The sequence below is a fragment of the Cetorhinus maximus genome, chromosome 5 (genome assembly GCF_964194155.1).
Source record: "Cetorhinus maximus chromosome 5, sCetMax3.hap1.1, whole genome shotgun sequence".
NCBI classification, from domain to species: domain Eukaryota; kingdom Metazoa; phylum Chordata; class Chondrichthyes; order Lamniformes; family Cetorhinidae; genus Cetorhinus; species Cetorhinus maximus.
Genome location: NC_135883.1, coordinates 65,894,668 through 66,183,025, shown reverse-complemented (window position 1 = coordinate 66,183,025; position 288,358 = coordinate 65,894,668). Strand labels below are relative to the sequence as shown.

General features: G+C 44.7%; 3 protein-coding genes across 3 annotated transcripts in view; 1 reads left to right on the top strand and 2 right to left on the bottom strand.

Moving 5' to 3' along the window:
• Positions 1–90,670, bottom strand: part of gfral (GDNF family receptor alpha like) — a 118,314-nt gene extending 27,644 nt beyond the window's left edge. The window contains exons 1-5 of the mRNA XM_078542840.1: positions 90,580–90,670; positions 31,653–31,790; positions 22,852–23,004; positions 21,816–22,226; positions 21,627–21,698 (exon numbers count right to left, since the gene is read on the bottom strand). Coding sequence (XP_078398966.1) covers positions 21,627–21,698; positions 21,816–22,226; positions 22,852–23,004; positions 31,653–31,790; positions 90,580–90,670 — 865 coding nt within the window. The remainder of the gene's footprint in view (positions 1–21,626; positions 21,699–21,815; positions 22,227–22,851; positions 23,005–31,652; positions 31,791–90,579) is intronic.
• A 38,540-nt stretch (positions 90,671–129,210) lies between these two features.
• hcrtr2 (hypocretin (orexin) receptor 2) lies at positions 129,211–243,917 on the bottom strand. Its single transcript, XM_078542839.1, has 7 exons — positions 243,713–243,917; positions 195,202–195,380; positions 179,202–179,445; positions 175,057–175,172; positions 174,748–174,971; positions 170,223–170,344; positions 129,211–129,413 (listed from the first exon to the last, which is right to left on the bottom strand). The coding sequence occupies exons 1-7, from the start codon at positions 243,915–243,917 to the stop codon at positions 129,211–129,213; spliced, it is 1,293 nt and encodes a 430-aa protein (XP_078398965.1).
• On the top strand, positions 131,918–132,470 carry LOC144680302 (DNA polymerase epsilon subunit 3-like). The gene is made up of 2 exons (XM_078541286.1): positions 131,918–132,245; positions 132,295–132,470. The coding sequence occupies exons 1-2, from the start codon at positions 131,975–131,977 to the stop codon at positions 132,468–132,470; spliced, it is 447 nt and encodes a 148-aa protein (XP_078397412.1). The 5' UTR covers positions 131,918–131,974.
• Positions 243,918–288,358: the final 44,441 nt, after the last annotated feature.

Genomic DNA, 288,358 nt, shown 5'->3' with positions numbered 1-288,358 from the left:
CAGAATGTGAGCTTCGCTGGCTAGGATAGCATTTATTGCCCATCACACTCCTCACTTGTGCCTTGTAGATGGTGGACAGGTTTTGGGGAGTCAGGAAGTGAGTTACTCATCACACGATTCCTAGCCTCTGACCTGGTCTTGTAGCCTCAGTATTTATATGGCTGGTCCAGTTCAGTTTCTGGTCTTTGGTAACCTCTAGGATGTTGATAGTGGGGGGTTCAGTGATGGTAATGCCACTGAACGTAATGGGGTGATAGTTGGATTCTCTCTTGTTGGAGATGGTCATTGACTGGCACTTGTGTGACACAAATGTTACTTGCCACTTGTCAGCCCAAGCCTGGAAATTGTCCATGTCTTGCTGCATTTGGACATGGACTGCTTCAGTACCTGAGTCACGAATGTTGCTGAACATCGTGCAATCATCAACAAACATCCCCACTTCTGACCTTATGATGGAAGGAAGGTCATTGATGAAGCAGCTGAAGAAGGTTAGGCCTAGGACACTACCCTGAGGAACTCCTGCAGTGGCGTCCTGGAGCTGAGGTGATTGACCTCCAACAACCACAACCATCTCCCTTTGTGCTAGGTATGACTCCAACCAGCGGAGAGTTTTCCCCCTGATTCCCATTGACTCCAATTTTACTAAGGTGCCTTGATGCCATACTCGGTCAAATGCGGCCTTGATGTCAAGGGCAGTCACTCTCACCTCTTTGGAGGAAGAGGTAAGGCTGGAGGAAGGAGTCACAAGTGGGGAAGAACTAAGGTTGGCAGAAGAAGTAAGGGTGCCTGAGAGAGTCAGGAAGGGACTAAGCGGGGGTGGTGGGTGGGGCAAGGGGGAACATTCTAGGGGGTTGTGGGAGGGCTAGAGTGGAGGAAGGGGTTCTAAGGGGGAAGGGGTTCCAGGGGGAATGGGTTCTGGGGAGAGAATGGTGAGAATGACCGAGGGCAGAGTGAGGTTGTAGGGTGGGAGGGTGAGGGTTCGATAGTAGTTTTAGAAAGGATGGCCAGAGTGGTTGGTGAGGACATGGAGGCAGACACGGACCCTGGGGGTGGGAAAGAGGGGGCTGGGGAGGATAATGTGGATGGGGATGGGATTTTTGGGAAGGGAGGAAATGTGCCCATTCACCTGGACACCTCTGAAGGAAAAGGGTTGTGCCTAGTAGGTAACGGAGGGCAGGTGAAAGGTGATGCCGGAGCGGGGGTGGGGGGGCAACAGTGATGGGAGAAAGGAAATAGTTGACTGGGGGAGGGGAAAGGATGGGGGAGCAAAAGTAAAACCAAATTAGCACCATGCTGTCCAAATCGAAAGTGAAATAAGAGTTGTGGTGGGCGAGATCAGGGGCTGCATGGGAGCGTGATCATTGTTGTGGGCGGAGATGCAGGTCAGCTCAGATGGACAACTGAAAGCGAACCCCAGCAGGCAGCATTGAAAATGATCGGGACATTGAGGTGAGTGTGATATGTGAAGAATCCGAGTGGGTGGGAGAGTGCTTGCAGGAGACTCCAAAAGCCACATACATTTCTCCCTCCAGAATCACTCATGGGCCAGCTGCTCCTTCTGTGGTGACAGAGGAAAAGGTTGAGGGGCTCACAGACAAAAGGGACTCAGTTGGAGTGGACAGCCTCTGAGATTCCTGAGTGGGTGACTCAGGGGTGTCCAGTTGCCGTTCCTCCTTTCTTCAGGTGCCCGAGGTCCCTGAGCCGAACCATTGAGGGGAAGAAGCACCTGGGGGGATGTCGAGGTGCCCCGTTTCCCTCTCGTGTTGCTACTGCAAGAGCTCACCGATGGCTCCTGCAATGGAGTGCAGGTCTGCGCGCATCTCCACGTTCTGCTGGACCAAGGTTTCCATGGCATTCGCCAACCTCCTCATGAGACCTCCATATGCGCACATTTGGGCATCACTTCATCAGAGAGCAGGCGGACACACTCCTCTGACTCTGTTGATGGCTTCCAGCAGCCCTGTGTGATCTTCCCCGCCGGGGAACACGGCTGAACCTGCCTCCTCCTGCTGCGGACACGTGTCCATGCAGTGGCCACCAGATTGTGAACTCGAACCTACTCTAGATCTAGGTGTTGTGGCAGTGAATGGCTGTCTTCTTTTTCAGGGCATTGGCGCTGACCACTGCTGTCACCACCTCCCACGCTGGATTGTTGATGCTGCTGGTCCTCCTGCAGCCAGGGGACATCACGGCAGGCCTCCAAGGCATTCAAGAGGTGCTCGAGGGACCTGTCTAAATCTGGGAGCTACAATCTTCTTGCTTTTCAGGGCCATGCTCCCAATACAGCTGTCATGGGCTGGGAGCTCTGAGAGGAGTGTGCGCGATTGGACTTTAAATATGATTACCGGCATGACGAAGCAGCGAGGCGATGGTGTGGTGGGCGAATCAGAGCCCACCTGCCATGGAAACAGCGTGTTTCCTGGGAATGCCTAATTAACGTGGCAGGATTGGGACAATACGGCGTGAAAAGCCACCATTATGGCCGGCGGGTACAAATAATAGGGTGGGATAGGGGGAACCAGTGATACAGTGTATTTACATTTTCAAAACGCATTTGATAATGTGCCACACCAGAAGACAAGAACAAGAGATCACTAGAGAAAATTAAAATTCATGGGATTAGAGGTGATATATTAGCATTGATTAAGGATTGGTTAATGGCCAGAAAACAAAGAGTAGGAATATTAGGGTCGTTTCTGGGTTGGTAGGCGGTTAATAGTTAGGCACTGCAAGGATCAATGCTTGAGCCTCAGGAATTTACAATCTATATCAATGACTTAGGTCAGTGGACCAAGCGCAATGCATCCATGTTTGTTGCTGATACAAATCTAGGTGGGACAGTAAGCTGTGTGGAGTATGTAAAGTGGCTGCAAAAGGATTTAAGCAGGTTAAGTGAGTGGACAAGAACATGGCAAATAGAAATTAGTTTGAGAAAAATAGAAAAGCAGAATATTTTTTACATTGTGAGAGACTAGTAAATGTTGGCATTCAGAAACATCTGGGTGACCTTGTATATGAATAAAAGAAGGTTAACATACAGCAATAGCAAGCAGCTAGGAAAGCAAATGGTATGTTTGCCTTTACTAAAAGGGATTTGAATATAAGAGTAAGTCTTGCTGCAATTGTGTAGAGCCTTGGTGAGACCATACATGGAGTACTGTGTAGACTCTTTAACTTCTTATCTAAGAAGGATATACTTGCTTTAGAGGAATTGCAACCTAAGTTTACTAGACTGATTCCTGAGATGAGGGAATAGACCTGTGAGGAGAGATTGAATAGACAAGGCTTATATTCCCTCAAGTTTAGAAGAATGAAAGGTGCTCTTACTGAACTTTGGAACAGGCGGAGGCCATTTAGCCCCTCAAGGCAGTTCACCATTCAATGAGATCATGGCTGATCTGCAACCTAGCTCCATATACCTGCCTTTGTCCCATATTCCTCAATATCTTTGGTTCACAAAAATATATCAATCTCAGATTTAAAATTAGCAATTAAAAATTAAAATTAACTAAAGGACATTGAATCATATAAAATTCTTAAGGACCTTGACTGGGTAGATGCTGGGAGAATGTTTCCCCTAGCTGGGAAATCTAGCATTAATGGATCACATTCTCAGAATAAGGGTTGGCCATTTTGGACTGTGATGAAGAAAAGTTTCTTTACTCAGAGGTGTGTGAATCTTTTGAACTCTCTATCCCAGGATGCACAGTTGTTGAGTGTATTCAGGACAGAAGTTGATAGATTTTTGGATATAAGGGAATGAAGACAGAAGAGGATAGTGCAGGAGGTTATAACTGAGCTTGAAGATCAGTTATGATCTTACTGAATGATGGAGCAGGCACAAGGGCCTCGTCCTGCTCTGTCCCTTATGAATTTCTTATTTTCTGAAGTGACAAAATGGATGATGGTGTAAGGCAAAAGAGCATGGTAATGGGACAAGTGAAACAACAAAATATGGGTCTAGACAAGGTGTGAATGGCAACAGTAGAACCATTACCAGCACCTATTGCCTGAAGAATTTGGAGCGTAGGTTATGATCTGAAATTGTGAATTCCATGTTGAGTCCTGAAAGCTGTAAAATGCATAATCGAATGGTGAGGTGCTGTTCCTTGAGTTTCCATTGAGCTTCATCGAAACATTGTTGGAGGCCAACGACAGAGGGGTTAGAGTGGAGGGGGCTGAGAATTAAAATGACATGCGATTGGAACCTCAGGGTCACACTTGCGGACTGAACGGAGGTATGTGGTAAAGAGGTCACCCAATCTGTGTTTGGTCTCCCAATTTAGAGCAGACTTCATCCTGAGCTGGGAATGCAGTGTACTAAACAGATAGAAGCACAAGTAAATCCCTTAATCCTTACTCCCTGCCTCCCATCCAACTCGCAACCCATATCCCAAATTTACCTTCAATTTCATGTGCTCCCATTTTTGCTAATAAACACTTGTACAAAACTTCATCGAATGTCTTCTCGATGTCCACACTGACAGCATCCATAGGCACTCCCTTACCCAGCATAGTAGTAACCTTCTCAAAAGATTCAAGTAGATTCCTGAGACATGACTTACAGTGCACAAATCCATGGTGGCTCTATGATCAGCTGATATTTGTCCATGTGCTTGGTCACTCTGTACTTGATAGATCACAGGAATTTCCCCATAATTGATAGCATGACTTGACAGGTATGCATCAGCAAAACTGTTATAGTACTGAATTAACGATTGAGAGGCCTGTATTAATAATCCAGAAAACATATATTCAAATCCCACCATGCCTTATCGAGAATTTGGATCTCAGTTTGTTTAAAAACCTGGAAATTCAAAGTTAATCCCAGTAAAAGTGAACACAAAGCTGCATGGATTGCCCAACTGGCTCACTGATGCCTTTTAGGGAATGAAACTTGCTGCCTTTACCAAGTTTGGTTTATATGTAACTCCAGACCTGCACTAATGTGGTTGATTCTTAACTGCCCTCTGAGGTGCCCTAGCAAGCTATTCAGTTGTATTAAACAATGACAGCACAGTTCAGAAGAAGGCCCACCACCATCTTTTCAAGTCAACTAGGGATGGGTAATAAATGCTATACATGCAGCAATGCCCATGTCAAGGAAATTAATGTTAAAAAAAAATAGTGCATTAGATCTTTCTTTTCTCTCTCCCTTATATCCTAAATAATGGAATGATATTTTCAGTTTTCCAATCTAATTGCACAATTCCCCAACCTAAAGAACTTTGGAAAATGATAACTAATGAATTCTCAATTTCCTCACCTGTTTCTGTTAAGAACATAGGATAGAACTCACCAGATCCTGGAGATTTCTCTGTCTTAAATCCCATTAGCATTGTTTAACTTATACGACAATTATTAAGTATCTCTCTTTGACTGATTGTAAAGATTCCCTTGTACCACTGATGTTTTCCCACTGTGAAAACGGATACAAAATCGTTTTTGACAAATTTATTAGCATTTTTGAGAACATAAGGGTAGTAGGGTAGATAAGGGGAACCAGTATTTATAGTACATTTGGATTTCCAAAAAGCATTTGAAAAGGTGCAACACAAAAGGTTAATAAACAAGATAGGGGCTCATGGAGTCTCTAGCATGGATGGAAATTGGTTTACGGGCAGGCAGCAGACATTAGGGATAAGCTAACATTTTCCAGTTAGCAGTCTGTAACTAGTGGAGTGCCACAAAGACCACTGCTGGCACTTCAGCTATTTTACAATCTATATTAATGACTTAAACAAAGAGACCAAGAATAATGTAATCTAAGTTTGATGACGATACAAAGCTAAGTGGGAATGTGAGCTGTGAGGAAACAAAGAGCCAACAAAGAAATATAGATTGTTTAAGTGAGTGGACAGCAAGATGACAGATGGAGTGTAATGTGGGAAAGTGTGAGTTATTCATTTTGGTAATGAGGATAGAAAAGCAGAATTTTTTTTAAAAAGCATGAAACTTTTACATGGTGACGTTCAGAGAGACTTAGATGTCTCTTACATGGAACATAGAAAGTTAGCATGCAGGTACAGCAAGCAATTAGGAAGGAAATAGCCTTTAGTGCAAGGGGGCTGGAGTAGAAGAAACAGGAAGTCTTGCTACAAGTGTATTGGGCTTCGGTGAGACCATTCTTGGAGGGCTATGTGTAATTTTGGTCTCCATATTTAAGGAAGGATATACTTGTATTGGAAGCGGTACAGCAAAGATTAAGTAGATTAGTTTCTGGGATGAGAGGGTAGTCCTATGATGAGAGGCTGAATAAATTGGGCCTAAATTCTCTGTAGTTTAGAAGAATGAGAGATCTCATTGAAACATTTAAGATGCTCCTTAAAACCTACCTCTTTGACCAAGCTTTTTAGTTATTTGTCACTGTATCTCCTTATGTGGCCCGGTGTCAATGTTTGTATGATCATAATTCCTGTGAAGTGGCATGAGATGTTGTACTACGTTAAAGGAGCTTTATAAATGAAAGTTGTTGTTGTTGTTTTAGACTAATCTCCTATTAGGGACAGTAAAACAGGTGTGACATAAGCAACGCCACCTTAACGTCTGGATTTGGGTGGCCCACACAGGGCGAAGTCCAAAAGCCGGACTATGTGGAAGTGCTGGAGCAGTCATAGCGGTGAAGACAAATTAAAATGTGTAAATCTTCTGAGGAATCCTTGTGGGTCACGTGGAGCAGAAATGATCCCCCAACCTTGGGAATTAAGACTTAGGCTTCCCCAGCCATGCCAGAGCTGGTACTGTCTGCTAAAATCCCTGCCTGCTGCCAGCTTTTTGTCAGGGTCCCTTCCATTAGGCCCCCGGCATCCCCAGTGACTCAACTTGAATTTTCCTCTTGCCCACTGGCTTTGACAGCTCGGTGGGTGTCTGGCAGGAGACTGCCCTTCTTTATTCAAATGAAGCCTGTGAGTGAAAATGGCACATTCTGCATTCCACCCTACCTCGTCCTATACTGCATTCCATCCTACCCGGTCTAATACTGTGTTCCACCCTATCCCGTCTGATACTGCATTCTATCCTACCCAGTCGTATACTGCATTCCACCCTACCCCGTCCTATACTGCATTCCACCCTACTCTGTCTAATACTGCAAACCACCCTACCCCATCTAATACTGCTTTCCACCCAACCCCTTCCTATACTGCATTCCACCCTACCCCGTCTAATACTGCGTTCCACCCTACCCCGTCTGATACTGCATTCCACCCTACCCCGTCTGATACTGCTTTCCAGCCTACCCCGTCTGATACTGCATTCCACCCTATCCCGTCTTATACTTCATTCCACACTACCCCGTCTTATACTGCAATACACCCTACCCCGTCTGATACTGCATTCCACCCTACCCCGTCTTATACTGCGTTCCACCCTACCCCGTCTGATACTGCATTCCACCCTACCCCGTCTGATACTGCCTTCCACCCTACCCCGTCTTATACTTCATTCCACCCTACCCCGTCTGATACTGCATTCCACCCTACCCCATCTAATACTGCGATCCACCCTACCCCGTCTGATACTGCATTCCAACCTATCCCGTCTAATACTTCATTCCACCCTACCCCGTCTGATACTGCATTCCACCCTACCCCATCTAATACTGCGTTCCACCCTACCCTGTCTGATACTGCATTCCACCCTACCCCATCTAATACTGCGTTCCACCCTACCCCGTCTGATACTGCATTCCACACTATCCTGTCTAATACTGCGTTCCACCCTATCCCGTCTGATACTGCATTCCACCCCACCCCGTCAAATACTGCATTCCACCCTACCCCGTCTGATACTGCATTCCACCCTACCCCGTCTGATGCTGCATTCCACCCTACCCCATCTGATACTGCATTCCACCTTACCCCGTCTGATAATGCATTCCACCCTACCCCGTCTTATACTGCGTTCCACCCTACCCCATCCAATACTGCATTCCACCCTACCCCATCTAATACTGCGTTCCACCCTACCCCGTCTGATACTGCATTCCACCCTACCCCGTCTGATACTGCGTTCCACACTACCCCGTCTGATACTGCATTCCACCCTACCCCGTCTGATACTGCGTTCCACACTACCTCATCTAATACTGCGTTCCACCCTACCCCGTCTGATACTGCATTCCACCCTACCCTGTCTTATACTGCATTCCACCCTACCCTGTCTTATACTGCATTCCACCCTACCTCATCTATTACTGCGTTCCATCCTACCCCTTCTGATACTGTATTCCACCCTACCCCGTCTGATACTGCATTCCACCCTACCCCGTCTGATACTGCATTCCACACTACCCCGTCTAATACTGCGTTCCACCCTACCCCGTCTTATACTGAATTCCACCCTACCCCGTCTTATACTGCGTTCCACCCTATCCCGTCTGATACTGCATTCCACCCTACCCCGTCAAATACTGCGTTCCACCCTACCCCGACTGATACTGCATTCCACCCTACCCCATCTAATACTGCATTCCACCCTACCCCATCTAATACTGCATTCCACCCTACCCCGTCTGATACTGCATTCCACCGAACCTCAACTGATACTGCATTACACCCTACCCCATCTAATACTGCATTCCACCCTACCCCATCTAATACTGCATTCCACCCTACCCCGTCTGATACTGCATTCCACCGAACCTCGACTGATACTGCATTACACCCTACCCCGTCTGATACTGCATTCCACCCTACCCCATCTGATACTGCGTTCCACACTACCCCATCTAATACTGCGTTCCACCCTACCCCGTCTGATACTGCATTCCACCCTACCCCATCTAATACTGCGTTCCACCCTAACCCGTCTGATACTGCATTCCACACTACCCCGTCTAATACTGCGTTCCACCCTATCCCGTCTGATACTGCGTTCCACCCTACCCCGTCAGATACTGCATTCCACCCTACCCCGTCTTATACTGCGTTCCACCCTACCCCGTCTAATACTGCATTCCACCCTACCCCGTCTGATACTGCATTCCACCCTACCCCGTCTTATACTTCATTCCACCCTACACCGTCTGATACTGCATTCCACCCTACCCCATCTAATACTGCGATACACCCTACCCCGTCTGATACTGCATTCCACCCTATCCCGTCTGATACTGCATTACACCCTACCCCGTCTGATACTGCATTCCACCCTACCCCATCTAATACTGCGTTCCACCCTATCTCGTCTGATACTGCATTCCACCCTACCCCGTCTGAAACTGCATTCCACCCGAGCCCATCTAATACTGCATTCCACCCTACCCCGTCTGATACTGCATTCCACCCTACCCCGTCTGATACTGCATACCGCCCTACCCCCTCTGATACTGCATTCCACCCTATCCCCATCTAATACTGCATTCCACCCTATCCCGTCTGATACTGCATTCCACCCTACCCCGTCTAATACTGCGTTCCACCCTACCCCGTCTGATACTGCATTCCACCCTACCCCGTCTAATACTGCGTTCCACCCTACCCCGTCTGATACTGCATTCCACCCTACCCCATTCTGATACTGCATTCCACCCTACCCCGTCTGATACTGCATTCCACCATACCCCGTCTTATACTGCGTTCCACCCTATCCCGTCTGATACTGCGTTCCACCCTACCCCGTCTGATACTGCATTCCACCCTACCCCGTCTAATACTGCATTCCACCCTACCCCGACTGATACTGCATTCCACCCTACCCCATCCAATACTGTATTCCACCCTACCCCATCTAATACTGTGTTCCACCCTACCCCATCTGATACTGCGTTCCACCCTATCCCATCTAATTCTGTGTTCCACCCTACCCTGTCCGATACTGCGTTCCACCCTACCCTGTCTTATACTGCATTCCACCCTACCCTGTCTTATACTGCATTCCATCCTACCCTGTCTGATACTGCGTTCCACCCTACCCCGTCTGATACTGCGTTCCACCCTATCCCGTCTGATACTGCATTCCACCCTACCCCATCTGATACTGAGTTCCACACTACCCCATCTAATACTGCGTTCCACCCTACCCCGTCTGATACTGCATTCCACCCTACCCTGTCTTATACTGCATTCCACCCTACCCTGTCTTATACTGCATTCCACCCGACCCCATCTAATACTGCGTTCCACGCTACCCCGTCTGATACTGTATTCCACCCTTACCCCGTCTGATACTGCATTCCACCCTACCCCGTCTGATACTGCATTCCACCCTACCCCGTCTGATACTGAGTTCCACACTACCCCATCTAATACTGCATTCCACCCTACCCTGTCTTATACTGCATTCCATCCTACCCTGTCTGATACTGCGTTCCACCCTATCCCGTCTGATACTGCGTTCCACCCTATCCCGTCTGATACTGCATTCCACCCTACCCCGTCTGATACTGAGTTCCACACTACCCCATCTAATACTGCGTTCCACCCTACCCCGTCTGATACTGCATTCCACCCTACCCTGTCTTATACTGCATTCCACCCTACCCTGTCTTATACTGCATTCCACCCGACCCCATCTAATACTGCGTTCCACGCTACCCCGTCTGATACTGTATTCCACCCTTACCCCGTCTGATACTGCATTCCACCCTACCCCGTCTGATACTGTATTCCACACTACCCCGTCTAATACTGCGTTCCACCCTACCCCGTCTTATACTGCATTCCACCCTACCCCGTCTTATACTGCGTTCCACCCTATCCCGTCTGATATTGCATTCCACCCTACCCCGTCAAATACTGCGTTCCACTCTACCCCGTCTGATACTGCATTCCACCCTACCCCGTCTGATACTGCATTCCACCCTACCCCGTCTGATACTGCATTCCACCATACCCCGTCTTATACTGCGTTCCACCCTATCCCGTCTGATACTGCGTTCCACCCTACCCCGTCTGATACTGCATTCCACCCTACCTCGTCTAATACTGCATTCCACCCTACCCCGACTGATACTGCATTCCACCCTACCCCATCTAATACTGTATTCCACCCTACCCCAGCTAATACTGTGTTCCACCCTACCCCATCTGATACTGCGTTCCACCCTATCCCATCTAATACTGCGTTCCACCCTACCCCGTCCGATACTGCGTTCCACCCTACCCTGTCTTATACTGCATTCCACCCTACCCTGTCTTATACTGCATTCCATCCTACCCTGTCTGATACTGCGTTCCACCCTATCCCGTCTGATACTGCATTCCACTCTACCCCGTCTGATACTGCATTCCACCCTACCCCGTCTGATACTGCATTCCACCCTACCCCATCTAATACTGCGTTCCATCCTATCCCGTCTGATACTGCATTCCACCCTACCCCGTCTGATACTGCATTCCACCCTACCCCGTCTGATACTGCATTCCACCCTACCCCATCTAATACTGCGTTCCACCCTATCCCGTTTGATACTGCATTCCACCCTACCCCGTCTGATACTGCATTCCACCCTACCCCGTCTTATACTGCATTCCACCCTACCCCGTTTTATACTGCATTCCACCCTACCCCATCTAATACTGCATTCCACCCTACCCCGTCTTATACTGCATTCCACCCTACCCCGCCATCCCTCAACCCGCCCCACAACCCCCTCCCACTTACCATGCACCCGACCAACCTTGAATGCACCCCCACCCCCCACCGGTTAAAATTATCCCCAGCTTTTTCACTGCTTCTTGCCAGATTAGTCGCAGTACATTGCTAAACATTTTGACATTTTCTTTCGGTCTCATGTTTCTATTGAATAATTATGGTAAAGTATCCTGCCCGTGCTGATTATATACATGTGACATTGATAGTACTGTGAGTGCCAACACTGAAATATACTGGCAGCACCGAGCGATACTGCCTTGTTGCCTTAAATTATGCAAGAGCATTGTATGTCATTCTTAAAAATGTACGCTGAGTACTTCTCACTGGTCAGGCAAATGTCTCATGTTAGAAAAAGACAGTTCTTGCACTGCCCCAGTTAGCCACCCGTGCTCTATTTAAATTTTAATTTCAAAGCCAAGATGATGCAAGGCCAACTCCAGGTTGCTTCACACCAAAACAACATGCTGAACTGAGGTAACTTCCACTGTAACTCTGCCCTGATTCTTGCATTGCTGCACAGATAATTTTACTCAGGAATTTTATTTTGCTCCTAAATAAAAACATACGTGCAAGATAACTTCTGCATCAACATGAAGCAGCAAAGGATCCACAAAACATTCAACTTCATCATAGAGTCTAGCAGTTCAAAAGAAGGCCATTTGGCCCATCATGCATATGTCAGCTCTCCAAAGCTATCCACTTAGTCTCACTCTTCTGCTCTTTCCCCATAGCCATACAAATTTTCTCATTTAAAAAAAAAAATTCATTCAAGGGATGTGGGCTCTGCTGGCTGGGCCAGCAATTATTGCCCATCCCTGCTTGCCCTCGAGAAGGTAATGGTGAGCTGCCTTCTTGAACCGCTGCAGATGATTTTATTCAAGTGCCTATATGGTGCCAGTTTATAGCATCAGTGTAAAACAGTTTTGGCTTTGTACCGATGTACAACTGGCCATGTAAATGTGGGGTCAGGGTCAAATCTGACTCCAAGGAAGATCCCAGTGCAACTCCCTGGAGGGACGCTGTGTCACACCATTTTGATTTGAAACCACTTGGAGTATAAACTCAGTGCAGTGTAAAATCTGGTTTGCAAAATGCTAATGGGATCTGCTGGATTCCTCCCCACTTCATTAAGCATTTAAAAATGTAACTGCTTTGAGAGAGGACCCTGCACAGTCCTTTATCTTAGCAGCCTACAGCTTTTGCCCGGGCAAAATAGTTCAAGCCACAGCCAAGTAGCAGCCAGGCAACATAAACATGGTTCTGCCTGGCCAGAGATCTGCAGTTTAGACCAGTAACTGCAGCGTAAGTGTACTCGATGGATGCTTTGTAATGAGGATCAGATGTATCTTTCAAACTTCCGTACTAGAAATTTCACATAAAATGCCAAGATGTAAAATAAAAAATTATTAACTTTTTGAAAATTCAGAGGTAGCAACACTGAAACGTTTGCTCTATTTTTCAAACAGGGAGCACTTGTCTGATGGGCTATTTGTGCCTCTGCATTTCATACGTGTCGTGTTTATCTCCAATATTATGTGTGTGAGGAGTTTATTTGTACGCTATCTCTGGGGTTATGAGAGGATTTTTAATAATTACACCACATGGTGGAAAATAACCTCATTTCTAATATTAAATGCATGTTTCAGCAATTTACATGCATTTCCTATGGATTATTCATTATAGATCATTTTTTTGTATTAATGTTCTGAGTGTTGCTTATTACACAGTTTCCATCTTTTGATGACTTAAGTAGCTATTATTATTTAAAAAGGGTAATTTTTGGAACTTCTTATGCTGAATAAAAACGTCAAGGAACTACTAAATTGAGCTACTGTATCACTGCATCAATACACAGTATAATGAAACTCTGAAGGTTTGTTCTGAGATTTTCAGGTTGTTTAAATAAAATATAGAAATATGAGCAAAAGACCGCATCCATGGTGAGAGAATTGGTATTGTGTTAACAAAAGTCGTTAGTGTAATGAAACCATGGAATGAAGTGGATTGACTGAACCACCTTTTATCAGTCTGGTATTCAATTTTTTGATCTAAGCCATGATTAGTCTTTTCAAAATCAGAGTCATTGCACAGTGAAGAACTGGAATTTTCCATCCTGGGGACTAAAATCATCCCAGATTTGCACTAAATGCAGTGGCTGGCAGGAACAAGAACGTTTATGCCCACCGGCCACAATGGTGACTTTTCACTTTGTATTGTCCCACTCATGCCACATTAATCATGCATTCCGGAGAAACACGCTGTTTCCATGGCGGGCCGGCTCTCATGCACCCGCCACACCGTCAACTCGCCACTTCATCATGCCGGACGCCATATTTAAAGTGCAGCCGCGCGCACACATCTCAGAGCTTCCGGCCCATAACTGCTGCACAGAAGACATAGCCCCGAAAGGCAAAGGGCTGAATTTTCTGCCTGTCGGGCGGGCCCAACCCAATCTCCGGTGGGCGGGGAGCTGATCCCCGCCGGAGAAGCGGGCCCCGCTGCCATTTTAAGTGGGTGGGCCAATTAAGGCCCACCCTGCATGGCATCTGTTGGGAAGTGCTAGGTGCTCCCTGTGTGGGCTGGGGTGGGGGGGGGGAGGGGGATTCCCCAAAAGCGAGAGTGCGTTTTTTTGTGCATGCGCACGAAAGAGCACACATCTCCCTGAGGCTAACTGCTGCCTCAGGGAGATCGCTGAAAGGTTTTCAAAGTTTAAAAATAGAAAGAAAAAAATATCATTAACATGTTCCCCTCATGTGACACGAGATGGGACATGTTAATAAATTGCACAAAAACTTTAATAAACTTTTTTAAAACCAACATGAAACCTCATCCCGCCAGTGGATGAGGTTTCATGTGTTTTCAGAAGCCCGCTGGGGCTCCTGCCCTGCCCGCCAGCCTTAAGGTTGGACGGGCAGGTCCTTTAATTGTTTTAATTATCCTGTCAATGGCCTCAATTGGCCATTGACAGGTCGGCGGGCGGATAGCTGATCTCGCTGTGCCCCCGTCTTCCTGAAGATTTAAATGGGGCGGGATGATGTCGGGGGTTCCCCCCGATATTATCCCCCATCATTTTCACGTTGGTGAGTGGGCCCCGCCCCCTGCTCGCCAATGGAAAAATTCAGCCCAAGGAGACTGCAGCCCCCGGTTTAGCGATGCATCTCTTGAGTGCCTTATGGATGCCGTGGAGGCTCGCTGTGATGTCCTCTACCCCCGCTCTGGCTGTAGGATGGGTAGCAACCTCACTAATCCAGCATGGGAGGCGGTGGCAGCGGTGGTCAGCACCAATGCCCTGCAAAAAAAGACAGCCACCCGGTGCCGCTACAGGATGAATGGTCTCATCCATTCCACCAGGGTAACTCGCTCTTCTCATCACTCTTAACTCTCACACTCACAAACCCATCACACATCCACAGGGATCTCACACCTCAAGGGGCATCACCACTAACTCTCACACACACCTTCACAACTTCATCATGCTCATACCCTCTGGAGCTCACATCCTCACCGCGTCCATGGCTCTGGTCACCACACAAACATTCCACACAGTGCCATGTGTCCTGCCCACACTTTCTACATTTGTTTCCATGCAGGAGAACCTGTCTCACAACATCAGGGCGAGGTCCCAGTCCTGGGGTGGAGTGACCCACATTAGGCCCCTCACTCACTTTGAGGAGTGCAGTATCGCGCTGACTGGTGAGGATGTGGACCGTACCTGCGGTGACGGTGAGGTCAGCAGTGAAAACCCTCATGAGGATCCTGCACCACATCATCCCTCTCTCAACGCAACTGTGAGTGCTCTCCCTCCTGCTTTTGACTCTACTGCTATGCACTACTTATCTCTACCGTGGTTCACAAGGAGCTCTGCCAAGCGACCAACACCCTTAGCCAGCCAATCCCTCAGCTCCATCCATGTCCTCACCTCCAGCCAAGAGGACACCTCCTCCATTGAAGAGCTGGAAATAAGCAGCCTGGAAGACCCATCACAGTGTTTATCCACACCCTCCACCAGCGCAGTGACACACACCTCAGTGAGACCTAGATCTAGAGCAGACTCGGATTCACAATCTGGTGGTCACCACACGGACACGTGTCCACCGCAGGTGGCGGCAGGTTTAGCCGGGCTTCCCAGCACTCGGAGGACTGCTGGGGAAGAGGCATGTGTGAGGCCCGAGTCAGATGACAAGCTGTTGGATTCGGCCTTCCAACTCATTGTGCAGAGTCAGCAGAAGGCGGGGAACATCATGCAGAGATGTTGGAAGCCCTGAACAGAGTGGCACGTGAGTCAGAGGAGTGCATATGCCTGCTCTTTGATAAAGTGGTGCCCACATGTGCGCATATGGAGGTCTCATGGGAAGGATGGCAGATGCCATGGAGACCCTGTCCAGCAGAACATGGAGATATGCGTAGACCTGCACTCCATCGCGGGAGCCAAAGGTGAGTTCCTGCAGTGATGATGCGAGAGGGAAACAGGGCACCTCAATATCCCACCAGGTGCTTCTTCTCCTCAAGGATTCAGGCCGGGGCCCTCGGGCACCCACAGGGAGGAGGAGCCACAGCCGGACACCCTTGGGTCATCCACTCAGGAATCTCAGAGGCTGTCCTCTCCCTCTGAGTCCCCTTTGCCTGTGACCCCCTCAACCTCGTCCTCTGTCACCGCAGCAGGAGCAGCTGGTCCACAGGAGGACAGACAAAGCAAGCCAGGGCCCCCACGATCTCGTCTCCCCAGAGGACCAAGCTGAAGGCAACAGAGGCAACCGGGTCAACCATTGCACAGGCTGCCATGGCTGCCTCCACCCCAGCTGCAGATGCCAGGGCAGCACCTAGAAGTCTCAGGCACTCAAAAGTTAAGAAATTCTGATCACAATTGGTTGCATGGATGAACACATTTTGTCACTTAATAATCTAGAAATCTATTCACTTTCACGGAATAATGTGCAATGGTGTCTTTCAGCTTCATTTACAGGCTTCGCTAATCCGCCTACTGCATTCCACGCCACCACCCACCCCCAACACTGGCAGTTCAGCTGCATGCAGCCGGCCCACGAGTGATTCTGGAGGGAGAAGTGTGTGTTGTGCAGGGCCTTTCGGAGCCTTGCACAAGCACTCTCCCACGCATGAGGATCCTTCCCGCAACACACTCATCTCAATGTCCTGAGCATTTTGAATGCTGCCTGCTGGGGTTTGCTTTCAGTTGTCCATCTGAGCTGATGTGCATCTCCGCCCACCCACTGATCACACTCCCATGCAGCGCTTGATCTCACCCACCAGGACTCTCATTTCACTTTTGATTTGGCAAGCATGGTGCATGTAACAATTTTCTTATGCTCACCCATCCTTTCCCCTCCCCCAGTCCCCCATTTCCTTTCCCCCATCAGTGATCAACCCCCGGCATCACCTTCCACCTCCCCTCCGTAACCTACCAGCCGGAACCCTTTTCTTTCATGGACATCCAGGTGAACCTGCACGGTCCCCTTCTACCCGAAAATCCCACCCCCATCCACCATCACCTCCCTGAACTCCTTCCCACCCCCAGGGTCCGTGTCTGCCTCCGAGTCCCCACTAACTACCCTTGCCGTCCCTTCTAACGATACCACCTCACTTTGCCCTCAGTCATTCTCATCATTCACTTGTACCATGCCCATGCTCAGTTTGCTCCCCCAGAGGCAGTCATGGACTCATTAGGGCCCTCCCTTGCACGTTCACCTGGACATTCCACCATCTGGATTCCTTTCTCCCTTGGAACTCCTTCCCACCACCTAGGCTTTCCCCCACCCGCCCCCCACCATTAGCCCTTTCCCCTTCCTGACTCCTTCCTCCACCCTTACTTCTTCTGCCACCCTTAAACCTTCCCCCTTCCCGACTCCTTCCTCCACCTTTGCTTCTTCCTCCACCCTTACTCCCTCCCTTCTCCAGACACCTTCCTTCCTCCACCCTGGATTCCTTCCTCTCCCTGGAGTCCTTCTCCTCTCCCTGGACTCCTTCCCCTCTCCACACTCCCTGCTCCCCCCGGACTCATTCCTCCCCCTGGACTCCTTCCCCTCTTTGAACTTCTTCCCTTACACCTTCCACCCTCCTTACACCTACCTCTCCAATTGTCATCTTTTCCCCCATTAACCCCTCCTGGCCCCATAGTCACTCGCCCCACCCAACCTCATCCCAACACCTTCATTCTCCCCCTCCCAACCTCGCTCCCCCTAACACCTCTTCCTCTCTCATTTGATCCTAGACCTTCCTCTCGCACCCCACCCCCCCGGTACATCTTCCTCTCCCAAACACAGCTGGAAGTTCCTCTCCACCCTTTGACCGTCATCCGTTGTGAGCAGACCCCTGTGGTGACTTTCCAACTTCCGTGAGCTGCTTCATGGTGGAGTCATGTACATGAGAATCCAGCCAGCATGCCATGGACATACCTCCAGAATGCCACTGCTTTCGGGCTCCAGCATCTTCTGCTCCCCGGATGTCCACAATGTGAGCAAGGCCCTGGCGATAAGTCTCGGCTTCTACACGTCATCTTGTCAAGATGTATTCTCCACCGGCGTGTTTTCGCGCCAACATGGGTGGGTGATCCAGCAGGGGGGGGGATGATTCCGGTGGGCTGGCCTTACAATGATATGCAGATATATTATAATGAGGTTCCCGACGTCTGACGACTGGAAACACGGCCCACCATCGACGAGCGGAGCGGATGATTACAAACAGGTTTCAAAACAGTGCGAAACCGATTTTTGGCCTTCTCGCCATATTGTCCACTCACCACCGAACATGCCCAACGCCAGTGGTCATGGAAAATCCTGCCCTAAGTGCAGTGGTGTGCGGGAAATTCAGCATGATTCCCACTTTTCAGCTAATTAATTATGCATGCATGAGGAATACGGCAAATTTCTCGGTGGGGCAGACGCCCGCCCCACTGTTAACACACAAGATCGAAGGTACTGGCGCCATTTTAAATAATACCCGTACACACATTTACTCAGTACAGGCCAAGAGCTTCATATTACTCCTCCTGAGCCCTTGCGGCCACAGTCCGTACTGGAGAAGCTGGTAGATGTGAGAAACCACATCCCGAGATATAGGAGGGCGCCTCCGGCATTTTCTTTCGCTCATCTCTAGGTAAGAGCACTGTCGGCGATACACTCCTGGTCGCTCCAGTGCTCACTGTTTCAGTGGTCCATGGGCACCAGCCTGTTAACCTTAGAGGCCCCTCTGCCTCTTGCTGCTCCTTCTGGCCCTGTGCCAACCCGCAATGGGCCCTCCTTCTCCTCATTTGGATGAGAGCCATTACCAAGACAGGCTTGCCTGTGGCCTGCATCATTGATACCTCTGTGGATGTGTGAACAAATTGACATGTTAAATTTAGTGTGCATGTCCTTTACAGGTTTCCCTCCATCTCCAAGCCAGCAGACAAGTGCTGAGCCCTTCACCTGGCCTCCTTCTAAACATGGCATTCCCACCCCAACCCTTCCAGGTAAAGGATATCGTAGGGGAGCAGAGATAGATGTTCCTCCTGTTCATATATGAATGCAGATGGAGAGGATGCTCTTTGACCAGGGTGATGAGAGCCATGTGCAAGAAGCCTCACTTGGACACTTTTCTGCTTGTCTCCACCACCCTGGAAACTCTGTAGAGAGACCATTGTCTTGGCGGCATAGACAGACCAACCGCATGATCCCTTGTCAGCCATGACCATTCACCTGGGAGGATGGAGCTTTCAAGTCATAAGTTGGCTGCCCTCACCAGCTGTGCCCTTTGGAGGCATCCGCCTCTCTTCATCCCTGTCTCTGACTGAAGCCAATGGCAAATGGCACAGAATGGCAGTTTCACACCTTGCTGGGATCTCAATGTTATGAGACCCATGATTCGGAAACAAATCTGCTGCCATGTGGGCTTCACCATAGAGTGAGGATTACAACTGAGCATTGTTCTCATACAGTTTCCTCACGATTATTTAGTCAACCAATTGTGCTGACCTTAAACTCCACCCACCTGAAAGACCCTCTTCCCACTTTGAGGGATCACAGTTTTACATCGGACATGTTCCATTGCTGTAACTGGAATGATGGTGAGCCTTACTTTCCAGACTCGCTCCTCCCCCTTCTACCCTCCCCCTGTCACGCACCAACTTCCATCCATTACCACTGACCCACCCAAAGTCACCTTAACTCTCCCTTCTGTCACCCCTGAATCTCTCCCCATTACCCCAGACCCTATCACGATCCACCTCCACATGCCTTCCCCCCGCTCAGAGCCCACACCCATTACCATCCCCATGCCCACCCTGACCCTGCCCCCTCCCATTATCTGCGCCACCTTTCTTGCCTCCTTCCATGACCCACCCAAGGGTTCCCTTACCTGCCAGACACACACCCTGAACCTCCCACCCTACTGCATCCCACTACCCCCTCTGACTGTCACTGTTCCCTTCTACCACCAATACCCTGAATTTGCTCCCCAGGACCTCACCATCTAGCACACTCTTAACCTTCCCTGGACACCTCTCTCCCCCACCTTCCCCGGACAAAACCCCCCACATCCCCTGGACACCCCCGCCGCCCCATATTCCCCCATAAGCCTGCCTCCTCTGCCCAGCCTTGGAGCTGCCTGTGATAGACGCACCAGAAATGCGACCCTCTTAAAGGTAGGTGAAGGCAGTGACCACATACCTGGAGGTCGCTGATGAAGTGCACACCAGTCATGTACAGTCATGAAACAGATCATTCTAATTTTCTGCTGGTGGGGCACTAAATCTGGAGGGGGAATATGATTCGAGCGAGTTGGGCTTTTAATAAGCATTCATGAGATGCAAATGAACACAAATATGTTTCCCGATATGGATCAGCGGGAAAGTCGAGCCGCCTTTAACCCACCATAAAGTCGGGAGGAAAAGATTCCAAACTCATTTCTTGGCGGCGGAAAACTGACTTTACCCACTACTCCGAACATTGTGCCCCCGGCCGCCATGATTCCCACCACTAACAGGAGCGGAAAATTCCGCCTCATGATTTTTTTGCCAGAGTGATGGGTTTGTGAAGGGGATCGCCAGATATTACTGTTCACAATGTTCAGACTGTCACTTTTCAAAGGAATGTGGATGAATATCTGATTAAGTAGAATAGAGGTTTATAAGGACGATCAAAGGTGAAGGTGATTAAAGGCTTTGCAATGGTTCTTAAGCGCTGAGGTCCCCGAAAGAAAATTAAGCTCGGCCATATAATGTTAGGTGTAAGGCTAGAATGACAATCTACAACTTTGTTCAATTTACTTTGCAGAATCTATCAGGTTAGATATTAATGGGTGTTAAATGTAACCTTTGTTCTCAAGAGTAAATGGAATATACTGGTACTGGAAATCACTAGCAGCGAATACACAATACTGGCCCATTTGAATGTCATTTACTGGTTTTCAGCCATAGTTTTGGAAGCACTTCGACACAAAGGCTGAAGTATAACTTGGAAGGCAGGTTGACATTCTGACCGCATTAAAGTTAAAAGGTGAGCTCTTGACTCTCCAAGGGGTAGTCTCATACCAATTGGGTTTAATGCCAAATGCTCAATGACTGCAATCTAGTTTGAAGTCAAGTTTAAAAGGTTCCCAGGCAGTCCAATGGTCCATCTGGGAACATTTTAACCCTAATCTTCCATGCTTTTAATGTTAGCAGAGTGCACTCAGTCCATCAGCTCTCTCCTAACATTAGAATTTTCCACTGACAATTGGAAGCTGGTGAGCAAAACACTGCATGAAGGTCAAAGAGTGACAAGGGAGCCAATTATATAAGTCTGGGCTGCCAGCTGTGCACTGAGTATCTGTGGTCTAACTGGTCCCTTAAGTTAAGCTGCTTAACATCTGTCCGGAAAAAAATGGCTATGTTAGACAGCAACTAATGACAATTCTGGCTTGTCACACCCAAGTAAAGGAAAATTGGGAGCAACTAGTGGGATTTTCCTGTATGCATAATGAGGATGTGTAAAATTGCATGTTTTACTGCCAATTTCCCAACAAACGGTACCGACGAGCAAGGCTCTTTCATCTCTTACTTTCGTTGTCATATCTGGCAAGAACAGTGGATTCTGTTGTTGATTTTCTGCTCTCCATGAAGTCATCTGCACCTGTAATAGAAACAATAGTGTAAACATTATGCACATAAAGCTGGCTCAGAAATCGATAGCAGGTTCAAAATATAAAAGAATCTATGTTCAAAGTATTTGGGACTGATGTCAACGTACTGCTGCCCCCAGCAGGATTATGCTCCTTCCTTCCTTCGTCACTGCTCGTATTTAGAGTTGTAAATGCAATTTGTATGCAAGCATTCTCGAAAAGGCTGGTCCATATTCTCTGGCATTTTAGCCTTCCCTGTCTTGAGCAGGTACAGTTGGCGAGCTTGGTGTGTTGCACTGCTTGCCATGCAGTTAAACATTGTTGTCCTACAGATGGGATGTTGCAATTACCTTTCTTATTCTTGCACATCTTCTTAAACTTTGCATACACTGAACTGCAATTTGTGGATTTTAGACAGCGATCCCTAACTACTGAACAATCATTGTCCTTCTTTACATGGTTATATATACTCATCAGTCTTGAATGTTGACTCCAGTCAGGCTGTATTTCTGGATTAACAGGAACTGTTCTGGAGAGCTCTGCACAAAAAGGAAAGCAGATGCTCAAATGTCAAACACCCTTTAGCAAGTTATCTAAAATACATTGACACATGTCAACAGTAACTTAGATACACCTGTTTAAGCCCATAACAATATTGGCTGAAACATTTTACTTTGATTTGACCTTTCACTCTAGCAGCCAAACTCTTTGTCACATTTTTTTAGGAATTCAGGAAATTTGAGGAACAGAAAAGGACATTTGGCCCGATAAGACAGTCTGCTTTGAGTTAATCTCGACCCTGCTTTTCTGCCTTCTCACCAAATACTTTCTCTAAAGCATATGGACTTGCCTCCCCAACTCAGTAGAATGACCTTATCTAATAATTTGTTCCATATGTTTATTCATTACTCTTTCTGTGAAATAGTGCTCACTGAATTCCCTATTTACTCCAAACTTGCACAGTTTTAAATTGTGGGGTATATTTTTCGATTGGTGCTGTTCCTATATAAACATTTAACATGTTTGTACTAAGTCCCTCTGTAATTTTTAAGCAGGTGATAACCCTGGATAAAAATTTCACCTTATATTTCCATTGATTGAATTTACAAACAGCTTGCTGTTCTTTGATGCCACCTCATTATACAGTTCTGGGTATTGCATTACCTCCTTGGCTGGTGCAGTGTGTCCCAAGTGGTCTGAGAAAGTTGCATGATTTGTCTTCAAGACAGTTGCACTCCTTAAATGCTGGGTAACTGTCAGTTAAGTACTGGATGGTTAGGTTACAACTGCTGAGATCCTTTACTGTGCAAGCTTCACCTGCAACGAATTAAAAGAATATTATATTTGAATGTATTTGTTAGATTTGCCAGAATGCAGATGATTTAGTACAGTCTGAATTATCCAAGAAGCCATGGTTCAAATTACAGCGATTGGAAACAAATCAAGCTGGTCCGTGTTTTTAATTTTTACCATTTCTGTGAAGTTGCCTTCAGAAGAGTCTTTCCATATGAAATCTCTTCGTGGAAAAGGTTCTATGACTTGCCACTAACTTCCAGGCAAATCTCATTCTAACAAACTCAGAGAGACTGCAAATCTAGTCCTCTTCACCAGCAACCCACTTTTAGCAATATCTAATGTCTTTCACCTACCGTAGCAGAACTTCAGCTGAGTCCAGTGCTGGTGTGAGGTTTGTAATAATTGCGTTTGCTTGATTTGATTGTGTGCCTCTTCACAGTCAGGGACTATTGAGTGCTGTGGTGTTGTTTTCAACTAATGGATTAAACACTTCCTTTCTCCAACTCTGGTTATTTTATTCCTCATTGAGTCTCCTACCTTTCACGGTGTTTCCCAGTTGGAAAGGCACTCAAGGTCCTTCCCAATAATGCTTTGAATCTGGTTGCTCCAATTGGGAGTGCACTTGCCCTGTGGCCTCACTCAGTGTGCAGTTTAACTAGTTCATGTGTGATGCTGTGTCAGGTCTGTGTTGAGCAGATAGAAAATGCAGCATTTCACTGCAGACTTTTAAAACTTTTAATGGCCAACAATTCATTTTCTTTATTTCGTTCATTATTTATTATTAGCCTGTCTCTTTATTTTTAGCTTTTTTTTAAACTTCCTCTTCAGGGTGTCTACCTGAACGATGATCATTTGCTGAAAATGAAAGCAGAAATTGTTCTGTCTGAGGCATTTATCAATGCCACTCTGTGACAGCCATTAAAAGGTACAAGCAATTGCAGTTTCCTTTCTTTATGATTTTAGGCATCAGTTTATGGCCCATCGCACAGAGTACAGAAACTCTAAGGAGAAGGCAGAGGTGGAAGGCAAGGGGATGTAAGGTGATGTGGGCAACGCACCAGCAGGCTGCTGTCTGGGACGTCTTGATTATTGTGAGGTTCATTTAAGTTCCAGCAGTGCACTCATCTAACAATCACATGCATGAGTCACATGCTCCCAGACTCACAATGCCATTAACACAAAGCACCCCTTTCTCATCCCCCATTGGTCCCCGTCAACTCATGGCTTCCCACTCATCATCAAATAATTGCCAGTCAGCAACCAAGAACGGGAAAGTGCTCCAAAACAATAAGATTTACATGCTTCAAATATGCAACAGAAACTTAACTATATAACATTGTCTAACAAACCTATGTGCATATCCTTGTGCAACTAAAAATTCATAATCTTTATTTTCCTATTGTTTCTACATGATGCAACCCCTATGGCTTCAGCAGAGTTAGAGAAATGCTGTCACATCCCCGCTCTGACTGTTGAGATGCTCTTGGTTGGCATCCTCTGGGTTTGGAGCCCATGAGGGCCCCATCAAAGACTGGTTTACCTGCCCCTCAGCAGGAGCAGACTCCGCCATTGGGTTATGAGGTAGCATGTCGAGGACTGAGTTGGGGGGGTGGGGGTGGGTGTGGGGGTGGGGGGCAATGGCTGTGAAGTGGAAGCACTTTTGATTGGAGTCTCCCCTATGCCCGCTGCTGCCATCATCCGTCATGACCCAGGCTGCTAGCACTGTGCTGATATTCATAAAGTGCAAGCCATTGTTGAAGGTCTGCAGGTACTTGTTTGATAGCAGCTTTTAATGATCAATATATCGGCTGAAGAAGACATTATTGCAACAGCCTGCAACAATATCCCACTTGTGCTAGAGGCAGACTCTCCCAATCTCATTGCAAGAGTGCACAGTGAGATAGAAACTCCTGTCTATACATCACACGTTGTCTGCTGCTGCTCAGTAACTATCCTCATCATCAACAGCCACCAAGGCACAGCATCTGCAACAGCTGAGCAGAGGCTGAACTGTCCTGTGTCCTCTGACTCAGACTCTCCACTGCTCTCCCTGACTCCTCCATCTGCTCTCTCTCTCTTGTGAAGTGTGAATCACTAGGTAGAAACCCAGTTCTCTGTCTAATTAGTTCCACCAATGTGAGAGTATCTGAGCTGGCGCATGGTCTGCATGAGTCCTATGGCGATGCTCCTTCAGGGGGAGTGACCTCCTCTAAGGAATCGTCATTGACCTGGCCAACTGTGACCATTTCTTGCTGCATGCATGAAAACCCTGTGGGAGATTAAGGACATGACTGTGTGCTGTCTTGGTAGGAATATTTAAAGTGATCATTATGATCATATTTCACTAGCTGTTGACATCAAGTCAACATGAGCAAGTGTTGTGTGTCAGGTTGTTGTCTGTCACCAGGCAACAAGGAGGCCCCATCTCCCCACTTCCAATGGGCAGGCATGCCAAGACTCCAATCATCACCAGCACCACCTCTTCTGTAGTTATTCATTGCGAGATCTGTGGAGACCACACCCAGGTTCTCTGCTCCTTCCTGTGCTCTATGGTGCTGTGAGGAGGGATAGATCAGAGACCTATAAGTGTGAGTAATGGCATGTGTTGAACAGATGGATGGAGAATATTTATTGAGGGTGACTATCGGTGTAGGCATGATATTATAAGGGCGACGGAGAATGTCAGTGGTGGATGGACAGATGGGAATACGAGAAAGTGCAGAGAGGGATGGTTACACCTGCAAGGTAAGTTGGCGTGAGGAGTGATGTGCTGCAGTACACTTGAAAAGGCAGAGTGAAAGGGTCTCCTATAGAATCCAGGGGTGTGGTTTCACACTTCTGCTGCTGATCTCTTCAATAATCTCCAATCACACCTTCTTTGTGTCACCAGCAGTTTCTTCCTCCTGTTGCTAGGAAACAGTATCTCCCTCTGGGACCACAAAGCTCCCAGCAGCACATTGGGGAGGTGTTGGTTAAGTGGGCATGGCTTTACCCATCACGATTCCCTCTAATGATTATTTCCCTGTCCCTAACAACACTAACTGCTTCACTTTACTTGTTTGGAGTGTTCCTTTAAATACTGGAGTTTAGATCTTGTTATGTTCCTACCCTTAGTTTCTCAGAGCAGTTTCCTAGATCCAACCATCTTCGGCTGCTTCATCAATGACCTTCCCTCCATCATAAGGTCAGAAGTGGGGATGTTCGTTGATGATTGCACAATGTTCAGCTCTTAGTGTGCAGGGGACAATTTCAAAGTTTGTGGATGATATGAAGCTTGGGTGTGTTGTAAACTGCAAGGAGGATAATGTAAAACTTCCAAAGGACATAGACAAGTTAGTGGAGTGGGCAGATAGGCGGCAGATGAAGTTCAATGTGGAGAAGTGTGAGGTGATGCATTTTGGTAGGAAGAACATGGATAGACAATATAAATTAGGGGGTAAAATTTTGAAGAAGGGGAAGGAGCAGAAAGTCCTGGGTGTATATGTGCATAGATCATTGAGGGTGGCAGAACTGGTGGAGAGAGCAGTTAATAAAGCATATAGTATCCTGGGCTTTATTAATAGGGGCAGAGAGCAAGGAGGTTATATAAGACACTCGGTGGACCTGAGCTGGAATATTATGTGCAGTTCTGGGCACCACATTTTGGAAGGATGTGAACATATTGGAGAGAGTGCAGGAGAGATTTACAAGAATGGTTCCAGGGATGAGAAACTTCAGTTACGAAGATAGATTGGAGAGGTTGGGACTGTTCTCCTTGGAGAGAACAAGACTAAGAGGAGATTTGATAGAGATGTTCAAAATCATGAGGGGGGTTAGACAGAGTAGATAGGGAGAAGCTGTTCCCGCTTGTAAAAGGACCTAGGACGAGAGGGCACAGATTTAAAGTGATTTGCAAAAGAAGCAAATGCGATGTGAGAAAAAACTTTTTCACACAGCGAGTGGTTTGGGTTTGGAATGCACTGCCTGGAAGTGTGGTGGAGGCGGGTTCAATCAAGGCATTCAAGAGGGCATTGGATGATTATTTGAATAGAAACAATGTGTATGGGTATGGGGAAAAGGCAGGGCAATGGCACTAGATCATAATGCCCATTTGGAGAGCCTGTGGAGACATGGTGGGCTGATTGGCCTCCTTCTGTGCCATTAAGATTCTGTGATTCTGTGATTTACTACTCCTCAGATACTGAAGCAGCCAGTGTCCATATGCAGCAAGACCTATGCGACATTCAGACTTGGGCTGATAAATGGCAAGCAACATTCGTGACACACAAGTGCCAGGCAATGAACATCTCCAACAAGGGAGAATAAACATCCATGGGGGTTACCATTGACCAGAAGCTGAATTGTACCAACCATATAAATACTGTGTCTACAAGAGCAGGTCAGTGGTTGGGAATTCTGCAGCGAATAATTCACCTCCTGACTCCCCAAAGCCTGTCCACTATCTGCAAGGCACAAGTCAGGAGTGTAATGGAATACTCCTCACTTGCCTGGATGAGTGCAGCTCCCACAACACTCAAGTAGCTCGACACCATCCAGGGCAAAGCAGCTCACTTGATCTGCAACCCATCCACAAACATTCACTCCCTCCATCACCGACTCACAGTAGCAGCAATGTGTACCATCCACAAGATGCACTGCAGGAATTCACCGAGGCTCCTTCGACAGCACCTTCCAAACCCACGACCGCTACCACCTAGAAGGACAAGGGCAGCAGATACATGGGAACACCAACAACTGGAATTTCCCCTTCAAGCCACTCACCATCTTGACTTGGAAATATATCGCCGTTCCTTCACTGTCGCTGGGTCAAAATCCTGGAACTCCCTCCCTAACAGCACTGTGGGTGTTCCTACACCACATGGACTGCAGCAGTTCAAGAAGGCAGCTCACCATCAACCTTCATAAGGGTAATTAGGGATGGGCAACAAATGCTGGCCTAGCCAGTGATACCCACATCCCATGAATGAATAAAAAAAAGTGAGTCATCATCATGCCTACCAATGCTGACTGAAAAAGAAGTCTGGGAATCATATGTGAATGAAATGGCTAAGCTTACAAACCACAGACACATGTGCTGCACAGAGTTCACGCTCTCAGCATGTATGCGCATCAAAATGCATTCTGTATACTGTGGGAGTTTGCATTTCTCTATGATCAGTCGATAAAAGGCACAGAGGAGTGAATTATTGCAGATCTTCCCTTCCTTTTCTTGTCATCCTAACCACACCCCGACCCCTCCCCCTGCTCCCCCCCACCCCACCAACAAAACTGATGCCGCTCAGGCCTCTCAGTAACAGGCAACCTGAAAATACTGAATTGCAGCCATTTGGTCTGAATATTTGTCCTACCATTTATTAGCCAGTACTTCCTCATCACAACACATCACAAGGAAACAAAATACATATTCATTAACCATCCATTATGTAAACATGGGGTGTTACATTACAAACATTAGAAAGCACTACAATCTCAAATAATGACACATCAACATCTCCCCCACCAACATCTCGCCCACCGACATCTCACCCACCGACATCACGCCCACCGACATCACGCCCACCGACATCGCGCCCACCGACATCGCGCCCACCGACATCTCGCCCACCGACATCTCGCCCACCGACATCTCGCCCACTGACATCGTGCCCACCAACGTCGCGCCCACCGACGTCGCACCCACTGACATCTCACCCACCGACATCGCGTCCACCGACATCACGTCCACCGACATCGCGTCCACCGACATCTTGCCCATCAACATCGTGTCCACCGACATCTCACCCATTGACATTGCACCCACCAACATCTCACCCAATGAACAGCCATCATGAATCAACATGTTGCCTTTGCTGCATCCAGTGCTCTTGGCCACTTCTTATTACTTTGTGGAATGAATTAGTTTGGCTGGACGCTGCTGTCTGTGATGGTGGAGATTACGGGAGAAAGCTGAGTAGGATCAGCCAAAAGTGTTGAGTGGATGACGACACAAATACTTACATAAAAACAAAAAACTACTGTGGATGCTGCAAATCCAAAACAAAAACAGAATTACCTGGAAAAACTCAGCAGGTCTGGCAGTTCTGTTGAAGGGTCGTGAGGACTCGAAACATCAACTCTTTTCTTCTCCGCCAATGCTGCCAGACCTGCTGAGTTTTTCCAGGTAATTCTGTTTTTGTTACACAAATATTTACGTCTTGTTCCTTGCAGTCCTGTTGGTCTCTTTTCTGGTTGAGGATGGAATTTTCATAGAGTGTCCTTCTGTTAGTTGCCTGCTTGTTCACTACTGTTCTTCTCTGCATGTGATAGGGTTAAAGAACTTTACTCTGATCCATTGCTTACCACTTAGCTTTGTCTAGAACCTGCTGCTTTTCGTGTTTAGCATGCAGGTAACCCTCTGTACTTGTATCTCATTCTAAGCATGCCTGATACATTGCATTGAACCAGGCTTGGCTTCTTGGCTGGGTGGTAATCAAAGTGTAAGGGCTGTGTTAGGCCACAATGTTACATATTGTGTAGTACACAATTCTGTTAGTTAATGGTCCACGGCACCTCAAGAATGTCTAGGTTTGGCTGTTAGGTGTGCTCCATTTAGTATAGTAGTGTGGCACATACACAATATAGGGTCCTCATGGTGAAGAGCAGGCTTTGTATGATGGGGGTCACTTCCATTCCGTTATTATCATGTGCAGGCATGTCTGTGATAGGTAGCTTGGTGAGGATGAAGTCATGCAGGTTTCATCTTGTTTCCCTCACCATCTGCTGTAGAACTCACTCATGCATCCTTCAGTACTTGACCAGGCTCAAGCGCTAATTCTTTCTGGCAGAGACTAGAAAGTGAAGCTGGTGTTTTCCACTTCCCTGCTCACCAGCCTGTTGTTTGCTGCCTGTTTAAATCAGTAAGTGAAAAATCACAGGCTGGTGAGCGGGGATGGGAAAACCTCAGCCTGTGAGTGGTTCGGGTATTTAACCATGAGAAGCAACAACTGTTGAGGTTGATGCGTTTTTCACTTGACACTGGTGGACCTGTAAGTTGCCAGGTGTCCTCCAGACAGGAATCAGTTAACCTGAGACAGATTGAGGAACAATCCTGGGTTTATTTGGATTGCGTCACTGGGAATTTCCACAGGGTTTCTCTTCAGCACAGACGTTGGAAAGGTTGAGCAGGTTGGCCTTATACTCATTAGAGTTTAAAATAATGAGAAATGATCTTATTGAAGTGTATAAGACCCTGAGGAGACTTAATTAGGGGAATGCCCAGAGGGTGAACTAGGGGGTACAGTTTAAAAATTAGGGGTCTGCCATTTAAGACTGAGATGAGGAAGAATTCCTTCTCTCAAAGGGTCATTAATCTTTGGGATTCTTAAGGCTAGAACCAGATCAGCCATGAACTTATTGAATGGCAGAGCAGGCTCGAGGGGCTGAATGGCCTAATTCTGCCGCTAATTCTTGTGTTCATATGGAACCTTGGCAGAGGTTGGACAGAAACCCAACTAAACGAGCAACAAACCAGGTTTCCACCAAATATGCGCCAGAGTTACAAAGTGAAGCAAGTGAAGCCCTGAGGAGATTCATGGCAAGTGTCTCAGTTTCCCACCGGGAGATGAGTTAACCCACTGAACCATGAGGGGAAAGCTGTCAGATTGTATTAATGCTAGATTAGAGTCAGTACTGAACCTTGCAGAGGTCATTTCACTCAGAGTATTCAAGAGTCTTTAGTGAGAGTTGACGCAATGAGCTCACCCATTCTAGACTGGATTCTAAATGAGCAGTGTACATCTTTTTTTCTATCCCATCTTAGATTTAGGATTAACTCTGAAGCATGCCATTATATACTTCCAGTCTCAGGAGACCATCAGCCTACTGAGGTAACTATAAACATTTCAACTCTGGGCTACAGCACTGAGTGCTAATTTAAGCCTTTGTAAAGAAAGGTCAGCAGTTATTTCTACAGGTCAGTGAGTCAGTGACTCAAGGACATAAATTTAAGAGCATCACTAAAAGAACAAAGGGAGAGAGTTGGTGATTATTTCTAAGAAGACAATTGCCGCAATATAGAATTAATCTGTCAAAAATTATAAATGAAGCAGATTCTACAAACACTTTTAAAAGGGAAGCAAAATTCATTTAAACAGAAAAAGAATTAAAGCGTATTGGGACAAGGCAAGGAATGGGGCTTAGTGAATTACTAAAATACAAATTTTACTGATGAAATAAACTTTATGAATAATTATTGTCTGTTAAAAATACTGCTAAATGATTTGTAAAACAAAATCATTATATCTGCAATCCTATATAATAGGCTTTCAATGTAATTGTTTTTCACATTTTAAGGCTAGAAAAATTCTAACTTCTGTGATTCGTGTGACAATTACTTAATCTTGGACACTGAATTTCAGTTCAACAACTTCCAAAGTCCAGCGCTGATAACAAATTTGACCATTTGAAAATATATATTAACAGAGTATATATTAATTCATATCATCATAAAAACAAGAGAGAAATTGCAGATTTTTGTAAGTCAGGGAATTGCAATATGTAAAATTGCAGACTTTGTAATATAGCCCCGATATTAAAAATACTCCTTTTAAAAATGTGAGCCGCTTTATCAAATTACAGCATGAGCATTCAGGACAAACATGTTGACAATACAGCTTTCATTTAATAGTTACCTGTTATGTTGCAGGCTTCTTCAGTTAAGTCCCATACATTTTTACAGCCGTTTGTGTCAGAGATGCACAATGCCTTTACCTGAAGACAATCAGTGGTCCTGCTACCAGTACTAATGGTGATTTGAGACATTAAAATTGCTGCAAAAAAGAATATTGAGAAAGCATTATTACCAACATTCAGCTCCAATTTGTTTCCAATCATGTACAGCAATTATCTTTGCAAATAGTATTTGGTCTACTGGTAAGGTTACTTGTATTGATTGGGGCTGCAAAGTTCCATTGTGGGATATTAGGCTGGATTTTCCCCTTCGTGCAAAGCTGGGTTTCCTGCAAGATTCTGCTGTCAGGAGGGAGCCGAGAGGTCACATCACCACTGCACCAAAGTGGTGGACAACAGTTAAAGTGGAAAATGAGCCATGACAAATAGTTTCAGTTGCAGATTTCGTAAACCTTAGGCGAGTTAAAAGTAGGTGTTCAGACTCAAATCGGAGAACGGCAGCTTCTGCTAAGCCCTCTCTCCTTCCGACAGAAGACTTTAGGTCAGAGAACAGTGGTAACAGAAGGCATGGGGATCAAATGGAAACCCAAGCTCCACCCCACCCGCTCCCTGTCCCACTCTCACCACATAAGCAGTTACAGTATAAAGTCTTGTTAAAGTCAATCTGGTGTAAATGTTGACCCCATGACTTTTGGCCTAAAAAATTAGTCTCAAAAATTCAGCTGTTAGGTGAGTCTATATGGCACCTGAGACGAAAGAAGAGAACAGGTCTACTACAATTTACCAGAGATTTTTCAACAGAGAATGGTTAGATACCGAGCATCGACTCCCAATTAAATAACGGTGACATGGGCAATGATGGAAAGAACAAGAAAGGAGCAGTTCAGCCAAGCAGTTTATCATTTGGACATGATTTTATCTCTCACATATATACATATGTGTGAGTTTCCTTAAGTACCAAGTTACTATATCAAATAAACTTCCAGCCAGAAAGGTTTTCTCTGGTTATTGAAATGTAAATGTATCCTTTAACTTTCCATTTGCCATATCGCAATTAAGAGCAATCAAAGAAAATCTCCCTTCTTCTCGCTTAGATATTGTCATGGTATTTTGCTTTTGTACTTTCTACACCCTTAACTGTGGATTTATGAAATATTTAAATATGTTGCATTAATAATTAATTGTGGAGCCAAAATGACTTGTGAAGAGAACATTGTAAACTGTGTCTGCATAATCTGAAAAAAATCTTGTGATTTATGATCACTCAGAGCTGGAAGAAGCCAATCATGAGGAGGAGACCTGCACTGGGGGCCAAAATACTTTTAAAATAAATAGAATTCTATGGCACACACCCCAGATCCATGCCCTCCACAAAACCCACCCTCCCCATTCAGCCCCAGCACCTCACACCCCCTCTTTAACAGCCTCCTCCCTAACACCCTTCTCCTCAACTACCCCCCTCCTGTCAACATGTCCTCCCCCCTCCCCCCCGACACCCACCTTCTCAACAAACCTCCTCCCCAACAATCGCTCCCTAATTCTCCCCCTCCCCAACAGCCCACCTCTCCAACAAACCCCTCCAAATCCTCCTCCCCAACATCTCTTCCACCCTGCACCCCGACACACAGATAGGTGTATGCAACTCTATGGCTCAATGATAATGAGGTTCTGAGGGCCAGTTCCAGGTGAGCCTGCTCGAATTTCCTCAGAATTGTGATGAGCAGATGATGACGTTATGGGTGAGCAATAAAAGGGAATAATCACAGGTCATTCCAAACGATTGAGGAATACCATGTTAAACTACTTTTTAATTAACCAAATAGATTTGATTGGGAAACAGAAAATTGTGTTACTATCAGTGAAGGAGCTATAGGGAAGATGGAAAAAAAATTCAGCATTAGGTTAGTGAAGTGATTAAACTAAATAACTAAAGACCAGAACATATTAAACCTATAACATGCAGTTTGATTGGAAGGTTTCAATTGATTTTGATCCAAAACGGGGTTAAATGACAGAGGAAGTAATTGATACTCAAATTTTAAAACAAGCAACCATTTGGAAGTTTGGAATTAGCAGACCAAGATCGGTGTAAAGTGAAGCAGTGCAGAGCAATCTAGTATCTCCAAGAAGTTTGCAGACAGAGCAATTGCAAATGAACTAATATTGTTAGTGGTTCTATCCCACTGCTGACTGGAAACAGTAAACCTGGGGATGTGTTTAAGGTGGTGGAATCAATAGTAATGTTGGAGAATTTCCAGCCTCAAATATACTGAAGGCGTTTGTTAATCACTCAGAAACACAGGTGAGAGCGGAAGAGTGGAAACTAGGAAGCTCCAGTTACCTCATCCTATTCCAGGAAATACGAAGGCTGGCTATCCCATTGTGATGTGTTATGGAGCTCATCATTAGCTTGTGGCTTGGCCCTGAATGAAGACTCCCCCACCATGGCATTGTACAACTTATGAAATGGGGCTCAGATGGAAAAATATGGCATATCTAGAAAGTATTGCATTACCAATAATGATGTTTTCAGTAGTCCATGAGTAAATGTTTCCCTTCACACTGGCCAAAGTTACTCAAATTTGGGTTAACATATTTTGGCGGCCGATTACTGCCTCTGTCATTTAACCCTGTTTTGGATCAAATTCAAATGAAACCTTCCAATCAAACTGCATGTTTAATACGTTCTGGTCTTTAGCTCTGTAGTTATGCCCTGGGGATGGCTGCAATGGTTAAATCTGATTAACCTGCAGCCATTCAAATTGATGCAGGCAGCACACAAACTTTGCGCTATCTGGTAATTGTAGTTATTGTGGCGTGCAGGCCAGTGGTGAATGCAATGCTGAGTGGCTGCATATCTTAGAGCAGGGGACACACATTCATGTGAGGCTAGCACCAATTAAAAGTAGCCTGTACTACTTAAAGCTAAACTGCACCTCTTAAAGGCAAGGTGCATTCTGGCTGCAGCAAGGGCTGGTCCTGGTTAAAGAAGAACATAAGAACATAAGAAATAGGAGCTGGAATAGGCAGGCCCTTCAAGCTTGCTCTGCCATTCGTTAAGATCATGGCTGATCTTATATCATAACTCCATCTTCCTGCAATATCTCCATGCCCCTTCCTTCTCTTAGTACGCCAAAATCTGTTGCATACTGTCTTGAATATGCTCAATAACTGAGCATCCACAGCTCTCTGAGAATTCTAAAGGTTCACAACAACTTAGGTGAAGACATTTCTCTACATTCCATTCCTAAATACCCAACTCCTTATTCTCAAAATGTGATCCCTTATTCTAGACATTCCAACCAGGGGATGCAACTCTCAACATCTTCACTGTCAAAGCCCTTAAGATTTTATGCTTCAATTAGATCATATCTCATTATTTTAAACCCCAGGGAATATAGGCATACTCTACTCAATCGCTCATCAGAGGACAATCCCTTCATCCCAGGAACCAATCTAGTGAAACTTTGTTGCACTGCCTCAAAGGCAGGTGTATTCTTCCTTAGGTAAGGGGCTGGGTTTTCCCGTGAGCTGTGGGACCCCACTGCCAGGTCGAAATGAGTGTCCCAAGCTGCACTGCAGGGACTGAGACCGATGGAGCAGCTTTCCCGGAGGTAGCCTCCAAACTGGTCATTGGCTGCCTCAATGCTGCTGGCTCAGAGGGTCATCAGGTCTGTAGCCTCGCCAGCCCCACTGGAAAAGCTGGGAATTGCTGATACAGGTCTTGGGGGTTTGGGGGTGGGGCAGCTCAAAGTGGAGACACCCTTGCTAGCATGCACAGTGGTGAATAAATAACTGCTATCTAGACTGGTAAGTCGACGAGGTGGAAGAGAAACACCTCAGCTGGTTTGGTCTCAGTTGCAACTGTGGCCTTTTAGAAGAGGAGCCCCCTCTTTGGATCCTGGAGCCTCTAGCTCCATTGGCCACTCCAGCCTGCCGCAGGGAGGCGGGGGGAGGGGGCTGTTTTGCCAGCAAGATAATGGAGACACTCCAAAATTGCCTCTAACTGGGGCCTCAACTGTGTTAATTGGCTGTCCGCCTACATGGAGCGGGCAGGCTATCGGTTTCCTAGCCCACCCCTGGGAAAACTCCCCGGCCCTCGGATTGTATCAGGGAGCCATCCTGATCTGGTTCCCCGCTATTTTCCCAGCTTCACCAGCCCCGCCCACATATCCAAGCCCTCCTCCACAAGGCCAGGGAAGCTCAGCACAAGGAGACCAAAACTGCGCACATGGTCTCCCCAATACACTGTATAATTGTAGTAAAACTTCATTATTCTTGTATTGCAATTGCTTTGTAATAAATTATAATATACCATTTGCTTTCCTAATTGTTGCTGTGCCTCCATGTTACCTTCCTGAGAGTTATGTATAAGAACACTAAGCTCCCTCCGAAAACAAACATTTCCGAATCAGTCATCATTTAAAAAATCTTCTGCTTTTCTATTCTTCCTGCCAAAGTGGATAATTTCACACTTCCCCACATTCTATTGCATCTGTCATGTTCTTGCCCACTCACCTAACCTGCCTATATCCCTTTGCAGAGTTCAAGGCCACAAAGAAACTACAAAAATGGTACAATATGCCCGTTAGCATGTCTCATGCTGGAGGCCTTGGTACAGGAGGTGCGTGGTGGGGAGAGAGGTCCTCTCCCCTCAGAGGGCAGGAGACCCTCCAGACAGGTACGTGAAGGTAGTGGGAACAGGTAAATCATGTGGTCAATGCCAGCAACCCCTAGGACTCGGATATCATGCTAAGGGAAGCTTAATGATGAGTGTCAAGATCAGTGAATGTATCTTCACATGGTGACATGGTTTCTTTCTGTGTTGTAACCATTCTATGATTTTATGGTTCTATACTATGCCATTTACCACCAGCTGCACCATTCTCTTGCACACTGCTCAATGCACCAACAATCTTTATCCACCAAGAATCATATGTCACACCTCACCTTCATACACTTACCACTAGTGTAAGCTGTGCATTCACATCTCACAGCTTGCACACTCTGCCAGCTATTGAACTGTGGGAGGCTTATCGCCCAAACACATTGCACCACACTCACTGACACAACTCCCTCTCTATTTTGCAGCACAAGAGGCCCATAATGGACAGCAGCAACAACTATTTGACGGTGGACACGCACAGCTGCATGTGCTGATCACCCCGCCCCCTGGAGAAGACGTTGCTTGCCATCAGTGCAGTGGCATCACTGAGGCCATGGCCAGCATCGAGGATGATGGTATGTTCCTGCCTAATGCACCTTCGCAAATCCCAGTTCACACTCATTCCACAATCTGTTGTGATTTACAATTTGTAGATATTATAAATATGTAATTCTTGCTTTCCCCCATTCCTTTCCTCACCCCAACCCTGTCCTTGTGCATTTATGCTTTCAGATACCCACTCGCGCCTAACCAGACAGTGGGACAGGAGGTTCAAGAAGCGACTGAAGGGGAAGAAACACTTGGCCTGACACTCACAGCCACCTCATACTCTGGCACTGTGTGTATTCTGGATGGTAGCAAAGAGGCTGGATCTGCATGTACTGAGTCAAAGGGCATGAGTGGACTGTGGACAGGACGGAGTGATAAATAGCACAGGTGCCAGCTCCCTGAAGAGCCAGGTTGTATACAGGTTCTACTACAGAGGATTCAGGTGATGACTATGATGTGATAGTCTGCAGAAAAAGGCTGATTGGTATGCACACAGAAACACTTGATACATTGGCAGGTCCTCACTTATCACCCCACCAGCCTCCGCGTTCAAAGGATCATCCTGCGCCATTTCCGCCAACTCCACCATGATGCCACCACCAAACACATCTTCCCTTCACCCCCCCCTGGCTGCTTTCCGCAGGGATCATTCCCTCCGGGACACCCTGATCCACTCCTCCATCACCCCCTACACCTCAACTCCCTCCCACGGCACCTTTCCATGTAACCACAGAAGGTGCAACACCTGCCCCTTTACTACTCCCCTCCTCACCGTCCAAGGGCCCAAACATTCCTTTCAAGTGAAGCAGTGCTTCACTTGCACTTCCCTCAATTTAGTCTACTGCATTCGCTGCTCCCAATGCGGTCTCCTCTACATTGGAGAGCCCAAACGCAGACTAGGTGACCGCTTTGCGGAACACCTTCGGTCTGTCAGCAAGCATGACCCAGACCTCCCTGTCGCTTTCCATTTCAACACACCACTCTGCTCTCATGCCCACATGTCTGTCCTTGGCCTGCTGCATTGTTCCAGTGAAGCTCAATGCAAACTGGAGGAACAGCACCTCATCTTCCGACTAGGCACTTTGCAGTCTTCCGGACTTAATATTGAGTTCAACAATTTCAGATCATGAACTCTTTCCTCCATCCCCACCCCCTTTCCGATCCCCCTTTTCCCAATAATTTATAATTCTTTTGCAACCATATATATATTTTTTTCTTTTCCCTCCTATTTTTAAATTTAATTCGATCTATTGTTTCATCTCTACCTTTTAGCCCATTTCAATCCCTTCCCCCCCACCCCACCCACACTAGGGCCATCTGCCACTAGCTTGCTTCCCTTAATGCCCCCATTAGCACATCCTTTAGATAATATCACCACCATCAACACCCCTTTGTCCTTTTGTCTATGACATCTTTGGCAGTCTCTTCTTGGCCTCCACCTATCACTGGCCCCCTATCGAGCTCTCCTGCCCCACCCCCTTCTACCAGTTCATATTTCATCTCATTTCAATATGTCTTAGTTCTGATGAAGGGTCATTTGGACTCAAAACGTCAACTGTATCCCTCTCCGCAGATGCTGTCAGAACTACTGAGTTTTTCCAGGTATTTTTGTTTTTGTTCTAGATTTCCAGCATCCATATTTTGCTTTTATCTGCCTAAAAGTGTGCTGTCACTGTCAAGCCTCATTAAGGAGCCTGGCTGTAACTTGGTGCAAGGCTTCACACAGCGCTTGGAGCTCATCTTTTGCAGAATGGAAGAGGTGGCCAACTCCATGAGAGCACTTGCAGTGCTAACAATGGTGTCTGTGCCTGATGGTCGATGTCCCAGCTTCCACTGCAGAAAAAGCAGAAGCACCCAGCGTCTGAGTGCTGCAGTGGAAGCTCAGAATGAGGCCATGACATCTTTGGCTTGGTGCCATGCAAGCTCAGACTGCTGCCATTATGGCAGCAGTTACCAGTGCTCAAAAAATCTTTCACGATCTCTCAGCCATCCAGCAATTTGCAGTGCGACATATTACTAGGATTTCTCAGGTGCCACTCCAGAAGAGTGCCAAAGCCTCCATGGAGCACAAACCTGCATGACGCATTCATGCTTCCGCCACTGCCACTCCACCAGTGCCCTTGTTATTTGTCAGCCAGCCAGTCCAGACTGCTGCTACCCATCCTGAGATACCACAGTCCAAAGCCCAACTCTCAAAGCCCAGAGCTGCTCAAAGGATCCTGTAAGGCTATCTGCAGTCTCACTCAGTGAAAGTCAGCAGTCTTCCACCATCCATGCAGCAACCATTGCGAGTAGCACTACCTAGGAGCACAAAACAGGCAAATGCAGCTGCAAGGCTGGCACTAAGGGAATGCACAAGGATAATTAGTTGAGTTTTGTATAGAATATTTGATGTTTTGCAGTTGGTATGAAATGGTTGTTTTGTGGTGACTTTTATTTCAGGTGAGTGCTCTGATGGTCTGTAACTGAGGGATGATAATGTGTGGGACTTTGGACAATGCGCATCTGGGATTGTATTCATAGGGAGTCAAACTAAGCTCTCACAAATGACCTGTCCAGGAATTGTCTCCTCCCTTAATCCTCCTTTTCCTACTCCCTTCCTCCTCCTGAGGTCATTACTGAATCCATGGTGGCCACGACTGTGGGTTCATGAATGTCAGTTTGTGGAGAATGCAGCAAGCCATTAGAAATCAAGACACTTGCTCTGGAGAGAGCTAAAGGGCTCCTCCAGATTGGCTGAGGCAGTAGAACCCTTACTTCAACAACACAACCATCAGTTCAGTATTGCTCCTCATGGCAGCATGGCTTTCATTATATGATTGGTTGGGTTGTGGAGAGGACTCATTAGAGTAAAGCGGAGAGCCCTTGTCGCGCAGCAACCATCCTCTGGTTTGACATGGTGGACGAAAGATTGCTGGAACAATGGACTGGTGCAGGCATTAGGAAATACAGATAACTTAAGTAAGTCTGTATTTGGGTGTGTTAAGAATAAGGTATATCTTTATGTTAAGTTTAATTTGCATTTCTGTTTGTGTGTTAAGCAAAGGAGAAGTTGTGTTTTAGTTTCACTTTAAAAGATGCCTGCATTTTAATGAAGATTTTAGGACTCTTGAAGAGAAGGTAAAACAAACAAGAGTAGAAAAAAACTGTGCTGTTGCATAGCAACAGGGGCCCAGAGAGGAAGGCGACACACACACACATGCACACACATACACACACACACACACACACACACAAAACTAAAAAAGCAGTTCGAGTTCAGTTGGAAGCAGTCGCCAGGCAGAGGCAGCCTAGAAGGGACAGATAGCCAGCCCCAAACCAAAATTCAGTTGAAACCAGGATTCCAGAGAGGCTCGACAGCAGAGGGACAGATAGCAAGTCCCAAACTAAAGGAGAAGCCTGGACAGCAGAGGAAGCTGTTGAAGCAGGTTCCAAAAACTAGAGAAGAAAGTCCTCAAATTCAGTGGAGTGGAACAGGGAAGATCCAAGAGGACAGTCTAGTCAAAGGACAAGGACAGGAATCTGGAAAAGGTTCTGTTCTGTGGAAGTGAAAGTAAGGAGCAAAGAGGGGGGCTCCAAGCTTCAAGAGACAAAAGCTGCAGGATGCAGATTTAAAGCGATATAGGCATGCGAGAAGCCAGAATGTCCAAGGAGACAGCTGAAGGTCTGTAACTCTTTACTATGGGTGAGTGAAGCAGTGCTGTTCTGTTGGCACGGCTGAGTCAGTGAGAGAGAGTGTGTGGAAGAAAGCTTGAATGCACGTGGTGATTCAAGGGAGAGGAACATTGGAAGGAGAGTTTGAAACCCTGGAGGTGGACCCTTCTGGAACGCATCTGAGAGAAAGTGTCAGTTTGGGAGAAGATTCCAAAATAAATGTTTGGAGAGTGGAGATAGGAAACTCTCATGTGAAAGACAGGGTTCAGTGAGACCGGTTGACTCACGGTGGGACAAGCACCTCTGGGGAGTAGATGAGGGATCCGTAGCATCTGTTTGGGGTGGCACCTCTCACTTGGTTTCAGAGAGTGGTGCCTGACCACAGGTTGCCTATTGGTTTACATGGACTGTGTACTCACCATGAACATTAGAGTATAAGATAGCTTTTGTAACGTGTGTTATCCTTAAAAATCTGTATATATCTATAAGAGTATAGTTGTGGGTGAAGGAGTATTGCAATATAGTTCATCTTTACTTGTTCAATAAATGTTTTATTATTTTGTTTTAAGTTCATCAGCTGAATCCTGTGACTCTGTTCAGTAGCCACTCTCCACATAGCTAAACAAAAAATAAAAGTTAGGATCTATCAAACCGGGTTCTACCCTGGGACCTGGCCTGTCCAGTAGTAACATCAACTGGGATCATAACACAGGACGAATGCATGCTGACTGCCACCAGGAGAGTGGGCATCAACAGTATGATGTGCTGAGCATGATTGTACAGCCAATTGCACATTGAACAAGTGGTAACCTTTGCAGCTGTGGTACATCTCTATCCACAAAGCCATGTATGTGAAGTCAATGGTACCCTGCACACCATGGGGAGGCCCACTATCCTGGTAAAGCTATGTGTGCACTCCACCTGCTTCCTCCTGTTAAGAGACAACACAATTAAATCCCCTCTCTAGGCATACAAAGCCTCTGTCACCTCTCTGATGCAGTAATATATGATGAACATCTTACTCATGTGTAGCACAGCTTCATGCAGTCTTCATTAACTGTAAGTTTCCTCCAAAAACCCAGTGCTTCCAAACATTCAAGCAGAGCCAGTAGAAAGTAATAACCTGAAAGTTAGATAATGTCTGTAAGTTGCACTCGTGGGAACACGCTACTGAACGCATGTTCAGCTGTGCATGTTTAAGAGAAGGCGAGAGCAGTGAGATCCAAGAGACAGGTCTGGTGTCAAACCAGTGTTAGCTATTGATTGATGTTACAGGTCAGCCTATGCTGAATACTTCCGGTACATGCATGTACACCCAAGTTCATGACTCAAGATGGCATTGCCGGAAGCGGATGGAAGCAACATAGACACCATTTAGCTACTAAACCGGCACCCACAGAGTTTTTATTTCTCAGTGGAATGTAAATTTGTTGAGAATTATTAAATATTTCCTTAAATGCTTGCCATTGCTCATTTAGCATCATACCTTTTAATTTAATTTCCCAATCTACCTTAGCCATTTCCTCCCCTCATGCCTACGTAATTGACTTTAACTTTGAAAGTGATGTACATAAATCCAAAACTAAAATTTAAATAAGATGAAATTGTATCATAATATGCTCACTCTTTCACAGAGGGTCCCTCACTATGAGGTTATTAATTAATCCTGTCTCATTACACAAAGTAAGATCTAAATAACCTCTTCCCTAGTTTGTCCCATGATGTATTGTTCTGGGAAATGGTACTGAATGCTTTCCATGAACTCGTACTCCAAACTCGAATGGTAGAACAATGTACATCAGGACTACGCAAGAGGTCTAAATTAGAGGTGTCCAGAGATCTCAGAGGGTTGTGTGTCTAAAGTCCTTGGGAAGGAACAGTAAGATTCAGTAAGAAGCATTCAGAATCAGAACTGCACATGCTGTTAAAACATGGATTCCTTCATTCTCTTTCTAGGCTCCCTCTGCTGGTATATGGGCATGGTAGCCTTAAGTGAACAAAATGCACAGTGCAATTTTCATTACACTGCAGTATAGCAGGAGGAGGTTACAGAGATAGAGAGGGACAAGGCCATGGAGGGATTTGATGCCGGCACAAATTCAACTTGACGGGTATGTATGATATTACTAAGATATAGCTACAAGACATTGGCAACTAAATATACCAGTTCTAAAGGAAAGATGGGAAAATGATAGGGGGAGAGAGTAACCTTAGTGATTAAGGATAAAATCACTTCAAAGATAAGAAAGGATATATGGAGTGGAGGATGGGCTGGTAAGCAGGCAGCAGAGACTTTTAGGAGTAGGATTAGGAAATAGAAAATGACTTAAGTTGGTGTTCTGTATGGGCATTCTAGTAGCAGCTGCAAAGTTATGTGGCAGAATCTTCTGCCCTCCCCCTGTGGGAGTTTGGTGGCAGGAAGGGCATTTAATCAGGGGGTTGGGTGGCAGGTGGGTAGCCTGCTGCCTTCCCACCTCCAACCTGAATAAGCCCAGGGTAGGAAGGTCCATGTTTGGCCTTCCCACCCTGCTGCCAATTGAGGCCCTTGTGGGCAATTAATGCCAACTTAAGGGCTTCACCTTGCTGCTGCTGATATTAACCCACCAGCGAGTATGGGGCTCGCCAGGCTGGGAGCACAAGAAAAAAAAAACTCTGGCGTGCTTTGCTTGCGGGTTCCTGGTGCCTTACTGGCACAAGATATGGCAGACCTCCCTGAAAAGAGGCAGCACTAGGTACTTGCCGTCTCTCCAGGCGGCAGCTGAGACCCCTGTTGCCTTCACAAGTTTTTGCCCATTCTGATTCAATAAATGCAAAAATTAGACAAGCATGTAGCAAAAGGAGAGTAGTTTTAATGGGAGATATTAACTTTCATTTAGATTGGGATAAGCAGACTAGCACCTGTCAGAAAGATAGCAAATTTGTTGAGTCTGTCTGGAATAGTTTTCTTTAGCAATAGAGCCAAAAAGGAGTATACCATATTAAAACTAGTTAACAGCCTAACAATGCATGAACATTTAACTAATAGTAATCATAATATGGTTGAGTCTAACAGGATGTTCAAGAAGGTGAAATGAAAACAGTGAATAAGATTCTAGATTTAATTAAGGCTGACTTCAATGTGACGAGACAGAGTCAGTCCACAATATAGTGGGAAACCCTGTTATTGGATAAAACAACAGATGATTGGTAGGACGTGCTCAAAAAGCATTTAAAGAACTAGTTTCCACCTCAAAGAGCAGGTGTACTTGCCAAAATGGACAGCCAGGGACAACTGAAGAGGTAAAAGAGGACATAAAACTAAAAGAAAAAGCACACAAAAATCCAAATAATGCACATCTCCTAACAAACAGAAAAGGTACTACAAACAGCAACAGATAATAAAAAGCTACAAAAAGGGAGTATGAAAAGGATCTTGCAAGGGAAATCTAAATCATCGGACAAAAGAATTTCTGACTATATTAATAAAAAGAGGGTGGTCAGGAGCGGTGAGAGCCCCTTGAAAACTGATAAAAGTGACACTGCCAATGAAAATGAGGAAATGGTAAACATGCTGAACAATTACTTAGCATCAGTATTCAGGGTAGAGAAAGAAGTCAGCATGCCAGACATACCAAGCAAACTAATACCGGAGCAGTGACTCACCAAAATTAAAGAAAGCATAGAAACAGTTATGAAGAAAATAATGTCACTAGAGAGTGAAAAGTCTCCAAAACCAGATGGTTTCCACCCCAGAATTTTAAAGGAATTAAGTGAGAACATTGCAGGTGCCCTAACTATTATCTTCCAATCTTCCCATGATTCAGAAACCGTTTCATATGATTGGAAAAAATGTGCAATTCAAGCCAGGAAATTATAGACCAGTTAGCCTAACATCAGTTGCCAGGAAATTACTACAGTCTATAATTAAGGATAAGGTGACCGAGCACCTTGAATATTTTCAATTGATCAGAAAGAACCTGCATGGATTTATAAAGGGTTGGTCATGCCTGATGAATCTGTTACGTTTCTTGGCCAGACCCTGGAACGCGGGAGGAGGTCCAATTAGGGACCAGTAACATTTTGTTTAAAGTAGTTAAAGGTTGAGATTCAAGACACCTGCTTTTGGAATAAAGCCGCTGGATTCCATGGAATTTGAACAAACACAATAAACTTTACTAAATAAAGTTTGAAAAGTAAAACAGTCTGCAATATATATTTATACCTTTTAACATTCAGAATTAACATGAGGTTCACATGAATTAACAGACAAACTGTGGTCAGAGAGACCACACTACAGAGTAAATGATAAAACAAATGCAACCAAGACAGGGTCCTTTGATTTCTCAAGAACCCACCCAGATGTCAGTCAACCAATCTCACTGAAACTTTGTTTTTCTCACAAGTGTTTCCAATCTCCACCTTTGAAGACCCTGTCTTGGAATTCTCTCCACTACTTCAGATTGACTGAAGAAGAGTTGTTCACTGTGAGTTCACTCTTCAAAGCTCTGTCTCCCTTTTTAGGGATTTCCAGTCTTCACTCCAGAATCTAATCACTGGCACAATTCCAGCTCTTTAGCTGCTCTGAGCAGAGCGCTGCTACTGGGTTTCTCGGAGCTCCAATCCCTCCAGTTGCACTGAGCAAATGCCGCTCGTGGGCTCCCCTGAGCTTCTTCTGAGCCCTGACTACACAGAGCTACCAAATGGCTCCTGAAGCTTCACTTAGCCCCCAGCTCAACAGAGCTAACAGCTGTACTGAGTTAGCCACCTTCTTTTTCACCTACTCCTCACTAACTGGCTGGCTAAAATTGACTGACCCTTGAACTACTCTTCACTGACAATTGAACTGATCTGGGGAACCAATCAAAACACTCCCAGCGGGTCCCACCCTTGTCACTAGGCAGGAACCAACGTAACAGCATTGGAACATGCTGTACCTTTAAATGTTACAACGTCCATAAACTGCGATCTTACACAGCACACAAAGACATAATGAATTGAATTCATAACAAATCTAAAAATATGGTTTGACGTGCCGAGTAAAGTAGTGGGCAGGGAAATGTTTCTGGATGTTCTGTGTATATGTATATATATATATATATCAAAGCACTCAACGTTCATGAAACCATTCAGGACAAAGCAGCACACCTGATTGGCACCCCATCCACCATCTTAAACATTCACTCCCTCCAGCACCGATGCACAGTGGCAGCAGTGTGTACTATCTACAAGATGCACTGCAACTGCATGGATGGAAAGATGGTCCAGGAGGGAGGGTTTTAGATTCCTGGGACACTGGGACTGGCCCTGGGGGAGACGGCACCTGTCCAGAGCCGGGATTGATTTCCTTGCGGGGCGTTTTGCTACTGCCGTTGGGACGGCTTTAAACTAACTTGGTAGGGGTGTGGGAACCAGGAGAGAATGTTAGAGAGCAATACCAGGGTGCACAAAACACTGGGAGAGGCAGATAGCGCTAGTATAGAGAATAGGTGGAGTTGGAGTAAGGGAGAAAGTAATGAAGTCTAAATCAGGTTATACTGATTTAGTAAGTGCATGCATGGAATATGGTAAATAAGATTGGGGAGTTACAGACTCCCCATGTAGAATTATGATGTTGTGGCAATAACAGAGACCCTGGCTCAAGGAAGGGCAGGACTGGGTGTTAAATATTCTTGAGTACAAGATGTTCAGGAAAAATAGGGCAGGGCAGGAGGAACAGCGGTATTGGTTAAAGAGAGCATTAGAGTGCTGGAGAAAGAGGATGTCTCAGAGGGTTCAAGGACAGAATCAATTTGGCTAGAGCTAAGGAACAAAAAGGGTGCAAATACATTGCTCGGTGTAGTCTATAGACCGCCAACTAGTGGGAAGGACGTAGAGGAACAAATCTGCAGGAAAATTACAGGGAGGTGCAAACATTATAGAGTAGTTATAATGGGCGACTTTAATTGCCTGAATATAGACTGTGATAGTGGTAGTGTAAAGGGCAGAGAGGGGCAAGAGTTCCTGGAGCATGTTCAGGAGAATTTCCTACAGCAGTATGTGTCCAGTCCAACAAGTGAGGAAGCACTGCTAAACCTGGTTCTTGGAAATCAGGTGGGCCAAGTAGATCAACTGCCATTGGGAGTCATTTATGAGACAGTGATCATTGTATCATAAAGTTTAGGATGACGGTAGAAAAGGACAATGTGCAACCCAGAGTAAGAATAATTAACTGCGGGAGAGCCAACTTCAATGGGACAAGGACATCTGGGCTGGATAGACTGGAGCTAAAGGTTAGCAGGAAAACCCATAGCTCAGCAATGGGCTACCTTCAAGGAAGAAATGGCTTGGGCAGAGTCAAGGTATATTTCCTCAAAAGGGGAAGGTAGGGCAAACAAATCCAGAGCTCCCTGGATTAAAAAGGAGATAGAAATTAATATAAAGAAGAAAAACTGAGCTTATGAAAAGTATGCTTAATGTGGTTATGTTCTGAAGAGTCAAAGGGTTCAAAATTGATATGAAGGTGGTATTGGATAAACTGTCAGTAATTAAAGTTGACAAGCCCCCGGGACTGGATGAGATGCATTCAATAATATTGAAAGCAGTGAGAGTGGAAATTGCAAGGAGCACTGGCCATAATCTTTTAGTCTCCCTTAAACTCAGGGGAGGTGCCAGAGGATTGGAGAATCGCAAACATTACGGCCATGTTCAAAAAAGTTTGTAAGGGTAAGCCCAGCAATTACACACCAGTCAGTTTAACTTCAGTGGTGGGGAAGCATCGAGAAACAATTATTCAGAATAGAATTAATAATCACATGGAAAAATGTGGGTTGATTTGGAAAAGCCAGCATGGATTTCTAAAGTGGGCTAACTTGCTGGAGTTTTTTGAAGAGGTAACAGAGAGGTGTGATGAGGGTAATACTGTTGATGTGGTGTGCATGGACTTTCAAAAGGTATTCAATGCAGTTCCACACAACAGACTTGTGAGAAAAATTGGAGCTCATGAAGTACAGGGGACAGTAGCAAAATTGGCTGAGTGATAGGAAAGGGTTAATGGATATTTTTCAGGCTGGAGGAAGGTTTGTAGTGGAGTTCCTTATGGGGTTGGTATTCGGACCTTTGCTTTTCCTGATAAATATTAATGATCTAGATCTTGGTGTGCAGGGGACAATTTCAAAGTTTGTGGATGATACAAAATTTGGAAGCATTGTTCTGCAGAGTGGCTGAAGAGGCTCTCCTTTTTCCTTTTTGATTGTGGCTTCCGCTGAGCCTTGCCTTCAGCAACAGAGAGAGTTGCTTCACCTGCAACTGCAGGGGTGACTAGTTGGTCTTCTTATGCTGTCACTGTCACAGCACACAAGTACACACTACACTGCTCTGCAGATAACTTTTAACCAATTTTTTCCTGTGTATTTCTGTAAGGGAAAAGAAGCATGTCTTGTGGCCATAGTCTGTTTTCTTTGATCTCCAAACCATTTTACACATTCTGAGGTATGAATCAACAGGAGATGTTTCCTTTGATCTCCAAACCATTTTACACATTCTGAGATATGAATCAACAGGAGATGGATTTTACATAACTGCTGAGACGTGGTAGTAAGCCTTTTGTCTCTGCAACCACAGGAGATTAAAGTTCAGTCTTTTGCATCTTTGCTATCTTCCTTTCAAGTGTCTCTGCTTGAAGAAGGTCATGACACCTTTATAGGTGTGACATTCCATGTTCTCTTAGGCTAGGTCTGTCAGTATAATTCACAAAGGAATTTTCACATAGGAAGTGGTCACTTTACACTATCATCCATCTTTTGTTCAGTGTCTTTACTTGTATTTCTTTAAAAACACACAAGTCTTCCTTAAAAAGTTCAATATACCTGTAAGTAATTTGTGGCTGTAATCAGCTTTTCATTACAGTGTTTATGTGCATAAGTCATTAAATGTGGCAGGACAGATGCAGAGAGCAGTTAATAAAGCATATAATACCCTAGATTTTATTAATAGGGGCATAGAGTACAAGAGCAAGGGGGTTATGCTAAACTTATAAAGGACACTAGTTAGATCTCAGCGGAGATATGGTGTACAGTTCTGGGTGCCACACTTTAGGATGGACGTGGACACATTGGAGAGAGTGCAGAAGAGGTTTACTAGAATGATTCCAGGGATGAGAAACTTCAGTTATGAAGACAGATTGGATAAGAAGTGATTTGATAGAGGCATTCAAAATTATGAGGATGCTGGACTGAGTAAATAGGGAGCAACTGTCCCTGTTCATAAAAGGATCAAGAATGAGAGGGTACAGATTTAAAGTGATTTCAAAAGAAGCAAATGTGATGTGAGAAAAAACTTTTTCACACTGCGAGTGGTTTGAGTCTGGAATGCACTGCCTGGAAGTGTGGTGGAGGCAGGTTCAATCGAGGCATTCAAGAGGGCATTAGATGATTATTTGAATAGAAACAATGTGCAGGGTTACGGGGAAAAGGTAGGAAAATGGCACTGAGTCATAATGCTCATTCAGAGAGCTGGTATAGTCACAATGGGCCGAATGATCTCCTTCTGCACCGTAAGAATTCTATGATTCTGAACAACTCACCAAGGGTCCTTCAATAGCACATTCCAAACTCAAGGCCTCCACCACCTCGAAGAATAAGGGCAGCAGACACCTGGAAACATCACCCCCTCCTAGCCATTCACCATCTTGACTTGGAGTTAAATCGCCATTCCTGCACTGTTGTTGTGTCAAAATTGTGGAACTCCCTCCCTAACAGCACTGTGGGTGTACCTACACCACATGGACTGCAGCAAAGGGCAATTCGGGTTGGGCAATAAAAGTTGGCCGAGCCAAAAATGCCCACATCCCATGAATGAGCAAATAAGTTTAAAAAACATATACACTTCCAGAAGGTATTTGATAAAGTCCTTCATAAGAGATTGTTAGCTGCAGTTGAATCCCATGGAAATGAAGGCAAATTATTAATCTGGTTAGAAAATTGACTGAGTGACAGGAGAGAGAGTGTAGGGTTAATAGGCAGGTATTCTAATTGATGGGATGTAACTTGTGATGTCCCACCAGGATCTGTGTTAGGGCCTCAACTATTCACTGCATTTATTAATAACTTAGACGATAGCCACATATCCAAATTTGGTTGAATACCAGCAGCAGGCGGGGTAGTCACCACGCAGGGAGTTAGGTTGCCAAACAACCATGATCACATGGAATGGCAGAACAGGCTCAAGGGGCTAAATGGTCTACTCTTGTTCCAATGTTCCTATAAGACAAGGATGAAAATTTAAAAATTGAGGTAGGAAGTTATGTGTATTTAAATATGCAACATTATGCTAAGTTTATGCACTGCCCTCATACTCCATTATGTAATTTCTCCAGTGATAGGACCTAAGTGACAAAATTAGAACTTTAAAACAGCATCAGGAGCAGGTATGAAGCGTGAATGGCCTACTGACTGGTTCCTGTAGAAGCCTCCATGTCACCATTTGGAACAATGCACTCATTCAGAATTTACCTTATCTGCAAATTGTCTAGTTGGTTACACAAAAACAGAAACAGAAATACCTGGAAAAACTCAGCAGGTCTGGCAGCATCGGCGGAGAAGAGCACAGTTGTATCCTGCTCCCTAATTCTAAAGCTTTCATCTTTTTTTTTATAAAAATCAAAATATAATATTGCTCATATTACTTTAATCCAGTAAGTTGATTACATCCTCAGAAGATCCTCATAAAAGTTTTAAACACAGGCTGTCATTCACTTCAGTAGGATTTGCTTAATTACCTTCAACCTCTCAAGATGACTCTTTATAGGAGACGCCAATATGTTTGCCACTATTATGACCCAGCTAACTAGTCTATAATTACCAAGATCATTCCAGTGACCTTTTTTGAAGATTGCAATCACATTAGCTGTTCACCATTTCTGTTTCCATTAAAGCAGCCTTCATCCCCGCCTTCATTTATTTCAATCCTCGCAACTGCTCATCGCCCAGCATCAATGTTTTACTTTCTCTAATTTCCTCATGATGATTGTATGGCATCATTTTCAGTACCATCTTGGATATATTTCCACACAGTCTGGTGATAAGATCAGAAATATTGCTGACAAATCTTACAGTGCATACTACTGAGGACAAATAATAAAAATTCTTCCTTTCCACCTCAGATTTAGGAGAGGTTATATTTGTTTATTAATATTTTCCTGTTGGGCATGTACCCAAATAGCCTTTTATATTTTCATGAAGTAATTCTTTTTTGCTGTCTTTAAGGGGTCAAGGATTTCCTTTATTGACTGTGTTAGTGATATCTTAAATGTGGCAAGAGGATTTCCTCTGGTCACAATGTCTTAGAGATTGGCCCATGTTGCACCTATTTTGCAGCATGAAACCAATGCCTAAAGGCCACAAGTGTGGACAGCATGTGTGCTCATTCCTTGTCAGAAGTGCAACATCTGCCATTTTGGTTAAGGCTTCTTCAGCTATCCAAGGCTTCCTCCTGAAACTGGCATTATGCGCATTATGCATGCAAACTGCCCCCAATTCTGGGCACCACACTTCTGGAAGGATGCCAAGGCTCTGAAGAGGCCTCAGGGGAGATTTACTTGAATGTTGCCAATGATGCGGGACACTTACATGAAGAGATTAGAGTCGCTGAGATTATTCTCCTTACAGCTGAGGAAGTTAAAGGGAAATTTAAAAGACGTGTTCAAAACTATGAAGGGTTTGGATAGATTAAGAAGGGAAAATTGTTTCCACTGACAGGAAGGTCAGTAACCAGCAGACACAGATGTAACGCGGTTGGCAAATGAACTGGGGAGAGATGTGGTGAGGTTTATCTCGCAGTGAATTTTTAGGATTTGGAAGGCACAAAGGGTAGTGAAAGCAGATTCTATAATAGCTTTCAAAACTAGCTAGATACTTGAAAAAGTTTGCTGTTCTATGGGGAAAGAGGTGTCGAATGCATCTAATTGGATATCATTTTCAAAGAGCCGTCACAGGCACGACACCTCGAATGGCCTTCTGCTTAAACGTAACAGGAAGATTAATAGAAATTCAAGTTCTTTGCTTCTCTTTTGTACGACAGTTCAAATTCACCCAGTTAATGGGATGAATGTATTTTCTGTTTGCATGTTGTAGGGTTCCCATACAAAATCAGTTTGGAAAACATCGGTCTAGCTCCCTGTTGACTTCCCCAGGTACATTTCCCAAACACCTTAAGGTTGTGTCCTCTCATTACCAATCCTCCTGCAATGTGAGGCAGTTTCTCTATAAATATGCTTCATAGTTTCGAACACTTTGATTTCCTCACCTCTTAGCTTTCCATGCTCTACGGAGAAAAATCTGAGCGTTTTATTCTCTCCAAGTAACTGTCCTGCATCCTTGGTATCATTCGAGTAACTCCTCGTCAGAGGCTTAACATCCCTCCTAAAGTGTTGTGCCCAGAATTGGAGACAATTTGCATATATCATGTGGAAACAAAGGACTTATATTCATATAGCACCTCATGATGATGCACCTAATCATCCCTCTGACAAATCTTCTTAGTAGCACCAGATCACAACTGTTATTTAGACACATCCCACAAACAATAGTTGAGGTGAATGACTGACCAATCTTCATCAGAAAGTAAAATCAAATTGTGTGTAAAATAGACAACTGATCTGATCAATTCAGTTTTCTGCCCGGCTTTTTGGGTTAAAACTACCCTCGCTTTCAATTTCAGAAAAAGTTCCATATTCTTGCGGCCCTTTATCGGACTTTGCTATTCCCTAATATTCACTTTTAATCCTTACTGATCCACATTTCCCTTTAAGAATATCTCCTAAAAACTGAAGCTCAAATTCTGTTTAGCAATGTTGCTCTTTTGTTAATTATGTGTCCTCACACTTCTGAACAGCCTAAACTTGGTCAGGTGGAATTCAATCAAAGAAATAGTCAGGAACATTACACCGCTGTCCAAAATGTGAGGTATCAATCCACAGATAGCTAAATCCCGGATAAGAAAAGAAGGCTTTCTCACATCAGGTGAGCACTAAAAAGAATGAAAGCTCAATATATACTGCATATCAATATCTGAGTATAGACTAATCCCAAAGCACTGATTACATTAATCGTTAATCACATAAAGCTATCTAGCTGAAGTTGTGTGTTACTTAGCCTTCCTGTAACAATTGGATATATAATATTTATAATTCCATATTAAGCTATTTAATGATTGAACATCTAAACATATACTAAATGCTTTGTTTCAATGCCACTCTATCCAAGGCTGTCAGGAGGCAGGACTAAAGTGGAGAAGATCAGAAATACGAGACTACCTCACAATGGTCCACCTAAATACTCATGAAACTCATGAACATCCTTGAGTTTAGAATCTACAGTCTTTTAATTAGCCTCTTTGTTAATTATGCTGCTTAGTTGAAGTGAATGATCAATATAAAATATCCAAACTATACATACTCAAAAAAGAAAAAGCTTGTTCAAAGGAATCTCAATTTCTAATATGAGTAAATTGGTTTTAGGATATTTTCAGATTTACTTTCTTCTTAAACAAAACAGCAAGCATTGTTAGTTTTTTTATCACCAGAAAGACCTAATAGCTTTATGAATGAATGGTTTACAGGGGCACATACTAGATATATTCAAGCAAACACACCTTTCAATGAAACCTTTAATATGTAGCCAAAAAAAACCTAACATTAAATGAGAAGGGAAAGACATTGATCTTAAATGACTCAGGGTTAAAGTTATAGATTTCGCTCAATTCAAGTGATTGTACCTATAATACTTTACAGTATACTGTATTTGAAATTACCAAATTTGAATTTTAGCATTTTGCTTTTGTGTCAGTGTTTAATTCACTGCTGGCTCTCTTCCAGGAATGCCCATCTTGGAGAAGTTTTGCTGTTCTCTCCAAAAGATTTCCATGTGTTTCTTCTACCTTGTTCACCATCATAGTTTCCTACTTCCCCTCTCCTGTTCGATCAGATATCTACCAAACTTGCTTGCATATCCACATCTCCTTCCACAGCAACTGTCGCTGGCTCTAACGTATTCCACATGGATTCTGATTGAAATTTCAACCTTCATGTTTGGGATCACTGAAGATTACAGATATCTTGGAGACATTCAGAATTCCTCAGGCCAATCACTGCATCCTGAGATCCACACTCTACATGTTACTGAAAACTACTGAAAACTCTCTTAAGCAGCGCCGATTCACTCTAATTCAAAGCTGTCCTGGTTCACAGTTTCATTTCATTCTTTGCCTCATCCGATCCTTTAACAAAAACATTTTTTCTTCCTTTCAAGTGTGGAGCTCTGAATGCCTCTCTGGACTCTTCTTTCCCTTTCCTTCCCTTTGACCCCCATCGCTTTTCTGAATCTTAGCTCTTGCTGTGTATTCACAGGGTGGGATTTTATGGCCCCATCATGACAGAAGCAGGGCTGTAAAATGCAGCGAACCATTCCAAAGTCTATTGACTTTGGCGGGACTGTAAAATCCCACCGCCATAAAATTCTGCCCATGATATTCTCCAACCTCCTCTTCACTGGCTCTGAATGATCTGTTCTAAGCAAAGTCCTCAGCTTCATCCCCTTATGCCCCAACCTCAATGAATTATGAGTTTGGCACGGCACTGAGCTCCTTTTCCATCAGCTTTACCTCTGAGACACTTCTATTGTCTTCTCTCCGTTGAGCAGATCATTTTACCCTTCTCCAGTATTGTCCCTCTGGCCTCCTTATCTTTTCATTGAGAACATATATAGATATAAGTATCACATAAATAATAATATAAGTATGAATAATATAAATATTAATAATATAAATACAATATGTGTGTGTTCACTTGGCTGGGGATGCAGTCATCGTTCGATGTCGAGGTTAACAATCCATTCAGTGGCTTCAGCTGATGCAGTGTGAATGGTTGTGATGTCACCAGGAGTGAATCTCTCAGGACGAGAGTTCAGTATCTGGGCAATGGTCTGATTTGGACGGCCAGTGTCACATTTTGAATTGTTCCTCATGTTCCACTTATGGAACATGCAGCTGCTTCTTCCCTGGCCCATCCTCAAATGGTTGAGGTTTGTCCAGATTTCCCATGGAAGGTTGAAACTTGGGGCTTCACCACCTGAGTCAGCTGCCTGGTCATATTTGGTGATGTTTGCAGTCAACCAGGGATGTGTGCCATTGAGAGCTGGGACTGTTGTCGGTTTGTAAAGTGTGGAATGTGTTCCAATGGGATTTCAGATCATTGGCCGGAATCTTCCTGCCCACCAGCCCCCCCACCCCAGCAGTGGGTTTCCCCACGGCGGGGCCTGCAAGCCACTGAAATCCCCATTTACATCGACGTGACCAGAAGATCCTGCCGGCGTGAGGAGCTGAAAAATGCTGGCCATTGTGTGGGTTTTTTTTTGCTGAGGCCCTGTTTCAAAGGGAGTGCCTTGTTAGCTGACAGTCAATGAAGTTCTTTGAGGAGAATATTTTCCCTGCAGATCAGAAGTTCAGTGTGTGGCTTACTACTCTAGTGACATTACCACTATGCCACCATTTCCCCCAGAGCAGCCAACATACATCCACTGGCCCAGAGTCAATGCTGATGCTTCACAACTCCTAATAAACTCAAAGACACCAGCCAGCTGAGAAGATAAGTGGGTGGTAAAAAGAGCCCTGATTCACTTACTTGAGCCTGTCCCAGAGCAGACAGGCTTCTCAAGCCCTTACACACAGGAGGAATTAGACAGCACCCTGATGGTAACCAAGGCAAGGAACCACTCAAGCTGTGTTGGTTTCAATGTCTCAGAATTAATCCTCCTGTCTGGATGTTGGTAAACAGTTTTGATAGCCATTTCCTTCCCCATGATCTGATGTTCTTCAGGAATTCTGGGTAAACCTCATCGGCTCCTGCTTCCTTGCCTGACTTGGTTACTTGGCGGGGGTGCCTGCCACCGCCGAGCCCACCCAACAAGGGCAAGATTCTGCCCCATGAAACTATCATTGATTGTTGTAAAAATCCATCTGGTTCACTAATGTCCTTTAGGGAAGGAAATGTGCCATCCGTACCTGGTCTGGCCTACTTCTGACACCAGATCCATGGCAATGTGGTTGACCCTTAACTGCCCTCTGAAATGGCCCAGCAAGTCACTCAGTTCAAGGATAATTCAGAATGGGCAACAAATGCTGGCCTTGCCAGCGATGCCCACATCCCAAGAAAGAATAAAGGGAAAAAAACTGTTGTTGTTGTGGTATCTCCACGTATTGGACAGAGTTTTATGCCCCGTGGATGGGCATGTGCCTGACGCCATCGGACTTAAAATCGCACAATAATTTGTTGGGCGAGCGTCCGACGTCATCGCGCACTCGCACGACATTTTGTTCGGCTGGTGTGCGCATAAGTCAGAAGCGCGCCCGCCAACAATTAAGAGGGACATTAACGGTGCAGCTGTCTCTGAATTTTCATGGCCCGTCCAACCTTACGGTTGGCAGATGGGTGAATTGGCCAGGGGGCTTTACATTTTTCATCAAACCTCAGCCAAGGGTGGGATGAAATCTCCATTATGAAATAAAATAAAATAAATATCTGTGGACAGCATTTTTATGAGGTATGTTTTCAGGTGCTTGATTGTGATGCGTTGATGTTTTTTTGCAGATTTTTAAACCTTTATTTCATCATTTGCAAGCCTGCAGCTCCCTGAGGAGCTCTCTTGCAGCTCTCACCCCGCCCGCGGTGACATCATCGCCCTCCCTCTTCCCGCCCCCACCCCGGCAGCACTGAGCTTTTCAGTGCGCGTTTCATGCTGGCTGTCCGTTAATTAGCCAGCCAGCATGAATTTGCAGCTGAGGGCCGATCATGGTCGGTGGTCCGCTTCCTGGACCTGCCGATAGCACGTGCCCGCCAAAGGCAAAATTCGGCCGTGATGTTGGTTGTTGAAGTAACCAGTGTAGATGGTTGGGTGTATTGTGATGTTGGGCCACAGGTCATTCAGTGAGTTGTAGATAGTTATGGTCAGCTCACCTACCTTGATGGAGATGTAGCAGGGATCATTTGATTTTAGATCTTCTGTACCTTTGGTGAGGCTTTCTGTGATGTAGGTGTCTATGTCTTGTTATCCCTGCTGGTGTGACATCAGCTATCTCAATTTCTCTGCTCTCATCACTCACTCTAACCTTCCTCCCTTTCAACCTGTAACACCCCCTTCTCTCTGGCTCAACCCCAACATTGTCTTCAAAGCTGCTGACAAGGGTTGTTGTCTGGTGTAACAAACTCTACCTAGCAGAGGTCAAACACCAAATCTCTGATGCTTCCTCCTACCTCTCCTTGAACCCTGGTCCAAGGACTGTCACTCATCTCATCTTCTCTGGCGATCTTCCCTCCAAAGCCTCCAACCTCATAGACCCCCAACCCTCAATAAAACACTTTGACGTCCTTCCCAAAATGCACAAACAGGACCGCCCTAGTAGGCCCATCATTTCGACCTGCTCCCGCCACACTGAACTGATTTCTTGTTATATCGACTTTATTTTTTCTCCCCTTGTGCAGTCTCTTCCCACCTACATCCGCGACTCTTCCATCATTTCAACAGTTTCCAGTTTCCTGGTCCTAACCGTTTCCTTTTCACAATGGACGTCCAATCCCTCTACATCTCCATCCCCACCAGGATGGTCTCAGAGCTCTCTGCTTCTTCCTCGAGCAGAGGCCCAACCAGTCCCCATCCGCCTCCACCTGGCTGAGCTTATTCTCTCACTGAACAACTTCTTCAATGCTGCTCATTTCCTCCAAATAACAGGTGCTGCTATGGGTACCCACACGGGTCCCAGCTCTGCCTACCTTTTTGTGCGATATGTTTCTTGTTCCAGTTCTACTCAGGCCCTCGCCCTCACCTGTTTTTCCAGTACACAGACAACGTGTCTTTCACTACTAATACATTTCTCTATATAGCGTCATTGGCATAATGAAATATCCCAAGGTGCTTCAAAGGAGCATCGTAAACAAAGTATGACACTGAGCCACATAAGGGGATATTAGGTCAGATGACCAAAAGCTTGCTCCAACAGGTAAGTTTTAAGAAGTTAAAAGCAAAATACGGCAGATGCTGGAAATCTGAAATAAAAACAGAAAATGCTGGTGAAACTCAGCAGGTCTGGCAGCATCTGTGGGGAAACAGAGATAATGTTTCCAGCCTGTACGACTCTTCTTCAGAGCTAAAGAGAAGTAGAAATGTGCTGTGATGGGTTCTATACTGTTTAAGAGGGGGTGGAGTAGATGGAACAAGATAAGAGGTCAGGGATGGGTGACAGCTAAGGAGAGATTGACAAGGAGGTCATGGACACAAGACAAAGGGAGTGTTAATGGTAGTGGTAAAGAGTGAACAAGGTGCTGATAGTAGCATAAAGAAAAGATAGCAGAATGTGTTAATGGCAGAACAAGGGTCATCATTCTGTGAAAGAGCAACATAGATAGCCCTGCAGGGGGAGGGGGGTTTGGGGAAAAAGAAATTTAAAAACGAATAAATAAATAAAATAATATTTTTTTTTAAAAATTGCATTAAAAAGGGGGTCAAGATGGAGGAGAGAGTTCATGGTCGGAAGTTGTTGAACTCAATGGTAAGTCTAGAAGGCTGTAAAGTGCCAAATCGGAAGAATTAGAAGAGTCATATGGACTCGAAACGTTAACTCTGTTTTTCTCTCTCCACAGATGCTACCAGACCTGCTGAGTTTTGTCAGCATTTTCAGGTCTTAAGAAGTGTCTTAAAGGAGGAACATGAGGGAGACAGCTAGAGGTGTAGGGAAGATATTCCAGAACTTGGGATCCAAGCAAATGAAGGCATGGCCACCAATGGTGGAGCAACTAAAAATCAGGGAAATACAAGAGGGCAGAATTGGAGGAGCACAGACATCTTGGAGGTTTGTGAGAGGAGGAGGAGATTATTGAACTAGGGTGGGGTGGGGCTATTTGCTAACAAGGATGAGAATTTTAAAATTAAGATGTTGCTTGGCCTGGAGTCAGTCAGCCCAGGCTGACAGGGGAACATGACTTGCTGTGTGTTATGATCCTGGACTCGAACCCAAATTTTGGTAAGGTCCAGTTGAGGGCCAGTAACTTTTTGTTTAATGTAGACAAAGGTGGAGATCCCAGGTACTTACCAAGAGAATAAAACCACAAGATTCCATGACTTTTAAACAAATAAAATAAACTTTATCATACAAAGCCAGAAAAGTGAAAAAATCTACAATATCTATTTTGTACTCCCACATTCAGAATTAACATGAGCTACATGTGAATTAACAGGCAATCTATGATCGAACACACTGCATTGCAGAATAAATGGCAGATGCGACCAACACACATCCCATGAATTTCCCAGCAACCCACCCAGACATCAGTGATCGCTGTGAGTTACCCAATCTCATTAAAACTCGGCCTGCCTCATGAGGGATTTCAAGTTTCCACTTTTACAGATCTAGGCTCTGAAGTCCCTTAAAAACTTCTCTGACTTGGGTTGCCTCAATGACTGCACACCTCCTGATGATCCAATCTCTTTTTCTAAAACAGCATTCCACTGGATTTAAAAAAACATTCATTCAAGGTACGTGGGCGTCTCTGGCTAGGTCATCATTTATTGCCCATCCCAAATTGCCCTTGAGAAGGGGGTGGCCAGCTGCCCATGCTTGCTGCAACGGGTTACTATTGTCCTCATATCAAACTGTTACATTCACCACCACCACTTCCTCACCATTTACAAGCACCACGCCGGGTTTCCAAAGTCTCCCATCCTTGGCAACAAGTTTTGGTTCCAGGTGGGGTGTCCAGCCAAATTTCGAGACAAACTGCTGCAAGGTACACCCGCATTGCTGTTAGGAAGGGAGTTCCAGGATTTTGACCCAGCGACAGTGAAGGGACGGCGATATATTTCCAAGTCAGGATGGTGACTGACTTGGAGGGGAACTTCCAGGTGGTGGTGTTCCCATCTATCTGCTGCCCTTGTACTTCTAGGTGGTTGTGGTCGTGGGTTTGGAAGGTTCAGCCTACAGTACATCTTGTAGATGGTACACACTGCTGTCACTGTTCGGCGGTGGAGGAAGGAGTGAACTTTTGTGGATGGGGTGCCAGTAAAGTGGGCTGCTTTGTCCTGGATGATGTCGAGCTTTTTGAGTGTTGTTGGAGCTGCACTCATCCAGACAAGTGGAGAGTATTCCATCAAACTCCTGACCTGTGCCTTGTAGACGGTGGACAGGCTTTGGGGAGACAGGAGGTGAGTTACTCATCACCTCTGACATACTCTTGTAGCCACAGTATTTATATGACTGGTCCAGTTCAGTTTCTGCTTAATGGTAACACTAGGATGTTGATAGTGGGAGAATTCAGCGATGGTAATGCCATTGAACATCAAGCGGCGATGGTTAGATTCTCTCTTGTTGGAGATGGCCATTGCCTGCCACTTGTGTGGCGTGAATGTTACTTGCCACTTGTCAGCCCAAGCCTGGATATTGTCCAGGTATTGCTGCATTTGGACATAGACTATTTCAGTATCTGAGGAGTCACGAACATTGTGCAATCATCAGTGAACATCGTCACTTCTGACCTTTTGATGGAGGGAAGGCCATTGATGAAGCAGCTGAAGTTGGTTGGGCCTAGGACACTATTCGGAGGAACTCCTGCAGTGATGTCCTGGAACTGAGATGACTGACCTCCAACAACCACAACTATCTTCCTTTGTGCTAGGTATGACTCCAACCAGTGGAGAGTTCTCTCCTGATTCCCATTGACTCCAGTTTTGCTTGGGCTCCTTGATGCCACACTCAGTCAACTGCTGCCTTGATGTCTCTCACCTCACCTCGGGAGTTCAGCTCTTTTGTCTATATTTGAACAAACACTGTAATGAGGTCAGGAGCTGAGTGGCCTTGGCGGAACTCAAACTGAGCATCAGTGAGCAGATTATTGTGATGCAAGTCCACTTATTAGCACTGTTGATGACCTCTTCCATTACTTTACTGATGATCGAGGGTAGACTGTTGGGGTGGTAATTGGCCAGGTTGGATTTACCCTCCTTTTTATGTACAGGATATACTTGGGCAATTTTCCACATTGCCAGTGTTTTAGCTGTACTGGAACAGCTTGGTGAGGAACACAGCAAGTTCTGGAGCACAGGTCTTCAGTACTATTGCCAGAATGTTATTAGGGCCCCTAACCTTTGCAGTATCCGGTGCCTTCAACTGTTTCTTAATATGACGTGGAGTGAATTGAATTGGCTGAAGACTGGCATCTGTGATTATGGGGGCCTCTGGAGGAGCCCGAGATGGATCATCCACTCAGCACTCGTGGCTGAAGGTTGTTGCGAATGCTTTAGTCTTATCTTTTGTACTGCTGTGCTGGGCTCCACCATCATTGAGGATAGGGATATTTACAGAGCCTCCTCCTCCAGTGAGTTGCTTAATTGTCCACCACCATTCACAACTGGATGTGGCAGGACTGCAGAGCTTCGATCTGATCCATTGGTTGTGCGATCGCTTGGCCCTGTATATCACTTGCTGCTTATGCTGTCTGGCATGTAGGTAGTCCTGTGTTGTAGCTTCACCAGGTTAACACCTTGGCCAGAATTTTTACCTTGGTGGGCATGCGGGCCCCACCGGCTTGGCGGCGGGCGGGCAGCCAAACTCCGAACACAGCCGCCGAAACAGGGCCTGCTGCCATTTTGAGTGGGCGGGCCAATTAAGGCCCGCCCAGCGGGCTGCCTGACGGGAAGTGCTATGCGCTTCCTGTGCGGGGGGGGGAGGGATTCCCCATCTGCCAGAGTGTGCTCTTTCGAGCATGCGCGCGAAAGTGCGCACATCTCCCTGAGACCAAGTGCTGTCTCAGGGAGATTACTGACAGTAATAAAAATCTTTAAAAATAGAAAATTATTAACATTTCCCCCTCATGTGACAATGTCACACAAGATGGGACATGTTAATAAGAAGCACGTAAACTTTATTGAAGTTTTTAAAAACGGACATGAAACCTCATCCCACCAGTGGATTCATGTATCATCAAAAACCCACTGGGGGTCCTGGCCTGCCTGCCAACCTTAAGGTTGGACGGGCAGGGCATTTAACAAGCTTAATTATCCTGTCAATGGCCTTAATTGGCCATTGACAGGTCGGCGGGTGGACAGCTGATTTCGCTGTCCGCCTGCCTTCCTCAATATTTAAATGGACCAGGATGACATCGGGGGTTTCTCCCGACGTCATCCCGTGTCATTTTCCCATCGGCGAGTGGGCCCCGCCCCAAATCACCAACGGGAAAATTCAGCCCCTCATTTTTAGGTATGCCTGGTGCTGTTCCTGGCATGCCCTCCTGCACTCTTCACTGAACCGGAGTTGATCCCCTGGCTTGATGATAATGGTAGATATGCCGGGCCATGAGGTTACAGATTGTGTTTGAGTACAATTCTGCTGCTGCTGCTGATGGCCCATAGCGCCCAGTCTTAAGTTGCTATATTTATTTTAAATATATGCCATTTAACATGGTTGTAGTGCCACACAACACGATGGAGGGTATCCTCAATGTGAAGATGGGATTTTGTCTCCACAAAGACTGTCCGGTGGTCACTCCTATCGATACTGTCATGGACAGATGCATCTGCAACAGGCTGGTAGGTGAGGATGAGGTCAAGTATGTTTTTCCCCCCTTGTTGGTTCCCTCACCACCTGCCGCAGACCCAGCCTAGCAGCTATGTCCTTTAGGACTCAGCCAGCTCGGTCAGTACTGGTGCTACCGAGCCACTCTTGGTGATGGACATTGAAGTCCCCCACCCAGAGTATGTTCTGCACCCTTGCCACCCTCAGTACTTCCTCCAAGGAGTGTTCAACATGGAGGAGCATTCATCAGCTCAGTTGGCAATGGGGAAGGGGAAAGGGGGGTGGTGGGGGGTGGGGGTACAGGGCCATCAGCCCAATGTTTCCTTTCTCACATGTGACCTGATGCCACAAGACTTCATGGGGTCTGGGGTCGATGTTACTTGACTAGTCTGTGAGACAGCTCTCCCAATTTTCGCACAAGCCCAGGTGTTAGTAAGGAGGACTTTGCAGGGTTGACAGGGCTGGGTTTGCATTTCCAGTGCCTAGGCCTGTCCAGTTTCATTCCTCTTAGGCTTTTTAGCAGTTGGTTACAACTGAGTGGCTTGCTAGGCCATTTTAGAGTCAACCACATTGCTGTGGGTATGGAGTCATATGTAGGCCAGACCAGGTAAGGATGGCAGATTTTCTTCCCTAAAGGACATTAATGAACTGGATGGCTTTTTATGACAATCAGCAATGGTTTCAGGCTCATCATCAGACTTTTAATTCCAGATTTTTATTGAATTCAAATTTCGGAATCTGCTATGGTGGGACTCGAACCCAGGTCCCCAGAGCAATACCCTGGGTTTCTGAATTACTAGTTTTGTGGCATTACCACTACACCACCACCTCCCTCAAATTCCCAAGGTTGTACTCCGCTGCCTCAGGAGGGATTTCAAGTTTCCACTTTCGGCCTCTGAACTCCCTCAGAAACCTTCTGACTCAGAATGCCCCAATGACTCCACACCTCATGATGGCCTAATCTCTTTTTCTGAGGCTGCAATCAACTGTATTCCCGAGGTTTTACTCCAGCATTGACTCACGGGCGCAATTCCAGATATCCAGCCACACCGATCAGAACATTACTGCTCCAAAGGGTTACCTTTACCACAACAGCTTGCAGCATGTATCCAATGACCTTCCACTGCTTTTTCAGCTCTCCGGGGCTTCTCCCAAGCCCTCATTACCTGGAGCCTGCCAACAGCAGTGCTTTTGCTGCCTGGAGCCGCTTCTTTGGCCTCCTAACAACCCAGTCATGTGGGCTTCTCTACTTGGTGGGTCCTACTGGTGGTCTCCTCCCAGTAGTTCCTCCCCCAGTGGTCTCTCTCCCTGAGTCTTCCCTCTCTGGGACCTCTTCCTGGGTCCTGTCCCTGGGTTCCCTCTCTTGGTCCCAGGATTCCCTTTGTTATGGCGCCACAGTGGGTCCCAGGTTTTCATGCCATTTTTTTTCATACAGGTGTATTGCTGTTAGGATGACTGAGCCCTTTTAACTGCAGGAGGAGAAACCCAGAATAGAGTATGCATGGCCAGACATGCTGCTGCACACTGCGCATGCGCCAAAACCTGCGGCCTGCCAGGGGTCGTCATCCTCGGCCTCCACCTGGGAAACCTCAGCCCCCACCCCCGAGAGAAAGGTAAATCAGTTTCATAACAGAGTTAAGATACAGGCAGTAGAAAGGTGGATGACTTCAAGTTTGCAGAGTTGGAGATCAGCCAGGAGTGCATTTGAATAGTCGAGTCCAGAGGTAGCAAAAGTATGAATGACAGTTTGAGCAGCAGATGAGCTGAGACAGGGGCGAAGTCAGGTGATGTTACTGATGTGGAAATAGGAGTTCTTAGTGGTGGCATGAATGCGAGCTTGTAAGTTTACCTCAGTTCTGAATGCAATACCAAGATTATGAACAGACTGGCTTAATCTCAGACTGTCACTACAGAGAAAGGTGGAGTTGGTAGCCAGGAGCAGAGTCCTAAAACAATGGCTTCAGTCTTCCCCATATTCGAATTGAGGAAATTTGTGCTCATCCAGTACTGGATTATTACCACAGCATGGTGGTAAGGTAGAGCTGGGTGTTGGCAGCATGTATGTGAAAACTAATGCTGTGCTTTTGGATAATGTCATGGGCAGCATGTAGATTGAAAATAGGCAGGGGCCAAGTATAAATCCTTTGGGGACACCACAAAGGTAACAGTGATGAAGCAGGGAGAGAAGCTTTTACAAGTGATTCTCTAGGCAGGATTAGCTAGATAAGAATGGAACCAGGTGAGAGCAGCCCCACCCAGCTGGATAACAGTGGAGAGGTGTTGGAGGAGGATGGTGTTGTCAACCCTGTCAAGGCTGCAAACAGGTCAGGAAGGACGAAGAGGAAAAGTTTACCATTGTCACATTAGGATGTCATTTGTGACTTTGATAAGAGCTGTTTCAGTATAGAGCAAGGTATCAGTGTCGCTTCCTACTCTTCCCCTTAACTATTGAATTTCATTCCAATTTCCACCCTCCCTTCACCTTCACATGGTCCAACTCTTCCCTTCCCTGACTTCTCTATCTCCATTTCTGGGGACAGGCTGTCAACCAATACTTGTAATCAGCTCACTGACTCCCACAGCTCCCATTACCACTCACTTTCGCTTTGCACCATGAAAGATTTTTGTTATTTAATCTCTCCTGCCTATTACCTGATTGTTCTCCCTGCTCCCTCCTCTTTCTCATGCTCAAAACCTATTACATTTCTAACTTTTCTCAGCTCTGATTAAAGGAAATGCTAACTCTGCTTTTCTCTCCACAGATGCTGCCAGACTTGATTTCCAGAATTTTCTGTTTTTATTTCGGATTCCCAGAATCCACAGTATTTCACTTTTATATGTTGACTGTTAGTGAACTCTGCTGCAGTGTTTACAATAGCAAGATAGCACTGGGAAAATCTTTTTGCTTGAAGGTTATTGACATTGCTTTAATCGATTTGTGGCTATGTGTTTGCTCTCAGAAAACACAATTTGAATAGATTCAGGAAATATTGATTTCTTGTTTTCAGGAACAATCATATGCAGTTGGAATGTGGGACACATTGGGAAGACTTTAGAAAGAAAAAGGAAGAGAGCTCCAGCTGTTAATGCTCTGGTAACAATCCTGGAACACTCCAGCTGTTAATACTGTGGCAAAAACACTGGAACGCACCACTTGTTAATGCTGTGGTAACAATATTGGAACACTCTAGCTGTTAATACTGTGGCAAAAATACTGTAACACACCAGCTGTTAATACTGTGTAAAAATACTGGAGCACTCTAGCTCTTAATACTGTGGCAAAATTACTGGAACACACCAGCTGTTAATACTGTGGCAAAAATACTGGAGCACTCTAACTGTTAATACTGTGTAAAAATACTGGAGCACTCTAGCTGTCAATACTATGGTAACAATACTGGAACACTCTAGCTGTTAATACCGTGGTAACAATACTGGAACACACCAGCTGTTAATACTGTGGGAAAAACACTGAAGCACTCTAGCTCTTAATACTGTGGTAACAATACTGGAACACACCAGCTGTTAATACTGTGGTAACAATACTGGAACACACCAGCTGTTAATACTGTGGTAACAGTATTGGAACAATCCAGCTGTTAATGTTGTTGTGACAATACTGGAACACTCCAGCTGTTAAAATTTTGCTACCAGCAGTGGAACACTCCAGCTGTTAATGCTGCTTGATGGCTGGCACAGACATGATGGGCCGAAGGGCCTGTTTCTGTGCTGTATAATTCTATGACTCTATGCTAGCAATACTGGAATACTCCAGCTGTTAATGAACTGGTAATATGATTGGAACACATCATTTTTATTCTAGGGTAGGAATAAGGAATTTTAAGTCATTTTGAGATGCCCTTTCCCAGGATAAAACCTGTATGTTTTCACATTTTTGGAATTAGTAATGTTGTGGACTCTTGGATGCCTCAGAAATTTGTACAAAGCTCTTACAAGTTGCAATCAGTCATTGTGCCTGAAAATCCCATTTTCTAAATTAGTTGGTGTGATATATTTAGACAACAACTTGCATTTATATAGCACCTCGAACATGATAAAATGTCCCAAGGCACTTCACAGAAGCATTACGAAACTCATTTGACACTGAGCCACATAAGATGATATAATGACATGTGAGGTAGGTTAAGGAACATCTTAAAAAGGGAATGTGAGGTATACAGGCAGAGAGGTTTAGGGAGGGAATCTCAGAGATTAGGGTTTAACACTGAATGCATGACCACCTTGCTATTAAAACTGGGGTTGCTCAAAAGACCAGAATTAGAAGAGGAAGATAACTTGGAGTATTATGGGGATGGAGGAGATTACAGAGATAGAGACGGGTGATGCCTTGGAGGAATTTGAGAATAAGGATAAAAGCCAGATACTGCGGATGCTGGAAATCTGAAATAAAAACAGAAAACGCTGGAAAGACTCAGCAGGTCTGACAGTATCTGTGGAGAGAGAAGCAAACTCTGTCAGACCTGCTGAGTTTTCCAGCATTTTCTGTTTTTAGTTGAAAATAAAGATGCAAATTTCAAAATTGAGATGTTGCCTATCTGGGAGCCAAGGTAGGTCAGTAAGTGCAAGAGTGAAAGGGGAACGGGACTGGGTGTGAGATGGGATATGGCAGCAGATTTTTGGATGAGGTTCAGTTTATTGGGGGGTGGGGTAGAGCATAGGAGACTAGGCAGAGGTGTATTGAAATAGTCAAGTCTTGAGGTATAGATGAGGGCTTCAGCAGCAGATGAGCTGAGGCAGGGGCAGAGCCAGGCGATGTTCTGGAGGTGGAAATAGATGAACTCAGTATGGCAGAGATATGTAGTTTGATAATCATCTCAGCATTAAATATAGCACCAAGATTGTGAATGATATGGTTCAGCCTCATACAGCTGCCAGTGAGAGGGAAAGAGTTGGCACCTAGCACAAAGAGTTTGTGGTGTAGAGCAAAGACAGTGGCTTCCAAACATCTAGTTGGAGGAAGTTGCTGCACATCCAGTACTGGTGTCAGACAAGCAGACTGGCAATTTAGAGATAATAGAGAGGCAAGGAAAGGTGGTGTTTAGGTAGAGGTGGATATTGACAGCATACATCTCTAAACTGACTCTGTTTTTGGATGATGTTGCCAAGCAGTAACATGTAGATATGAAATGAGACAAATTACATCGAAGTCTATAGCTCCAGTGCTTCTGTTGTGTTAGGTTTCCTTGGGTTACATTCACACTTATGGCTGTCTACAGTTAAACTTAGCAGCTAAACAGCTTCCTGATTTCCCTGTGCCACCTCTCAGAAGGTGATGTGGTGCAATGGTTTAGGTGGTAGCAGCTGCACTACAAAATCTTCAGTTGACACAATACTGCATAATCTATGGTATCAAAGCATTTATATTTATATTCTAAACCAGTTGCCAACATAAGAGGGCTTCATCTTTCCTCCAGCTCTCACCAATAAGTAGATTTTACGTGTGTGCAGCTGGGTGAGATTCAGAGCACCTCAAAACAGAGGGTGCACTTGCTTACAAAGGCACATGGATGTAGTCTGCAATTCAGTGCATATCTCAGTATATCTGGAATGACATACTGCATTTTGGAGGAAAGCAGGATGCCATTGACTGGCAAGAGCGTGAATTAAAAATGAGCAGCATTGTTTTATATGCCTCACTCCTACCCGCCCCATTACTGTTACAAAGGCAATGATGAGAGCCTAGTCAGTGAAAGCTGTTGAAAAAGAATCAGGAAACAAAATGGTGGCTGAAAGAGTAGCAGAAACACTGATCTAATAATAATGATGTCCATTATAATATTTAACTAGGGCTAAAAGAGTTAAGTAATGAGGACAGGTCATACATTCTAAGCTTTTTTTCTCTGAGTATAGAAGATTAAGGGATAATCTAATTGAGGAGTTGAAGATGATTAAAGGATTTGATAGGATAAACAGAGAGAAACTATTTCCTCTGGTGGAAGAGCCTGGAATAAGGCACCATAACTTTTAAATTAGAGCTCAGCCATTCAGGGCAAATGTCAGGAAACACTCCCTCACACAAAGAATAATGGAAAACTGGAGCTCTCTTCCCCAGAAAGCTGTTGAGGTTCAGACAATTGAAAATTTCAAAACTGAGGTAAATGGACTTTTGTTAAGCAAGGTTATGGGTTAAAAAAGCAAGACAGGCAGATCAACTAAAGATACAGATCCACCCTCATCCGACTGAATGGCATAACAGGTCCCAGGGGCTGAACGGTCTACTGTCTCTACATCTGAATACACATGCAGCGGGACCCGCTCACCACCTGGGGGAAGCATTCAAATAACTGTAGCAATCAGAAAATGATGGCAACAAGAACAGAAAATGCTGGAAAAACTCAGCAGGCCTGATAGCATCTGGGGAGAGAGAAACAAAGTTAACGTTTCCAATCCGTATGTCGGTATTAAGTCATACTCTTGCTCTGAAGAAGGGTCACACGGACTCGAAACGTTAACTTTGTTTCTCTCCCCACAGATACTGTCAGACCTGCTGAGTTTTTCCAGCATTTTCTGTTATTGTTTCAGATTTCCAGAAACCGCAGTATTTTGCTTTTAAGAAAATGATGGCAGGCTGACTGAGAACTCCTTTGCAGTGATCTGCCTGTTGCCTGAACAATGCAAGAAATCAGCCATTGTTACTTAGTGCTTAATGGCTCAGTAGATTACATTGCATGAAATAACAGCAGATGGTGGAAAACCACAATAGGTAGACAAAGGTTAAGAACTAAATACTAAATCTCCCCTTTCTCTTCTGACACCGATTGGCCTGCTGTATATTTCCAGCATTTCCCCGTTTTCTTTTAAGAATTCCGATAGCCAAGTTGCCGCCTTCTTATTGCAATGATTGTTATAAATGGTCGCCTGTCTATGGGCATAGCAGTTTTGCCTCTTTGGAAACGGTTTGCTCCAGCTTTAATGAGACGGGGTCTGTCTGTCCCAATGTAAAGCCTGCAGGAATATTCAGTCTAACCATTAGTGGACAGGCAAAGCAGAGATAAGCCAGTTGTGATGGTTTAAGCACTCACATGGTGCTGATTTTGATCAGCGATGGTAGTTCTGGGAATGCAAGCTTTTACTGCTCATTAATGCTCGCTTTCTTTCTCCTGGCCATCAAATCATTTATTTACAACGTACTAATTTATCTTAATGTAACATGCTCTTCTCCCAGCAGACACTTAAGTGATTTTTGCAACTTTTAATTTGAATTGTTCGTATTACAACTTTAGCCTGGCAAGAAGTTACCAATCATTGAAGGATAGGGTTCTTTGTATAAGTCCTTTTATATGATCGAAAAGTTTTGCATCGTGTGCCTGAAGAAATGTTTTTATTTTACATGCCAGCTGCGACTGTAGAAGATGATCGAAGTGTTTGGGACCTCCCCTTAACTGTGAAGGAATCGTTCATCCTAACTCCCTCTACTTTACATCGGGTACTGGTGTACCAGACTCAAACCACAGTGTTAAAATCACTTTGTGTGGTTTGAGTAACAAATGTGGCAATACAGCTATATGAAATGCATTTATCGACTGGAATTGAGGAATTAAACCAATTTAAAATAACCAAATTAATCTTTCCATTGAAACAGCGGACAGAGAAATTTTATACAAAGTGTTAACATACTTGTCGCTAAAGTTGCACAGCCCAGTCTATACTACATAGTCAAATTGAATTCCACATCACGAATTCCCTCAGTTCCAGACACATGTTGCCTGATTAAACCTTCAGGGTACTTCCTTCGGTTGTAATTGGAGGAAAGTAGTTTAAAAAAAAAACAAAAAATAGCTGTTGTCCCTGAAATGTTCTCACCAGCACCTAATCCGATCTGACCTTTACTAAGTAAGGATGACTAATGGGAGCTGTCCGTTCCAGGGAGTTACCTTTCAGCATTGACTGATTTTTCTTTTGCACGATCCTATTGCACGGAATGATTGCTTTATTTCTGCCCTGAGTAAATATGGGAATATTCCTTTGGACACAAACATCCCACTTTAATTTCATTGCGACAGAGTGACCCCATTATCAGAAAAAAATGTTTAATGTACTTAAATGGATGTCCCATTTTGTAACGCGTCCATTTAACAACAGAAATGGTATGTGTCTATGCACCAACACTGCACAAAACAACTTCCTCAGCCCGTGTATCCCTTTAAATTTTCCCTAAATTGCTTTGGTCCGTGGAAAGTTGTATTTTGGGAATATATTCCTTGACGTTAATAACTCACTGTTATGTATTTTGTTATAAACATAATGATGTTAAAACGGATTATCTGGTCATGAGCGGATTGCTGTCTGTGGGAGATTGCTCTGCATAAACTGGCTGTCAAATTTCCTACATTACAAAAGTGACTACTCTTCAGAAGTACTTCATTGGCTGGAAAGCGCTTTGGGAAGTTCTGAAGTCATGAAGATCGCTCTTTGCAAGCTATTTCTTATTTTAAATGTACTTAAAGACACTATTCTCCATTCACCTATTACAAAAAATAAACATCAATGTCCCCCATACCAAACGTTGCTCAGTTTCGATAGAAATGTCGAGGAAGTTGTATTCTTTCATTGAAGAGTGGCTTTAATCCCTTCGAAACATGGTTTAAGTAACCTGGAATAATTTAATATACGGGATAGCAAAAAGGTCATTCTTAATCAGGATTAATCTCTGAAATCGCACTTAAAATGTGACCGTTAAAACTTTGAAAGTCACTGGAGTATTAAAGACAGTACCTTCAAATAGACAAATGAATGCTGTAGTTGTCTAAATTTAGCATGATTTGTCATATCCGAAACCCAGAAATTCCTGCCATTAAATAACTATTCCACCAACTTTTAACGAACAGCTTCTGGTTAAACGTTCCCCTGCCTCGGTTCATGTTCCAGTAACTGACAGTTACGAGTGCAACCGGTGACGATATAAATTTATCCTCACTCACCGACCACGAATGTGCTTCTCATGGCTGTTCTGCACGGAGAGGTTAACAGAAAAGAAATCTTTGTGGCCAGGTGTTGATGGCTCTGTCAGGTTGCTGAGTGAAGACGGCTGATTTGTGATTTCAGCACTCTGAGAGTGGACAGCTCTAACCGGGGAAGAGCAAAGGCAATCTCCAATGACGTCAGTCTCGTTGCTTTGAGAGAAGGGGCAGAACTAACAATGACAACTCCAGGACAGCCGGTCTGCACTTACACATCGCCATATCTTCCAGGCAAACCCCAGAGGGACTGAAAGGAACACCGATAATCCTCAACTATCAGAGCCAACACCCATACATTTCACCTAGTCATCAATTAAACACAAGATAAGCAAGGAGGGAAATTGACATCGCAGGGCATTGGGGTGCTCCCCTCATCCCAAACACACGTATGAAGTTCATGTACAGGTAGGTTAATAGGGAGGAGTCCTAATGCCAAAAGTTACAAAGAAGTGCTGACAAATCCATGGGAATCCATTAACTGTATTAATGACTTAAATGTGTGTCCAATTTAAAATTACACAGAACAACAACTTACATTTATATAGTGCCTTATATAGTACAACACAAAGTGCTTCACAGGATCATAAACTGGATGCCAAGACAAAGGAGATGCTAGGAGCAGTGAGCTAAAAGGTTGGTTTTAAGGAGAGTCTTAAATGGAGTGAGGGAATTGGAGATTTGGTGAAGTGTAGGGAGGGAATTCCAGAGAAGGGGCCAAGGTTGTTGAAGGCATGGATGCCAAGGGTGGGATGAAGGGATAAGAGGCCATATTTAACAGAATGGGGGAGAGGTTTTGGGCTTCAGGAGGTTATGGAAATAGAGAGGGGTAATACTGTAAAGAGAGTTTAACACAGCAATGAGAAATTTAAATTTGAAGTGCTACAGGATGGGAAGCCAGTACAGGTCTGTAAGGACAGTGGTGATGGGTGAGCAAAACTTAGTTTGAGGCAGGATATAAACAGCAGAGTATTGAAAAAATGATGAAATGAAGGTGAGAAAAAACTTTTGTTTATAATAGAGATCAGGTCAGGGTTGACTAGGATACTAAGGTTGCAGTCAGATTTAATCAAAGAGTGCCTAGGGAGGGGAGTAGATTTGGAAGCAAGGCTATGGAGTTTGTTGCTGGGGTCAATGACAATGGCTTTGGTCTTTCCAATTTTTAACTGGATGAAGACTGGAAGTTGGACAAGTAATGTGTAGGTGGTGGAAAGGTAGAGTTTGGTGTCATCCATGTGCATGTGGAAACTGACTTCATATTTGTGTTTGTGATTGTAATCAGGGCACAGCATGTAGAGGAGAGAGGATGAGTTCAGCAGCCTCTTATGCTTTCCTTTTTCCTCAATCCAAATTACCCTGAACACCACATCCCCACCCCCCGCCCATGCACCCCTATTGCCCAATTCTGAACCTACAACTCTTCTAGTTTCTTTACCATCTCCACTCACATTTCATCTAAGCTCATTGCATTCATAATTCAGACCTTTTGCTCTCTTAACCTCCAACAAGTTTTCTGTCTACCCATCTTCACCCCCTCCCCCCCACCCAATTCTAGCTGAAGTTGCAAATAGGCTCCTCTTATCAAGTACTATACCCCTTTCTTTTAAAACCACCATCAATACCCTTCCTAAAAAAATACACTTGACACCTCAAATCATGAAAATTACTATTCAAACTCAAATCTCTCTTTTCTCTACAAAGTTCATGAAGGCATTGTAACTTCTTAAATCCATGCCCATTCCTTTCACGACTCTATGTGTGAATCTCTCCAATCAGTTTCCACCCTACCAGAGAACTGACATGACCCTAACCAAGTATATTTTATTTGACTGTGGTACATTATCACACTTGATTGTAGCCATATTGTGCCACAGCATCTCCAGAAATGGCTTCTTTTCCCACTTTGGACCTCCTCCTCTTCTCTGAGTACATGTTGCCTCTTGGTGACATCATCCACAAATATGGGGTTAGCTTCCACTGAGAATATCTAAGTTTAAATCTCCACCATTTCTCTTCATGCCGCCACTGGTTCCATGTTGTTAGAATGTTTGCCTGACATCCAATCTTGGGTGAACAACAATTTTCTCCAACTAAACAATGGTTCCTGCCAGAAATCCAGTTGCCAAGGGGTGAGAAACTCAAACAGAAACCCATTGAAGAGGGGTGGCAGTTTTCAAACCTTTTCACAGTATCTCACACATAAAGGACAGCTGATGTTGAGACACAAAAACAAAGAGACTGCTGCTGTGGAAGAGTAGAGAGACACCAGATTTGTTTTGATGACGAAGCAGGATGCTCTTGAGAGCTCAGTTTCTGTTCAAAAAAAGGGGGGAAGAACAGAAATCTTGAATATTTAAGGAATGGAGAGTCACCATGGTGAGCCCTGCTGTGGTAACCATATCCAGGAAAACCCAGACAGAGGGGAATGACTGGCAAAGGACATGGGAAGTTTCAACCTGGTGTGGCAGGGAGAAGTGAATCTTCACTCATGAGCTGTGGGTGACTGTGAGTGACAGAGGAACTGAAAGGAACACCGATAACCCCAGACTATCAGAGCCAATACCCATACAACTCACCTGGTCATCAATTAAACACAAGATAAGCAAGGAGGGAAATTGACATCACAGGGCATTGGGGTGGTCCCCTCATCTCAAACACACATATGAAGTTCATGTACAGGTAGGTTAATAGGGAGGAGTCCTACTGCCAACAGTTATAAAAAAGTGCTGACAAATCCATGGGAATCCACTAACCATATTAATGACTTAAATGTGGGACAGTTCCTGTAATGTTGCATATTGGCCAAAAGTGTGGCATTGCATAGAAGTGTTTTGTGAGACATATTGCAGTTGTGGTAGTTAGTGAATGCAAAACTTTTTCTTTAGTTTGGTTTATTAGCTGTCTGTTAATTAATGTTTGAAGAAGTTGATTTTAGTTTGCTTGTTACAGTAAAAGTCTTAAAGTAAAATCTTGTCCACCAGTTTATTTCCACTTGGGAAATTCAGCTCTTTTTAAAAGTTATCCGTCTCTAAAGGGATTGTAACACTGCCTCAAGTTGAATCAGATCATTTGCAATCTCAATGATCGATTTGGCCCTGAGATAAGCTTCTGTAGCCATATTATTCTTTATTCACCTGTCTTAGCGAACTATCAGCCCATCTCTACTTCCATCTCCAATGTGCTTGAATGCGTTTTCACTTCCCAAATTCATGTCCATCTTTCCAGCAAATCCAAGTGTCAACATCCTTGGGGTTACCATTGATCAGAAACTGAACTGGACTAACCATATAAATACTGTGGCTACAAAAGCAGGCCAGAGGCTGGGAGTTCTGTGGCAAGTAACTCACCTCCTGACTCCCCAAAGCCTGTCCACCATCTAAAAGGCAGAAGTCAGGAGTGTGATGGAATTGTCTCCACTTGCCTGGATGAGCGCAGCTCCAACAGCATTCAAGAAGCTTGACGCCATCCAGGACAAAGCATCCTGCTTGATTGGTACCCATCCACAATCTTAAATATTCATTCCCTCCATCACTGACGCACAGTAGCAGCAGTGTGTACTATATACAAGTTGCACTGCAGCAATTCATCAAGATTCCTTCGACACACCTTCCAAACCCACAACTGCTGCTAGGGTAGCAGACACATGGGGACACCACCACCTGCAAATTCCACTCCAGGCCACACACCATCCTGATTTGTAAATATATTGCAGTTCCTTCACCGTCGCTGGGTCAAAATCCTGGAACTCCCTCCCTAACAGCACTGTGGGTGTACCTACACCACGTGGACTGCTGCGGTTCAAGAAGGCAGCTCACTACCGCCTTCTCAAGGGCAATTACAGATTGGCAATAAATGTTGGTTTTGCCAGTGACACCCACATCCCAAGAATAAATTTTAAAAGTTTGAATTTTTCACTCAGGTATCTACCTATGCCACACTACTGAAATCGCCCTTATCATTTTCAGAAATGACATCCTATGTGACTGTAACCATGGTAAACTATCCATCTTCACCCTCTCAACCTGTCTGCAGCCTTTGTCATGGTTAAAAAAACCATACCCCCTCCAACACCTCTCTTCCATTATCCAGCTGCTGGGTCCTCTTCTCCTGGTTCCATTCCTATCTATCCAGCCCTAGCCAGACAATCACCTGCAATGTGTTCTCTTCCAGCTCCAACACTATTTTTTCTGCGGTCTCCCAGTGCCTTATCCCTGGCTTGCCTATTTTTCATGCTGCCTTTCATCAGTTGAAAACACAATGTTAGATTCCACATGTACGCTGCTGAACCCAACTTTACATCACTATCATCTCTGCTGACTTTGTTGCTGCCTCTGGTTTGTCACGTTACAGTCTGACATCCAGCATCGAGCTCATCTAAAATTCTGCTGCCCATATCTTAACTCGCACCAAATATGAACATGCAAACATACAAACATACGAAATAGGAGCAGAAGTAAGCCATTCAGCCCCTCGAGCCTGCTCCGCCATTCAACAAGATCACAGTTGATCAGTTGTGTTTTGAGTTCACATTCCCCTCTACCCCTGATAATCTTTGATTCCCTTGCCTAGCAAGAATCTATCTACTACAGCCTTAAAAATATTCAATGACTCCACCTTCTGAGGCAGAGAGTTCCAAAGTCGCTCAACTCTCTGAGAGAAAAGAATTCTCTCCTCATCTCTGGCCTATAAAGGACGACCCCTAATTTTAAAACAGTGCCCCCCTAGTTCTGGGCTCACGCACAAGAGGAAACATCCTTTCCACATCCACCTTGTCAATACCGTCCAGAATCTTATATACTTCAATCAAATCACCCCTCACTCTTGTAAACTCCAGTGGAAACAAGCCCAGTCTGCCCAACCTTTCCTCATAAGACAACCTGCTCATTCCAGGTATCAATCTAGTAAACCTCCTATGAATCACCTCCAATGCATTGACATCCTTGCTTAAATAAGGAGACAAAAACTACACACAGTGTTTGAGGTGCAGTCTCACCAATGCCCTGTAAACTGAAGCATAACATCCTTACTTTTATTTTCAATTCCTCTTGTAATAAAAATATCATTCATTCACCACTCCTGTGCCCACTGACCTACATTTGTTCCTCGCCTGTTAACATCTCAATTTAAAATTGTTGTTTCCGAATCCCTCACCCTCTCCCTAGTTCTGCCATCTCTTCCAGCCCTACGATCCTTCAAGGTCTGTGCACTCCTCTGGTTCTGGTCTTCTGTGCCTCTGCAATTTTCTTTGTTCTTCTTCTGCCCTTCAGCTGCCTAGACCCCAAGCTCTGGAAGTCCCTCCCTAAACCTTTCCATCTCACTATCCCTCTTTCCTCCTTTCAGATGACCTTTTGATAACAGCTCCTGTGAAGCACCTTGAATGTGTTACTCTGTTAAAGAACTAAATGCATGTAAGTCCTTGTTGTTGAATAATCGAGCTAACATGCACAGGGATGTGTTTCAAAGTAAATTCATTCTTTTCTTACAATCTGAACCCCCTTGCAACGTGTGTGGGTTCCCTTTCTTACCTAATATTTTGATGTTAAAACTTTACTGGGAAGTTGGACATATTGTGAAAATGACACAATGAAACATAGAAACATAGAAAATAGGAGCAGGAGTAGGCCATTCGGCCCTTTGAGCCTGCTCCGCCATTCATCATGACCTTGGCTGATCAGCCAACTCAATAGCCTGCTCCCGCTTTCTCCCCATATCCTTTGATCCCTTTCGCCCCAAGAGCTACATCTAACTCCTTCTTGAAAACATACAATGTTTTGGCTTCAACTACTTTCTGTGGTAGCAAATTCCACAGGCTCACCACTCTCTGGGTGAAGAAATTTCTCCTCATCTCAGTCCTAAATGATCCACCCCGTATCCTCAGGCTGTGATCCCTGGTTCTGGACTCCCCCACCATCGGGAACATCCTTCCTGCATCCACCCTGTCTAGTCCTGTTAGAATTTTATAGGTTTCTATGAGATCCCCCATCATTCTTCTGAACTCCAGCCAATATAATCCTAACTGGCTCAATCTCTCCTCATATGTCAGTCCCGCCATCCCAGGAATCAGTCTGGTAAACCTTCGCTGCACTCCCTCCATAGCAAGTACATCCTTCCTCAGATAAGGAGACCAAAACTGCACACAATATTCCAGGTGTGGTCTCACCAAGGCCCTGTATAATTGCAGCAAGGCATCCTTGCTCCTGTACTCAAATCCTCTGGCTATGAAGGCCAACATACCATTGGCCTTCTTTATCGCCTGCTGTACCTGCATGTTTACCTTCAGCGACAGCTGTACGAGGACACCCAGGTCTCGTTGTACATTCCCCTCTCTCGATTTATAGCCATTCAGATAATAATCTGCCTTCCTGTTTTTGCTACCAAAGTGGATAACCTCACATTCATCCACATTATACTGCATCTGCCATGCATTTGCCCACTCACTCAGCTTGTCCAAATCATACTGAAGCATCTCTGCATCCTCCTCACAGCTCACCCTCCCACCCAGCTTTGTGTCATCTGCAAATTTGGAGATATTACACTTAGTTCCCTCATCTAAATCATTAATATATATTGTGAATAGCTGGGGTCCCAGCACCGATCCCTGTGGTACCCCACTAGTCACTGCCTGACATTCAGAAAAAGTCCCGTTTATTCCTACTCTTTGTTTCCTGTCTGCCAACCAGTTTTCTATCCATCTCAATACATTACCCCCAATCCCATGTGCTTTACTTTTACATGCTAATTTCTTATGTGGGATTTTGTCAAAATTCTTCTGAAAGTCCAAATAAACCACATCCACTGGCTCCCCCTCATCAACTCTATTTGTTACATACTCGAAAAATTCCAGTAGATTTATCAAGCATGATTTCCCTTTCATAAATCCATGCTGACTCTGTCCGATTCTGCCACTGTCTTCCAAGTGCTCAGCTATTAAATCTTTTATAATGGACTCTAGAATTTTTCCCACTACCGACGTCAGGCTGACTGGTCTATCATTCCGTTTTCTCTCTACCTCCCTTTTTAAATAGTGGGGTTACATTAGCTACCCTCCAATCTGTAGGAACTGTTCCTGAGTCTATAGAATCTCGGAAGATGACCACCAATGCAGCCACTATTTCTAGGGCCACTTTCTTAAGTACTCTGGGATGTAGATTATCAGGCCATGGGGGTTTATTGGCCTTCAATCCCATCAATTTCCCCAACACCATTTCCCTACTAATACTGATTTCTTTCAGTTCCTCCCTCTTACTAAGCCCTGTGTTCCCTAACATTTCGGGTATGTTTTATGTGTCCTCCTTTATGAAGACAGAACCAAAGTATGTATTTAGTTGGCCAGTCATTTCTTTGTTCCCCATTATGAATTCCCCTGTTCCTGACTGTGAGGGACCTACATTTGTCTTCATCAATCTTTTTCTCTTCACATGCCTATAGAAACATTTACAGTCAGTTTTATGTTCCCCGCAAGCTTACTCTCGTACTCTATTTTCCCCTTCTTAATCAATCCCTTGGTCCTCCTTTGCTGAATTCTAAAATGCTCCCAATCCTCAGGGTCTGTTGTTTTTTTTAGCCAATTTGTATGTCTCTTCCTTGGATCTAATACTATTTCTAATTTCCCTTGTAAGCCATGGTTTGGCCACCTTTTCTGTTTTACTTTTGCGCCAGACAGAAATAAACAATTGTTGCAGTTCACCCTTGCGCTCTTTGAATGTTTGCCATTGCCTATCAACCGTCATTCCTTTAAGTAACGTTTCCCAATCCATCATAGCCAACTTGTGCCTCATACCATCGTAGTTTCCTTTATTAAGATTCAGGACCCTAGTCTCAGAATCAACTACATCACTCTCCATCTTGATGAAGAATTCTATCATATTATGGTCGCTCATCCCCAATGGGCCCCGCACAACTAGATTGCCAATTATTCCTTTCTCATTACACAATACCCAGGCAAGGATGGCCTGTTCTCTAGTTGGTTCCTCAATGCATCGGTCCAGAAAACCATCCCATATACACTCCATATTTCAATGCATCGATATCATTATGGCTTGATATTGTTATGGCCCATTATTGCTATGGCCTGATATTGCACTGTCCTGATATTGCGATGGTCCAATTTCATGATTGCTCAATATTGCATCAGCCTGATATTGCAACGTGCTAATATTTCAATGGATAGATATTGCAATGGGCCGATATAGCACCAGCCCAGTATTGTGACAGGATGAATCTGACAAACAGTGTCCCTGCTCATTTAGCTTGTTCTACTTAAATCAGTCTTGGGCTTTGAAATAGCTTTGGGCTAATTGCTCCCAGTATGATCAACCACCTGCCCACAGATCCCCACACAACATTTCCAGTTTTCACCCCCAATTTTAAGAAATTTGAGTCTTGCCTTAAATATTTTCTCCATTACCTCTACAGCAGTGGAAACATCTTATGTTTATGGCTTAGCGGCATCTAATTGTATAAGCCGGGGGTGTGCCAATAGGGTCCCTTTGTGGCTGAGCTGGATATTTGAATCTTTTGAGCATGCACCCAAATGTGTTGCCCCAATTGTTTTTTGAAGATGGACTGTAAGTGAGTAAGAGGTATGAATCGTTAAACTGTTTTATTTCTCAGCTAGTGAGTGAATGGCTGGAACAGTAGCCTTATCAGTCATTACAACTGCCCTTTGTGTAATAATGAAAAATAACTGAAGACATTTGGACAAATAACAGAATAACAATAATATAGCCTTTCACAACCTCAGGTTCACATCAATTAAGTGCTTTTGAAGTGTACTCACTATTGTAATACAAGATCTACACCCAATTTGTACAAAGCAAGATCCCACAAACAACTGTGATAATTATCTTTTTTTTAGCAATGTTGCTTGAGATATAAATATTGGCTGGAGCAAACAAACATACGAACATCTGAATTAGGAGCAGGAGTAACTCCCCCGCACTTTGAAATACTGTCATGGGATCGTTTATGTCCATTTGAGGGGACCTTGGCTTAACATCACATTTGGAAGACAGCAGCACTGAGAGTGCAGGCACTTCCTCAGAAATGCAGTGGAGTGTCAGTGTAGATTTTACACTCAAGCTCCTGGGGGTTGGGGGTGCGGTATTGTATCTACAATCTTCGGACTCAGAAGTTAGAGGGTTACTACTGACTTATGACCAAAGCATAGTGAACACAACAGGGTTCCCCATGCTTAACTGAAACAAAATGATTTCTACAAACTAACTTTCTGAATCTAGGCAAAGTCCTGCCTTAGCAGCTTCCTGCTTAAACCAGCTGACTGTCGGTGTCAGCTTCTCTCCCTATTTACATTTCTCTATGTTCACAACCGTAAGGTTGGATGGGCAACGAAAAATGGGTTTCAATTATTTGATTAAGGGCCTTAATAGGCCTCTAAATTGTCGGCGGGCGCACTGCCAACTCTTGCGCATGCCCACTGACCTAAATATCGCATGTGCACGATGATGTCTGGACGCTCACCTGACGTGATCGCACACTATTTTACACCTGATCGGGTCCGGCCCACGCCTGGCCATGGGACATAAAATTCTGCCCTATGTGAATACATTTTTCTTTAATTCCAACATTTAAACATCACTCCTTTTCAATCTTATTTTCTGTAGTAAAATGATCAACGTTCCCAAAACTTGGCACATGAGATAATTCAGTGAGGTCTCGGCTATGTATGAGCGACTGCTGCCATTGTATTTGTGTGCTGGTCCATCGAGCATGTCATATAAAGTGTTTGCCGCAGATCAATGAGGTGAACCATTTTATTCAGTTCAAAATTTGTATGTAATCGACTACCTGTGAATGGCTGTCAATTTAGTGTTGATGAGAGAATTCGGGTTATAGTGTTACTTGTTTTAATGTATAGTCAAGCAACTTTGAATGGCAATATACAGCTGACTTCCTCCAGGTAAATAGTTAGAGGCTGTTAGAGATATACAACTGTCAGACAATCTGCATTGTTCCACCATGTGGGGAGTTAAGATCCATGTTTTAAAGATCAATTTTATGGCAACCTGTTAGTGCAGAAGTATTTTAGCTGTTTTAACATTTCAAGGACATGTTGACGTTGGTAAAAGCAAAATACTGCGGTTGCTGGAAATCTGAAATAAAAACAAAAATAGCTGGAAAAACTCAGCAGGTCTGACCATCTGTGGAGAGGAATACAGTTAATGTTTTGAGTCCATATGACTCTTCATCAGGACTAAGGGAAAATAGAAATGAGGTGAAATATAAGCTGTTTAAGGGGGGTGGGACAGGTGGAGCTGGATAGAGGGCCAGTGATAGGTGGAGGCAAAGAAGAGATTGCCAAAGATGTCATAGACAAAAGGTCAAAGGGGTGTTGACGGTGGTGATATTATCTAAGGAATGTGCTAATGGTGACATTAAGGGTGGAAAGCAGGACAAGCAAGTGACAGATAGCCCTAGTGGGGGTGGGGTGGGGGGAAGGGATCAAAATGGGCTAAAAGGTGGAGATAAAACTTTGATAAAAGCAACCGCTTTTCTTGAACTGTTTTTTTCTCCCCAGTGTGAACCTCGATTTCTCCCTCTAATCTCACAGCTCAGGGAACTCACTCCTTCACTACCTCTAGCTCAAGCTCCAAACCAGCTCACCACCTTGATCTGGAGCCTGGCACCACCATTTGGCTCCATTGTACTCACTCAGAGTTCAAGTTACCACTGACAATGACTCACTGCTTGTCTGCATGCTTGCCTCTCCTGACATTTGGTTTGGAGATATTTAGCTTGTATTAAATAGCTTTTGCTTTGCTACTTAGATGATTTAAAGGTGCTTGTGCTGCCTTTACAACTTTCTGAACTCTCAATGGGCTTCTGGCAAGACTTTTTTTCCACATGGGAATCCTTCCAGCAATTTCACTTTCAATCAAGGTTAAGGAGGAAAAAAAGCAACGGCAACAGGAGGAGGTAAATGGAGATGCTGCTGGCAGAAAACCGGCCCGAAGGAGACACATTCGTGGGAATCCTTACCCACCCAAAAGAGTTCATGAGCTCAAAGTAACATACCATGCAGTTCTCTGAGGAGCAGTGCACATGGAGGCTGAATTTCACAAGGGAGGCTGTCACAGTGTTCTGCTGCCTCTTGCAACAAAACCTGCAGCCAACAGCCACAGCTGACATTGTTTGGCCTGTTGCAGTCAAAGTCACCGTAGATTTCAACTGCTTTAACTCAATCTCATTCAAGACTCTGTCAGGCAGTAGCAATAACATTAGATAGTCTGCAGTGCAAGCTTGTATTGGGCAGATGCCACCTTCGTCACTTTCCCCATGGATAGCCCATAAACACCAGAGTAGGGATCTGGGTCTTCACTGGTTGCATAGATGGACTGATTACAAACCAAGGATATTGTTGGCTGCATCGACATCACTCTACAGTCTCCTTCATTAATTGTAAGGGATTTAAAAAAAAAATCCTCAGGGTGTGGGCATTGCTGACAAGGCCACATTTGTTTCCCCAGTTGCCCTGAAAAGGTGGTGGGCCTTCTTTATTAGTCCCAGCAATAGGACAGTTAAGAGTCACTTAACGTTGGTGTGGGATTGACCATATATAAGTCAGGTCAGGAGATTTCAATATTTTAATCCCTAAAGGAGCCAGTTGGGTTGACACAACAAACCAACAGCTATATAATCACTTATACTGATAGATTTTTGGAACTGATTTCAAATTCTTCAACTGTCTTGGTGGGAATATTTACTCATATTAGTCCAGATGTCTGGATTAGTAGCCCAGTTAAATAACCATGAAATTACCGTACCCCACTCCATTTACCAAGACATCATGCAAATGTGTGCCCACTTTCCTGGCAGCTACCATGACATTTGTATCCTACAGCAATACCCCATACCCACTCTATGTGGCAATACAGCAAATGAAGGGCATGAGGAGTAACCCTTGAGGATTTGGCTCATGACTTTTCTCAAAAATCTATGCTTGGTGATCAAGCTGCCAGATCCTTGTCACATCTAGAAGTTTCAGCAATCATTCCACTTCCTGCCCAGTCCAGGTGGCATCTGCAGACACTGTATTCTGTGTTTTGGTGGTTTACGTCACTCTGCAGCAGGGACCACACATGGAGCTGCCATAGGACCAGGGCTTGCAGCAAGATGAAGGGGAGAATCCTCAGCAGCCGGAGCTCTGCATCAGCAGCTTACTGAAGAGCATGCCAGCTGAACAAACCCTGCTTCCTTGTATAAACAGTCATGTTTCAAATACCTCCCAGTCTACCCTTAGATAAACAGCATCTGTCCAAAGACAATTGTTGATAGCCATATCGCTTGGCATTGCAGAGTCAGGACCTACAATAGGAATACAATAAATTTGAAAACAGTTTATAAATTTACTAGCTTACACAAATGCTTCACACTGTTTGTCACGCAGCTGAAACGCTCTTCAGTGAGTAGCCCAAAGAGTTCTGAATACAGGTGCATGCTGCAGTCCTCCCACTTCTTTACTATCCTCCATGCCCTTCTCGAGTGATCTCTTACCTACTCCACTACAGCCTTGGTTTATTCCCCCAGTGGCTTCAGCATGGAAGGCTGCTGTTTTGACAAGCTGGGGAGTCTGGAGATGCTCATGCTCCTGATCTGTATAGCTTGGGCCTGAGATGGCAGCATTTTGGTGGTTGCTATTGCAGCCTGGCCCAGCTGTCTTTCTGGCAGCAGGGCAGGCATTGGCCGAAGGGATGGCAAAGGGTGTTGGATGTGCTATCACCCTGACAGAGGGCAGCATGTTCCTCTGTCATTGCACGATTGCCCCTTCTCTGGGGCTGTACCTCAGCACATCTACTGATCTGCAGATGAGCAGACTGTAGGAAATCCGTCATGGAACTCATCCAACTGAACTCATCTCAACCACCTAAAGGGACAAGGGAAGCGGACACACCCACCCACCTGCAAGTTACACTCCAAGTCACTCACCATCTTGACTTGGAACTATATCGCTGTTCCTTCATTTCCCTGGCTCAACATCCTAGAACTCCCTTCCTAACAGCACTATGGGTGTACCTACACCACATGGCCTGCAGCGGTTCAAAGAGGTGGCTCAGCACCACCTTCTCAAGGGCAGTATGGCATAGATAACTATTGTTGGCCTTGCCAGCAACTCTCACAACCCATGAACAAATTTTAAAAAAAACCCTCCATGGCTGCATAAGAATCAGAGAGCAAATTGGCTGCTGCATTTCCTATATCCCATGGTGACAGTACTTCAAAAGTAGTTGATTAGTTGTAAAATGCTTTGGGATGTCCTGGGGTTGTAAGAGGGGCTATAGAAATGCAAATGTTTCTTTCTTCTGAACTATATGTTCTTGCTCTCTGCCTCAGTACCACACCATCCCTGATCATCATTGAAAAGTGCACCTCCTCTTTAAAATCTGCCGACTACCTATATGTGGTGACTGGCTGGCCTGCTGGATTTCTCACTCTCCCAATTCGTGAGTCGTTAATATTGGTTTGGTATTTAAATTATGCCCCATCCACCAAAATTGCTTGGGCCAATGTTATCAGACAGGCAATACGAATTAAAGGGTACAATTGTAAATGGGGTGCAGGACCAGAGAGACTTGGGGATATATGTACGCAAATTGGTGAAGCTGGCAGGGTAGGTTGCATGGGAAAGTGGTTAAAAAGACATATGGGCTTTATAAATAGAGGAAAGGGTGTAAAAACAAGGAAGTTATGATGCACCTTTATAAAACATTGGTTTGGCATCAACTGGAGTATTGGGTCCAATTCTGGGCACCACACTTTAAGAAGGATGTGAAGACTTTAGAGAGGGTGTAGAAAATCTTTATGAAAAATGGTTCCAGGGATGAGGGACTTCAGTTACGTGGATAGACTGGAGAAGCTGGTGTTGTTCTCCTTAAAAAAGTTTGAGAGGAGGTTTGATAATGGTGTTCAAAATTGTGAGAGGACTAGACACAGTAGATAGAGAGAAACTTCCATTGGCAGAAGGGTTGAGCACCAGGAGATACAGATTTAGTGTGAATGACCTAAGGGCAACATGAGGAAGAACTTCTTCATGCAGAGAGTGGTTAGGATCTGGAATGCACTGCCTGAGCGTGTGGTGGTGGCAGATTCAATGGTGGCTTTCAAAGGGGAGTTAGATATGCACCTGAAGAGAAATAAATTGCAGGGCAGAGGAGTGGAGCTAGCTAAATTGCTCATCCATGGGGCTGGCAGGAGTTTGATGGGCTGACTAACCTTCTTCTGTACTGTATCCATTCTATAGCTGAGTGGAAGCCGAATCACTGCTTACCTGATCTGACCTCAAGACCAAAAAATCAAAGCCCTGACATGTGCTGGATGAATTGTTATAGTATTAGGTTTACTACAACATGCTTTGTAATGCTGGCTTTGAGAGGCCAGGGTTCCTGCCCTTGTTCGCTCTCCATTCATCCCTGCTGGAAAGCTGTGAGCTGAGCTCTAAATCAGGATCAACTGTAATGCCCCAAGTAATTAAATTGTCTGTTGACACTCACTCTATAGAGTCACATGTGAAAATGGCTATTTGAATGAGAGAGCAGAATGAGATTTCAAGGAATCCAATGCCTTCAGGAGAAGAGGATGGAGACAAAATGCACAGAAAAAAAAGCATAAAAAAGCTTTGTGTATTATTAAGTTTATATGGGGTGTAACACACATTGGGTAAATCTCTGCAAGGTTTCTGCCACTCAAAACTTCAGCAGAAACCCTGAAATAAAACACATAATTTGTCCCACATTTCCAAGAGTTTGCATGGCTCTTCCAACAGAGTTACAGCAGATATTCTTGGGTATCCCTATGCAAATCAGACCCCCTCCCACACTCCCCATAGAAGCACATCGGGCAGCAGGGGGAACTGTGCAAAAGACACCCAGTCGAAAGGCTGTTCTCCTGGTTTATGAATATCATTTTCTTTTAGGGTGCTGGCCATTCAGCCTTCAAACATGTTCTATTCACTGTTCTGTATCTCAACTCCATTTGGTGCCTTATACTCTTGCCTAATAAAAATCTATTGCACACACCTTGAAAATTTCAAACATCCATGGCCTTTTGGCAGAGAGAGAGTTCTGGATTTCTAATACACTTTGTGCAAAGAAGATTCTCCTCGTTTCAATCCTAAATAGCCTAGTTCTAGTCTTAAGACCATGTCCTCTTATTCTGGATTCCCTCACCAGAGGTAATAGCTTCACTTTCTCCGATCAAAACATTTTATCATTTTAAAGCTTATTATTAGATCATGCCTCAAACACCTAAACTCAAGGGAATGCAGGCCAAATTTATACAATCTGTCCTCAGAACTTAACCTGTTAAGTCCCAATATCATCCTGGTGAGTCTGCACTGCACACCCTTCCAAGGCCAATGAATCCTTCCTGAGGCTTTGTGCCCAAAACTGAACCTCTTCCAGATGAGGTGTTAAACTGAAGCCCCAGTTGTTCTCTCAGGCAGATGGAAAAGTTCTCACAGCAGCAGTCAAAGTGGAGCAGGAGAGTTCTCCCCAGAGTCTTGGCCAGTGTTTATCCTTCAAACAATATCACTAAAGTAGATTATCTGGTCATTATTTCATTGCTGTTTGTAGGATCTTGCTGTGTGCAAATTGGCTGCCACGTTTTCTACATTACAAAAGTGTCTAAAGCATTTTGTGTTTTCCAGATGTCATGAAAGGTGCTATATAAAGGCAAATCTTCCCCTCTTTGCAATTATTTCCATACCCCAGATTGCACCTGATCAAGGTTGTGTAAGAGAAGCATCACTTCCTCACTTTTGTATTCCAAACACGAGTCAAGCCCCATCTGGAATATTGGTTCCAATTTTAGGTGCCACATTTTAGGAAGGATGTGAAAGTTTTAGGGAGGGTACATTACTTGAATGGTTCCAGGGATGAGAGGCTATAGTTATGTGGATAGACTGGAGAAGACGAGTTTTTTTTCCTTAGAATGGTGAAGGTTAATAGCAGTTTTGATAAAGGAGTTAAAAATCATGAAGGGTTTAGATAGATTAAGGAAAGAGAAACTATTTCCAATGACTGAAGGGTTGATAACCAAAGTGCAAAGGTTTAAGGTGATTGGCAGAAGAAACAGAGGTGACATGTTGAAAAAGGTTTGTTTTCAGTGCGTGGTAAGGATTGGAATGTACTGTTTGATAGGGTGCTGGAGACTGATTCAATATTAGTATCCAAACTGGATAAACACTCGAAGGACAAACATTGGCAGGGATATGGGGATTGAGTGAGAGAGTAAGGGTTGTAGAGATAAGCCAGGGAACTACAGGCCAGTGAGTCTCACGTCAGTGGTGGGGAAACTATTGGAGAAAATTCTGAAGGACAGAATCTATCTCCACTTGGAGAGGCAAGGTTTGATCAGGGATAGTCAGCATGGCTTTGTCAGAAGGAGGTCATGCCTAACAAATTTGATTGAATTTTTTGAGGAGGTGACCAGGAGTGTAGATGAGGGTAGTGCAGTTGATGTAGTTTATATGGATTTCAGCAAAGCCTTTGACAAGGTCCCACATGGGAGACTTATAATGGAGGCAAATGCACACGGGATACAGAGTAATTTGATAAGGTGGATTCAAAATTGGCTTAGTTGTAGGAGGCAGAGAGTGATGACAGAAGGATGCTTTACTGACTGGAAGCCAGTGTCCAGTGGCGTACCACAGGAATCTGTGCTGGATTCCCTATTATTCGTCATTTATATAAACAACATAGATGGCTATGTGGGGGGTAGGATTAGTAAGTTCGTGGATGACACAAAGATTGGCCAGGTGGTTAACAGTGAGGTTGAGTGTCTTGGGCTACAGGAAGATATAGATGGGATGGTCAAATGGGCAGATAAGTGGCAGATGGAATTTAACCCTGAAAAGTGTGAGATGATACACTTTGGAATGAGTAATTTGACAAGGAAGTATTCAATGAATGGCATGACACTAGGAAGTTCTGAGGAACAAAGGGACATTGGCATGTGTGCCCATAGACCTCTGAAGGCAGAGGGGCATGTTAGTGGGGTGGTGAAAAAGGCATATGGGACACTTGCCTTTATCATTCGAGGCATTGATTACAAAAGTAGGGAGGTCATGTTGGAGTTGTATAGAACCTTGGTGAGGCCACAGCTGGAGTACTGTGTGCAGATCCGGTCACTACATTATAGGAAGGATGTGATTGTACTGGAGGGGGTGCAGAGGAGATTCACCAACATGTTGCCTGGGATGATACATTTAAGTTATAAAGAGAAGTTGAATAGACTTGGGTTGTTTTCGTTGGAGCAGAGAAGACTGAGGGGCGACCTGATCGAGGTGTACAAGATTATGAGGGGCATGGGCAGGGTGGATAGGGAGCAGCTGTTCCCCTTAGTTGAAGGGTCAATCACAAGGGGACATAAGTTCAAGGTGAGGGGCAAGACGTTTAGGGGGATGCGAGGAAAAACATTTTTACCCAGAGGGTGGTGACTGTCTGGAATGCACTGCCTGGGAGGGTGGTGGAGGCAGGTTGCCTCACATCCTTTAAAAAGTACCTGGATGAGCACTTGGCATGTCATAACACTCAAGGCTATGGGCCAAGTGCTGGTAAATGGGATTAGGTAGGTAGGTCAGATGTTTCTCACGTATCGGTGCAGACTCGATGGGCTGAAGGGCCTCTTCTGCACTGTGTGATTCTGTGATTCTGTGATAAATGGATTGCTCTTCAAAAGAGCCATGTAAACTCAATAGGCTGAATGGCCACCTTCTGCGCTGTACTATTTTATGATTCTATGAATTTATGAGGATTGTGCAACTAGATTTATCATCAATTCTCTGAAAATCTGATCTTTCTTAAGCCTTGATTCAGAACAGACAAGCTCTTCACAGGGAACATAAGTTTATCTGTTCTCATAATTTAACCCCTTGGCCTCAGTATTACTCATTTTTCCACAATGGCTTCATCTAATTCAGGGTCGCAGGGAGTCAGAACCTATCCCAATAGGCAATGGGTGGGGTACACCCAGGGCAGGATGCCAGTCCATCACAGGGCACACACTGACAGACAATTTACCTTAGCCAATCCACCTAGTCAACATGTCTTTGGACAGTGGGAGGAAAGTGAAGTACCTGGCAGAAACCCCTGCAGACATGGTGAGAACATACAAACTCCACACAGACAGACACCCAAAGTTAGGATTGAACTGAGGTCCCTGGAGCTGTGAGGCAGCAGTGCTAACCACTGCACCATCTAGTCTCAGTATCATTACAGTGAATCTGGGCTGCAAGTCCTTTCAAACCCTTCAGCTAGAAAGAAAAATAAAGAAAGGCTTGTATTTAAATAGCACCTTACATGACCACGGGACATCCCAAAGCACTTCACAGCCAATGAAATACTTTCAAAGTGTAATCACTATTGTAATGTAGGAGAAACGGCAGCCAATTTTCTCACAGCAATCTCCCACTAATGACCAGAGAATCTATATTATTTATGGCGAAAGCCCAGGTATAAATAGTGGCCAGGACAATGGGGATAGCTCCCCTACCCTTCTTTGAAATAATGTCACATGATTATACATGTCTATCAGAGAGGCCAGGCCTTCCTGAGGTGTGGTGCCCAGAAGTAAACACTGTAGTCAAGATAGGATTTAACTAGAGCTTTACATAAGTGTAAAATATCTACACCCACTTTGAAATCCAGTCCCCATGAGATAAAGGTCAATATTCTATTAATCTATGCCCACTAGCTTTTATTGATTTCTCTATATGAACCCCAAAATCTCCCTGTTCCTCCATGGTTCCTAGCTTCTTATTGTTATTCTGATCTATATTTCTTAGGTCCAAAGTGGATGACCTACACTTCCCCATGTTGAACTCCCTCTCCAGTTTAACCCACTCACTTAATCTGTCAATGTTGCTTTGCAACTTTCTGCTTGTATCTATGGTATTTACTGTGCCACTATCTGACTGCCTTCATTTACTCCAGGCTTCCGGGTTTTGCTTTCTTTTCGCTGTAAAGGCAAACAGAAACCACAAATGCTGAATGAAACCGATATATTGAACAACAGCTGTCAAATCATGTTAGTGTTGACAAAAATGATTACACATCACCATGTGGGGACCCTTAGTGCCTGCCTTGTATAATTGCTTTTCTATCCTTGAGCTCCTAAATGGTGTTTCCCTTGTGGCTACTGTTTGGGAAGGAGAAGGCTGCTGAGCTTCAATTCGGACTGCCAACCTCGAGCAGCTCTGAGTCTAATCATACAGCAGCATCTTGGCCTGGGCCAGGCAGCCAGGCCTTGCTGGCTGAAGGCAGCAGCAAGGGCACTGACAGAGGCAGAGTGGCTGGTGGGAGAGTATCACTGTCACCCTGAGAGAGGACAGCAGGTTCCTCTTCCAGGAAGTCAAAGTCACTCTTTGGACGAAGCCTCAGGACTCCTACAGGGCTTTGCAACAGCGTGTAGGAGTGACGCAATGACCTGGAAGCCCTTGTCAACAGTGGCCATCAAAGCTAAGTTGGCAACTGTTTGAGCTTTCAGAAAGCAGCTTGTTACTGAAGCTGACCACTTTGAACAGAATGATCACCTTGCACTGTGCAGGCTCTGTAGCAATGTTGGAGCTGGACACCTGCATGCTCTCCGACATCATGCACAAGATTTCTGGCAGCTTGCCCAGTGCACCAGGCATTTCCTGTTGTTTGTCCATGAGGTTTCTTCAGTGGCCTGGGCCCTCGAAGTCTGCATCTTAGTTCACTGCAGCAGAACCAGTGTGCAACCTCACCTCCTGGTGAGCTGGTACCTTTTTTTGTCCTATGGCCCTTGCCCTTTTTCCTGTGCACTTGTGCTCAGTAAGTCACCCAGCCTCTAAAGCCCCATGGTGTCAATATCTGAGCTGGTGCTTGTGAGGGTCACACACAGTGACAGTGCATCTTCAGGAACACTGCATTCCACTTTCTCTTCTGGCTGAGGGGTGTCGACATTCTCAGCAGCTGAATAGTAATAAAAGGACAATACGCTTGCGATATGAAGGAGAGCAGAGAGAGAGCAATGGGTGTTTAAGGGATCAGCAGCTTGTCATTCAGAGTGTGTGAGATGAGGGGGTAGTCAGAAGAGCCAAAGAGGATTAGGTATAAGACCCTGTACAGTGTCTCCTCCAGCATCACCTGTGACCACAAACTCCACTCTGCCCCTTCCCATGATGACCAGGCTGCTCTCTTCAAGGGGAGAGAGGGTGGACAGAGAGATTCTTCCTCCCACAGTGACAACCCATTGCCTAGTGTTGTTTGTGACCTTCTCCTGCAAGGAGTGAAGTGTGTTAGAGTGCTGTGGGGAATTTTGAGAATGTGGCTATCATGGTGGAATAGCTGATTGTGTGTGTGTGAGATGTGAGTTGTGGGTGAGTGTGGAGTGTAATAGCAGTGAGTTTGTGAACTTGAGGAGAGAGATGTTGAGTGAAGTGTGTGCAGTGATTGCAGAACAGTGCAGGAGAGTAGGGGAGGGTAGTGTTGTAAATGATGAAGTTGTGAGAGCTGCCACTGTGAGCAGAAAATGTGAGGACAATTTTCTTACCTTAACAGCTCTAGTTAGATCATTGATTTTGTAATTGTGTTACAGCCATATGCTTGTTGCAAAGTCCTTTGTGTTGCTATACTGGCTGTCAAGTGGTGCCTAGAGGTCTTCCTGCTCCCTAGGTTGGTATGTTGGGGTGGGGAGGTTGCAGGAGGGGAGGTGGAGGGGAGGCTGCGGGAGAGAGGAATGGATGTTGCTACTCCTCTCTACTTCCCGCAGCAAGGATTCCAATTTGGGGTGCCTGCCTTGCTGGCGAGGCAGGGAGCTCCCAAATAAGTCACAGAGTTTGGGGGCAATGGGAAGGAGAGTTGTGACCCTGCAGACTCCCTGATCTTGTTCTGTTCTCTTTCTGAGGTCAAGGACATTCTGGCATTCTCTCTTTGTTTGATATCAGTGTTTTTCTCCTGGGTGGCTGTGTTGGAGATTAATCACACCAAGGCATAATTAATACGTAGAAACCCCATTTATTACTTGTGCACAAGGGAGAACAATACAATGAGAGCTATTGTACCGTCTCGTAGCAGAATACACACAGACCTGTTAAAAGCATTTTTACAGCCAATCAGTAAATTTTACTCAAACCTATCCGCTTATTTGCATAAGTTAACTGACCAACTCATATAGTAGTAAATATTCATTCCCAGCACAACAGATGTTGCGCTTACGTAAATGCTTATCATGATTCCGATTACATTCGGCCTGAGAAAGAACAAACTGGAATGTCTCAGGGCTCATCCTACAACTGTGGTCAGACAAGGTGGTATTGTTTCTCAAGGTTGCAGTATTTTTCTCTTAGGCCTAGGCATATAATTCAACTTCTAACTTCTCCATTAACCCTTTTAGCACTAAATGGCTTCTCTACAGTTGTCTAGGCCACCACAGCTGTAGAGATTTGACGTGTTTCTTGTTCTTTATCTCTGTCCAGGTCTGAATGGTAAACCTAAGTTTCTGTTGGCTTGCTTTCCAAAAATATTAAGGTGCTACAGTTTCTCCTTCTAATTCCCTGGCCCTTCTCAATCCTGTAAGATCTCCATTGTGGAGTTGTTTCTATTATTATGCCTTCTTTCTGTTGGTCTCAAATCCATACTCTCTTGCCAAGCTACAGCAGATAAATCTCGTGCTTTGTGCCTGAAGCTGAAGTTATGAGCTTGTTTGTGTCTTTGTTCTGCCTCAAGCTTTTTGACCCTTTCATGGTGATTCGAGGCAATATTTGGTTCTAGTTCCTGTGGAAGAGCTGGAAGTTGTGTTCTTAGCCATCTCCCCATTAACAACGCTGATGGGGAGAACCCATTTTATAGCTGTGGGTTTCGATAATTTAGATGGGCTAAGTTCTTCTTCATCAAGCCTTTAACAGTTCAAACACCTCTCCCAGCTTCTCCATTCTCTTGTGGATACCAAAGTGAGCTAGTTACTTGAATGAATCCATATTCTTTCACAAAGTTGTGGAATAATTCATTAGCAAATTGTGGACCATTGTCTGACACTACAATGTCCGGGAAGTAATGCGCTGCATAGATTCTCTTCAGTGAGTGAATAATTGCTTCCACTGAAATGCTGTACAACCTGTTCACTTTAATCCATCTGGAGTAGTAATCAATGACAATGAGAAATACCTTGCCTTTAAAATCAAATAAATCCATTCCCAGGCGCTCCCATGGCCTTGATGGAAAAGCGGAAGATGATAGTGGTTCTCTTTACTACACACACGTAAGACATTAGAAATTAGTTCTTCAATCGAGCGAGTAATACCTGGCCACCAGACTGACCTCTAGGCTCATGCTCGACGTTTTGCTATCCCAAGGTGATCTTGATGAATTTGTTCGAGAATATGAAGCCGAAGTGTTCTTGGAATGACTATTCTGTCATTAAAAGCTAGGAGATGATCAATAATTGTGAAGTGCTGCTGGAGTACAGGGTTGTTATGAGTATAGTTTGACACCATTCCAGACAGTATTCCTTCATTTGGACATACTCGTCATCTTGCTATTTTGCTTGTTTTATCTCCTGCAGTTTCTTTGCAGCAGCTGATAAGTGTTTAGTAATGATTGATGTATACGCTTCCACCTCCTCAGTGAAATTCCAATCTTCCATTTTAGCTCCTTCAACTCATATTCTTGATAGTGCATATTCTGTCACCTAGTACTCCCTTCAAATGTACTCAGTTATTAAATCATACTTCATTTGTCTCAGTCTGAAGCATTGAATTCTAGGCAGCATCTTCATAATATCCTTCATGTTTAGAAGAATGGCTAATGGGCTTATGATGAGTTTTAATTTTAAACCACAATCCCATCACGTAGTCTGTGAACCTCTCGCACACCATGTTGCTGCCATTACTTCCTTCTCAATTGTAGCATATATTTTTTCTATGACTGTGAGCAATCTTGAGGCATAATAAACTAGTCTACGTTTACCATCTCTTTGTGCTTGAATAAAACTGCACCCAGACCTGTAGACGATGCATCTGCTGCTACTATGGTTGGCAGTTCTGGATGGAAATGTACTGAACTTTCAGGAGAAATTAGAAGATTTCAGATCTTCTCAAAAGCATTTTGCTGGTCCCACATTCTAGCACCACTGTTGACATTATCTCAACAGTTGTCTCAATGGCACATTGGCTTCTGCCAAAGTTGGTAGGAACTTGCCTACTTGGTTGATCATTCTTAGAAATCTTCGTAGCTCTATAATGTTCCTGGATTGTGGAAAATCTCTAATCACCTTTGTTTCCTGTGCGCTAGCTGTTATTCCTGAGACTTGCACAATGTGCCCTAAAAATTTAATCATAGATTTTGCAAATTCACACTTCTTATTCTATGTCAAACCTGCATCCTGTAGAGCTTTCAGGACCGCTCACACTCTACAGTCATGCTGTCCCCTCACGGAGCCGTGTATGTCGTCCATATGACATATTCCCCTTTCATGTCTCCTAGGCCTTGAGGCATTGATCTCTGGAATATTTCTGGAGCAGATGCAATCCTAAATTGGAAACCTATTAAAACAATAATGACCAAATGGCATTTTAAAATTAGTCAGCAGCCTGGATTCTTTGTCCAGAGGCAACTGCCAAAATCTGTTGTTTGCATCTATTTTGGTGAATAGGGTACTTTTAGCTGGTTTGACAAGATTCTCATCCACTGATGCCATCGGGTGGATCTCATATTCCGCTGATTTGTTTAAGTTCACATAGATTCTAATTGAACCATTTGACTTTGGGACAGTGACCATTCCAGAACACCACCTTGTTGGTGTGGTTGATGGAGAGCTAACCTCCTGCTGTCGCATGTGCTCAATTCCACCCTTGACTTTTTCAAAGAGCAGGTGAGGGACATTCCTCCATGAGAAGAGGCAAATTAGTTTAGCATCAGCTCTTAGGGTAACATGGTATCAGTCTTCACTTTTCCCAAGCCTGTAAATAATCTTGGAAAATCATTGCTGAATGTGCAACTATGGGCAGAATTTTACATTTGACGTGCGGGCGCACGCCTGACACGTCAGAATCTAAAAATCACCACGATGTTTCGTTCGATGGGCGCGTGCTGGAGTCAGCTGCGCACCCGCTGATAATTGAAAGGCCTATTAAGGCCATTAAACTAGGTAATTAAGTAACATTTTACGCTGCCCATCCAACCTTACAGTTGGAGGGTAGGCGAAAAGGCCAAGTGGCCTTTACGTTTTTTTAGGAAACCTCATCCATGAGTTGGGTGAGGTTTCCTGAAGGTAATACTAATTAAATAAAACCATTATTTTTAAAATAAAAACATGTCCCATCTCATGTGGCACAGTCACATGAAGGGACATGTTTCTTTAAATTTTTCATGTTTTTATTTATTTTTTTAAAAAGTGTTTCAATCTCCCTGAGGCAGCTCTGTGCCTCAGGGAGATTGAAACGCTCTTTCGTGCGCATGTGCGAACTCTGCACTGGACCCGACTCTCCCTCCTTCCCCCGCCCGCACAGGTAGCAGCGCTACCGCTCCTGATTGACGCAGAGTGGGCCTTAATTGGCCCTGCCACGTGAAATTGCGGTACGCAGCCAATCACGGGCTGTGGCCGTCTCCGTGACCGCCCCTGCCCGCTCCCACCGAGCCTGCCCGATGAGTGGTAAACTCTGGCCTATACTGCTCATCAGCAATTTCATCAACTTTATAGGTCAGCTTCAACTGTAAGCCTTCCTACTTAAAAATAATGATTCTTGGTTCTGTATGACGTATAGAGACTCAATGATTTCTCTGGGCAGAATTTTCCCCCTGTTGGGGGGAAAGTTAAAGTCCGGGCATGTGGAGGCGTGCCTCCGATCAGTGCCCCCAATTGGGGGCGCGCTGTCATTTAACGTGGGCCGGCCAATTAAGGCCCACCCTGTGTGACATCCACACGGAAGCGCTAAGCGCTCCTTGTGTGGGCGGGGGGGATTCCCTAAACCCCAGAGTGCGCTCTTTCATGCATGCGCCCGAAAGAGCACACAGCTCCCTGAGGCTAAGTGCTGCCTCAGGGAAATCATCTCTACTGTACAAATTATTAAAAATATTTTAAAAATCCCTGATATGTCCCCTCATGTGACACTGTCACATGAGTTGGGACATGTCCATAACTTTTTAAAAAACTTTAATTACATTTTTTGAAACTTACATGAAACCTCAACCCGTCTGTGGATGAGGTTTCATGCGTTTTCTAATGCCCACCAGAGATCCTGGCCTGCCCACCAACCTTACTTAAATGACTCTGTCAATGGCCTCAATTGGCCATTGACAGGTCGGTGGGCCTGCAGCTGATTTTGCTGAGCTCCCACCCACCTGAAAATTTAAATGGGGCGCAGTGACGTTGGGAGTTCTGCCCGACATCATCCCACGTCATTTTACGCGTCGGCGAGCAGGCCCCGCCCCCCTGCTCACCGACAGGAAAATCCTGCCCTCTATCCTTGTACTTTAATTTTGCCAAGTGTTGTCCTATGACTTTCAGTATAGTTCCTCCTGGACTTTGTAACTGAATGGTGACAGTAGTGTAATGTGCTTAAACCACTTTACTTCACCAGATAAGACTTAAATACCTCTCCCTTTGCCGAATTTAAACACTGTGGGGTGTCCATTCACTACAAGTTTAATGCTCCAGCAATTAATTTCTGTTTCATGTACTTATCCTAGGCAAGCTTTTCTGTGGTTCTTCCACTTCTTGCATGTGGTTTGGCCTTAATGTTTTCTTCTTTCTTTTAGCAGGCTGTGTTTTAGATCGGTAGACAATTTTAAAATGTCTTAACTTCCCACAGTAGTAACACTCTGCTCCGCTGCTTGGTATTCTTCCCACTTATGCAGGCTTTTCCTGTCACACCCAGAGCGTTTCGAGATGGCGGTTGACACGCTTTCCCCCATTTTCATGATTTCTGTTTTGATGCACTTTCCCTCTTCTGGCTTACAAATTGAATGGTCCCATTCATTTAATTTCATGGGGCTTTGCTTTCCCTGCGAGCAAACACTCATTTTGTTTTCTGAACTCAGTTTGCCTCGCAATATGTACTGCCTTAATTAAAGTCAGATCTTCTTTCTTTGCAAGAGATCTGATAAAGCTTCATCAAGGACCCCAACTACTATGCAATCGCAAATAAATTTGTCCCTCAATATTCCATAGTCGCAATTTTCTGCCAGCATGTATAGATGGTTGATGAACAAATCTATGCTTTCACCTGGTCTTTGTTTCTCGCTTGTTAAATTTTGCCCATTCTATAATTTATTTTTTGTGAATGCTGAAATACAAATTAAATGCCTGGAGAACTTTCTCATAAGAGCTTGAAGTCTCATCGGCTCCCTAACTCACTATTACGTCATCGGCAATATCTCCAACTGCATAAAGTACTGACCTGATCCTTTTTGTGCAAACCAGGAATAGTTCTATACCTGGAAAACTTCTTTCTTCAGTTGTTCCAATGCTGAGCTGGTTGTGATTCTTCAGTACTGGGAGTGGTAGTGTTGATACCATGCTTGTACCAAGCCTTGAATTTGTTGCTGCTTCACTGGTGTGGTTTGTTGACTCTGGCCTGTGCCTACTGCTGTCCAGACTCCAAGTCTGTGCCTCAGCTTGCATCTGCTCCATTCACAATGCTCCAGCTTTTTTGGTGAGTCTTCAATCTGCTCCTTTCACCCTTCTTTCAAGGATCTGTAGGCTTGCCAAGTCTATACGCTTTTCTTGGAGTTTTTCTGGGTCTTTTACTTGCTGCCTGATGCCACCATGTTTTGTCATGTGTTCAGGGTCTAGGTGGGGTTCTTCAGGATTTGCCTATTTTCCCTAAGTAAGCTAGTCAACACTGTAGTTTTTTAAAACCATTATCATTTATTTACAGCTTTCTGCACATCTTAGGAACTCTGCACGAGGTTGGACTTCTCCTCCCTCCAAATCTCTGTGGCTTCATCATGCATCAGTTAGACCACACCTAGAATACTGTGAAAAATTTTGGTCCCCTTATCTAAGGAAAGATATACTTGCTTTGAAGGCAGTCCAGAGAAGGTTCACTAGGTTGATCCTGGGTATGGAGAGATTTTCTTATGAGGAGAGGTTGAGTAGGTTGGGCCTGTACTCATTGGAGTTTAGAAGAATGAGAGGCAACCTTATTGAAACATATAAGATTCTTAGGGGGCTTGACAGGTAGATGCTGTGAGGTCATTTCTCCTTGTGGAAGAGTCTAGGACCAGAGGGCACAATCTCAGTGTAAGGGGGTACCCATTTAAAACAGAGATGAGGAGGAATTTTTTCTCTCAGAAGGTAGTGAACTGTGGAATTCTTTACCACAGAGGGCTGTAGAGGCTGGGTCATTTAATATATTCAAGGCTCAGTTAGACAGATTTTGAATCAATAAGGGAATCAAAGATTATAGGGTCAAGGTAGGAAAGTGGAGTTGAGGATTACCAGATTAGCCATGATCTTATTGAATGGCGGAGCAGACTCGATGGGCCAAATGGCCTACTTCTGCTCCTACATTATATGGTCTTATGGTCATTACATCATAGTTACATCAGCATCTGGTGCTTCTGATGTTAGCCCTTTACGCTACACTGACTTATTTGGTGTCAGCCACTTGCTAATCTAACCCCCAGCAGGAAAGCTGAGCAGAGGAGGCCCAGCACAAGCTCCTCTCGGGGTAACTCAATTTCCCAAATGAGTCTCCGACTAATGCAAATTTTATCTGAAATATTGAGCGCTCATAGCTCTCAATTCTATTGTGTACGGTCATTTGCATAATTACGCACAGCAACAGACTCAGATGAGTCAATGAGGTGAGAGAAAAAATTGTGTGGAAGCCAAATTTAAAAGGGTAGGGCCAATTAAAGGGGAGTTTCACAGCAGGGGAGAAAATTTAGAATGTCTTTGCAGGGACCCCAAAAGGCATCTCAAATTATTAACAGGATTTAAGCTGATATGTCTAAGAAATGGCAGGCAAAAATAAAGGGAAAGGGAGGCCTACATGTCAGCATAAGTCTGAGAGCAAGAAATGTAGTTCAAACATATGAACATACGAATTAGGAGCAGGATTCAGCAACTCTGCCCCTCAAGCCTGCTCCGCTGTTCAATAAGACCACGGCTGATCTGATTGTAACCTCAACCCCACATTCCTGCCCACCCTCAATAACCTTTCACCCCCTTGCTTATCAAGAATCTATCTACCTCTGCCTTAAAAATATTCAAAGACTCTGCTCCCACCACCTTTTGAGGAAGAGAGTTCCAAAAACTCACAACCCTCTGAGAGAATTTTTTTTTTCCTCATTTCTGTCCTAAATGGGTGACCCCTTATGTTTAAACAGAAACTCCTAGTTCTGGATTCTGCCACAAGAGGAAACATCCTTTCCACATCGACACTGTCAAGACCCCTCAGGGTTTATATGTTTCAATCAAGTCACCTATTACTTTTCTAAATTCCAGTGGATACAAGCTTAACCTGGCCAACCTTTCCTCATAAAACAACCTGCCCATTCCTGGTATTAGTTTGGTAAACCTTCTCTGAACTCCTTCGGACACATTTACATCCTTCTTTAAATAAGGAGACCAATACTGTAAACAGTACTCCAGATGTGGTCTCACCAATTCCCTGTTTAACTGCAACATAACCTCCATACCTATGCATTCAATTCCCCTTGTAATAAACAATAACATTCTATTATCTTGCCTAATTACTTGTTGTACCTGCATACTAACCTTCTCCGATTCATGCAATAGAACACCCAGATCCTTCTGCATTTCAGAGCTCTGCAATCTCTTCCCATTTAGCTAATATGCTTCTTTTCTATTCTTCCTGCCAAAATGGACAATTTTATATTTTCCCACATTATACTCCAGATCTGCCAGATTTAACCTATCCTATCTAAATCCCTTTGTCCTCTTCACAACTTACTTCGCTACCTATCTTTGTATCATCAGCAAATTTAGCAACCATACCATTGGTCTCTTCATCCAAGTCATTTCTAAAAATTGTAAAAAGTTGAGGCCCCAGCACTGATCCCTGTGACACCACTCGTCACATCTTGCCAACCAGAAAAAGACACATTTATGTCTATTCTCTGTTTTCTATTAACTAGCTATCACCTATCCATGCCAATGTATTACCCGCAGCTTTTATTTTCCACAATACCCTTTCATGTAGCACCTTCTGGATCTAAGTACGTGCATCTACCGGTTCCTCTTTAACCACTGTATATGTTGCTTCTTCAAAGAGTTCCAATAAATTGGTTAAACATGATTTACCTTACACAAAACCATGTCGACTCTGCCTGATTACCTTGAAATTTTCTAAGTGCCCTGCTATAACATTTTTAATAATACTTCTATCATTTTCCCTACGACAGATGTTAAGCTAACTGGCCTGTAATTTCCTGTTTCCTGTCTCTCTCCCTTTTTGAATAAAGGAATTATGTTCACATTTTCCAATCGAATGGAACTTTCCTTGAATCTTATGAATTTTGGAAAATTAAAGCTAACACATCAACTAGCCACTTCTTTTAAGATCCTAGATGAAGTTCACCAGGACCTGGAGGCTTGTTAGCCCGCAGTTCCAACAATTTGCTAAGCATCACTTCCCTGGTGATTGTAATTTTCTTGGCCTCCTCCCTCCCTTCCATTTCCTGATTTACAGCTGTTTTTGGGATGTGGTTTTTATCTCTATAGTGAAGTATAGTAGTTATAACCAACCCTTTGACCGAGGCTGGTAACGTGAAGTTGGTGCTGCATGATGGGCTTGTGAAGAAGCAATGTCTCCATGTGCCACTCCACAGTATCAGCCTCATAGCTCAGCCTCGTGTCGCCAAGGCTATGCTGCAAGCGTCATGTTGAATTGACCACCCTATTGCTGCATGGGCTATAAGGTAGCTGCCAGTGTCTTTGCAGCAGGTGAGGGACATTAGGTTAACCAGAACAGAAATCTTGACAAAAAGATTTTGAAATGTCTACTTTTACTTTTTTGACCGGAAGACGGAACGCATGACTACTTTGCTTCGATTGCTGACTGTGAAAAATTAATGCACCTAAAAAAAAACAAAACTCAGCCTGCAAATAACTGTTTGGGCTGAGAAGGTTGGTCTTTTTTGGGTGTGGTACATAATCCTCAAAGAATTCTTCACTAACCAGTGCCTTAAGGTCATCACTGTGTAATTGTATACTATTGGGTGAGTGCCTGAAATATGTTCAGCTGAAAGATATACTGCATTGTGGTTTCTCAGTTGGGTATCCTGGCTGCTAGTATATACGGTTGTGGTAAACTCCCCAACCCTTACCCACACGAGAAAGCTAGCTTAGTTCATTTGGGGTTGGCAATGAAACATGTGTTGATTCATCAGGGTACATTTTGGGAACCTGTTGGATACAATACTTCTTTAATGGATTGACCTTGCTGAGCAACGAAACTGCGAGTACATTTGACATTTAGCCTATCTTTTGGATAGATCTCACATTCAGTGGACTTCATCTGGAAACAACTTGTGTTAGAAATGGTAAAAGAGGTACTAAGTACATAAATGATGTGTAAAGCAAACAAAAAACATTATGGAATTTCCCGTTAGTTCAAACATGGGAAAACTTATTCCCTGGATTATGCTTTGTGCAGAGATCTTATTGCATGTTTACTGCTTATTGCAATATTTTTCCATTATTGAAAGGGTAATGTTTAGAATAATTACTCCACGTCCACTTTTACCTCATGGAATTTAACCCAGCTGTAAAGCATTAGGGCAGAATAACTGAAGTACCAATTAAAGCAATTAGTAAGGGTGGATCTGATTAAACTAAGCTGTGCTGGATTTTCATACAGCTTTTGACAAGATTCAACATTAGCAATTAATGGCTAAGGTAAGGAGTCATAGGATCGGAGGTGAATTATGGTGCTTGATGGAAAATGGTGTTAAAAAAGGAAACAGGAGTAGTCATAAATGGACATTTCTCAGAATGAAAGCCATTGCAGATTGCATACATGTAATAGTACTCAAGGCTTGTGCTCCAAAACTTGCCACACTCCCAGCCAAGCTATTCCAGCACAGCTACAACGCTGGCATCTACCTGGCATTGTGCAAAATTGCCCAGGTAGGCTCTGTACACAAAAAGCAGGACAAATCCAACCTGGCAAATAACCGCCCATCAGTCTACTCTCCATCATCAGTAAAGTAATGGAAGGGGTCATCAACAGTGCTTATTAGCGGCACTTGCTTAGCAATAACCTGCTCACTGACGCCCAGTTTGGGTTCCGCCAGGGCCACTCAGCTCCTGACCTCACTTCAGCCTTGGTTTAAACATGGACAAAAGAGCGGAACTCCCAAGGTGAGGTGAGAGTGACTGCCCTTGACATCAAGGCAGCATTTGACCGAGTGTGGCATCAAGGAGCCCTTGTAAAACTGGAGTCAATGGGAATAAGGGGGAAAACTCTCTGCTGGTTGGAGTCATATCTAGCACAAGGGAAGATGGTTTTGGTTGTTGGAGGTCAGTCATCTCAGCTGCAGGACATCATTGCAGGAGTTCCTCAGTGTAGTGTCCTAGGCCCAATGATCTTCAGCTGCTTTATCAACGACCTTCCTTCCATCATAAGGTCAGAAGTGGGGATGTTCGCTGATGATTGCACAATATTCAGCACCATTCATGGTCCTCAGAAACTGAAGCAGTCCATGTCCAACTGCAACAAGACCTGGACAATATCCAGGCTTGGGCTGACAAGCGGCAAGTAACATTTGCGCCAGACAAGTGCTAGGCAATGACCATCTCCAACAAGACAGAATCCAACCATCGCTCCTTGATGTTCAATGGCATTACCATCACTGAATCCCCCACTATCAACATCCTGGGGGTTACCATTGACCAGAAAATGAACTTGACTAGCCATATAAATACTGTGGCTACAAGAGCAGGTCAGAGGCTAGGAATCGTGCAATGAGTAACTCACCTCCTGACTCCCCAAAGCCTGTCCACCATCTACAAGACACAAGTCAGGAGTGTGATGAAGTACTTCCCATTTGCCTGGATGAGTGCAATATCCACATGCCCAAGAAGCTTGACACCGTCCAGGACAAAGCAGCCTGCTTGATTGGCACCACACCTACAAACATTCGCTCCCTCCATCACCGACGCACAGTAGCAGCAGTGTGTACCATCTACAAGATGCACTGCAGGAATGCACCAAGGCTCTTTTGACAACACCTTCCAAACCCATGATGACTAGCATCTAGAAGGACAAGGGCAGCAGATAGATGGGAACACCACCACCTGGAAGTTCCCCTCCAAGTCACTCACCATCCTGTCTTGGAAATATGTCGCCGTTCCTTCACTGTCACTGGGTCAAAACTCTGGAACTCCCTTCCTAACAGCACTGTAGGTGTACCTACACTACATGGATTGCAGCGGTTCAAGAAGTCAGCTCACCACCACCTTCTCAAGGGCAACTAGGGATGGGCAATAAATGCTGGCCCAGCCAGCGAAGCCCACATCCCGTGAATGAATAAAATAAAAAATTCCCAAGTGATCAGTCTTTATACTCTTGCCTTTTTCAATGTAATAGACCAGTTAACTTGCTGTGACATTTTTTGCTGCATGGTTGGTGCAAGTGGATGGGTGGGGGTTTGATCGTGGGTGAAAGACAGGTGCACAAGGCTGCTGGAAGGATTCGAAAAGAAACTTGTGTCCAATGTGCCCCGAGACAGTGAAGTAAAGGCTTTCTTAATTGCCTTATATTTCCCAGGAACCAATCAGGATTTTAGAATGAGTCTGAGTGCCCATGAAGGATTCTTGTTGTTTAACAATTCCATGGTGGTTTGGAACAGTTAATGGGAAGAAAGATAAGGAGAGATACAGATAAAATGGGCAGGACATAAGGAGCTATCAGGAGACAGGGAACATGTGGTGTGGTGTCACAGGGGCAGGTAAGATCAGGCTCATAAAGTATGGATTGTGAGATTACATGTCATGATCCTGAGGGTAAAGAGACTTAAGCCCCAACCATTATATTATAAGGATATGAAATAGGGGAGGATGTGAAGGAATAATTGAAATTTGTCAACCAAAAATTTGTCTTCTGGATATGCCCAAGACATAATTTGAGGGTACTACCAAGAAAATAAGCGCCATGGATGGTGATGGGTAGGTCGCCACCCAAGGCTGGAAATTGAGTGACCACAAATGGGTCAGGCAAATAGGAAAAAAACCTACAGCTTGTCAAAGGGGTCCTAGATGCTCAACTCATTGTGTGGAATCCCAAAAATAGGGTTTTAATATCTGACAAATGGTAAATGAAAAATTTGCCAAGCAGGAATGGTGGAGGAGGGTTATTTGCACTATGGTGGTGCCCTGTAGTGAGAGGCTGGCAGATATGGTATGATAGCATTTTTTCATTATAAAATTGTAACATGAGTCGTGATGCAGGAATTAACATATCGATTTACATCTATGGAAATAGGACAGAAACAAGTCATTCGACCCAACTGGTCTATGTCGGCACTTGTGCTCCACACAAGCCTCCTGTACCTCTCTGCATCTAAACCTATCACCATATCCTTCTATTCCTCTTTCCCTCCTGTGCACGTCCAACTTGCTCTTAAATGAATCTATGCTATTTGCCTCAACTACTCTTTGTGATAGCCAGTTCCAAATTCTTTGCATAAAGATGTTTCCCCTTAACTCCCTATTGGATTTATTGGTGACTAACTTATGTTTATGACCTCTGGTTCTGGACTTCCTACAAATAGAAACATTTTTTCTATGTCTACCCCAGCAAATACTTTCATTATCTTGAAGAGCTCTATCAGGTCACCCCTCAGCCTCTTTTTTTTTTCTAGAGAAAAGAGCACTAACATATTCAGCTTTTTCTGATAACTATATCCTCTCAGTTCTGGTAACAGAATAGTTTTTGCACCTTTCCAATGCCTCAATATGCTTTACAGCATAGAGGCAAGAACTCCAAATGTAGTCCAACAAAGAACAGAAAATGCTGGAAATACTTAGCAGTTCCAACAGCACCTGTGGAGAGTAAAGCAGGGTTAACATTTCAGGTCCATGACCTTTCAGCAATCACAATGCAACAAGAGGAAGCAACATGTGCAATGTCTGCTGTGTTTGGGACTTTGCCTGTCATATGCTGTATAAATTTAAGATATATATTTAGTGTAAAAGCACATCTGTTGTTTTATATTAATAAGTTTTGTCAGGAGCTATTTTCCTCAATATCCCTGCTGGAGATGTTAATGGATCATCTTGAGCTTGCCGTGAAGAGATTTCTTTTAGGGTTGAGTACACATTATCGGAACTCCGAATGCAGTACATTTTGTAATGCTGCTGGTGTGTTCTCAGCTCTTGGAGAAATCTCTTCGCTATGTGCTCTGAAGATTCATTGACATCAAAAAAATCATGAGCAACACTGACTTTCTCATTCACAAAGACTTGAAAAATCCTCTACAACAGACCTTAAAATTGTGCTGGCCATTCTGGGAAACAGCAGCTAAAATCCATGCAGCAGGTGTTGTCATTTCTTACTACTAAACACAAATGCACCAAGCACTGAAATGGGATTGGTAGGCCATCTTCTCTGCATCTACTCTATCATACTCTTTCATAATCACTTGTCATTGCTTATTTTCATCTCTATAACATCACATGACTTTGCATCTATCTCAGCTCACCTTTTCCTGAAGCCCTCATCCATGCTTTTATTATATCTAGACTCAACTATTCCAATGCACTCCTGGCTGGTCTCCCACATTTTACCCTCCATAAACTTAGTCACTTAAAACTCTGTTGCCCGTGTCTTAACTCACACTAAATCCCATTCCTCTATCTCCCTACGCTCGCTGACCTACATACCTCAGTAAAGCAAAGTCTTGATTTTAAAATTCTAATTTTTGTTTTCAAACGCCTCCAAGGCCTCACCGCTCCCTATCTCTGTAATGTCCTCACACCCCACAACCCTCCAAGCTTGCTGAGCTCCTGATCAAATTTGGGTTCTTTATTCATGAAGGTTAAGTAGCACATGTACAATCTTGGAGAGCTCTTGACAACACAACTTACTTGGATGATTACACACATTTCCTATCTGGTGATGTACATAGATCATAGCCATACCTACATAGAGGTCCCACTATCCAGTTGGAGGGAATCATGGTTTTCATGCAGCATAAAGAACCAACACCTCATCACTGACACGACTGTAGAGGTCCCCATACTTCGACCTCCCTTGAAGAGAGTCGGCATTGCTGAACTGAATCCACACAGGACGTGCACACTGTGACCACTTCCTCCCTAAATGGAAGGTAAAAGGAGACCCAAAGTGTGATTGTGGCCATGAGTCCCAGGTAATGGAACACATCACATTTACCTGCCTAGGAAGACCCTTTCCAGGAGGCGCCTCGTTTTTCCACTCAACATCTCAGGAAGCCATCAAATGGATAATCTAACCGGACATCCCGTTATAAGCATCTCCTGTCATATGAAAGGAAAAAAAATGCATTGATTGCCATGTGATGACTTTAGCACATCTGTGGCAAATATCACAGCAACCAGCAGGAATTAAAGAGAGAACTTCACACTGCATTCAGTTCCATGTCTGCACAGTAATATTAAAAGGCTCTGTGACTTTGATCACTAGTGCCTTGTAGGAGTGAAAGAACAAACTACTGGAAGAGCATTAATTTGTATTAAATCTGTCATTATTAAATTATAATGTTGAGTTGGATTTATGTTCATTAGCAATCAAGTAACCCTAACGTTTTATATCAAAAATGCAGTAAATGGGGCATTCTTATCAAATTGCACAAAGGTTTTGGAGCTAATGTTTTTTCTATATTTGTTTTTGCTTTCTTTCAAATTCTAGGGGGTAGAAGTTAGTTTAAACCCATTTCTGTGCATATAATGGGCACCGTGCTCAGAGAATCTGTCCATTCATGTGGATGTAATTAAAGCATTTTGGCTGCAGGCAACTTCCTTTTGAAGATTGTAGACATCAGCAGTTGCAAGGCCTGCCCATTTTGCTGACATTGCATTGGGAGATATTAATGGAAGTGGCTGACACTTCTATCCACTAGACAGTGAAAAGTTATCAAGACAAGCTATCTGGCATGAGAGGGCAGAGGTGACAGATAGCTTCATGCCAGAAGTATTGTATGTGTTCGCCCTTCATAGTTGAAGAGGATGATAACTAGCATTCATTGAGTTAAGTTTCAGGTATGATGAGTTCGAAGATGGCTACTCATTAAATCATGAAACGATCTGTTGCATGTTGGACGCATGTACTGTTGGTGTGGAAGAGATGCTTGCAGCACTGGGTTTGCAAAGTTAACGTTTCCTATTGGCAAGTGCAACTCTGTTCTGTTCCGCTTTTGCTGATAAAACAGCACCATATAAAGTGAGGTTCTTCAATGTCTTAGAGGTGATTTGGGACTCTTCAGCGAGACCTTCAGCATGGCCTTGAAGTATTTTTTCTGACCTCCATGTGAAAATTTCCCTTCAATTAGCTCGCTGTAGAAGAGCTTTTTTGGCAAGCACTCATCAGGCATTCTGGCAGAATGTCCTGCTGTAGTAATTGAAGGTACAGCCCCTCCTACTGCCTATTGGGGTCACGTGATTGTTTTTGGAGGCTCCAACCAATGAGCCCTAAGTGCAGGTAACTCAGGGGCAGGGGGGAGGGGTTGTGAGGTGTGGGGCTTCTTGCCGAGGTTCAAGCATGTAGCATCTGAAAACTGTCTGTAATAAAGTTATCTGTTTCAAGTTGAAACCTGTCCGGCACGTCAAGTCATTATATTTGGCGACGAGGGTAAAATAGCTCCGGCGCTGCACCTCGCCTTGTGAATGTAAGTACATCGAATCTTAAGATAAAAGAGAAGAGAACGGTTATGATCCACCCCCAGGTGAGGTTACCCAAAATTGTTGATCCAGGCGAGACCCCTCAATTTGTCACTGTCGGGCTGGGCCACTCCCAAATTGTTATGCCCCGGGTGAGGAGGGGTGAACTGGCTCCTGGTCTTTATTCAGCACCCACCACCCTCCCCCTTCTGTTGGTTGCAATGAGATTTAATCTAAAAAGGATCCCTTTTGTGGGTAACTTTCTCCTAAACCCAATCATTCTGTTTTTGAAGGAGTCAATTTGATCAGACGTTCTTGAGTTAAAGGTAAGAGTAAGTTTGTTTATTTATTTATTTTTGTTATTCATTCATGGGATGTGAGCATCCCTGGCTAGGCCAGCATTTGTTGCCCATCCCTAATTACCCTTGAGAAGGTGGTGGTGAGCTGCCTTCTTGAACTGCTGCAGTCCATGTGGCGTAGGTACACTCACAGTGCTGTTAGGAAGGGAGTTTCAGGATTTTGACCCAGCGGCAGTGAAGGAACGGCGATATATTTCCAAGTCAGGATGGTGACTGACTTGGAAGGGAACTTCCAGGTGGTGGTGTTCTCATCTATCTGCTGTCCTTGACCTTCTAGATGGTAGTGGTTGTGGGTTTGGAAGGTGCTGTCGAAGTACCAAGTGCATACTGGGACACACTGCTGCTAGTGCACGAAGGTGGTGGAGGGAGCAAATGTTTGTGCATGTGGTGCCAATAAGCGAGCTGCTTTGTCCTGGACGGTATCAAGCTTCTTGAGTGTAGTGGGAGCTGCACTCATCCAGGCAAGTGGGGAGTATTTCATCACACTCCTGACTTGTGCCTTGTAGATGGTGGACAGGCTTTGGGGAGTCAGGAGGTGAGTTACTCGTTGCAGGATTTCTAGCCTCTGACCTGCTCTTATAGGCACAGTATTTATATGGCTAACCCAGCTCATTTTCTGGCCAATGATAACCCCCAAGATGTTGATAGTGGGGGATTCAGTGATGGTAATGCCATTGAACATCAAGGGGCGATGTTTAGATTCTCTTGTTGGAGATGGTCATTGCCTGGCACTTGTGTGGTGCGAATGTTACTTGCCACTTGTTAGCCCAAGCTTGGATATTGTCCAGGTCTTGCTGCATTTGGACATGGGCTGTTTCATGGCTTATTAGCTACTAAAGACATGCATATATGGTCATACAGGTTAAAAGTAAGATATAAAAAAGGTATATGGAACAGTCCTTGACTTGTGGGGAGTAGGTGATTGAGCACTGCGGCCGTTGCCATTTGAGATTCCAGCAGAATTGACTGTAGTAGACGAATAGTAGGTTTCGAGGTTCCAGTAGTGTTGAATTCGCTCGAGAGGGGGAAAGATTGGGATACCTGCAAAATGGCGATTTGCAGTGGTACTGTGTGTGGCTGCTACTTCCAAACTTTCCAGCCAAACTTCCTTTCTTTTTTGCAAAAATATACTTTATTCATAAAATATCTTCAACCACATTCCAAACCATTTCAAAATCACCATCACAAAGGTACAATCAGGTTCAACTTTTACAACATGTATCACAAGGTACATCAGTACAGGCAATGAATATTACAATCATTTGCAGACATTCATTTTGAGCTGTACAGCCCGAGGGGATTTAAACAGTTCCCAGCCCCTCGGTGCACTGTGGGAGAAAGGTCTTAGGCAGCGACCCTTCCCCATTGCGCCTTTGCGGCAGCTGCCCCAAGCTTTAGTGCGTCCCTCAGCACGTAGTCCTGGACTTTGGAATGTGCCAGTCTGCAACACTTGGTCGGGGACAACTCTTTGCGCTGGAAGACCAACAAGTTTCGGGCAGACCAAAGAGCGTCTTTCACCGAGTTGATGATCCTCCAGCTGCAGTTGATGTTTGTCTCGGTGCGTGTCCCTGGGAACAGCCCATAGAGCACAGAGTCCTGTGTCACTGAACTGCTCGGGTTGAACCTCGACAGAAACCACTGCATCTCTCTCCAGACCTTCTTTGCAAAGGCACAATCTACAAGGAGGTGAACAACGGTCTCTTCCCCACCACAGCCACCTCGAGAGCAACGTGCCGAGGGGGTGAGACTCCAAACTTTCCAGCCAAACTTCCAGCACTTGCTCTCTCTGAGAACACCCACTGACAGACAGACACCAGGCAGCTTTTCAGCTCACTTTTAACCCCTTCTTTGTATATTCCAAGCAGGAAGCAAATTCACAAATCTGTCTGGGCAATTCTCACAGGATTTCTTGATAAGATGATGCTCATTTCCCATTATATCCCATTGTCTCTACTGGAGGGAGTAATTAGTTTCTGGATGTCTTTAGGAGTGCCTTGTCTGGGAACAGGGTGGGGTTACATTACCTCTTAGGAAGTCACCCTGCAGCATTCCGGCCAGTGTCTTATGTGCATTTTTAAAAACTCAGGTCTTATTTTTAAGGTCCAATATTTCCGGACTCAATTCAGTGTTTTTCCGTCGTTATCATGATACTACTCACCAGTCATGCCATTCTTTGGCAGAATCGATCCTTATGACATGACTTTGGGGGACTGGAGTCAGTATGTAGCATGCCTTGGTTTTTATTTCATAGCGAACGAAATTACCGTGGAAGAAAAGCAGGAAGCCATCCTTTTGAGTGTATGTGGTAGCGAGAGATACAATCTCATCCGGAGTCTGCTGGCCCCGAACGTGCCCAATTCTAAGTCCTTTAATGAATTAGTGGCCCTCATGAAAACGCATTACCAGCCGAAGTGATCCATAATAATGTAAAGGTTTAAGTTTAACTCTGGAGTTAAGGCCTCGGGAGAGTCCATCACAACCTATATAGCAAGTTGAAGCAGTTGTCAGAACACTGTGACTTCAGGGACACACTCAATGATATGCTGTGGGACCAGCTAGTTTGTAAAGTTCATGATGACGCCATTCAGTGCTGTTTACTTGCAGAAGTCGACATCAATTTGAAGCGCGCCCTGGAAATAGCACTAGCCATGGAAAGTGCTGCGAGAGACACAACATGGCACTGTTCTTCATATGAGGCAGGAGCCTACCGTCAGGCGTGGTGCAAAAACCAGAGACACAGCAGCGAAGCTAGAGGCACTGTTCGCTGCTAGAAAGACAAAAAGGCCTAGTAGAAACATTTCAGCAGCAACTCCAAAGTTAATTTGTTATAGAGGTGGGGGTGACCACGTACCAGACACCTGCAGATTCAAGGAGGCAGAATGTCATTACTGCTACATAAGAAAGGTCACGTTATAACGCAATGCAGGGTGAAGTCGAAACCGCCCATAAGGCAGCAAACCAACATGACTGAATTGAACAATACAACAGAACCAGAAGCTGCCGATACCAACATCTATTCCCTGTACAATGTCACAGCGGTAAAAACCGAACCTACTACTGTCATAATCCAGGTTAATGGGAAGCCATGAATAATGGAGGTAGATACAGGAGCCTCAACCACAGTGGTGGGAGAGCACACATTTAAATATCTAAATGAAGGTACCCAGCCACTGAATCTGGAGCGGACAATGGCTCAACTGAAGACATACACTGGAGAATCTATACAGGTAAAGGGCATCATCACAGTACCCGTGTTCTATAGGCAACAGACAGCTCAGCTTCCAGTGGTCATAGTGACAGGTGAAGGACCTAGTCTTCTGGGCTGTGACTGGTTACAAAAAAATCAAGCTTAACTGGTCTGAAATATTTCACCTGAGAACAGGAGGAGTTCCTGAACTGTTAAGGAAATACGGCAGTGTATTTCGGAATGAGTTAAGAGAATTGAAGGACCTTCACATGCTGCAAGGACCCCTCAGGTCAGAGTTGGTTCCTCTGGAAAATCATGAAGAGAAACAAAATGAATTTAGTGCCACTCTGAACAAACTGAAGAAACAGTTGGCAGAGAAGACTTTTCAATATTCCAAAAGGAAGCCAAGAGATACAAGAAAGAGACAGAAGAGCTGAAGAATCAGCTAAATGAAACAAAAGAGACATTAGAAGAAAAAGTTGCAGAACTTTCCATGATGCGAGTTGATAATGAAGTCATGGGTAGCTCAACTACCAAACTCAACCAAGCTAAGATTTCGCCAGAGGGAAATTTGGCCAACTGTGAAATCAAAAGGAAGGATGAGACAAAACTCTACGGAAAACAGAAAAAGAAAAGACAGAAATTGGATCAGAAAGGCCCATTGGCTATGTCTCAAGAACCCACTCCACAGCCAAGAAAGGTTTTTCCCAGCTAGAAAAGGAAGGTTTATCTGTACTATTCAGAATGAAGAAATTCCACCAGTATCTGCATGGATGACATTTCACCATTATGTCAGGCCATAAACCATTAATGGATTTATCCAGCGAGGATAAGGTCATTCCACCAATAGCATCAGCAAGAATACAACGTTGAGCTTTGATATTATCTGCGTATGAGTATACCTTTATATACCATCCTGGCTTACATATTAAAAATATGGATGCACTCAGTCGTCGCCCGTTGCCAGATAGCATTGTACATGCTCCAGTGCCACAAGAAGTTCTGCTTGTACTGAATTTCTTGGATTCTTCGCCTGTGTGTGCAAAGCAAATTAGAAATTGAATGAACAGAGATCCAATTTTGTCAAAAGCCAGACCTGGTATTGCAAGGGTGGTCAAATTCACCAGTGTCTGAAGAGATAAGACCATTCCATGCTTGAAAAACAGAGTTAAGTTTTCAAGATGGCATCTTGTTGTGGGGATCAAGAGTTGTCATCCCTTCACAAGGAAGAGAACCACTCTTGACAGAGCTTCACGGTGTGCATCCAGGCATATCGAAGATGAAAATGTTTGCATGAAGCTATGTCTGGTGGCCAGGCTTAGACAGTGACATCGAAAGCGTGGTCAAGCAATGCCTCCAGTGTCACCAACAACAGAAGTTGCCTGCTTCAGCTCCTCTGTGTCCATGGGAGTGGCCTGATGACCCTGGGTTAGGCTACATATTGATTATGTAGGACCATTCTTAAATACCATGTTTTTGTTGATCATGGATGCACATTCTAAATGGATGGATGTGTGTGAAGTCAGATCGCCAACATCGGGCACAGCTATTGAAAAGCTGCGTCATTGTTTTAGTATACATGGCCTACCGGAGGTCATCGTTTCTGATAACGGTACCGTCTTTACCGTTATAGAGTTTCAGAGATTCATGAGTTTAAACGGCATCAGACATATTGGGCAGAATTTTACGGCAGCGGGATTTTACGTTCCCGCTGTCGTCAATGGGGTTTATAATGTCTCGCCGCATTTTACAGCCCCGTCCCCGCCAAAACGGGGCCGTAAAATTCTGCCCATTAAAACAGCTCCATACCGTCCCTCATCAATTGGTTTAGCTGAGACAGCTGTGCAAACTTTCAAATCTGGAATGAAGAGGTTATCAAAAGGTACTCTGGAAACTTAACTTTCCCGCTTTCTTCTCAATTATCATACGACACCTCATTCAACTACGGGTTCAACACCGTCTGAATTATTGATGAAACGCTGCCTACGTACAAAACTTCGGCTGTTTCCAAACTTAGAGGGGAAAGTAGAGAGGAATCAGAGTAACCAAAAACTGAATCATGATAGTCACAGCAAAGTTCAAAGATTCACTGTAGGAGACGCAGTTTTCATGCAGAATTTTGGAAGTGGACCTTGTTGGATTCCTGGAGCTATTGTCTCAGGAAGTGGTCCCTTGTCCTTCCAGGTGGAATTGGAAGACTGAATTGTTCAAAAACACATGGACCATCTTCAGGATAGAGAGACATTCCAACAACCTGTTATTCTGCCTGTGACTAACGTCAAACCATCGATCCCTGAGGTGACAGATCAACTAGAATAGACATGCCCAATGTCTCTGTAGAATTGCTTAACCCTGAACTGTCATTTTCTAATGATGTATCTGGTGCTGCAGTTCCTGATCATGTTAATCCTGTGGAAGAACCTCATGTGGTAGAGCTATGCCCTCTAAGCAAATAAGGAAAGCACCTCAGAGACTTAATCTTTAATATCCTGAGTTGTATATATGTATATGTTGTTGGACATCCAAATGTCCTCTGTAAATAGAACCTGTAAAAAAAACTAAAGGGGTAGGAAATGTAGTAACTGAATGTACAGCCTCTCCCACTATCTATCAGGGGTCATGTGATTGTTCTTGGAGGCTCTGACCAATGAGCCCTAAACACGGGTAATCCGGGGGTGGGGGCTTCTGTCAAGGACCTGGTTGAAGCATGTAGCATCTGAAAATCACTCTGTAATAAAGTGTATCTGCCTCTTGTTGAAACCTACCCGGTTTGTCAAGTCATTACATTTGCCCATCTTATCTGGGCTCCCTTCAGAAGAGTGTGGATGCTAGACATGTTGGGCAGGGAGAGAATCTCAGTAATAAGATTTTGTCTTGCCATCTAATCTTGCGTTGTCTCTGCAAGCAAGTCATGTGAAAGTGGTGTAACTTGTTTGCATGCCTGGAGTAAACTGTCTACATCTCACAAGCATGCAAGCGAGGACAACCACTCTGTATACTTTCATTTTGGTTGATAGACTAATTCCTCCTTGCTTGCAGACAATTTTTCATAGCTTTCCAAAGGCAACACTGGCATGAGCTATTCTAGAGTTGACTTCTTTGTCAATGTGAACTGCTCTGGAGAGGGTGCTGCTGAGGTAGGGAAATTTGTCGACTGCTTCAAGTCTTTGAACGTGACTGTAATAGTTGTACAATCAAACAGAGTTAACATGGTCTTCTGAAAGGGGAATCATGATAATGGCTGGATGAATGAGGATGGAGTGAAGTTATGGGTCAATAATGTGTAGAGTAGGCATCCCTGATGGCCTACGTAAAGAATGCAGCTCATTAGTGTGGGACATGTTCAGATCCCATATAACCGATGAGGTCAAGAGGTGTTTGCGAAGAAATAACACTCAAATTGCAGCTCTACCAGGGCGGGTCTAACATCAGTAGTTCAAATTTTGGATGTGTGCCTCTACAAGCCATTCAAGGATCATGTTTGTGCTGAATGGAACAGCTGGGTGGTTGTTGGAGAAAAAACCTTCACAAAGAGTGGAAATATACAGGATGGCCTGTTTGATGTTTTGTGTGGTTTCACCATCAAAGTATAGGATTCTATTAATGCACCAAGTGTAGAATTAGTTGGTTGAAAAAATGCAGAATATCTAATTCAATGGGTGGAGAGGAGAGTGTTTTATTGTGGAGGGATGATTCTGAAATCAAAAGAGCCAAATCTGATCCAGAGTGGGATTCTCACAATGATGCCAAAATGAATCAGAATTAACTCAATGAACTCTGTGTTGGATGTCGAAGACAATGCAGCTTTAAAATGCTTTGATTGTGGTTAAAGGTATCTTTGTATAATCAATTCATTCACTAAACCCTGATACATTGATTTAATATGTATTCAAATAATTTGGAATAGTTTGGTGAGTTTTTCAGTGAGTATTATACCTCCTGCCTTTAACATTTGACCCGGTATTGCACTAGAGCCTCTTCATACTGCAACCATTCCAAAAGAAGGTGTATCCAGCTCCAGCTTCTGTAATTTGTTCTTCATCAGCTGCTGTGTGGATGTTGTACCTGGCAAGTTCTCTCCCAACAAGGGCTGTTATTCATCTTTCTGGTTTGTCTGCTCTGGTGTAGTCCCAGTGTTTGCATGTTCCTCATGCCAATGGTAAGTGGTGTTACATTGGTCTTCTTTACACTTGTTGTTTGACCACTGTAATGGGATGCCTGTTAGTCACTATAGCCTGGCCAAGCTAAGTGAAGCAGACAATGTTTAGAGCACCTTTACTAGCCCCTCTCTCATACCATGGAGGGAGTGCAGTGCAAACCTGAAGGGGGCTTCTTAGTTGCTCAGGGGACTGCCGAAGTCCATCAATGCTTCAATCTGGTGAAAGGTTTACCCTATGGCCTGAACTGCTTGTGTGCAGGGTTGTGGTTACAGTTTTCAGTACATCCTCACCTGCTGCTTTGTCACTCCCCCAACATCACAGGACTTGAAGGCAGCTGGAATCACTGTTGCGCATCCGCGAGGCTGAGAACTATGTGAATAACACCTTTGGTGAGGCAGTCACACCGCAGGTTAGGAGTGTACAGGCAGAGAGGGAATGGGTGACCACCAGGCAGCTGAAGATAACCAGGCAGGTAGTGCAGGAGCCCCCGAGCCTATCTTGCTCGCTAATCAGTTTTACATTTTGGATACTGGCGAGGGTGATGGTTCCTCAGAGGAGTGCAGCCAGAGCCAAGTCTGTGGCGCCATGAATGGCTCAGCTGCACAGGAGGGGAGGAAGCAAAGTGGAAGAGCAATAGGAAATTCGTTAGTCAGGGGATCAGACAGGAATTTCTGCAGCAGTAAACATGACTCCAGGATGGTGCATTGCCTCCCTGGTGCCAGGGTCAAGGATGTCACAGAGCGGCTGCAGGACATTCTTCTGGGGGGAGGATGAGCAGCCAGAGGTCATGGTCCACATTAGTATCAATAACATAGGTAGGAAGAGGGATAAGGTCCTGAAAGCAGATTTTAGGGAGTTATTTTAGGGAATTTGTGTTGAGCTCTTCTACCCATTCTGCTGAATAAAATTTCTTATGGAAGAAAAGGCAAATCCTAACTCACCAATGGGGAGTCACATCAGCTACCCTCACTTGGTTTTGCCCAGCCGTGGTTTACTGGGGTGTGGCTGCTGTTGGATGAAAACAACTACTAGGAGCCACAGGTGAGAGCTAAGTGCTGGTGAGGACCCGTGATAGGTGAAACACTCCGAAGAGGGTGACAGAGAAACTACTTCATACACCCCAAGGGGTATTGTATCCAGAAAATAGAATCATCCAATGAAACAGCAAAGAAAGAGTCCATTTAGTCCAATGTGCCTGCACTGGCTCTTTGAAAGAACTGTCCAATTAGTTCCACCTCTCTGCTCTTTCCCAATAGCCCTGTGAATCTCCTTGTTTCTAGCATATATCCAATTTCTTTGGAAAGCTACAATTGAATCTGTTCCAACTATATAGTGTATTCCAGATCATAACAACTTGCTATGTTAAAAAAAAGGTATCTCCTAACTCATATCTCTCATTATTGTCTTGGACTGATAAGTGGCAGGTAAATGTTTGCACCACACAAGTGCCAGGCAATGACCACCTCCAACAAGAGAGAATCTAACCATCTTTCCTTGACATTCAATGGCATGACGATTGTTGAATCCCCCACAATTAACATCCTGGGGAGACTACCATTGACCAGAAACCAGTGTGATGAAATACTCTCCACTTACCTGGATAAGTACAGCTCCAACAACACTCAAGAAGCTTGACACAATCGAGGACAAAGCAGCCAGCTTGATTGGCACCCCTTCCACAAACATTCACTTCCTCCAACACCAACGCACAGTGGCAATAGTGTGTACCATCTACAAGATGCACTGCAGCAACTCACCGAGGGTCCTTCAACAGCACCTTCCAAACTCATAACCTCTATAACCTAGAACGAAAAGGGCAGCAGATGCATGGGAACACTGCCACCTGCAAGTTCCCCTCCAAGTCACACACCATCCTGATTTGGACTTATATTGCCATTCCTTTACTGTTGCTGAGTCAAAATCCTGGAACTCCCTTCCTAACAGCACTGTGGGTGTACCTACACCACATGGACTGCAGCATTTCAAGAAGGCAGCTCACCACCACCTCAAGGAAACTTAAGGATGAGTAACAAATACTGGCCTAGCCAGCAATGCTCTGGAAGAATAAAAAATACTGTCTACTTACCTGTTGCCCAAACATTCACAACACTTCCCACCCCCGATTATCAGCTTCGATCCTTCAGTCACTGTAACACTGCTCACTCTGCTTCCTAATACTCCTACTGCATCTTTTGTACCCGTTACTCTTCGTACTACTACCTCCTTCGCCTCCTCATACCCCTGCAATCAGTACTATTCTACCTTGACATGCACATTCCGAATTTGTCTCGCTACTCTAACACTGTTACACTTGCTTCGTACTCACAGGGAAAGTTCACACATGATAACAAGGAGCAGACAACCATAGGAGCAGGGTCACACATCATCCAGTTGCAGTCCCCACCTGAACAGGTCATGGATATGGCGGCAAAGGAGGGCATGTCAGGAACATGGCATTTCCTGTAGCTGGAAAAGAGATTCTGCAGGGTTTTAAACATTCTCCTCCTCATTCCCCTCTCACTTAAGGCTCACCCTTATACATTATGCTACTGATTTCCAAAGCTACTCATCTGTCTCTGCTTAACCACATCTCCAAATGCTAACCTTTATACCTCGCTTACATTTCAAATCTAGAAGCAACACAAAGTCTTCAGGGAACAGAAGATGAGGAAAGAAGAAGGCAGGGAGTGTCACGCAATGTGCAACCACCTAAGTCTGGTGGTGTATGTCATTCAGAGGGTAGGATAGAGGGGTCTGCATCGGGAAATTCACCCAGCTTGCAGGAGCAAGAGCAGGAAATAGGTCAGCCCAGGAAACAAATTGCTGGAGGGATAACTCTCACCCTAGCCCTCTTGCAGAGGGCATACATGGAGATGTTAGGGGCCCACCATGTGAAATAAGAACAATGGCGATTCCACCCTTAACTTCTCATTCCTGATCTGTGTGTGTGTGTGTGTGTGTGTCTGTGCGTGTGTGTGCGTGTCTGTGTGTGTGTGCATGTGCGTGAGTGTGTGTGCATGCGTGTGTCTGTGTGTGTGTCTGTGTGTGGCTGTGTGTCCATGTGTGTGTGGGTGTGTGTGTGTAGGGCCTCATTTTATTATTTTTCCTCAGGTTTTTAGTAACTAATAAACTTAATCTTTTTTTGACTCAAGAAGGCCTGGTTAAATTGGCTCCTTATAAAAAGTAACTACGTTTGGATTGGGAAAAGGTATTCACAGGGAAAGAATTTTAAACAAATCTTTGTTGCGACCAGCTGAGGCGGAAAAGAGGGGAGCCAGCTTATTCCTCCCCACCCGGTCATAACAGTAGCTTTTGAAAGGGAAGCACATAACTATCTTTAAAGAAAATAAAAGGGAATTGCCATCACTTAAATAGTATTGCTCCTGATCTTTGTGAAAATGATCGTTTCTGAAGTATCATTCCACGTATTCAGAGTCCTGTCTCTCTTCCTTATCCTTGATGCAAATATAGAGCAACTACAATTTTACATTCAAGTGGTTAGTTCAATAAATTCAGGAGTAGTGGAGTGTATCGTTATGATGCCCCCTTGATCTTTGTCAATGAGTAGTGTTTTTAGTTTCCCATTTGTGTATTAAGTATTCACATCTGCTGTAATTTGTGTGGTGCAGGTTAGAGTTGCCCATGAGCTTCGCAGACATCTACCATCCGGTCCCTCTCAAGGAGTTTGTTTTTGGGGCTTCTTGTGAATTCCGTTCTACATTGAAATCACATTGTCAAAGAGCTGGTGAGGCTTCAGGCAGTGCTGAGGAACATAGTTCAAATTGTTGGTAAATGGGGAGACATTTGTTTTCCTTAATTCACTGTACTTTCTGCTAAATGCAGAATTCCACATATAAGGACCACTGTTTCCATATCACTTTCTATTCAATATATATTTTGGTAGGCTCACAGTTTATTAATATGTGCAAATTACCCTAAATTAATGAAATTTGCAAAGTTTTTCTAAGTCAACCTCTCAATAGAGGGCAGTGTGGTAACGACTACAGTGCTGGAACACCACCCTAGTGCTGTGGAGTACTGTGGAGCAGATTTAATCCCTCACTCAGTTACACCCAGTCAAGGATATACCAAACAGAGACCAAACATCTCTCTGTTAGTGTTTGGGGGTGGATATGGCATGAGAAAATTGATGAGAAACTAGATACTTTGAATCTCAAACTGCCTTAATGAAAAACACATTTCCAAAGTCTTCATTAGGGTATAATAGTTATCTCTTGGAATGCATCCCCACAAGCCTATAAATGAGCTTCCTCTATAAAACAGATTAAGCAGCTCATTAAAGCTAATCTCTTTGAAATGTTCTTTATATGCTTTTAGTTCTCTGCATTATTACACTAAACTATAGCTTTTCTCATTTATGAAAGGTAAATCTATTAGGCCATTTGTTTTTCTTTCATTGCTGAAGATCCCTCACGATTGACTTTTTTCAGCAGGAAGTTTCCCTTCAATGTATGTTGTAAAAGTATGCTAATAAGAAGTCCATCTGGTTCCGGCAGGCCCGGATTAGACTGACCACCATATAAGGGAATACTTTCCTTTACACTGAATGTCACAGGAGATGCAGAGTTGGGTAAACCTAGCTATCATCAGCGTTCCTGAACTACAGTTTATTGACACCCTGAGCAAGATGAAACCATCCTATTGATAGGATCATTCCCATCAAATTAACAACAAAAAACAAATGATGGAAATTTGGTATGAATATAAAAACTACAAATTAAATGAGACAGGGTCTTCTACTATTTAGCAATTTATTTTATTTCAGTGTAGACAAGGATGCTTACAGTTCAGTAACAATGTAGTTCGTTTTCAACAACACATTGTCTTCCCATCAGCGGATTCCACATTAATCATTGCATCTGATTCCAAACCACATGGATAAGGTCTGTGACCATAATGCCATCACTTACAGATAACACAAACTCTGGTGTTTCCCATCCTTACGAAGGACTCTGAGTGACAATGTTATTTTTTATATTTCAGAACCCAAACTTGAGCCCACTGGGAATTGCACTGAGATTGCCCAGCATCCTATAGAGCAAAGAAACTTTAATCCCAGTCACTGATTTATGGGATGCTAATTATATAGCGGAGTGTACTGGACCACAATTTACCATTTTGGTCCATAGCGCCATTGCCTATATCTCTCAAGAATTTTCACTCTATGTGAAAGGGTTATAAATGCTATGTCTATCCACCCTCCTTCTGAGCTTCATACTCTATGTAATTGAGAGCTGGTTTGGAATTAATGGGCCAAATGACTTTCTTCTGTGCTGGAATCATTTTATGATTCTAATTTGCAAGTCTCAACTTCTCAGGATTCAACTTGCTATCACAAGGATCTTCAAAACCTCAACAAGACCTCCTCACAGTCTTCTCTAGTGTAATATATTCAGCTTCTGTAGTCTCAGGTGTCTGATGTGAGGTACTAGCTTGCTCATTCTTTTTGTGTTTTTTTTTCTAGTACAATGGTGTCCTTTCTATAATATGGTGACCAGAACTGTACACAACTCTCCTGTTCTCAGGTGTACAGTAGCATAGTGGTTATGTTACAGGGCTAGTAATCCAGAGACCATTGCAAATGATCCAGTGACTTGAGTTCAAATCTCCACAAGGCTGATGGAAAATTTAACTAATTAATGAAAGCAAGGTGCTGGAAATCTAAAATAAAAACAGAAAATAGTCTGGTAATATCTGTAGAGAGCGAAATAGAGTTAACATTTCAGGTCAGGACCCTCCTTCAGAACTTAAGGAAGGTAGGAATTTTGTGCAAGTGAAATGTCGAGTAGGGGGAGAATGAATAAAAGCAAAGGGTAGAGTGAAGGAGAGATGTAATGACAAAATATTTCATCATACAAAAAACAAAGGAAGTGGTAATTGTTGTTTATTTTTATTCTTTTACAGAATGTGGGCATCATTGGCTAGTCCAGCATTTATTGTCCATCCTTAATTGCCCTTGAGAAGGTGGTGGTGAGCTGACTTCTTGAACCGCTGCAGTCCCTGTGGTGTAGGTACACCCACAGTGCTGTTAGAGAGGGAGTGCCAGGGTTTTCACCCAACGACAGTGAAGGAACAGTGATATATTTCTAAGTCAGGATGGTGTACGGCTTGGAGGGGAACTTCCAGGTGGTGGTGTTCCCATGTGACTGCTGCCCTTGTCCTGCTAGGTGGTTGAGGTCGTGGGTTTGGAATGTGCTGTCAAAGGAGCCTTGGTGAATTCCTGCATTGCATCTTGTAGATGGCACACACTGCTGCTACTGTGTGTTGGTGGTGGAGGGAGTTTGCCCATCCCTAATTACCCTTGAGAAGGTGACAGCGAGCTGCCTTCTTGAACTGCTGCAGTCCACGAGGCATAAGTACACCCACAGTGCTGTTTGGTGGGGGAGTTGGTCCAGTTCAATTTATGGTCAATGGTAACCCCCAGGGTATTGATAGTGGGGTATTCAGTGATGGTAATGCCATTAAATGTTAAGAGGAGGTTGTTGGATTCTTTCTTGTTGGAGATGGTCATCACCCGGCACATGTGTGGCATACATGTTACTTGCCACTTACCAGCCCAAGCCTGGATATTGTCCAGGTCTTGCAACATATGGACATGGACTGCTTCAGTATCTGAGGAGTCGCGAATGGTGCTGAACAATGCAAAACCATCAGTGAACATCATCACTTCTGACCTTATGATGGAGGGAAGGTCATTGATGAAGCAGCTGAAGATGATTGGGCCTAGGACACTACCCTGAGGAACTCCTGCAGTAATGTCCTGGAACTGTCCTGGGTTGTAGTAAAGCAAAAAAGGGATTTGTCAAGATTAGGTTTGAATGGCAGAATAATGAACAGCTGTGCCTGAAAGTAAAGGTATGAAAAACAAGATTTAGACTGGCACATACAATAGGAAACAGAAACAAAATTGGGGACAGACTTTACAGTCTGAAATTGTTGCACTCAATGTTGAGTTCAGAGGCTGTAAAGCCCCTAATTGAAAAATGAGGTACTGTTCCTCAAGCTTGCGTTGAGCTTCACTCCAACAATGCAGCAGGCCGAGGGCAGAGATGTCAGGGTGAGAGCAAGGTGGAGAATTACAATGTCAGGCAACCTGAAGCTCAGGGCCATGCTTGTGGACTGAGTGGAGGTGTTCCCCAAAAAGGCTACCCAGTCTGCGTTTGCTCTCCCCAGTATAGAGGAAACCAAATTATAAGCAGTGAATACAGTATACTAAATTGAAAGATGTACACTTAAATCAATGCTTCACCTGGAAGGAATGTTTGGGGTTTTGGATGAGAGGAGAGGGGCGGAGAAAGTGGTATAAGGACAGGTGTGAGAGAGTGCCGTGGGCAGGGGACAGTGAGTTGGGAGTGACTCCGTATTAATAATATCATTTGTTGGATAATGTTTGTGCCATATAAGTGGGTGTACTGGTCAGGAAAGAAGCGGCTTAACACTTGTGCAAGACCACACTAAAATTCTCCACCTACAAAGGGACAGCTGAGACCTCAAAACTTAGAAATGCTACTAGCACAAAGATTGTGTGCTCTCCTGTTCCCCCACAACAGGGTCGAGGATGATGAAGAGACATTAAAACATAGATAGTCAAGTGTTTCTTATTTTCTAGATTCATTTTATGTGGCACTGACTCAAACATGGTGGCTGCAACAATATAGTTCTGCCTCTGTGCCATTTTTACATTGGTACGTCTTAATTACACTGATGTGTCACTATTGCTCTATTAGATACGTGCACCTATTGTTTTTAAGCATGCAGTGAATAGCTTCAGAAAGTCATGGGTTTAAGCCCCACTGTAGGGAGGAGCAACATAAGCTAGACTGACCCTTATGCCTCACTTATATGTCAGTCTGAGAGAGCACCAGAGTGTCAGATGAGACATTAAAGTGAGGCTTGACCTGCTCTCTCAGTTAGAAGAGGTGGTAAATTCCTCCGCTCTGTTCAAAGAAGAGCAGGGAACTCTCCCAATGTCCTGGATAACATTTATCATTCAATCAACAGAAACAAAAACAGATGCATTGGGCATTTATCGCATTGCTGTTTGGAGCCTTGCAGTGTGCAAGTTAGCCATTGCCTTTCTCTGTATCACCACAGCAGCTAGTAATTAATTGTCTGTGAGGTGTTTTGAGATATCCTGCGGACGCAAAAGATACGATATAAAATGCAATTTCATTCTTTAATTTCTTCTCAAGCACCATTGCAAATTGCAGCCTGTGTAGTTCTGATGGTACGGGCACTACAATTAACTTCATTTTTTCTCTGCTCTGAGGAGCAACAGCATTAATTCAATTTTCCTTTCTGCACTTTACTCCGTCCATGTCTGCTCGGTGTCTAGGAAACCGATAGGAATGTAAATTAACAAAGAAGTTTCAGGTCTTCTCCTGCTTTGCTGCTGTAGTTTGAGCAGAAGGCCTCTTGTCACCAGTAAATAGAGTTCCTATCAAAATTACCGTAGCAGAATTGGAAAGTCCTGAGAAAATTCCTCGCCCTAGTGTTTAATAACATTCCTCCAATAAATCAATGACCCCATTCCCCTTTCTCTGCTAATCGCTATCTGAATGCTTCACTTCCATACTTTGTGCTAATTAGCTTTTAATACTTGTGTTTATCAGACTTGGCGTTAAAATTATATGGTCAATAGAATGTTTATCATAATTTCATCCCATTCAGGATAATGCCTTTTAATGAAGCAAATCTGTGTTAAGTGTATTCGAGACTTTAAGATGGTAAAGAGTGCCCTCTGGTGCTCCTTATAGCACACTGATGAATAGGGGCTGACTGAAAGCCCTTTTGCATTGGAGGAAGAACATCAAATATGAACTCAATAAGAATAAGCTCATGATTCTCCTACACACACAGGCCGGTACAGTTCTTTCCCCACCCCTTCAAAGAATATAAAAGTTAGTCTATTCGTGAGAACATAGGCCATTTCAGGAGCAAAATACTGCAGATGCTGGAAATCTGAAATAGTAACAAAAATTGCTGGAAATACTCAGCGTGTCTGGCAACGTTTGTGCAGAGGGAATGTTTCAGTTCCACCTGAATTATGAATCTATTTTATTTTTCAGATGGTGTGCATTCTCAGCATTGCTCATGTTAATTCACATTTTCAGCGTTCAGTTAGGCTTCTCGCTGAGTTTGTCTGCATTGAGCAACTCCACATCCTCTATTCTCAGCTCCCTTTACCTTTCCTCTCAATTCACTGCCCTCTTGACCTCCTTCAAACTTTCCCTCCAAATAAACTCTATCCGCTTTCAGGAGCATCCTCCCTCCTCCCCCTTTCATTTTCCTATAACCTCTCTACATCCAAACAATTTTTCAACCACTTCATTCTTCACCAGAAACTGACATTTCTTTCCCAACCTCATTCCCCCCACACCCCCACCACTCCTTCCCCACCTCCAACAATAACATTTCCAACCATCCAGACCTGAAGGATGGTGCTAGAAGGAAGGATTTCAAATGTTACACCCATGTTCAAAAGTGGGAGAAGGTTAAACCTGTAACTATAGGCATTCAGCCTAATATTAATGGTGGGGTAACTGCTGGGAACCACAGTCCAACACATAATTAATCAATTCATAAATGACAATCAACACAGGTTTGTTTAAAGCAAATTTTATTTGACAAATATAATTGAGTTCAATGAATTCGATGAAACAAAGGAGCGCGCCAAAGGTCGTGCAGTTGATGCAGTTGTGCATATGGGCTTTCAAAAGGTTTTGGTAAAGTACCACACAATAGGATTATCAAATTAGGGGCCCATGGGATATGGGGCAGTGGCAGCGAGGTCACTGAATTGGCTAAGAAACAGAAAGCAAGGCTGAATTAGGCAGATTCTTTTGATCATCAAGCGTGTTAAGGGTTGTGGGGAAGCAGGCAGGAAAGCGGAGTTGAGGCCACAATCACCTCAGCCATGATCTGTTTGAATGGTGGGTTAGCTTTGATGGGCCGAATGGCCTGCTCCTGCTTCTATTTCTTATGATCTTATCAAGAGAGTAGTGGTGAATGGTTGTTTTTTCAGACTGGAGAAAATTGTCGCCTGGTGTTCCCCAAGGGTCAGTATTAGGAACACTGATCTTTTTGATACATATCAATCACCTGGACTTCATTACGGGCACAATTTCAAAGTTTGCAGATGAAACAAAACTTGGAAATACAGTAAACAATGAGAAGGATAGTAAACTTTAGGAGGACACCCATAGATTGATGAAATGGGCAGACACCATGGCAAATAAAATTTAATGCAGAGAAGTGTGAAGTTAGACAAATTGGAAGTAAGTGTGGGAGGAAGCAATATAAACTAAAATATACAATTTTAAAAATGGTGCAGGAGCAGAGGCCCCTGAGGTTTATATACGCAAATCTTTGAATGTGGCATGACAAGTCGATAAGGCTGGTAAGAAATGTATATGACATCCTCGGCATTATAAGTAGAGGCCTAGTGTAACAAAGCAAGGAAACTATGCTACATCTTTAAACATCACTGGTTAGGCCACAGCCAGAGTAGTGTGTACAATTATTAATACTGCAATTCAGGAAGGATGTCAACGGCTTGGAGATTTACTAAAATGATACCATGAATGGGAGGGTAATAAGAAATGCTTTCAGACAGTAAGCCAGAGTGCACTGTCTGAAAGGGAAAGAGGTTGTGTCGGACAAGCAGTCGAGAGAGAGTGGACTGTGTCAAGTTAGATGAAGGTTAGGTGGAGTTGGGTGTTGTCAGCATATATGTGGAAACAGACGTTTTTGGATGATGTTCCGAGGGACAACATTTAGATGAGAACTTGGAACGGTGGAAGCAGATTTGGCAGTAACTTGCAGAAAGGGGTTGAAAAGGAGGAATTTGTGCGGGTACAGAGAAAATGAAGAGGAGTGGGACTAGTTGGTTAGTTCTTTCAAACTGGCAGCATTGGCACAATGGGTCAAGTGACCTCCTTTTGTACTGTATAGTTTGCAACAATAACGTGTGTCTTTAATGCTATGGAGGATGCTGTGAAAACAAGGTCCAGCATTTTAAAATCAAGGCGTCGCTTAATCAGGAGCCGATGTAGGTCACAAGCACAGGGGAGATGGGTGTGTTAAAATTGGTGTGAGTTAGGATCCGGATAGCAGAGTTTTGAATGACTTGAAGTTTGTGGAGTATAAAACTAGGGAGGCTGTACGAAATGCATTGGAATAGTCAAGTTTAGAGCATGAAGGTTTCAGCAGCTGAGAAGCTAAGGCAGGCATACAGTCGAGCATTGTTACTGAGGTGGAAATAGGTGGTCTTAGTGATAGTGAGGATGTATGGTGGAAACTCACCTTGTGGGAAGATATGACATCAAGGTTGAAAACAGATTCATTTGGCCTCAGACATTTGTTAGTGAGAAGGATGGATTTGGTGGTAATGGAACAGAGTTTGTAACAGGGAGCAAAGACAATAGCTTGTGTCTCACCAATATTTAGTTGGAGTAAGTTTCTGTTCATCTGCTGCTGCATGTCGGACAAGCAGTCTGACAGTATAGAGACAGTGGTGGTGGGTGAGTGTGTGGGAGCGGGGTGCAGATCATGAGAGATGAAGGTGAGGTAGAGAGGTAGAGCTAGAAACAATAATTCAGGACAAAATGAATAAAAGGATAAATGCGGATTAATTAAGGAAAGCCAGCATGGGTTTCTTAAGGGAAATCATGTTTAACCAATTTGTTGGAGTTTTTTGGAGAGGTAACAGAGAGGGTTGATGAGGGCAATGCTGTTGATGTGAGGTACATGGACTTCCAAAAGGCATTTGATACAATGCCACACAACAGACTTGTGAGCAAAGTTATAGTTCATGGAATAAAGGGGACAGTAGTAACATTGGCTGAGTGACAGGAAACTGAGTGTAGTAGTTAACTGATTTTTTTTTCAGGTTAGAGGAAGGTTTGTAGTGGAGTTCTCCAGGGGTCAATGTTGGGAGCCTTGCTTTTCCTGATATATATGGATGACATAGACCTTGGTATACAGGGCACAATTTCAAAGTTTGCGGATGATACAAAACTTACAAACATTGTGAACTGTGAGAAGGATATTGTACAACTTCAAAAGGATATAATCATGGTGGGAATGGACAGGTGGCAGATGAAGCTCAATGTGGAGAAATGTGTAGTGATTCATTTTGATAGGAAGAACATGGAGAGACAATATAAAATAGGGGGTACAACTCTAAAGCGGGTGCAGGAGCAGAGGACCTGGGTTTATTTGTACATAAGTCATTGAAGGCGGCAGGACAGGTTTAGAGGGTGATTAATAAAGTATGCAGTATCCTAGGCTTGATTAATAGGCATAGAGTACAAAAGCAAGGAGGTCATGCTGAACTTGTATCATACACTAGTTCGTCCTCAACTGGAGTATTGTGTCCAGTTCTGGGAGCAGCAGAAAAGATTCACAAGAATGGTCCCTGGGATGAAGAACTTCAGTTATGAAGATACTTTGGAGAAGTTAGAACTGTTTCCCTTGAAGAAAAGAAGGCTGAGAGAAGACTTGATAGAGGTATTCAAGATCATGAGAGGCCTGGAGAGAGTAGATAGGGAGAAACTATTCCCACTCATGAAAGGATTGAGAACAAGAGGGATCAGATTTAAAATAATTGGCAAAAGAAGCAAAAGTGATATGAGAAAAAACTTCTTCATACAGCGAGTGGATAGGATTTGGAATGCATTGTCTGAGAGTGTGGTAGAGGCAAGTTCAACTGAAGCATTCAAAAAGGAATTAGACTGTTATCTGAAGAGTAGGAGAATGTGCAGGGTTACAGGGAGAAGGTGGGAGAATAGCACTAAGTTAATTGCTCATTTGGCGGGCTGGTGCAGACACAATGGGCTGAATGGCTTTCTTCTGCACTGTAACAATTCTGAGATTCTGTGATTCTGAGTTGCATATTGTCAGCTTTTAGATGATGAGGCTTCGGGGGCTAGAATGTAGATGAGAAATAGGAGGGGGCCAAGGATTAATCCTTGAGGGACACCAGAGGTAACGGTGCAGGAGCAGAAAGAGAAGCCAGTGCGAGTGATTCTCCAACTACAATAAGATGGATAAGGATGGAACCACATGAGAGCAGTCGCACCCAGCGGAATAACAGTGGAGGGCATTGTAGGAGGGTGGTGTGGTCAACCGCGTTAAAGGCTGCAGACAGATTGAGAAGGATGAGGAGGGATAGATATCTTTCTCACAGGCACAGAGGATGTCACTTGTGACTTTGGTAAGAGCTGTTTCAGTGCTATGACGGGGGTAGAATCTTGATTGGGGGTACTCAAAGCAAGGAGTTTCGGAAAAGGTGAATACTGGGAGGCAACAGCACCTTCAAGGACTTTGGAGAGGAAAGGGAGGTTGGAGCTGGGGTGTTTGTTTGCAAACACAAAAGAATACAAAAGTACAATGAAGAAATGTCATTCTCTGCGGGTGAAGTGGCATTTTAGTGATTCCATTTACGAGTCCAAAATAGTCACCTACTGCAACACAAATTCTCTTCACTCTTTGAAGTTTACAGTGGTATTCTAGAAACAACAGTTTAAAGTAAACAATAAAGGTCATGCCAACCCAATGCTGAGATGAATGCTGCAAATATTGTCACTGCCACCGGATGCTGATCACAGTATGTTCACAGTAAAGCCTGTGATGTTGTTACATTTGTAAGCGCTACCTGCTCTGAAGTTTTGTAAACATTATCAAAGTGGCAGATTTGTGTGGTCAGAGACTTGCGGCTCTCGGTGCTCGTCCGGCCTCTGCTTAGTCGCTCATCGCTCTGACGGTCCGCCCGGAAAAAGCAAGCGAACGCGGTTTTGAATTCTTCTCGGAATTTGCCTTAAAAAGAGCAAGAATATTTCAATCGGTTTTGACATCCGTTCAGCTAACTGATGTTATTACCAACTGGGCCAGGAGAAAAGACAACTGCATTTGGAATTCATATAAATATTTCAAGCAGAGGGTGAAAAAAACACCTGCTGTTTGAGTGAGCTACCAGTCCAATTCAATATGATCCTCACTGAGCATATTCATTCTTATTTCCCTTCCTCTTTATCCTTTGAAATCCCTCCAACCAAAAACACGGGAGTTTCAATCCAGGAAAACAAAGGCCCAGATCTCCCGTGAAGCGGCAATCTTCGCTTCGATTGCTGCCCTGCCCCTACTTTTCTGTGCCCTGACTCTGCTCCGCATCTCTGGCCAGACCTTCCGAGCCCGGCTCCTTCAGTAGTGTGGAGCTCCCGCAAAGAGCTTCAGGCATCAGGGGAAGACAAGCCACGTTCCGTTTTTATGGCACTAGCTGCCCTAATGTAAGTTTAAATATCCATATGAATGTTAGTGAATGGGTGAGTGGATAAATGAGTGAATGGGCAGGGTGGTGGGGTGGGTAGGTGGATGAGGTGAGCGGGTAAGTGGGTAGGGTGGTAGGTGGGTAAGGTGGGCGGGAGTGGGTAAATGGGTAGGGTGGCAGGCAAGTTTGTAAGTGGGTAGGGTGGTAGGTGAGTTGGGTGGCAGGTGGGTAGGAGCATAGGGAGTAGTCAGGTCAGGTCAGGAGGTGTTGTCAGGTCGGGTTGGGCAGGTAGTCAGTTGGTAGGGGCTGCTTGGGTCGGGTCAGTCCAGGAATAAGTCGGAGGGCCACCGCTGCTCTCACTGTGTTCTCGAGTCACTGCTGCTGCTCTCCCTGTGTTCTGGAGTCAACGCTGCTGCTCTCCCTGTGTTCTGGAGTCAACGCTGCTGCTCTCCCTGTGTTCTGGAGTCAACGCTGCTGCTCTCACTGTGTTCTCGCGTCACCGCTGCTGCTCTCCCTGTGTTCTGGAGTCAACGCTGCTGCTCTCCCTGTGTTCTGGAGTCAACGCTGCTGCTCTCCCTGTGTTCTCGAGTCACTGCTGCTGCTCTCACTGTGTTCTCGCGTCACCGCTGCTGCTCTCGCTGTGTTCTCAAGTCACTGTTGCCGCTCTCGCTGTGTTCTTGAGTCACCGCTGCTGCTCTCACTGTTCTTGAGTCACCGCTGCTGCTCTCACTGTTCTTGAGTCACCGCTGCTGCTCTCGCTGTGTTCTCGAGTCACTGCTGCTGCTCACATTGTGTTCTCACGTCACCGCTGCTGCTCTCGCTGTGTTCTCGAGTCACCGTTGCCGCTCTCGTGGCGTTCTCGAGTCACCGCTGCTGCTCCCACTGTGTTCTCGAGTCACCGCTGCTGCTCTCACTGTGTTCTCGAGTCACCACTGCTGCTCTCACTGTGTTCTCGAGTCACCGCTGATCTTCATGTGTTGTCAGCATGTTCTCAGATTGCTACTGCTCTCATTGTACTCTTGGGTCACTGTTGGTCTTACTGCTTAATCTCGCTTATAATTTCTCCTGTCTCTATCTCCAATGGGCCCACGCTTACTTTCATTAATCTCTTCCTCTATACATGCCAAAGGAAATGTTAGAATCTGTTTTTATATCCCTTGCTAGTCTGTTCTTGTATTCTCTCTCCTCTTTCCTCATCGATTTCTGTTCCTCTTTTCCTGAATTCTGAAATCCTCAGGTTTACTACTCTTTTTGACAACATTGTAAGTCCATTCCTTTGATCTAATGCTGTCTTTAAATCATCTGGTTAGCCACGGTTGGACCACTTTTTCTGTGTTTTTTTTAATCCCTTAAAATATGCACATTTGTTACTGGTGATGTAGTAATTTATTTAATGTTAGGCATTGCTTGTCCAGCATCACATCTTTTAATGTAATTCAATGAAAAGCCAATTATGATGTTCAGACAGTGACATTCAATACAACAAAACACTTCATAAACTGAAAGGCCTGAGCAACTCAACTAATATTTCAAAAGCCTGAGACTATCAGGATGTGTGACTACCTATGCAATAATTATGCAAGTCTATCGAGTAATTCATTGATCCTTTACTTGTACTGGGGAATTGAGCTCCAATGGAGCATGAGTCAGGAAATCGGTACTGCAGAGACTCAGCGCTCCCTCCAATTTCTGTTCCATTTGAGTAGCTTCTTACAGACCTTATATGTGTTGGCAATGGTCACAACAGATGTGTGATATCGTCACCTCTCCTGTCTCACACAGAATATTTCTAGATGAAGGGAAGTAAGCTGGTGGTATAAGGTACCAGGGAAGTGTAAATCCAACACAGATAAATTGAGAAATAAACTGCCTCTCAGAAATGTCTTTGGGCAATTTCTTGTTTGGCATGGAAACCAGCCTGAATTGTTACCAAATTGGCAATTTCACTCAGAGACACTGTAAAGATGACATCTGAAAGGAATTCTAATGGGTACTTAAAATTTATACCCGGGCAATATGTGACTCATCTCCTGTTGACCATGTCAGGGGTGAAAGTTGAAGAGGTTGTCGAAAGCCGCGCTCGAGCGAGCGGCCGGTTTAGGTGAGAAAGATGGCTGAGAGACCGGGAGGCTTGAATCTGCTGAATGCAGTCATTACCAGGATTATTAAAGAAGTGCTTCCAGATGGAGTGAATGTCTCAAAGGAAGCTCATAGCACAATATCCCGAGCAGCAAGTGTCTTCGTTCTTGATGCAACCTCATGTGCAAATAACTTTGCAATGAAAATCAAGAGGAAAATGCTGAGTGCCTCTGCTGTCCTTGCAGCAATGGAAGAGGTGGAGTTTGATCGCTTCATAACCCCACTGAAAGATCCATTGGAAGGTATGAGACAGTAGTTTAAAATAAGCTGAAAAGCTGGTGTACGCTACAACTTTCAAGCGAGAGCAGAAAGAAGCTTCAGAACAGAAGAAGGATAAAAAGCCTGAGAGTGAGGAACATTACAAGAGCAAGGAAGATGAGAATGAGGAAGACACTGAAGAGGTGAAAATGGTGGAAGATGATGCTCAAAAGGAAATAGAAAACGAGGAAGTGGATGTAGAAAATTGAGAGGCCTATGAATGCTGTGCAGGGGCTGAGAATGACGCTGTGTTTGGAGTTTGGCCAGGATCACAAGGATTACCCCTATACACTTCCACAGGCCTGTTTATGAACTTTGTGCCATTGACTTGGCATCACAAGGAGGCAGTGGTGGAGCTGCACTGTGCAATTTGTTTTTTGTATAGTTGGGTGAAATTGAAACCTTTTCTATTTTGTTGATCATTTGTCATCTTTTTGTAAAATTGAAATTTTGAATAATGCATTCAAAAAGGGAAAAAAAAATCAGCATCCAACTTTTTTTCTGTCAGGGGATGTGGGCATCGCCGGCAAGGCCAGCATTTGTTGCCCATCCCTAATTGCCCTTGAACTGAGTGGCTTGCTATGTCATTTCAGAGGGCAGTTCAGAGTCAACCACATTGTTGTGGGTCTGGAGTCACTCGTAGGCCAGAACAGGCAAGGACAGCAGATTTTCTTCCCTTAGTGAACCAGATGGGTTTTTACAACAATTAATGAGACTAGCGTTCAATTTCAGATTTTTTAAAAAATTAAATTTAAATTCCATTGGCTGCCATAGTGGGATTTGAACCTGCATCACCAGGGAATTAGCCTGGGTCGCTGGATTACTACTCCTGTGATATTACCACTATGACACCTGGACTCTTTGCTCCATCTACAACCTACCCACCTGTGGAGTGTTGTTGGTCATAGGATTTAATATTCTCCCTGCTCCTTAATTTACCCTCTAGCAAATAAAAGCAATGGAAACACCACTAATAGTGTGGAGGGTTTATCACAGAATCACACAGTGCAGAAGAGACCCTTCGGCCCATCGAGTCTGCACCAACACATGAGAAACACCTGACTTACCTAACTAATCCCATTTACCAGCACTTGGCCCATAGCCTTGAATATTATGATATGCCAAGTGCTCATCCAGGTACTTTTTAAAGGATGTGAGGCAACCCGCCTCCACCACCCTCCCAGGCAGCGCATTCCAGACCGTCACCACTCTCTGGGTAAAAATGTTTTCCCTCACATCCCCCCTAAACTTCCTGTGCCTCACCTTGAGCTTGTGTCCCCTTGTCACTGACCCTTTAACTAAGGGGAACAGCTGCTCCCTATCCACCCTGTCCATGCCCCTCATAATCTTGTACACCTCGATCAGGTCACCCCTCAGTCTTCTCTGCTCCAATGAAAACAACCCAAATCTATCCAACCTCTCTTCATAACTTAAATGTTTCATCCCAGGCAACATCCTGGTGAATCTCTTCTGCACCCCCTCCAGTGCAATCACATCCTTCCTATAATGTGGCGACCAGAACTGCACACAGTACTCCAGCTGTGGTCTCACCAAGGTTCTATACAACTCCAACATGACCTCCCAACTTTTGTCATCTATGCCTCGATTGATAAAGACAAGTGTCCCATATGCCTTTTTCACCACCCCACTAACATGCCCCTCCGCCTACAGAGATCTATGGACACACATGCCAAGGTCCCTTTGTTCCTCAGAACTTCCTAGTGTCATGCCGTTCATTGAATACTTCCTTGTCAAATTACCCCTTCCAAAGTGTATCACCTCACACTTTTCAGGGTTAAATTCAATCTGCCACTTATCTGCCCATTTGACCATCCCATCTATATCTTCCTGTAGCCCAAGGCACTCAACCTCACTGTTAACCACCCAGCCAATCTTTGTGTCATCCGCAAACTTACTAATCCTACCCCCCACATAGCCATCCATGTCGTTTATATAAATGATGAATAATAGGGGACCCAGCACAGATCCCTGTGGTATGCCACTGGACACTGGCTTCCAGTCACTAAAGCATCCTTCCGTCATCACCCTCTGTCTCCTACAAAGCCAACTTTGAAACCACCTTATCAAATTACCCTGTATCCCATGTGTATTTGCCTTCTTTATAAGTCTCCCATGTGGGACCTTGTCAAAGGCTTTGCTGAAATCCATATAAACTACATCAACTGCACTACCCTCATCTACACTCCTGGTCACCTCCTCAAAAAGTTCAGTCATATTTGTTCGGCATGACCTCCCTCTGACAAAGACATGCTGACTATCCCTGATCAAACCTTGTCTCTCCAAGTGGAGATAGATTCTCTCCTTCAGAATTTTCTCCAATAGTTTCCCTACTGCTGACATGAGACTCACTGGTCTGTAGTTCCCTGGCTTATCTCTACAACCCTTCTTAAATAGTGGAACCACATTAGCTGTTCTCCAGTCCTCTGGCACCTCCCCCATGGCCAGAGAGGAATCAAAAATTTGGGACAGAGCTCCTGCAATCTCCTCCCTTGCCTCCCTCAGCAATCTGGGACACAAATCATCCGGACCTGGGGATTGCTTTGTCCGCCTTGTCACTCCCAGTATCAATTTGCTCAAGAACCTCGCAGTCTCTCTCCCTGAGTTCCATACCTTCATCCTCATTCTCTTGGGTGAAGACGGATGTGAAATATTCGTTCACCACTCTACCGATGTCCTCTGGCTCCACGCATAGATTGCCCCCTTGGTCCCTAATGGGCCCTACTCTTTCCCTAGTTATCTTTTTCCCATTGATATACTTATAGAATATCTTGGGATTTTCCCTACTTTTACCAACCAGAGCTTTCTCATATCCCCTCTTTGCTCTCTGAATTGCTTTCTTAAGCTCCATGCTGCACTTTCTGTGCTCCACTAATGCCTCTGTTGATTTGCTCCTCTTGTACCTGTTAAAAGCCTCTCTTTTCCTTCTCATAGTATCCTGAATATCTCTGGTCATCCATGGTTCTCTGGGCTTGTTACTCCTTCCTATCACCCTAGAGGGAACGTGTTGAGCCTGTACCCTCCCCATTTCCTTTTTGAATGCCCCCCACTGCTTCTCTGTAGATTTCCCCACAAGTAGCTGTTCCCAGTCTACCTTGGCCAAATCCTGCCTTATTTTACTAAAATCCACTCTCCCCCAATCCAAAACATTTTTATGCAACTTGTCTATTTCTTTGTCCATAAGAAGCTTAAATTGTACCATGTCAACAAACCAAACGGCATTGCTGAGAAAAGAGACATGTCGAAGCTTTACATTTTGCACTCATCAGGACACTTCACAAGAATACCAATCTCGGGGGAAAACAACATACCGTATGGGAAGAGAGTGCTGATTGGTTGGCAAGTGGACTCTGATTGTTAGAGGCATTGCCAACCAATCAGCACTCTCTTCTCATACAGTATAAATTATAGATTTCCCCTTATATTAGCATTCTTGTGAAGTGTTCTGATGAGTGTAAGACAAAAAGTTTCAACATGTCTCTTTTTTCAGCAATACTCAGGTTCTGCACTACCAAATGACTGTAAACCAAACAGTCTTATTAAAACAGTTGCTGATAATAGAGTTTATTTCTCTTTCCGTGGGGAAATACCTATCATCTTTATTATTTCAGAAATAAGGGCATTCCATCATGTATCTGTTTAAATAGAGATCAGTTGTGAATGATTGCTTAATAGTTTTTCCTGTTTATATTAGCATTCTAATCGATGCAACTTTGTCCTGTCTACGTCAGCATTTGAATTGATCTCAGTTTGTCCTGTCTATATCAGCTTTCAAATCAATCACATGGTAATTGTGTATCAATTGTGATTAATTGTATGAAGGTAGGCACCATTAATTGGCATTTCACTGGCATATATATAAAGAGACTCTGTAGCGCAACTAGTTAGTATGTTTGAATATTAACTAAAATGTTGGTTGTTCAACCCCCATCAGGGACAAAACCACTGCTTTGCCCTTTAATTAAGGGTCTGTTTATGAGTTTACTCAAAAGAGTATTAGGTGACACTGAAACTGTATGTAGATGAGTTAGGAGGTGAATGCTTGCAATCTGTTCACTCTGTGAATATAAGACTAAGTAATAATTGGCCCCAGTATCCTCCTTCACCAACTGGCTTTTTGGATTAGAACAGAGTAGTTTGCCCTGTCTGCATAAACAGTTTAATCTATAGCAGTTTCCCCTGTCTACACAAACAGTTTAATCCATAGCAGATTCCCCCATCTACACAAACAGTTTAATCCATAGCAGTTTTCCCTGTCTACACAAACAGTTTAATCTATATTAGTTTGCCCTGTCTATATAAACAGTTTAATCCATAATAGTTTGCCCTGTCTACATAAACAGTTTAATCCGTAGCAGCTTTCCCTGTCTACACAAACAGTTTAATCCATAGCAGCTTTCCCTGTCTACATAGGCCTGAATTTTACCCTGGGGTTGCGCTCGAAGTCTTCACGGCTGGAAGCGGATGTAAAACTTGCTCCTGGCCGAGATCACGCTATGAATGTGATTTTATGCTGGGTGGCCAATTAAGGCCCACCCAGTGTGAAACACAACCACCATTGGTTTTAATGTGCGCGGGGGTGTCGAGCGCTGGGTCCAATGGGGACCCAGTTGGGTGTTGAAAAACAGAAGAGGCAGCTCCCTGAAGGCTGCCAGGAGTGTGGGGAAGGCTGAGGGAGCTGTTTGGAAGCTATCCAAGAAGTGTCGTGGTGTGCAGTCATGGCCTCAGCAGCTGGTGGTCATGGAAGATGGGAGGTCAAGACGGGGGGGCACTCTGCCCCCTCGTTTCTCAGCTGAGTACCTGGGAGTGTTGGTTGAGGAGGTCAATGCCAGGCGGCATATCTTAATGCCCAGGGATGGCAAGAGAAGGCCACCTCTCCTGACCAAGAAGGCCTGGTCAGAGGTCGCCACCCAGGTCAGTGAGCACGATGTGGTTAGCGACACATGGCTTAAGTGCCGCAGAAGGCTCAATGATCTTCTATGGTCAGTAAGGGTGTTAGGAGATAGAGATAGTTTAAGTATGTTATATTTGTATTTGCGGATATTAGGAATGAGTTTTAGCTTTAGAGTTTAAGTTTGATTTGTATTTCTGTATCTGTGTGTTAAGAAAGGTCAAATGAAGTTTTAGTTTCACTTTAGAAGGGTGCCTGCATTTCTAACGAGGATTTTACGACTGCTATAAAGTAAAGATAAACGCACCTCACACTGGCCGACAAACTGACTGTTGTGTCTGTGGGCTCCTCTCAGGGTGCTCTGGACGAGGGCACCAGCTCTTCCACCCTCCGGCCAGTGGCCACTGCATCTGATGATGGCACGATGACTGAGGAGTGCCCAGACATGGGGCTGGACGCACCCTCCCATGCGGAGCCTGCTCAGGCTCCAGCGGCCAGAGGACGACTGCCAAGGTCATCAGGGCCAGTAGGATAGCAGAGTCAGCAGCAGGCTGCCTCCAATGCCACTGACAGCGAGGGGGCAAGGGGGGCATGAAGATGCAGTACCTGCAGAGTAAGTTGAAGACACCTTGAGCACAACAGGGGTGTGTCGCGGGTGAAATTATTTGCGCTAATTATTTTGATGTTTGTATTATGGATGGACACTTTGTTTATTCTTTGTATGTTCATGTGAAGTAACATAAACATTTATTTGGCTTAAATGGGCTGAGTTGTCTGGATGGTTTGAATAGGTGCCAGATGCAGCACAGGCTTGTAAAAGTGTGGCGTTGTGTGGTGCTGACGTACTGGGTTGGGTTCTCATTTATTGATTGTTAGCAAAGGAGACAGTGCCATTGGCTTGATGAGGCATCGATGCTTTGGGTTGAAGGTTTGAGCTGAAGGTTCACTAGATCAAAGCATCCCTGGTGTCCCAGCCTCCATGAAGGTTCCTGTCCTCTGCCTCAAGGTCCTCACCCTGTATCTCCCCAGGCTCTTCCTCTGAGCCATCACTTGTGTCGTCCTCAGTGGCCTGTGGAGCTGCTTCGCTTTCTTCAGCCTCCAGTGGGTCGCCTCTTGCCAGAGCCAAGTTGTGCACCATGTGACAACTATGAGGGGGACACATTCTGGAGGATACTGCAATGCTCCCCCTGATCAGCCCAGGCATCTGAAAGGCATCTTCAGCAGCCCGATGGTCCTCTCCACCACCGCCCTTGCGGAGGCATGACTCCAGTTGTATCTCTCCTCGGCCTCAGTTCCTGGGTGACGGAGAAGGGTCATCAGCCACCTCTCCAAGGGATAGCCCTTGTCACCCGGGAGCCATCCATCCACTCGTGCAGGAGCCGTAAACAGCCTTGGTACCTGTGAATGCTGCAAGATGTAAACATCGTGTGAGCTCCCAGGGTAACAGGCATAAACTTGGAAAATCTGTGTCTTGTGGTCACAGCCGATCTGAACATTCATTGAGTGGAACGACTTTCTGTTGACAAAAGCTCTCAGCTCAGCTGCTGGCGTCTTGATGGCCACGTGAATGCAGTCAATTACACCCTGGACGCAGGGGGACCCAGCCATTGCACTGAACCCTCGTGCTCTCTCCGCCTGGCTCGCCTCGTCTGTCTGGAAGTGGATGAAAGTGCGGACGTGTCTAAAGATAGCATCAGTCACGGACTTGACACAACTGTGCAGCTGATTGAGAAACACTGCACAGATCCCCCACTGAGCCCTGAAAAGAACCGGAGGCATAGAAGCTGGAGGCCGCTGTGACCTTCAAAGCCACCAGCATGGGGTGTCCGCCCACACAGTTGGAGGCAATTTCTGGACCTATCATGTGACACATTGCTGCCACTGTGTCCCTGGAGAGGTGGAGCCTCCTATGGCACTGGACCTCGGACATTTGGAGGTAGTAGGAGCTGCTAGGTAGTGGCGTCATCGGCGTGCCCTCCCATCCTGGCCTCCCTGCTGGCCCTGCACCAACTGAGCCTGTGCCTCTCCTCTTAAAGGTCTGTCCCTGGGATGCTGCCCACGCCCATATGGCCTCCTTTCCCTCCTGCCCCTCTCTTCCTCTTCAGAGGAGGTTCCACCAGCGAAATACACTATCCCGTTAGATGGGATGTAGAGGAGCAGTGCCTTGAAAACGAAGGAGCTCTGTGCTGCAATACTCAGGGGAACCTTCCAGTGAAGATGAGGGCCTGAGATGCTGAAAGGCAGGCCTGACAATCAAACGAGATGCCAAGAAACTCTGGGACAGCTCTGTACTCACACAGCGAATGACAGAGAAAGTGCTGCTGCTCCGGGGTTCTTTTATCCCCCTGGTGGATGAGGGAATGATTAAAACGTGAATTCCGCCCACCCGTTTTACTCGTACGACAAGCTAAAAACCGCACCGGCAGCATAAAATCGCTGTCTATTGGCTTGTTAATAGCCTTAATTGGCCCTTTAAATACTGGTGGATGCAGATCCGATTTGTGTACGCACCCACCGACCATGAAACTGAGGATGTGTGTGATGACGTTGGGAAGCACGCCCGACTGACGATATTTTATGTTCGGTCAGGTCGAGCGGAGCCCGAGTCCCGAATGTAAAATTCTGGCCATAATCAATTTAATCCATAGCAATTTGTCCTGTCTATACCGGGCAGAGTAAATGGGGAGAAACTGTTCTCAATGGTGGAAGGATTGAGAACCAGAGGGCACCGGTTTAAGATGAATGACAAAAGAACCAATGGAGACATGGGGAAAAACTTTTTCACGCAGAGAGTGGTTAGGGTCTGGAATGCACTGCTTGAGAGTGTGGTGGGGACAAATTCAATCTTGACTTTCAAAAAAGATTTGGGCAATTGCCCAAAGAGAAAATTTGCAGGAAAGGTGGGGGCGTTAGACTTTGAGTTGCTCTTGCGAAGGGTTGGCAGACCCGATGGGTCGAATGGCCTCCTTCTGTGCTGTAACCAATCGGTGATTCTATGATCCTAACATGAAGATTGACATTCATGATACTCCAATAGAATTGGCCACCGAAAGGAGTGCAGAATAGTGCACGTTCTCTGCCTTTGTTGTTTGTGAGTATAATGAATCTTTTCAGCATTGCTATAATTAGTGTTCCACAGGGATGAGGAGATTCAATTAATCAACTTGATATGTTCCAGGTGATGCATGTGATACATTTCTACTGCTCAAATGAATCAAGTATTGCAGCTGAACCAGAGATTCCGTTGCCACTCTTGACTGGGAAAATATGCCTAGGAATTCGATCATACCAGACAATGTTCAACAGAGGAGCAGGGGACACTACACTCATCTGTCTATGTTGTCCCAGGCGGCAGGTAACATATGCTCTGTGATCATCGTAATGACTCAGATGTGTAGTCACTCTGCCAGCATTCATTGACTACACACCTATTTGGGATCTGTGACGCCCCTTAAAGACACCCAGCACCTCTTAAAGGGGGAGAACACTCAGAATTGCAGAAGGGAACGTGAAAGGAAAGAAATGGCTACCAGATAGCGCCCCCAGGTTCTCTGTTACCTTGGAGGCCTTGGTCAAGCCAGTGAACAGGAGGGGTGAGATCCTGTTTCCTCACAGGGGCAGAAAACCCTCCAGGCAACAGCTCCGCCATCAGTGGGAAGGCGTTGCTGAGGAGGTCAATGACTCCCACTATGAGGCTGCAATGCTGAAAGAGGTTCAATGACTTCTCTATTCACACCTCCGTCATATCCAGTCACACTGCTTGCAATAACCAGAAAGCAAAAACAGTAAAAACTGGGAAATAAGAATACTGGTCAGAACTGGTCTTGTATACTTTAAAACGGAACACCAGTAAAACTGGGAAATAAGAGTACTGGTCCGAACTGTTTTCTCCTTCTGGGTACTCACCTCCCCTCTTCCCATCATTCTCCTGCAATCATTTCATGGCCCCACCTCCTCCTCCTCCTCCCAGACACACCCCACCAGGCACTTCCACACACCCCACATCTGACACAAAACTGTTAAAGGACACAATGATCTCGACAGGTACTGCTGTCCATGACATGGTTCGTGGATCGAGCTGTGGCTGCAGGTGATGTAACTTGAAAGCAGCTTCCTTTGTCAAGCAGAGGTTCCTTGTGCATTGCTCCTCGGTGAGATTCACAGTAAGAGCACGCTCTAAATATTTGCTGGGGATATGGCCTCCTGCTCAGTGTCCCTCCTCCTGCTCAGTGTCCCCCTCCTGCTCAGTGTCCCTCCTCCTGCTCAGTGTCCTCTTCCTGCTCAGTGTCCTCCTCCTACTCAGTGTCCTCCTCCTGCTCAGTGTCCCCCTCCTGCTCAGTGTCCTCCTCCTGCTCAACATCCTCCTCCTGCTCAGTGTCCCTCCTCCTGCTCAGTGTCCCTCCTCCTGCTCAGTGTCCCCCTCCTGCTCAGTGTCCCTCCTCCTGCTCAGTGTCCTCCTCCTGCTCAGTGTCCCCCTCCTGCTCAGTGTCCCTCCTCCTGCTCAGTGTCCTCCTCCTGCTCAGCGTCCCTCCTCCTGCTCAGTGTCCCTCTTCCTGCTCAGTGTCCCTCCTCCTGCTCAACATCCTCCTCCTGCTCAGTGTCCTCCTCCTGCTCAGTGTCCCTCCTCCTGCTCAGCGTCCCCCTCCTGCTCAGTGTCCCCCTCCTGCTCAGTGTCCCTCCTCCTGCTCAGTGTCCCTCCTCCTGCTCAGTGTCCTCCTCCTGCTCAGTGTCCCTCCTCCTGCTCAGTGTCCCCCTCCTGCTCAGTGTCCCCCTCCTGCTCAGTGTCCCCCTCCTGCTCAGTGTCCCTCCTCCTGCTCAGTGTCCTCCTCCTGCTCAGCGTCCCTCCTCCTGCTCAGCGTCCTCCTCCTTCCCTTGTGACATTTGCTGTTACTCTTTTACCCCTCATCCTCCAGCCCCAAAGGCAGCCCAATCAGACCACCCAGAACAGCAAACTATTTGGAAGGCAGTCAAAACACTGCATCACCAGCAAAATCTTCTTTTCGACTGTTTTATTTAAAGTTATAGAGTCAAATGATGGATTAAATACTGCCCCAGGAGTTAACCAGCAGTTTGAAATATCAAATCGACCCCTACCCTTGGAATGCAGCGTGGTCCCTTTAAATCACACTGCTGATGGGTCCTCTCTGCTTATTAGCACCATGGGAGTGAGCGCATCAATGGTGAGCCAGATGTTGGAGGCAACCCAATATCACAACAGGATCCTTCAAACAATGTAGGGGTCTGGTTTGAATATTTGAGTCATTGCTCGAAATAGTTTTGGCCTGCGTCAACCTAACAACTTGACCTAGTGTGGGTGGAGAGTGTGTGCTGAGCATGTGCTGAGCGTATGCTGAACGTGTGCTGAGCATGTGCTGTACACATGCTTCCTCCTGGCTCCCATACTGGATCTTTATGCTGTTTCATGCTTCGAAAATGTGGGCCGGCTGCTGACTTGCGCAGCTTATCTTCACTCAGCATCCTGTATAATGGAAACTGCATTCAGTTCTCCCCTATCACACACCATGACTGAGGAGCTTTAAGTTAATAGCAAAGCCTTACTTTGCAAGCCTGCCACTAGACTACAAAATGGGGGAACAGCTATCTGGTCCCACTGAATGTGATAACAGAGAGGCAGTGAACCTGCGGGCCCTCAATTTGCTGCCCACATAGCCCACATATTGTTTCGTCTTGGGTTTTTGGGGTCTCTTTGGGGTTTGCCTGTTACCCTAAGAATGCTACTGTAGACTCTTATCCACAAAAACCACTCTTGTTTATTTACAGATCCATATACATCTCAGTACACTACATGAGGTTGTACTTCTGCTTCTCTTGTGACATTGCATCATCGTAACATCAGTAGTTATATCCTGATGTTAACCCTTTACACTTATGTGTCATAAGATAGCCAATATTTCCTTCAGGGGAGTTAATACTTTCATAACATTCCCTGCAGATCAGGAAGAGCAGAATGACGGGGCTGGACAATGTTATCATGTAGCTTGTTTTCCCTGAGATGAAGGCTGATTAATTGACTCCTTGTTCATATTGCTATAGCTTATACAAACAGAAAAGGATTCGACTCTTTCAGTGTGCAGCTGGTCTGTGACTGCCAGTACAAAACCACACAGGCCAATATATATTAATTAGGCAAAGATAGAGCGGAAGAATTGTGTCTAACTCAGAACATTGTGTGGCAGACATGAATGAAAGCTTGACCTACAACGGAGCTATTTTCAGATACCACTATGTAATAACCTGATGGAGCAGCAGGTTTGGTGGAGAAAAGGTTAAACTTTATTTGGAAGACATGTAGAGGTGCTTGCAGGCTAGAGGCGATTGCTCCATCACTCCTGCCTACAGGATTATCCGCACAATAAGCTTATTGGCCAAAGGCCCCATAATCACACATGATGAGTGATTGACAGAAGGGTGGGACAATACATCTAGTTGCTACGCTTCCTCCCCCTTTAAGTTCCTTACATTTACAATAAAAGAAATGTCAGAAAAACCAGCAAACATTTGTACAGTCTCTGGAGATTACAAATCAAGTCTCTGAGGAGCTTGGCGGAGACAGTTAGAGTAGCGTAGCTCTACCGAAGGAGGTTCCTGAACAGGATTAACAGTATCTGGAGCTGCATTAGGAGGTACATCATTGGAGCTGGGTAGCTCTGTATTTGGCAACTCGTTAGATACGTCTGGAATATCAACTCTGGGACAATCACACATCTCAGAAGTCGGCGGCAGAACATCAGTCACAAGTTGATCTTGTATTCGTTGGGATGTTTCTCTAGCCCTAATATGATCTACAGTGTTTACGTATAATTTGACTTGCACTTGAAAAGGTAATGGACCAGTCTGAAATAATGGCTTTTGGAGTTCAACAGGGTCCACTTCCATAGTTACGCACATATACAAGGTCGCCTACATGGAACAAATGAGCCTTGCTGTGTAGATTGTAGTTCAATTTTTGATTATTGCTCTGTGTCACCTTCCCCTCTAGATTTGGAAACACCAAGTGTAAATGCGTACGCAAACGGTGTTTCATCAGTAACTCTGATGGTGTCGAGCCTGGAGTAGTATGTGATGTTGTACAGTAACTTAGGAGAAATCTGGAAAGACGAGACTCCAGAGTACCTCCAGATAACTTCTTCATAGGAGCTTTAAAGATCTCTTGGCGAGACCATTGGATGAAGGATGCCAGGGGGCGGTCTTTATGTGCTGGATGCCATTCAGGTTCGTGAATCTCTGAAATTCCATGCTGGTGAAAGCTGTTCCATTATCAGAAACAATAATCTCAGGTAAACCATGTATACTGAAGGAATGATGCAGCTTTTCAATAGTTGCAACTAAAGTTGGTGTTTTTACTTCTTAGACATCAAGCCATTTTGAATGTGCATCGATGTTTAATAGGAACATGGTGTCTAGAAATGGTCTGTTATAGACTTGAACTTCAGACAACTTTACTTAGCGGAGACATTTAACTTTATTTACAAGATAGCAGCAGCAACTACATGTGGGCATCAAACTCCATAGCCAAAGAACAACTCTCTCTGTAGAGGTTCCCCGCCCTGTTATCACATTGGTTTACACAAATCATGTGATCTTACAACACAGGATTATTCTTAAAGCTACAGCCCTACATTTCCTAAAACTATAATTACTACACGGTCCCACATAGTCAATATGCAGTCTAACCAAAGGTCGGCCAGGCCATTCCCATGGGTGAAGAGGAGCTGAAGCAGGTAGCTTCTGGTGTTGCTGGCAAAGGGAATGGTGTTTAACCATGCATTCAATGTCACTGTCTATTCCTAGCCACCAGATGTAGCTATGTGCCAGCATCTTCATCTTCGATATGCCTGGGTGTGCACTGTGGAGCTCTGCCAAGAGTGACTCTCTACCCTGTGATGGGACCACGACTCTTGAACCCCACAGCAAAATTCCGACTTGACAACTCAGTTCAGTGTTTCTGGAATAAAATGGTCGTAAGTCATCAGACACAAGTGTTCTTGGTCATCCTTGTAAAACAAAGTCTTTGACTTTTGACAAATTCTTGATTTGTTTGGCACTTACAGATGATGAATCCAAGAAATTTAACAATAACACTAACTCTTGTGGAATGGGTGTATGGACAAGACTACATGGTAACGGGAGCTGACTAAGTGCACCTGCATTGGCTATATGTGAGCCAGGGTGGTATATGAATGTGTACTCCTAAGTTGATAGCGTCAAAGCCCAACGTTGGATTCTGGCTGAAGCTATAGACGGAATAGCTTTGTCTTCACTGAACAAACCTGTCAATGGCTCATGGTCAGACACAATTGTAAAATGTCACCCGTGTAGGCATTGGTGAAACCTCTTGACGCCAAATACAACCAACAATCCTTCTTTTTCCAACTGAGAGTAGCCCTTTTCAACTTGGGAAAGTGTTCGTGAAATGTAGCCATGGGTCTTTCTGATCTGTCCTCCTTTTGATGTGATACAGCGGCTCCCACACCATAAGGAGAAGCATCACACATCAACACTAGCTCTTTAGATGGGTCATAATGTATCAATAAGCATGGTGAATGAAGCAGTTTCTTCGCTGCTGCAAAGGCTTCTTTTTGCTGTGAACCCCATGACCAGCAGTGGTTCTTCCTCAGCAACAAATGTAGTGGTGCCAGTACAGTGGATAGATTAGGTAAAAAATGGCTGTAGTAATTTATCATACCTAGGAAATATTTAAGCTCTGTCACACTGGAGGGTTGAAGGGGGAAGTGAAAGGATTGAACACTGGAACAAGGGATAAAGAGGTAGCAATGGTAATCCACAAGCTGCTCTGAGACACTGAGACAATGTTAGGGCTCGTGTGTGTGTGTGCCTTGATCCTGATTGGATGGTAGCATCATGAATATGTGCCTTAAATGTAATTGGATAGCCTAATCATGTGTACATGAGTCCAATTGGATAGAGATATTAGAATAAGAAGTGTGTCAGTTACTGGTTAGGTGTATTCAAATGTACTGTGATAAGAAAATAGTACAAAAGTACTGGTAGGTTATCAATCGGGGACGCCATTTTGTTGAATGGATGCGGCTCCCCTGCACATACTTGAATAAAGCCGGCGAAAAGAAGCTTGAGTCTCGTGTGGTCACTGCGGGATCGGAGGGTGCTTGAACTCCCTTTCAGAGTGATGGTGCATCTTCAATGGCTTGGACCTTATCTTCAACAGGATGCAACCCCATGGCATCCACTCTGTGGCCCAGGTAGGTTACCTCAGATGCCTGGAATGTGCATTTTTCCCACTTCAAACACACACCTGCTTCCATAAATCTCCTCAGCACTTCCTCACGGTTGACTAAATGTTCAGCTTCGGTCAGTCCAGTGACGAGGACGTCATCTAAGTACATGACCACACGTGGAAGTCCCTGCAGGAGACTCTCATTGTTCGCTGATGAAAGTCCAAAAGGCAACCGAGTGTACTGGTAGAGGCCTTTATGGGTATTAATTGTCACGTATTCTTTTGACATGCTATCCAATTCCAATTGTTGCTAGGCATGACTAACGTCTAGTTTTGTATATGACTTTCCTCCTGTTAACTTGGTGTACAAGTCATCGATTCTAGGAATGGGGTATCTGTCTAATTTTGCTGCTTTGTTGACTGTCAGTTTGTAGTCACTGCATATACGTATAGTCTGGTCTGGCTTGACAACTGGGACTATGGGTGCGGCCCACTCAGAAAACTGGACAGGCTGAATTATTCCCAGGTTTTCCAACCTGCACAGTTCTGCTTCCACTTTTTATTTTAGTGAGTAAGGCACTGGTCTGGCCTTGAAGAAACATGGTGTTGCCTGGGGATCGATGTATATTTTAGCTTGCATGCCCTTCAGTTTTCCCAATTTGTCTTGAAAACAATTTCTTCAAGAGCTCTGGAACTCCATCAGACTTCAAATGGAATATTTCTGACCAGTCAAGTTTCATTTTCTGCAGCCAATCTCGACCCAAAAGACTGGGTCCGTCCCCCTTTACGATTAGGACAGGCAGTTGGGCTGTCTGTTGTTTGTAGCAGACAGGGACAGCAGCAATGTCTTTGACATGAAAGGATTCTCCAGTGTAATTTCTCAGCCTGGCAGACGTCCGCTCCAATTTCAATGGCTGACTCCCTTCACTGAGGTGCTTGAACATGTGCTCCCCAACAACAGTAGATGAAGCACCAGTATCTACCTCAATCAGCGGTTGCTGGTCATTCACTTGCCCTGCCGCCGCAATGGGCTCAGATTTAACAGCAGTCACATGATACAGACAGTATACATCAGTAGTAGCAGCCTCAGCCTTTGCTGTATCAGTTAGCTCAATTAGATGTATTTGTTATTTTGCTGTTTGCCTATACTTTGTTCTGCACTGCCTAACCAGGTGTCCTTTCCTGTGGCAATAATTGCATTCTACCTCTTTGACTCTACAAACATCTGCTCCGTGATTTCCTCCACATCTGTAGCAAATGCGCATATTATTAGCCGACGTGTTACCATTATTCTTCCTAAATCTTTCTGTAGTGGGCATAGAATTGCCTTTAAAAAGTGCTGTTCTGTTTTTTGCGCCACGCTCAGCGGTTCCCACCCAACATGGAGTACAGCGCCATAAACACTCTCCTAGTTAGCGACATCTACATCCCAGCAGTCTTTCGCAGCACTTTCCATAGCAAGAGAAAGTTCCAGGGCGCACTTGAAATTAATGTCAGACTTGGCTAGCAAGCACGCTGTATGGTGTTGTCTTTGACTCTGCATACATGTGCCGCAGCATTTCATTCAAGGCATTCCTTGATTCTGTAAACTGTTTCAGATTCGTCACAAAGGTAGAAATGGACTCTCCTGGGGCACGAAGTCTCGAATTAAACTTGAAGCGCTGCATGATCACAGATGGTTTGGACTGAAAGTGCGATTTCTCGAGTTTCACTAATTCACTGTACGGCTTAGAGCTGGGCGTGTTGGAGGCGGTCAGGTTTTGAATCAGGTTATACGTTTTGCTTTCACATGTACTCAGCATGATAGCTTTATGTTTTTCTTCAGCAGTAATCTCATTCCCAACGAAATAGAACCTGAGTCATTTGCCATACTGACTCCAACCTTTAATATTAGCATTGTATGGACCAATTTTTCCAAAAAGTGGCATGTCTGCTAAGTATTGTTCAACTTCGTTTTAATCACATCAACCAGGATGAAGTATGCAGCAGAAGTCAGTTTTATCCTTGTCACCAAATGTAATAACTTGATGGAGCAGCAGGCTGGGTGAAGAAAAGGCTAAACTTTATTTAGGAGACATGTAGAGGTGGTTGCAGGCTAGACACGATCTCTCTGTCAGAAGCCCCACCCACAGGATTACCCATGCAATAAGCTTATTGGTCAAAGCCCCTGTAATCAAATCACATGATGAGTGATTGATAGGAGGGAGGGACAATACATTTAGTTACTACACAGTAGCAGAGCAAAGCACATATCTTACAGCTTTTTCACTCATGAAGGTGTGTTTCAGTAACACAGAATGCCCTATGGCCTAGATTCAGCACCCAGCACATTCCAGAAGATTGGTCCTTTAGCCTGTTAGATGTTGATGGGATGCTCACCGACCTGAAAATGCCATTGTCCATGGAAGGGACATGATCAGCAATTATCAGTGGTGCCTATACAACTTGCACAACACAATTTGATGCTTAGTAAGGAGAAATGAACACCTGTGGCATTCAAGAATTATCAAAAATTGACACACGATAACCTCAAGGCCATTCATGTGCTTCCAGCCCTGTCTAACATGGAAAAGAGTTGTCACCGTTCCTCGGTACCACCAACTTTTATCACCAATATGTTTTGAAGTATGCAGAGATCATGGAGCCTCTTCAAAAGCTACTATGCAAGGATGTGTAATAGGAATGGATAATCACACAGAAAGTGTTTGACATGTCAAAGACAAAGATAGCAAGTCCACCAGTCCTCATGCATTTCAAGCACCACATGCGGAAATGGATGTCACAATAGATGCATCAGGAAATGCGATTAGAGCTGTACTCTCATGGTATATTGAAGGAAGTGAATGACCAATCACATATGCGTCAAGCTCATCAGAAACTGAACACAAATACTCTGCTGCAGATTGGGTAGCACTAGCCTACATCTACACTTGTGAACATTGGCACATGTTTCTCTATGGTAGAAAGTTCACTCTCTGCACTGATTACCAAACACTGACTCTGTTGTTAGCCACCTCAGGATCTGGTCATCAACATCCACGCATCTACAGATGGTCAGATTGACTTCATCTGTACTACCTCAAGGTAGAGTATCTCGCAGGTTCATGCGACTGAGTAGCTATCATGATTAGCCTTACAGCAGCAACAATATCGAAGTGACTTGCAACATTTAAGATTATGTGATCGTGGTGAGTTCGCACATGACCGCGAATCGTGTTACACGAGAGGAGTTGAAGGCAGAATTGGCAGTCAGCGTACTGCAGAAAGTAAGCCAGGACCTAAAAGCCCAATGGCCCTTGTGAAATAGAGTAAGAACTGGTCCCGTACTACAGAATACGCAACGAGCTCACATGGTTTGATGACAACTGTATTGCATGGGGAACTCGAGCAATGATCCTGAAAATGCTACAGGAGTATATATTGAATCATGGCCACGAAGGACTTCCTGGGCCAGAGTTTCACACTCCCCCACTGGAGGGATTTTGGGTGGGGAGAGAGCGTGAAATTGGAGGAACAGGAATCCCTCTGGGCTCCCATCTACCCCCAACCTCCAGCGATTTTACTGGGGCGGGCAATGTCTCTGATGGGGCGTCCACTCTTGTCCCAGCTGAGGTACTTAAATGGCCAATTAAGGGCTGTTTCCCACCCCAGCCTCAATTTTTAGGCTGGCAGTAGGATCTACCTGGCATGGGGAGGGAGCCTGTAAAAGAATGGGCTTAGGCCTCAGGCAAGACAGGAGAGAGGGGTGTGCCTCCATCAGAAGCCCTCTTCTGATTGCGGGCACCCTCCCTTAAGGTCCAGCGATTGTTGGACCTCCCTTCCCCCGTCGCCTCCAGCCTCTCACCCGACACCCCGATCACCCACTTTGCACCTCCCCCCCCAGGCCTTCCCTGCCCTGGGGTACCTTAAACTTACCTTGTCCTCTGCTCCCGGGACTTATGCTGAGGCATCTTCCTGAAATTCCTCTTCAGTCCACTGCAGCTCTTGTCACTACAGAGACTGGAGAGCTGCCGGCCAACGAGATTGGCCGATAGCTCTCTAAGGCGGGACTTTCTCCCGAGTGAGGGGCAGACATCCAGCCCCTAGGCAACTGACACTCATTTGAGTGTGAAATGGCTGTGGGGCACTCGGAGTTGGTGGGGATGTGTTTCCTTCCTGGTGAGCCTGGTGTTATTACGGTGGAACAATGATCCCATGAAGCAGTCTGATGGCTGGAAATAGATTGCCAAAAAGAAGAATTCATTGGTACCTGCATAGCTTGTACCCTCTGAAAAATCTATTAAACCAAGTCCCGTACCTTTACAACCAATCCCATGGCCAACAAAACCATAAAACAACTTCAGGTAAATATTTTTAGACAAGTGCAGGCAGCCCCTACCAATCACCATTTTTTGCTTATTGTTCATGATCTCTATATAGCAAATGGTAGGAAATTGTTGTAACAAATTGAATAAACACCACTTCGTTCATTGACATTCTAGGTAAATTGTTTACAAAATGGAGTTTTCCAGAGACTATCATTGCAGTTCATTCACAGAGTTCCTAGTAAGCCATGGAATTTACCAGCATCTGAGATTGTAATATAACCCTGTGTCGAATGGACTCATGGATAAAAAATGGGTATTAGGACCAGGTATTAGAGAGCAGCAGGTGACTGTGGAATTCCAACTGAGTCACCACTTTCAGGAGAGGGTTGGAGGGGTGAAGCTGTTTTAAAATCTCTATTAATGAAATTATGTATTATACAATTATCGCCACGTCAGCCCTACGGCCATCAATGGGCAGACATCACACAAAACCAACAATTAATTAAATTAATAATTTTTCAATGAAATCATGTCCTCTGTAATAAATAGCTTGAATATTGCTGAAAAGAGAAACATGTTGCCGAAACTTTACACCTTGCACTCATCAGGAAAATGCAAGAATGCCAAATTTCAAATGCTCACAATAATTTATACTACAGGAGAAGAGGGTGCTGATTGGCTGGCAAGGTGACTCTTATTGGGTGATGTGTTACCATAGAGAAAGTAATGGGGAACTATGGGCTCCTTAAGCTTCAAGCTTGGTAAGATACACTGCAACAACTCACCAAGGCTTCTTCGACAACATCTTCCAAACCCACAACCTCTATCATCTAGAGATCTTTTGTTCCATGTTAGTCATATTGTCCATGGGATTATGATGTAAATGGCCAGCATCTGAAGAATGCAAGCTTCGGCTAAGAGGTAAAAGTTAAGCCCAAAGAGACAATAGCCCCCGATCAGCAAAAATTAATGGAGAACTAGCAGGATTTGATCAATTTTGTAATTTTAATATCTTTTTGTAAATGTTCCTATTTTTATTTTGTAAACACTTTTAGAATCAACTGACTGAAGAAATAACATTGTGGCCATAGAAACTGCAAACAGAAAATGATCTGAATTTAACTCATGGCTTATTTTGCTACAATTACTGGTTCCTGGTTAGTAAATTTGGAAAAATATTGGGTCAGATTATGCTCTGCAGGGCATCTAATGCTGTCTTCTAGTATCTAACCTTGGCCCTGCACCCTTCAGCTCAAAACAATTTTGTCCCTGAAGATGCTGGAAGTCTGAGCTGATAACAGTGTATTTAGGGCCTCAGTGTACAAGGCCAACAACAGGGTTATCTCCTTACCCAATCAGAATTAAGGATTTGGAAATAAACAATAATAGGACTGAGAAAGAGGGTGAATTAGAGTGGGCAGACTGAAATAACAAGAGGGCAAAGAAAGATTGAATTAAGGGAGGAGAGAAACAAGAGAAAAGAAATGAAAAAACAAATTTAACATTTAAAATTTTACATTTTATGAAATTCCTCTAAAATTTCAAAATCTGAAGGCATGAGGCTCCACACTTATTATAGTTAATTTTCAGTCCCAGAGGGGCTGATTATCAGTTCTTAACACATGATAACATCATTAACAAGGTTTTTATGCTTATAATAAGATATAACTTTCTGCTGCAAGTTTAATGGGCAACTTATAGGCAAAGGACAGCAAGTTCCATTAAAAAAAGGGGGTTAAGGGCCAGGCACCATTTTTGGGAAGCTAAAGGCAGAGTTGGACAACTCAGACAGCAACTTTTAGATATTCACATTTAACAGTGCATCTGCTTCTCACCTGAGGCTGCTGCACCATTTACCCACCAAGCACCTTTAGCCTTGCCACTATTTTGATAACCCATTGAGTGACTTGATTAGTTTTGAGCAGATTGCTTGTTCACAATCTGCAGCTCTTCCTACCTGTTTGTAACACATAGGTTTTCTTATATATATTCATATGCATCATATTATTAAATTAGCAGATATTAGTTAAGCCATCTAATCAGGTACCTGAGATGTCCATTTTACATGAGCTACACTTTGAGATGAGGCAAATGAGCACCAGGTGCAAGATACAATATACAGAATAATTAATTTTAATTTCATTTAATTTTTGGATCAATCACTTCCCAATATTCACTGGGGTTTTTTGAGTGAATTAAATCTGTGAATCAATGTAATTTTAGAGAATGTGAAAGGGCTTCCTTGCTGTGAAAAATAAGAAAAATAGCAAGCCCTTGTTATGAGATCAGTAATTACAGGGGATTGAACTTTGTAAAATTGCTGGCCTGCTTAATACATAGGAATTCTCCCATCCTGCCCGCGGTGGGTTTCGTGGCAGGTGGAGCAGAGAATCCAACGGGAAGCAAAAAATTGGAATCCCGCCATCATCAAAATAGGATGCAATTCTCCCAACGGTGTTTTCATGGTGAGTGGGTTATTCCGCCGACTAGTGGCACAAATTCCATTTGTATTCATTAGCACTTCATGAATGCTCATTAAAACAGCTGCTCGCTGGAATTTTGCCACGGCTTCCAATCTTCCATCATGCCAGCGGGAAATTACGTCGGCATCAAACCTGTTTGAAAAGGGGTGGTGTGCACAAGTCAGACCTCAGTTCATTGGTAACTTGGAACATACCTGCCATAGCACTGTGACGGTCTTGTTGTGATGAACATCACTCTGTTGGGGCTTTACAGTTGGGCTGCTCCTTCTCTTTGCTTTCATTGTTCCAAGAGACACCACTGTGCTGTGGTTATCATGCAGGCCTCCACTTTCAGAGACTAACACTTCAACCAGAGGTGGGCTGTAAGGCGAGAGGTTGGGCTGACAAACACGAACGGGGCAACAGGGAGGGAAGGCTGTGGAATGGCAGTCGGGGGAAGGGCGAACACGAGAGGGGCAAGAAGGAGGGAAGGCTGTGGAATGGCAGTCGGGGCAAAGACGAACACGACAGGGGCAAGAAGGAGGGAAGGCTGTGGAATGGTAGTCGGGGGAAGGGCGAACACGACGGGGGCTTTAGTAATTGAAGGTATAGCCTTTCCTACTGACCTCTATGTGAAAATGTCCCTTCAATTAGTTTGTTGTAGAAGCACACATCAGGCAATCTGGCAAAATATCCTGCTGAAGTAACTGAAGGTACAGCCTCTCCTACTGCCTATCAGGGGTCACGTGATTGTTCTTGGAGGCTCTGACCAATGAGCCCTAAGCGCGGGTTATGTGAGGAAAACCTTTTTTACCCAGAGGGTGGTGACAGTCTGGAATGCACTGCCTGGGAGGGTGGTGGAGGCGGGTTGCCTCACATCCTTTAAAAAGTACCTGGATGAGCACTTGGCACGTCATAACATTCAAGGCTATGGGCCAAGTGCTGGTAAATGTGATTAGGTAGGTAGGTCAGGTGTTTCTCACGTGTTGGTGCAGACTTGATGGGCCGAAGGGCCTCTTCTGTACTGTGAGATTCTGTGATTCTGTAATCCGTGGGCTGGGGCAGGTGGTGGTAGTGGTGTGTGGGGCTTCTTGCCGAGGACCTGGTTCAAGCATATAGCATCTGAAAACTCTTTGTAATAAAGTTATCTGTTACAAGTTGAAACCTGTCCGGTACGTCAAGTCATTATATTTGGCGATGAGGATAAAAAAGCTCCGATGCTGGACCTCACCTTGTGAACATGAGCACGTCGAACCTTAAGAAAAAAGAAAAGTATACTCACCAGCCACTCTTTAGCAAAATTGATCCTTACGACGCGAATATGGAAGACTGGAACCAGTGTGTAGAGCGCCTTGGTTTTTATTACGTAAAATTACCATGGAGGAAAAGCAGGAAGCCATCCTTTTGAGTGTATGTGGTAGCGAGAGATACAATCTCATCCGCAGCCTGACGGCCCTGAGTGCGCCCAATTCTAAGTCCTTTAATGAATTAGTAGACCTTATGAAAACACACTACCAGCCAAAGCGATGCATAATAATGCAGAGGTTTAAGTTTAATTCCAGAGTAAGCGTATCGGGTGAGTCCATTGTAACCTACATAACGAAGTTGAAGCAGTTGACTGAGCACTGCGACTTCGGAGACACACTCAATGATACGCTGCAGGACCCGATTAGTCTGTGGAGTTCACGACAATGCCGGTCAGTGCCGTTTACATGCAGAAGTCGACATCGATTTGAAGCGCGTCCGTTGAGAGACTCGCAGGCTTTACAACACATACAACATGGCGCTGTTCTTCATGTGGGGTGGGAACCTACCGCCAAGCGTGGCATGAAAACCTGAGACACAGCAGCGAAGCGAGAGGCAATATCTGCTGTTAGAAAAACAAAAAGGCCTAGTAGAAACATTTCAGCAGTGTAGTAATTATGGTTTTATTTAGTGTTTATTGTATCTTTAAGAACAATACTTGTTAAAGAAGATAACACCCTCACACACCCCCACACACATGATCTGTATTAACCAATAGGAGAGTAACACGGGCTACCTCAGCAGGCAGTGTAGAGATAGAGATAGAGTTGGAGTTGAAAGCACACGTGTAGTTGCTGCTGAATATATTGTAAATAAAATTATTGTCCAGAATTTTTCGCTGTTTGGGCGGGCGCACACCCGACCCAAACAAGTGTAAAATGAAGCACGATGATGTCGGGCGAGCGTCCTGACGTCATCGCACACTCGCGTGATATTTTGGTCGGCGGACACGTGTGGGAGTCAGCAGCGCGCCCACCGACAATTAACAGGCCTACTAAGGCCATTAAAGTACCAGTTAAATGAAATTTTTCACTGTCGGTCCAACCTTACGGTTGGCGGGCAAGCGAAAAGACCAAGCAGACTTTGGATTTTTTTAGGAAACCTCAGCCTTGGGTGGCATAAGGTTTCCTAAAGCAATTAAAAAATAAATTAAAAATGTAACATTTCATTAATAACACGTCCCTGCTCATCTGACAGACTCACATGAGGGGACATGTTTTTTAACATTTTAAAATTCGTTATTATTCATGTTTTAAATCTTCAGCTCCCTGAGGCTGCTCTGTGCCTCAGGGAGTTTTCATTGTGCACGCCCACGGTCATGCATGAACTTGTGCACTCGCCCCCCTCCACGCCCACCCCCACACACACACAGGTAGTGCTGCAATGCACATTTCACGCTGGGCATGTCTTAATTGGCCTGCCAGTGTGAAATCACGGTCACAGCCCGACTGCGGGCGGCGGTCAGCTTCCCGACCACTCCCGCTCGCCCCCACCCAGCCTGCCCGACAAGGGCAAAATTCTGCCCTACGTTTCCACCCAAGTAGTGTCTGCAGATCAACTCTATCATTAATTGCACAACTCAGCCACCCTACAACAAGTAGTGACTCCGAGGTTAATCTGTTCTAGAGGTGGGGGTGACCACGTATTAGACACCTGCAGATTGAAGGAGGCAGAATGCCATTACTGCCATAAGAAAGGTCACGCAATGCAGGGCAAAGTTGAAACAGCCCATAAGGCAGCAAACCAACATGATTGAATTGAACAATACAACAGAACCAGAAGCTGCCGATACCGACATTTATTCCCTGTACAATGTCACAGCGGTAAAAACTGAACCTATTACTGTCATAATCCAGGTTAATGGGAAGCCACAAATAATGGAGGTAGATATGGGAGCTTCAACCACAGTGGTGGGAGAGCACACATATAAATAACTAAATAAAGGTACTCATCCACTGAATCTGGGGCAAACAACAATTCAAATTGAAGACATACACTGGAGAATCTATACAGGTAAAGGGCATCACCACAGTACCTGTGTCCTGTAGGCAACAGACAGTCCAGCTTTTTAAAAATTCATCCATGGGATGTGGGCTTCGCTGGCTGGGCCAGCATTTATTGCCCAATCCTAGTTGCTCTTGAGAAGGTGGTAGTGAGCTGCCTTCTTGAACTGCTGCAGTCCATGTGGTGTAGGTACACCCACAGGGCTGTTAAGGAGGGAGTTCCAGGATTTTGACCCAGTGACAGTGAAGGAACGGCGATATATTTCCAAGTCAGGATGGTAAGTGACTTGGAACTTCCAGGTGGTGGTGTTCCCATCTATCTGCTGCCCTTGTCCTTCCAGATGGTAGTGGTCGTGGGTTTGGAAGGCGCTGTTGAAGGAGCCTTGGTGAATTCCTGCAATACAACGTGTAGATGGTACACACTGCTGCTACTGTACGTCAGTGGTGGAGGGAGTGAATGTTTGTGGACGGTGTGCCAATCAAGCAGGTTGCTTTGTCCTGAACGGTGTCAAGCTTCTTGAATGTTGTGGGAGCTGCACTCATCCAGGCAAGTGGGGAGTATTCCATCACACTCCTGACTTGTGCCTTGTAGATGGTGGACAGGCTTTGGGGAGTCAGGAGGTGAGTTACTTGTCACATGATTCCTAGCCTCTGACCTGCTCTTGTAGCCACAGTATTTATATGGCTAGTCCAGTTCATTTTCTGGTCAATGGTAACCCCCAGGATGTTGATAGTGGGGGAGTCAGTGATGGTAATGCCACTGAACATAAAGGAGTGATGGTTGGATTCTCTCTTGTTGGAGATGGTCATTGCCTGACACTTGTGTGGCGCGAATGTTACTTGTCACTTGTCAGCCCAAGCATGGATATTGACCAGGTCTTGCTGCATTTGGACATGGACTATTTCAGTATCTGAGGAGTCGTGAATGGTGCTGAACATTGTGCAATTATCAGCGAGCATCCCACTTCTGACCTTATGATGGAAGGAAGGTCATTGATGAAGCAGCTGAGGATGGTTGGGCCGAGGACACTATCTTGAGGAATTCCTGCAGTGATGTCCTGGAACTGAGATGACTGGCCTCCGACAACTACAACCATCTTCCTTTGTGCTAGGCATGACTCTAACCAGCGGAGGGTTTTCCCCCTGATTCCCAATGACTCCAGTTTTGCTAGGACTCCTTGATGCCACACTTGGCCAAATGCGGTCTTGATGTCAAGGGCAGTCACTCTCACCTCAACTCGGGAGTTCAGCTCTTTTGTCTATATTTGGACCAAGGCTGTAATGAGGTCAAGCGGAACCCAAACTGGGCAACAGTGAGCAGGTCATTGCTAAGCAAGTGTCACTTGATAACACTGTTGATGACCCCCTTCCATTAATTTACTGATTGTGGAGAGTAGACTGCTGGGCGGTAATTGGCCGGGTTGTATTTGTCCTGCTTTTTGTGTACAGGACAAACCTGGATGATTTTCCACATAGCCGTGTAGATGCCAGTGTTGTAGCTGTACTGGAACAGCTTGACTAGGGGTGCGGCAAGTTCTGAAGCACAGGTTTTCAGTACTATTGCCACAATATTGTCAGGGCCCATAGCCTTTGCTGTATCCAGTGACTTCAGCTGTTTCTTGATACCACGTGGAGTGAATTGAATTGACTAAAGACTAGCATCTGTGATGCTGGGGACCTCTGAGGGAGGCCGAGAGGGATCATCCACTTGGCACTTCTGGCTGAAGATTGTAGCAATGTTTCAGCCTTATCTTTTGCACTGATGTGCTGGGCTCCTCCATCGTTGGGGATGGGGATATTTGTGGAGCCTCCTCCTCCAGTGAGTTGTTTAATTGTCCACCACCATTCATGACTGGATGTGGCAGGACTGCAGATCTTAGGTCTGATCCATTGGCTGTGGAATCATTTAGCCCTGTCTATCACTTGCTGCTTATGCTGCTTAGCATGCAAGCAACCCTGTGTTATAGCTTCACCAGGTTGACACCTCATTTTTTGGTATGCCTGGTGTTGCTCCTGGCATGCCCTCCTGCACTCTTCATTGAACCAGGGTTGATCCCCTGGCTTGATCGTAAGGCTAGAGTGGGGGATATGCTGGGCCATGAGGTTACAGATTGTGTTCCAGTGCAATTCTGCTGCTGCTGATAGCCCACAGCATCTCATGGATGCCCAGTGTTGAGTTTCTAGATCTGTTCAAAATCTATCCCATTTAGCACGGTGGTAGTGCTACACAACCGACGGAGGGTATCCTCAGTGTGAAGGCGGGACTTCATCTCTATAATGACTGTGTAGTGGTCACTCCTACTGATACTGTCATGGACAGATGCATCTGCGGCAGGCAGGTTGGTAAGGATGAGTTCAAGTATGTTTTTCCCTCTTGTTGGTTCACTCACCACCTGCTGCATACCCAGTCTAACAGCTATGTCATTTAGGACTCGGCCAGCTCGGTCAGTAGTGGCGCTACTGAGCCACTCTTGGTGATGGACATTGAAGTCCCCACCCAGTGTACATTCTACGCCCTTGCCAACCTCCAAGTGGTGTTCAACATGGAGGAGCACTGATTCATCAGCTGAGGGAGGGCAGCATGTGGTAATCAGCAGGAGGTTTCTTTGCCCATGTTTGAACTGATGCCATGAGACTTCATGAGTTCCAGAGTTGATGTTGAGGTCTCCCAGGGCAACTCCCTCCCGACTTTATACCACTGTGCCGCCACCACTGCTGGGTCTGTCCTGCCGGTGGGACAGGACATACCCAGGGAAGGTGATGGTGGTGTCTGGGACATTATCTGTAATATATGATTCCGTGAGGATGACTACTTCAGGCTGTCAGCTGACTAGTCTGTGAGACAGCTCTCCCAATTTTGGCACTAGACCCCAGATGTTAGTAAGGATGTCGTCAGTGCTATGGTTGCCATTGTCATTTCCAGGGTTGGTCGATGTTGGGTGGTCCATCAGGTTTCGTTCCTTTTTTGAGTCTTTGTAGCGATTTGATACAACTGAGTGGCTTGCTAGGGCATTTCAGAGGGCATTGAAGAGTCACCCACATGGCTGTGGGTCTGGAGTCACATGTAGGCCAGACCAGGTAAGGACGGCAGATTTCCTTCCCTAAAGGACAGAGATCATAGTGACAGGTGAAGGACCTAGTCTTCTGGGCCAAGACTGGTTACAAAGAACTGAGCTTAACTGGTCCGAAATCTTTCACCTGAGAACAGGAGGAGTTCCTGAACTGCTCAGGAAATTTGTCAAAGTATTTTGTGATGAATTAGGAAAGTTAAAAAGCTTGCAAGCAAAAATATCTGTGGATCCCCAGGCGACACCCCGTTTCTTTAAGGCCAGGCCTGTGCCTTGTGCCTTAAAGGAGAAGGTGGATGCAGAATTGTGCCGGCTGCAGGACATCAACTGCAGAAAAGGCAGGAGACCCACACCTTTTAAAACCTGGAGATTGTTACATCCAAAAGGTCTCCCCACCCGATTCCGATTCCAACTCTACCTGTAAAGAAATTTGATTGCATGGTAAGAAGAAACTATACGTGACTAACTTTGTGATCTGCTGAACATCCATCTCTTCGAGGGAATCATACAATAACCCCTGACATAGGACTACAGTTACTGAAACCACCTAAACTACCCAGTGAGGGAGAAAAGAACAGGTGGACAATATGGTCTAGTCCAATGTTTGAGTGGATCTTTTGAGAGAGGCAGAGCAGGTTTCAGAATGATTTCTTTAAAATAGAGCCAATCAGTATCAGTGGAAATAGTGATCCAAAAAGTTAATCGTTAGCTTTGTAACAATGACAGCATGTTATCCTTTTATTTGTTACAAGGAGTGAGACTCAATTAACTCAAAGCACAGAGATTTATTATAATTACGACTCTGCTTCTTCACAGAAAAGTTGCAATACCATGACATAGCTAATCAATCCATCTTTCAGAAAACTGGAGAAATGCACATGGAGACACAGGCCAGATTGTGGTATGAGTTTCACTGTTACAGTTCCTGGGGTCATGTTAGCATATGACTAGATATTGCAGCCAGTATGGACTGCACCCAGGGAAACCAGGCCTCGGAATCAATTGATACCAACAATGTAAGTTTTTGAATTCGATTCTAAAGTTTCCTCTCAACCGATTATCTAAATACTGTCACCTCTCACCCAGTCTTATCAGCGGCACTCCTCTAAGTGCTCCAGACTCTGATTCTCCTGGCCATCAATCCCCCAATTCACTTCAGTGCCTCCAGACCACTAGAATACTGGCAGTGGCTTGATTTTCATTCAGTCTACACAGGTTTGATATTCATCGCTGACATAATTGAAGCACCAGACCCAATACTGAGGGTACGTTTGGCCTCACCATTTAAGGTTCAGGGATTGCTCCCAGTGCCTTGCACCCCATGCATGCCAAAAATGGGCAGTCTTGAATTTCTGCCCCCAAACCTTCCCTATTACAGATAAACTGACTGACCTGTCTGAATTCTCTGTCTTTCTATTCGAAAAGCAATATTGTTATCGAAGAGTCATAGAAAAATATAGCACAGAAGGAAACTATTCAGCCTATCGAGTCTGCTACTATCCAGCTCTCTGTTATATACTCTCAGTAGAGCCCCGAAATATAATTTTGAAGGTCCCCATTTCCTTCATGACCTTTAGATGTATCCTGTCGAGTCCAAGCACTTTCCCAATATCCTTCTCTTTTGTAAACACTGAAGCAAAGTACTTGTTAAGTATACCTACTGATTGCAGCTGATCCTTTGCTAATTCACTATCATCCCTTCACATTCATCAAATCTCTTTATAGTGAATTGTTTGGAGAATACAAAATACTTGAATATTTTTGAGGTTCTCTCTTCAAATTCCCTCTTCGCTTTCCTTATCTCTTTCTTAACTTCTGTTCATGTTTTCTTATATTTTTTTCTCACTTTTATTTAGGCGGCTACCTTGGCTCAGTTGTTAGCACTCTTGCCTCCGAGTCAGAAGGTTTTGAGCCTCGAGTTCCACTCCAGAACAATGAGCACAAATTCTAAGTTGACACTCTGGGCTGATTTATCAACCCCCACTGGTGTTCTAACTGAAGATGGCCAGGAGCTAAAGATAGCGCTGCTGGCTAATCTGTGTGCCGGTTCCCCAGCTTCATTTTGCCTCCGGGACATTTCTGTGGAGGCTGGGATCGGGGGCCAGCTTGACTATCCATCTGCATGTGGTGGTTAGGCTATATCGGGCTCAATAAGAACCTAACTGAAGCCAACTAAAAGAAGCCAAAAGGAATTTTCCACTCGGCCTCCAGGTTCCTGCAGGCACCGGAGGACGGTAAGGCTTCTGGAGACAGGCACTGGGAGGGCTAGTGCTCCAGGCAAGCCTAGAGGTGCTGCCTGCCAATCTGGGTGCAGGATCAACTGGAGGCTGCCCTGGGGAGGGGTTTTCTCCCCTCCCCACAGTGGTGTCCTGCCTGCAAAAGCCATGTTTTAAATTAAAGATTTAAAGTTGGAGAGACGATACTTCCATCTTGAAGCTTACTTACCTTCCATGACATCCTGTTGCTCCTTTCAAGCTGAAAGGCCTCTGATTGGCCCAGCAGGTTTGAGAGCCTGCCTGCCATCCTTAATTGGATGGCGAACCTGGGCCCTTGAAGATCCCAGTGACTGACTGTTCCCCCTCGGGGTCAGGTTTGGCACTGGGAAACAGTCCCAACCTCTGTTTCCACACCCCGCAGGGAAAGTCCAGCCCTCCAGTGCCGTATTTTTGACTGAGACATTAAACTGTAGCCTCAATGGCTTTCGCCCCTGCACATTAAAGATCCTAAGATCCTGACAGTGTCACATGAGGGGACATGTTTTAGAACATTTTTAAAATCTTTAATTTTTTTTGGAAAACTCTTCATCCCTCAGGGAGATTTTCAAGCGCGCACTTGCGCGCATGCACGAAATTCGCGCTCACCCCACTCGCCCTCCGCCCTCCCACCGCCCGGCACAGGCAGTATTTAGTGCTGCTGCTCGCATTTCATGCTGGGCGGGCCTTAATTGGCTTCCTGACCGGCCCCACATACACCCACCGAGCCCACCCGACAAGGGCAAAATTCTGCCCAGTCTTGTGTGCCATCTCGCCTCAGCTATCTCACTTCTCATTGTTTTAAGATCTGTTCCATTCCAATTTTCTGCTAATCTGCACACCCCCCTCTACTTAGACATTAAACATTATCACATAATGGTCACTACTCCTGAGGTACTCACCCAGGTCTAATTCATTTACCTAATCTATTTCATTACACTAAACAAAGCAATAACTCTCCCCCTGGCAGGCATATAGACTTTCTGCATGAAGGAGTCTCCCAGATATATTTTTAAAATTCCATTCATTTTCTCTGCCCGAAATCACCAAGTGGGTAACTAAAATCTCTGAGAATAATAATTGTTATTTCTACTCATCTTCCAAACCTGTTTGAAGATTTCCTCTCTGCTTTCCTCCCTCAAATAAAAGATATATCGTAGAGCATCAATGATGTGACAATCCATTTTATTCTAATGCGCTCTGTAACCATTTTCACTCTGAATGAACATGGCTTGGTGTGGTTTAATTTGACAAATGGTTTGATGTCTGTTTAATTGTAATTTTAATTTTAATTGACTCTAACTTACTGTTAGTATTTCCACCCTGCGCAAAGTATTCTGGGTTTAAACAGTTTTTTTACATTAATAGTTGAGTTTCTAAACTAAAATCACTGTTACTTATACTTCTTAAAGCTTTTAATACTTGTTTGCAATAATGGCTCAGTGAGTGTTTGACTATAACTATACTTGTTTCTTATAGTTTTTAAATGATAGAAATTCCCATTTACATTTCCTCCATGTAAATGTAATTTTAGAGTTCTCAGCAATTGGCCATAGAATCAGCAGACACAAACCACAGTATATACGGCCTAGACTTTAGTTTTGAGGTGAGTTCCAGGCAGCCAGGAAACCCGGAACAATAGATTTCCAGAATGTTCGAATGTTTTTAAACTATAGGCTCCTCTAATTTATTTTCCGTCAGGTTTCTGCAAGGCAGTGACAATATTAGTCAGTACATAACTGAGCTGAGAAAATGAGCTAAATCATGTGAATTTGGAGATCTTGAAGAATCACTCATCCAAGATAGAATAATTTGCAGAATTGCAAATTACATTCTGAGAGAATGGTTTTTGAGAGAAGTTAATCTCATGCTGGAGAAAGCAATAAATATCTGCAGAGTGGCAGAGACAACAAAATGCCAGATTAAAGAGATAACGGAAGATGATAAGCCGCACATGGTCAAGCAGTTGGATGCAGAAACAGCCCCAGGAAAGGACAAATAGACAGTCTGAACAAAACTGCTATTAAAACATTTATATGCAGCAGATGTGGAACACAGCATTTACCACGTAGTTGTCCAGCCTATGGAAAGCAGTGTGAGACTGTGATAAACTAAATCACTTTGCTAAGATGTGCAAATCGAAGAAAGTGCACACGATTGCAGATGACGACACAGACACTAAAACTGAACTTTTCATTGGTGCAGTAACAAAAAGTTCCAAAGAAGATGAATGGAAGGTTGATTAAAAAATTTCCAACATGATGGTGAATTTCAAGCTTGACAAGTGCACAAGCAAAAGTCATTCCCATAAGCCTGTAACATAAGATAAGAAAAAGAACTAACTAAAACAAAAATGAAGCTGTCTACTTATGCAGTTGAAAAGGTTGCAGTAGAAAGCAAGTTCATGCTTAAAGTGAACTACAAAAAACAGTCTCAAGCACTTCCATTCATAGCGGTGAAAACTGATGCAAAACCCATTCTTGGACTGAAAGCTTGTGAAAATCTGAAGCTAATCAAGAGAATAATGACTGTCACCACTGATGATACCCTGAGTGAGTATAAACGTGTTCCAGGGGATTAGTTGCCTAAAGGGAGAACACACCATCAAGATTGACAAAACTGCGACACCCAAAATACACCCGCCCAGGAAAATACCAGTAATGCTGAGAGAGCAACTGAAAGCAGAGTTGGACAGAATGGAGAAACTTCATCTCATCAAGAAAATTGAGAAACCGGCAAAGTGGGTTAATCCAATTGTAATTGTAGAAAAATCAGGTGCGAATCTGCGAGTCTGTCTGGATCCCAGAGACCTAAACCAGGCAGTACAAAGAGACCATTACCAGTTGCCCACAGTAGAAGAGATCACACGTAAGCTCGCTGATGCTAAATACTATTCAGTCTTGGATGAGAATTCAGGCTTCTGGCAAGTCAAGCTGAATGAATGCAGCACCTGTCTCTGTACCTTCAACACACCATACGGGCAATACAGGTTTTTATGCTTACCTCTTGGTATTAATTCAGCTCAGGAGGTGTTTCACAGAACAGTGAAGCAGCTGTTTGAAGGGTGAGAGGGCATGGAAAACTATATCTACGATGTGCTGGTCTGGGGAGCCTCACAAGAAGAATATGACCACAGACTGAGGCAGGTGCTGGCCAGAACTAGAGAAAAGAACCTCAAGTCGAAGAAGGAAAAGTGCAAAATACGTCTTCATGAAATCAAGCAGCAGGGACATGTGCTAACAAGTGAGGGACTGAAGCCGGGCCCGAGTAAAATCGAAGCAGTCGTGAACATGTCATCCCCAGAATGTAAGGAAGAATTGGAGAGATTTTTGGGAATGGTGACCTATCTTGGGAAATTCATTCTGAACATGCCAGCCCTGACAGCACCTCCCAGAGAACTTCTACAAAATGATATGAAATGGGATTGGTAACAAAGTTACCAGGAAACTTTGACCAGTCTGAAGAAAACACCACCCCAGGCATCACTTAAAGTATTACAACGTCAGTCAGTCAAGATCTCAGTGGATGATTCAAAGACTGGCCTGGGAGCTGTCCTCTTGAAAAATGAGGCACCAGTGGCATACGCTTCAAAGGCAATGACTGAAACAGCAGCGGTGTGCCCAAATAGAGAAAGAAATGCTAGCAATTGTGTTTCCATCAGTTTGTCTATGGCAAAGACATAGAGATAAGAGTCTGATCATAAACCTTTGGAAGCAATACTTAAAAAGGCCCTTATCTGTGCACCACCAAGAATCTAAAGATTACTAATGCATCTGCAGAAACACCAGGTCAGAGTTAAATACAAACCAGGCAAGGAAATGTATATCACAGACACACTGTCACGTGCATACCTACTCATCATGGAGGAAGAGGATAAAGAAATGGAAGCACAGGTTCACATGCTGACAAAGAACTGTGTGTCTCTCTCTGGGGTTTCTTGTTGCCCTTGGTGGAGTTGCCTTCTCTCTAGGGTCTCTTGCCCTCGCTTTGGGGTCTCTCATTGCTCTCGGCAGAGCTGCCCTCTCTCTGGGGTCTCTCGTTGCTCTTGGCAGAGCTGCCCTCTCTCTGGGGTCTCTCTTTGCTCTTGGCAGAGCTGCCCTCTCTCTGGGGTCTCTCGTTGCTCTTGGCAGAGCTGCCCTCTCTCTGGGGTCTCTCGTTGCCCTCGGCAGAGCTGCCCTCTCTCTGGGGCCTCTTCTAATTTTCTGTCTGTGGTTTTTTTTTGTTCTTGTAGTTACATCTTTAAATTACGTTGCTTTTTTAAGACTGCACTAGTACCCTTTTTGTTACACCCAGGCTGTCATTGCTAGGACACAGTGACTTCCCTCCATCTCTTTTTTTGGAGTTTTGTTTCTGGGGAGATTCTTGGTTAAAAAAAAAACTGCTTTGCAGGTGTTGTATTTTGCAACAAATGTATCAAACCAGGTAAAGAGAATTCCAGCTTTTTGTACTGTACTGGGCTTGGGGAACAGAAGCATTTCATTTTTTTAAACTGGTAAACTTCACTTTGCCCAGCTGAAAATAGTTTCCTTTCTCCTAAACTCTGCAGGTTTTGTTTTCTTTTTCTTTTTACTCTCAATGCCGCTTGTTTTAAACTCTTGAGAACAGCAGCAATTCATTTGTTTTCATTACTGAAAACCTTTACTTTTCCCAACTGAAAGGTGTTCCCAGTCTCTTAAACTCTGCAAGCTCTTTCTTTTTTTTAAACTGTGCACTGCAGGTTTCTCTCTTGACTTCTGCCAGCCAATTTTTTTTTTTTAAAACTTCAGTGCGGCATGGCCACCATGCTGCAACCTGCTGAGCCCTGGGATCACTACCTATCCTATAGTGTAAGCACAGCTACTTTTTTGTATTTCTGCTCGCGGTCTTGTGAACTGTGTCACTCGGGTTTTTGCAATTTTCTGTATTGGACTTCCACTCACTCTGGTGGATCCCTCACTTCCAAGTCTGTGGTGAAGCTCCTTCAGCTTTTTCTTCAAGTTTTCTTCTTAGGTGCACATCTCTCTAGTTGGGCTTCAGTTGTTTTTAGTGTTTCACCAAGAAAGCAAGACATTGTAATATTTTTCTTCTGGTAATGACCCTGGCATATTTTCTTATATACTGGAAGTCGGGCTGTAATTGGATTAAGAGCTAAAGTGACGGCAAGAGTCTGAAGTCAACTGTAAGAAGTGGTTTTGATATGTTAATGAACCAAGAGGAACTTCAATCATGGTTTTACATAAAGCAATAACAGGAATAGTTTGAATTGTTTTAGTTCAAAGGGGGATATATGCAGGTTGTAAAAAGGTGCAAGGAAGTGAGGTAAAGATAGACTTCTAAAAATAAACTTACCCTAAGAGTTGAAGTAAAGAACAATTTAATCAATTCTGGGAAGAAAGCATTTCTGAAGAGACTGGTTGAAACAATAGAGAGATCAAAGGGAAGGAAAGCATTTAAGGAAATACTAAAGCCTACGTGAGAGGGTAACTGCTTAGATCTCCCAGAAGACAGCAGGATAGCTGGTCAGATATCCCAGAAGACAGTGTGAACAGGAGAGAGTGTGAACAAGGCCAGACCTGAAGACCCAGTTGCTGTCAGCCTCATAGGACACTCCAAGCAAAAAAGGCACTGTGTGGTAAAAATTACTGGACTTCTATAGATTCTAAAATCTATAAGGATAGTTGCTAAACAGAAAAAGGGAAGGTTAGTTCTGAGGGTAATTAAGTTAAGATTTGTGGAACTGTTTTAAAGTACTTTTACTGTGTAAATCCATTCTTGTATTTAAGTGTATCTGTTTTTTATATCTTTTTTTCTTTATTCTTTTAATAACTGTCAACTTTACTATAAAATCATCACAAGTAGTCGGGGAAATAATTTCCCGATTTCAGAACCGCTCCTCATAGTGTACAAATTGCAAAAACTGTTTTGGCAGCTGTTTCAAGTTTTCCTTTGGGATTTCAGCAGCTCAGCATTTACCCTCTGCTGTGCCATAACAGTTTCATACTTTGGAATGCTGCTCTGGTTTCATGCATTTAGCTGCCAACTTTCACATCACTGCAGATCACCATGTTGGATTATGGTACTATTTCTGATGTGATAATTTTTACAAGTGACCACTTCTGCCATGTTGTATTATGTTGATAGTGCTGATATTCTGCTCCTGCCAACCGAGTTATAATATGGGTTTGTTAGATATCTCAATGATGAGACCTTGAGACATGTATATTTAAACAAGAGCCCTTTATTGTTAGTCTTTAACTGTTTACAGGTCCCAGGTTACTCTTATGCATGGTGCTGTTTCTCCATGCAGGCTGGTTCCAGAGTGTTCTCTCTAGATTGTTCTCTCAATCTATTATCATGTGACTCTATGCATCATACCGTGGGCGGTGCTATTCTCCAGTTCCGCATTAACTCTTGATTTGCTGAACACCCTTACATTACAATGGCATGCAGACACATCATGCAACACCCATCTTGATGGTAATGGTAGAGTGGGAAATATGCCAGGCCATGAATTTACAGATTGTGGTTGTATTCTATTCTGCTGCTGCTGATGGCCCACAGCACCTCATGGATGCACCGTTTTGAATTGTTAGACCTGTTCAAAATCTATTCCATTTACCATGATGGATGTGCAACACAACACGATGGAGGGAATCCTCAATGTTAAGATGGGACTTCATCTCCACAAGGGCTGTGTGGTGGTCACTCCTACCAATAGTGTCATGGACAGATGCATCTGTGACAGGTAGATTGCAATGACGAGGGCAAGTTGGTTTTTCCCTCTTGTTGGTTCCTTCACCACCAGCCACAGACCCAGCCGGGCAGCTATATCATTTAGAAATCGGCCAGCTCTGTCAGTAGTGGTGCTACCGAGCCACTCTTGGTGATGGACATTGAAGTCCCCCATCCACAGTACGTTCTGTGCCCTTGCCACCCTCAGTGTTTTGTCCAAGTGATGTTCAACGTGGAGGAGCACTGATTCATCAGCTGAGGGAGGGCGGTATGTGATAATCAGCAGGAGGTTTCCTTGCCCATGTTTAACCTGATGCCATGAGACCTCATGAGGTCCAGAGTCGATCTTGAGAACTCCCAGGGTACCTCCCTCCTGACTGTATACCACTGTGCCACCACCTCTGCTGTGTCTGTCCTGCTGGCGGAACAGGACATACCCTGGAATGGTGATGGTGGTGTCTAGGACATTGTCTGTAAGGTATGATCCTGTGGGTATGCTTTTTGAAAATCCAAATACACCATGTCCACTGGTTCTCCCTTACCATTCTTACTAGTTACATCCTCTAACAGATTTATCAAACACAGTTTCCACTTCACAAATCTGCATTTACTCTGCTTAATCATTTCATGATTTAAGTGCCTTTTGCCACATTCCTAATAATAGATTCTAGCATTTTGCCTGGGACTGACTTTGGTCCAACCGGCCTAAAGTTCCTTGGTTTCTTTCTTCTTCCTTTCTTGAATAGCAGTGTTATGTTTGTTGCCTTCCAATCCTTTGGAATTGTTCTAGAATCTATGGAATTCTGGATGATGAAGACCAATGCATCCACTATCTTTTTAGCTATCTCTTTTAAAACCCCAGGAAGCAAGCCAGCGGGTATGTGGCATCGAACCCAATTAATTCCTCCAGTACTATTTCTTTACTTGTAATGATTTCTCTAAATTCCTCATTCTCACTAGACCCCTGGTTCCCCATTATTTCCAGGAAGTTTTTTTGTGTCTTCTAGTGTGAAGACAGATACGATGTATGTCCCTGCTATTTCCTTATGTGGACTGGTAGTTGGGGAGGGTACGTAGGTATGTGGGATGGGGCAGGGTGGATTCCGCTGTTGATCACTGACCTACACCAGAGATTAATAACAGCACAATGCTTGCCTAAATATCGCACAACAAGCCCAGGTCTCCAGCACTGAGTCACCTTTGCAGACATTTTCTGAGGGGCCCAGGTAGCACTAATCTGCCCATCAGAAGTTTAAACTTCCCAGGCAATAACCGTGCATGTGGGCAGGTCAGGACTCCCAAAAGATCCCAATGCACAACAGCAGCGAATGTCCTAACATTCATTGCAGCAGGCATTAGAAGGTGTGGCCCACTTGTGTGACTGCTTAAATGAACTCCTTAAGTGTTCACCTCCTAAAATCAGCAACAGATTTGCATTTCACGGGGATCAAGCTGAATGGAACGAGTTGCATTTTATCATTCCTGTAATTCTAAGAACACATTTTCCAAACCTCTTCAATGTCACAAATGCATTACAATCACTTCTCCTGCCTAATAATTCAGCAGCTGCCTTGACTCTGGAACCAGTGTGTGCCTCACATTGAGCCGAATAATGATTTTTCAGCATACTTTAACAAAGCGCAAACAAGTTAAAGCTAACTAATAGTTAGAATTTAAGCTGGATACTTCAGTAACACAAGCCAATTAATTGAAAAAAGATAACTTACCACTCAAAAAATTATAAATAATGGGGTTTGCTGCGCTGTTGGCGTACACTAGCCAATGTGAGAATGTAAACCATGCATAGAGTGTTGCTCTGTTGTTAACATTGTCAAAGGCTCCAAACACCCTGAGGGAACGAACAAGAAAAACTGGATCAATCCCTGTGGTCGTTTTACAGAAATAAATCGCAGTTATAAATTTAATTTTAAAGGCATCATCCCCCGATTGCTTTTATGACATGGCCCATTTTAAAGGACAGAATCACATGCTTGGGGATCTTGCGTGGATTTACTTCCTGTGTTGTTTGGTCTGAAAACTCAAGGGGCCGGATTTATTACCCCCTCCCCCATCCCCCCCTCCAACGCTGGGTGTGTTTTCGGCGGCGGAGGTGGGGGGGCATGTAAATTATTACGGGTAGGTAGCCCACCATCTTCCTGCCCACACCTGACCCATCCCATAATATGGGGGCGGTTGTGTAATGCGCCCAGTAGCCTTCCCAACCCTTAGGCCTATTGAGCCCCTTGACTGTCCAACTAAGTGGCAATTAAGGGCCTCAATCCATCTCTAAGGCGGGCAAGAGAGAGAGAACACTATATTTTCAAGGTTGGTGAAAAGGCAGGAAGGTGGTTACATCCTTTGGGGCAGTCCCCTGTGCACATCAGGGGTGTCCCACCCGAAGACTGTGCCCCCCGTACCCCCTTTGTGCCCCCCCTCCCTCCTCCCCAGTCTCCAAAACCAACCCTTCAACCTACTCATCACCTTCCCTCGGGTGCCCAATCCCTCCCTGCCCAAAAAGCCTGGGACTTACCTGGGTCTGGTCACCATCGATCTTCTTTGTGGAGGTGCTTGTAGTCCCAGGAGCGCCCCCAGTACTAGTTCTGGCACTGCTGGGACTGCAAGGCCTGCCAGTTAATCAGATTAGCCAGCAGCTCTCGAGGCTGGGCCTTCCTTCTGCTGTAGGGTGGAAGTCCCACTCTCTGCTTGTTAAGGACACCCACAGAGAAATGTCACTGTGGGGGTGGCCTTTTTTAAAGGGTTCGGAGCTGAAATTGTTGACCCCAATGTTGATTCCTGCAGAGTTTCTGTTTATATTTCAGATTTTTACTGTCCCCAATATTTTGCTCTCATATTTTAGCAGTCACTGAACCCTTTATTTTCAACTGTACTGTAATCTTTGTTGTTTTCTCTATGAGGAATAAATTCAATGTGGCTGCAATAATCAAATCTGTAATAAATTTTGCATTAAATGTACCTGAGTCACTTCCAAATTACTGTGCCCCTTCACTTTTTACAGTTGTTCTATGTGCTGATATCACTGTTTAATACTTGTCTAAATAAGATTTAAAATAAAAAAAGATATTTTACTCTATATAAACTGTATTGGACAGGAGAGATATATGAAGATAAAAACAAAAATACCTGGAAAAACTCAGCAGGTCTGGCAGCATCTGTGGAGAGGAACACAGTTAACGTTTCGAGTCCGAATGACCCTTCAACAGAAGTAAGTAAAAATAGAAGAGAGGTGAAATATAAGCTGGTTTAAGGGGGGGTGGGACAAGTAGAGCTGGATAGAGGGCCAATGATAGGTGGAGATAACCAAGAGATGTCACAGACAGAAGGACAAAGAGGTGTTGAAGGTGGTGATATTATCTAAGGAATGTGCTAATTAAGGGTAGAAAGCAGGACAAGCAAGGTACAGACAGCCCTAGTGGGGGTGGGGTGGGGGTGAAGGTATCGAAAAAGGCTAAAAGGTAGAGATAAAACAATGGATGGGAATACATTTAAAAATAATGGAAATAGGTGGGAAAAGAAAAATCTATATAAATTATTGGAAAAAAAAGGGGGGGATTAGAAAGGGGGTGGGGATGGAGGAGCGAGTTCATGATCTAAAATTGTTGAATCCCCACCCCCTTTCTAATCCCCCCCTTTTTTCCCAATAACTTATATAGATTTTTCTTTTCCCACCTATTTCCATTATTTTTAAATGTATTTCCATCCATTGTTTTATCTCTACCTTTTAGCCTTTTACAATTCCTTCACCCCACCCCACCCCCACTAGGGCTATCTGTACCTTGCTTGTCCTGCTTTCTACCCTTAATTAGCACATTCCTTAGATAATATCACCACCTTCAACACCTCTTTATCCTTTTGTCTGTGACATCTTTTGGAAATCTCCACCTATCACTGGCCCTCTATCCAGCTCTACCTGTCCCACCCCCCCTTAAACCAGCTTATATTTCACCTCTCTTCTATTTTTACTTAGTTCTGTTGAAGGGTCATTCGGACTCGAAACGTTAAATGTATTCCTCTCCGCAGATGCTGCCAGACCTGCTGAGTTTTTCCAGGTATTTTTGTTTTTGTTTTGTATTTCCAGCATCTGCAGTTTTTTGCTTTTATCTTAGATATATGAAGATAGTTTGGCAAATTAGCTTTACGTACAAATCTAAGTATTACTTGAATAGTTTCAAAGATATGAAGTCTTTAGAAATGGGATTTGAGTACTGGGTGTGATGTCTAACTAATAACCCTAGATTCTGCCTACATGTCAACTGTTCTTATTAACTTCTATTGATTCCCAAATCCTTTTCCTAATTGGTATTTTGATCAGTGGTGTGGACTGCAGTATATCGGATGTCCTACTGCTTAAACCCTGTAAATCCTTTTATCAACTGTGACGAAAATTCACCATTCTACACAGTGTTGTGATGCACTGCACAGGTACTGCTCCCAGATGGGCAGTTCCCATTTTCAATCGTGGGGTCAGGTTTTTAGTTAATTAGCAACTCTCCCTTTCATCTTATTAGCTATAGCCTTTTAGTAACGTTGTCAATACCCGTTAGAAAGTCTAATAGTGAATGCATTACACTTATTTACTTAAACAGTGGCATCCCCAAAAACACCTAATGAATTTGAAAGACACTGGGTGTCCATATAATAATGACCCGTGTTTACATAGCATTCTCCAGCTGTAAAAAGCTGTCTCAAAGTGCAGTGAGGTGAAGTTGACAAGAACCCTTGTATTGAGGTTTGAACCTCAGGGTAAGTCATGCACCTCCCATTATGGTCATACTCTAATGCCCAAGGCTCCAGGAATCATAGAATAATGCAACACTGAATGAGGCTCCTCAGCCCATTATGCCTGCGCTGGCACTTAGAAAGAACTATCTAATTAGCCTACTCCCATGCTCCTTCCCCAGAACGCTGTAAATGCATTTTAAAATTTTAAATAACTTTGGATACATGTTAGGTTTTGCTGGATTTTTTTAAAAAAAAGGTAAATAGACCAATCAGCAAATATAGATGGATAGACGCATAAATAAATGGATAGTTAACGCATTCTGCCCTCATGAAATAAGATGATACGTTATAAGACAGTATCCTTATCATAGACAATTAAGGAACCAACTTCATGTAAATGAAACTTCAGGCTGTGTAATCATTTAATTTAACAACAATATTTCCAGTATCACGAAAATTTGCTGTATGGAATTAATTTGATATCTCATCGACTAGTTTCACATTTTAAACTGCCCAAAAAGGGACATTTCACTGGAACACAATGCACTGCCTTAAAACGGCTGCCAGTTTGCATCTGTGTAGCCACATTCCATTTCATGGAGACATAGGTAGGGTCCATGGAGGCCCCAATCCATTATGACCTCCCTGGAGGTGTGAAAAGTTTCCATCCTATCTCATCCAAATGGAAGAATGGACCATTTAGGAGTTAATTTCTGGAACATTAAAAATTAAATACCTCAGCTATCACAATGGCTAGGAGGAGCTGTGCCAGACATGAGCTGATCAACTTTCTTTTAGAATATACAATTGACATGGGGAGAGGGTCATGTGCTACAACCTTTTGTGTGGATGCTTGAATTTGGGATTCGGCAGAGATATTCTAGCTGCTGGAGACAGAGGCAATCTCTCATCCTCTCTCTTTATATTATTCCATCAAAGCTTTGAATCCTGTTTTGCTGCGTTAAAAGTATGTCTACATCCCAACAGCAGACAGAGACTCTGCTAAAAGCCATTGGATTTCTATATCAGTGTTTCCATGAGAAAAGGGACATAGCAGCCACAACTTAAAACCAGCTGAAGAACCTACATCTCTGGATACAATCAGTGAATCTTTATTGACTTTCCTCCTTTTTAATCTGCATTTTAACATGGCCAAGTTTAACATCTGATACTCTGTTAAGTTGTAATTTTTTTTGCATGCTTGGGGTTTGTGTGTATATTTGCACGCGTTGATGGGAAGTAGGAGCTGTTTGCACATTCCCAACATTTTTAATATGTTTACTTGGGTGCGTTTTAGTACATTGTAACTAGCCCCTATATGTGTTTAACTCAAGAATACCTGTCTGGCTTAATTCTTACAAAATGCACACAGTCAAGTACATACTGAATTGGCAATACAGCATCCTTCTATCAGAACTCAAAGTCTCTGCTACAGCCAAACAGGGAGTTGGAAAAGAGGAAAACCAGTTTATTCCAGTCATAACACCAGTCCCCTGAAAGTACCAAACTCACCTTTTCAGAACATTTAGAACACTTATTGGAAGGTAGCAAAGCGTGAAAAAAATGAAAACCACCAGAAGCATCCGTGCTGTCTTCCGTCTTGTTTGGATCTGTTTGATTTCTGCAGCAACAGCACTTGTTCGTGACTTGACCTGGACTCTGCCACTCTTCTGGGATGAACACTGCAGGGCAACAGGCTTCCAATTTCTCTGGACTACCGAAGTCGTCCCCGGTATCTGTAATTTAAGTGCAAAAATTACAGAAGGTGGCAAACTTTATGAGAGTAGCAATAATCTTCCTCTAAATGGCCTTGTCACATACCTGTCGACACCAAAGTTTCCGAAATATTTGAAAGTAGGCCAAAATCATTAGGCACAAAGGAGCCAAATATGTAACAATGAAAAAGCAAATGTGATAGACCTTGGGGTAAATGTCATCTGTAATGAAAAAAGGGAAAGCATAATCAAAACTACACATTGAAAATTCAATGAAGTTATAATGAATCATTCTATTCAGGTTAATAGTAAATTAAAATAATATTAACCCACCATTTGGTTTTAATTTAAATTTTATACTCTTCCAGTGAATAAAAATTGTCAGTGGGGAGTTCAATTCAATATAATATATTCAGGGAATTACACGCAGTGTTACATAACACAAAAGATCATACTAACTAGGGAAGATAGCTGATCATCGTTCAACAATTTCTTTATCTTCCAAGTGGTAGTGGAGCATAGCTCAGGGTGGGAAATTTGGAACTTTGCATGGACTGTTAAGAGTTTATTAGAAACAAGTGCCTCTGAAGTGTAAACATTTCTATTCCACCACCGCTTAGAAATTTCACAAGGTGGGAGGATCACAGCTTGAAACCAGTGATGCTCCACAATTGTATATACACATCATACACACACTGTCATTTCACAATAAAGCTACATTAAAGACCAGACATAAAAATCATCCCACAAATTCTACCAGTGGCAAGGCTAGCATCAAATCACTGCAATGGATACTATTCCTTTTTACATTTAGAGTTGAGGTGGTATCTGTCTAAATAATATTACTTAATGAGATTATGGGACAGTCTTTTTTTCGGTCAGCCAGGTATCTAACCCTTGCAGGAAAACACCACATCGTGTTCAGCAGTCTTCAAAGTGAGATATTGAAAAGTCCACATAAGTAGAGTGTATCTGATGTGAAGTCTGCATTCTCTCTCAGTTTCAAGCTGAGAATCCCAAAACTTAGAACGGGTAGATACAGACTTTGTGTGAGTGTGAAATGGATAATAGCAAGTAGACAGCCCATTTTATATCTCTCCCGATTTCTAATCACATAGAGGTCAATTGAAATAAAAATTGAGAGCTGTAAAATGGATCATCCATTCCTTGTCACCCGTTTTAGCCTACGACACAAAACCAAGGTCAGATCGACTATTTGCATTGCTGTACAGTAATAAAAAACAAGCTTCATGCAATAATATGGGTAGTTCACCCTATCTTTCAGGCATTAAAACATGAGCCCCTTGGGAGCATGTAAGTATTTTCATGGGACCACCCCACACAGTAAAGTATGAAAAACATTGCTATGGTATTACATTTCACTTACCTGGGCTTACAGGGCTTAGACACAGGGTCCAATAATCAAGGGTTAAAGACTTGTGAGTGTACATAAAGGCATTGCTGGAATTCAGCCAGCTTAAACCAGCCAATTTACCATCATAAAGCATTGACACAATCCCTATTGCTTGCTCAGATAGGATCACACTATTTGTTAAGGCACTGGCATGTAGAATTATTGGAAAACATTGGAAAATCCAAGTCCCAGAGCTCCAAGCTCCCACAGCTGTTAGGCGGTTAACCATCAATAGAAACTTGAAGCATTGCAACATCAGAACTGGAATGGTGAGCTGGGAGCTTCTTGGCCAGTGTGGGGCTCTTGGTACTTGAGAACAGCCAGGGACAGACCAGAAAATAAAAGTGCATGAGTAACAATGGCTGCTTCATTCAAACAGTTTCTTCATGCTTTCTGGCATAATTGGCTGGACAGAGACCCTTCGATGATTTGTGTTTTATTTCTCTTTCAACCTGTTCAGCTTCGCCAAAGTTACATTTGTCTGCCAGATGCCTCGAGTGTGTGTAATTCTGGCCAAGTGTCTCGATGCCATGCTGCTTTGTGCATCTGAAGATGATTGTTTCATTTATTGTAATCTTCTTTGGTGTGAAATAGGATGTCAGCGCCTTTGTAGCTGAGTTGTAGTCATCTTGCTCAGGTGCAAGTGTTTCAAATATTTCTTCTAATTCTTCACTGTTGTGGGAAAATAACGCCATTGTCATCAGCAATAGTGATGAAACTTCTCTGTGAAAGCTGTCCTGCTTGTTAAATCTGAACAGCTTATGTGCACTGAAAACAGCCTGACTGTGACTGGAAGTCTGCAACTTAAAATGCTGTTTTCACTTCAGGGAGTAAGCAAAATACTCCAGAAGATTCATACCTTCTTACTTTGCATCATCCTCATTGTCAGCGTGAGGTTCTTGGCCGATGTGGGGCTTTTGGGTCTTGAGAACAGCCAGAGGTACACCAGAAATAAAAGTGCATGAGCAACAATGGCTTATTTTATTAACCTAGCTTCTCCATACATTCTCTTCATCTTCTTACAGCTCTCTCTGCTGGTGTTATTCTATATGGCAGCTTCAAGTGGACAATGTGTACATATTGCAATTTCAAAACACTACAGCACTACATAAGCCATAGAGGATCAACACTGATCTCACATTACTAAGCATGCAAACTTGGAGCTAACCGGACTCCAAAATAATCCCACTCACCTCCCTTCTCCCCTTTTGACCAAGAAATATAGGCACTGGCTGATTAGGTAATTGACAAATCATCAATAGATGGGCATCAGGGGCCAACAACTGACTGGAATTAATCTAGTTGCCTTGAAACAATGTTGTTTGTTAATATTGCTCCTCCAGCTAGTTTCCCCCAAACTTGTCCACATTCCACTCACTTCAATTCTGTTGACTGACCGCTTAGATTTTTAAGGATATTGACCTAGAAAATAGAGCACATCCCTAAATGGACATGCAGAGGGAGCAGGAATGACCCCTGTTTCTGAAAGGATGGTTCTAAGGCACACTTCTTATTCTTACCACTGAGCTGCCAAGCTGTCTAATGGGCATCTAGGAAGAGGGAGGGAGGGAGGGAGGGGTCGGGGATCAGGAAAAGTGGGTATCAGCCACAGTGCAGTTGCAGAGGGGTCATGGTTGCAAAGGTGGGGGAACAGTGGCTGGGAACAGCCCGTGTGGGTTTTAATAGAGGGTCAGAAAGAGCACTCATGATTCTCCTGGCTCCACAATCAGGTAAGCTTATTTTAAACACTAGGCTTGTTGGTGGCATGAACTGCTCCCTTTAAGGACTGCTGGTCAGGTTGATGCCGATCTAATTTTCCTCTAGGCAGTCCACCCAGCACCAGCCGTTTTTAAGGCAAACAAACATAGCAGTGTGGGCCTCAAACAGATGTTAGATAACTTGCTTGAGTATTCAAAGATCCTAACGTTTCTTTCAGATGTGAGCCCTGGACACTAATGCTCTTCCCTACACTAATGTGGCAAGGGGCACACTACTGGTTCTGAAAGAGCATGCATTCCTTGTCTACCATGTCAGAGGCTTTGGAGGCCAGTTTTCAGGCACTGCAGAGTCAGATTTTGAGGCTGCAGACTATTAATTCCTTGACTATTGAATTCCAGTTTGAGATGAGCTTTGTGCAGTGCACAGGTTACACCTCTTTCTAATGTTTTAAAATGGGTTTGTGAGCTACCAAGAGCATTGTCTCCCTCTCTGTTTCCCACTGGTTAAATCTGGAATCTTACCCTGTGCCCGACGCTGTCCCTCCCACTCTTTGCCTGTCCTATAAAAGGAACAGCATCAATACTAATAATGAGTCCATCATTAACATTAACCTTTCTTGTCTTTTGTATTCTGCTTGGTCTGAATTACATTTTTAGCACTTCTGCTCTTATTTTTCACTTTCAGCAATGCTTGCATTTTTTTCTGCACTATGCTTCTTATATTCAGTATAATTAACATGTTGCAGAACACGACAATACCAGAAATTAGTGCTAAGTGCTCAGTTATTTGTGCAAGAAAATTCCATTTCTTTTCCAGGTTATTAATAACACCTTGAGATTTCCACTGCTGTATCAGGATTGGCGGAATAATGGTCATAAATTTTAGTGTTGTGCTCGTACAGCAGAAAATCGGATGCTACACAAGTTCTGAAATTTGTTTCATAAAAAAACAAACAAAAAGAAAATCCATAGCATAATGATTGCTTAGTCTGAATGCTTTGGCTCTGTGAAGCTCAGAATAGGCATGATTATCAGTGCTTATTAAAATGCCGACAGTCATTGTCATTGTGATTAATGTTATAAAACATAAGCTGTGTAACAATACAATATTGTTTTTACCTCCCCATTGCTCATCACAGATGGTGAATAAAAGAGTTTTGTTTGCTAACTCTGGCACCATGATGTTACATTCCATTACAATTGCCTGGGGAATCATTAGGACACATGATACAATCCATATCATTATTATGCTGTTTCGTGCTCGCTTGGCTGTACTTTTGAACATAAGTGGATGACATATAGCATACCAGCGGTCCAGTGCAATGCAGCTAAGTGTCAGTACAGATACAGAGACTGCAACAGTCTGAAAGAAAGAGAACACATTTATTAAACTTCATTTCTGGAAGCAAACATCAGTTAATGGCACGAAAAAGACAAATATATTGGCAGTGAATTTTCCTGGGACTTCTCCTTAAATCTGTTTACTTGCATAAATCAGTTTTACGCATTCTAATCAATCTCCGCTGACATTACCACTCTGGGGATCGATTTTCACCAATTCTAGCCTCCACTTGGTCAGATGTCGGACATTTTTTAAACCTCTTTTAAAGCTTTTGAAGCAAGTTGTGACACCAAACATCCGACTAAAGTTTTGAATTTTTTTGAGGAACCCATTAATGTGGTAGATAAGGGAAGTATCTATGGATATCGCCTATATGGGCATCCATTTGGCATTTGTTAAGGCTATGCTGAGCAATTATTGGCAAAAATTAAGGTTTACAGAATTGGAGAAAACCTCATAACTTGTGTGCTAGCCCTGGGTAGTACTTTTACCTCTGCAGTAGAAAGTTCTAATCCCATTCCAGGGTTTAAGGAAAAAATTAGGGCTGACACTCCAGTGCAGTACTGAGGGTGTGCCGTTAAGTGCAGCCTTTTTGATAAGACATTAAAATGAGGGCCTGTCTATCCCCTCAGATGATGTGAAATATCTCATGGCACTGTTTTGAAGAAGAGCAGGTGAGTTATCCTTGTAATTTTGTGATTTATGTTAGAAAATAAAAGCTGTATGACAATACAATGTTGTTTTCCTCTCCACTGCTCATTACAGATGGGTGAATGAAAGTGAATAAAGTCAACATCACCAAATCAGGTTAAACCATTCATCAACACATTTCTGATTGTGGGAGCTTGCTGTACATAAATTGGCTGGCATATTTCCTACATTACAACAGTGGCTGTGCTTCACAAGCTGTAGCGTACTTTGAGGCATCCAGTGATTGTGAAAGGTGCTATATAAATTCAAGTCTTCCTTTCTTCAGTTAGGGCAGATAAAGGGAATGCATTCTGTCAGGATGTGACGGATAATGTTCACAGGGGCTTATACTAGCACCTAGTTTTTCACCGTACACATTAATGACTCGGGTAAAGGAATAGAGTTTTGTATAATCAAGTTTGTAGATGATGCCTTATAAAGGAACTGTAAGAGCAGGAAATTACAAAAGACATAGACAGATTAAGTAAGTGGGTAAAACAATGGCACATGGAGTTTTATGTGAGAAAGTATAAAGTCATTCACTTGAGATCCAAGAAAGACAAATCAGATTATTTTCTTAATAGTGAGAGACTCGGAACAGTGGAGGAGCAAATGGATTTATGTGTCCATGTACACCCATCAATAAAAGCTAGTGCACAGGTTTCTATGGCTAATGGAGTGTTTGTCATTAACTAAAGGGAGGTGGGATACAAAAGCAAGCAAGTGATACGTCATTTGTACAGAACCTTGGCTAAACTCCAGAAATTGTATTTAGTTCTGAGTACTGAACCTCAGGAATGATAAACTGGCCTTGGAGGATGTGTAGCACAGATTCACCAGAAAGATACTGGGGCTTACGGTGTTAAATTGTGATGATGGGTTCTGATTAAAGGTCATCAACCTGAGACATTACCTTTGTTTCTCCCTCCACTGATGCTGCCTGACCTGCTGAGTATTTCCAGCATTTTCTTATTTCAGATTTCCAGCATCTGCAGTATTTTGCTAATGTGTTAAATTATGAGGGCTGTTTTCATAACATTAGCTTGTATATCTTTGAGTTTTTTGAGTTTAGAAGGTTGACGGTGAAACTAATCAAGGTCTGTAAAATTATAAAATGATTCGACAGAACAGTAATAGAGAAGCGATTGCCACTGTGGCTCAGTCGGTAGCACACTCAGCCCTGAATGGTTCACTTAAGTCCCACTACAAGATGGAAGAAAAATCAATGCTGATGTTCCATGTGCTGTATTGAGGGCACCTTAGTTCCCTCCTCCATCACGCTCAACACCTGGGCACCTTCCCACGTAATTGCAGAAGGTGTAGCATCTGCCCCTTTACCTCTTCGCTCCTCACCTTCCAAAGCCCCAAACATTCCTTTCAAGTGAAGCAGTGATTTACTTGCACCTCTTTCAATTTAGTCTACTCCATTCACTGCTCACAATGCAGTCTGCTCTACAATAACAGAATCACAGAATCACACAGTGCAGAAGAGGCCCTTCGGCCCATCGAGTCTGCACCGACACGTGAGAAACACCTGACCTACCTACCTAATCCCAATTACCAGCACTTGGCCCATAGCCTTGAATGTTATGACGTGCCAAGTGCTCATTCAGGTACTTTTTAAAAGATGTGAGGCAACCCACCTCCACCACCCTCCCAGGCAGCGCATTCCAGGCCGTCACCACCCTCTGGGTAAAAAAGTTTTTCCTCACATCCCCCCTAAACCTCCTGCCCTTCACCTTGAACTTATGTCCCCTCGTGACTGACCCTTCAACTAAGGGGAACAGCTGCTCCCTATCCACCCTGTCCATGCCCCTCATAATCTTGTACACCTTGATCAGGTCACCCCTCAGTCTTCTCTGCTCCAACGAAAACAACCCAAGTCTATCCAGCTTCTCTTCATAACTTAAATGTTTCATCCCAGGCAACATCCTGATGAATCTCCTCTGCACCCCCTCCAGTGCAATCACATCCTTCCTATAATGTGGCGACCAGAACTGCACACAGTACTCCAGCTGTGGCCTCACCAGGGTTCTATACAACTCCAACATGACCTCCCTACTTTTTTAATCTATGCATTGATTGATAAAGACAAGTGTCCCACATGCCTTTTTCACCACTCCACTAACATGCCCCTCCGCCTTCAGAGATCTATGGACACACGCGCCAAGGTCCCTTTGTTCCTCAGAACTTCCTAGTATCATGCCGTTCATTGAACACTTCCTTGTCAAATTACTCCTTCCAAAGTGTATCACCTTACACTTTTCAGGGTTAAATTCCATCTGTCACTTATCTGCTCATTTGACCATCCCGTCTATATCTTCCTATAGCCCAAGACACTCAACCTCACTGTTAATCACCCGGAAAATCTTTGTGTCATCCGCAAACTTACTAATCCTACCTCCCACATAGTCATCTATGTCATTTATATAAATGACAAATAATAGAAGACTGAGCACAGATCCCTGTGGTACGCCACTGGACACTGGCTTCCAGTCACTAACGTATCCTTCTGTCATCACCCCCTGTCTCCTACAACTAAGCTAATTTTGAATCCACCTTATCAAATTACCTTGTATCCCATGTGCATTTGACTTCTTTATAAGCCTCCCATGTGGGACCTTGTCAAATGCTTTGCTGAAATCCATATAAACTACATCAACTGCACTACCCTCATCTACACACCTGGTCACCTCCTCAAAAAATTCAATCAAATTTGTTAGGCATGACTTCCCTCTGACAAAGCCATGCTGACTATCCCTGATCAGTCTGGGACACAAATCATCCGGACCTGGAGATTTGTCCACTTTTAAGCCTGCCAACACCTCCAATACCTTGTCACTCCCTATATAAATTTGCTCAAGAACCTCGCAGTCTCTCTCCCCGAGTTCCATACCTTCATCTTCATTCTCTTGGGTGAAGATGGATGTGAAGTATTCATTCAACACTTTACAGGTGTCCTCTGGCTCCACCCATAGATTGCCCACTTGGTCCCTAATGGGCCCTACTCTTTCCCTGATTATCCTCTTCCCATTGATATACTTATAGAATATCTTGGGATTTTCCCTACTATTACCAGCCAGAGTGTTCTCATATCCCCTCTTTGCTCTCTTAGTTGCTTTCTTAAGCTCCACCCTGCACTTTCTGTGCTCTACTAATGCCTCCGTTGATTTGCTTCTCTTGTACCTGCTCAAAACCTCTCTTTTCCTTCTCATAGTATCCTGAATATCTCTGGTCATCCATGGTTCTCTGGGCTTGTTACTCCTTCCTATCACCCTAGAGGGAACATGTTGAGCCTGTACCCTCCCCATTTCCTTTTTGAATGCCCCCCACTGCTCCTCTGTAGATTTCCCCACAAGTAGCTGTTCGCATTCTACCTTGGCCAGATCCTGCCTTATTTTACTAAAATGCGCTCTCCCCCAATCATAAACATTTTTTTGCAACTTTTCTATTTCTTTGTCTATAACAAGCTTAAATTGTACCATGTTGTGGTCGCTATCACTAAAAGGCTCCCCTACCACTACCTCAGCCACCTGTCCGGCTTCATTCCCCAGAATTAAGTCCAGCACTGCGCTGTTCCTCGTTGGACCCTCTACATATTGACCTAAAAAGTTCTCCTGTACACATTTCAAGAAATCCATTCCATCCAAGCCCTTAACACTATGTCTATCCCAATTAATGTTGGGAAAGTTGAAATCACCTAATATAATTACCCTATTGTTATTGTTTTTACACACCTCCACAAATTGTGCACATATTTGCTCCTCAATTTCCCGCTGACTATCTGGAGGTCTATAATAAACACCTAACATTGTGGCTGCCCTTTTTTTTATTCCTAAACTCTACCCACAAAGCTTCATTCGATGCCCCCTCCAAGATATCATCTCTCCTTACTGCAGTAACTGACTCCTTAACTAATAATGCAATGCCTCCTCCTCTTTTAGCTCCTCCCCTGTCTCGCCTGAAGATTCTATATCCCAGAATGTTGAACTGCCAATCCTGCCCCTCTCAACTATGTCTCAGTGATGGCTACTATATCACAATTCCACATGTCAATCCTCACACTTAACTCATCTGTTTTACCTGTAATACTCCTGGCATTAAAGTAGATGCCATCCAGCCTTGCCTTACTCCCTTGAAACTTCGTGCAGCTGTACTCCAAAACAAAAACAGAATTACCTGGAAAACTCAGCAGGTCCGGCAGCATCGGCGGAGAAGAAATCAGTTAACGTTTCGAGCCTTCATGGCCCTTCGGCAGAACTCCCTCTGACTTGATTGTTTTACTGTATTATGATGTGTCCCTATTCTGCTAACATCCTGTGTCCCCTACCCCTGCCGAATTAGTTTAAACTCCTCCCAACAGCACTAGCAAACACGCCCCCAAGGATGTTAGTCCCGCTCTGTTTCAGATGTAGACCGTCCCGCTTGTACAGGTCCCACCTTCCCCAGAAACAGTCCCAGTGATCTAGGAATCTAAAACCCTCCCTCCTGCACCAACTCTTAAGCCACGTATTCATCTGTGCTATTCTCCTATTTCTGAGCTCGCTAGCACGTGGCACTGGGAGTAATCCAGAGATTACAACCCGAGAGGTCTTGTTTTTTAGTCTACTGCCTAATTCCCTGAATTCTTGATGTAAGGCCTCATCCATCTTTCTACCTATGTTATTGGTACCAACATGTACCATGACCTCTGCTTATCACCCTCCTGCCTTCAGGATGCCCTGCAGCCGTTCAGTGACATCCTGGGCCCCGGCACCAGGGAGGCAACTCACCATCCTGGAGTCACATTGACGGTCACAGTAGCGCTTATCTGTTCCCCTGACTATAGAATCCGCTATTACTATTGCTCTTCCTCTCTTCCTCCCCTCCTGTACAGACAGGCTGCTTGTGGTGCCAGAAGCTTGGCTCTGTCTGCACTCCCTGGAGGAACCAGCGCCCTCATCAGCCTCCAAAATGGAATACCGATTTGAGAGTGGGACCCCAGGGGATTCCTGAACTACCTGCCTGTTTCTCTTGGACTGCCTGGTGGTCACCCATTCCCTTCCTTCCTCAAGTCCCTTCAGCTGCGGTGTGACCACCTCTCTAAACATGCTATCCATGATGCTCTCAGACTCGCGGATGCTCCACAGTGTCCCCAGTCGCCTTTCCAGCTCTGAAACCCGAACTTCTAGGAGCTGCAGCTGGGCACGCTTCCTGCACACATGCCGGTCCTGGGCACTGGAAATGTTCCCAGGTTCCCACATGGAGCACGAGGAGCATGCCGTGGCTTTAAGCTCTCCTGCCATGACTTATCCCTTTAAATTAAATCTTTTAAATCAACTACTCTAGGGCCCTTCTTTCCTGATACTTGTTACTACAGAATATACAAGCTATAAACCACAAAAAGACCTTAAACTATAAGCAATAAAAGTAGTAAACATTTGCCAGTCATTCCTTTCCCTTGTAGCCTCTACTGCTGCAGCAGGGCAAGATCACTCTCTGAAGATTTAAGAAGTGGGTTGGAAAGAAAAAGTGCAAAGAGCACCTCTTCCCCTCAGCACCGAATTCCCACTGTGCACCAAATTGTCAATACCCACACTCACTTTGGCTGTGTCTCACTCAGGATGAGGTCTCTCCCCTGTTCGTGTGCAAGCACACTGGGGAGACTAAACGCAGACTGGGTGATCACTTTGTGAAACACTTTTGCTCAGTCTGCAAGCATGACCCAGACCTTCCTGCCACTTGCCATTTCAACACACCATCCTGCTGTCATGCCCACATATCCATCCTTGGCCTGCTGCAATGTTTCAGTGAAGCTCAATACAAATGGAAGCAACAGAAACTCATCTTCCGATCAGGAACTTTACAGCCTTCCGGACTTAACATTGAGTTCAACAACTTCAGACAATGAACTCTGTCCTCCATTTTGATTCTTTTTTTCTCCAACCCGCTTCTCCTAGGGCCAGCCTGTAACTTGTTCTTATGTTTTGCTTTCAGAGAGCACTGACCCTTATTCTGCTATTAACAAATTCTGCCATTTGACCTTTAGGCTACTACTAGCACCTTCTTTAGACTTTAACACTATCATTAATACTCCTTTTGTCTTGTGCCCATGACATCTTTGCCTAATCTCTCCTGAGCTCCCACCTATCCCTGACCGTTTTTGCTTGACTTTTTCCACAGTATAAAATTCATCACATTTCTACCTCTAATGAAGAGTCATACGAACTCGAAACGTTAACTCTGTTTATCTCTCTACAGGTGCTGCCAGACTTGCTGAGCTTTTCCAGAATCATCTGTTTTTATTTCAGGTTTCCAGCATGCACAGTATTTTGCTTTTACCTTGGTTCATTGAAGACTTCAGTTTATTGTGCATTTTCAGAGGTATATATTCAGCTTGAATCTTGCACTTCAAATCTTCCAGTTTAGCTCTGATGAGAACATTGTCCTGTAGAACAGCTTCATTTACTTTTTGCACATTTTTCTTCTTTTGAGTTACATCAGATAGCTTTTCTTCATTCACAACCATCTGCTTACTTTGCACCACCAACTGTCTCCCTCACTATGGAGTCTTTTGTTGTCCTCGCTCTACAGTCTCTTGTTGCTGCCCTTGGTTCTTTATTGGGAGTTGCCCTCTCTCTGGGGTTTCTTGTTCCTGGTTTAGCCATTTTCTTATCCAAAATGCATCTGGCTGTTTTAATTTTCTGTCCATGGCCGTTTTATTTTTCTTGTAGTTACAGCTTTAAATGTCATTTCCACTTTAAGAATATCTAATATCTGCATAGTAACCATTACTTTCACTCAGGCTGTCTATAGCCTGTTGGTTTTCTTTGTTGTGAGTTTCCTGTGTTTTTGCAATTTTGGCAGGCTCCCTGGTGATTGTGCCTTCGGCTTTTTAAAGTTTTAATCTTTCAAGACTGTTAATGCTGCAGAATCTCTTTTTCTTTAACAAGAAGCCTGTGGACCCAGTGGAAAAGGGATTCTTTTTCCAAACTCTGCAGATTTTTGTTGCCATTTTTTTTTTACTCCTGGAGCCTTTTTGTTTAAAAATCATCAGAACAGCAGCAATTCTTTTTTTTCTTTACTGGAAAACTATACATTTCCCGACACGAAAGGGTTCCCTCATGATTGTGGGACATTTCCTTTTTTTTAAAACCAAAGCTGCAGCTATTTTTTCCTCTTTTTAGTAGCGTAGGATCATAGAAACATAGGAACAGGAGAAAGATATTCTGCCCCTCGAGCATGCTCTGCCACTCAATACAAACATGGCTGATTGAACACTTCAATGTTTTACCCACACAATCCCCATAACCTTTTATGTTATTGTGAATCAGAGATCTATCAATCTCTATCTTAAACATACTCAATAACTGAGCTTCCATAGCCCCTGGGGTAGAGAATTCCAAAGATTCACAACCCCCTGAGTAAAGAAACATCTCCTTATCTAGGTCCTAAATGGCTTCCCCCTTATTTTGAAATTGTGTCCCCTGGTTCTAGACTCCCCAACCAGGGGAAACATCTTATCTACATCTACCCTGTCTATTCCTTTAAGTATTTTGTAGGTTTCAATGAGATCACCTTTCATTCTTCGAAACTATAGAGAATACAGGTCCAGTTTCCCTAATCTCTCTTCATAAGACAGCCTTGCCATCCCCGGAGCAAGTCTGGTGAACCTTCGTTGCACTCCCTCCATGGCAATAATATCCTTTCTGAGGTAAGAAGACCAAAACTGCACATAGCACTCCAGGAGCGGTCTAACCAAGCTTCTATACAATTGAAGCAAGACTTCACTACTCCTGTGCTCAAATCCTCTTGCGATAAAGGCTAATGTTTCATTAGCCTTCCTAATTGCCTGCTGCACCTGCATGTTAGCTTTCAGTAACTTATGGACAAGGACACCCAGGGCCCTTTGTACATCTACGTTTCCTAATCTCTTGACCATTTAGGAAATACTCTGCACATCCATTCCTACTACCAAAGTGGATAACCTCACATTTTTCCACATTATATTCCATCTGCTATGTTCTTGCCCACTCACTAAGCCTGTCCAAATCCTCCTGTAGCCACTTTACATCTTCCTCACAATACACATTCTGCCTAGCTTTGTACCATCCATGAACTTGGAAATATTACATTTGGTATATATTGTGAACAGCTGGAGCCCAAGTATTGAACCTTGTGGTACCCCACTAGTCACAGCCTGCCAACGCGAGAATGACCCATTTATTCCTACTCTCTGTCTTCTGCCAGTTAACCATCCTTAATCCATGTCAGTATATTGCCTCCTATCCCATGTGCTTTTATTTTGCTAATCAACTTCTTGTGGGGGAATTTATCAAAAGCCTTCTGAATATCCAAGTATACTATGTCCATTGACTCTCCTTTATCAATTTTGTTAGTAACATCCAACAAATCTGTCAAACATGATTTCCCATTCGCAAATCCATGCTGACTGTGCCCAATCAGATCATGATTATCTAAGTATCCATTTATCACATCCTTTATAATAGATTCTAGCATTTTCCCTACTACTGATGTAAGGCTAATAGGTCTGTAGTTCCCGGTTTTCTCTCTCCCTCTCTTCTTAAATAGTGGGGTGAAATTTGCTACCTTCTAATCTTCAGGAACCATTCCAGAATCTATAGAATTATGGAAAATGATCACCAATGCATCCACTATCTCTTTAGCACCTCTTTCAACACTCTGGGATGCAGAATATCAGGTACCGGGGACTTATCAACTTTCAGTCCCATTAATTTCTCCAATACAACCTTATACAATGCTTTTATTAATTTCCTTCAACTCCTCATTCTCTCTAGTCCCTTGAATCTCTAAATCTGGGAGATTTTCTGTATCTTCCTCCATGAAAACAGACGTAAAGTAATCAATTAATTTCTCTGCCATTTCTCTATTCCCATTATGAATTCTCCTGATTCTGCCTGTAACGGACCCACATTTGTCTTGGCCAAACATTTCCTTTTTACATACCGAGAGAAACTTTTACATGTCTGTCTTTATGTTTTTTGCTAGATTGCATTCATTTCTATTCTCCCTTTCTTTGCCATTTTCTTGGTCTCCCTTTGCTGTATTCTAAAAAATCCTCAGGTTTACTACCATTTCTGGTAGCTTTATAAGCCTTTTCTTTTAATCTCATACAATCCTTAACTTCCTTTGTCAGCCACAGTTGACTGACTCTTCTCGGGGTTTCTGCTCCTTGAAGGAATGTATAGGTGCTGTAAACTATGTATCCATTGCCTATGTACAGTCACACCTTTTAATGTATTTTCCCAATCCACCTCAGCCAATTTGTCCCTTGTGCCTTCATAATTTTCTTTATTCAACTTTAACACCCTTGCTTCAGAGTGAACTACCTCACTTTCAAACATAATGTAAAATTCTATCATATTATGGTCACTCATCACTAAAGGTTCTTTTACGACAAGATCATTAGTTATTTTTCTTTACATAATATTAGATCTAAAATAGCCTCTCCTCTAGTCGGCTCCTCAATATACTGCTCTAGGAAACCATCCCTAACACACTCCAGAACTCGCCTTCCACAGCATTAGTGCTCAATTGGTTTACCCAGTCTATATGCAGATTGAAGTCACCCATGATTTCTGTATTGCCCATGCTACATGCTTCTCTCATCTCCTGATTAATACCATGCCCCACATTACCATTACTATTTAGTGGCCTCCAAACAACTCCAACCAATATCTGCTTCCATTTGCTGTTTCTTAGCTCCACCCAGACAGATTCCACTCATTGTTCTTCCGATCTGAGATCCTCCCTTACTAATGCACTGATCCCATCTCTTATTATCAGCACAACTCCACCTCCTTATCCTTCTTGTCTGTCCATTCTAAATGTCAAATATCCTTGAATATTCAGTTCCCAGTCTTGGTCACCATGCAGCCATGTTTCCGTAATGGCAATTATATTATACCCATTTACCTCTATTTATGCCTTTAGATCATCTACCTTATTGTGAATGCTGTGCACATTCAGGTAGAGTGCCCTTAACTTTGTATTTTTGACATCATTCCGCATTCGAAGCATATTCAATGCTTTGCTTTGTTTCTCCTGCCTTCTAGTCTCACTACCACTTCCTGTTTCCAGCTTTACTTCCTTTCATTTTGGGCCACCCCTCAGGTTCCCACCCTCCTAATTTCAACTTGGCCACCTCACGTTATATGGTGCCGGCTGGCGTTGCAGTTTTCCTCCAGCTGCCTTATGGATATGATGAGCCGTGGGACTGCCATCTATTCTATAATGTAAGTACAGTTTCTTTTTTGTAACTTTTCTCACCATCTTGTGGACTGACCAGGTTCTTTGACTCTGTGTCAATCAGGGTCTTGCAATTTTTGTAGTTTTGCTCATTGCCTTGTGAACTGACCAGTATTCTTCACACTGTGTCACTCAGGGTCTTGCAATTTTTTGTAATTTTGCTTACCCGTCTTTGTGATATGACCAGATTTTTTTCTTTTCTTTTACTCTGCATCACTCAGGGGTCTTGCAATGGACTTCCACTCACTCTGGTCAATTCCTCAACTTTTAAGTCTGTAGCAAAATTTCTTCAACCGTTTCTTCAATTCTTCTTCTTAGGCACATGTCTCTCTGGTCAGACTTCAGCTGCTTTTATGAAAAAATACCTTGGGATACTGTTCTGGGTTCATCATTTAAAATGCCACCTTTCATATCACCACGCTCTGCTCACCACGTTGTATTTTATCCGCTGGTCACCATGTTGTATTACTATTGCTGCGGTGTCTGAATTATGAGATCTTGAAACTTGTATGTTCAAACATGAACCATTTATTGGTAGTCTTTAACTATGTACAGATCCCAGATTACTGTCATGCATGGTGCTGCTGCCTTGCAGATAGGCTGCTTCTAGAGTGTTCTCTATAGACTGTTCTCTCAGTCTATTACGATGTGACTCTATGGGGAGAATTTTCCCCATGTCAGGTGGGCCAGTCAGGAGCGGGCGCAGGGAGGCGCGGAGCCGATTGCCGCCTGCGATCAGCTCCACGCCGCCATTTTACATAGGTGAGCCAATTAAGGCCCGCCCAGTGTGATGCACAGCTGGTAGCACTCAGCGCTACCTGTGTGGGCAGGCGGAAGAGGGAGAGTCGGAGCCTGAACTCTTTTGTGCATGCGCGCAAAAGAGCGCAGAAATCTCCCTGAGGCACGGAGCTGCCTCAAGGAGATTAAGTGAGAATTTTTAATAAAGAAAGATGAAAATTATATTCACATGAGCGGAGACATGTTTATGAATTGAGCTAAATTTATTTACTTATTTAATAAAACCTTCAGGAAACCTCATTCCGCCCGTGGATGAGGTTTCCTGAAAAGCGCGAAGGCCGTTTGGGCTCTTCGCCTGCCCACCAACCTTAAGGTTGGACAGGCAGCGTTGATAATTACTTTAATTGGTTTTTAATGGCCTTAACAGGCCTTTGAAAGTTCGGCAGGCATGCAGCCACCTCCAGTGCGCGCCAGCCAAATGAAAGATCTGAATGACACACGGTGACATCAGGACACACGCCCGACATCACCGCGCGTCTTTTTACACGTCGACATGCCGGGCCCGCCCCCACATGCCGATAAGAAAATTCTGGCCTCTATGGCAGACCATGGGCAGGGCTGTTCTCCAGTCCCATGTTAAACCTTGCTCTATTGAATACCTTCACATTACAATAGCATGCAGACACATACAAAATCATTCAACATCAACCTCAAATGCAATCTCCAAATTATCCTGTCCTGCCATGAATGATACCCATTGGTGTTGGGGCTAGAATGTCCCAACCGTTAACTCTTTCTCTTTCTCCACAGATGCTGCCCGATATGCTGAGTTTTCCAGCACTTGCTGTTTTGATCTCAGAAGCAATTATTTTAATATAGGCTTTAAAAATTCAGGAAATCGAAGTTACTCAGTGGATTATACAAGTTTTAACCTCCATGGGTAAGACTCGCTGTTTAACTTAAAAGTGATACATTCCCAATTAAGTTGGAATAAGTCTGTGAGATGGAAACATACATTATTCAATAGAAACATGCTTTTGGCATTGTATCAAAACACTTGGAGCATGCCTTTCATTGAAAGGAACTGTGTCCTTGTTTGCGAGAAAAGCGGTGGGGTCAGTGTGTGTGTGCGTAGTATGAAAATCCAGGTATTATTTCTTGGAATAGCAAACAGAAGTTTATTATGGATCTACTCTAGACCATTCACGTTATTGCATTTAACCTAGTCTTTGGAAATAATCGCTGATGAAATAGTCTTATTCATTAATTTCCAAAGTTTTGGAGACTTTAAACTTCCACATGATCTCATGATAATGACTCTTTCAGATGTCCTTGTATGTTATTGGAATTAGTCACGAGGGCAGAGCAGATTTAAATAACTCCCCACAGACAAATGGAAGGTCAGGGAAAAGTGGGATCTAAGGAGAAATTTGACAAAGATGTCATAGACGCAGGACAAAGGGATTGTTAGCGCTACCATTAACACCTTCTGCTATCTTACCTTTATGCCATGATCAGCACCTTCTTTAGTCTCCAACACTACCATTAACCTTTGTCCTGTGCCCATGACATCTTTGTCAATCTCTCTTGAGCTCCCACCTATCCCTGACCTTTTATTTTGCTCTACCTGCTCCACCCCCTCTTAAACAGTATAAAATCCATCATATTTCTACTTCTCTTTAGCCCTGAAGGAGAGTTATCTGGACTCAAAATGTTAACTTTGTTTCTCTGTCCACAGGTGCTGCCTGGCCTGCTGAGTATTTCCAGCTTTTTCCATTTTATTTCTGACTTTGTGGACTTGGTTCTGGAGAAGGTTTTGAAGCAACGAATCTGGTCTTTTTTTGTTAGAAAGTGGCTGAGTTACTAAATAAGATCTGTATGGTGAGATGGGAGAGAGCCATTCTCCTCTGCCCTCCACTGTATCACAGACCTTCTCCTTTGTTCTTCCTGTCCCCTTGCCCCTTCTACTGGCTTAAAATCTCGTACATTTCTATCTCTCTACAGTCTTGATGAAAGGTCATCGACCTGAAATGCTAGCTCTGTTTCTCTCCACAGACGCTGCCTGATCTGCTGAGTATTTTCAGCTTTTTTCTTTCTTATTTCAGATTTCCAGCATCTGCAGTATTTTGCTTTTCATTATAATTAAGCTTACTTAATATGAAAATCAATTAATGCATTCAGTTATCTTTGCATTACAATAAGTTTGAAGTGTGAAAAGTTTCATACATATATTTAAACATTTTGAGGGGGGTGAGAAGAGCTAAGGGAAAACCAATGGAGTTTTATGACCATCTAATCAGCTTTTAGAGTCTCATTTGCTATGTGTGTGCTTTGGAGAATTAAAATTAAGCCACTTGAGAATCAAATATGATGCAAATTGATTGTGTTGACTCCATGCCAGATTCAAATGAGTGCCAATTATATTGTGCAATCAATTATTGCACAACTGATAACAGGAATGCTTAGAGCTTGTTAAAAGCATGTTGCATTTAACAATCTTACTGGAAAAGGGATAAAGTGAGAATAATATTTATCATCTTGAATTTTTTTTGAAAAAATGAATTGTGTCCGTTTTGCACAATTTCTCAAACTACCTGGTGTACTAGAATGAACACATTCTCAACCTATTTTTCAAATCCCGCCATGGCTTCACCCCTCCCTATCAGTGTAATCACCTCCAGCCACACAATCCTCCAAGATATCTGTGCCCCTCAAATGCTGATTTTTTTGTCAATCCACCAATGGTGGCACCTTCAGCTGCCAAGGCCCTTAGCCCAACAATTTCCTCTGCCTCTCTCGTCATTTCCCTCCTTTGAAATGTTCCTTAAAAGCTTTGGCCCTTTGGTCATCTTCCTTAATATCTCCTTTGATGGCCCAGTGTCAAAAGTTGTTTGATAACCCTCCTATGAAGTGTCTTAGGACGTTTTGCTATAAAGGTGCAAGTTGTTTTTGAAAGAGGAACCAAGTGGAATAAAGGCTAGTGCCTCAGTTACGACATATTTGAGCGTGTAGAAGAACCTCTAGGAATTGATTCTGCCGGGAGGCCACAGATTGTCCCCATTGTATAACAAATCCTCCAAAAGTGTTAGACTGAAGCATAGTTCATTCTACATTCCAGTTTCTTCATAATATGGGGTATTACATTATTGATACATAGCTATCCAGGAGTACTGTAAATCATTATTGAAAGTGATCACTGTTCCTTTAGAAGGCACCAACTTGTGCTAAGGGTACTGTTCCATCGGATGCGCTTTGTCACCTCAGCAAGTGCCACTTTTTGTTGGAAAGTCCAGACAGTAACCTGTCACTAGGTATTTGAGTATGATGGGGGAAGCAGGGCAGGGGAGAGACAATTCTATCTTCAACTGGTATCCACCTTTCAGTAGGGTCACCAGACAATAACCGGGAACAGGAATGCAGGCTCATTCTTCCCCCTCCTTCAAGACTATAGGTATCAAGGCCAATATGTAGCACATCAATTTCAGCGCTGGCTGAGGTTAGCTAACTCAGCTCAGGGCTGAATAAGGGACTTTTCTGGTCCATACATATCAGGTCCACAACGGACAAGTGCAGCATATTACGAGCTGTGTGATCAAGGGGGTTTGAGAGCAAATCAGTGCTGCTCCACAGTTAGATAGTAAGATTTGATTTATGCACTGCATGAGGTCAAATTCAAAATATGCTTTTCATAAATCGATTTATGATTTTGTTACACCTAAAAGGGAGAGGAAACCTTCCCTGTGCCATCCCGTCATATTGATCGGGAGTCAATTGTTGAACTATCCTCAAATTAAATAACTTTTTGGGTTATATTGGATTTTTTAACTGAATGATGATGCTTCAGTTGTCACTGATCAATATGTATTTCTAATCATTTTCTACTTCCATTTCCAATATTCACAATTTACTTAGGCTCTTGAATTTTTAAGCTTGCATCGTGTAAATGTGTTTTATTTTAAACCAGCTTTGAGGCACCCAGTGGTTGTAAAAATCACCATATAAGTATAAGTCCTTTTATAAACACTTGCTGAGAATTTGCACTTATTGCCATTGAAGCCTCCGAAATGAGGCAGTACTTACCTGTAGGTATGGGATTATTTTGCAGAAAACTTGCCCAAAAAACCATGTCTCTGTTATATCAACCAGAAGGCTGGCAGGAAGACAGATAATTGTAACAAGGATATCGGCAAATGACAAATTAACTATGAAATAGTTTGTGACTGTCCGCATGTGATGATTCTTCCAAACCGCAATGCAAACTGAAAGAAAAAGAAATAATTAGAAAGAACAAGGTTAAAATCCAGACTTTTCACTGCTTGCACACTCCTTTGTCCTTTATGTAGCGTCGGTTTTAACTTCCTGATGAGAAACAGGTGGGGAGATGGTAGGTGGGGAGGCAGGGTGGGGACCAGGGGGTGGGGGAGTTGGACGACATGTCCCCTTTTCCGGTGGGGGGGGTCCCTGTGGGAGCCCAAGGCTGATTGTAATGGATGAGCCTGATTTCCACTCTGTCAGCCAGCTGTCCACCTGAAATGGGTAGAAAGAGGCAGCTAGTTGGTTTTGGCCAGGTACCCTAAGGCTGCACCAAGATTAGTTGCAGGAGGCTTGTGAATCTGGATCATTTCATGGGTGGGGTTGGCGGGGAAAGTCCAGGGTCCATTTTTCCTTCTGTTCTATAAGAGGAGAATTCTTGCTCCTCCGATCTCACTTTGGAGAGTCTTTGACTTACCTTCGAGGACCTTAGAAATTAACGATCTGGATACTGCCAAGGGTGCAGCACTCAGTCAGCCATTAAAATCTGAATTACATCAGATTTTCACTTCAAAGAAGCAATACTCTCTGCCTCAGCCACTCCTTGTGGTAATGCAACCCATGTTCCAACAACCTGTTGTATAAAGAAATTAGTCCTCAATCTCAGCAACAATTTTAAATTAATGATTGTGATACATGTTTTGTTAGGCGGCCTGGGATGAGATAACAGATTAGTAACTGTTAGAAGGAACACAAAAATTGCTGGAAAAACTCAGCAGGTCTGACAGCATCTGTGGAGTTAACGTTTCGAGTCCGTATGACTCTTCATCAGTGACTGTTGGATCCTGGTCATCAGTTTGTTGGGATTTATGGATCTGGGTTGCACGCTTGTTTTGGGATGGCCAGGTTGGTACAATGGACAGAGTTCTTAGGTGGAACACATTCTGTTTATTTACAAAGGTACCCAGCAGCTACACTTGAGTGCTTCCAATTCAAAATCTGTCTCCATATTTCAGAATCTAACAATAGACTACTGACTACCAAGGTAGCCTGCGCTACTCCTCTACTGGTTCCATAAGGCCATGTGATCTTCCTTTATAACATCCTTCTTAAAGGTATGCTACACATTACATAAAACCATAATTGCCACATCCCCCCCCCTTTACTTGGAAACACATTTTACATTTACAAGTACAATTTTCTAAAAATAGCAAATTATTCACACAGATAAGTAATTTACAAATTCAGTCTTTCTGGGGGTTTTCTTATGCGTGTAGAACGTCTCAGCTCTACAGCTTCAGATTCTGTGTCAGGAACCTACTTTTCTGGAGTTGTCTGAACATCAGATTCTTCGACAGGCACCTGCAAATCTGTTTCTCCAACTCTTGCAGGTACAACAGACACATCAGACACATCTGTACTGGGTTGAGTTCTCTCAAAAGGAAATGTTGACTCGGTCGTGAACAGTGGTGGAATCATTTCTTGGGAATTTGTTTCTTTCTTCCTTAGATGATCCATATGTGTCTGTATGACTCGGCCTTCCACCTTCACCTGGTCAGATAAAAATCCAGTCACTGCACTTTTTTCACCTCGTAACCACTTTGAACCTTCTCCAATATTATTCACATACAGCGTCTCTCCTACGGCAAACTTCCTCTCACGAATATACCAGTCGTGCCTACTTTTCTGACTTCCCTGACTCTTTTCCACCTTCCCCCTTAAATTCAGCTCTATCTCGTCCTGAGATGACATTTCATCAATAATTCTGCAGGTGTGACACCTGTTGTTGTGTGAGGGGTGGTCCTATAATGGCAAAGAAAGCATGCTGGCTTGGTTGCTTCGGAGTCTCCAGTTAATTTCTTCATGCCAGCCTTAAATGTTTGAACCGCCCTTTCTGCAGTCCATTTGAGGAAGGGTGGTACGGTGAAGTTTTTACATGAGCGATGAGGCTGATAAGGCTGTGATGAGGCTGATAAACTGTTGAAACTCAGCAATTGTAAATGCTAATCAGATACGACCACTTCTGGTAGTCCATGAATGGCAAAACCTTGACGTAGCTTCTCAATTGTAGCAGAAGACTTTGGTGACTTCACCTCACCTATGTCCATCCATTTTGATTGGGCATCGACAATGAGCAGAAACATTGTTCCTATGAAAGGTCCCACATAGTCAATGTGTAATCGTACCCATGGTCTTCCTAGCCACTCTGAAGGTTGTAATGGAGCTGCTGAATGTAACTTTTGCAGTTGCTGACACTGCACACAATTCTTCACTAGGCTCTCTATTTCTCCATCCATCCCAGGCCACCAAAGATAGCTGTGAGCTATGGTTTTCATTCGGGAAATTCCTGGATGTGCACTATGTAGTTCAATCAACAATGGCTTTCTTCCCTTTGGAGGAACTATCACTCGCGCTCCCCACAATAAGATACCATCCTGGCTGGTTATTTCATATCTTCTGTTAAACTACGGTTTCATTTCTTCAAACACATGCTCGTGTGACCAACCATGAAGCACTTCTTCTCATACTTTGGATAAGACTGGGTCTCGACTTGTCCAGTCTCTGATCTGTATAGCACATACCCGTGAGGAATCTAAGAAATTCAACAACAAAACTAGTTCTTGTGGAACTGTGATATCTTCATCTTGTTCTTGTAAGGGCAAACGACTCAGTGCATCAGCATTTGCAATTTGATTTCCAGGCCTATGGACAAATGTATATTCGTAGGCTGCCAGAAGCAATGGCTATCACTGTATTCTTGCTGAGGCTATGGGTAGTATAGCCTTGTCCTCGCTGAACAATACTAGCAATGGTTTGTGGTCTGAAACAATAGTAAAATGACGGCCGTGTACGTGCTGGTGAAATTTCTTGACACCAAAGATGATGGACAGGCCTTCTTTTTCTATCTGAGTATCCCTTTTCCATGGTGGTGAGCATTCATGATAAGTATAGGCTGTTCCATGCCATCCTCCATTCGATGCGAGAGAACTGCTCCCACTCCATAAGGAGATGCATCACATGTCAACACCAGTTCTTTCCTCTGGTCATAATGTTGGACGAGTGCAACAATTTTTTTACGTTTATGAAAGCTTCTTTCTGTGGTGTCTCCAAAAACCAAAGTTGGTTCTTCTTGAGTAGAGAATAGAGAGGTGCCAGTTCTGTAGGCAAATTGGGTAAGAGCCACCCATAATAGTTGACCATTCTTAGGAATGATTTGAGCTCTGAGGCGTTCTTAAGCACAGGTGCCTCTCTTATGGCTCTCACTTTTTCCTCAACCAGGTGGAGGCCCTGTGAATCTACCCAGTGACCCAAATAGCTTACCTCCCTCGCTTGGAACATGCACTTTTCTTTTGTTAAACACGCTCCAGCCTGCAAGAAACGTTTTAAGATTTCTAAGTTCGCCAAATGGCCTTTTTCAGTGAATCCTGTCACCAGAACATCATCTAAATAAACTACAACGTGGGGCAGTCCCTGAAGTAAACTTCCCATTGTTCTCTGGAATATGGTGTAAGCAGAGGAGATTTCGAAAGGCAATCGTGTATATTGGTACAACCCTTTGTGAGTATTAATTGTGGCAAATTCCCAGGAGGCCTTCTCTAACTCTAATTGTTGATAGGCATGACTCATATCAAGCTTCATGTAGGTGGCTCCACCTGCCAGCTTGGCATACAGGTCTTTGATTGTTGGTATGGGGTGTCTGTCCAGCTTAGCCACTTTATTAACTGTCAATCTGTAGTCTCCACAAATTCGAATGCTTTGGTTGGGTACAACGACGGAGACTATTGGTGATGCCCATTCCGAGAACTGCACAGGTTTATAGTGTCCTATTTCTCTAATCTGTCCAGTTTGGCGTCGACTTTCTCACGAAGTACATAAGGTACTGGTCTTGCCTTCATGAATTGGGGGGGTTGCCTCTGGATTCACATGAATTTTTGCTTGCAGCCCCTGGATCTTCCCAAGTTCATCCTTGAAGACTGAGGCGTATGTTTGTAGTAGCTCTGGTAACCCACTTGCTCTCAGCCAGAAAATTTCAGCCCATTCTAACTTAATCTCCTTGAGCCAGTTTTGTCCAAGGAGGCTTGGCCCCTCACCCGCTACCACCATCAAGGGTAGTTTTACCAACTGGCTTCCTTAATGGACAGTAGCTCTGCTTATGCCTTTGACTTGGATGTCTTCACCCATGTAAGTTTTTAATTTGGCATCAGTTTCTTCCAAAGTTAATTTATATATTCACCATAATTCAGATATTTGAAGATGTGTTCACCTATCTCACTGAAGTGGATGCTCCTGTGTCCACTTCCATTCTAACAGGTCTGTCATTTACCTTCATGATTACCTATTTTGGTTCTGTTTTTCCAACATTCAAATTAATTAATGAATAAATATCTGAATTTCCTGCTTCAGGCTCTTCTACTTTGTAGATCTCATGGGGTTTTTCCTTTTGTTTGAAAATCTGCCTGATTCTCTCCTTGCACTACCTCATTAGTTATCCATTTTGATGACAATAAAAACATTCAATTTTTTTAAACTGCTGATCGTTATAAGGTTGTCTGTTTTCCTCTCTGTTGCAATTATTCTTTGTTTTTGCTGCTAAGTCATTTATTTTTATTTTTCTGCTAGCGGTGGCTGTTTCCCACTTCGCGCCCTTTTTGGCTGGGGCTTCCCGCCCAATGTGGAGGACGGCACCATTTTGCGCGCCCTGTTTGGCTTTTGAATCCCTTACTACACTTTCCATGGCCAGTGCTATCTCTAGCACCTTCTTAAAATCCAAATTTGTTTCAGACAGTAATGTCTTCTGATTCGTGGCCTCATTTACACTGCACACTAAACGATCTCTGAGCATGTCATTTAAAGATGTACCAAACTCACAATGTTCTGTTAACTGTTTCAAACTTGCCACATAACAAACAACTGTCTCCCCTGGGGCTCTATTTCTTAAGTTAAATTTGAGCTGTTACATCATTACTGAGGGCTTTGGCTGGTAGTGACTCTTTACGAGGCCCACGAATTCATCAAAACTTTGCGAATCTGGGGCAGTGGATTCATCAAACTTTGAATCAATCCACAGGCTTTACTCTCACAGGTGAATAAGAGGATCACTCGCCTCTTCTCTTCCCCCACAATGTTGTTCGCTTGGAAAAGATCACGAGGCATTCAGTATAATGAGACCGATTGTCCATGGCTGGATCGAAAGGATCAATTGTTCCAAATTGTGGCATTGTGTGTGGAGATTGCTTTGATGATTAGGACGGAAATTCTACTTACAATTACCGTGCGAGGTACAGCCCGATTTCATTTCTCTTGATTTCTTTCATTAACTTGTTTTATTCTTGAAGCCAGTTTATTATATCTTTGTTTTTTCCTCACTTTTTTCTTGCTTTTTCCTCGTCTCCAGTTTGTTGGGACTTATGGATCCGGGTTGCACGCTTGTTCTAGGGTGGCCAAGTTGGTACAACAGGCAGTGTTGACCTGCAGACAGTTCTTAGGTGGAACACATTTTGTTTATTTGCAAAAGTACTCAGCAGTTACACTTGTGTGCTTTCAACTCAAACCCCGTCTCTACACTTCAGACTCTAACTATAGACCACTGAGGTAGCCTGCGCTACTCCTCTACTGGTTACATAAGATCATGTGATCTTCCTTTATAACATCTTCCTTAAATGTACACTTCACATTACATAAAACCATAATTACCACAGTAACATCCTCAGTCACGGTAAGAGTAGGAATTGTGGGATTCTCAGCACCTCAAACTCACCCTCGACTCAGTGGTTGTAGCAAGTGATTTATAAAACAATGTGAGTTCACATTACTTTAAACAAGAATCATTGATTAGTACCTCATGGCCAGGATTTTACAGCCCTGCCGCGGCGTGTTTCTCACCGACGGATGCGGAGAGCCATTTAAATCTCCATTCAGCTCGGCAGGACCGTAATATCCCACCGGGCAGGAGGGGGCCACAAAGTCCTGGCCCAAACCTGTGCCTGCCCTTTCACATCACAGTCCAGTTATTCCCATTCCCCTGCTCTTACCCCATATTTCTGTATTTTCTTCTCCTTCAAGGAAACATCGAGAGGCTGGAGAAACACAGGCTTAAGATAATTGCAATTCAAAAGGTAACTTGTGTTTACTGGATAGAGTCAGAATAAAAGGGTGAGAGTCATGAAATGGCAGGATGGTCTTGTTAGTCCTTCAGTACTGTAGCGAGTTGTCAACCTAGGCTGTGTGCTTGTGTCTCTGGGTTGGAATATGAATGCATAGCCTTGTTGTTCAGAGACAGGAGTGCTACCGCTGAGTCACAGCCAACAGCATTAAAACCAAGTTCAGCATCCAATCCTTTCTGTAGAAAAATGGCCAATTAACAGAAAACTTGACAATCCTATTTCTTGTTCCCAGCTTGTCTGTTGTAATATGTGTTTAAGGGATATCAGCGTAACATCACTAGAAGAGAAATGTGTCACGTGATCAAGTCTTGTTTCACTTTTGCTTTGAGCAGAGCACACTCACCTCGGATGTCTTCAAGCTTTATACCCAAATATAACTGTTCTCGTGTCTACTCTCAATAAATGACCCCACAATATGTTTACCGAAACCAGTATGAGTGATTTGTGCCTTGTGTCCTGTATAGTAATTAAGCCCAAGGTATTATATTATTATAACAACACGACATCCACCATCTCAGACACTGCTTAATTCCTTCCTTAGGGAAGGTCTAAGTGTTCTCCCTGGTTTAAAGAGCTTTAGTGACCTCTTTTAAGATATCTGTGTAAAGCGAAGTGTGAAATGTTGCTGATGTCGCCTGTTGCAGCCTGGAACTCTTTCGAGTTATCAACAGATCGCATGTAACTCTTTCAAGTACGTTCACAGTTCTTGGTTTCCGGGAGTGGGACATGAACCCACAACCTTCTGATTCAAAGGCAAGGGTGCTATGAACTGAGCCACAGGAGCACGTTACATAAAGTTAAGCATATTGATTGCCACAGGCAGTGCTGGCCATATTCTAGCATCAGGTTTGAGTTGTTATTGCAGCAGAGGATCTGGCTAATTTACATAGGTGAAATGCTCTCTCCAATGGTGAGCTGTGATGATTGGGGGGGGTGGAGGCTGAGCTGTGATGATTGGTGGGGGGTGGAGGATGAGCTGTGATGATTGGGGGGGGGTGGAGGCTGAGCTGTGATGATTGGTGGGGGGGTGGAGGATGAGCTGTGATGATTGGTAGAGGGGTGGAGCATGAGCTGTGATGTTTGGTAGGGGGGGGTGGAGGATGAGCTGTGATGATTGGTGGGGGGGGTGGGGCTGAGCTGTGATGATTGGTAGGGGGGGTGGAGGATGAGCTGTGATGATTGGTAGGGGGGTGGAGGATGAGCTGTGATGATTGGTAGAGGGGTGGAGCATGAGCTGTGATGTTTGGTAGGGGGGTGGTGGAGGATGAGCTGTGATGATTGGTAGGGGGGTGGAGGATGAGCTGTGATGATTGGTAGGGGGGTGGAGCATGAACTGTGATGATTGGTAGGGGGGGTGGAGGATGAGCTGTGATGATTGGTGGGGGGGTGGGGCTGAGCTGTGATGATTGGGGGTGGGTGGTGAGCTGCGGTGATTGGGGGGGGTGAGATATGGTGATTGGGGGGGTGAGCTGTGAGGATTGGTGGGTAAGTTGTGGTAATTGGTGGGAATGAGTTGTGATGGTTTATGGGGGCGTAGGTTGTGGTGATTGGGATAAAAGAGCGCAAGGAGAGCGGTGGAGACACAGAATAAAAAAGCGCGAGGAGAGTGGAGATACAGCATAAAAGAGCACGAAGAGAGTAGAGACACAGGATGAAAGAGCGTGAGGAGAGTGGAGAAACAGGATAAAAGAGCGCAAGGAGAGCTGCAGAGTCACAGGATAAAAGAGCATGAGGAGAGCGGTGGAGGCACAGGATAAAAGAGCAAGAGGAGAGTAGCACAGACACAGGGTAAAAGAGCATGAGGAGAGCGGCGAAGGCGCAGGATAAAAGAGCACGAGGATAGCAGAGACACAGGATAAAAGAGGGAGAGGAGAGCAGAGACACAGGATAAAAGAGCATGAAGAGAGCGGCACGGACACAGCATAAAAGAGGGTGAGTAGAGTGTTGAAGACACAGGGTAAAAGAGCGTGAGGAGAGTGGCAGAGACACAGGATAAATGTGCGCGAGGAGAGTGGGCGAGACACAGGATAAAAGAGCGTGAGGAGAGCGGAGTCACAGGATAAAATTGCGTGAGCAGAGCGGAGAAAGAGGATAAAAGAGGACGAGGAGAGTAGCAGAGACACAGGAAAAAAGAGCGCGAGGAGAGCAGAGACACAGGATAAAAGAGCGTGAGGAGAGCAGAGATACAGGGTAAAAGAGTGTGAAAGGAGCGGCAGAGACACAGGGTAAAAGAGGGTGAGAAGAGCATTGGAGACACAGGGTAAAAGAGCGCGAGGAGAGTGGCAGAGACACAGGATAAAAGTGGGCGAGGAGAGTGGCAGAGACACAGGATAAAAGAGCGCAAGGAGAGTGGCAGAGACACAGGATAAAAGAGGGTGAGAAGAGCATTGCAGACACAGGGTAAAAGAGCGCGAGGAGAGTGGCAGAGACACAGGGTAAAAGAGCACGAGGAGAGCGGCGGAGACACAGGATAAAAGAGCACGAGGAGAGCGGCGGAGACACAGGATAAAAGAGCGCAAGGAGAGTGGCAGAGACACAGGATAGGAGAGCGCGAGGAGAGTGGCAGAGACACAGGATAAAAGAGGGCGAGGAGAGTGGCAGAGACACAGGATAAAAGAGCATGAAGAGAGCGGCACGGACACAGCATAAAAGAGGGTGAGTAGAGTGTTGGAGACACAGGGTAAAAGAGCGTGAGGAGAGTGGCAGAGACACAGGATAAACGTGCGCGAGGAGAGCGGGCGAGACACAGGATAAAAGAGCGTGAGGAGAGCGGAGACACAGGATAAAATTGCGTGAGTAGAGCAGAGAAAGAGGATAAAAGAGGACGAGGAGAGTAGCAGAGACACAGGAAAAAAGAGCGCGAGGAGAGCAGAGACACAGGATAAAAGAGCGTGAGGAGAGCAGAGATACAGGGTAAAAGAGTGTGAAGGGAGTGGCAGAGACACAGGGTAAAAGAGGGAGAGGAGAGCATAGACACAGGATAAAAGAGCGTGAAGATAGCGGCCCAGACACAGGATAAAAGAGGGTGAGAAGAGCATTGGAGACACAGGGTAAAAGAGCGCGAGGAGAATGGCAGAGACACAGGATAAAAGAGCGCGAGGAGAGTGGCAGAGACACAGGATAAAAGAGGGTGAGAAGAGCATTGGAGACACAGGGTAAAAGAGCGCGAGGAGAGTGGCAGAGACACAGGGTAAAAGAGCACGAGGAGAGCGGCGGAGACACAGGATAAAAGAGCACGAGGAGAGCGGCGGAGACACAGGATAAAAGAGCGCGAGGAGAGTGGCAGAGACACAGGATAGAAGAGCGCGAGGAGAGTGGCAGAGACACAGGATAAAAGAGCGCGAGGAGAGTGGCAGAGACACAGGATAAAAGAGCGCGAGGAGAGTGGCAGAGACACAGGATAAAAGAGCGCGAGGAGAGTGGCAGAGACACAGGATAAAAGAGCGCGAGGAGAGTGGCAGAGACACAGGATAAAAGAGCGCGAGGAGAGTGGTAGAGACACAGGATAAAAGAGCGCGAGGAGAGTGGCAGAGACACAGGATAAAAGAGCGCGAGGAGAGTGGCAGAGACACAGGATAAAAGAGCGCGAGGAGAGTGGCAGAGACACAGGATAAAAGAGCGCGAGGAGAGCAGAGACACAGGATAAAAGTGCATGAGAAAGAGGATAAAAGAGGATGAGGAGAGTAGTAGAGACACAGGGTAAAAGAGCACGAGGAGAGCGGCGGAGGCACAGGAATAAAGAGCATGAGGAGAGCGGAGACACAGGATAAAAGAGCATCAGGAGAGTGGGGACACAGGATAAAAGAGCATGAGGAGAGCAGTGGAAACACAGGATAAAAGAGGGTGAGGGGAGCGGTGGAGACACAGGATAAAAGAGCAAGAGGAGAGCGGTGGAAACACAGGATAAAAGTGGGTGAGGGGAGCGGTGGAGACACAGGATAAAAGAGCACGACAAAAATGGAGACACAGGATAAAAGAGCACAAGGAGAGCAGCAGGGATGAAGGATAAAAGAGCAGAAGGAGAGTAGCAGCGACACATGATAAAAGAGGGTGAGGAGGACGTAGGCACAGAATGAAAGAGCATGAGGAGAGTGGCAGAGACAAAGGAAAAAAAGAGCGCGAGGAGAGCGGCATGAGGCACAGGATAAAAGATCGTGATGAGAGTAGCAGAGACACAGCAAAAAAGAGCATGATGAGAGCAAAGATACAGGATAAAAGAGGGAGAGGAGAGCAGAGACACAGGATAAAAGAGCGTGAAGAGAGCGGCATAGAAAAAAGAGGATGAGGAGAGTGTTGGATACATAGGTTAAAAGAGGGCGAGGAGAGTGGCGGAGACACAGATTAAAAGAGGGCAAGGAGTGTGGATACACAGGACAAAAGAGCGCGAGGAGAGAGGCGGAGACACAGGGTAAAAGTGTGTTAGGAGAGCGGCGGAGACACAGGGTAAAAGTGCGTGAGGAGAGCGGTCGAGACAGGATAAAAGTGCATCAACAGAGCAGCGGAGACACAGGATAAAAGTGCGCGAGGAGAGCAGAGAAACAGGATAATTGAGCAAGAGGAGAGTGTCGGAGACACAGGATAAAAGAGCATGAGGAGAGTGGAGACACAGGGTAAAAGAGCGTGAAGGGAGTGGCAGAGACACAAGATAAAAGAACACGAGGAGAGCGAAGACATAGGATAAAAGAGGGTGAAGAGAGCAGCACAGACACAGGATAAAAGAGGGTGAGGAGAGCGTTGGATACACAGGATAAAAGAGCGCAAAGAGAGTGGTGGAGACACAGGTTAAAGGTGTACAAGGAGAGCGGTGGAGACACAGGGTGAAAGTGTGGGAGGAGAGCGGCGGAGACACAGGGTGAAAGTGTGGGAGGAGAGCGGCAGAGACACAGGGTGAAAGAGTGCAAGGAGAGCGGAGGAGACACAGGATAAAAGTGTGCGAAGAAAGCGGCGAAGACACAGGATGAAAGAGCACGAGGATTGCGGCGGAGGCACAGGATAAAAGTGTGGGAGGAGAGTGGTGGAGACACAGGATAAAAGTGCAAAAGGAGAGTGGTGGAGACACAGGATAAAAATGCGCGAGAGCAGCGGAGACACAGGTTAAAAGTGCGTGAACAGAGTGGCAGAGACACAGGATAAAAGTGCACAAGGAGAGCGGTGGAGGCACAGGATAAAAATGCATCAACAGAGCAGTGGAGAAACAGGATAAAAGTACGTGAGGAGAGCAGAGACACAGGATAAAAGTACGTGAGGAGAGCAGAGAAACAGGATAAAAGAGCGTGAGGAGAGTGGAGACACCAGAAAAAAGGACATGAGGAGAGTGGAGACACCAGAAAAAAGGGCGCGAGGAGAGTGGAGACATAGAGGAAAAGAGCTTGAGGAGTGTGCCCGAGACACAGGGTAAAAGAGCATGAGGAGAGCAGCAGAGACACAGGATAAAAGTGTGTGAGGAGAGTGGAGACACAGGATAAAAGCGCATGAGCAGAGCGGAGACACAGGATAAAAGCGCGTGAGCAAAGCGGAGACACAGGATAAAAGCGCGCGAGGAGAGTGGAAACACCAGAAAAAAGGGAGTGAGGAGAGCAGAGACATAGGATAAAAGAGCGTAAGGAGAACGGCAGAGACACAGGATAAAATAGCTAAGCAAGAGCGGTGACACAGGATGAAAGAGCATGAGGAGTGCAGCAGAGACCCAGGATAAAAGAGGGTGAGGAGAGTGCTGGAGACACAGGATTAAAGAGCACGAGGTGAGTAGCAGAGTCACAGGAAAATAGAGCACAAGGTGCGTGGCATGAGACACAGGATAAACACGTGTGAGGAATGCGGTTGGGACGCAGGATAAAAGAGCGCGAGGAGAGTGGTAGATACACAGAATAAAAGAGACAGAGGAGAGTGGAGATACAGGATAAAAGATTGCGAAGAGAGAGGCAGAGACACAGGATAAAAGAGCATGAAGAGAGCAGCGGAGATACAGGATGAAAGAGCACGAGGAGAGCGTAGACACAGGGTAAAAGAGCACGAGGAGAGTGGGGATACAGGATACAAGAGCGTGAAGAGAGCGAAGACACAGGGTAAAAGAGCATGAGGAGAGCGGGGAGACAGATTGAAAGGGTGTGAGGAGAGTAAAGATAAAGGATAAAATAGTGCGAGAGAGCGGCTGAGACACAGGATAAAAGAACGCGAGAAGAGCGGTGACACAGGGTAAAAGAGCATGAGGAGAGTGGGAATACAGGATACAAGAGCATGAAGAGAGCGCAGACACAGGATAAAAGAGCTCGAGGACAGTGAAGACATAGGATAAAAGAGCTTGAGGAGAGCGGTGGAGACAGCATAAAAGAGCGCGAGGAGAGCGGCGAGACACAGCATAAAAGAGCACGAGGAGAGCGGCAGAGGCACAGGATAAAAGAGTGCAGCAAGAGTGGAGACACAGGATAAAAAGAGCGCAAGGAGAGCGGTGGAGGCACAGGATAAAAGATTGCGAGAAGAGCGGAGACAAAGGATAAAGGAGCATGAGGAGCGCGGAGGCAGAGGATAAAGGAGCATGAGGGGGAGCAGAAAGACAGGATAAAATGGCTTGAGGAGAGTAGAGACACAGGATAAAAGAGCGCAAGGAGAGCGGTGGAGACACAGGGTGAAAGAACATGAGGAGAGTGAAGACACAGGACAAAAAAGCGTGAGGAGAGTGGGGACACAGGATAAGAGTGTGTGGGGAGATTGGAGTCACAGGATAGAAGTGCGTGAGGAGCGCGGTTGGGGCTCAGCATAAAAGAGCGTGAGGAGAGCGGCGGTGACACAGAATAAAAGCGTGCGAGTAGAGCGGGGACACAGGATAAAAGCGCATGAGGAGAGCGGAGACACCGGATAAAAGGGTGCGAGGAGAGCGGAGGTGCAGGATAAAAGAGCTTGAGGAGAACGGCAGAGACACAGGATAAAAGAGCGCAGCAAGAGCGGAGACACAGGATAAAAAGAGCACGAGGAGAGCGGCGGAGACATAGGATAAAAGAACGTGAGGAGAGCGGAGACACAGGGTAAAAGAGCACGAGGAGAGTGGGGACACAGGATACAAGAGCGTGAAGAGAGTGGAGACACAGGATAAAAGTGTGCGAGGACAGTGAAGACATAGGATAAAAGAGCGTGAGGAGAGCGGCGGAGGCACAGGATAAAAGAGCGCGAGGAGAGCGGCAGAGACACAGGATAAAAAGAGCAAGAGGAGAGCGGCGGAGGCACGGGATAAAAGAGAGCGAGGGGAGAGGAAACGCAGGATAAAAGAGAATGAGGACAGTGGAGACGCAGGATGAAAGAACGTGGGGAGAGTGAAGACACAGGATAAAAGAGCATGAGGAGAGCGGAGACACAGATTGAAAGAGCGCGGGGAGAGGGGTGGAGACAAATGATAAAAGAGCGCAAGGAGTGCGGAGACAGAGGATAAAAGAGCATGAGGGGGAGCAGAAAGACAGGATAAAATGGCGTGAGGAGAGTAGAGACACAGGATAAAAGAGCTCGAGGACAGTGAAGACATAGGATAAAAGAGCTTGAGGAGAGCGGCGGAGACACAGCATAAAAGAGCGCGAGGAGAGCGGAGACACAGGATAAAAAGAGCATGAGGAGATCGGCAGAGGCTCAGGATAAAAGATTCCGAGTAGAGCGGGGACAAAAGCGCATGAGGAGAGCGGTAGATACACAGGATAAAAGAGCGCGAGGACAGTCGAGACACAGGATAAAAGAGCATGAGGAGAGCGGAGACACAGATTGAAAGAGCGCGGGGAGAGAGGTGGAGACAAATGATAAAAGAGCACGAGGAGAGTGGAGATACAGGATAAAATAGTGCGAGGAGAGCGGCGGAGACACAGGATAAAAGAACGCGAGAAGAGCGGTGACACAGGGTAAAAAAGCATGAGGAGACTGGGAATACAGGATAAAAGAGCATGAAGAGAGCGGAGACACAGGATAAAAGGGTGCGAGGAGAGCGGAGGTGCAGGTTAAAAGAACGTAAGAAGAACGGCAGAGACACAGGATAAAAGTGTGCGGCAAGAGCGGAGACACAGGGTAAAAGAGCATGAGGAGAGTGGGGACACAGGATACAAGAGCATGAAGAGAGCGGAGACACAGGATAAAAGAGCTCGAGGACAGTGAAGACTTAGGATAAAAGAGCTTAAGTAGAGCAGCGGAGACACAGGATAAAAGAGCGCGAGGAGAGCGGCAGAGACACAGGATAAAGGAGCGTGAGGAGCGCGGTGGAGACACAGGGTGAAAGAACGTGAGGAAAGTGAAGACACAGGACAAAAGAGCGTGAGGAGAGTGGGGACACAGGATAAGAGTGTGTGGGGAGATTGGAGTCACAGGATAGAAGTGCGTGAGGAGCGCGGTTGGGGCTCAGGATAAAAGAGCCGAGAAGAGCGGCGGTGACACAGAATAAAAGCGTGCGAGTAGAGCGGGGACACAGGATAAAAGCGCATGAGGAGAGCGGTAGATACACAGGATAAAAGAGCGCGAGGAGAGCGGTAGATACACAGGATAAAAGAGCACGAGGACAGTCGAGACACAGGATAAAAGAGCATGAGGAGAGCGGAGACACAGATTGAAAGAGCGTGGGGAGAGGGGTGGAGACAAATGATAAAAGAACATGAGGAGAGTGGAGATACAGGATAACATAGTGCTAGGAGAGCAGCGGAGACACAGGATAAAAGAACGCGTGGACAGTGGAGACACAGGATAAAAGAACGTGAGGAGAGCGGAGACACAGGATAAAAGGGTGCGAGGAGAGTGGAGGTGCAGGATAAAAGAGCTTGAGGAGAACAGCAGAGACACAGGATAAAAGAGCGCAGCAAGAGCGGAGACACAGGATAAAAGAACGCGAGGTGAGCAGAGGCACAGGATAAAAGAGCGCAGCAAGAGCGGAGACACAGGATAAAAAGAGCACGAGGAGAGCGGCGGAGACACAGGATAAAAGAACGCGAGGAGAGCAGAGACACAGGGTAAAAGAGCACGAGGAGAGTGGGGACACAGGATACAAGCGCGTGAAGAGAGTGGTGACACAGGATAAAAGCGTGCGAGGACAGTGAAGACATAGGATAAAAGAGTGCGAGGAGAGCGGCGGAGGCACAGGATAAAAGAGCGCGAGGAGAGCGGAGACAGAGGATAAAAGAGCATGAGTGGGAGCAGAAAGACAGGATAAAATGGCGTGAGGAGAGTAGAGACACAGGATAAAAGAGTGCAAGGTGAGTGGTGACACAGGATAAAAGAGCGTGGGGAGACTGGTGGAGGCACAGGATAAAATAGAGCGAGGAGAGAGAAAACGCAGGATAAAAGAGAATGAGGACAGTGGAGACGCCGGATGAAAGAACGTGGGGAGAGTGGAGACACAGGATAAAAAAGCGTGAGGAGAGCGGAGACACAGATTGAAAGAGCGCGGGGAGAGGTGTGGAGACAAATGATAGAAGATCACGAGGAGAGTGGAGATACAGGATAAAATAGTGCGAGGAGAGCAGCGGAGACACAGGATAAAAGAGCGCAAGGAGAGCGGTGGAGACACAGGGTGAAAGAACGTGAGGAGAGCGGAGACACAGGATAAAAGGGTGCGAGGAGAGCGGAGGTGCAGGATAAAAGAACGTAAGAAGAACGGCAGAGACACAGGATAAAAGAGTGCAGCAAGAGCGGAGACACAGGGTAAAAGAGCATGAGGAGAGTGGGGACACAGGATACAAGAGCATGAAGAGAGCGGAGACACAGGATAAAAGAGCTCGAGGACAGTGAAGGCATAGGATAAAAGAGCTAGAGGAGAGCGGCGAAGACCCAGGATAAAAGAGCGTGAGGAGAGCGGCGGAGGCACAGGATAAAAGAGCGCGAGGAGAGCGGTAGATACACAGGATAAAAGAGCACGAGGACAGTCGAGGCACAGGATAAAAGATTGTGAGGAGAGCGGAGACAAAGGATAAAAGAGCATGAGGAGCGCGGAGGCAGAGGATAAAAGAGCATGAGGGGGAGCAGAAAGACAGGATAAAATGGCGTGAGGAGAGTAGAGACACAGGATAAAAGAGTGCAAGGTGAGCGGTGACACAGGATAAAAAAGCACGGGGAGAGTGGTGGAGGCACAGGATAAATGAGCGTGAAGAGTGCAGCGGAGGCACAGGATAAAAGAGAGCGAGGAGAGAGGAAACGCAGGATAAAAGAGAATGAGGACAGTGGAGACGCAGGATGAAAGAGTGTGGGAAGAGTGGAGGCACAGGATGAAAGAGCATGAGGAGAGCGGAGACACAGATTGAAAGAGCGCGGGGAGAGGGATGGAGACAAATGATAAAAGAACACGAGGAGAGTGGAGATACAGGATAAAATAGTGCGAGGAGAGCGGCGGAGACAGAGGATAAAAGAGCATGAGGAGAGTAGGGACACAGGATAAAAGAGCTCGAGGACAGAGAAGACATAGGATAAAAGAGCTTGAGGAGAGCGGCGAAGACACAGGATAAAAGAACGCGAGGAGAGCGGCAACACAGGGTAAAAGAGCATGAGGAGAGTGGGGACACAGGATACAAGAGCATGAAGAGAGCGGAGACACAGGATAAAAGAGCTCGAGGACAGTGAAGACATAGGATAAAAGAGCTTGAGGAGAGCGGCGAAGACACAGCGTAAAAGAGCACGAGGAGAGCGACTGAGACACAAGATAAAAGAGTGCAGCAAGAGCGGAGACACAGGATAAAAGAGTGCAGCAAGAGCGGAGACACAGTATAAAAAGAGCGTGAGGAGAGCGGCGGAGGCTCAGGATAAAAGATTGTGAGGAGAGCGGAGACACAGGATAAAAGAGCGTGAGGAGCACGGAGGCAGAGGATAAAAGAGCATGAGGGGGAGCAGAAAGACAGGATAAAATGGCGTGAGGAGAGTAGAGACACAGGATAAAAGAGTGCAAGGTGAGCGGTGACACAGGATAAAAGCGTGGGGAGAGTGGTGGAGGCACAGGATAAAAGAGCTTGAGGACAGTGAAGACAAAGGATAAAAGAGCTTGAGGAGAGCGGCGGAGGCACAGGATAAAAAGAGCGCGAGAGCGGCGGAGGCATAGGATAAAAGAGAGCGAGGACAGAGGAAATGCAGGATAAAAGAGAATGAGGACAGTGGAGACGCAGGATGAAAGAGCGTGGGAAGAGTGGAGACACAGGATAAAAGAGCATGAGGAGAGCGGAGACACAGATTGAAAGAGCGCGGGGAGAGGGGTGGAGACAAATGATAAAAGAGCACGAGGAGAGTGGAGATACAGGATAAAATAGTGCAAGGAGAGCGGCGGAGACACAGGATAAAAGAACACATGGACAGTAGAGACACAGGGTGAAAGAACGTGAGGAGAGCGGAGACACAGGATAAAAGGGCGCGAGGAGAGCGGAGGTGCAGGATAAAAGAGCGTGGGGAGAATGGCAGAGACACAGGATAAAAGAGTGTGGCAAGAGCGGAGACACAGGATGAAAGGGCGGGAGGAGAGCTGCAGGGACCCAGGATAAAAGAGGGTGAGGAGAGCGGTGGAGACACAGATTAAAGAGCACGAGGTGAGTAGCAGACACACAGGAAAATAGACCATGAGGAGCACAGCATGAGACACAGGATAAAAGCGTGTGAGGAGAGTGGAGACACAGGATAAAAGAGCGCAAGGAGAGTGGGGACACAGGATAAGAGTGTGTGGGGAGATTGGAGTCACAGGATACAAATGCGCGAAGAGTGTGGTTGGGGCTCAGGATAAAAGAGCGCGAGGAGAGCGGGGACACAGTATAAAAGCGCATGAGGAAAGCGGAGGCACAGGATAAAAGAGCGCAAGGAGAGCGGTAGATACACAGGATAAAAGAGCATAAGGAAAGCGGAGTCACAGATTGAAAGAGCGCAGGGAGAGTGGTGGAGACAAATGACAAAAGAGCATGAGGAGAGTGGAGATACAGGATAAAATAGTGCGAGGAGAGTGGGGGAGACACAGGATAAAAGAACGCGTGGACAGTGGAGACACAGGATAAAAGAGAGCAAGGAGAGCGGCGGAGACACAGGGTGAAAGAACGTGAGGAGAGCGGAGACACAGGATAAAAGAGCGTGAGGAGAACGGCAGAGACACAGGGTAAAAGAGTGCGGCAAGAGCGGCGACCCAGGATGAAAGAGCGGGAGGAGAGCGGGGGAGGCACAGGATTAAAGAGCACGAGGTGAGTAGCAGACACACAGGAAAATAGAACACGAGGAGCACAGCATGAGACAGAGGATAAAAGCGTGCAAGGAGAGTGGAGACACAGGATAAAAGTGTGCGGGGAGATTGGAGTCACAAGATAAAAGAGCATGAGGAGAGCGGAGACACAGGATGAAAGAGCGTGAGGAGAGCTGCAGGGACCCAGGATAAAAGAGGGTGAGGAAAGCGGTGGAGACACAAGATTAAAGAGCACGAGGTGAGTAGCAGAGTCACAGGAAAATAGAGCACGAGGTGCGCAGCATGAGACACAGGATAAAAGCGTGCGAGGAGAGTGGAGACACAGGATAAAAGTGTGCGAGGAGAGTGGGGACACAGGATAAAAGTGTGCGAGGAGAGTGGAGACACAGGATAAAAGTGTGTGAGGAGAGGGGAGACGCAGGATAATAAAGTGTGAGGAGAGTGGTGGAGACACAGGATAAAAGTGTGCGAGGAGAGTGGAGACACAGGATAAAAGAGCGTGAGGAGAGCGGCATTGACACAGGAGAAAAGAGCATGAGGAGAGTCGAGACACAGGATAAAAGAGCTCGAGGAGAGAGGCAGAGACACAGGGTAAAAGAGCGTGAAGAGAGCAGCGGAGATACAGGATATAAGAGGTGAGGAGTGCGGAGACAGGATAAAAGAGCGCAAGGAGCATGGAGACAGAGGGTAAAAGAGCACAAGGAGAGCGACAGAGACACAGGATAAAAGAGCATGAGGGGGAGCAGAAAGACAGGATAAAATGGCGTGAGGAGAGTAGAGACACAGGATAAGAGAGAGCGAGGAGAGTGGAGAGGCAGGATAAAAAAGCGAGGGGAGAGTGGAGACACAGATTGAAAGGGTGCAAGGAGAGTGGAGACAAATGATAAAAGAGCACAAGAGTGGAAATACAGGATAAAATGGCGCGAGGAGAGCGGTGGAGACAAATAGAAAAGAACGTGTGGACAGTGGAGACACAGGATAAAACAGCGCGAGGAGAGCGGCAGAGTCACAGGGTGAAAGAGCTCGAGGAGAGCGGGGACACAGGATAGAAGAGTGTGAAGAGAGCGGAGACACAGGATAAAAGCGCTCGAGGAGAGTGAATAGATAGGATAAAAGAGCTTGAGGAGAGCGGCGGAGGCACACGATAAAAGAGCACGAGGAGAACAGCGGAGGCACAGGATAAAAAAGCGTGAGGAGAGTTGAGGCACAGGATAAAAAAGCGTGAGGAGAGTTGAGGCACAGGATAAAAGAGGGCGAGGAGACCAGACCAGCTTGAGAAGGACAGCGGTGGCGGAAGATAAAATCTGGCGGCCGAGAGCCCCTTAAGCCTGTTTCTACCTGTCAGTGTCAAAGTGTGACGTCACAGGAAAACAGGTCGGTGATTGGTGGGTATCTCTCCGTATCTCTTTTGATTAGCTAAGTGATTTAAATCAGGTGACATTATTACAGCTGAAGAGTATAGTTAAGAAATTCACTTTTAAAATATTTAACACCCAAATTAATAGATGTCTCGGCAGGTGATGTGTTGCAGATGTAGTAGGTGGGACCTGGTGTTTGCTGGTGCGATCCACGGTGACCATATCTGCAGTATCCGTTGGCTGCTTGAGGAAATATGGCTCAGAGTTGATGAGCTGGAGTCCGAGCTGCGGACACTGCAACACATCAGGGAGGAGGAGAGTTACCTGCACACTGTGTTTCAGGAGACAGTCACACCCCTTAGGTTAATTACAACAAATTTGGACCGTGGTCACGGACAGGAGGGTGTGACTGTGAATGAGGCAGGTATGGGGATCCAAAATTTAGCTTTGGAGGAGCCTCAGCCAGTGCACTTGTCCAATATGTACGAGGTTCTTGCTCCTGGTGTGGACAAGGGCACAGACTGCAGGGAGGGTGAGCAAACTGACCACAGCACCATGGCCATTCAAGTGGTGGGAGAAAAGAGAAATGTAGTAGTAATAGGGGATAGCAAATTGGGGGAAATAGAAACTGCTCTTTGCAGCAAAGACAGAGCATCCCGAATTCTGTTGCCTACCTGGTGCCAAGGTTAAGGACATCTCTTCTGGGCTGGTGAGGAACTTGAAGTGGGAGGGGAAGGATCCAGTTGTCGTGGTCCACGTAGGTACCAGTGACATAGGTAGAACTAGGAAAGAGGCTCTGCTGAGGGACTATGAGTAGCTCGGGGCTAAATTAAAAAGCAGAACCACAATGGTAATCATCTCCGATTACTACCTGAGCCACATGAAAATTAGCATAGGGAAAATAAGATTAGAGAGGTAAATGCGTGGCTCAAAGATTGGTGTGGGAGAAATGGGTCCCAATTCATGGGGCACTGGCACACTAGGGAAGGAGAGAGCTGTTCAATTGGGATGGGCTTCATTTGAACCATGCTGGGACCAGTCTCCTGGCGAATCGTATAACTAGGTTGTAGATAGGACTGTAAACTAATTAGTTGGGGGGAGGGTTCAATTGAAGGGAAGTTTAAAAAATCAAAAAGAAATGAGAGAGCAGAGGTGCAGGATAGTGAAGAGGTGAACGATAATCAAAGTGTGACAGGAAGAGGCAGAAAATATAATAAGAAGAGTGTAGCAGAAACTAGAACCAGAATGAGTAATAATGGTAAAAAGTCAAAGCTTAAGGCTCTTTATCTGAATGCACGCAGCATTTGTAACAAGATAGATGAGTTGACAGCATAAATAGAAATAAATGGATATGACTTGATAGCTATTACAGAGACTTGGTTGCAGGGTGACCCAGACTGGGAACTCAATATTCAAGGGTATTCGATGTTCTGGGAAAATAGGCAAAAAGGGAAAGGAGGCTGGGTAGCTTTGTTAATAAAGGAAGGTATCAGTGCGGTGGTGAGTAGTGACACAGGCGCAGTCGATTGTGATGTGGAATCAGTTTGGGTGGAAATAAGGAATAGCAGGGAAAAGAAGTCACAGGTGGGAGTCATTTATAGGCTCCCGAAGAGTTGCCTCACTATAGGACAAAGTATAAATCAGGAAATTATGGAGGTGTGTAAGAAGAGTGCTACAATTGTCATGGGTGATTTTCATCTGCATATTGACTGGGCAAATTAGATTGGCAGGGGTAACATGGAAGACACAGATGTAGAGTGCATCAGGGATTGTTTCTTAGAGCAATACATTGCAGAACCTACCCAGGAACAGGCTATTTTAGATCTAGTAATGTGTAATGAGGCAGGATTAATAAGAGACCTCATAGTTAAGGATCCTCTAGGGTGTAGCGATCACAACATGGTAGAATTTAAATTCAGTTTGAGGACGAGCAACTCGGGTCTCAAACCAGTGTCCTCAACTTAAATAAGGGCAATTACAGAGGTATGAAGAAAGAGTTTTCTAAGGTGGGCTGGGAAAATAAACTAAGGGGAAGGTCAGTGGATGAGCAGTAGCAGACATTTAAGCAGATATTTCATATCACTCAGCAAAAATTTATCCTGGTCGAAAAGAAGAACTCAATGAGAAGGATGAACCACCCATGGTTAACAAAGGTGGTCAAGGAGAGCATCCAATCAAAAATGAAGGCATACAAAGCAGCAAAAACTAGTGGTAGGCCAGAGGATTGGGAATTTTTTAGGAAGCAGCAATGGATGACTAAAAACCTAATGAAGAGGGAGAAAATTGATTATGAAAGTAATTTGGCAAAAAATATAAAAACAAACAGCAAGAGACTCTATGGGTACATAAAAAGGAGAGTAACTAAAGTGTGTGTGGGACCCTGGGAGGATGTGACTGGAGAATTGATAATGGGGATCAGGAAAATGGCAGATAATTTAAACCAATATTTTGCATTGATCTTCAAGCTGGAGGACACAATAAACATCCCAAAGATATCAGATAAGCAAGGAGCTAATGGGAGGAAATATCTTGTAACAGTCTCTATTACGAGGGACACAGTATTTGACAAAATAATGGGATTAAAGGCAGACAAGTCACCAGGACCTGATGGCTTGCATCCAAAGATTTTAAAGGAAGTGGCTACAGAGATAGTGGAGACATTGGTCGAAATATTCCAGAACTCACTGGATTCCGGGAGGGTCCCAGCGGATTGGAAAACCACTAATGTGATGCCTCTTTTCAAGAAAGGAGGGAGACAAAAAGCAGGAAACTATAGGCCAGTCAGCCTAACATCTGTCGTTGGGAAAATGCAAGAGTCCATTATTAAGGAAGAAATAACAGGACATTTAGAAAAGCCTAACACAATCAAACAGAATCAACATGGTTTTGTGAAAGGGAAATTGTGTTTGACAAATTTGCTAGAGTTCTTTGAGGACATAACAAGCAGAGTTGATAAAGGGGAACTGGTAGATGTAGTGTATTTGGATTTCCAGAAGGCATTCGATAAGGTGCCACATAAAAGGTTATTGCACAAGATAGGAGGTCACTGTGTTATGGGTAATGCATTAGCATGGATTGAGGATTGGTTAACACACAAAAGACAGAGAGTCAGGATTAATGGGCCTTTTTCAGGTTGGAAAGATGTAACTAGTGGAGTACCACAAGGGTCAGCCCTTTGGCCTCAATTATTTACTATCTATATTAATGACTTGGAGGAAGGGGCAGAGTGTAATGTATCCAAATTTGCTGACGATACAAAAATAGGTGGGAGGACATAAGGAATCTGCAAGAGGATATAGATAGGTTGAGTGGGTAAAAACTTGGCAAATGGAGTTTAATGTAGAAAAGTGTGAGGTCATACACTTTGGTAGGAAGAATCAAAAGGCAGACTATTATTTAAATGGAGGGAGACTCCAAAAAAGTGCAGCACAGAGGGATCTGGGTGTTCTTGTGCATGCAGGTGCAGCAAGTAATTAAGAAGGCAAATGGAATTTTGGCCTTCATTGCTAGGGCGTTGGAGTTTAAAAATAGGGAAGTCTTGTTACAACTGTACAGGGTGTCGGTGAGGCAGAACCTGGAGTACTGCGTACAGTTTTGGTCCCCGTATTTAAGAAAGGATATACTGGCATTGGAGGCAGTTCAAAAGAGATTCACTGGGCTGATTCCTGGGATGAAGGGGTTTACTTATCAAGAATTCATGGAATTCGTTACCACAGAAAGTAGTTGAGACCAAAACATTATATGCTTTCAAGAAGGAGTTAGACATAGCTCTTGGGGTGAAAGCGGGAGCAGGCTATTGAGTTGGATGATCAGCCATAATCATAATGAATGGTGGAGCAGGCTGGAAGGGCTGAATGGACTACTCCTGCTTCTAGTTTCTATGTAAGAATGGCTAAACAGGTTAGGCCTTAATTCCTTAGTGTTTAGAAGAATGAGGGGTGATCTTATTGAACTGTACAAGATTCTGAGGGGGCTTGACAAAGTAGATGTTGAGAAGATGTTTCCACTAGTGGGGGAATCTTGAATTAGGGGATATAATTACAGAATAAGGGCACACTCATTTAAAACTGAGATGCGAAGGAATTTCTTCTCTGAGGGTAGTGAATGTCTGGAATTCTCTACCCCAGAGAGTTGCGGAGGCTAGATCACTGAAAGTATTTAAAGAGGAGGAAGATAGATTTTTGAAATATCGGGGAGTTGAGGGCTATGAAGAGCTGGCCTGAAAGAGGAGTTGAGGCCTGGGACAGATCAGCCATGATCTTATTGAATGGCGGGGCAGACTTGAGGGGTCGAATGGCCCACTCCTGCTCCGATTTCTTATGTTCTTATGTGAGTTGTGGTGATTGGGGGTGCCGGGGGGCGAGCTGTAGTATCGGGGTGGGTGGTGAGCTGTGGTGATTGGTGGGGGGGTGAGCTGTAGTAATCAGGGTGGGGGGTGAGGTGTACTAATCGGTGTGGGGGGTGAGCTGTGGTGATTGGGGGGGTGAGCTGTAGTAATCGGTGTTGGGGGTGAGCTGTAGTAATCGGGGTGGGGGGTGAGCTGTGGTAATCAGGGTGGGGGGTGCACTGTCGTGATTGGGGTGGGCGGGGAGATGAGCTGTAGTGATCAAGTGGGGGATAATGATGACCTTTAGATGCGGGACTGGGGAGACACTCTGATAATATAAATATATTCGCCAGCCATTACAGAACCCAGTGATCTCCAAATGGTTACCTAATATTTTCAAATGTACACCCACAATGAAACGAGAAATCATACTGATCAAATCTACCCTCCCCCTGCCCCTCCCACGACACTTCTCCTTCCCAATTTAATGGTCACAAAGACTTAACGGCTGTGCTCTTTCTCATCAATTCTAACATAAGTAACACATTGATCTGCTTAGGCTATAAACTTGTGTGAAGTTTAAGCAAATAAGGGAACAGTAAAAGTAATTGCTGTTTAAAAACGTATAAAACTAAAACTCTTATGCTTAAGTTTGAAATAACTGCACCTGTTTTGCAAGTTATAACATTCCTCTGCATGGCTCATGAACAAAAGCATTGAAAACTGTCTCCTTCTGTAACCATCCTTTTGCTTTTCACTCATTCCAATTCAGCGTTTCTGCTTTCCACTAATATACTCTCACAACCCAAAATGACAGTGTTTTTAATGAAACTTGTGATTATCTTAAAATGCAGCCTTCCTGTTGAAGGAATGAAACAAGTTATCACTGCTCATAGCCCTTTATAACCTTGGAGGTCACCTTTCAATTTTCTCTACCTCAGTGAAAGTAGCTGTAACTTCACAAGTCTTTATAATGGTAACCCTGTGATGAATCTTTCTTTTCCATTGCTTTTTTTTACCTTTCCCAGAACAAGTGTCCTAAAACTGTACATTAAAGTCGAGCTGTGGGCTAAGCAAGGATTTGAATATTATGCTTTTACATCGTACATACATTGGAACAAAAACAAGGGCCCATATTGGTTTATTATTGCCTTATTTATTTACACTGCCAAATTTAATGACCTATGAACTTCAACATCAACATTCCTCCATTCCATTTAAAATCTTATCATTTAAATGTGAATATCCTCTCCCAATGCTTAATTTAAAAATACATTGCTTCACATATCTCTACATTGTTTTGTATTCAATGGCTTAATCCCACATGAAGGGCAGAATTTTCCTTGCCCGCTGGCATCAGGTGTGTTTGGTGGCCTGAGCGGACAATATGGCGAGAAGGCCAAAAATCGATTTTCTGACATCGTGAAAACAGTCTGTAATTATCTGCTCCCACCCATCAATGGCGGGCCATGTTTCCCGCCGTTGGACATCGGGAACCTCATTGTAATACATCTGCATATCATTATAAGCCCAGCTCTCTGCAACTGCATCCCCCCCACCACACCCCACCCCTTGCTGGATCATCCAAGCAACACACCAACATGGTTCACAACAGCACAGAAAGGCGTGCACTTGGCGGGCTGCACTTTGAGGATAACTCAGAGGTAAGTGCACAGTGAGGGTATGCAGCGCTTGCCAGGGTCACCTGCTGGACTTCAAGGTGCAGGCAACTTAGCGGGGAGGGGCAAAGGCTGCACTGCGGTTGAGGTGACCTTTGGGGTTGGGGGTGGAGGGTGGCAAGGGCTGCCCTGCAGTTAATAGTAGAACACAGGCACATGTGGGGCGAGGGAAGTGGCCATGCATCAAACCTTGTATAAAGTGACCATTCCTTTGCAAATGAGGCAGTTCCGGCGCAGCCACATTGACACGCTTGGAGCCGGGTCTCTAGCTTATCTGCCCACTCAAGTAATGCAGAGGCATCAAAGTGTCACCAAGTCTCCAGAGCTTTTCACCCCTCAGGCACAGACTGCAAACTAATGAGCATTTGAGTGGACTGCAGAACAGTTGGACAGCTGGGCACATTGTACAATCTCCTTGCTAAAGCTGGCTGTGGATCAGTCACTGCTGGGGGCGCTCACAGCCCCTTGCAATGTCATCATCCCGGTTTGGGTCAGTCTCCCCCATGGTTCAAGCTAACAGTGCAGACTTGCAGTGTGGGTTAGGAGAATGCCTGTGCCTGAGCTGAGAGCACAGCATGCAGCCCAGTGGGCAAAGCTGCCGCCAATTGGTCAGGTGGAGTGGGGCAGAGTGTGGGTCGGGGTCAGGCAGCCATGCAGTTTTGAAGAAGAGTCATACGGACTCAAAACGTTAACTCTGTTTCTCTCTCCACAGATGCTGTTAGACCTGCTGAGTTTTTCCAACAATTTCTGTTTTTGTTGTATGCAGCACACTAACCTGTGGCCATCCAAGAGGTGGCCAGCACTCTGCGGGATCCATTGAGGGGCCTTCAGACTTAACCAAGAGAGGTTCTTAGTATACCCATGCTAACCCACACATCTCTCTCTCTTTCGTCCTGCAGGAGTACATCAGGAGCATGGAGCCTAGCGATCTAGTTGTATGCCTCATGGTTTACAGAGAATAGAGACAAAGGAGAAGAGAGCAACGGAGGTGCAGCACCCTCAGGAAGAAGGGGCAGCTGGGACTCCCACACATGCCACTGAAGAGCCACAGTAAGCCATCGCTGGCCAGCGCCTAGCGACACTCAGGGTCTACAGACCCTGCCTTTCGTTCCTCCAGATGACCAAGGACCAGTGTCGCCAAAGACTGCACATGTCTAGGGAACTGGTCGGTCACATCTGCCAGCTGCTGCAGGATTTGGCACTTCGGGGACATGGAGGGCATCCACTGCCAGTGGCTGTGAAAGTGACTCCGGCGCTCATTTTTTACACCAGTGGCTCCTTGCAGGCTCCACAGGTGACCTCTGTGGGATTTCTCAAGCCTCCACCCACAAATACATCTTCACGAGGGCACACAACTTTGTACATTTCGCATGGGACCTAGAAAGCAAGAGCGATGGGATTTGCCCAGATCTCAGGTGCAGGGTGCCATTGACTGCACTGACATGGCACTCAGATCTCCATCGCAACACACGTGGACTACATCAACCGCAAGGGGCTCCATTCGCTGAATGTGCAGCTAATATGCGACCACCAGAAACGCATCCTGCAGGTGTGCGCACGGTTTCCAGGGAGTGTGCACAATGCCTACATCCTCAGTCGGTCACAGATCCCTGGAGTCTTCCGGGGTCTACAGAGGCTTCAGGGATGGCTCCTCGGGGATAAGGGCTACCCGCAGAGGATGTGGCTGATGACATCCATGCGGTGGCCTCAGACTGCAGCAGAGAGAAGGTGTAATGAGGCTCATGCTGCAGCTCACAATTTGGGTGCAACTGGCACTGGTCTGGTGAAGCTCTGCAATATGGTCCACAGAGGGTATCATGCATCATTGTCGCCCTCTGTGCCCTTTATAACCTGGCGCTGCAACAGGGAGATGAACTGGCTGAGGAGGAGATAGATGAGCTGGAGGTCTCCTCCGATGATGAGGACGTCAACAGGGATGAGGGTGAGGAGGTCTCGAAGGGGACGATGACAGGGATGAGCCTTTCACACTGGCCAGATGAGGCAGGCGCGTTCAGGAGGCCCTCATAGCTGCTGGATTTGAGGAGGGTGATGACGACATGCAGTGAGAAGACTTCATAGATCCTCACACAGTCTCTGAGAATGTCTGACACCAGTATGGCTTATGGCAGCGCCCGCTGACAATGAAGTGGGCAATTAAGACCAGTAAGAGCACAATTGTCACCAATTTTTCGTGGCTCATCCAACATTACAGTTGGCGGACGGGCCAATCGGCCAGGCGGCCTTGACATTTTTGATGAGACCTCATCCAAGGGTGGGATGAAATCTCAGTTAGGAAATAAAATAAAAAGAAATATCTGGGGATAGCACTTGTATGAGGTATGTTTTCAGGTGCATGACTGTGCTGCATGGACACTTTGTGCTTTATTTTATTATTTGGGAGGTCTGCAGCTCCCTGAGGCAGCTGTCTGCCTTCAGGGAGCTCAGCGGAATCGCTCATCTGCGGTGACGTCGTCGCCCGCACTCTCCCCGCCCCAACTCTGGCAGCGCTGAGCTTTCGTGCAGTCGGGGACCGATCATGGTCAGAGGCCCGTTTCCTGACCGCTCTCGGCCCGCCGATCACACGCGCCCGACAAGGGAAAACCTCATGCCATAGTCTCTGTGAGTATCTGACTCCTGTCTGGCCAAAAGCAGCTGGCATGTGCTTTGTGATTAGGGTCATATTATGGAGACACAGCCATGAAACTTTAAATGTACCTGATCCTTTGTCCACCTTCAGCACCTGACCCCTGCAGGAGCACAGCGTCACTGGTCACAGATGCTAATGAGATGGGTGCCAGCCCCACCTCAAAGGTGCTGAGAGCACAGAGAGAATGATGGAACTCTGTGATACCTGCCCACTACATTCTGGCAGCAATGACAACCACCGCCGAGGTGCAGGCATCAGTAATGTGTCCAGGGAGTGTGAGGCCGGAACATCACTTTGATCTGAAGGCTGCACAGAGCACAGGGAAGAGGCCCTGGACTGAGACACCTGCCTTGTGCAGGAACCAAGGTTTCACATCTGACTGACAAGAACACTCATCAGAACAAGGAGCCATAGGCAGGGAGACGTTCTTGGGAGTTCATTTACAATAGTGAACAGTATGTAGAAGTGATTAACACCCATGCCCAGGCTGTGCAACTAATTCTCCTTAACTTATCTAACCTTGCCACTGTGTCTTGGTGCTCCCCAGACATCCACAGTGGAGGTGGTGGCAGCCTGCTGACTGCTACCCCCCGTCTGTGATGACTTTGATGGGTGTCCTCTGGAGGGCTGAGGCCTGGAGGGCCCTGGCCTGCTTTTGGGGTCCTGCTGTGTGGCAGTGGCACCCACCTCAGCCTGTGGAGCTGGAGCTACTGAGGTCACAGGAAGAGGGGATTCAGATGGGTCGGACATTCCCAGAGTCACCTGAATGGATGGCCCTGGAATGTGCACCTGTTGATCATCCACCCTACGGGTGTCTGATGGCCCCTGGCTGACTCCTTGAGGCGAAGGGGTAGCTGGAGTGAGATCAAGCTGCCCCGCACACCTCTCGCATACACACCGTTGGAGGCCAACTATGGCATCAGCGATGGAGTTCAGCCCACGCAGCAGTGCAGGAGTGACGTCCTGGACCAAGGTTTCCATGGCAGCCGCCATCCTACCCGTGTTGACCTCAGGGCGTTGGCATGCCAACGCTATTACCTCAGCCTGAAGATGGACAGACTCCTCCATTGTGCCTTAGAATCTGGGGAGTGCAGCGGACATCCCTTCCTGATGTTCCCGAGCTTGCCTTTGCAGCTCCAGCAACTGTGACATGACCAAGTCTGAAGGCTTGTCATCTGACTTGGACTCAGCAACCCAGCAGTCCTCCGACTGATAGACACCTGGGAAGTCCCTGCCACCACCCACTGTGGATCAGGCAGTGTGATGTGCTCACCAGATTGTGATCCCGGGGCTGCTCTAAAGCTAGGTCCCACCGAGGTGTGTATCTCTGCGCCGGTGGAGAGTGTGGGTGAGTGCTGTATCGGGACTTCAATGAATGTGCTTCAGGTTTCTCTTCAGAGATTTCTTTGGGGCTTGATTGGAGGGCCTGGGATGTGGACTCTGTCAGTTGTCTCCCAGGTGTGCCTGCAAAAGCAAGGCAAGATAATTAATGCATGGCAGGGGATGTGACTCATAGCATGGTTATCTGATGGACGTTGCACTCCTGGATCCTCACTTGGTAGAGCGTTGCCGACCTCACCGTCAGCACAGGAACAGTACAGATTCTTGCCGTCCAGCTGGATGGCTGTGTTTTCAAATTCCGTGAGGACTTTGATTTCAGGCATTCCTCCACCAGTCTGTGACCTCTCCCTCTTGTTGTGTGCCAGCTTGTCCTGCATAAATAGAGATGGAGAGAGTGTAAACAAGACACCTGCCAGGCCAGATGATAAGTGTGCCTGGCATGTGTGGGTGTTGAGTGGTCCCATGGACGGGATGAGGACAATGAAGGTGTGTGTGAGATAGTGAATGGTGATGTCCCTTAAACTGGCAGTGAGGGCCCGGTGGATGTGACGGGTTTGTGAGTGTGTGAGCTGGAAGTGATGAGAAGAGTGACTTACCCTGGTGGAACAGAGGAGATCATTCATCCTCTTGCGGCACTAGGCGGCTGTCCTCTTTTGCAAGGCATTGGCATTGACCACCACTGCCACCGTCTCCCAAGTTGGTTTGGTGATGTTGCTGGCCCTCCAGCGGCCAGAGCTGGGATAGAGGACATCACGGTGAGTTTCCACGGAGTCCTAAAAGCGCTCAAGGGATGCATCACTAAACCGGGGGGGCTGCAATCTTCTTACCTTTCAGGGCCATGCCTTCTGTGCAGCAGTCCTAGGCTGGAAGCACTGAGAGATGTGCGTGCAGCTGCACTTTAAATATGGCGTCCGATGTGATGAAGCAGCGAGATGATGGTGTGGTGGATGAATGAGAGCCCGCCTGCCATAGAAATGGCATGCTTCCCGGGAATGCATAATTATGAGGCAGGATTGGGACAATATGGCGCAAAAACCTACCATTGTGGCCGACGGAAAAAACGTTCTTTTTTCCGCCCGCTACTGCACTTAGTGCAAATCTGGGATGATTCCACCTGAAGCCTTTCAGTTCCTGGCACAATTTGCCATATTCCCAGAATTGTGTCATTGGCAAATTTCAACGTTGTTCCCTCAGTTCCTGAGTCCAAATGATTTATGTACATGCAGCCCAAATCTCAATGCATGTGGTAACATTCTCTTACTTCCAAGTGCGATTATCTTTGCTGGAAGTTTGTTTTTATGGAGATACTTTATCAAAAGCCTTTTGGAAAGATCATATAAGCCATACCTATAACGTACCTTTATCCATCTTCTCTCCTGTTTCTTTAAAAAGAGTTTGACAACGGTTGGTTAATCGTGCTGGGTAGTTTAGAAACCTGTGCTGACTAGTTCTTGAGGAACTCAAGTTTCTCCAAGTGCTTAATATTCCGAATCAGGACCAACAATCCTGCTCTTTCACAGCAAGTTTTATTTGAAAATCCAAAGTAGTTTTTCTTTAATTGGTGGCCTCAATGCATAGCGATTTCTACCTCACTGAATATATCTAAAAGCCCAAACAGCAGGAAGACTAATGAACATTAACGCCCACCACTCCCCACCCCTCCCAGCATCTTACAAGGTGTGAAACATGACTTCTGTCATTTTTAAACAAAATTTAAAGTAATTGGTAGAAGTATTAGAAGAGAGTTGAGGAGATTTTTTTTTTCACCCTGGGTGGTAGGGATCTGGAACCCACTTCTTGAATATGTACTTGAAGTGCCCAAACCAACAGGACTAGAGACCAAGAGCTGGGAAGTGAGTTGAAACTGGAGATGGTTCCTTTTCCAGCTGGAACCAACATGATGGACTGAATGGCTTCCTTGTGCATCATAAATTTCTATGATTCTATGGTCACACAGTTGGCTTCAGCCACAAGACTGACAGGGTATCTGCTGACTGAGAATCACATTAAGCACATACAACATTGGATTGTGAAAGTCTAGAAAAAATAACCTTGAGGAACATAATAATAACATAAGAAATAGGAGCAGGAGTAAGCCATTGGCCCCTTGACTCTGCTCCAATTGGATCAATTGGATCATGGCTGATCTGATTGTGACTTTAACTCCACTTCCCTTGACTCCCTGGTTGATGAAAAATGTGCCGAACTCAGCCTTGAATATGCTAAATGACCCATTCTCCTCTGCTCTCTGGGGCCGAACATTCCAAAGATTAACCCTCTGAGAGAAGAAATTCCTCCTCAATTCCATCTTAAATGGGAGACCCCTTTTTTTTTTAAACTGTGTCCCAGTTCTAGATTCCTCTGTTGTATATTTTACACCTTGGATCTATGCAGAGATGATACACCAGTTTCTACGTGTGTCTAAACTTTATTTTTAAATGTCTGCTCCATGCTTACAGCTCTTTGCTTCCAACAGTATTTTTACTTTTCTCTGAGTCTGCACCCAGGCTTAACTAATCAAGCACAGTGAGCATCAATCGTAAACAGACTTGCATAATCAAACACAGAACAATTGAACACTATATCCTCCATGAGGGGAACATCCTCTTAGCATCTACCCTGTCAATTCCACTTAGAATATCTTATGTTTCAATAAGGTCATCTCTCATCCTTCTAAACTCCAATGAGTGTAAGCCCAATTTGCTTAACCTTTCCTCATAACGCAACCTTCATGTCAAAGTGCTGTAAATTAGAAAACCATACAAGCAACATCTTCCAAAAAGACAGTGACTCCTTTGGACTGATTCTATTCTTTGTTTTCTAAAGGTTGCATTCTCTGCAGCTTGCTGAGTCTTGCTGTTTCTCTGTGTCTATCCTGTTGTAGATATTGGTCTGATAGAGTGGTAATTTTCACCTTTTCATCTTTTCGGTAGTCAATGTTAAATCTTGTCATTGCAATTATAGCATTCCATACCATGTTAACCAATCTGTGGGTCAGCAATTTCAGTACATTAGCCTAGTTGTGTAAATTGGCACTTGCTGTGTGTACAAGTGTTGGAGAAGCACTTAGTTGTCTTATAACAGTTGTTGCCCTTCACTGTCACTTCAGAGTCCTGGAACTCCTGACTGAATTGCATTGTACAAGCAGCTTCACCACACAGGCTGCAGCGATTCAAACTGAAGGCCTATCACTACCTTCTTAAGCAACTAGAGATGGAGGACGCAATCATCCCAGACTTGCACTAAGTGCGGTAGCAGGTGGGTAAAACGATGTTTTACCCACCAGCCACAATGGCGACTTTTCACGCCCTATCATCCCAAACTCTCAGCATTAGTTATGCATTCCAGGGAAACACGCCGTATCGATGGTAGGGGGGTGGCTCTCATTCGTCTGCCCTGCCAGCGCCTCACCACGTCATCACGCCAGGCGCCAGATTTAAAGTCCAGCCGCACGCACACATCTCAGTGCTTCTAGCCCATGACTATTGCAGGGAAGATGTCCACAAAAGGCAAAAAGACTGCAGCCCCCAGGTTTAGTGACATGTCACTGAGACACCTTTTGGACACTGTGGAGGCCTGCCACGATGTCCTCTACCCCCACTCTGGCTACAGGATGAGCAGCGGTGTGACCAACCAGGCTAGGGAGGAGTTGGCAGTGGTGGTCAGTGCCAATACTGCAGAGAAGAGGTTGGCCATTCAATGCAGAAAGAGAATGAATGATCTCATCCGTGCAGCCAGGGTGTGGCAACCATCTCATCACTCGAAACTCACACACTCAAGCCCATCACACATTCACTGGCATCTCACTCACTGTCAGCTCAAGGGACATCACCACTCACTCTCTCTCACACACCCTCACATGTCTATCTGGCCTCATCTCCTCTGGAGACTCCTTAGCCCTCACCATCTTGAGGCCACTTGCACAGGTCAACATGTGCCCCCACACACACCCTGGGACACCCTCCTTCCCCAGTACAGCCCTTGCCCTGCAGCCTCTTCCCTTGCTTGAGGCCACTTCTCCCCCTTTGCCAAGCAAGCCCTAGCCCTGCAGCCATTGAAAAGTCACCCACCTATGGCTGATCTGGTAAGTAGGGACCTACCTGTGAGTCCCCCTAAAAGTGATGTGGTGCTGTCTGCGAAGCCTGGTGCTGATGACTGCGAGCGCTGACTGAAGTAAGGTAGGCAAACAAACCTTGAAGTCCCGAGCAAAGTGCAGCCCGCCAGGTGCACGATACTCATGTGCTGTTGTGAAACACGTCAGCATGTTTTTCTGCTGATGTGGGTGGACGATTCACCCAATGGTGGGAAATGCGGCCCGCCATTGGCAGGCTGAGTGGGCAATCGTGAACTGGTTTCATGCCGTCGTGAAACTGATCATGCCATATTGCCTGCTCATGCCACCAAACACATCCGAAGCCGGCATGCACGGAAAATCCCGGCCGGACAATAAATGCCAGCCTTGCTGGCAACACCCAAACCCCAGAGGAAAAAAATTTGAAAATTGTCAGCAAAAAGAGGATTAATATCACTCGGACTAAAAAGGGTTGTTTACAGCTTAAGTTAGTTGGTTACGGAAGCAATGAAACAGTCACTACAACCACATGTTATTTTCTATTTCTCCCTCTTTCAGTGCATGGGCCAGGAAGCATTCAAGGGGTTCCAGCAAGTAGGATGAAAGCACCAGACAAATTGGGAAGTTGACGGAGGAGGGAAGAAGAAAAAATAGTCAAGCAGGCAGGGAAGAATTTGGGACAGTTAGGTCAAAAAGACTTGGATTGAGCAGCTGAGCAAGGGAGCCATCTCAGCAGAAGTGCAAGTAAGTGTATTCATACAGCTCCCATACTGTGGTTGCCAACTAACCACTAATTGTCAACATCACTAGTTGCCTTCAGGCACAGCATCATGTGTACAACAGGGAAGCAAAATTGCAGCAGCACAAGAAAGGCAGAGGATATAGAAGGACATTTGGCTGGGCTGGAAAGAACTCTAGGTGAGGCCAGAGACAATTCTGGGCAGCTCACTAGAAACTCAGTAAGGCCAGGGAGCTAAAATTGGTGGTTGTTGCTTGCTGTGACTGATATAGGCCACGCAAAGTCAGAAAGAATCCGGCAACAAAACCTAATCCAATAATTCAAGCTCTAGACAAGCATCCCAAATGTATCTCGAGCCTCCTTTCACCATTTCCTAACCACAATTTATTCTGAATGGTTTAATTTTTATGGGTCTGTTATTTGCCTATTTGGTTGGTACATGAACAGTTGACTGCCTTTTCGGTCAATCCATAAGTTTCATCTGAATGATGAATGATGCTCGGAAATGGATCACCTCCAGGTCTGACATCTTTGAAAAGTAATGCACACACGCACACACACACAGAGATTCACTGAAGCATTGAGTAGTGTTTGCGAGGAGTGATGGTCGGGAAATTATTGGCTTTGCAATGTCTAATGGAAACTAATAGATGAGAAAAAGTACAAATCCAACTTTCTGTAAATTATAGTAACGTCTGAGATTACAGATTAGAGAGCTCCCTGCTGGTAGCAATGGATGTCAGTATTGCACATATATTTGAACAACTAGAGCTTGTTTACATAACCAGTTATCATAATTAATTCAATACTACACAACACTGGCTCCCATTTAGAAGATTTCCCTCCTTGAAAGCAAAAGCTCTAATCTGTATGCCTAGAATTTCCTGGGATTTACAGGTTGATCTGCACCTTTTCCATCACAGTTTACACTGAGAGATGGGATTCCCACCCCAGCCCACCACACCTCCCCTGTTTGTACTTCAAAGCAATCACAGCTGTGTTCAATCTAATTGGAAATCAGTACTGGGAGAATACTGGATGTAAACCCAACTGCTGCTGATACACGAGTAGATGCTGTCCAATGAACTGAAGCTTTTGTGGTGAATCAGACATGCCACTTCCCTTCGAAGTGTGTAGGTGTTTCCCTATTTAAAGTCCTATACAAGGGCTAGATTTCTATGGACTCAAATCTCCATTTTAAAATAAATGTTTCACTCAGTTGTATTGCTAGTCAATCTAATTAGTTCAAATATACTGAATAATGAAGACATTCGCCATATAAAATGGCTAATATTCAAATTCATTTCAATTTCTCTGAGTAAATTATACTTCTCTCCCTTTTCACATACTGTGCATAATATCAGGATGGTACCTGCATTGTCAACATTCAGGTTAGAAATAGTTGGAATTGATCGACTGTTTTGCTGCTGCATAATTTGGGATTGAGATGGGATTAACAGATTTAACCATTGTCAATGTTTCCACAATGTTATACGAGGCATGTAAAGTTAGAATTGTTTTGTCACCAAGCAGCAGGTCTTCCCTTATACACTACAGCCCCAGTTTATGATGCATCTACATTACTCTGAAAGCTCGCACAACACAAGTACCATGAGGCAAATGGTACTGACTCGCTGAGCAGACCTTTTGTAGCACCACTTCACTGAAAACACAGTGTGGGTTGAGTGCTTGGAGCATGCTCAGAACATGTTGGCAAAACAGTGGTGAGCTGCAAACAGCACAATCTTGTGGTCAAGAGACAAAATCAATTCAAACGGAAGTCACAGCAAGTGGAAGCGCAACAGGTTGATGATTTGACAGTGCCACATCCAGTAGAGTTAGTAAGGTACCAAGAAATATTATTTTATCAACTTACAGTTGACAAGTTTTTTCAGTTGAGTGTAAATCTATTTCTGTAACAGGACACTGGACTGAGCCTTTGACTTTTTAGTGGCATTCCCACATCCGAATCAGTAGGTCCATGGCTCAAACATCACTCCAGAGTAGAGACCAGAGGCTCCAGTTCTGAATTCTAGGTTGACATTCAGCAGAATACTTGCATCTGATGGGTGTGGTTGCCTCCCCCATCTCTCACTGCATAGATTGTGCAAGCCCATTAAAAACCAGCCGTCTTCTAGGTTCAACAACCCCGTTGTGTGATATAAAGCTGGCTATGGCCATAGAAGGAGTGATTATGTCACAGTCTCTCAGACTAGCATTCTTCCACCATTGCACTATTCTACAAGAAAGAGGATGAAGATACAAAAATGATGAGAACTCCCATAATATCCTCTCAAATAAACAACTTTTCCCTTTACACATTCCAATTTATCGTCCTTATACATACTATCCTCGTTGTCCCACTCGATTGTTGCATGGCAGCTGCAAACTTAGCAATGGCCACTTGTCAAACACTGAGGTCTCGCCACTTCTTCCTTGAATTGAGACCCAGCTAGTTCTCATCCACCACCACCCTCCTGTGCCTGGCTTAACACATTCTTCCATATAACAATGTCCTGCAAATAAAAGGGATTGCTATGGGAACCTGTATGAATTGTAGCTATGTGAGATATGTGGAATATTCTTGGAACCAGTCCAATTCAGTACCTCTCCCTCACCTCTTTTTCTGATACATTGATGACTGCATCAATGTTGTTTCCTGCCCTCATCTCAAACTTGAAAATTTCATCAACTCGGCCTCCAATTTCCACCCTTCCTTCATCACCGCACAGTTAATCTCCAACTGTTTCCTTCCTTTACTCCAATTCCATTTCTGAGGCTAGGCTGTCAACCAATATATACAGTAAATCCACTGGCTCCTGTAGCTACCATTTTAACACTTTATCACACCCTCTAAGGCAGTGGAATTCACTAGAAAATTAGTCAGGGCCAATTGGGATTTTGGAAAATTTTAATTGGGATGCAAGCAGGATTTAAAAAATACTTGAAGATTCATTGTGATTTATTTCTTAGAAAGGTATCTTGGTACAAAAACATAAAAAACAATAAAAGTATACCTTGTGCACAGTTACTGTAATAACTTACTAACTCCTAATAACTTAACTCCTTTAACTTATTCCTGCTTATTGTCTCTCCTGATCACAGCTTCCCTCTCTAACCCTCCTGCTCACTCACCCTCTCCCACTCGCTGCCTCTCCCACATGCCCCTTCTCCTGTTCACTCCCTTCTCCCGTCTCCCAGACTCAACATGGCATTTAACAATTTCAGATAATAACCACTGCTCCCATTTTCAGACAGCAAATCTTGGTAATGATTTCTGATTTTCAATTAAACCCCCCAACTTTTCCTTCTTTACACGTCCCATGACCATTCCATTTTTATCTTGCACCATCAGCCCTTTTGTCATTTAATCTCTCTTGCCTTTCACCCTGTCATAGATCTTCCCTTTAGTTCTTTCTGCACATTCCCCTTTCCCCACCCCATGTACTTGCTTAAAACCTGTTGCATCTCTAACTTCCAGTTCTGGTGAAATGCCATCAATCTGAAACATTTGGTAGAATCTTCCAGCCACTCACATCGGCGGGATCTTCCGGAGATTTCAATGGCTCGTCAGCCCCGCCGTGGAGAAATCCGCCACGGGTTGGCGGGGGAGGGGGGTGGGGGGTGGTTTGGAAACTTCTGGCTGTTAACTCTGTTTCCCTCACTACATGTGCTGACTGACCTGCTGACTATTCTCAGTGTTTTCTGTTCTTATTTCAGGAGCTGAATTTCAGCTTAGCGGGCAGGGATGATCGGCAGGCCCGGGAGCGGCTGGGACACAGGCCCACCCCCCACCGCGATCAGCCCACAATCGCGATTTCATGCTGGCCCAGCATGAAACATGGCTTCCCAATGGTCGGGAAGGGTCAGGTGGGGGCAGGGTCATGTCAGCCGCCTGGTCCAATGGTGACCCAGCAACCAGTTTAAAAACTGCACAGGCAGCCGCTTGAAGGCTGCCAGCTAAAAAGCATACAGTCTGAGTTGCGGAGATGGTACTTATGGCCTCGGGCAGTGGCTGGAAACACCAGGCAGGTGGGGTGGGCACTTGGCCCCCCGCTTTTCGGACGAGTGCCTCACAGTCCTCCTGGAGGAAGTGGCTGCCAGGAGGGACACCCTTGTACCAGGGACAGAAGGAGGAGGCCACCACACCTGACGAAGAAAGCCTGGGAGAAGGTGGCAGCCCAGGTCAGCAGCCATGGCGTTGTGCGGTGCACATGGGTGCAGTGCTGCAAGAGGTTCAATGACCTGCTGCGCTCAGGAGGGTGAGTACCATGTTGGCATGGATCAGTGTGGTGAAGTGTTAAGGGCTGGTTGTCCCCCTGTGGAGCTCAGGGGTGTTAGAGTCTGAGTGCCAACTGTCAATGACGCCGGAGCTGGCCAAGGGGGTGAGTCCTGGCTGCTTGGACTGAGTGCCTTGCACCTAGAGGGCCACAACTCGGATGTGCCCTGCAAGGTGTTCCTCAGCTGAGGTTGGCCAGGCTGCAATGGAGCTGCAGGTAGAGAGTGGACTAGTCAATGCTCCTCTGACCTTTCAGGAGAAGACAAGCCATAACCAATCAGAGGGGTCCCGGAAAGGTCGAGGCCCACCCAATCTGCTGCTGCTGACCAGGTTCCAGCAGGACGCCCTGGAGCTGGAGAGCCTGCATGTACCCCGTGCAACTGGGCGTGGATGTCAGATGAAGGTAAGAGCACAGTGCACAGAGGCGAGAGTTTCAGATTGTGCAACCATTCTAGTGTAGTTTCTTCATTGATGGAAGCCTCAAACCTGGAGTCCCCGTTGATCATTGAAAGACTATGGCACCATGATGCAGATCTCCATTGTCTCACCAGGGTGCCTGATATGCACAGTGACAGAGTGATGACTTAAACTAATGACATGTCATTGCTCTCCCTTAGATCCGCCAGCACACACTCAATCTCATGACCCAGAAGGGCCACCCCTAATGCCAGAGGACAGCCAGACTTCATCTGCACCTGCTTCACACTCGCTCTCTGAAGCAGGCACCAGTGTAGATACCAGCACCTCGGTAGGCATGAGATCGGCAGCTAATATCTCGGTGGACATTGGTGAGTACACCTCACAGTCACTTGAGGAGCAGGCAGAGGCTGAGTCCAGGGCGCTGACAGTTGGAGGACTGCTGGGGACAGGACGATGCTGGGTCAAAGGCAGATGATGAGCCTCTGGAGTTGTCCATTAGGCAGCAGTTGCTGAACGTCCAGTGAGATTTGTGGGAGGGTCTGGAGGAGATCCATGAGGGTCTGCGTGCCATGGTCTCTGTGATGGAGGAGTCCATGCGGAGCACAAACACTGTGATAGCAGCTCTCATGGCGGTGCAGCTCCAGGGGCAGAATCAGGGGTTCATGGGGCTGCGCTCGGTCCTGCAAGCCCTCACACAGGCACTGAACTCAGCTGGTCAGTGTCAGTGTGGGAGATGGATGAGGCACCCAGTATCCCAACTAGGTGCCCGTCCATCAACGACGATCAGAGAGGTCCAGAGAAACCTCACATTGTTGCATGACCTGCTTGTTGTCTCTGCGGTTCCTCTCAGGGCGCTCTGGATGATGGCAGCAGCTCCTCTCTGCCCGTGACTGTGGCATTTGATGAGGTTGCGATGACTGAGGAGATGCCAGCTGTGGCACTGGCCACTCCCTCCCAGCCTGATTGGGACACTCTACACAGATCCCCCACTGAGCCCTGGAAAGAGCCAGAGGCATTGAAGTTGGGGGTCACTGTGACCTTCAGAGCCACTAGCATGGGGTGTCCACCCACACAGTTGGAGCTGATCTCGAGCCCAATCATCTGACAAATGGAGGTCACATTCTTCCTTGAGAGACGGAGCCCCCTTCAGCATTGTACCTCGGACATATTGAGATGACTGCATCGCCACCTATAAACCCTGGCAGCAGGAGAGTGGAGTCTTCTACGGCCCCTAATGCCTTGGACTTGCTGTTGGCCCTGCACCCCTTGTGCCTGCGCCTCTTCTCCCACAGGTCCGTCCCCAGGAAGCTGCATTGGGACACCAGCCCTCCTCTCCCTTCTGCCCCTCTCTCCCTCCTCAGTGGAGACCACAATCCTCCTTATCAGGGTAAGGGATGGCTGTCTGATACCTGGAAGGGTCCACATGCTCAAAATCCCCCAGGAGCCTTGGAGACACCAATGAGTCCTCACATGCAGCCTGGAAATGCTAACAATGATGCCCCAAACAGAGGTGAAGCTGCCAATTACCAATAAGCAACCAGCAGCAAACTATCTCCAAAACTCCTCATCACTAACACTGGCAATGCGGCTGACCCTTTTTATCTCACCCTTGTATGAGGTTTTGCGAAACGTCGGCTGCCTGCTTGCCCGCTTTGCCTGTGCAACGAGTGCGAAATTGCATGGGCAGTGTGAAATCTTGGTGAATTGCCTTTTTAATGGCCTTAAGTGGCCTTTTAATTGATGGCAGGTGCAGCTGACACCCGCACGCACCCACCGACCAAAATATCGCACGAGCATCCCGACGTCATCTCGCGTGATTTCACGCCCGATCGGGTCGGGCACGCACCTGCCCGTTCAAAAATTCAGCCCCAGATTTCCAGCATTCAATGTAGTTTGGTTCTGTTTAAACCACCTTGTTAATTGTTTTATTTATATTAATACACATCACTGAGGTGTATCCAGGTACTGCAGTGCTTCCCACTTCTGCAAAATTTGCCACCTCTGCCTCAGATTGTCTCAGCCTAAGGTTCCTTGTTCACTAATACTGGTTTGCAATTTTGCTCCAGTTGCATCAATCACATCTTGCTTTGCCACCATATCATATTGGCAGCAAATGGGGGAATTAGTCACGAGAGGCTTCATCTACTCTAGGTGTGCAAACCTCCACTGCAGCTGTCACGGATGTTGGTATGGCGCCAGTAGCAGTCTGAAAGACAGACACGTTGGTACCAAGTTTGGTCACAGTGACAGAGAGCTGAACGCATGACAGAGGAAGACTGTAGCTGCCCTCAGTATCATCTAAGGATCAATTTCAATCATTGCAGTTGCTGCAAAAGCAGCATTATCCTTTTTGAAGATGGCCTCATGATATCTGAATGTATGAGCATTGCTGGTTGCTAGTTACATCACCTGGTTCTTCCTTACTTATCCCGTTATCCCGACATAGTCTTTCTAATCCCATCTCTAACCTGATATCTAAGTTTCCCTCAGTCAGTGTGTCTCTAATGCTGTCTTTTTATATTTGTATTTAGAATTATATTTTTATATTGCTTTTGATACTGAAGCGTATTTTGGGCTGCTGCCTCGAGGATAAAATTATGTTTTGCTTCCTCTAAGAAATCTGTAAAAAGAGAAAAGACTGTCAGTTCATATGCCATACCAGGACAGACATCATGGACTGCCTGCAGTGACACATGGCATTTAAACCACACAAGAACACACACTATCCAGGCTATTGACTAGTATTTATGGCCTCCACACCCACTGTCACTTCCATTCTAGGATCTCACATGTGAAATCATCCACAAGTGTAGTAATTATGGTTTTGTTTAGTGTGTAATGTACCTTTAAGAATAATACTTGTTGGGAAACATCCCATGATCTGTAGTACCTGATAGGAGATTAGCACGGGCTACCTCCGCAGTCAGTAACGAGATAGAATTGGAGTTGAAAGCATAGGTGTAGTTGCTGCTGAGTATATTGTAAATAAACTTAATGTTTCCACTTAGAAAGCTGTCTGCAGATCAACTCTATCACGAATTGTAAATTTGGCCACCCATAACAACGAGCTACTCCTCAAATAGCATACAGATACGGGGAAGTCAACTTCCAGTCACCTGCCTTCTGTAATGTGTTAGTTGAGGCTGTGAAAGCGGAAATGGGCAGCCATCACAGGAGCTATTACACCACGCCATGAATCTTGTATGAATTCAAGTTAATCTTAGTGAAAGTTGCTGGTGTGCAATTGGAATAAACTTATGCCCGTTATGATCCAAGCAATTCATAGCACCAGGGTACTGCCTGAAACTAAACTGTTCATGCCACTCTTACAACAACCTGAATTATACAGTGGGTACAGTGCGGAATCAGGCCATTCAGCCCAGCTGCTCTACACTGGCGTTTATGTTCGGCACGAATCTTCTCCATCTAACTTCACCATAAACTTCAACAGCTGCGATAGTAGCCCTGGCTAACACCAGCTAGCCTTGAGCATGCCTTCCAGTCATACATTTCTTTCATTTCCTGCCGAAATAGACGCTAGTTTTCAACGTTACCAAGTCTGCCCTCCTTGTGACGGTGTGTCGATGTTCCCCTGCGGAACTTCCTGCCCAATCCATAGCCATCCCACCGGGAACCTCACCCAGCGGACAGTCTTGTTGCTCCTTACCTTCCTCTTTCCATTAAAATTCACCAACCCACGGCAGCAAGATCTGAAACCTCGAAAGGTTTAGAGCAGTTAGTTGAAGGTGATTGAAGTTCATTTCTCATTGCCGGCACGTATTACACAGCTTAACTGCAAAGCAACGTTTATCTGTACACGGACTTTTACTTCATTATTTCCTAAGCTCGATACCCATTCCAAAAATCCTAGAGGGTCGAAGTGAAGACTGAATCCAATTTAGTGCTGCTCTTACAGCAGCTCGTGTGTTCAGGGTTCAAGTGCTCGTTCTCACATCCCTTTCCAGTCGTTTTTATTCGGCCAATAGGCTAGGTCTTAATGAGCTTGAGTTTTATATTGATCGTATTAACAGCAGCTTTAAAACAGATTCACTGCCAGTTTGCTAATGTGGCTTAAAGTTGTTTAAAATCTATTCCTTATATGCGAACAACACAAGTTGCAGTTTACCACCGGATCTGTGCATTTGGAAAGTGAGTGCAATAAAAAGAAACGTGGTCGATCGCTGTGACTGCAAAGCGTCCCAATGGCTCCTGGTGCTTCATTCAATCTGGTCCTGGCGGTGATGATAATGAATGGGAGTCTGTCGTCCCCGCTCTTTACTCGGACGATGTTGCAAATGCTGGTATCGGCGATCTGCTTGCCCTTGGAGTCTTAAATTAGTCACATGTAAACCCCCAGAGACTGAAAGGAAGCAATTGTCCTGTTTTCCCTTTGTGCTGGGAACACCAATCAAAATGTTGCTTCAGCAAGCCTTTAGTTAAAAGTTATTAATATATTGAAAAGTCTATCCTATCCCTTTTCATTATAATTTCCTATGTCCGCATGTGCAATGGAAATACTCCATGTAAATTTATCTGTAATTTCAGCCGCGCCGAGCGAAGATACTGCAGTGCCACTGAACAGAAAGGTGTAACCTCTTGGCAAAACAAAAAGAATTACCTGGAAAAACTCAGCAGGTCTGGCAGCATCGGCGGAGAAGAAAAGAGTCGACGTTTCGAGTCCTCATGACCCTTCGGCAGAACTGGTTCTACCAGTTGCTGAACCGTTCTGTTGAAGGGTCATGAGGACTCCAAACGTCGATTCTTTTCTTCTCCGCCGATGCTGCCAGACTTGCTGAGTTTTTCCAGGTAATTCTGTTTTTGTTTTGGATTTCCAGCATCCGCAGTAGTTTTTTGTTTTTAACCTCTTGGCAAGTTTATTATGTTGGAGGTTCTCATTCTAAGTCTGGGTATAGACATTTATAATGTAAATAAAATAATGACAAGATGTAGACCTTCAGGGGGTTAAAATGGGAGTTAAATAATGTCTTCATTGTCCAATCCAGATCTGACCACATTTGACTGCAGCGGTTCAAGAAGGCGACTCACTACCACCTTCTCAAGGGCAATTAGGGATGGGCAATAAATGCTGGCTTAGCCAGGGAAGCCCACATCCTCTGAAAGAATAAAATAAAATGGTTGCAGTATGGTTAGAGGCCATTTGACCCATCGTGCCTGTGCCAGCTCTTTGAAAGAGTATCCAATTAGTCCCACTTCCCTGCCCTTTCCCCAAAGCACTGCAATATTTTCCCCTTCAAGTGTTAATCCAATTCTATTTAAGTTGCTGTCATTGAACTTGCTTCCACCGCCCTGTTAGGTAGTGCATTCTAGATCAGAACAACTCATTGCACTGAAAAAAATCTCATGTCACCGCTGATTCTTTTTCCAATTACCTTGAATCTGTGACCTCTGTTTATCAGACCTCCATTAAACCTTCTCTTCAGCTTCTCTGCTCTAAGAAGGTAGATGTTTAATGATTCCAGGGTTCCATTCATTGTAGTGACCGCTCTTTGTGTGAAGAAAAACTTTCTGTCATCCCATCCTAAGTGTATTTTTTATTAGTTTGAACCTGCGGGGCACTAATATGATTTAGCTTAAAGTAATTATCCAGATTTACCTTATGCATGACAGGTTTTGTTTTATATGCCTCTATAAACTCATGTTTGATGCCTTCTTTCAAAATTGAACCCACTGACTAAATCCCTTTAGTTTTTCCTTACAATTCAGACATCCAACACTGGGAAGCATTATTGTAGTTTTTTCCACTGCCTCCAACAGTTGTATGTCTTTGTGTTTTGGTGGCCAGAACTATGCAGAACCAAACTTTCACTTCCCCAAAAACTATGTCAAAAGTCACTTTGCCTTCTTTACAGAAGGATTCTGTTCTCTTGACCTCTTCCCACAATCCAAATACATTCTGCCCCTCCAACCCTCACAGTTTATAGGATAATCTTCCTCCGGTACCCCTCCTAAGGTCACAAAGACACTGTACCTCCTTTTTGTTCTGTCAGTCCTGGCTGCCCTCCAACCTGCAATGGATTCTGAGCTGATTCATCCTATGACCAAAAACTCCCAGTTGTGGCACAGACAGGATGTCTGTAGGAGGTGGTCTTTCCTCTTTCAATGGAGATTGCTTCAGAATCCAACCACCACAAGATAAGTACAAATGAGCAGGCCTTTAGTCCCATCTAGCTCATCCTTTACCTGGGGACAAAGCAACAGTGCCAGGTATGAGCTGCAACCAGAACCAACAGAAACAAGAAATTAGAAAACAAAGTGGGGCAGTCAGTAAACAGCCTGATCCCTTGAAGCAGTAAATCAGCAACTTCAGTACAGCAACCTGTAGATAAGAAGGGAAACCGTGATGTATTTATACCGTTGCTCCAAAATGGTTAAGAATCAAGGCTCAATAATTTTGTCAGTCAGTGGCTGCTGCGATACTATTTCTACCATACTAAAATGGTATTTGTAAAATGTGACACTTATGAAGACATACTGGGAGACCTATTTCACTGCAGGGTTGTGCAAAGTTCAGCATGTGGGCTTAACTGCCCTTACCTGTCCTTGGTCAGGGAGCTGGGGAAGAGTGGGAGCGCTGACCTGAAAAGAGCATGCATTGTCTACATAGGAATTTCAAGTGTCTGAAAGATTAAATGTGGGGCCAGTTAGTTTAGCTGGCTAAATGTGTGCTGCAAATTAAGGCTAACTGTGTGAGTACTGGCTGAGGTAGTTCTTGGGACCCATCTCCTCACCTTACTCCATAATCCTCATTGTCAGCTGCCCTTCAATTCGAGGATGACATCTACTCAGGGTCATGACTTACTGCTATGGGTTTTCAAGTGACTGAACAGACCAATTCTTGACTGGCATATCTTTGGGCACATGGGACAGGATTTCCCATGAGGGAGTGGGATCTAGAAAGCAGGATTTGCTTCCTATTCTGTCCACCTCCCTGCCGTTCTGTCCCATCATTAAGATGTTGTGGGGGAGGCAGTTTTCGGCCATCCGGACAGTGTTCAATCCAGTGAAGTTGATTTTGCAAAAGCAGCCAAGAGAATGGCAGCAGCAGCATGCACCCTTCCTCCATTATAATCAAATCCCTTAGCATAAGGTTTGCTGTAAAAAATGTGACCTTTGAAATAACTTACAGCTTGGACATATTTGAAAATTGAGGAGTCTACCACTGTGACTAAAAGATCTAATGACACTGCCCTGAGTGCTTACTCCCTGTTTTCAACATTTTAACTCACTTTGCAATGGTTTCCTCAGCCCATTTTGGTGGTATGCATCATTCTGTGCACGTGTCCAGTCACTGCACTTCCTGAGTGACTAATCTTTACTGTTATTAGAGAGTGGGTGGCAGCATTTACTTTCTCAGCTACAAGATTGAAAAATCAATTTGTGAACATTTCAGGGAGTGCAATGGACCATTTTGGACATTTGTGAAATGTGGTCTTCACAAGGCTAGATGTTAAGGTGTCTATGGGAGAGGGTCTCACACTTCTCAATGTTCTCTGTTGGAGAGTCAGACAATCGCAATGTAAGTGTCAATGAGATTGGCCTTTTGGCCCATCTAGCTCATCCTTCCATTGAAACCTCCACTTTCCCTATCACTGTATTTCCGTACCCTTCCAATGATTTGATATTTTGCCTCCAATCCGACCCCCAAGCTCTACTCTACTGATTCTTTTCTATCCATGCACACCAGAAACTGTTTGGCATCAATTTGAAGCCAGGAGTATAATTGTATCTTACAGAAACCTCAGATTTGGGAATCCACTGTTTTCTGTCACCTTTTGACTCTTCGAATATGTCTCTTTAACCCGATACTCTGACAGAATTAAGAATAAAAGTTCTTTTTTTTTATGACCCTAAAGCCTCAGCACAGTCGGCTAAGCCATCTACACAGGAGCAAAGGCAGCACCAGCTACTCTGTTAAGTACTTGGTATTTCCATGTAGGGACTCCAATTGTCCCTTTATAGCTGAGTTCTCTGATTCTGTCCAACTCCCTGATATTTAAGGCACTCACTCAGCTCTCTGCAACCAAAGACCGCATGAACATACCACACATCACAACACTCCTCCAAACAGAATAAGCCTTTCACATCAGTGACCTTTCATGGAAGGTCACTTTATCTATTTCCACAGATGCTGCCAGGCCAACTGAGCACGTCCAGCGTTTTCTGTTTTCATTTCAGATTTCCAGCATCCACAGTATTTTGCCAGTGCAGCACACTTTTAATGAGTTTTGGCACATTTGATTTGAAAATCGCTCTCACACACAGATGTTTATGTGTGTGTGTTTGTGTGTGTGTGTATATGTCTGAAAAATAATCTCAACATTCTCTGTACTTCTGGCCAATCGGGTCACTAAACATTGGTACCAGCTTCTCTGCAAAACTAGCTACGACATATCACAAACTAATGCAGGGTCTAAGGTGAAGAATACGAATTACAGTACCACAAGCTTTAGTGCAGCAATGGTACTGATTTGTAGGAAAAGTGCTTTGAAATATAACAGCTCCATTTCCGTAGATTTTCCTTAAAGGTTGCTGATGATCTGCTGCAATTCATTGGCCACTTTTAACTGAATAGCAAAAGAAGGGGAAGAGCTGCTGCAGTCTGAGGTACAGGTCTAAGTCCTGATCCAGGTACAGGAGCAGAGAACTGCTGCAGTCTGTGGTACAGGTCTAAGTCCTGATCCAGGTACAGGAGCAGAGAGCTCCTGCAGTCTGTGGTACAGGTTTAAGTCCTGATCCAGGTACAGGAGCAGAGAGCTGCTGCAGTCTGTGGTACAGGTTTAAGTCCTGATCCAGGTACAGGAGCAGAGAGCTGCTGCAGTCTGAGGTACAGGTTTAAGTCCTGATCCAGGTACAGGAGCAGAGAACTGCTGCAGTCTGAGGTACAGGTCTAAGTCCTGATCCAGGTACAGGAGCAGAGAGCTGCTGCAGTCTGTGGTACAGGTCTAAGTCCTGATCCAGGTACAGGAGCAGAGAGCTGCTGCAGGCTGTAAGGTGCAGGTCTAAGTCCTGATCCAGGTACAGGAGCAGAGAGCTGCTGCAGGCTGTAAGGTACAGGTCTAAGTCCCGAACCAGGTACAGTTCCAGCTCTTAGAGCGAAGCGACCGAATGGTGCAAAGTGCAGGAAAGTGTTACTCACCCAATATGTTTCCAACCAGAGCCACAATGAACACTAGAATATAAGCAATGATGAGAAACCACTCGTACTCCTTGGGATATAAATACTCTTTCCACAGGTACCGAATGAACTCATCGTCGTAATCAGCGCTGGATGTGAGCGGAGCGCTGCTGTTGCTTTCATTGAGCCCAAGAAGGTGATCATCCTTTGTGCCTGCGCTCTTCATCTCCATCAGCTCTGTTCATTGCAGCCTCTGCTCACAGACTGGCCACATCACTCCATCCCCCCCCCAGTGCAGAGAGCTGCTGCAGGCTGTAAAGTACAGGACTAAATCCTGCTCCACGATTTAAGGAAAGTGGGAGGAGGAAGTTTTACCTTCGCGTGCTCGTGACGCTTTACCACTCACAGCAAACTTCATCCACCAGCCTTTCCAATCGGCATCTCTCACCAACCTCCGAAAGGCCACTTACCCCTACATGGGTTGAAAGTCCCGGGTGGAGGGAGGGTTGCTAGGGGTAGATGTCGAAAATCCCCCTCTAACTCTGGATAACAACTGCAAAGACTGGGAGAGCAGCGAACGCGACTTTGGAAAGCTGAAAGCTGATCCAGCCGAAAGCTGTTCAAAGCTGGTGGACAGTCTTTAAATGACTGATGCTCAAATAGGTAAGTGTGAAGGGATTGGCTGCGGCCGGGCTGCTCATCCGGATGTCTCAAAGTGCAGAGATATTAACCGGGAGACCCGAGAGGCATGTACTCTCACACATATACCCGAGAGGCATGTACTGTCACACATATACCCGAGAGGCATGTACTCTCACACATATACCCGAGAGGCATGTACTCTCACACAAATACCAGAGAGGCATGCACTCTAATGCATAAACCCAAGGCTCATGTACTGTCACACACATACCCAAGACTCTTGTGCTGTCACACACATACCCGAGACTCTTGTGCTGTCACACATATACCCGAGAGGCATGGACTGTCACACATATACCTGAGAGGCATGGACTGTTTCACATATACCCAAGAGGCATGTACTCACACACGTATACCCTAGAGGCATGTATTCACACACATTTGCCTGAGAGGCATTTTACAACCGGTCCCCCGGCGAGCTCCCCACAATTTGTTGTGATCCCGGACAAGATACTCCAAATTGTTAACTTTCCAAATGTGACCCAATTTTGTTACGGTCCTAGGTGAGGAAGAATGAGCAGGCTCCCTTTCTTTATTCAACCCCCTCGGTTGGTCACAACAAGATTAATTTGAACTGGATTCCTTCCCTCGTGGATACCTTTTCCTGGTCCAAATGTATTTATGTTTTAGAAGGAGCCAATTTAACTGGGGTTTCTTGAGTCAAAGAAAGAGTACATTTATTAATCACTAAAGCCTGAGGAAAAAAATAATAAAAATTCAACACACATACACACAGATTATAAAGAATAAGTTGTGTCCAAAAATAAAAGTTAAAAAAGATATACGAATCAATCTTTGGCTAGTCCATGAGGATTAGATGGTGAAATGTTATGAGCGTTAAGTTGGGTGATTCCGGTGGAGTTGACTTTGGCAGTTGAGCGGTTAGTTTGGAGAGACTTAATTCTGCAGTTTAGCTGGAGGAGCTGTTCAATTTCCTTTTTGACTTGAGCTTTGCTAACCTCTGTCTTGCCTCCAGCAACACAGACAGAGAGAGCGGGACTTTTACCTGCAAGCTGCAGGGATGCCTGGCTGATGTTCTTCTGCTGTGACCTTCACAGCACATACTGGCACATCAGAACTAGAACACACAGATCAGGTTTGCAGCTGGCTTTTTAACCCCTTTTCTTGTGTATTCCTGGAAGGGAAAAAACAAACATGTCTTTCACCCAGAATTGGTTTTCTTTAAACTCAGACCATTTCCACATTCTGAGCTATAACTCAACAGGAGATGGTTTCTGCTGAGATGTTGTAATTAGTTTCCATTGTCTCCACAACCACAGGGAATAAAGTTAAGTTTTTTGCATTGCATCTCTCCCTTTCAAATGTCCCTGTCTGAAGTAGGTCTTGAAACCTTTTTAGGTGCGACATTCCAAGTTCTCTCTGGACTAGTCGGTCAAGTATAATCCACATAGGAAGTTTCCAGAAAGTGGTTACTTCACATTCTCAGCCAGCTTTTCCTTGTAGGTCTTTTTATAACACATGTCTTACTTAAAAAGTTCAATACATCTGTAAGTAACTCAGGCCTGTGATCCACTATCATGTACTTTCACACATATGTCTGAGAGTCATGTACTTACATATATACACGAGAGGCATGTGCTCTCATGCTTATACCAGAGGGACATGTACACACATACATGTAACGAGGGAGCATGTACTTTTACACTTGTACACAAGGTCCATGTACCCTTACATTTGCACCCAAGGAACATGTACCCCTGCACTTGTACCTGAAGGGCATGTACTCTTACAAATGTATGCAAGGGACATGTACTCTTACACATGTGTCCAAGGGCCATGTGCACTCATACATTTTCTTGAGAAGTATGTATTCCTCCTATACATGCATGGGAGAAGTATGTAATTTTACCCATGTACACAAAGGGAATGAACTCTTACACAAAGCTAGAGAGATAGAAAGAGGGATAAAAAGGAGTGGGTCACATTATTGATTAAAGAATCAGTTATAGCTGTGAGAAGGGATGATGTGTTAGGAGGATCATCAAATGAGGCCGTATGGGTTATACTGAAGAATGAAAAAGGGACAATCACACACTGGGGTGTGCTAGCCACCCAAACAGTCAGAGGAAGATAGAAGGGCAAATTTGTAGGTGAATCTCTGAGAAGTGTATGGCAAAAAATAGCGGGAGATTTCAACTAGCTGAATATTAATTGGGATAGAGTTTGTGTGGAAGACACAGAGGGAGCCAAATTCTTAAAATGCATTCAGGAGACTTTATTCTTAGCCCTGAAAGAGCATTTTGTTCTGGACTTAGTTTTAGGGAAGGAAGTTGGGCGGCTGGAAGGAGTATCTGTTGGTGAGCACTTTGATGGAAACAATCATAATTCAGTTAAATTTATGACAGTTATGGAAAAAGATGAAGATAGACCAGGAATAAATGTTCTCAATTGGGGAAGAGCTAATTTTACTAAGCTGAAATATGATTTAGCTAAAGTGGACAGGTAAATCAGTGCCAGATCAGTGGGTGGCATTCAAAGAAGTGATAATGAGAGTTCAGAGCAAGTATTGCTGAGTGTTTCCAACATTTTCGGTTTTTATTTCAGAGCAAGTATGTTTCCTTAAAGAAAAAGTGTGGAACTAACCAATAGAGCCCCTTGTGTCATGGAAGTCAAGAAGCTTAAAGAAGAGGATTATGAAAAAAAAGAAGCTTATGACAGATACTGAAGGCTCAATATTACAGAAAACCTGGAAGAGAATCAAAAGTGTAGGGGTAATATCAGAGAGGCAATTAGGAAAACAGAGAGAGGCCATGAGAAAATATCGGCATGTAAAATGAAGGAATAGATAAGGATTTTTTAATAAATACATAAAGAGCAAGATGATAACTAAAGAAAGAGTAGGGCCTATTAGGGTCCATTAGAGTAACCTGTGTATGGAGGTGCAGCTCCTAAGTATGATTCTGAATGAATACTTTGGCTGGGATTTTCTGGCCCCAGTGCAGCGGCCTTGCAGAAGTCCATTGACTTTCAAAGAGGCTGGATGATCCCAGTGGCGGATGGGGCCGGAAAATCCACCCTTTGCATCTGTTTCCACAAAAGAGAGGAATGATGTAGACATTGTAATCAGGGAGGTGGCGTGTGAAATATTAGGTGAAAGTAACATAGTGAGAGAGGAAGTTTTCTTTCATTCATTCATGTGATGTAACATTCATTGCCCATCCCTAATTGCCCTTGTTCAGACAGCATTTAAGAGTCAACTGTATCGCTGTGGCAAAGACAGCAGATTTCCTTTCATAAAAGACATTAGTGAACAAGATGGGTTTTTTTGGCAACAATCAGTAATGGTTTTATGGTCATCATTAGACCTTTAATACCAGATTTTTTTTTATTGAATTCAAATTTTGCCATCTGCCATGATGGAATTTGAACCTAGGTCTGCAGAGCATTACCCTGGGTGGCTGGAATACTAGTTCAGTGACAATACCACTATGCCACCATCTCCTCATAGATTTAGTATTTTTGAAAGTGGATAAATCCCCAGGCCCAGAGGAGATGCATCCTTGGCTGTTAAAGGAAGCAAGAGAAGAAATATTGCAGGCTTTGACAATCATGTTCCAATCCTTTCTGGTTCCAGGTGTCGTGGCAGAAGACTGGAGAACAGCTGACATTGTACCATTGTTTAAAAAGGGAGAAAAGGATAGACTGAGGAATTACTGGCCAGTCAGCCTAACTTCAGTGGTGGTAAGATTATTGGAAACAATTCTGAGGGCTGGATAAATTTTTATTCAGAAAGACATGGATTAATCAAAGCCAGTCAGCATGGATTTGTTAAGGGAAGGTCGGGCCTGACTCACGTGATTGAATTTTTGGAGAAGGTAACAAGGAGATGATGGTAGCGCATTTGAAGTAGTCTATATGCGTTTTAGTAAGGACTTTGATAAGATCCCGCATGGCAGACTGGTCATAAAAGTAAAAGCCCATGGGATCCAAAGCAAAGTGCAAGTTGGATCCAAAACTGGCTCAGAGGCAGGAAGCAAAGGATATTGGTGGATGGGTATTTTTGTTACTGGAATGCTGTTTCCAGTGGGTTTCTACAATGCTCAGTAATAGATCCCTTGCTTTTTTGGGTATATATATATATATATATATCAATGATTTGGACTTGAATGTAGTTCAATGTAGGCCATAATTAAGAAGTTTACAGATTTATGTAAAAAAATTGTCTGTGTGGTTTTTAAGTAAGAAGAAAGCTATGAACTGCAGGAAGATAACACTAGACTCATCAGGTGGGATTCACTTTGGCAAATAGATTTCAATCTAGAGAAGTGTGAGGTAATACATTTGGGGAAGGCTAGCAAGACAGAGGAATACAGAATAAAAGGTAGGCTACTGAGAAGCGTAGAAGAACGGAGGGATCTTGGGGTACATGTCTACAGATTCCTGAAGGTGGTTGGACAGATAGATAATGCGGTCAAGAAGGCATATGGGTTACGTCCCTTCAATAGCTGAAGAGTAAATACACGAGCTAGGAGGCTATGCTGGAACTATATAAAACACAGCTTAGGCCACAACTGGAGTACTACATGCAATTCTGGTGGCATGTGATAGGAAATTTGCTGTGATTGCACTAGACAGGCTACAGAGGAGAACATGTTGCCTGGACTGGAGAATTTTAGTTTTGATGGAAGATTGGATAGACTCGGGTTTTTTCCTTTGGAACAGAGGAGGCTGAGGGGTCTAGATAGAGTGGGTAGGAAGGCCCTATTCCCATTGAATGAGGAGTCCAAGATGAGGGGGGAGAGATTTAGTGGAAGAAGCTGGAGCCAGAGAGTATTGGAGCATGATTGTCAAAGCTTCCACTATTCTCTTGCTTCCCTTAACAGCCTAGGATACATTTCCTCTGGGCTTGGGGATTTATCCATTTTCAAAGATGTTAAATCCATTAAGACTTCCCCTCTCACTGTGCTCATTTCACCCAAAATTTCACACTCCACCTCCCTGATTACAATGTCTTCATCATTTCTCTCTTTTGTGAAAACAGATGCAAAGGGTGGTATTGAAGGGGAAATGTTTTCACCCAGAGGCTGGTGAGGGTCCGGAACTCACTGCCTGAAAGGGTGGAAGAGGTAGAAATCTTCGTAATATTTAAAACGTACTTGGATATGCACTTGAAATGCTGTAAACTTCAAGGCTACGGACCAAAAGCTGGAACGTGGGATTAAGCTGGTTGGCTCCTAGTCAGCTCGCATGGATACGTTGGGCCAAATGGCCTCCTTCCTTGCTGTAAATTTCTGTAATTCTTTTATGCATCTAACAGAGGGGCATGTACTTTCACACATGTAACCAAGGGGCATTTACTCTTACACATGTAAACGAGGAGCAATTAGTCTAACACATGTAACTGAGGGGAAATTACACTTACACATGTAACTGAGGGGCATGTACTGTTACAAATCAAACTGAAGGGTATGTACTCTTACCATGTAAACGAGGGGTGTGTAATCTCACACAAGTGCCCAAATCTTACACAAGCACCTGAGGGGCATGTACTTAACACATAACTGAGGGGCAGGTGTTCTTACACATGTAACCAAGCAATATGTACTTTTACCCATCTAACCAAAGGCCATATACTTTAAACATGTATGGGACATGTGTTCTTACAAATGTAACCAAAGGACATGTAATCTTACACATGTAGCTGAGGGATATGTACCCTTTTACATCTAACTGTGTGGCATATGTGTTGCACATGTAACCAAGGTGCATGTTCTGTTACACATGTACCAAAGAAGCATGTACTGTTACACATATAACTGAGGGATGTGCACTCTTACATGTGTACCTGAGGGGCATGTACTCTTACACATATACCCGAGGGGCACGTGGTCAGCCAGATGATATTGAGCCCTCTTATATAACTTTCAAATATTTACCTCATTTTTGGTGTGCATATGGTGTGGAGGTTTATTGTGGCAGATATTTTGGTTGAAGAACTTTCTATTACTAGTTATAAAATTAGAAGTCATCAACTTTTTGGTGGAATTGCAATCATTTTTTTTGTTTGGGGTCTATTTGTGGGATTCCTATTTGTTTTTCTAACTTAGAAATGAAGGTTATGATTTTCTTTTGCCAAAAGATACCTTGTGCTTCACATCCTTGTGATTTGTATAGGTTGGTTTGAAGCAATTACACAGATATTTAAGTTTTCTTATTATGCAATCTTTCAATCTATTTTTAGAAGTGGGATGTCAGAGGAGGATTATAAATGCTACACAAATGGTCAAAAAAATGACAGAGGAATAAATCCGGTAACGACAGACCAAACAGCCTAACGTCAGTTATGAGGAAACATTGAGACAATAATCCAAGAAATAATTAATTGCCACTTGAAAAAATACAGCTTCATAAATGACAGCCAGCATGGATTTGTTAAAGGCAAATTGTGCTGGACTAATGTAATTGAAGAACTTTCCATTACTAGTTATAAATGAAGTAGTGGAGAGGGTTATTGAAGATAATGTAGTTGGTGTGTATATGAATTTTCAAAAAGCCTTTGATAAAATGCTACCCCATTGACATGTTAGCAAAATTGAAGTTCATGGGACTAAAAGGGCAATGGCATTTAAAGAAATTGGCTGAGATAGAAGCTGAGTGTAGTGGTGAATATTACTTTTCAGATTGGGAGGGAGTTTACAGGGGTTTCACTAGGGATTGGTATTAGGCCTACTCCTACAGGGCATAATCTCAAAATTTGCATATGACTCAAAACTTAGAAATATTGTAAACAGCGAGAAAGATGGTAATGACTTCAGGAAGATTTAGACAGCCTGGTGTATTGAGCAGGTACACGATAGGTGCAATTTAACACAGCGATGCATAAAGCAATGCATTTTGGTGGGAAGATTGAGGAGAGGCAATATTAACTAAATGGATTTGTATGTGCATAAATCTGTGAAGGTGGCAGGACAAGATGGGAGGGCTGTTGAAAAAGCGGACGGGATCCTTGGCTTTATAAATAGAAGCAAAAAGTTCAAAAGCAAGAAAGTTATGCAAAGCCTGTAAATCACTTGTCAGGCGGCATCTGCAGTATTGTATTCAATTCTGAGCACAGCACTTTAGGAAGGATGCCGAGGCATTAGAAAGGGTGCTGACGAGATTTCCTAGAAAGGTTTGTACTTGAGAGTTGGCGGTAATGATTCGTAATGTTAGTCAGTGCCTCGGGTTGTGTCTGGTATCAATCTTGGGTTTAGAATCTTGAATTGATAGTGAGACAGAAAGGAATTGTCATCAGTTGTACATTTTGGTTGTTAAACCAGGCCAATTTATTTTCACTTGCAGGGGCCCATGATGTTCATGGTGCTTGATGTATCTGTACAAGAATTTGTCACTTAAATTTGACTTTCAAGTAGACTGGTCCATTTTTATCTGTATTTAAAGGCATATCCTATCGTTGGGAAAAATGTAATCCTCCAACACCCCACTGCTAAAGTATTAGCTACATGATGTTAATTTGTGGTTGCACATTGTCTGAGTTCCTCTACTGTAAATAACTTATCTATAACATAACTTGTAATGTTTTAAAAGTGATTTGATCATGTTTTTTTTATTTAAGTTGATATTATATTGATTAAATGAAACCTCTTTCGATAATTGCTATTCGTTTGGAAATGTCTCCCAATGCTTTGAAAAATGGAAAATTGTGTGGGGGAATGATAAAGCACCTCATCTCTTTTCTGTAAGAAATATTCTGCTAAATAATATTAAATTTGGTTGGATACATTCGTCCAGATTTTTGCCACAACAGAGAGCCTCTCCATTGTGGTGAAAATAGCTGAACAGGCTGAAAATTGTATGTCCCTCCCCTGAACATGGCTCATTTTCGCTGGGGCAGGGTGCGTTTCGCACATGTGCAGTTTACAGAGGCAGCTGACCATTTAAATCAACAGCTGCTTCCACTGAAGTGGGACTTTTGAAGGCCCTGAGTATGAAACCCGAAGTGTGCAGCTTAGACCTGGTAAGAACTTTGTAGATTTGTTTGGACAGCCATACCCTTTGGAGAGGTGAGGTAACCCTTTGGATCTTTTCCCGGGACACTTTTGGCAGAGCTCAGGTGCCCTTTGGGGTAGGTCAGGTGCCCTATAGAATTGTTAAAAGTAGGCATAAATGTGTGTAAAAAGTGCATAAGCTTATTGGAACTGCCAAGCTCATTGGAACTGTCAACAGACCTGTCAAAACAATTGTCAAAACTGTCAGAAGAAGCTGTCAAAGGGAGATGTCAAAGGGACCTGTAAAGTTGTCAAGACATTTAAAAGTCCTGCCCTTTAACTCTTTGAAAAAAAAAATATCTGGAGTCTTAAAACATAATGATTGCTTGCTATTTCACTCTGCCTGTTGACATAAGCCAAAGTGTTTCTATTATTGCATTAGTGCTGCATGACTGGTTTCACAACCACCCATTCCCACAGTAGGGTATCTGCTATTTCACAGTTTGATTGACAGCTACAAGTGGTTATAGACTCCTGAAATGGACTATGAGTTCCATTATTTGTTGTTCCAAGGGATTGTGCATTTGAATGAAATGTTTGTTGCTATCAGACTTTATTTAGTTGAAGGGATATAAATATAGTAAATAGGTTTTTATGAATGAGAATGTTGTTTTCAATATAGTGAAGTCTTCAATAGACACTTAGAACTTTATTTTACAGAACCTTATCCATCACACTCCTGACTTGTGCCTTGTAGATGCTGGACAGACTTTAGGGAGTCAGGAGATGAGTTACTTGCAACAAAATCCTGAGCCAACAAAAACAGAAAATGCTGGAAAAACTCAGTAGGTCTGGCAGCATCTACGGAGAGGAAGATAGAGTTAACGTTTTGAGTCCAGATGACTCTTCTTCAGAGCTCTGAGGAAGAGTCATATGGACCAAAACGTTAACTCTGTCTTTCTCTCCACAGATGCTGTCAGACCTGCTGAGTTTTTCCAGCATTTTCTGTTTTTGTTTCAGATTTCCAGCATCCGCAGTATTTTGCTTTTATCTTAGAATTCCCAGCCTCTGCCTTGCTCTTGTAGCCACAGTATTTATATGGCTGGTTAGATTAAGTGACAAATTATACCATGATACACAGCCAAAGGGAGTGGTAATGGGATAAGTGAAAAAACAAAAGATGTGCCTGGATAAGGAGTAAATGGCAGGATAGTAGCCATCTGAAGGCAATGTAAAGGGAAGAAGAAAGATACAAGAGAAAGAAAAACTGAACCAGCTGCATGCTGAAGGAAAACCAAGCGTCCATTTTGGAGCACTATCAGACTTTTCTCACATGTTCCACTTTGTAGAGTATACCGCAATTCCCATGTCCCTGCAATTCTCCCCTCTTCAATACACTTTGAAAGTTATTATTGAAGCAGTGCTTTCCAGATCATTACAATTCACTGTGTAAAAAAAAATTCTCCTCATCTCTCTCGCTGTGTTTTTTTGCCAATTATCTGAATTCTGTATCTTTCACTTACCAACTCTCCTGCCAGTGAAAACTGTTTCTCCCCATCTACTCTATCCAAAACCATCACGACATTTTGAGCACCTCTATTAAAACTCCCGTTAACCTTCTCTGCTCTAAGCTAAACAAGTCCAGCCTCTCCAGTCCCTCTGTAAGTTTTAAAAAGACTGTTTTCATAAAGTTATACTTGATTTAATTTAGTTGCAAGCATCCTCATTACTAGAGCCAAAATTAGCCCTTTAGTTCGACAGAGATATAACCATCAGGCAAAGACTCAGGGTGGAGTCATCCAGTCCCATTGACAGCAGGCATCATGCCAGGTGGGGAGTGGGGGACAACAATTCAGAGTGAGGGTCGGAAATCGGTTTCACGCTGACATGAAATCACAGCAGGCTCATCCGATGGTGTCCGGAGCGCGAATCCCGCTGCAGGCTGGGGTGAACCCCATTTGCATCCCGGCAATGGAATGCAAAGTAAGGCCCAGCTGGAATTGTCCCCCCTCCCCCCACCCCCCCCCACCCCGTGCCTGATTTACCGTTACCCCAGCAGGAAAACACATCGGCCCAGAATGCGCCTGGACAAGTGTGACGTGCAGAAGTCAGGACTTACCAATAGGGCCTTGCTTGGATCGCAGACATCCGAGGAGAAGAAGATGCTGGAGCCCTACAGCTAGCGGACCATTGCATCATGTTCCACCCTTATTCTGTGCTCCATCCGTACTCCCTCCCCCCTTACTCTCTCCTCCACCCTAACTCCCTCCTCCCCCTGGACACTTCACCCCCTCCACCCACCGAACCCCTTCCCTTACATGATCCCCCCGACACCTACCTCCCCACTTGTGGCATTCTCCCCTGTTACATCCTCCTCCCCCTAGCCCCTCCTCCCCCCTCACTACCTCACCCGCCCCCCCTGACACCTTTGTTCCACCCCTCCAGCCTCAAAAACCTCCTGACACCTTCATCCTCCCGCTCCCAACCTCACCACCCATGGTGAGGTTGTGAGGGGGGGATGACCAGGTGAATGTGCAAGGGAGGTGTCTGCGGAGTCAATGCCTGCCTCCTGGGGAGTGAACTGAGGGTGGGTGTGGTAGGAGAGAATGGTGAGTATGAGAGGAGGAGGAGGGAGTCAGTAGGGTGGGAGGGTGAGGGTACACGTGCATCACCAGCTGGCTGGATTCTCATGGACATGGCTCCACCATGAAGCAGCTCTCGGAAGTTGGGAGGTCTCCGTTGATGCTTCGGGTCTTCTTCAGAACATCATGGTCTTGGCCCATGGGCTGCTACAGGTGATCGGCGATAGTGGGGGTGGCGGGCAGAGGAAGGCCCAGCTCTGAGTGGGAGAGGAAGGTGTACCGGAGAGGGGTGGTGAGGTTGGGAGCGGGAGGTCAAAGGTGTCAGGGGGTTTCTGAGGCTGGGGGGTAGAACAAAGGTGTTGGGGGGGTGGTGGTTAGGTTGTGAGGGGGGAGGAGGGACTACGGGGGAGAAGGATGTAATGGGGGAGAATGCAGCAAGTGGGGAGGTAGGTGACGGGGGGATCATGTAAGGGAGGGGGTTCGTGGGGGAGGGGAAGTATCCAAGAGGAGGAGGCAGTAAAGGTGGAGGACGGAGTAAGGGGGGAGGGAGTAAGGATGGAGCAGGGAATAAGGGTAAAGGTGGACGTAAAGGGGGGGATGACCAGGTGAATGTGCAAGGGAGGGGTCTTCAGGGTCAATGACTGCCTCCTGGGGAGTGAACTGAGAGTGGGCGTGGTAGGAGGGAATGGTGAGTGTGAGAGGAGGCAGAGGGAGTCGGTAGGGTGGGAGGGTGAGGGTACATTGGTAACGGTAGAAGGGACGGTGGGGCGGTTGCTGGGGTCTTAGAAGCAGACACAGATACCAGGGGTGAGAAGGATGAGGTCAGGGAGGTCAATGTGGATAGGGGTGGGATTCTCAGGAAGGTAGGGAATGTGTATGTTTACCTGAACATCCTGGAGTGACAAGGGTTCGGGTTGGTATGCGTTGGTGGGGAGGTGGAAGGTGATTCTAGTGGGGTCAACAGTGACGGGGGCAAGGACATAGGTGACTGGGTGAGGGGAAAGTACGGGAGAATTGACAAGATACTTGACCATGACCATTGTTTTAGAAATCAAAAGTGAGCAGAGCCTCGTGTTGGACGGGCACAGATGCTGCATGGGAGTGTGATCAGTGGGTGGGCGGAGATGCAGGTCAGCTCAGATGGACAACTGAAAGTGAACCCCAGCAGGCATTCAAAATGCTCAGGACATTGAGATGAGTGTGATGGATGAAGGCTCTGCATGTATAGGAGAGTGCTTGCACGAGGCCCCGAAAGGCCCTGTCTCACACACACACACACACACACACACACCTCCAGAGTCATTCATGGTCCAGCTGTGTGTGACTGAAGTGCTAGTGGAGGAGGCGGGGTGGGGGTGGGGGGGAGGGGTGTGTGTGAAGGGCAGTGGGAGGATTCACAAAGCCTGTAAATGAAGCTGAAAGACAACATTACACATTGTTCAGTGAAAGTGAATAGATTTTCAGATTATAAAGTGACAAAATGTATACACCCATGCAACCACTTGTGATCAGAATTTCTTAACTTTTCTAGGCCTACCACTAGGTGCTACCCTGGCATCTGCAGGAGGGATGGAGACAGCCTGTGCAATGGTTGCCCTGTTGACTCTGATGATTTTGGCGTGTATCCTCTGGAGAGCCGAGATCTTGAGGACCCCGGCTTGCTTTGGCTGTCCTCCTGTGGGCCAGCTGCTCCCTCTGCAGTGACAGAAGACGAGGTCGAGGGGGTCACAGGCAAAGGGGACTCAAAGGGAGAGGACAGCCTCTGAGATTCCTGAGTGGAAGACCCAGGGATGTCTGGCTGCTGCTCCTGCTCCCTGTGGGTGCCCAAGGGCCCCGGCCTGACTCCTTGAGGAGAAGGAGCACCTGAAGGGACATTGTGGTGCCCTGTTTCCCTCTTGCATCACCACTGCAGGAGCTCACCCATGGCTCCCATGATGGAGTGCAGGTCTACGCATATCTCCATGTTCTGCTGGACCAGGGTCTCCATGGCGTCCACCACCCTTCCCATGAAGACCTCCATATCTCCACCTGTGGGCACCACTTCATCAGAGAGCAGGCGGACGCACTCCTCCGACTCGCGTGCCACTCTGTTGAGGGCTTCCAACATCTCCGCGTGATGTTCCCCCACCTTCTGCTGACTCTCCATAATGAGTTGGAGGGCTGAATCCAGAGGCTGGTCATCTAGCTTGGACCTCACAGGTGCCTCCTCCCCAGCAGTCCTCCAAGTGCCAGGGAGCTCGGCCGAACCTGCCTCCTCTTGCTGCGGGCACATGTCCGTGTGGTGACCACCAGATTGTGAACCCGAGCATGCTCTAGATCTAGGTCCCACTGAGGTGTGGGTCTCTGCGCTGGTGCAGGGTGTGGGTAGGCGCTGTGACGGGTCTTCCAGGCTGCTTATTTCCAGCTCTTCAATGGAGGAGGTGTCCTCTTCGCTGGAGGTGAGGAGGTAGATGGCTGAGGGTGTTGGTCACTTGGCAGAACTCCCTGTGAACCAAAGTTGAGGTAATTAGTGCATGGCAGCAGAGTCAAAAGCAGGAGAGAGAGCACGCACAGTTACATTGAGAAAGGGTTGACGTGGTGAAGGATCCTCACGTGGGTGTCGCCGTTGACCTCACCTTTGCCACATGCACGGTCCACGTCCTCACCAGTCAGCACAATGGCACGCTCCTCAAAGTGAGTGAGGGGCCTAATGTGGGTCACTCCACCCCCAGTCTGTGACCTCTGCCTGCTGGTGTGAGCAGGCTTCTCCTGCATGAAAATAGATGGGGAGGGTGTGAGCAGAATGCATGGCATTGTGTGGGATGTTTGTGTGATGAGCGGAGCCATGGACAGGATGAGGACACGAGCTCCAGAGGAAATAAACCTGATTGGCACATGAGGGTGTGTGTGAGAGTTAATGGTTTTGTCCCTTGAGATGTAAGATCTGTGTGGATGTGTGATGGGTTTGTGAGTGTGTGAGTTGAGGGTGATGGGGTGGTTGACTTGCCCTTGCGGAATGGATAAGAACATTCATCCTCTTCCCTGCACCGGATGGCTGTCCTCCTCTGTGCTCCGGTAGCACTGACCGTCACTGCCACTGCCTCCCAGGCCGGATTGGTGACTCTGGTGCATCTCCGCGTAGAGGACATTGCGGCGGACTTCCACTGTGAACAGCAGGCCCCTCCAGAGAGGCGTCAATAAATTTGGGGGCTACCGTCTTCTTTACTTTTGGGGCCACCTGTCGCCTAGAGCAGTCCTGGTCTGTGGACATGAAGTAGGCTGCACTCTGGTGCGCTTTAAATATGGCGCCTAGAATGACAATGTGCTGAGGTCACAGCGTGGAGGGTAAACCTGAGCCTGCCCACCAGCGATCCAGAGTGTTTCCCATGAATGCATTATTATTGAGGCGGGGCGCACCAGGAATTGGACGATACAGTGCGAAAACCACCATTGCAACCAGCGGGTAAAACATCTTTTTTCATACCCGCTACCACACCTAGAGCAAATCTGGGACAATTCCACCCTCAAACAGTGAATTCGTGAATAATACCAAATGTTATTGAACTCAAGTAAAATATAACAACTTATCAATTAACTAAAGACTTTTCAATACAGTAATAAAAAATAGATAACAAAAGTATACACCTGATAATTAACTAAAAGAGAAAAAGAACAAAAGATATACTTATCAACCCGACACTACAGACTTCACACCTTCAAACGGATGACCAATGCAGAAGAAGCGGAAAATAACCTCAACCCTTCGCACCAACAGGTATTCACCTCTGCCTCCAAAGGAACCTGCACTATCCAGGGTCCACGCTGACAGGAATTTGCCTCTGTGCCATGCCCAGTGCTTCACTAGCAATCACCACACTAACAGAAATTCCCTCTACCCCCAGGGATGCACAAGGTAACCAGTTTCCCTCTACTTGGTGATCACACTGTTATGATATGGCAGGTGGTATTTCACAGAATCACAGAATTTTAACAGCACAGAAGGAGGCCATTCGGCCCATCATGTCCGCACCGGCCCTCCGAATGAGCATCATGACCTAGTGCCATTGTCCTGCCTTTTCCTTGTACACCTTGCACATTGTTTCTATTCAAATAATCATCTAATGCCCTCTTGAATGCCTCGATTGAAACTGCCTCCACCAATGCAGTGCATTCCAGACCCGAGCCACTTGTGTGAAAAAGTTTTTTCTCACGTCACGTTTGCTTCTTTTGCAAATCACTTTAAATCTGTGCCTTCTCATTCTTGATCATTTTATGAGTGGGAGCTGCTTCTCACTATCTACTCTGTCTAACCCCCCTCATAATTTTGAACATCTCTATCAAATCTCTTCTTAGCCTTCTTCTCTCCAAGGAGAACAGTCCCAACCTCTTCAATCTATCCTCATAACTGAAGGTTCTCATCATTGGAATCATTCTTGTAAACCTCTTAAGCACTCTCTCCAACATGTTCACATTCTTCCTATAAAGTGCTGCCCAGAATTGTATGCAATACTCCAGCTACGGTCTAACTAGTGTCTTATATAAGCTCAGTATAACCTCCTTGCTCTTGTACTCTAAGCCCCTATTAATAAAGCCCAGGATCCTATATGCTTTATTAATTGCTCTCTCCACCTGTCCTCCCACCTTCAATGATCTATGCACATATACACCCAGGTCTTTCTGCTCCTGTACCCCCTTCAAGATTTCACCCCTTATTTTATATTATTTGTCCATGTTCTTCCTACCAAAATACATCACCTGACACTTCTTCACATTGAACTTCATCTGTCACCTCTCTGCCCACTCCACCAACTTATCTATGTCCTTTTGAAGTTCCACACCATCCTCCTCACAGTTCACACACTCCCAAGCTTTGTATCATCCGCAAACTTTGAAATTTTCCCCTGCACACCAAGATCTAGATCATTAATATATATCAGGAAAAGCAAGGGTCCCAATACTGACCCCTGGGGAACTCCACTACAAACCTTCCTCCAGCCTGAAAAATGTCCATTGACCATTACTCTCTGCTTTCTATTTTTGAGCCAATTTTGTATCCACGCTGTTACTGTCCCTTTTATTCCATGCGCAATAGCTTTTCTCACAAGTCTGTTGTGTGGCACTGTATCAAATGCCTTTTGAAAGTCCATGTACATCACATCAACAGCATTACCCTCATCGACCTTTTCTGTTATCTCTTCTAAAAACTCCAGCAAGTTAGTTAAATACGATTTCCCCTTTAGAAATCCATGCTGGCTCTTCCTTATCAACCATATTTTTCCATGTGACTACTAATTCTATCCAGAATAATTGTTCCTATTTGCCAGGCTGACCAAATCCCCAAGGGAAACTTGGCCACACTATCACAACAATTTTGCAATTTATACTTATTACGGGAAGATCTGTGCACTGAAGTCAGAAATAATGAATCCATCACCACCTTTAGAGATTTTAAACACACACACAAGTTTGCAGTTACACAGTTATAACAGTTCCCAAAATTTCTACCTAATTAGACTCCCAAATACACACCCCCTTAAAGGCAACAGTCCAAATAGATTCCAAATTTATAGGGCAGGATTTTCCCTTTGTCGGGCGGGAACAGCCGTGAGACTGACCGCTGCCCGCGATCGGGCTCAAACCGCGATTTCACGCTGGCTGGCCAATTAACGGCCAGCCAGCGTGAAACGCGCGCTAAAAGCTGCAGTGCTGCCGGGGTGGGGATGGGAGGATCGCGAGCGCTGAAGTCTGTGCATGCGCGGGAGAGTGTGCACTGACAGTTCCCTGAAGGCACAGAGCTGCGTCAGGCAGCTGAAGGGTTTTAAATACAAAAACAAACTTTTCACAAATGATATAAAACCCTGCACCCCACCCCCCCGCCAACTGAATGGTTGAGCGAACAGCGAACAACGCAACTTAATTAATTGCTTAAGGGCCTTAATAGGCCTCTTAATTGTCGGTGGGCACACTGCCACCAATCGCAGCTCCCGCCAACTGAAAGATCACGAGAGTGCACGATGAGTCTGGACACTCGGCTGACATCATCGTGTACTATTTCACCCCCATTTGGGTCAGGCGCCCGTGGGACAAAAAGTCCTGCAGATGAAGTCATCCAGCAATATTACCAAAAACACTCACTGGTCAATGGAATTCCGAAGACTTTTTTGAAGGCGTGAAATCTATAGTGTTCCATATGACTCTACTTCAGAGAGTCATATGGACTCGAAACGTTAACTCTGTCTTTCTCTCCACAGATGCTGTCAGACCTGCTGAGTTTTTCCAGCATTTTTTGTTTTTGTTTCAGATTTCCAGCATCCGCAGTATCTTGCCTTTAGCAGAGTGAGCGGGCTGTCTCCAATGCCGGTGCCAGCGAGGGGAGAGCACCTAGACGTAGCCCTTGCAAACGCAAACGTACATCACCTTAGGCACAACATGGGCTTATCACTGATGTTATTTTTTTCTGCCTCATTTTTAAGTTCTTTATAAGTTGGTGTAATGTAAAACACCTTTTCATTTAATTCGTTTTATGTATGCCAGGCTTCACACCAGTAAATGCGTTTGTTTCCAACAAGTCTCTGTGTGCTTCATTAGCTCTGCAGGTGCAGGGTAACCCATGATGTTATGAGTTACTTGTTTGTCATTGAACTTAATTGAAATGGCACATAGTAAATGTTCCTAACTAGGCAAATGTTCCTCTCAGCTATCGAGTATGGAGCCTGCAGCCCAAGCATGTGGTGGTGGTTCATCTTTGGTAGGCTACTTTAAAGAACATTGGATCAAAGCCTCCCAGGTGTCCCTGCCTCCCTGGGGGTTGCCCAGGTCAGCGTCTATCCCCTCAGCATTCTCCTGAGCGTGCTCGTCCTCGGACTCACTACTGGACTCATCGTCTGCTGCCAGAGCAGCTGCGTCTACATCTTCTTCCTCCACTGCGTCACCCCTTTCCGGTGCCAGATTATGGAGAGTGCAGCATGCAACCACTATCAGCGACACACGATCTGGGGAGTATTGGAGTGCGCCCCCTGAACGGTCCAGGCATCGGAAGTGCATCTTGAGAAGACCGATGGCTCTCTCTACCACAGCCCTTGTGGAGGCGTGGCTCCTATTGTACCGCTGCTCAGCTTCTGTTCTTGGATGGCGGAGAGGCATCATGAGCCACCTTCTGAGGGGATAGCCCTTGTCACCCAGCAGCCTTCCATCCAGCTGGGCTGCAGCACTGAAGAACCTCGGCACCTGGGAGTGTCTCAGGATGTAAGCATCCTGGGAGCTGCCTGGGTACCTTACACAGACTTGCAGAATCAGCACCCTGTGATCACACACTATCTGCACGTTCATGGAGTGGAAGCCCTTCCTGTTGACGAAGGCTCCCGGCTCACCTGCTGGCGCCTTGATGACCACATGTGTGCAGTTGATGGCACCCTGGACGTGGGGGAACCCAGCAATCACGGCAAAGCTTCTGGCCCGCTTTGCCTGGTTGGCCTCGTCTGTGCAGTAGTGAATGAAAGTCAATGCACGCCTGAACAGAGCGTCTATCACCAGCTTGACACAACTGTGGACAGCTGATTGGGAGACTCCACAAAGGTCACCCACCGAGCCCTGGAAAAAGCTGGAGGCATAGAAGTTGAGGGAAGCCGTGACCTTCAGCGCCACTAGCATGGGGTGTCCGCCCACATAGATGGAGCTGATCTCAGGGCCGATCATCTGACAGATGGCGGTCACTGTTTCCCTTGAGAATCGGAGCCTCCTTCGACATTGCAGCTCAGACATATTGATGTAACTGCATCTCCGCCTGTAAACCCTGGCAGCAGGATAGTGGCATCTTCTGCAGCCCCTTCCACCTTGCTCTTCCTATTGGCCCTGCGTCCCTTGGTGCCTGCGCCTGTCCTCCCACAGGTGGCTCCCCTAGAGGCTGAATAGGGACACTGGCCTCCTCCCCCTCTGGCCCTCTCTTCCTCCTGAGAGGAGGTACCTCCAGCGGAGAGCACAATCCCCATTCCCAGGGTAAGGGAAGGCTGTCTGAGACCTGGATGGCCCCAACTATTCTGACTCCTCCTGTGTCCTGAACTGAAGCCTGTTTTTTCTGTCAAAGCAGCTCTGAAGCGAATTGAAGTTGTCCTGTTCACACAAGCAAGTAGCAATAAGTAATAATCTAAAGTACTAACAACTCACATTAACGAGTCCACTCACCCCTTTTATCCCGCCCGTGGATGAGGTTTTTGAAAATATGGCCTATCCGCCTGCCCGTTGCGCCCTTGCGGCGCCCTGAAAATTGCACGGGCTGCACAAAATCGAACTCAATTGGTGCTTCAAGGGCCTTAACTGGCCCGTTAATTAATGGCGGGCACGCCTCCGTCCTCATAGCACCCGCCTACCAAAATATTGTGATGGTGCGCGGTGACGTCGGGATGCACACCCGATGTCATCGCATGTTATTTTATGTGCCAGCATTTTGGGCCTGCCCCCGCATGCTGAATGTAAAATTCTGGCCAGAGAATCATACACACACACACACACACACACACACACAAGCCTGCTTTAAAGTAACCCACAGTAATATTGGGAAAAATATGATAGTTCTTTAACAACGCACACATTTTATACCTAATTCTGGCATCAACCACACTTTAGCCTGCAGTTGTTGTAAATAGTCAATTATTCAAAAATGCTGTGAGGGTTAATTTCATTGGTTCTATTGTCATTGTGCACATTGGCTTAGACAGGAAGAGAATGGATTATTTCAATATATATTCCTTATCCCAAAATGGAACAATTGCCTTATCCACAGGACTGGTACTATACTAGTCAAGGATAGTGTGTTGATAAATCACCAGGGCCAGGTGGATTGTTTCCGAGGCTGCTGAAGGAAGTCTGGGAGGAGATAGCAGATGCTCTGAGGATGATTTTCCAATCTTCACTAGATACAGGGGAGGTACCAGAGGACTGGAGAAATGCAAACGTAGTTCCATTGTTTAAAAAAGGATCAAAGGAAATGCCAAACAATTATAGGCCAGTTAGTCTTACATTGGTGGTGAGCAAATTAGTAGAATCAATCCTGAGAGATAGGATTAACTGTCAGGTGGAAAGGCATGGACTAGTCAGGAATGGTCAGCATGGATTTGTTAAAGGAAGGTTTTGCCTCAAATTTGATTGAATTCTTTCAGGAAGTGACAAGAAGGGTTGATGAAGGTAGTGCAGTGGATGTTGTGTACATGGATTTTAGCAAGGCATTTGACAAGGTCCCACATGGCAGATTGGTCAGAAAAGTAAAAGCCCATGGGATTTAGGGTAATGTGGCAAACTGGATAAAAGGTTGGCTTTGTAACAGGAGACAAAGGGTAATGGTCGATGGATGTCCTTGCAAATGGAAACTTGTCTCAAGTGGTGTTTCACAGAGCTCAGTATTGGGACCCTTGCTGTTTGTGTTATATATTAACGATTTGGACGTGAACGTGGGGATTGGGAAATTTGCAGATGACACAAAGATTGGCCAAGTAGTGGATGGTGTAGGGGATAGCCATAATCTCCAAAACGATATAGATGGGTTGGTGGAGTGGGCGGTAAAGTGGCAGATGGATTTTAACATAGAGAAGTGTGAGGTCATACATTTAGGGAGGCCAAACAGTTACAGGGATTACACAATAAATGGGAATATACTAAAAGGGGTAGATGAAGTGAGAGATCTTGGTACACAGGTCCCTGAAGGCAGCAGTTCAAGTAGACAAGGTTGTAAAGAAGGCATATGGAATGCTCTCCTTCATTGGCAGAGGTATAGAATATAAAAGGAAGGATATAATGTTGGAATTGTATAAAACACTGGTGAGGCCACAACTGGAGTATTGTGTGCAGTTCTGGTCACCACATTACAGGAAGGACGTAATAGCTCTGGGGAGAGTGCAGAGGAGGTTTACAAGAATGTTGCCAGGGTTAGAAAAGTGTAGCTACGAGAAGAGATAGGATAGGTTGGGGTTATTTTCCTTAGAACAAAGAAGGCTGAGAGGTGACTGGATTGAGGTGTACAAAATTATGAGGGGAATAGATAGAGTGGACAGGTTAAAATTGTTTCCCTTGGTGAAGAATTCTAGAACCAGGGGACATAAGATTCAAGATAAGTGGCAGAAGGTGTAGGGGGGACATGAGGAAGAACTTTTTTAGGCAGAGGGTAGTGGGTGTCTGGAATTCGCTGCCCAAGTTGGTGGTAGAGGCAGAAACTTTAAACTTTTTTGAAAAGTACCTGGATCTGCACCTTAAGTGCTGTAAGCTGCAGGGCTATGGGCTGGGTGCAGGAAGGTGGGATTAGAAAGGGCACCTGGATGTCCTCGGGCTGGCATGGACAAGATGGGCTGAATGGCCTCCTTCTGTGCTGTAACTTTTCTATGGTTTCTAAAAGGGGCCTCTACTTGATAGCATAGGTTCCTTTCTGACAAATGCAGTTGCAGCATGTTTTAAAATATGGATAGTCTCTTGATTCTAATACAGGATTTGACTTCTTTTCTACTAATGAGTAAGCACAAAATGGTGACTTGACCTTGTTGGTCTGTTGCAGGGTGCATGTTTGTAAAAAACCTTTAAAATAAAAGAATTATCAATTAAGTAAATGGCCAAGTTAAGCAAGCACACTAAATCCTACTAAAATAAAATCTAAAATCTAGGCCAACTTACACTCCACATGACTGAAGTCCCTCAACCCAGGTACCACACCTGTAAATCTTTGTACCCAGTTAGGGCCTAACCAGCCATTGGATTAGCATTACTTCCTTGCTTTTGGATTCTATGCCACTATTTATAAAGCTAAGGATTCCCCATGTTTTATAACAACCTTATCAACTTCTCCTGCCATCTTCAAAGTTTTATGTATAGGTTTCTCTGTTCCTGCACTCAGTATATAATTGTAACAGTTTATATTGCCTAATTTTTCCTCATAAAATGCAACACTTCATGTTAGGGCAAATTTAAAAATGCTGAAAAAGAACACTAAGAATTTACTGAAAAACCATAAAATCTCCAGGCAGACATGGCTGCTAAACATATTAAGAGTTGAAGATTACCAGATGAACATTGCACAGCCTTGAGAGTCAGATTGGAAGACATAAATTAGATTAGGTGTACTCCACTCTCACATAGGGAAGGGGCAGATGGTTTTAGCTTAGATATGGGAAGACATACAATGGACAAAGAGGGGGCTTTGATGAAACACAGTCTTGAGTCATGAGAACCAAGGTCTTTGCGTATGTGTTTTAATTTTGATTGGATAATATAATGATGTATACATCCTTTAGAATAATTGGTTAGCAAAATCACATGTTTATGTACTCAATGCATAAGAGCGGCGTGTCGGTTACCAATTGGATGTATTCAAATGTACTCAAATGTATTATGATAAGAAAAAGTACAAAAGTAATGAAATGTAATCAATCAGGCAGCTGGGTCTTCATTCTTAGGAATGATTGGGGCTCCCTTGCATATTCTTGAATAAAACCGGGTAAAGGAAGCCTGAGTCTCTGTTGTCACTGTGTGATCGGGGATCGCAATTTCTCCTCTTCAACTGGGCTTTGTGGTAGTTTCTGGATTGGAGGGGGTGCCTTCTTCACTTAACACTTAGAATCATAGAATTAGAAAATCATACAGCACAGAAGGAAACCATTCGATGCTTTATGCCTATGCCAGCTCTCTGAAAGAACTAAATAATTAGTCCCACTCTCCTGTTCTTACCCCACAGCCCTGAAGTATTTTTTTTCCTGTTTAAGTAGAGGTCCAATTTCCTTTGGAAAGATACTATTCCACTCTTTCAGGCAATGCAATTCAGATCATAACAATCCACTGAGTAAAAATAAAATTCCTTATCTCCCATCTTTTTTGTTTTTGCCAATTACCTTAAATCTGTGTCCTCTGGCGACTGACTGACTGGAAACAGTTTCTTCCTTTTAACAGAATCAAAACCCATCATAATTTTGAACACCTCAATTAAATCTTCCTTAACCTTCACTGCTCTATGGAGAACAGCTGCTCTAGCCTCTCCACATAACTGAATATCCTAACCCTCGGTACAATTCTAGTGAATCTCTTCTTCACTCTCCCCAAATTTTTGACATCCTTCCGAAAGTGTGATAACCAGAACTGGATGCAATAACCTAGCTGATACCTCACCAGTGATTTATAAATCTTTAGCCTAACTTTCTTACTTTTGTACTCATTGTCACTATTTATAGAGTTAAGAATCCCCTATGCTTCTTTAATGGCTTTGTCAGCTCATCCTGCCATCTTCAAACACTTGCATACATAAGCCTCCAATCCCTCTTTTCCTATGCTTACTTTAGAGTTGTACCATTTACTTCACACTACCTTTTGTCATTTTTTTTCCCAAAAATGTATCACTTCACCCTTACTTGTATTAAATTTCATCTGTCCATTTCACTGGCTTGTCTATGTCCTCCTAATGCCTGATTCTATATCCACTTCACTGTTTACTACATTTCTGAGTTTTGTGTCATCTGCTGACTTTGAAATTATACTTAAATCTAATTCATTAATATACATCAAAAAGAGAAGTGTTCCTAATACTGGCACCTGAGGGTCTGTTCTGCATATTTCCCTCCTGTCTGTAAAACAATCATATACTCTGACTCTCTGCTTTCTGTACCTGAGCCAATTTTGTTTCCATGCTCCCTTCAATTTCATGGTTGTTAACTTTGCTGATAATTGTGTGAGAAAAAAATTCCTAATATCAGTACTATGATTCCCCTTTATTAGTTTGAACCTGCAAGCCATGTCTTACTCTCACAATTTAATTTAAAGTAACAACACTGTTGAAAAGAGAAATATGTTGCCAAAGCTTTTAATCTTGAACTCATCAAGACAAACACAAGAATACCAAACTTCAAGCAATCACAGCAACTTATACCACAGGAGAAAAGGGTGCTGATTGGTTGCAAGTCAACTCTGATTGGCCGAGGCCAAGTTCTGTACAACCCAGTGACTGTAAAGTAATGACTTGAATTTATCTTTCCATTCCTATCTTATATACCTCCAGGAATTCACCTCTCAGATTCCTCTATTCAGAATGAAAAGCTTAAGTCTTACATACTATATACAAGTACATACGGGTTTTTTGGCCAATGCTGTAGTAAATTGGCAAAGCCATGATGCAATTGCTACTACAAAGGTTCTAGTGGAGCAAGTCACTGTTATCTACTTATGGACACTAATCTCAGTGGGAGTCCTGATTGCAACTCATTTCTGACATCGCTCAAAAGAAACAAATTCTGTTTATTGGACAGCAAATTTTAAATTTCTATTTAAACTTCTATTTTAATCTCTTTCTGGCCTTCCCACCTCCCGCTGTCTGTAACAAGCCCTATCCTCTGACCTTGACCTCATATATCCCTCTCCCTTCCTTTCACCAGGTCACTGTTTAAAAATGAGGGGTCACCCGTTTATGACAGAGATGAGGAGAATTTCTTTCTCTCAAAGGGCTGTAAGTCTTTGGCACTCTCTTCCTCAAAGGGCAGTGGAAACAGAGCCTTTGGATATTTTTAAGGCAAAGCTAGATAGATACTTGTTAAGCAAGAGGGCGAAAGATTATCGGGGGTAGGTGGGAATGTGGAGTAGAGGTTACAGTCAGATCAGCCATGATCTTATTCAATGGCAGGGCAGGCTTGAGGGGTTGAGTGACCTACCCCTGCTCCTAATTTGTATGTTCACCATTGGTAACAGTGCCTTTAGCCACCTAAACCTTACAATCTGAAATTGCCTCCCTAAGGCCCTACACCTCTCCAACTCACGTCCCTCTTTTAGATTTCCCTTAAAACATACTACTCCAAGCAAGCTTTTGGTCTACCTTCCTTATATCTCTTTCTTTGACTTGGTGTCCATTTTTTATGCTTGTGCCTCTGTGAAGAATTTTGAGGCATTTTTCATGAAAGATATTACATAAAATTGCTGTTAATGATATACTTTACTGTCATTTTCCAGCATTCTTGGCGTAAAGGTCGCTGTTCTTAATTTGTCCAGCACAGGCAAGCTGAAATGTCTCCTCAAAGCTGCTCAAAGCTCCATGTCCTTGGGCTGCAGTCACTTTGGATAGTAGATGACAGATAGATGAGTTATTAAGAACAGATGTGAAAAATTAGTCAGGAAGAAAAAAAGCAATTGAAAATCTGAAAATTAATGCAACACAAATGCTGCAACATTTGGAACATCTGATGATGGAATATGCATGGAGCACATATGCAGCTAATTATAATGCATTGTAAAAAAAATGCATGAATAATACATATTTACACTGGGCATTGGGCTTGACATTGCAATATCTCTGGAAGCATTATAAACCAACAAATTGCAACACTAAACAATCAAGTTGTCAATTTTTGTGATACATTTGCAATCACTGTATGAATAAGTTTGCTAAAATTGGATGAAAAATATATTGGTTATAGGTTTCAATTTGCTGAAGGAGCAATCAATTCTACTTATCAGAAAAAGGAAGTGGAACTAGAAATCCCCAAGGGTATGAGTTTCACTCCTCCTACTACACTCCACTACACATTGGGTTTACTGATTGGCTGCCTTGTTCACCTCCTGCTTCATTGTCGTCAAACTGCACTCACTTGTGATGGCATTTGAAGATGTATAGGTAGAAATGGGACCAACTTTGTGGACCAATGCCTGGATCCTCAAGGGTGACCCAAAACTGGTTCAGGCTATTTTTCAAGATCCTTGTCAGCCACCTAAAACAGGCGGCCCCTTAACTATGCAACTGAGGGAGCATAATGCCTGTTTCAGGCTCGATCACAGAATGCAATTGCGATGAGCACAACGGCTAGGGTAAGGTTCAATTCTTTTAAAAAAAAAACAGGGTCCTGTAGACACAGGATGTAGAAGAGGGTTTCCTGAACTCCACAGTTTTTATGAGCACCAAACTCAGCTTTACCTTTCCAAAGTCCTCCCCAGGGACTTAACATCTGACCGTTGCCAACAAAATAACTGACCCAACATTCACACTCCCCCAAATGTCCAAGCTGCCTGTGAAGATGCTGGCAGCTCATGCATAAGGATTCGGATTGGCTTCAGGCCTCTTGGTCGGGGCAACACCTCAAAACAGGTTCAGGTAGCTTTTAGCCTATAAAATTGCAGAATGTAATCACCATCCTTAAGACTCTCCTGGCCAATCTTTCCCCATAGGGAAGAATTTTCTGGTCGGCGAGCGGGGGCAGGGCCCACTCGCTGACGCATATCCGATGGCATCCCGACGTCACCGCGCGTCATTTAGATTGTCAGTTCAGCGGGTGCACTGTCACGTCAGTTGTGCACCTGCCAAACTGTCAAAGGCCTATTAAGGGCATTAAGAAAGTAATTAAAGTTGTTAAGAATGCTGCCCGTCCAACCTTAAGGTTGGCGGGCAGGCGAAGAGCCCAGGCAGCCTTCACATTTTTCATAAAACCTCATCCACGGGCGAGATGAGGTTTCATGAAGTGTTCATTAATTAAATAAAAATTTTGAAAATATTAATGGACATGTCCCAGCTCATGTGACAGTTTCACATGAGGGGACGTGTCCTTAAAATGTTTTTTTTCCTTTATTAAATTTTTCATAATTTAAACTAATCTCCGTGCCTCAGGGAAATTTCTGCGCTTTTTCACGCGCATGCCCCGAATCAGGGAATCCCCCCTCGCTCGCATAGGGAGCGCATAGTGCTTCTGGGAATGCCTTAATTGGCACGCACCCGATCGGGGGCGCTGACCCCGCCCGCCCCCACACAACCGCCCCGATGGGGGGAAATTTCAGCCCATAGTTTCTGTTTTCCCAATATGAAGTGCACATTCCACTTAGCAAAAATCCAAGGAGCTTCAGCAGACTTTGGCCAAAGCAGAGACTTAGGAACTCCCATGTGTCCGCTTGGGCACCAAGGGAGATTTTTGGTCTCTCAGGGAATCAAAAGATATGGGGAGCGGGCAGAAAAGTGGAGTAGAGACAGAGGGCAGGATTTTCCCCTCGGTGATTTGGGGGTGGGGCCCACTCGCCGAGGGGAAAATGACGCGGGATGATGTCGGGAGGAATCCCCGACTTCATCCTGGGCCATTTAAATTTTTAGGAAGGCGGGCGGACAGCGAAATCAGCTGTCTGCCCGCCGACCTGTCAATGGCCAATTGAGACAATTGACAGGCTAGCTAACGTACTTAAAGACCTGCCCAGCCAAGCGTAAGGCTGGCGGGCAGGGCAGGAGCCCCAGCGGGCTCCAGATTATTCATGAAACTTCATCCACTGGCGGGATGAAGTTTCATGTCTGTTTTTTAAAAATGTAATAAATTTATGTGTTTATTATTAACATGTCCCATCTCGTGTGACATGTTAATAATTTCAATATTTACCTATTTTTAGACTTTACTTATCTCTCACGAATCTCCCTGAGACAGGACTTTGCCTCAGGGAGCAGTGCACTCTTTCGTGCGCATACGCGAAAGAGCGCACTTTGACAGATGGGGAATCCTTCCCCTGCCCCCTACCCCGTGTTGGGCAGGCCGCTGGGCAGGCCTTAATTGGCCCACCCACTCAAAATGGTGGCGGGCCCCGTTTCTGGGCGGGGGTCGGCTGTCCGCCTGCTGCCGAGCCGGTGCGGCCCGCACACCATCCAAGGGCAAAATTCTGCCCAGAAGGTCAGCCATGATCGTATTGAATGGCAGAGCTGTCTCGAAGGGCTGTATGGTCTACTCCTGCTCCTGTTTCTTATGTTATGTTCTCAAACTGAAACCACACAGCTTAAGCAGCAGAGCACACCTTTTTGCCTCGCTATAGTTAGACGTTTAATGTAAAACAGATATAAGCAATGTAGTTCGATAGAAGTCATGTTCAACAGAACAATCAGGCCATCATTTCCCTAGTAGCAAGCTCAGGAGTCACTCTCCTCCTCACAAAGACTTTAAGCCTCTTCCCTATACAGTTTACAGAGGCAATCATGCTCTCAGTACTATCTTGCAGCGACATACACCATTTTTCATCTTCTCACTGTTATGCCAGCTGCAGCTCTTAGAATGTTATAACACTTCTAACACAGGAAACTTCCTAAGCTGCTTCTCAGAACCATAAGCAGATATAAATCAACATTGAGCCAAAGAAGATGTTAGGACGGGTTACTAAAAACTTGGTGAAAGAGGTGAAATTCAAGGAGTGTCTTAACGGAAGCTAGAGAGATGCAGAGTAACGGAGAGGTTTAGGGATTGAATTCCAAAGGTTAAAGCCTCAATTACTGAAGACATGGCCATCAATGGTGGAGCAAAGGGACTTTGCAATCATCATTGAGTTCTTGGAGGACTGCAGAGCTTGAGAGGATTACAGAGGTAGGAAAATGCGAAGTCATGAAGGGATATGAATATAAGGATGAGAACTTAAAATTGGAGGCACTTGGCGACCGGGAACCAATTCAGAAAGTTGAGGACAGTGAACAGAGTTGATTCCTCATTTTTAGGTATACCTGGTGCTGCTCCAGGCATGCCCTCCTGCACTCTTTATTGAACCAGGGTTGATCCCCAGTCTTGATGGTAATGGTAGAGTGGAGCATATGCCAGGCCATGAGGTTACAGATTGTGGTTACATGCAATTCTGTTGCTGCTGATGGCCCACAGCGCCTCATGGATGCCCAGTGTTGAGTTGCTAGGTCTAATCAAAATCTATCCCATTTAGCACAGCAGTGGTGCTACACAACATGGTAGAGGTATCCTCAATGTGAAGACAGGATTTTGTCTCCACAAGGACTGTGCGGTGGTTACTCCTACCAATGGTGTCATGGACAGATGCATCTGCGACAGGTAGATTGGTGAGGACAAAGTTAAGTATGTTTTTCCTTCTTGTTGGTTCCCTCACCACCTGCCACAGACCCAGTCTAGCAGCTATGTCCTGCAGGACTCAGCCAGCTAGGTCAGTAGTGGTGCTACCGAGCCACTCTTGATGATGGATATTGAAGTCCTCTACCCAGGGTGCACTCTGTGCCGTTGCCACCCTCAGTGTTTCCTCCAAGTGGTGTACAACAAGGAGGAGCACTGATTCATCAGCTGGTTGGGGATGGGGTTGCTGTGGTGGTTGGTGGTAATCAGCAGGAGGTTTCCTTGGCCATGTTTGACCTGATGCCATGAGACTTCATTGGGTGCAGAGTCGATGTTGAGGACTGCCAGGGTTACTCTGTTCCATCTGTATGCCACTGTACTGCCACCTCTGGTGGGTCTGTCCTGTCTGTGGGACAGGGATGGTAGTGTCTGGGACATAGGGCTGAATTTTCCCCGTCGGGGGGGAAGTTGATGGGCGGGTGCGTACGGGCGCGCTTCCGATCGGCGCCCCCAATCGGAGGTGCAGCACCATTTTACGTGGGCAGGCCAATTAAAGCCCGCCCAGCGTGACATCCGCACAGAACTGCTATGCACTCCCTGTGCGGGTGGGGGGAGTCCCAAATCGAGAGTGCGCTCTTTCGCACATGCACATGAAAGAGTGCACTCATCTCCCTGAGGCTAAGTGCAGCCTCAGGGAGATTGGCTGCACATGTAAAAAAGACAAAAATAGAAAAATAAAATTTCCCTTACATGTCCGCTCATGTGTCAATGTCACATGAGTTGGAACATGTCCATGATTTTTACAAAATCTTTATTAAAATTTTTTAAACCTACATGAAACCTCACCCCGCCCGTGGATGAGGTTTCATGTTTTTTCTAGTTCCCGCCAGGGCTCCTGGCCTGCCCGCCAACCTTAAGGTTGGACGGGCAGGTCCTTTAATTACTTAATTGATCCTGTCAATGGCCTCAATTGGCCATTGACAGGTCGGCAGGCGCACAGTTGATTTTGCTGCACTCCCGCCTTCCTGAAAATTTAAATGGGGCGGGATGACGTGGGGAGTTCTCCCCCGACATCACTGCGTGTAATTTTATGTGTCGGCAAGCGGGCCCTGCTCCCGCTCGCCGACTCGTAAAATTCTGCCCATAGTCTGTAAGGTATGATTCTGTGAGGATGACTATGTCAGGTTGTTGCTTGACTAGTCTGTGAGACAGCTCATCCAATTTGGCACAAACCCCCCAGATGTTAGGAAAGAGGACTTGGCAGGATCAACAGGGCTGAGTGTGCCATTGTCTTTTCCAGTGCCTAGGTCAATGCCAAGTGGGCCGTTCAGTTTCATTCCTTTTAGACTTTGTAGCGGTTGATACAACTGAGTGGCTTTCTAGGCAAATTTAGAGATTATTTGAGAGTCAACCACATTGTGGTGGGTCTGGAGTCACACATAGGCCAGACCCTAAAGGGGCGTTAGTGAACCAGATAGATTTTTCTGTGGTCACCATTAGGCTAGCTTTTTAATTCCGGATTTATTAATTGAATTTAAATTCCATCAGATGCTGTGATGGGATTTGAACCTGTGTCTCCAGAACATTAGCCTGAACCGCTGGATTACTAGTCCAGAGACATCACCAACATGCCACTGCCTCCACCTAATGAACAGGAACATCAAAATATGTGCATCCCCGATTTTGTGAGATGAACTCCCCCAGCAGCACATATGAATTTCCAGGGATATCACCCACATCGGTAACATAGCCATCTGTCAGTCATCTGTTCCATTAGTAGAGGCACACAGCTAGGAAACATCACCTAAGATCCTTTTACAATCTGTCAAGTGGTAGATATCCAACAAAGAGGCTGCATGTCATTAGTTGCTGTTTTGACAGTTATTGACTCCTGGAAATTATAAGCTGTTCCTTTAGAACTGACTGGGGATCAGGCCACATTGTTACATGCAGGGTCCAGGAGAGCAGGATGCAGATGGTGCCAAAGACTGGGGTCTGGGGGCTAGCGGGAGCCCAGAGTCATTGCTCTAAATGGAGTTTCTCGTTGTCCCCCAGCTCTTGCAGCCAGAAGCAGAACTGCAGACCTGAAAGACTGACTTTAAAAAACATCAGATCGTTCAGGCTAAGAGTTCTGAATTTTTAAAATCCGGTCTGTCATGTCAGTTTCACTAGCTGTTGCTGCTGTTTCCATCCTTCGAGCAGCTTCATAGTTCTGTTTTTATTTTGAAAAGCCTTCCAGAAAACCAGGAAGCTGCCCAAAGATCAGCAGTAGCACAACAACTGAGAGAGTTCATGTTTGAAAAATGGTAATTGTCACCTCTATTTTAGATCCAATTGGATGTTGGGTTGGCGGTGGGGGGGGAGGTCAGCGGTTGGGGGAGATGGCTGGGGGAGTTAGGGGGCTGTTGGAAGCTTTGGTGGGATGGGGTGGAGGTTGGACGGTGGGAGGGGCGGTGGAGAGGCTGAGGGTGTTAGAGGTGTTGGGGGTTGGATGTGTTGGAAGGGTTGGGGAGGAGTGGTTTAAGGCTGCAGGTTGTTGGAGGGGTGGGCTGAGGCTGCGGGGTGTTGGAAGGGTGGGGGCAGTTTGGGGCTGTTGGAGGGCTGGATTGAGGCTGTGGAGTGTTGGAGGGGTGGGGGCAGTTTGGGGCTGTTGGAGGGGTGGGTTGAGGCTGTGGAGTATTGGAGGGGTGGGGGCAGTTTGGGGCTGTTGGAGGGGTGTGTTAAGGCTGTAGGGTGTTGGAGGGTTGGGGGGAGTTTTGGGGGGTTGGAGTGGTGGGGTGGCAGGGGTGCCATGCAGGGAGGTGGGGTTTTGGCATGCAGTGGAGGTGCCAATCTTTTTTGCTGTTGGAGTTTCTTATTTATTAATTACATTTTCCTGTTTTAGGATGTAAATTCACAGTGTACAACACAATTTGTATGACAGCCTCTGAGGGAAAGGGAAACAATCCAGTTCGTGAGTTAAGGCCGTACTGAATTTAGGTGTCTTGTATAATTCTCTGAAAAAATTCAGATCAACAATTCAACCTATATTTTTCCTAAACTGCTGGTAGATGCCTGATTGACAAATCCTGGGGATGGTGTCATTAGGGTATTTATGGCATATTGCAGATTGGCACCAGAGAAGTCAGAATAGTAAGGCAGTATTAGCTACAGAGTTGAATTGTTTTGGAAATGTAGTGTTTCATTTGTAGCCACTTTCCTAACATCAGTTGATTGCTCTGTGAATAATTATCCTTACAGAATCAGCTTTGGGCCTCCAAGTTTGCCACTGTTACAGTCACTTTGCCTACTGCATGCAGATGTAATGAAAGAAAGGCAAAACCTACATTTATACAGCACTTTTCACAAAGTCTTAAATCATTTTACAGCCAATTAAATATTTTTGAGTTGTAGTCACTAGTATAATTAGGCAATGTTATCAAATAGCGGACCAGGCTCAAGAGGGTGAATTGTTTACTCCTGCTCCTAATATATATGTTGATATGTCATTCTGGATGGATAAGGTGAGCTAGGCTAGATGGCCTTTGTCATCCATAATTATCTTGCGAACAGAGGGTGGAATCATGGCTGGAGTTCTGTTTATGTTGTAGCTAATGGAAGTTTACTGTGAGCAGGTTTTAAGGGGTGAAATTACCAGGACAGGATTGTGTAATCAGCTTTTAGTGAATCAGTAACCTGTTTTATCCTGCAAATGATTCTTAAGAATTATTTCCATTGACTTCAATCTTGTCCTCTTGTCTACTTACCTATTAACCCACTCTACCTTGGTGCTTTTTATGAGCTTTTTGAGGAATGAAATATGATTAAGTTGTGTTACATAGTAGATATTGAAAATATATTGTAGCGAGAAGCAATGATCAGCAGAGTCTTCAGACTTTCTGATCACGAAAACACAGATACAAATGTGAACCATTCAGCCTTTGTCCTCTGGCCTCTTAAAAGCTGTGTTGCACAGAGACACCTGAGGACTGACAGTGACGACCTATATTGTTCAATCATTCCATTTTGAGCTCAGGAGTCAATTGATTTTTCTACCCTGTGAGATTACTTATAAAATAGAATTCAATTACATCCCTTCTATGAAATAATTATATTGAATAATATCATGCATTCAGGCCAGAGAAAGTCTTCTTCTTTTTCTACAGAATGGAAAAGGTCTTCTGCAGTTTATCTGGGTTGCAAGTATAGAATCCTTCCCCCAAATATGAATTTACTGTCACCGTGTTCATATGATGCAATGTGCAGAACTTGTTAATGAGGGCTGAGGCAGTCACTGAAATCAGTGTTACCATTTGCAGAGTGTTATAAATAACTAATAGGATACTTTCCTGTCAAATTAAGAATATTGCATGATGCTGATAAAGTAAAATTTGTACTCTCTGGTTTGTTTAATAGTCACATTGGGATCACTTATAGGGAGCACACAAACTAACACTGCATTATATCATTGCTGTTCTTAATATTAATAACCCATGCTGCATATATATCAGATAATTTTTGTAATCAGATGCCAACAATCAGACTTATCATTTTACTAGGACCTTTCTATGATTGGTGAATCTTGAAAGGAGGAAAAATATCATACATGATTGAGGGGGAAGGCTAAGTGGGGGGAGAAGAGAGGTGGAGAATAATGGGCCAGGAAAGAGGAGAAGCACCAGGGCTTTACTCTGGCTGGGAGGACCGTCATTCATTGTGAAGTATTCATTTCTGTTAATTCCTTAAACAAACCACAGAGAAGCACTTCTTATATTTTGCATACCTCCTGTGGAATTCAGCAGGTTGCAATTATTATATATGGTAGAAATATCACAATGCTGTCATTGCACAGTGAAAGTCTTCTCCAGCCAGCTGTCACTGTGGAAAACATGTTCAGTGACTTGACAACCAGTGGTTGTATTATTGTTGCTCCGTGATAACATATCTGGTGTTAGCACATATTTTTGAAGCCAGGAACATAGCATTTCAACATTATTTTTAGCCATAGTAGGAGCATTGATCATTGTTCCACATTGAAAACTGCAATGAATTTGCCACGCATGTCTTGCCCTTTTATCTGACAAACTATGCCTCCTGGAAACAGTAATGATTGCACTGTGCTGTAAACATTGACCTATGGGGCCCATTTACAGCACTATATATGGGGACCTGCTTCTCTGTAGGAATTTGACCACAACCTTTATGTCCATAGTATTCTGATAAGTTGTCAACCATCATTGCACAGATTTTGTGCATAATTACAATGTGCAACAAATGTGCAGGATTTACAAAGTGCTGCCATTCTCTACAATGTTATAGATAACCAGAGCCCTGAACAGTAAGGTTGCCAACCCACCAGGATTGCCCTGGAGGCTTCAGCAAGTAAGGAGTAATCTCCAGGACATTGCTGCAACACCCCAGGAGGGAAAAAATATCCTACAGGCATTAAGAATGCGTTTTGTTTTAATTATTCCTTGAACACTTTTGTTTAGTTATAAAAATATCAGCCATGGGGTAAAGGCTTACCGACTGACATTGAAAAGCATCCAATCGGGTAATATAGAGTCGATCGTTGTTGGAATGTGACTGTGAAGGTGGACATAGTGGGTAAGCAATGATGTAATTGTGCGGGTGGGGCAGTTGGAGGAAGATGGTCACGTGAAGAAACCTCCAGGAATATGCCCGACCAGAGTTGGCAACCCTAATGCACAGGTGGGAGTGCTTGCATAAGTTAGCTGCAGCAATAAAGGCATCTCTCCTTCCTCATTTTATACACAGTTTGCTGGTGTGAATCCCTTGACTACATGTGGTGTTATATTGTTCTGTTGTTCAGTTGGTGTTTGATTATGTGTGTCTGTTGACCGCTCACTTTATATGACTAGTTAAGCCTGGGTATGGTTAGTTAGAAAAAGCTAAACCAAGGGAAGCCGGTAAGGATGAGAGAGCAGGCATTTTTAAAGTATTGAATAAAATTCCTATTACACATACAGAAGCTGGAGTGTATCATTTCCGCATATCTCTGAGGTATAAAATACAACACTATGCATTCCACCCAAAATTGCTTTCCACAGGTTCTAACTGGAAACTCTGTGGTAACACACCATTGTCATTTTCTTTTGGTGTTTTTATAAAATACCACAAAATGATGACAAACAGCAGCATCTGGAATATTACTATGATAGGAATGTATTTACATCATTCACTGATAGTGTGTTCGTGCTCTATTCACACAGCTGTTACTAGTGCTTGCTCATCTTATTATCTGGGGCAATGCTCCCAGGCTGCAGAAAGAGGTATAATGTTCTGGAGAAATGCTAGTACCAAACACTCAAGTTTCGGTTGTGAGCAAGTCTGACTTGTGTCAGCTGTGGCTCAGTTGGTAACACTTTGAAATTTGAATCATAGTGTTCTGGGTTCAAGTCCCACTTCAGAGCTTGAGCACAGAAATCAAAGCTGACACTCCAGTGCAGTAGTGAGGGAATGCTGCACGGCTGGAGGTGCTGTCTTACAGATGAAATGTTGAAGCAAAGCCCCATCTGCATGCTTGGGGGAATTGGATCCCATGGCACCATTTTGAAGAAGAGCAGGCGGGTTACACATAATGCCCAGGCCAATATCTAGCCCTCAATCAACAGGAGCAGACTGCCATGTTGTTGTTTGTGGGAACTTGCTGTGCACAAATTGGTTGCTCCATTTCCTACATTACAACAGTGACTACACTTCAAAAGTCCTTCATCGGCTGTCAACTACTTTGAGACATCCAGTGGTTGTGCAAGACTCTATATAAATGTAAGTCTTTTTGTCTTTTATTAAGGTCTCAAGTTTCATATATAATTTAACAGAGCCCAACACTCCATTTTGTTGGATTTCTGCTGTCTTTGCTCCTTTTTCCTTCAGTGTCCACTTGGAATGGAAGCTATGGAAGGTCCAAGACTGCAGGAGTTCTTCAAGTGACAAAAGTTTTCTGTTGCATTTAAAAAATACATCAATGCTTTCATTACTTCCCTAGTACAATATTGACGTTATTCCAGATTTGTTCCATTATTCTGAAATTTAATTTTTTTTAACATTTAATTTTGGAATAATTTAGGGAGAACCTTTATTTTCTTTAAGGTTTGTTTCCGGGATGTTTTAAATACTGTATTTTGTTGTTTAAGTGAAATGAAAGAAGGATGCCAAGGAGATCAGATGGCTCCAGGTCAGGGCCCAATTTTCTAAACCCAGCAAAAAAAAGAAGCATGTGTTGGCACAATTCAGGTCATTATGTAGGGATAAGCTACATCCAATTTCTAATCAAATCTCCATCCCTTATGTTGTCTCGACAGCAAAAGTAAATACTTACCATAACCCATTAAGAGGCCTCTTGGAATGAGGGAGCTCCAAGACACCTCATGGCACTCATTTTTTATGGATTCACGTTTATGAGGATCCAAAACATGCAATGTAAGGCAATTTATATGAAATTAAGAGGCCTTCATCGATTGATGTCATAAGGTTGAAAAATGACCAGAAAATCAGTCACTTGAAGCCCTGTAGATGATATTTCGATGAGTATTGGCAATGTGCAAGGCCTACAAATGCCCACACTTATTTGCCAATGGCTGAGGACAACTGGCTCAACTTTCTTTGTTCAGCACGGTGACTATTGCAGACTGTTGGGAGACTGAAATATAGGCCCAGTACTGCAAGGTAGGCCCATTACTGCTGTCATACCATTATTCTTGCTGCTTATCATCACTTGGTACTGAAATATCTGTTCACATTCTGCTCACACGCTAAACAGATACCCAATGCATTAGTCCCTATGGCGTGCACTTCCTTTTCTCATTGAATAGCTTTACATCATCCAATAAATGTAGCAGTGCAGTGGAAATGAGCACAATATCAGCGCTGTCAGTGAGTGACCATATGTTTATTACATTGTGCTTTGATATACAAATCCTTTCAAAGATGCAAGGGCTTGGCAAAGGTTTCCCATTGTAAATTACAGCAGCAAGAGGTTAGGACCTGGAAAGCACTGCCTGAGCGTGTGATGGTGGCAGATTCAATCGCGGTTTTCAGGAGGAAATTGAATTATTATCCGAAGAGCCAATTTGCCGGGCAATGAAGAAAAGGTAGGCAAGTGGAACTACTTGAGTTGATCTTGCAGAGAGCCGGCACGGACATGATGGGCTGGATGGTCTCTGTTTTGAACTGTAACCATTCTATGATTCTATGTATGTGTGTCCTTGAAGTATATCTCTTGGTTTTATGCCAGCTATTCTTCTCAGGTTATTGTGGCATCAACCACTTGTTGGACCTTACATTCTCTATGTCATGGGTTCTCCACTGGGACCCATCCTTCCTCTCCCCCAAAACCCCCCAACACCAGGGATCCACAAGATGGTTTCTAGGAGTCCACCAGAAATATAAAACATGTAGTATATAGGAATCCTACCTGATTCTCCACACCTTCAGGAGATATATTTGAGATGGACTCATCAGAACAAAATGTAATCACTACCCAGAGGAATCAGTTTCAGATCAGTATAACCACAATCTTAATCAGTCATTTTTCCAGCTTTTCTTAAAGTGCCTAAGAAAATGTTTCAGATGGGATTTTACTCTCCATACTTTTAATTTTATTTTTCATTAATGGCCTTGTTTGATGAATACAAATTCTATTCTATGTTATTGCATTCAGTAATCATAGATTAACTTATAAAATACCCTGCTTACATCAAATTACATCCTGCCATGATTATATTTGATGTTTAAGAGATTTGGAGATGATTGGCATGGACTATTACAGGTCAGAGGAAAGGCTTACAAAATAGAATTGTTTTCAACTAGGAGGAAATTATAAGAAAGTATGAATCGCATGTGTGAATGAGCTGTTCCCAGACAGCTGACAACTGACCCCTCAAAGGCTGCATTGATTTTTGTTTACTTTTTCTATTCTGGCTTCAAGTCAACCTGTTACAGCATTGCACAATTGAAATAGACTCAGACTCATAAATGTCTACAACACAGAAAGAGGCCATTCGGCCCATCGTGTCTGCACCAGTCAACAAAGGTCTGACTACACTAATCCCATTTTCCCGTGCTTAGCCCATAGCCCTGGAGGCTATGGCAATGCAAGTGAATATCTAAATACCTTTTAAATGTCACCAGAGTTTCTGACTCAATCACCCTTTCAGGCAGTGAGTTCCAGACTCCCACCAACCTCTGGGTGAAAAAATTCTCCTCAACTCTCCTCTTAGCCTCCTACCTCTTACCTTAAATCTATGCCCCCTGGTTATTGGCCCCTCTACTAATGGAAAAAGTGCCTTCCTATCCACCCTATCTATGCCCCTCAATCATATACACCTCTATCAGATTCCCTCTCAACCTTCGCTGCTCCAAGGAAAACAACCCCAGCCTATTCAATCTTTCCTCATAGCTCAGACCCTCCAGCCCAGGCAGCATCCTGGTAAATCTCCTCTGCACCCTCTCCAGTGCAATCACATACTTCCTATAATGCGGTGACTAGAACTGCATGCAGTACTCTAGTTATGGCCTAACCAGTGTTTTATACAGTTCCAGCATAATCTCCCTGCTCTTGTATTCTATGCCTCGGCTAACAGAGTCAAGTATCCCATATGCCTTCTTAACCACCTTATCTACCTGCCCTGCTACCTTCAGGGATCTATGGATATGCACACCAAGGTCCCTCTGACCTTCAATACTTTCCAGGGTCCTACCATTCATAGTGTAATCCCTTGCCTTTGTTAGCCCTCCCCAAGTGCATTACCTCATACTTTTCCGAGTTGATTTCCTTTTGCCACTGCTCTGCCCACCTGACCAGTCCATTGATATCCTCCTGCAGTTTATGGCTATCCTCCTCACTATTTACCACCATACCAATTTTCATGTCATCTGTGATCATACCCCCTACATTTAAGTCCAAATCATTTATGTACACCACAAACAGCAAGGGCCCCAGCACTGAGCCCTGCGGAACCTCACTGGAAACAGACTTCCAGTCATAGAAAAATCTCTCTACAATTACCCTCTGCTTCTTGCCTCTCCGCCAATTTTGGATCCAACGTGCCACTTTGTCTTGGATCCCATGGGCTCTTACTTTCTTGACCAGTCTGCCATGAGGGACCTTATCAAAAGCCTTGCTAAAGCCCATGTAGACCACATCAAATGCATTACCCTCATCAACATTCCTGGTTACCTCCTCAAAAAATTCGATCAAATTTGTCAAACACGACCTTCCATTAATAAATCCATGCTGACTATCCCTGATTAATCTGTGTCTCTCCAAGTGCAGATATATCCTGTCCCTCAGAATCCTTTCTAATAACTTCCCCACCACCAAGGTTAGACTGACTGGCCTGTAATTTCCTGGTCTATCCCTTCCTCCCTATTTTAATAACATTAACATTAGCAGTCCTCCAGTCCTCTGGCACCTCCCTGTGGCCAGAGAGGATTTGAAAATTACTGCAAGTGCCCCTGATATCTCTTCCCTTGCCTCCCTCAACAGCCTGGGATACTTCTCACCCAGGCCTGTGAATTTATCCACTTTTAAGGCCGTTAAACCCGCTAGTACCTCCTCTCTCCCTATGTTAATTTCCTCCAATATTTCACAGTCCTCCACCCTAATGCTGAGATCTGTGGCATCCTTTTCCACTGTGGAGGCCAACACAAAGTATTCACTGAGGACTGTACCCATGTCTTCCGGGTCCACACACAGATTACCTCTATGGTCCCTAATTGGCCTTACTCTTTCCCTAGTTATTACCTTGCTCTTTATATATTTAAAAAACCCCTTTGGGTTTTCCTTAATTCTACCCACCAATGCTTTCTCCTGCACTCTCTTAGCTTCCCTAATTTCCTTTCTAAGTTCCCCTCTGCACTTTTTATACTCCTCTAAGGACTCTGCTGTATTGAGCCCACGGTTTCTGCCATAAGCTTCTCTTTTTTTCTTAATGCTAACCTTTTTATGTCCCTTGACATCCAGGGTTCTTTGGACTTGGTTCCCCCCTCCTTTGTCTTTACAGGAACATATTTGCCCTGTACTCTCACTATTTCCTCATTGAATGCCTCCCACTGCTCTGAGAGTTTTATCTGCAAATAGCTGCTTCCAATCCACTTGGGCCAAATCGCATCTCACCTTAGTAAAATTAGCCTTTCCCCAGTTTAGAACTTTTATTCCCGGCCCAACCTTATCCTTTTCCATAACTATCCTAACTCTAACTGAGATATGGTCACTATCTCCAAAATGCTCCCCTACTGATACGCCTTCCACCTGCCCAGGCTCATTTTTGAATATTAGGTCCAGAACTGCCCCCGCCCTTGTTGGGCTTTCTATGTATTGGCTAAAAAAGTTCTCCTGGATGCAACTTAAGAATTTTGCTCCCTCCCTATCTTGCACACTAAAACAATCCCAGTTAATATTTGGGTAGTTAAAATCTCCTACTATTACTGCCCTATTATTCTTAAACTTCCCTGAAATTTGATTACACATTTGATTCTCCATCTCTCCCTGACTATTTGGGGGCCTATAGTACACACCCAACCCAGTGTGTTTGCCCCTTTTATGTTTTTTACTTCCACCCATATGGCTTGATTTGATGATCCTTCCAAGATATCATCCCTCTTCACTGCTATAATTGATTCCTTATCCAATATTGCAACCCCCCCGCTCCTCTTCTATCCCCCTCTCTATCTTGTCTGAATACCTTATAACCAGGAATGTTGAGCTGCCAATCCTGTCCTTCTTTTAGCCAAGTCTCGGTCATAGCTATAATATCATACTCCCATGTGCCAATGTGTGCCCTCAGCTCATCTGTCTTATTCCTCAGGCTCCTTGAATTAAAAGATATTCCAGTTAGCCTTGCTAAACTCACTTCTTTCTTAACTAGCCTATGTTTCCTCTGCCTTCCAGACTCAATTACTAGTCTTTTAACTTCTAATTCCATCTCAGCTTCTCTGTCCTTTACAGGATCCCATCCCCCTGCCAATTTAGTTTAAGTCTGCCCCAGCGGCATTAACAAACCTCCCCATGAGAATGTTGGTCCCGTTCCTGTTCAGGTGTAACCCATCCAACTTGTACAGCTCCGACCTCCCCCAGAAATTGTCCCAATGCCCCAGGAATCCAAAACCGTCCCTCCTGCACCATCTCTTCAGCCACACATTCATTTTCTCTATCCTTCTGTTCCTATACTCATTACTGCGTGGCACCAGGAGTAATCCAGAGATTATTATCTTTGAAGTCCTGTTTTTCAAATTCCTACCTAACTCCCTAAAGTCTGCTTTCAGGACCCCATTTCTCTTTCTTCCTATGTCATTGGTCCCAACATGGACCATGATGTCTGACTGTTCACCCTCCCCCTTCAGAATGTCCTGCAGCCATTCCGTAACATCCTTGACACTGGCACCTGGGAGGCAACATACCATCCTGGAGCCACGTCTACGGCCGCAGAAGTGCCCATCTACTCCCTTCACTAATGAATCCCCTACCACTATTGCCCTTCTACACTTCTCCCTCCTGCCCTGAGCAGCTGGACCACCCACAGTGCCATAGCCTTTACCCTGGTTGGCTTCCACAGAGGAACCATCACTCTCACCGTTTTCCAAGGCCAAAAAATGGTTTGCGAGTGAGATGCATTTGGGGATTCCCTTGCTACTTGCCTGGTCCCCGTCTTTTGTCTGGTGGTCACATGTTCCCTCTCTGCTTGCATTTCCTTAGGCTGCCGGGTGACTACGTCCTGAAACGCGCTATCCACAAACCTCTCAGCCTCATGAATGCACTGTAGCACCCCCAGCTGCTGCTCAAGCTCCAAAACCCAGAGCTTGAGTTGCTCCAGTTGGAGACATCTCCTGCACACATGGTCATTCAGACTGCCAGGAGCATCTAGGATTTCCCACAGGATGTGCAAATCACAGGACTGAGCTCCCCAGACATTGCTTAACTAAATAAAATATGGATCCTTGCTTTTATTTTACCCTTATTCCTACTTCAGCATAGATTAGATGCTAGCTCCTCTAGATAGACCAGACCCTGTAGGTGATGCTGACTGCCTGTCAAGATTATATGATGTTGTTATCCAGTGGGCTGCAATTCGTGATGAGGAACAAGTTTATGAAAGCAAAAGCATGAATCGCACAAGCTTTATATAGAATTGTCACAGTTGTCTAATAATAATTTATCTCTGCTGCTGCTGCAAGGACCACCATTAGTTCTATTGATAAGATTCTTTCAGAATTAGTGGCCCTGCCAAGGAAATAACATACCTTATGGTTGTGGATGTCCATTCTGGGCATCTTTCTGTTTGCTGAAGTGTAACTGGAGACTGATATCGATGTTCTTGCATTTCTAGACGCACTCTGGTGGGGGATCCAAAACAAAAGGGCATAACCTTAAAATTAGAGCTAAGGTCATTCAGGAGCAATTGCAGAACAGACTTCTTCACACAAAGGGCAGTGAAAATCTGGAAATCTCTTCTTCAAAAGCTATTTCCAATTGGAAATTTCAAAGCTGAGATTGAAATATTTTTGTTAGGCAAGCATATGGAGCCAGGCTGGATAGTTGGAGTTAAGATACAGATCAGCCAAGGTCTGATTGAATGGTGGAGCAGGCTTGAGGGGCTGAATGTTATTATGTTCCATGCAATTTTTCTAATCTTGAGTCAAATGCAATTTTTGTTAAGTATCACATTATAATCAAACACTGGAGTCTCCCTGATACCTTCTGGCAATGAACTTTAGGAATCCAATCAAAGCAAAATTGTGATACTCAAAACTTAGCACTTTAACAGGAAATACAGCTCTTTGTCCCTATAACAAATGAAATGGTCACATATCCAACATGCAAACTCCATATTGATGTATGCATCTGGAAGGAACTGTAGGTGGCTGATGACAATCAGATTGTGCTATGAAAATTAGATGATACTTACAGCATAATAGTTTCAGCTGAACAGTGCTATGATGACATTTATCAGGTCCTCACCATTGCAAAGAGCTTTTGATTTCACAAACTTGTTTTGCTCAATCATTCCACCATGATTTGCAGCCTAGGTTGTTATGTATTTAACATATTATCAATTGCTTTCACATATTGATTTCTGACAACTTATGTCAAGCATCAACAATTCGTTCAAATTCATTGTGTGACAGTTTAAGGTGGAGGTTGCCAACTCATTGTTCAAACCACACACAACTTTTCTGTAATAATCTATCTCAGTCCAGCAAAGAAATGATCAGGAAATGATGCCGTCATTGCTACTGCTAACACAAACTTTCTTTCTCTTGCTGCAATAATTTAACAAGATGGAGTGAAGGAGACAGCTTTTTGTTATTCTTTAATGGGATATGGGCAGTATTTGTCACCCATTCCTAATTGCCCATGAACCGAGTGGCTTACTAGACCATTTCAGAGGGCAGCTAAGAGTCAAACAATTTGCTGTGGATCTGGAGTTACAAGTAGGCCCGGCTAGGCAAGGATGGCAGATTTCCTTCCCTAAAAGACATTAGTGAACCAGATGGGTTCTTACAGCAGGCAGGCTCCCAATACTACAGGCTCAATCGGATGGCCAGAAGCTCTGGAGCCACTGGAAGAGGTAGGCGCTGCTGAGGAAGGTCAGAAACCGTGATGGCACCTCAACACGGGGGTGCGAAGGCATGGAAACAATTCAAAAATTAAGAGGACCAAAACTCCTTTTGAGTGGAGGGGAAACCTCTCCACAAGAATCATTTGCCTTTCTTGCTCACAGCCACGATATTGGGGCGTGGAGTCTCTGGCTCTGATTGGCCCCCAGCCTGCAGACACCTCCACTGAGCTGGTGGCCTGCACATGTGGCAGGGGGCCATCCTGCTGGTGGTAAAGTGCCGATGAGGCCTCGAAATCACCCCTAAATGGGGCCTTAAGCACCTTAATTGGCTGCCCCCCTCAATGGGGCAGGGAGCTGATCTGGATCCCTGCCTGGTTCTGGCAAATTCCCTGGTTGCAGGAATGTGTCAGGGAGCTGTAAGGACACCGCTTCACCACTTCACCGCTATTTTCCTTCCCCCCCACCCTCACCAACTCCATCTCCACAGGGACAGAAAAATCTAGCCCATGTGTTCTCATGGCTCCCTGCTTCTGGAATAAGGAACTAGCCACCTGCCTGCCATGATTGAGATCCTGAGTTGCCTCACGCAGTCTGCCTGTGCAGTTGGGAACCAGCCTGCTGCTGTAAGGCTGGATCTTAGGTTTGTCCTGCCAGCCATAAAGGTGGAAGGTGTACTGGTGAGGAGTCCTAGCTTCTCGTCAGTGTCTGATCACAGCTGCCTTCTGAAACCAAGGCCCTCTTCCTCTATACCCTAATTGGGCAACTTTGCCTCACTTTCCCACACACTCATCCCTTCTGCCAGCTACTTTTATGACTTGCCCCGCCCCCGCCCCAACTCCTCCAGTGCTGACACCATCTGTCTTCTCTTCTTTGCTGTGGTGATAAAAAAAAACAAATTATTATAATGTTTCTGGTGTTAGGGAGGAAGAGAAGAGGTGGGGGTGCAACCATCTACACTGTCCTGTATAGAAGCATTGAGTGACCAAAACCTAAGTACTCACTGGTTGGTGGACTCTCCCTGCTCACCTCAGCCCTGGCACAGCCACAACACCATACCACCCTGGTAACTGTACTGCCTTTTGTTTGG

Bases quoted from the DNA above. Each gene is read 5' to 3' on its own strand.
- LOC144680302 (XM_078541286.1), top strand. From the start codon at position 131,975: ATGGCTGAGAGACCGGGAGGCTTGAATCTGCTGAATGCAGTCATTACC. The intron at 132,246-132,294 runs GTATGAGACAGT...TGTACGCTACAA, and splicing joins ACTGAAAGATCCATTGGAAG to CTTTCAAGCGAGAGCAGAAA.
- hcrtr2 (XM_078542839.1), bottom strand. From the start codon at position 243,917: ATGAAGAGCGCAGGCACAAAGGATGATCACCTTCTTGGGCTCAATGAA. The intron at 175,173-179,201 runs GTAAAAACAATA...TTTTCATTACAG, and splicing joins CTGTGATGAGCAATGGGGAG to ATGACATTTACCCCAAGGTC. The intron at 174,972-175,056 runs GTATGTGACAAG...CTTAAATTACAG, and splicing joins GGAAACTTTGGTGTCGACAG to ATACCGGGGACGACTTCGGT.